This window comes from Crocodylus siamensis, chromosome 1 (genome assembly GCF_052110815.1).
Source record: "Crocodylus siamensis isolate JL-2025a chromosome 1, ASM5211081v1, whole genome shotgun sequence".
NCBI lineage: Eukaryota > Metazoa > Chordata > Crocodylia > Crocodylidae > Crocodylus > Crocodylus siamensis.
The window spans coordinates 9,311,867-9,600,224 of NC_143395.1; the positions used below are offsets into that span (position 1 = coordinate 9,311,867).

The window sequence follows — 288,358 nt, forward strand, 5'->3', positions numbered from 1 at the left end:
AAAGCAGCAAGGAAGAGAGGCTGGAACTGACTGAGAGCTGAGGTGGAGCTGACAGTGCTAAATATTCTGCCTAGTCATTAATGGACAGGTGAAGAAAGATGATAGGCATGCTATTGCTGTTAGTGAGTGATTTATACTTTCCGTCATGTCCTGGGTCATTATATGTATTTTCTAAGCGTTTAACCTTTTCAAGTTGCACATTGTCACACTGCTGAAATGTCAGTAATAGCATGGCGGTGTCAACAAACAATATTTCATGCTGCATACAGCTGTAAGGACTTGCATAGTAAAATAAGTTTATAGAATATTTATTACTGCATTTTGTAATATACGGTAAGATCAAAGTAATGAGGCAAATATGAAGAAGACCGTTAATGTGCCTCAGACTTCTGAGGGATTTGAGAGTTCATAAACTGCTACAATCTTGTAATTCACAGCGACCCATCAATTATGATCTACCATAAATGTTTAAACTGCTATATATGTCAGTACAACTTACTGAAATTAGAACCGACAAAGTAAAATAGAATTTATGTCAGAGACTTGTAAATACTGTCTATGCAATTTCTCAAGTGATGTTGCAGATTTAATCTGTTAGCAATATAGAGTAGTATGCTGTGAAGCAGTGTAAGACCCAGAGCACAAGCACACAAACCAGAGAAGTGAATGTACTGTTGCTCCTTCCACAGCTGTGTTTGAGTGTGCTTTGAAATAAAAAGCTATATTGGATCAACCCAGGTGTGTGGTGTTCATTTTTGTGTTTAGCTTGCACACTTCAGATAAAACTTCATGTCAGTGTTGCTTTTAATCTCCAGCGTAAGGTAGGGATATAAGATTTGTATTGCATTCCATTGAAATCCTATAGATTTGCCATTGATCTTGGTCTCCAAGCTGAGCCAAAAGTCCATCGGAGTCCAGCAGCCTATATGCATGGTTAAGACTGGCCTTTTTTTGCAGTGAACAGCACACAAGGGAGTGATGTGGGTAGCATCACAAGTGGCTTCTATTGACTGCCCACCAAATGCAGGTACCATATGCATCTTGATTGATTTTTGCCATAGGCCTTGATCAAGGCTGGGACTTACACTCTTAAATAAGACAGAGTAACTGCTCTGTCACCATTCTCTGCCTTGCTTGCACTGGATGACAATGAGGGTGACTGAGCCAAATGGGTGTGAGCTACTGGTTTGCCTTAAACAAGCAGTGCCCTCCGTGATTTTTTAACATGACCTCCTTGTCATATCACAACCGTTCTCCTCCAAGGGAGATTCGAAAGCTAACATCGAGGTCAACATTTTGCTGTCTCTCAACAATGCTATGCTGCTGAGGCTGCCATTTATCCCACATCGCAAACTCTGCTCTGTCCTTGAGCAGTGACTAAAGATGCCATCTCCATCCCACACATGCCTAAAAAGTCTGTGACCCTGAAAGACTTATGCATGTGCTTCATTCTTGAGTAAATCCATAATCTCATTCAAAACAATCAGGCTATTTGCATGCATGGACTTAGATTCATAGATTGATAGATTTTAAGGGGCTGGAAGGGACCTTGTAGATCATCAGGTCCAGTCCCCCTGCAGTAGGCAGAAAAAGACAACTGAGGTCACGTGACCCCAGCGAGATGACTGTCCAGTCTCCTTTTGAAGATTTCCAGGGCAGGTGACTGCATCATCTTTGGAGGGAGTTTATTCCACCATCTGGATACCCTGACCGTGAAGGAGTTTTTCCTGGAATTGAGCCTGAAGTGGCCTTCCAGGTATTTGTATCCATCGGTCCTGGTCTTTCCCAGGGGTGCCCTGGTGAACAGACGTTCACTGAGTTCTTGTTGTACTCTCCCAATGTAGCAGTCAGCTGCTACCATGTTCCCTTGCAGCCTTTTTTTCTGTAGGGGGAAGAGGCCCAAGTCCCTCAGCCTCTTTGTATGGCTTGTCTTGCAAGTCCCTGATCATACGGGTGGCTCTTCTCTGGACCCTCTCAAGTTTTTGCATGTCCTCGTGCGGTGGCCAGAACTGGACTCAATACTCCAGCTGTGGTCTCACCAGTGCGGAGTAGAGCGGGACTATCACTTCCTTAGTTTTGCATGAGATGCAACAGTTAATGCATGCCAGCGTGCTGTTTGTCATGCTGGACACAGCGTTTTACTGCTGGGTCATGTTCATGCGATGGTGCAACTCAAATTGTTGTGAATGAGCCTATAGGTTTGTTGGGGATTGTTCGCCCCCAGATGGAGTGCACACAGTTTTGAGTGTTGAACTTTGGAGTGCAACACTTTTGAATGTTGAATTTCATCTGGTTCTAGTCCGCCCAACTCTCCAGCCTGTCCAGGTCCTCCTTTATCTGCAACCTATCTTCTGGCATGACCACACTCCCTCATAAATTGGTGTCATCCAAGTTGCAGACTTAGGCCTCTAGAAAGGTCTTTTAGGGCACCGACAAACATGCAGCTCCCCACTGTAACTCATGGTGCTTTTCAGGAAGCGCCATTAGTTACAGTGATTCCCCTGGACCCAATAGACATTTGCTGTTGGATCCCAGGGGTTGGGGGATCAAGCTGCAGTTTGGAGTGGCTGTGAGTCTCCAGCTGCCATCCCTTAGCTCTCTCTCTCCCACCTCCCAGCCTTGGTGCTGTCTTCAGAATGGGAGGGGGGAAGGGAGTTGAGGGAGCTTGGTCTGGGGTTTGCCCAGGCTGCGCTGGAGGGTGGGGTGGGTGGATTAAAGCGCCCCTGAGTTGGAGGGGCTTCAATCCACCCACCCCACCCTCCAGCACAGCCTGGGCATACCCCAAACTGAGCTGCCTCCACTCCCTTCCCCCCTCCCATTCTGAAGACAGTGTCAGGAATAGGACTGAGCTGCGTTAGCCCAGCCCTGCACCCAGCACATGCTGACACAAGTTAATGAAGGCGCTTCACTTTGGAGCACCTTCATCTGAAACCTTGTGTAATGAGGGTTCAGATTTTCATGGGATTGGACCCTTTTAAAATGCTCTGCATATGTGTTCTTCTGTAAGGGCACAGCTGTAGAGTGCTTCACATGGCCAATCATGCGACAAAATGTCACTTGCATCAGCACCATTAATAGAACTGATTTTACCAAGCTTAGTACCACTGACATCAGTGTGTCATGAATTCCTTTATAAAATCAAACCAATTTTGGAGTCTCTTCATTTGGGAAATGGTCCTAAATGCTTTTTCTTTCTGTCTTTTCCATCACCTCTCAGTAAATACATTAAGGGCTCCCACAGAAATTTTCTTCCAAGGTCCCTGTAGTATAGTTTGAGCAAAACTGTGAGGTTGGGGGGGTGGGGAGGACTGTGCAGGATTAGTTGTAACAGTGGTCCAGAGAATCTCCTGTTCCCTTGTACCTCATTAGGAATAGTTAACCGTTGATCTCAATACTTAGTGCTTTTCATTGCTTGAGTTTGGCCCATGTCCTCCATATGCGTCAAGACTTGCAGCTCTGTGGTTGCTGGCCCATAACTCCACAAAGCAGATGCAGCTTGGGCCAAGAACTTCATTGATAGAATGATCTGAGGAACTTCTGCTAGTGGACTAGTACTTACCCAGCTTATCAAATTTCCCTGCCCTGATGGGACCCCCAAGTTAGAATCCTATCACCTTGAACAAATTTATCCTATTCTTGCTGTATGAGACTGTGGTGAATTAGCTGTTAGGGATGTGGGGCTTCATCTGCCATTAACAGCAGCTTCAGTGCTAGTGCTTCACAAGCCACAGGCTGCTGAGTTAGGTCCCAGCTTTGTGCTGGCTGAATGAGTGTTGCTATTGTCCAGTTTGGATGCATTGCATCACTAAGCATCAGCCCAGGAAAAAGTGTCATGCATTATTTACACAGAAAGAAACACCAGCACTCAAGGCAGCTGGTCGGGCAGGAACAGCCTTTCTAGCCTGACAGCAATGAGCAGCAGCCAGCAGGAGACTCGGCTGTGCACTGACCTGACTGCAGTGCAGCAGAGGTTTCCATATAGCCGGTGCTGCTGTTGCTGTTGCTGCTACCCCACACAGAAAAGACCATATCCCATCTGGCTTCCCTTGCATTGGACTGTTTTACAGTAAACAGAACAGCTGCAAAGAAGTGAGGGGAAGGAAGGCCTGTGGGAACGTCCGTCAAGCAGCTTAGGGGGTGGGACGGAAAGTCCCTTTGTCTCCATGACCTCTGTACTTGGGGAGGATTTATCGAAGTTAGTGTACCCCCTGGGTGCTGTGGACCCCTATTGTACTGGGATCCCAGTGCCCCTGGGTGCTGGGAGGTTGATGGAGGCAAGATGAGAGCCTGTCCATGGAGCACTGTCCCCAAAAGGCCTCACTGCTGCTACACACCTGGCAATGGCCCTGCTGCATGGTGGGACCTCTCCAGGTCTGCTTGGCTTGAGTCTAATTACACTGCCATGGCAGGAGAGCAGAACTAGGGCATCCTGCCTATCTGAGGCAAGGGGAGGGAGAAGGTGCTAGAGTTGCTTCTTTTAGGGAGGAGTCACCTGGCCTCTGATGCTTCTTTGCTGCTGGGGTCTGCTCATAGGACACTGGCCCTTAGGTGAAAAGCTTTCTCACCAGCATGTACAGCAGTGTTGCTGTTACAAAAGTAGGTCGCAGCTGCAGGTTGTCTTCTCAGCTTCTTCTTTTTTCACTCTATTTTTTACTCCTGCCCTAACTTGGCTTTAAACCCTATTCTCCATTGCTCTGCATTCCTATAGAGGCTTTTGCAGATGCAAAGCGGATGTCATTTGGATTTGGCATCCACTTTATTCTAGACACCCACCCTGTAGGGCAATGGAGATGCATGCCAAAGTCATCAACTGTGGGGAGTAGACCCAAAGCCCCACTGCTGTCTCTATGAGGAACTTCACAGCAACACAAGGGGCAGACCTAGGAGCCTTCTACTTCAAGCTGAAGGGGTCCAGCTGCAAACTGTGATTTTGGCCTGAAATGACAAGAATCACATGTGCATTCTGTGAGAATATGTGCTGGGGAGAGAAATTCTACAAGCATGACTATTCACTGGAGATTTCAGCCTCCTTTGAGCTACAGGTGGAAGAGAGGCCTTGCCAAAGTTGATGGTAACCTCTATGGGATGAATTTGGACCCTGGTCTTTAATAATTTTTTCCCTCCAAATTGGAAGGTGGTAAAATTTAAGAATGTAGCCTTGGCTTACCTCTACTTGCATTGCTGTAACAAACTTTGCATGGATCTGAGGGCGCATTCATGATAGACCAGGATTTGGCCCACTGCGGTAACTCACTGAGGGGTGGTACAAAGGGTGAAATACACCTGGGCTAGGGACAGACATTACACATAAACTAGTTTAAACTTGTAGCAGAACAGATGTTCAGTGCACATAAACTGGTTTGAAAATGGCTGGAACAGGTTTGAGATAAACCTGGTTGAATGTAATATTGGATTTAACTGATTTGGGTCAAATTGGTTTATGCAATGGCTGTCGCAGACCCCTTCCTGGTTTAAGTTAAACCAGAGTCCCCCAGCATCCTGTCATGCCCTCTGGGTTTAGCAGGACTCTCTATTCCACAGCAGAGCTGGTCCCGCCCCTCTGCTCCCTGGCTAGAGCTCTGGCAGAGACTGCAGGCATCTGCTTTGTTTTCCCCTGCTCCCCTTGCCCTCACTCCCTGCTAAGCAAGGATCTGCCATCCCCTCTGATATACCCAGACACCTCTCAGAATTAGCTAGCAGACAACATGCTGGCTATGGTCCATGCTGTGGCAGATGGGACAAAGGCAGAATCAATAGGTAGCTGGCAATGTCCCTCTGTTTTCTTAATGGGGTGATAAACACTGAGTTAGGGGTGATAAACACTGTGTTATCAGTTCCCTGCTGGGCTGGTGGGGTGGGGGGAAACCCCTCCAGAGCACTGGCCATGCCCCCCTCCGCTCAGCCCTGTGCAAGGGATGGGAGGGCTGCTCTAACATCCCCCGGCTTCTAGCCTGATCCACTGCAGGCATGTGCCTGCATTTTTTCAGTCCAGAGGGGATGTCTGTTCAGTCACAAACTGGTTTAGCCTAGCCAAGTTAGACTCACCTGTAAAGATTGAATCAATTCAGGCTTAGGCTTTTTGAATGTCTGTCCCTAGCCCCACAGTCTGAAGGACTGTTTAGAGATCTGGCTGATGCCTGTTGGCTTTACTGAGAGGCATGCAAAGAATTTCAGGAGCATAACTTAATGAGAATTTGAGCTTGCTCGAACCTGGGTAAGGGCTCTCCTTGTTGTATCCAACTATGGTGCTAGTGAAGTACAGGGTATGTTTGCATTTTGATTTCACTGGTGGCAAGGCTGGGTGCAATGGCAATGATTTTAAGGCAGTAAAGTGCTAACCAAGTTTATTCTTTCTTTAAAGGTCACCCTTGAAAATGGTATGAAAAGGATTTACAGAGTGAATCAAGAGATAATGTTTCTGTTAGACGTTTCTGTAAAGCTCTCTGTAAAAGAGCAGAGCTTCTTTTTTAACCCATATCTGTTACTCTGATATGCTGAAATAGAAACAAGAATGTTGATGACAGAAGTGAAATTAAATTATGAAGAAAAATCAGAACAAATCACTTTAAGATCAATAGAGAATCTGGAAGATCAAGAGAGAATGCCAGCTCTGACACCTAACCCATGAAGATATAGATATTAGTGAAGAGCTTTTTCCTTTTGCTAAGCTTTTTCTTTACCAGAAGTTGAAAATGGGAAATAAATTAAGTTTGGAATTTATTAAAAAAAGAAAAAAGGTCCAAACTAATGTAGAACTGACAAGAGAGTATATTAACTGAATTGCTGCTTGGCACATGTCATGCTGTGTGGTGGTTTGAGTTGGCTAGAGATGGTCTTTTCATTAGCATTTTTAAAATGTCTTTCTCATTTTAATTGATTTGGAGTCTTTGACATGAAATGGTGTGATGCAGCTGTAACTGGGTGACCAACGGATGGGGCTGTGTGACCCCCAGATCATTCAGGGTTAAGCACCCCAAGGCACTGTGCTGTCTCTCTCAGTGGCTGAGAGTGGATGCTTAGGGGCAAAGTATTTAAGCATATCCAGACTGACCCATCCATTGCCCTTCTCTCCAACAGCTTCCAGCATTCAGAAGTCTAGGAAGTCCTAGTTTCAATGTTGCTGCCATAACTCTCATACTTAATACTTATTACTGTCCACCAATTTGTCTAACCTCCTTTTGAACCTGCTGAAGTAACCAGCATCCACCACATCCTGTGGCAATGAGTTCCATACGTTCATCAGACCTGGAGTAAAAAAAAAGCTTCCTGTTCTTTGTTTTAAACTGCTTCTTGATTTCAGAAGAGCAGAATGGAAATGATGACGGAAAAAAAATCAATTTCCTTGAGAGACAGGTGGTGATTGTTGTGTTCAAATGCTATTGAAACACAATTTCCCAGGGTGTTTTGGCACATCTGATTCAGGCTATGGGCGGTGGTGCCTTATACATGCCATTCTGGGCCTTTGCAATGTCTTTATTTTTGGGTTTGCACAGCCCTTCTGAATGCTTGGTATAATGACATTGGCACGAGCTCAGTTTACCAATAGAATACCATATCTTTATTATGGGAATAGAGATCACAGACAACTCCCCTCCTGCTGCTGCTATGCTTTCCCTCTTTTCCCAGGGCAGAAATCACATTTTTAGCTTCCTTTCAGAATCACTACCCGAGGCATGGGCCCTTTCCAGCTGGAAGGAGTGACTGCTACATGAGACAGGGTATGGATCTGTAACACACTGGTTCAGCCAGAGCACTAACTTTCACATATTACCATTGGGCCATAGGTAGGGAGAAGCCCAGTTCACACAAGCACACAAATAGGACCACTGACATTTAGCCAGGATTTTGAAAAAAAAATTGCTTAATCTATTGGAGATGCCTTTGATTTTCAGATAGTAATGAACCCTCAAACTCTGAAAAACAGCCCTTTTTAAAGCATCTCAGGTTGAGCACCCACAATTACTAGTTTCTTTTGAAAATACTGGCATTTTTCACTGCCCCCACCCCTCCACTTTTTTTCTTGTTCATTTTTTCTTTGTTTTTCATTTCTAGGATAATCATGAGAAAAATCTGAAAGGAAGAAAATTCATCAGAGCAAAGTGTGATATTAATCACACACTAATCTATCTGCCCTAAATTATTTTATGCAAATATTTAGTCCTTGGCTGTTCCTAAATCTAATTGTCTTCAGAAGGATTCCAGAAACACTTAACTCTATATGTGTTAGACATGCATCATTTTCAAATTTTTTAAAATGCATTTGAAAAATTTTGCTGCATTTCTGTTTAGTTTGAAATCTTGTGAAAAGTTATAACTTTCCATTTGTTCCCTAAAATATGAGGTGTAAGTTTTTGCAAGATTTGCTTCCTATCCTACCCAGGCATAGATCTGCATGTGTTTATCCAGCAGACTTTAGAGGGACCTAAAGTGAGGGTACATCTGTATGATGCCTGGACAAATGCAATATGTGTTTGTTCATACTGGAAGACAGAAAAATAAGGACCAAGGACACCAGAGTTCAAATGTTCCTCTCTCACCAACGTTCATAACTTCTTTTGTCTTACCACTCTCCTCAGGATCAGACCGATCACCATATTTGGATTCAGGAAAGGTTATATCCCTTGGACTGTGTACCTGTCTCCATTCAAAGAGCCGCTCCCGCGCCGCCTTGGCACGTGCGCCTGGTCTTAGGTGCCAGGTGACCTCATGTGAACCTCAGAGAGGTCCTTGGTCACTCCCAAAGCGGCCCCCAAACTCACCTACCAATGACTTCAGATAGATTTTCAGTGGAGGGGGCTCTTGTTGAGGATACCTCCAGAGCTGTTACATCTCTCGGCGAATGTACGCAGGGCTTCACCTCCCCTATACCCCGGCCATGCACCAACCTTCGAGATCTTCATGCGGCCAGACCTCAGATGATGTCTCCCTCGGGTTTCTGTGCTTAGTTCTTCATGCTACCAGTAGCTCCCTAAGGGACTCTGAGGTCCCCAAATTCCGGCAATAGGATGAAGGATGAGCCTACACTAGGCAGGAAAAGGAAGAGAAAAAAGGAAAAGGGCAAGAAAGCCACATTGATGAAATGGAACAACGCACATGGAATGACAGAAAAAAAGGAAGGAAAGAAGGGGTCAGAAAAGGAAACAAAAAAGGGGAAAAAAGACGAGAGGGAACCATCAGGCCAGCATGTGTTTATTTTGGAAAGATGAACGGTGGCAATGTTATGGATTTAATTGTCAATTTTGCCATGGATTAAAGGTGATTTCAGGCCAGCAGCCTTCTCTTCTCCTCATGGTAGGCACCCTAGATAAGCACATCATAGTTTCATAGTTTCTAGGGTCGAAAGGGACCTAATTAGATCATCTAGTCTGGCCCCCTGCCATGGCAGGAAACAGTACTGGGGTCAAACAACCCAAGCAAGGTGTACATCTAACATCCTCTTAAAGACCCCCAGGGTAGGAGCCAGCACCACTTCTCTTGGAAGTTGGTTCCAGACCCTAGCTGCCCTGACCGTGAAGTCGTGACTCCTGATATCTAACCTAAATTTACCATCTGCCAGCTTGTGACCATTATTCCTGGTCACTCCTGGTGGTGCTCGGGGAAACAGGGACTACCCCAATGCCTGCTGGTCCCCTCTAACTAGTTTGTAACAGGCCACTAGATCCCCCTCAGCCTTGTCTTGTGGAGGCTGAACAGGTTCAGGTCCCGTCGCCTTTCTTCATAGGGCCTGCCTTGCTGCCCCCGACCATGTGAGTGGCCCTCCTCTGGGCCCTTTCCATGTTGTCCACATCCCTCTTGCAGTGTGGCACTCAGAACTGGATGCGGTACCATAGCTGCGGCCTGTCCAGTGCTGCCTAGAGGGGGAGGATCACCTCCTTGGACCTGCTTGAGATGCATCTGTGGATGCATGACAAGGTATAGTTGGCCTTCCTGACTGCATCCCCACACTGCCGGCCCGTGTTCATCTTGTCATCAGTGATGACTCTAAGATCCTTTTCTGCTTCTGTACTGACAAGAGGGGAGTTCCCCAGCCTGTAGGGATGGTGCCTGTTGTTCCTCCCCAGGTGCATCACTTTACACTTGTCGGTGTTGAACCCCATCCTATTCTCATCCGCTCACCCCTGTAACCTGTTTAGGTCCGATTGTAGCCTATTCCTTCCTTGTAGTGTGCTCACATCCCCCCACATCTTAGTGTCATCAGCAAATTTGAACAGGGTGCTATTTACCCCCTCGTCCAAGTTGCTGATTGAAGATGTTGAACAGTGTGGGCCTGAGGACCGAGCCCTGCGGGACCCCACTGCCCACATCCCTCCAGATCGAAAATGACCCATCTACCACCACCCTCTGGGTGTGGCCCTCCAGCCAGTTGGCAACCCATTTGACTGTGTGGGTGTCGACACCACAGTCCCCCAGTTTCTTAATGAGAACGGGGTGAGAGACAGCGTCGAAGGCCTTCCGAAAGTCCAGGAAGACTATGTCCACTGCCACCCCTGCATCTAAGGATTTGGTGAACTGGTCACAGAAGGCCACCAAGTTGGTTTGACAGGACCTGCCACTAATGAACCCATGTTGGTTGCCCCTAAGCATAATCTCCCCTGCTGGTTCCTTGTGGATATGCACCAGAATAATTTTCTCAAAAAGCTTCCCCAGGATCAAGGTAAGACTAACTGGCCTATAGTTTCCCGGGTCCTCCTCCTTCCCCTTTTTGAAGATGGGAACCACATTGGCCCTCTTCTAGTCCTCTGGCACCATACCACAGCACCACGAGTGCTCATAAAACTGTGCCAGGGGTCCTGCAATGACCTCAGCCAGTTCCCTCGGTACTCGAGGGTGGAGATCATCTGGACCAGCTGACTTGAATACATCCAGTCCCTCCAGAAGTTCCCTAACTGGTTCCTCACTGCTCTTGGCCTAGGTGAGCCTCCCCTGGGGCCTGTGGAGGACCCAGCAGGGGTGTGGGGGGAACTGTTCCTGTCCCTGCTTAGGAAAATGGAGGCAAAGAAATCATTAAATAAGGCAAAGAAATCGTTAAAAGGAGACACCTTTTTGGACCTGGTGTTGGCCATGGGAGATGAGCTGGTGAGGAGGCTGCGGGTGCTTGACCACCTGGGCGACTGTGACCATTGCCTGCTGGAATTCATCATCCAGCGCAGGGTGGCAAAGGCCTACAGCAAGGCAGCAGCCCTAGATTTCAGGAGGGCAGACTTCAATGAGCTAAGGATAATAGTTGGGGAAGCACTGAGGTCCCAGAGGGAAGGGGACGGGAGGGGAGCCAGGTGTCCAAGGAGAGTGGTCGCTCCTTAAGGAGATGAACCTCCAAGCCCAAAGGGAGGTAATGTCAACACAGATCAAAGGGAGCAGGAGGGCACATAAGCCCCCATGGCTCACCAAAAGCATCCAGGAATGTCTTCTAGCAAAAAGGGAGGCATACACCCAATGGAAAAGAGGGGACATCACCAGGGATGACTATACTGCAGTTGCTCGGGGATGCAGGGGGGCAGTCAGGAAAGCCAAGGTGGAGGTGGAACTGGGACTAGCTTCCCGGATTAAGGACAAGAAGTCCTTTTTTAAATACACAGGGGTTAAAAAGAAGGTTCTGGGTAATGTGGGGCCCCTGCAGGACACGTTAGGAAATTTGGTCATCAAACCAGATGAGAAAGACAACATATGACACTGTCTCTCACCCTGTTCTCATTAAGAAACTGGGGAACTGTGGTGTTGACATCCACACAATCAATTGGGTCACCAACTGGCAGGAGGGCTGCACCGAGAGAGCACTGGTGGATGGGTCATTTTCAACCTGGAGGGATGTGGGCAGTGTGGTCCCACAGGGCTCGGTCCTCGGGCCCGCACTGTTCAACATCTTCATCAGTGACTTGGACGAGGGGGTAAAAAAGTACCCTGTTCAAGTTTGCTGATGACACTAAGGTGTGGGGGGATGTGGGCACCCTAGAAGGAAGGAATAGGCTGCAATTGGACCTAGACAGGTTACAGGGGTGGGTGGACGAGAATACGATGGGATTCAACACCGGCAAGTGCAAAGTGATACACCTGGGGAGGAACTACCGGCACCATACCTACAGGTTGGGGAACTCCCTTCTTGTCAGTACAGATGCGGAAAAGGATCTTGGAGTCATCATTGATGCCAAGATGAACATGGGCTGGCAGTGTGGGGAAGCAGTCAGGAAGGCCAACTGCACCCTGTCATGCATCCACAGATGTATCTTGAGCAGGTCCAAAGAGGTGATCCTCCCCCTCCATGCGGCACTGGTCAGGCCGCAGCTGCAGTACTGCATCCAGTTCTGGGTGCCGCACTTCAAGAGGGATGTGGACAACATGGAGAGGGTCCAGAGGAGGCCACTTGCATGATAAGTTGGCAGCAGGGCAGGCCCTATGAGGAGAGGCGACGGGACCTGAACCTGTTCAGCCTCCACAAGACAAGGCTGAGGGGGGATCTAGTGGCCTGTTACAAACTAATCAGAGGGGACCAGCAGGCATTGTGGGAGTCCCTGTTCCCCCGAGCACCGCCAGGAGTGACCAGGAATAATGGTCACAAGCTGGCAGAGGGTAGATTTAGGCTAGACATCAGGAGGCGCTACTTCACGGTCAGGGCGGCTAGGATCTGGAACCAACTTTCAAGAGAAATGGTGCAGGCTCCTCCCCTGGGGATCTTTAAGAGGAAGCTAGATGTACACCTTGCTTGGGTTGTTTGACTCCAGTACTGTTTCCTGCCATGGCAGGGGGTCGGACTTGATGATCTACTCAGGTCCCTTCCGACCCAAGAACTATGAAACTATGAAACCTCCTGGGTTAGATGGAGGTCCTCATTCTGGCTAGGAACTTATGTGAGAAGTCAAACCTGGCTGACTGCTCTTCCCAGCAGATGTCTGGAAAGTTCAGGTCCCCCATGATGACCACATCCTTTGACTTCACTACCTCCGTGAGCTGACTTAAGAATTCCTGGTCAAGCTCTTCCCCTTGGTTGAGAGGTCTGTAGTAGACCCCCACCATTAAGTTTCTTTCCCCTCAACTGCCTTGTATTCTACCCCAAAGCACTTCAGATTGCTCCTCCTCTGATTCTTTGTTAATTGACAAGAATGGGTATTCCTCCTTAATGTAGAGCACCATGCCCCCACCTTTCCTTCCTATCCTGTTCCTCCTGTACAGCTTATAGCCCTTGACATTCACCTCCCAGTCATGCGTTGAGTCCCACCAAGTTTCAGTGTACCCCACTACGTCCAGGTTGGTGTCAGCTAGCAGGAGGGTAATTTCCTCCTGCTTGTTTCCCATCCTATGAGCTTTGGGCTTGGATCCATGCTTCTACCGCAGCCATGGTTTTCTTTGGCTTCTCCCTGAGTCACCTTTAGCCTGGCGTCCCAATGCTGACCGCTGCCAGTGTGGGCTCCTCCCGCAGCTCCTGCTGCTGCCGCCACTCATCCTGGTGTTCGCTCTTCAGATCCCCGCCAGAGCTGGCTGCACCTGGCGCGGGGAATTCCCACAGCTCCTGCTGCTACTGCTGCTCGTCCTGGCATCAGTTCTCCAAACCCTGGTCAGTGCTGGCTGCACCCGGTGCGGGGAACTCCTGCAGCCTCCTCCTCTTCTGGAGTTCCCTGCCCCATGCTCTCGGGGTCTGATTTTATCTTCACTGAGTGCGTCCCTTGCTGACATCACCCTGCCCCAGCCGTAGGCAAGTGCAGGTGATGAACCGCGTGGGCTTTTCTTCTTAGCATGTTCCCTCGTCCCTCCAGCATCCTACAAGCAGTAAGTATTTTCCTTTTTGTTGGTCCTGGGTTTTTCTGCAGGTGGGGCTTCCCACTCTTCCATTCTTATGTCCCTGAGACAGACTGGCATGGACTGTGGAGTATTTGTCGTCCTCTGTATTGGGGAGTGTGACCCTCTATCTTGAATCTCTAAAGCATATTTTCACAATCATAGAAAATTAGGATTGGAAGGGATCTCAGGAGGTCATCTAGTCGAACCCCCTGCTCAAAGCAGGACCATCCCCAACTAGATCATCCCAGTCAAAGCTTTGTCCAGCTAGGCCTTAAAAACCTCCAATGATAGAGCTTCCATCATCTCTCTGGGTAATTTGTTTCAGTGTTTTACTGTTGTCCTAGTATGAAAATTCTTCCTATTATCTAACCTAAACTTCCCTTGCTGCAACTTGAGACTGTTGCTCCTTGTTCTGTCATCTGCCCCCACTGAGAACAGTCCAGCTCCGTCCTCTTTTGAACCCCGCTTGAAGGTGCTGTTAAGTCCCCTCTCAGTCTCCTCTTCTCTAGACTAAATAAACCCAGTTCCCTCAGTCTTTCCTTATAAATCCTGTCCCCCAGCACCCTCACCATTTTTGTCATCCTCTGCTAGAGTATCTCCAATTTGTCCACCTCCTTTCTGTAGTGTTGGTGGGGGGCAAAACTGGACACAGTACTCCAGATGTGGCCTCACCAGTGCTGAATAGAGGGGAAGAATCACTTCCCTTGATCTAATGGCAACACTCCAATGCAGCCCAGTATGCCATTAACTGTCTTGGCAAGAAGGGCACACTGCTGGTTCCTATTCAGCTTCTTGTCCACTGTGACCCCCAGGTCCTTTTCTGCAGAGCTGCTGCTCAGCCATTCAGCCCCAGCCTGTATTGATGCATGGGATTGTTCCAATGTAAGTGCAGAACTTCACACTTGTCCTTGTTGAACCTCATGAGATTCCTTTTGGCCCAATCCTCCAATTTGTCTAGGTCGCTCTGAATCCTAGCCCTATCCTCCGGCATATCTACTACTCCCTGCAGGTTGGTGTCGTCTGCAAACTTGCTGAGGATGCACTCTATGCCATCTTCCAGTTGTTGATGAAGACACTGAACACAATGGGCTCCAGGACTGATCCCCAGAGTACTCCACTTGATCCTGGCTGCCAACTAGACATTGACCCATTGATTGCTACCTTCTGAGCCTGATGCTCTAGCCAGTTTTCTATCCACCTTACAGTCCTTTCATCCAGTCCATGCTTCTTTAACTTGCTTGCAAGAATGTTGTGAGAGACTGTATCAAAAGCTTTGCTAAAATCTTTGCATCAGCAGGACATTGGCCACTGTTGTCTCCTTGCTTTACATGTGGCAGGTTAGTATACTATGCCATGTGGCTGTGTCAGGGTTGAACGTGTAGCTTTGTTAACAGGTTAGACAATGGGTTGTATGGGATGGTTTGGATAGGAATGATCTTGCCTGAGGTAGGGGTTGCACTAGCTGACTTCTGTAGATCCCTTCCAGGTCTACACAGCCAGCAAGTGCCCCCTATGCTACGGCTGCTCCCTGTGTCATGGCCCATAGCCGCTTGCCACCCTGCCCCCCCTTGCACTCCGTGTCACACCCCGGGGCCACTGCTTGTGACTGCAGATGGCAGGCATTCTGCAAGCCCCTGTGCTGTTCCCCTTTCCCCATGCCATGCCCTACAGTCACACACCATGCCCCTCCACAAGCCATGCATGACACCCCATGGCTGCTTCACAAGCCTTGTGGTCACAGCCAGCGGGTGCTCCCTGTGCCACATCCCAGCACCCCCCACTCACAGAGCCATGCACCATGCCCCCCTGCATGCCCTGTGTCACACCCCAGGGCTGCTCCCTGTGCCACACAGCTGGTGAGTGCTCCCTACACCATGGCCACTCCCTGCACCATGCCCCACAGCCATGTGCCATGCCTTCAGTCAGCTGCATGCCATACCCCCTTGTGTGGAGCAATGGGGAAGGGAGGTGGAGTAGGGCTGGATCCAGAGCAGCAGGGTGAGCAGGGCAGGACCGAGAGCGGCAGTGCGGGGGAGGGAAGTGGGGTAGTACTTGGAGTGGCAGAGCAGATGGGGAGTGGGGCAGGACCCTGAGTGGCGGTGGGAAGGCCTGGGGCCAGATACAGTTTTTCATCACCGTGCACTCCCCACAACCTCCCCAGTCATTCATCACAGGCATTTTACATTTTCGTTCCACAAGTACCAATTATTATTGAAACTTCAGTTCCTGCAGTCTGTAAATTGATGTCCCTAAGGAGGAATAAATAGAGCTACTTTCAAAATAAAGGGACAGTTAAGAATGAGCAAGGGGGTGCAGGACAGCAGCATTCCAGCCCTAGTTTTTATGATTCTGTGATTTTTCTTATTGCAGAATTGATGGATCTGTGGGGCTGTTGCAAAAATTGTCAGTGCAAAGCACTTGGGCACCACAGGGCATTGCTTTTGAGGACTATAAAGGCTCATGTTGTACAAGATCATTGGTGGTGCCCTACCTGTAGCCTGCCTTTCCTGAAGCAAAAAAGCTTTGGGAGTAGAAGCAACAGACTGACTGCATCTCAGCATCACAAAAGTTCAGAGAAAACCTGGACCACCTCCAGGATTGACAAAGAGAAAAATGGTTTTGCCTGCATAGATGGATGGAGAAACATGGCCAAGTGCCGCATATACTCTCCAAGCTGCTGTTCAAGAGCAACCCATGTTCAGGACTGTCATTTTTATCGCTGGTGATTTCAGTGAGTGACACTAGGGATAGGTTAGGTCTGAAGCTGTACCACCTTTGACTGGGATACTTGTGTTTTTTGCAGGACAGCCGAGCTCAAGACAAATGCAAGATCAAGAAATCTGTCTTTTTAAGATTGAATTTATCAGCCTTAATAAAAGGAGATGTTATTTGTTTGTTTAATGGAGTGGCAATATATGGTTACATTTTGGAACACTGACTGCTCCTATAGGAACTCCACAGAGGTAATCAAGAAGAGCCCATGAGCTTCCACCTTCAATGGACTTGTTTCTGTGAGAAGTTTAGCTGTCTTTTCCTTAATCGGCATCTGAAAACTCCTCTTTGGAATTTTCCCAAGCTAGAAGATTCACCTGGAGCCCCTTTATTGGGATGCTTGGTTTTCTTGCTTAATCCAGAAGCAGGCATGATAAAGCAAAGATTTTTTTACTGTACTATATTTTTTTTAAATGCTGCTGTCACCCTGGTTTTTGCGAAACAGGTTGCATGTTTTGCTTAAATATGCAAGCCCATTCATATCTGCAACTGTCATTTTTGGGCTGCTTGGATACCCCCCAGAAAGATTCAATTATGGAAAAATCTCTTAACAGAAGTATAAAAAGTGACATTGGATATCTTATGAAGAATGGTTTATTAGGATTTCACTTTTGCAGGCTTTCAAAAATGAAAACCAGTGTAATTTATCTTCAATAGCATCAATTTATTGTATTTGCTTTCCTTGAGGTAAAATTCTTTGGCTTGATTAAGGGTTGACAATTGAAACAGGATTCTTTTATTCCCCCATCCCAGGCAAACTTAATGCTCTTCCAAGGTCAGGTTCAACTGAAAATAGGAGAGCGTGACATCTCTAATATATTTGTACTAATAAAGGGGTGGACTTGTGAGGAAGGTGTTGCCAGCAATGAGAAATATAGAACTTTAAACTTACGAAAATGCTTAAGAAAGCAGAATTGTCGTCCAGAAAATAATTAGAAAAATCTTGGTGCTTATCATAAATAGATTTTTCCCCCCTTTCTCTGCTGTTAATAAGGAAAAGCATCATGCCAGACTCAAAGGAGAGCATCAATAAACTTAAAGCATATTGTATATGAAACAGCTTCTTTTTAAGTAGACTGATGGTTGAGATACTGCTGAAAATATAGCACAAAAAGTTAACATGGAACTCAGAATTTCACTGAGGAACAATTTTTTATTTATTTCCAACTCCAGCATGCCTACCAATGCCCTAGTAAGGCCTAGATTAAAATCCACCCAAGAGAAATGAGAAATGGCCTCCTAGCCAAAGGCACAATTTGGCATAATAAAGCATCACTATTGTCTCTTGGAGCCTGTCACAAAGTCTACGGAAGCCTAGAGGAGTCTTTCCAATGAGCTTTGGACCAGGTCCTGAGGGAGGGGTGGTGTTCAGGGTTATTCCATGTCAAAGCAGATCTGTTTGAGGAAACTTGCAAATTCCTCGCCAACCCGCTATATCAAAAAGCCAGATCCTGCTTCCCTTGCTTATAGTGCGTAGAACATCACTTTTGAAATGGTCTAATTGATTAGGAGCTTTTTAGGGCAGGGACAGTCTTTGTTGAAGTTGTTTCTTGTTGACCTTATGTAATGGGGCATCTTAGGACCTGTCAGCATTGTTATTTACGGTTGACTTTGAGGACTGCCCTCAGCCAGCCTGACACACCTCTATCTAAACCTTACCATAAGGCTTTTATCAAAGCCATCTACATTATGCTGTGGAACCCTTCAAAGAATTGGTCTGAGAATTGTTTATAGTTCCCCCTGTGCTGGACTCTCATTATGGGCAATCAAGGTGGGGACTGGGGCTTTGAAGAACAAAAAGGCATGGATTGGGAATTGTAGATTGCAGCTCATGAAATTCCTGTACTCAACTTCTTTAGTGCAAGGTTAACTTCAACGCACTCAGCAGAGAAAAGCAAACAAGAAGACAAGCAAAGTTAGCCTCGACATTATGCTCAAAAGGTCAGCAGAGCTTCCAAAGTTGGGTTGGAGTCAAATGTAAACATTTACGGGGTAGATAATCAATGGATATGGGCTTGAAGACAGCTTTAAGGTCATCCCTAACTGGCAGTATAGACATGCTATAAGTGGAAAGAGAAGTAGAAGAATGACCTGTGTTTAGACCTCAGTGACACCAGTAGTGGAATACTATCTCCTGTTCTGGGATTCATGCTTTATAAATAGGGTGTTGAGAAGCTGGAGGGTGTGAAGAAATCCCTCTCTCTCCCTGCCTTGCCTTGGGATAGCCCACTCACCCCTCCTCTTTCAGACTGTGTGCTCTTGGGTCAGCCTGGTTACTTAGGCAACCGACCTGTTAAAAAAAAAGTCCTCAGGGGAGAGAAGCTTTCCAACTTCCTTTGGGGCTGGAGAGGATCCCCTCCCATCCCTCCTTTTGGTATCCAGACCCTTTATCTTAAGATTCCCTCCAAGGAAACCTGCAGAACCAGTTTGGTGACTTTAGCCTCTTCACCAGGGGTTGCTGACCCCCTTTGAAGTGATTGGTCTGCATTAGCGGTGTTAAAATAATGCCTGTTTCTGGTTGGGTCTAAGTGATGAGGTCAAAAAAGTTATTAAAGGGTCAGGCCACCTGGTCTGAGTGGTCACTTCCTCTTCCTCCAGCAGGCTTTTTGGAGCAGAGTCAAGAAGTGAAGCTCCAGAATGAGTCTCTCTGGATGAACCAGTGAAAATTAGCTAGTAGATAGAAAGTAGTAATTTAGACTCATATTAAAAGGGCCTTTGAGCCCAGGTTTGTTAGACTCAACTTATTTTGATTGCTCAAGGTGCTTTCTCTTAATTCTGTTGTTATACCCCATTCCCTACACTCTCCCTTGATCCATAAAGAGTTAGAAGCACACTGAAATACCACTGTGGGCAAAGCACCCCAGCCCCAAGGCTTGCAGCGTCTGTGTTTCCTGGGCTCCATAAAGCCCTAACAGAGACCAGTGCCCGGGTGGTGGCAGCATTACCCCAGGTTTGTGGAAGGTCTCCAGAAAGGGGGATGGCTGGACATAGGCTCCCCAAGGGAGACTTCTGGAGCATAGATTTGGTGTGGCACAGTGCGGTGGGTGGCTCAGCGTAGTAGCGCCCCCTATTATCCAACCACAGAGGGGATGTCACAAAAAGGGTTTGAGGACTGGAGAAAATGTCTTATAACTAGAGACCTCAAACTCTCAATCTGTTTAGCTTAAGAAAAAAAAAGAAAGGTGACTTGATAACAGCGCATGAGTATCTCCAAAGGGAAAATATACTGGAAGCCAAAGGGCTATTTAATTAATAAAGGCAAAAAAGAAATCAATGGCTGGAGGCTGCTTACAAACTACTCACATTGGAAAGAAGACAATTTTTTAACAGTGAGGGTGATTAACTGTTGGAAAAAAAAATAACAAAGAGAATAATGGACTCTGTTTTTTGATACCTCCCAAACAAAACCAGGTGCCTTTCTGCAAGTTTTAATTTAGCCAAATGGACATTTGGCTCAGTGCAGAGATAACTAGGTGCAATGCAATGATTTCTGATATCTAGGCAGTCAGACTAGATAACCTAATGTTCCATTCTGGCCTTACATGTATGAATCTGAAAAAAATGCTGCTGTAGTATGAATAAAAGTAGTTGATTTTAATGAAGCTACTTGCAGAATAGGTTGCAGTACAGACTGAACAGGGGGAGGGGAGAGGGTCCTTTCTTGTCCCTTAAGTCTGGCTAATACCACTACCATGTTGCAAGATAATGGAAAACCCATCAATTATTTTAAATCATTTCAGGCCCATTCAATTCTCCTTTGACAAAAGGGAAGTGTCACAGTGGAAAAGGGTCAATAGGGTCAGTGCATTCTGCTTGATACATTTTTTTACTTTATCTGTACATTACCAGGGAGATCAAAATCTTGTCTGTCATGCACTCTCTAGGTGGGCACAGGTGCCTGGATTAACAAAGGCAAAAGTCAGATCTAAATTTAAGGAATTTTCCCTAGATTTAAGGAAACAACTTCTTCATGGTTCATGTGACTAGACTCCGAAATAGACTCTCAGTGTGTGTGTGTGTGGGGGGGGTGCAGGCACCTACTCTGCTGGTCTTCAAAAAGAGACTGGATGCACACCTTGCTGGGGTTATTTGACACCAGCAATCTTTCCTGCCCAGAGCAGGGGGCTGGACCCAATGGTCTCACAAGGTGAGATTCTAAATATATAAAGAACTTAGTCTGTCTGTGTGTCTGTCTGTCTATAATGTTCCAGGAACACTCTGATTGGTTGTCTCACCATCCAATCACAATGCTTACTGAAACAACCCATCAGAGTACACAGACAGACACACAGACAGATGGCCGGACGTGGAGGGGAGTGTCACAGGGCCGGATGTGGAGTGGGGGTTGGCGAGGGGGTAGTGCATGGCTGGCTGCAGAGCGGCAGCAGTGCGGGGCAGTGGTTGGGGGGGTATGGAGCTAGACGTGGAGTGGGGGGGTGGCATGTGGCTGAAAGTGAGTGTGGGCTGGTGGCTGGTGGTGGTGGCTGCTGTGTGGAATCTTCCTCCCCTTCCCCCCCCTCCCCCCCCCGCTCCTGGGAGGTGGCAGCAGCACGGGGTGGTGGCGTGTGGTACTCCATCCCCCCCCCCCCCATCTTTGTTGACAGGCAATTCATTAGAGTGTGTGTGTGTGTGTGTGTGTGTGCGTGCGTGTGCGTGCGTAGCCATAAAAACAGTTGTAAGGGACAATGTGCACTAGTTTCAGTGGTTTCATTCTGTTCTAAAAAGCAGTCAAGAGTGTTGGGTGCTTTTTCTTTTCTGTTACATGTTTTACTGATAGGAAAAAAAAGGTTGACAATTCAGCAAGGCAGGAAAAGCTTATTTAAGGACAACAACAATAAAACCATTGAGACAAAAGGTAATTACTTGGAAAATCTGAACATATGCAAATCAGCCAGTGTGAACGGAACTTATCTGCAGGTGACAAGGAAATTAGCTAAAGAAATGTCAGGGTTGTGTTGAGGATGTAATACCATTTTCCAAAGAAAAAATGTTTGTTACTTTTGATCCTGTGACCTCACTTCTTCCCTTGCCAGGAAACGCGTCAAGAAAAAAAATCATTGAGAACCATATCCTTGTGAGCATCTACATAGGACTTAGGCAGAATTTAGCTACCTAAGTGACAAAGAATGACCTGAGCCAGCCCCATTCAGTTTCCCCAAAAGTGCTTAGGCCTGAAGTGATGCCTAGTCTTGGGCTGCTGTTCATGGTAAGAAGAGAGCAAGATTTACCACTTAGCCACTTATCCTCTGCTCGAGTGCTATTGTGGTCCAAATCAGCCTGGGGAGCATTTACGTCTGCCAGTCTCTGATTCTTTAGGCAGAGTCCACCTAGCAAATGTTTGACAGTGAGCGTATAGAGCAACCCAGTGCAAACTGAAGCCGTGGGTGATAGTAAAACAGTAGTGATATTTTGCCACAAAAGAGCCCTTGCCCAGGAATCTGGAGATCTGTCTCACCTTTAGAGGATTCATATCTCCCACTTACCAGGAGAGTGCTCAAACCACCAGGATACAAGTATAAGGAAAAACTCTCCTCTTCCTGCTGAAGCCGCACCACTGGACATCCAAGAGTACAAGATTCATGGAAAAGAATCTGGCTGGGTGCATCTACGTGTGTGCATTACTGCTGAATTGACTACTTAGCTCCACAGTTAAGTGTCACAGTCTACATGTGTACCAATATTTGGACACGGTAAATTAATTAACACTTCCATAGGATAGTACTGTCCAGGACAGTGCTATGATGGAGTAGTTACATGTGATTAAATGCAAATGTAGATGGTGACAGAGGCTGACTGGGGCACAAGGGTGCTTAAGTGTGGGGGCTGCCTGCTGCCTAGTCCCATACAGTAGTATCCTCGTGCCTCAGCCAGCCTCTCCACTACCCGACGCCACCACCCGGAGCCCAATGCTAGTCCTCTGCCTGCCTGGGGCTGCTCCACCCTGGCTCAGAGTGCTGTGGTCCTGCAGACGCTGCACCCATGAGCAGCTGACTCCTGCATGAACTGCACCAGAGTTTATCATGTCACCTTACTGGCATGTCTAGATGCACCAGCTGTGTAGCTTAGCAGTTCTAGCACTTAGGAAAGGCAGAGCCTTGGATTCTGGCTCTTTCATCTGGTAGTTTACATTATACAGTTGTTAATTAAAAGCAGAAAAAAAATACTGCCAGAGGCCAGTTGCCCAACAGTCTTTTGTTGGTGTTGTTGGGATGGTTGGATGTCCTTTATTCCTTTCACTTTTGTTTGGGAAATGGTTATTCATCTCCCATGTGGTGTTACAAATGACAAACTATTGGAACTTTTTTACTGAATGAATGACCAACCTATTCAGGTTTATTATAAACCTCAACTCCGGTTTCAGCTACTTTGGCAAATGAAAATGAACATTTTTGTTTGCTTGGGGATGTCAGCAGGCCTAAGGTGCTCTAGTAATTTTTTTTCACACATTGCATTTAAGCTGTTTGTCAAAATATGCAGTAGGAACAGTATTTCCCCCTAAGGGGACGTTTACAAATCCCTTCCGATGGGAGGTGAGTAGAATCAGGTGGCATGTTAACATCTTCTGTAGCTGAAAGGAATGGGCACTGGTCCAGCATAGTCCACCCTGTCCAGACACAGGACAGGCAGGAGTTTCTTCTACTGGAACTTGTTACATTTAGATCTGGGTTTTTTTCAGTGGTTTTCAGCCCAAGAAAAGCAGCGAGCCTGATTCCCCCCACGTTGGAGCTTGCCTGCCTGAGCTACGCGAGGACTCAGAGCTTCCCTCCGCAGCTGCGGTGCCCCCAGGACTGCCTGAGCTGGGCGCCCGTGGGCAGGTGCTGCCTGGAAAGCGGGGGGGGGGGGCGCCACTGCCATGGGGGGAAGCACCAGCCCCCCACCCCTCCCTGCAGCCCAGGGACTGCTCCTCCCACCAGCTTGCCCTCCCCTTCCCACCACCGGAGAGGCAGGTAAGTGTAGGGTGTATGCACAGCACCAGGGTTTATTTCGCCATACAGGCAAAAAACCCACTGCTTCATTTTAGGGCCCCTGTTTCATCTGCACATGCCCCCTGTTACTACCTTCCTGATTTTAGTGGGTTTAGTTTTTGGATATAGAGACAAGTGTAACTAGATCAAAAACCTCCGGAGTTGTCTGATTGCAGAAAGCCAGCAAGTTTGGACCGAAATTACTAGAGTTATGTGAAGAGTTCTCACCAAAACTAGCAACAAATGAGATTTAGATAGTTATGTGAAAAAAACCCTGAATGTAGACAATTTGAAAAATTACCCTGGTGGTCATGAATGCAACTCTGCAAGTGCCTGCCAAAAGCAAGAGTTGTGAATAAAATCAATAAGAAAGGGAGGTTCAATCCAAAGGAATATAAAACTGTGAACAATGAAGAAAAGCTGAGAAAAAAATAGTTAGGACACATAAATGACTAAATGGCAGAAGGTGCAAGGTCAGATCTCCTGTTCATCTTCTTGCTGTAAACCATTTCCAAGGTTGAATTCCAAGCAGGCAAACCTCCAAAGGACAGTAGTATGGTCTGCAAGTTTGGATTTTGTAAAACCTTAGAAGATGATTATCAGTCACCTCCACATATCGTCATGGAGAAGGCTTTGTGTGTGCTTAACAAATGCGAAGAGCTTTCTGGTGTTTGGCTGCCTGTTTAAAATGTAAATACAAAGACATATGTTTGCTTTTGCTTTAGACCTTTCCCAACAGCTTCTGCAGCTGATGAATCTAAAATGACACTAGGAGGTTTTCTTTCCGGCTGATATTTCTGATGAAGCATCCGTCAATTGTGGAACGCAAAGGAAAATAGCGCAGCCTGCTGTAAAATTGCTGCACTCAATAACCTCAGCATTGGCCCTTGACGTGAGACCAGGCTGAAACGATTCTTAGACTATAGATTTAAAGATCTGTCAGAGTATAATCAGAATGAAAAGGAATAGGTGGGGGGAGGCGGCTGGGTTTTTTTTGTTGCTAACTTAGAACTATCCCAGCACTTAGATGTACAAGGACAGCAGTGCATAATTAACTTCTAAAATTAATATTCATACATTGTGTCTGGGGGTGGGGGAGAAGCAGGGGTTTATCATCATTTGGAGGCAGCAAAGAATTTACTTTTTGTGGTTAAGGAACTGCACTGATCACATCTCACTGCAGGAACTTTTCATTTACAGCTCTTGATACTGAAACTGCTGCAGTCTGGTACATTAAAGGCAACTGATTTGCATCTGATTATCCCTTGAGTTACTGCTATATAGAATAATAACTGCAGAACAAATGCAAATGTGGGAATTGCATTCTGGATCTGGAGAACAGATGTTTCAAGTGATTCTGCAGCTCTGTGATTTATATGGCATTTCTTTTCCCCTGTGGTCAATCAGCTATCTTGCATGTCTCTGTTGGAGACAATATTATTTCCTGCTTCACTTAGACTCATATGAAACTTCATGGACTTCAGTGGGTACAAATGAAGGTAGAATTTGTCCCTGTTTGGCCCTTTTTATTAAGTAGATGCTAAGGGGATAGATCTTAGTTGGTCCCATTTACTCAAGGGTAACAGAGAGGGATCCCATCCAATTGGATCACTGTGGTCTAAATAGTTGATCCATGGAACTGGGACCTCTCGGGTTCAGCTCAGAGGTTGGGTATTGGAATCGGGGGCCAAGACACATATGCCCATATCCAACTCTGTTTTTAAATGAGTAAGTAGCACTTCATGAATTTTAGATCCTAATTCTGTACAGTTTGCAAAATGGCATCCTGCCCTCACCGCTTGAGTCCAATAGCTTAGCGGGCACAGCACCAGTTGTGTGTTTGCATTTTGCACATAGTAGTTATTGGATAAAATGGATATGTAAGATGAGCTAGCTCCTACCTCAGTGTGCGTGTGGAGGGTGGGTGGCTGTGTGGACCTGTTCCATATTCTTGATCCTTTGTTACCCTTTTCTGTGCAGTCTCCAGTTCTCCTCTATCCTTCTGAGATGCACCAAGCAGAACTGCACCCCATCTTCCCAATATTGTTGGCATAGGGTTTGAGAAAACAGCATCCTTAAGTTTTCTGTTTTGCTGTCAGCTCCTGTCCTAACAATTCTTAGCATTTTGTTTTCTTTCTTGACCTTCCCTGCATGTTGAACTGATATTTTGGTGAACTCTTTGGAGTCACTCCAAGATCACTTTCCTGGGTGCTAACATCTGATTCACAGGCAAGGCAGATCTGGGTATGCATTGGTGCAGTCGTACCCTCCTTTCCACAGTATGCCTCACCTGGCAGGTCCAGTTCCCCACAGTGCCAATGCCCAGGTTCCCTGAGAAGTCTGAGGAGGGCTGGCCTGGGACACCTGTGGGGACCAAGCAGGGAATAGATGAGGAAGCGGGGACCATCCCACTGCTTCCAGTGTCCCTGGCTGAGCTGGGGATAGGGGCAGCCCCAGGACAGCTCTTGTCCTGCTCCAGTGGGGGAGAAGAGCAGAGACTGAGGTCTGGGCTATTAGGAATGGCTGCATGAGATCTTGGGCTTGGGCAGCACCAGTGGTCAGGTCCTTGCTCTCCTCCTCCTCTACCACATTTTTCTCACTGTCCCAGGGGTACCACTACAAAGAGTGCTGGCCTCAGCCAGGGATGATGGCAGTGGTCAGTGCCCGCTTCCAGCACCTGCTCCCTGCCAGCAAGGGACATCTGGGGGGGACTGGGAAGGTGGCAGGAGTGCCTGAAAGGGGGAACCTGTCCACTGTCACTGTCCCTGACCCAGCCCAGCCATCTTGCTGTCACTCACAGAAGTTTATTGAACTACCCACATTCACTGTCCCTGCCCAGTGACAGTATTTTTTAAATACTTAAAAAATATTTCCCCCACATGCATTAGTTTGCACAGATCAATGGTAAATTTAATGTGTCGCTTTGTTTCCAACTTAGTCTTGTGAGATGTTTCTGTAAATCTTCACCATCAGTTTAGGTTTTGACTACTCAGAATAATTTAGTATCATCGGCTTTTGCCCATTTTCTATTTACATGTCTTCCAGATCATTTATGAATATATTTAACAATGCAGGTACCTGGCACAGATCCTTGGGCAATGCTGCTGTTTATCTTCCTCCATTGGGAAAAAAAATTACCCTTTAGGCCTCCCCTTTGCTTCCTATTTTTAACCAGGTTTCAGTTCACAAAAGGATTTTCCCTCAGATCCTATAACAGCTAAGTTTCTTTATGAGACTTTGGTAAGGGATTTTGTCAATAGCTCTCTGAAAATCCAAGTTTATTATCAGGGAACGGAAGGATATTTTGAAGGTGCTATATAACTGCAAAACATTTTTTGGCATCTTTATTTATTTCAGGATGGCATTATGTCTTTAGCTTCTTTCATTCAAGTACCTTATAACAGTCAGAAAAATACAACATTGACCATTTCTTTTAGCAATATAGTGCTATAAAGGAAGGTGAACCTTTTACTTCTGTTTACTTGCCTTTTTTAGGGGGGAGGTGAGGATTTGTTCTTTTTCAGAATTGCTTCTTCATCTGTTTGCCAAAAGGAGTCTTCTGGTCATAATTATTTCAGAGACTCTGGTTATATTTCCTTTCATTTACTTACAATTTCTGCACAAAAGTGGGTTCTTTACAAACCTGTGTGATTTTTTTTAATGGACTCTAGCCACTTCATGAAATAAAATCCTACCTTTCATGAAAACAATTTCAAATAAGGCCAGAATGTCTTTCACTCTTTGGTGCTTCTACACTTGCTTCAGTATAACTCAGAAGTCAGTGAAGTCACTTTTGACCTAGAGAAATGCTTCAGAATGGTCTGTATGACGTCTGATCTTCCACAGTGCAGCCAAACCTGCAGTATCCAGTTATGATCTACAGTGGCAGTTGCTGGGGTTTGTTGAGACCTGACTCTCCTTGCTTGAAAGTTGAGACAAACAGGGAGAATGGAAGGGGAAGATGAAACGAAGAGCAAATGTGACTCATCTTTTTGCAAAAGGGCATACTACTTTGTGTATGAAAGATAACTAAAAATACACATGCACTTTCCAAAAATGACTTTATCATGTCAGCAGTTGCTGTAGCTGTCATGGGGATTTTAGGTAATCATGACTTGGAAAGAAGGGGATCCCATGACACATTTTCTCCACTAAGACAATCCACTCAACAAAAGATTGAATTTCTAACGTGCATCATTTGTGGCTGAGCATGGGATCTGGTAATAAGAGGACATGATTTAAGTAGGCATAGACATGAAAGATTTAGTGAAGGAAGATTTGGAGTTTTTATCCTCTGGCAATATATAAACAAGGAGACCCTCCATGAAATAAAAAAGTGGAAAACTGTAAACTGATCAAAAGAAATATTTTTTCAAAAAGTGCATAATTAGAATCTGCATGCATAGCTAGACCTATATTTATATATGCACATGTACCCAACAAGGGTAGTTTTAGTATTAAAGGAGTCTTACAGTAATATTATAGTCACTAATGTTAAAAAGACCTATGAGAATGAACAAGGGTATAACTACATGTGAATTAATGCGCTTTTCCTAATGCACATTAAATTTAGTACCTCTGGGTGCCTGTACATGAGTGCAGAGGCTGCTCTAACATGCTGTAATTCCAGTGCATCAGAGCAGATTCAGTTAATCAAGTCTGCTGGAGCATGTTTATTAGGGCTCTGTGAAGCTTTGGCAGCTGATTTGATTCGGAGGAGATTTGACCTGTTTCAGCGGCCGAATCTCCAAATCTGAATCAAATTGGGAGACCCTTTAATCTCTCTGAATCATATTGAAAGCCTCTGAATTGATTTGGAGAGATTTGGAGAGATTTGATGATTTGGCCATAGACACAGCTTCATATGTTTTTTCCATGTACCTTGAGGTACCAGGCGTGGCTTGTGAACACTGAGATGGTGGGGTGGATGGAGCATCCCATGGGAATGCAGGGGCGGTTCCCCACTCTTGGTGGCAGACCCAGAAGTGGACCAGAAGTACTTTCAGTCCACTTCCGGGTCCACTGTGGAGCGCACGGGGGACCCACCCCTCCCTGCCTCTCTGCCCCCCCCCACCGCTGGCTCAACGATTGATGCCTCCTGAGTTGGGGGGACATCCGGGGTCCCCCCCAACAGACAGTTGCTGAGCTAGGGGGGCGTGGGGAAGGTTGTATTCATTGTGATGCTTAACACACAGTAGCCTATTTTACTGTGCATTAGCGTATTAACCCTTTTTTTACATGACACTTTAATGCATAGGCTAATGCGCATTAAAATGCACATGTAGATGCGCCCCACGTGTAATAAGTCTCGTGCTTAAGGAATTAAATCTATCTACTTCTAAATAGTAAGAATTGGGAGGAAACATCCATGCCAAGGCATTTTACCCTCTAGCTGCCTATTAAAGTGTTGTTTTTTTGCATCTTTGCCTTACATATCCAATAAGGAACTCTGGAGACAAGAGGTAGGTAGTTAATCATGGTAGTCTGAAGTGAGGCAGAAGACAGGGTAGATTTGCACCTTATAGACTAACTGAATAAGAGAGAGATAATCTAAGCTTTTGTGAGCGCAAGATCACTTCATTTGATGCTGTAAAAGGACATGCGCAGAGCAGTGTATAAAATGGAGAGAGGGGAAGAGGCAAGTAAACAATAAACCAGGGTAGGCAAAATGCGGCCTGGGGGCTGGATGCGGCCTGCCAGGCCATTCTCTCTGGCCCATGGGGCCCCTAAAAAATTTAGAAAATGACTATTTATCTGCCCTGGGCTGCCTGCCATGCAGCCCTCGATGGCTTGCCAAAATTCAGTAAGCAGCCCTCTGCCCAAAATAATTGCTGCCCCCCTCCCCCCCGCAATAAACCCAAAGGGATAAAGGGGGCACAAAAGGTAATCCAGGCAATGGGATAAGAATCTGTGGTTCCTCTTTAGAACATAACAGGATCCAGTCTGTGGATGACTGCATGTTCTGCAATCTCCCATTCAAGTTGGTTTTTAAAGTTTTGCTGTCTAGGATCAAGTACCCTGAAGTCATCTGAAGACAAACCAATGAGCTACATCTGATCCTGCAGTGTGATTCTTATATCAGGGTGATAGCTGTGGTAAGTCAGAAACTAAACACTTGTGTGTGTTTTTTCCCCCTAAAGTTTTAGAGTGTTTTCTAAAGTTTCTATTTTAAAAACTGAGGTTGTTTATAGAAATAATTATATATACAATGTTGTCTATATATAAATTATATCTACATGCTTACTGACAGATGATTCTTCTAACGCAGAAGCAGATGCTGCTACTGAAATCCAGAGATTATTGATACTGTAAATTACAATGGCTATTTCATAGAGGTTATTCTCAATTGTGCCAACACCTAATTAAGGAAATGTAAATATTCATATTTAGTCAGGCGTTAAATTTTAAAATGGATATCACAGGCCTTGTGTAAACACATCATTGGTATGTTGTCAATGGGTAAATACAAGACATTCTGATTTATAGTGAAATGATGAGCTCAAACCCTGCACTTAGTTAAATAATCAACAGAGAATTCTGCTGGACATACTGGTATAACAGAACAGGATCTGGCCTTGTTTGTTAGGATCAGATTCTACGTATGTCTTCTTTTTCTTCTTCATCTGTTTCTTCTTCACTTATGCAACAACCTAGCAGGTATGAATTTAGGCTGGAAATCAGAAAAAAATACTCTAGCCATCAGGGCAGTGAGCTCCTGAATGGCTTCTCCACAGGAGTAGCAGAGGCAAAAAACCTACCTAGCTTTAAGATGAAGCTTGATATATTTCATAGATTTCACAGACATTAGGGGCTGGAAGGGACCTCAACAGATCATCAGGTCCAGCCCCCACGCCATAGACAGGAAGTCAGCTGGGATCAAATGACCCCAGCAAGAAATAAATCCAGCTGTTTTTTGAAGGAATCTAGAGTTGGTGCTTGCATCACCTCTCCGGGGAGTTTGTTCCAGACCCTGGACACACGCACAGTAAATAACATTTTTCTAATATGCAGTCTAAATCGGCCTTCTTGGAGTTTATGGCCTTTAGACCTTGCTATCCCTTGGGGAGCTCTGGTGAACAGATGTTCTCCCAGGTCCTGATGTACCCCTCTTCGTTGTAGGCTGCCACCAAGCCCCCCCTGAGCTTTCTCTTTCTCAGACTGAAGAGTCCCAAGTCCCTCAGCCTCTCCTTGTACAGCCTACACTCCAGGCCTTGGATCATATGTGTGGTTCTCCTCTGGGCTCTCTCAAGCTTCTCTACATCCTTCCTGAAGTGGGGGGGCCCAATACTGGATGCAGTACTCCAGCTGAGGTCTCACCAGGGCCAACTAACGTGGGAGGATGACTTGGCTGGTTTTGCTTGAGATGCATCAGTGGATGCACACCAGAGTTTGGTTAGCTTTGCCCACCACCGCATCACATTGGGGGCTTATTCATCTTGTGCTCAGTCAAGACCCCCAAGTCCTGACTGATGAAAGAGGTAATATAATGTGGTTATCTGAAGTGCCAGGGGACTTTGTTCAGTAGCCTGGTAGGTCCTTTCCAATCCTGTTTTCCATTAGAACAGAAGCTGGTGCCCAGTGCTATACTTGAGTGATTTCCATCGACATTGTGCATGCATCTCTGAAAGCAAAAAATAGGCTTTGATTATGGGGACTGTTACACAAGTAACAGAAAGTCATCTGCACCTTACAGCATGTCGGCATAAAGGAGCAAACAGAATGGTCTACAGTCACTGGAGGAACACAAGCAACTCATTAGCAAAGTGAAGAAATAATGTTAGGACCTGATTATCCAGTCATTTTTTTGTGTTAAGGAAGCTTCGCAGACTTCAGCCTTTGTGTGTTCTTATTTAGGTTGCTGTAAATTGTTGCAAATCAGACCTCTTTGTGAAGTGTAATCTGAATAAGACTTTATTTAATCCCATACGTGACTGCTTGCATCCTATTAAAACATGCTGTATCCCTGTTTCCTGTTTCAGTGTTGAACAACACTGGTCACACACAACTGCTTGGATCAATGTGATGAGAAATAACTGGTGCAGAGCATGTGACTGCAGCATATTTTCCCCTTGTGGTCTACGTGTAATAGGGCATTCTAGTGTCATACACCTCCATAGCTGGAATGTGTCATTGTGGTATTGTTGTAGCTGTGGTGGTCCAGCGAATATTCAACAAGCAAGATTTGTGAGGTGGTGTTTTATTTTTCATTGGATGACCTTTATCTTTCTATGCATTTTTAACTGGAATCTAGCTGAAATTCCCAAGAACTGAGGAAGAGCATTTTGTGTCCTAAAGTTTGCCTTGGATCTCTTCCAGCTGTGAAGTTGATCCAATAAAAGAAGTTACACCACTTCAGAAAGCTGGCTTCAGACATGTCCCTGTCACTTATGGCTTGATCCTGGCATTGTTTCATAAAAAATATGTTCCTCCAAAGTCAGTGGGATTTTTAAATTGAAACTGATGGGATATCTGAGTCCAATAACTGGTAGGGCTTCAGAGGAGGAGAGGTGTGGAAAATGTTAGCAATGTATGAAATGAAAAGTCTGGGACTTTTAAAATTATATCAATACAGCACACTCACATGTATATTCCTTGAAGGGTCTCAACAGTGTGAAAACGCCCCCACCAAGAACCATGTTCAGCTCCTGCAAAGTAATTTATATTGCCGAGATTTAAGTCATTAATGGGAAGAATCAAATCAGGTTGCAGTTTGAAGGCTTGTTGTTTTGATCTGCAGAAGGAGCTCCACTGAACGACAAGTTTCTCTAACAAATAGTTACATCCTGAAGGACAGGTAGATTATTAAGAGGCCTGACATACATGTCCTTTCCACCAATCCCGTAAGCACATACTTAAGTTACATTAAGCGCAAATACAGTTGGTTGTAAGTGTCCATTACAGCACCTTTCTCTATCTTTTGCTATTATGTGCAAGTCCCCTAAATACTCTGTTGGTTGGACTTAAGTGTGTGCATAAGTTCAAGGCGGAGTCTCTGCTTATAGGATTTGATGCAAGTGGAAGAGCCTAAGGATTTGCTTTAACGCTATGCTGAAGTGAGGCTGAAGACTGTACTGGTTATAATTAAGTCACTGTATGTGCTGTTGTACCCACATGCATGGATCAAGCTCCAGGTTCAGAAATTTTTTTTCTACAGACTCAGTCTCAGTGCACCTAAATTATAGGCAGTGTATTCCATGCAAACCCTGGAACTGAAACCGGCTATGCCAGTGCTACCCAACCTTTTTAGACTCAGAGTACAGCTCGTTGGACTTCGGAAAATGCCAGCTCTTAGTTTTCACTTGTTTGGTTTATGGAAAAATAATAAAGCAATTTGCTGTTGAAAATTGCTCCGAAAGACAACAATGGGTCAGAATGCGGTTGACACTGGATTCCTATTTGAAATCTTTGGTTTTATCTTTTAATCATGTTTGCACTCCTCACAGTGCTAACATTGTGTGGCACCCTTGAAAAGATCTTGGGGCTTTCCAGGGTGCTGCAACACCTTGGCTGAGAATCACTAGGCTATGCATTTATGTGGAAGATGCACCGACAGTAAAGTGTATGGAACAGGGATTGCTGGTAGTCCGGTTGTACTGACAGCCTCCAACAGCAGTGTAACTCAGGCCCGGGGGGTGGGGGGAAGGGGAGAACTAGGAATAGCCTCAGTGCCTGTCGGGGGGAGGTGCAAAAATTGCAGCTGCTGCAGCTGCCAGCCAGCTGTGCCACTGTTGCCCTGTGCACTGCTTCTGCTAAGGGCACAGAGCTATCCTGTTACAGCTCGGCCCCCCACAACTGACTAACTCACCCCATTTTTTAGGCTTCCAAGAGTCAGTTTAGGGGCTACTATCAGCAGCTTTGAAAATGTTGAGAGTCAGTTTTAGGGCATTTGATACCACGGTTCTGATGGGGTTGTGGTATCGCCCCTGAAACTAAAGAGCTCCCATACTCTCTGTGGGAGGCTGCTGTTAGATGCCTTGAAAGCTAGGGGAAAGCTCTGACATGAAACCGGCTGGCTCCCGTCGCTTTCAAGGCTTCTAACAGGAGCCCCCTTGACACCTCCCTCCCCTTCCTGTTCCTGGCAAAGTTAAAGGGAAGGCACCAGAACTTTGCCAGCACCCATAGAGCCACGCACGTGCATGTCCGGCATTTACCCGCAGTTTGGCTTTCCCTCGGTGGCAGGATAGGCTTGCCCAGGGCCGTGCAGACCTGCTGGAAGCAAGCAGAGAAAGTGGAGCAGGAGAGCCCTCCTATCTTGTAGTCCTGTCGCCCGGTGGTCAGGGCAGAGACGAGGAGAACCAGGTTCCTCTCAACCAGGAAAATGCTCTAGCCTCCGCCTTTCATGGGGCAGTATCTATCTCATTAAATACAAGTTGCAGTAAAGCCATTAGGGGAAGAGATCAAACCATGGGTCCTCTCCCCATAAGGCAGCAACCATCTAACTAAGCCACTCTCCCTCTGACAGGCTCCCCTCCTCCTGGCCCTGCGTGCCTTCCTCTTTTGGCTGCCTAGTAGGCCAGGTTCAAGAAGAGAGTATTCTGGCTAGTGCCTAATCCATGACACATGGGTCAAGCCTTGAGGCAAATAAATGTAACTCTTCAGAAACCAAACTGGATCTGGCCACAGCAGCCAAGTTAAGCACTCAGACAGGACATTTCTGGGCTGTTTTTGGACAGACATTTGAGCTGTAACTCATCACAGGTGGGAATGAGTCTAGAGATAACAATGAAATGCATTGACACATGACTTCTAGAATGCAGCTCAACCATTTTATTGTACACCGCTGGTCCCCAAAGAGAAAATACATGCACGCTTTTTTTTTTATTTGACAAAACTTTAATTAGAAAATCAGTCTTTTCTTTATTATAAAATTACACAAGCTGATAAATCTCAGTAAGTTATAGAGAGAATAAGTCTTTCTATGAACATTAGACCTAATAAAAAAGTTAAAATAATTAACAGCATTCATCAGATTATTTTTCCCACACTATGTTTCCTAATACAAAAAAGCTTATAGTCATCAACCTTTATTTAAAAATCATATATGTTCATGATAGCTTTTCAAGCCTGGAAGGGACAATACTAATAGTTACATGATTTGCTAATCATTTTCAATGGCTTAAACTGGCAAGAGTTGAAATGCAATAGGCCTCTAATGAAACCCAAAGAGGAATTTTAAGCTTCTGAACCCAGCAAATATTTACTTGTGGGGGAACATGGATTCACAATCAATATTGTCCCTTGTTAAAGAAATACCCATTAACTGTTTTGCATTAAAATTGTTAGAATAATTTATTCAATAAAGCTTGCCATTTTACATACAGTTGTCTTGTACCAGAGTGGTGATAACATTGTGCTGGTGTATTGTGCTGTTGATGAGGTGTGCGCATGCCTGTGGATTGGGATGCTCCAGTTAAACACCCTGGGACTTTCCTTTCTCATGAAGCTATCCTGGAGAGGTTTTGATGAAAGGTGCAAAATTTTAATCCAAATGTGTTTACTCGCTGAATTAAACTTAATGGTCTTTGTAGCTCTACTATATAGCAACATGTTATTAGGGCAGTAGAAAAAGACCCGGTATTGATTTGCCGCATGCTAAAAAAAGCGACTGCCTCCCCAAAAAGAGCTGTGAAATGAAGACTAGCATGAGGAATGAATATGCAGTCTCTACATTAGCTTTATGCTCTTCATTAAGGTGATGAATAGTTTATAATTATGATCTAATTAATTCAACAGAACCAAAAGTCTTTATTTTTTGTTTGTTTTGCATAGCACATTCAATACCCAGTATTTTCTTGCCTGCATGATTAGTGTCAAAGGGAAATTATTTAAATAAATACACAGTCATTTATATAGCGGCACAGTTTATTTCAAGCTTTGGGAATCCAAAATGAGAGGAGGACTGGGTAAATTACTTGGCAAATTGCGCAGGATGCATTACTGTAGTACATATGCATATTATATAGCCCAAAATGCTCACTGTTAATTCCCATTTTTAGCTGATAGCTAGCTTAATTATCTGTGCTTTTGCCCTCGTCCTTCCACCCCACCCTCACAGCAAAATCTAGCTACTAATATACTGGTCTTCATTTGGGATTTTTAACCAAAGTCCTGCTGGCAATAATTAATTTGCTGCTTTGGCTGCTGTCTAAAAATATGGCTCAGCAAAGGCTTTCTAGCCGCACTTGCTGTACTTCTACAATGGTGCACTGCAAAGGACACGCATATAGCACATTTAATTATTATAGGGTGTGAGCCCAAGCCCACCTAGGTCAATAGGAAGACTTAGCGATGTTGCTGGGCTTTCAGTCAGAGGCATGACAAGCAATTTCTGCAATTTCTGCACCTGGGGTGGCAGCGATGGCTGGACCAACAAGAGTGGCTGCCATTCTTGTACCCTTTCTAAATTAGCACTTGGGACTGGTGCCTTGCTTGCCCACTCCTAACTACACCACTGCTTGCATGGAAGAAGTGGTCCTGGTCTTGGTATTTTGACTTTCCTTCATACCCCTGGGCATAGGGTGTACCAGACACGTGGGCCCTTTTTACTCCTCCCTAATGTAGCAGTTCCTGTTTCTTTTTCTATATGGCTGAATGGCTTTCCTACAAAATGAGATGATCCTCCATAAATCCCTTTGTAATCACAGAAGACAGATGAAGACATCTTTTGCCTTGAAAATAACCATCTCTGGGCCTCAGGTTATGTTCAGTTTTTGATTCAGATATCAGGAATGGGATTTTCATAAGCTTTCAGCATTAGTCTGACTCTCCTCCATTTGAAGTCAGAGAGAATTTTATCATTGACATGTATGGGAGTGATTAGGCCAACCCTGAGTGCTTTGGAAAATCCTCCCCTTAAGTGTTTCCTTTCATTAAGCTGCCACCCTGGAATTGCATTTAAATTTGTGATAAAATGCTATGCTTTAAAGCCAAAGCAATTCACTGTACCTAAGAGAGAGAGAGACTGAACATGACTTTCCTCAGAGGAAAAAGCACCAGGCTGCAAACAGAGAGCTCATTTGTCCTAGAGTAAACCACTTTATCCCAGGACAAAGTGCAGTCATTTAGACATCCCCATCCATTGTCCTGAGACAACCTCTAAAAAGGTTCATGGGATAAGAAGTGCTAATAGTTTGTCCTTGGACACTTCAAAGTGCATCTGAATTGTTATCCCAGCATTGCATCATTGAATGAATAGCAGAAAAGTGGCAGTGTGTTCAACTGCTCGTTGATTAGAAGGGTAATGTATATACATGCCAAGCCTGCAACATTTCTGTTCTAGGACAAACATAGGCACACCTTGTCCCAGAGCATGAGTAGCATCTGTTCCTAGCCTCAGATGTACACATTTCTACCATATTGGCTGTATAATCACTGCCAATAAAGCAAACTTTGCCATATGCATATTCCTGTGTGGTTTCACTCCGGTGGTAGAGAGATATATTAATGCATTTCAAGCAATACACCATATTGCAAAACAGTGAAAGCATTATTGCTATTAAAATCATAAACTTGAAAATGAAGCCCTGCTTACTATTCTGAAGTTTGAGGTGATTTAAAATTAATTTGGGATACTAAACAGAAGAGTTTCCTAGTCCCAACTTGATGGTGTTTCAAACCCTTGAAACACCTATTTCCGTCTAAATTTGTTATTGTGCAATATAAAACCAAAAAAGAAAATTCAAAAGATAGTAGGCTATGAAATCATGGCACTATTTTCTAGATGTCCTGAAAACATCATTAATAACTGACAAAATATTAGGAAGGGGTCCAAGTTTAATAGTAAAAATACAGTATGTATTCAAGTGATGTTCCACTGGGAATATTGCTAACATGCGTCATTGATATATTGCCTATCAGGCCGCAGTGTGACTGACAAATCATTCCTGCCTTACTTAACAGAAAGTAGACTTCCACATAAACTTAACAGAAAATAGTCTCCTATGTTTGATTCAAATAACAGTAATTGTAAAACCCTTCAGGTTCAATTACATTCACATCAAACCTTATGACAGAGCCTCATTGAAGACACGGTGAAGTCAATGGGAATATATCCAGTCATTTCAGTGGGTTTTGGATCAGTATTCTAGGTAAGCAAGCAAAACGATGATGACGGAGTGAACAAGAGGAAGTATCCCAAACCCACCATGTTAATGAAATAGCTCTGAAAATACAAGGCCTGACTTGTGAGATGCTGAATGCATCCTACAAGGTTCAGTTCATTAGAGGTTTGTGTGCTGTGGTGATGGGTCTGATGTAGAAACATAAAATTGCATGGAATGTTATTCTGCCCAAGCAGGGCGCGGTGGACACACAAGTGCATAATCTGGACAAAGTGACTATGAACATCTGATGTATCAACCAACGCCGGCTATCAAACATAGGAACACAGAATTGCAGATCTGGAGATCCTTGTTTTTCCATGCAGTCTTCTTGATGCATCTCATGAAGGTGCATGAGCTAGCTTACCTTGCAATGCACCTGCTGTCTCAGCAGAACCATTTGCTGATTCATATGATTACTTTTCATCCTCACACAACATTAAAAAAGCCCTAGGTCATAAGCAAGCAGAACCTATCTCTTGATGGCAAACAGCTGGGTTTTTTTTTCAAATATACTCAATGAATCATTCATTTGTGCTTGGCAATAAAACATGAGGGCTTCCATCAATAATTCATCTTTGCACTACAAATCTGAGAACTGGGATGCAAAATGTCAATGGATCTTTTACAGCCAACCATTATATTCTGAAGTAGAAGCTCTAGAGCTTTGCCTTCCTTTAAAGTTTGATCCAGAGATAATTTACCAAGCTTCTGGCTAGATAGGACCATGCCTGGTGCTTCTTGCCCACACTTTCTACAAGAGTTAATCTGGGCTTCTGTTCCTTAGTACTCCTGTTATCTGATATTCTTTTTGTTGAATGCTGTCTAGTTCACAGGCATAGGGTCTTCTAGACACTGTAGTAAAATCCTACAATTTCTATAATATGGGAAAGAACCTGAAGGACAAAATTTTGCTGCTCTTTACATGGGCAGAAATCTAGACTATGTCCATTAACTTTATGGAATTTCACAGAATTGACACAGAAAATCAGCACGGGTTGATGCCAGATGGGTATCTTAATCAACATCTCCTCATCGTTTTCCTGTGCTTTCGTTCTGTCTTCAGCTACATGTGGTCTCTTATCTTAGGCCAGTAGTGCATCCATAGCACTGAAAAGGTGGGCTGTAGTGGCAGTGGAGAGATTACTGTGCGCAAGTCTGGCTGCACTCTCAGCAGCGAAGCTGGTGGGGGGGTGTACAAACGCACCACTGCATCCCCCCATGGATCTGCTCCTAGCTTAGACTGTAGATCAAAGTCTGGCCCCTGGGCTGGACTGGGCCCGCAGCAGACTCTATTTGCTGGCAGCCCCTTCCTGCATTGCTGCAGCCAGTTTTCATGGAGACCCCAGTATTGGCATTGCCGTGACAGCACAGGGCCAGGTTTTCCATGGAGACCAGCCCCATCAGTGCTGGCAAGGTGCACGACTGGGTGGGGAGCCACGGTGACAGCGTGGTCCGGAGCCGGGGAAGAGCTGCAATCTGCCGCCTGCACGCCCCAGATCTGGGAGGCAGAAAGGTGGTGCCCGGGCATGCAGGCAGTGGATCACAGCTCTGCCCCAGCTCTGGTCCACACTGTCACCACTGCAAAATCCCAGCCCTGGTCCTGGAGCAGCTCCCTGTCCAGTTGCACATCTTGCCAGCGCCGTTGCCGCTGGTCTCCAGGGAAACCTTGGCCCATGCTGTCACAGCACCACCACTACTGGGGTCTCCATGGAAACCGGCTGCAGCCACGAGCACAGGGGCTGCTGGGAAATGGAGTCTGGCTTCCAGCCAGATCTGCCGTTTTGCCCCCAGCTGTAGATGCTTGGGGCAGGGCCTTTCTCATTGTCTGTTTATGCACCCCAAAATAATATGAAGCTGCCTCAGGATAGGGAATCCAATATAGCATTACTATGCAAATCGCACTGCTACTTAATATTGTTAACAAAACGCTGGAAAATCCATCAGGTGGAAAAATTCCTATTTTACATTTGCTTTTACCCTGAGTCAGAATAAAAGCTGAAATAACAGAAGTTTGCACTAAACAAAGCATTTTGGGGGAAAAAACATAATTCAGAAATAATGAAATATTTTGTCGTTGGATTTTTAAAGAAATAAGATACTTCAGTATTTGTGAATCAAAATGTTTAATTTGCAGTCAGATCAGTAATTTGCAATAAGTGGCACCACCTCCTGGTAGTGTCTCATGGGAGCAGTAGAGACAATGTTTGCCCAGGCTTTGGTATGATGGCCAGTTGGCCATATGTTCTCCTAGGCTCCTGGATTCACTGAGTCTCCCGTGATACTTGTGTGACTCCCATGACGCATAGAGGAATTGGACCCAAACTACAGCTAGCACGAGACAGTGTGCCACTATAAAGAAAGACATTTTAAAAGAGAGCAGACATGAAACAGAGCCTAGGAGGGATTAGGGGATAACAATCCTCTTTACAGGTAATCCAGAGAGACATCATGCCATCATTGGGATGTACCACTTAATGCTAAATCGACTCCACAAAAATGTCAGTTCAGCAGCAAGCATTATTTGGTTCAGGTTAATTTGACCCAGAATGCAATTTTTTATTTATTTTTTATCAGTTTTCCCAACGGAAAAACAGAAAATAAGGCAAGATCAAAATTTTCCTTTGGAAAATTTCCTTTGTGCAAAAATTGCCTTTTCAGTCTGAAAATTTTGGGTGGAACAATTTCTGACCAGCTAGAATAATAATAAATTACTTAGGAAACTTAATAGAATTTGGTCCCTACCATCAGCATGCTACTTGACTCAACTAAGCAATTTTCTGTGCTGAATTAAGAGAGAGCGTTATAAGTATTACTAGATCTACATTCTGAATTTCCAGAGACAAAGCTTCATGGTTTATTCTTATGCCACTTTGATAGTAAAAATTAATGATCCGCTTAGGAACCTTTAATGTTTATGTAGGCAATCCTCCTACTCAAGGGAAATCTGTGAAACACCATGAGAAGTTGGGCCTGGGAACAAAAACTCGTAACTTTACTGGCACTAAAATATTGGAATAAATACTGGGTGGTTTATGGCTCATTACAGTTTACCAGTTGTCTCTGCTATCCTGTCTGTACTCCACAGGTAATAAAGACCCTTTGAATGGTCTTATTATCTCTTTCACTTGCTTTGAAGCTACTTCGGAGAACTGCATCTAGATACATTAGTGCAACTGCATCACCCCACCACTACTCGTTGCTCTACAGTTTTACAACCCACTTTCACTTCTTTAAGTGACTATTTTCATTTACATAATGGATAAACAAAAAGTAGATCAAGCAACTGGAGCATAATGGATAAAACAAAGAACACAAACAAAATGTGATTGTTTAATCTGTGATTTAGCTTAGGCTATATCTGCTTTTTTCTTTAGGATTAAGGAAGAGTGCTTTGTGCCCACAAGCTTATCTAACATCTCTCCCAGCTAGCCAGTTGCTTCAGCAAAAAGCATTACCAAAAAAGAAAAACCCTTGCTTCTCTCATATTCCCTGGGCCATTACAGCTACAATAACACTTTAATCCAAGAGGCCTGAAATCATTCTTGCACCCACGCCAAAGCACAGAAAGCACAGAAACTCACTGACCAGTATCAAAACAACAGTAGAGAGCTCTCCAACAAAACATTTCTGAGACTTGCCAAGTCAGACCAGCTTTGTCTCTTCAGGACACCTTAATTTTAAAATGCTGCATTAAAGTATGTACACCTTACTCTTATGTATGCAAAGACTGTGCAAGAGTTGTCAGGCCTGCATAGAAAAATTGACAGTCCATGAAATACACACAGCAGTCTTCTCCCATTGACCAAAATAATTCAGTGCATCAGATAATATTACTTAAGATTATACTAAGGAAGAGCTCACAAAACCCATCTATTGCTATCTATTGCTCTATCGCTATCCGCTGTATCTTCCTTCATATTTGCAATGCATCCATCACTGTGTTATCTGCTCAGGTTGCACTGGTCTTGTGAATACAGAGAGGAATGCCAATCCATCAGTTCCACAAGTACTAGGATAACTTAAAATAAGACTCTAGTACTCAACTCAAATGCTACAGGTCATACTCTTCACATACGCAGCAAACTAATTCAGCTCTCCTGTAATTCTTGTGGTCCCACTGGTCTTGGAGATATTAACATTATAATAACCCCAACAGCTCTGTTGCAGTTGCATGATGCCCTGAGACTTATCCTTGTCACAGACCTCTAAATGCCCTGCTGTGTAATGCTGGATTAAAGCAGAGATACCTGGCAAAACAGATTTTGGACAGTGACCAGTTTCCTACATTTAACTCTATCCCCAACAGTTCCCAGCCAGACGTGCTGGGGGAAGTATTCAGCTTTCCTCCAGCTTCTTTATTTCTTCTTTCTCAGTCCCTTGCAGTTAAGGTTTGTCTTCCATGATTGTTTTATCTGTGGGTCCAAAGATGGCTGATGAGGCTGATCCAGGATCGACAAGCTTTGGTGCAGCTCAGGCACGTGTTTCTATGCATGGTCCAGATTCTTGATTGCATCTGTGATACACAGTCTCTGCCTCTCCCTCTTTTCCATCTCCTGTTGTTGTCACGAAGTTTCAAAATCCCGAGCTTCTTGCAGCAGGCTCTTCCTCCATTTGGAGTGGGCCTGAGTGACAAGCTCCCACAAGTTGATGTTGATGTTGCATTTTTCAAGTTGGTCTTGAGTATGTCTTTGAAGTGCTTTCTCTGCCATCCTCTTGAACGTATGCCCTGACTGAACTGGGAGAATAAGACTTACTTTGGGAGTTTAGAATTAGACATTTGGATGATGAGACTGGCCCAGCAAAGTTGATGTTGGATGAACATTGCCTTGACACTTGTGAGGCTTTGCTTGAGAGAGACCGCTAATGTTGGTGCGTCTGTCTTCCCACTGAATTTGAAGGATCAAGCAGCGCTGATGGTACTTCTGCAACAACTTGAGGTGTCTCCTGTACATTGTCCGCATCTTAGCTCCATAAGTAAGGTGGGGGGCCTAACTGCTTGATAAACTCTAAATTTGGTTTCAGATCTGATATCATGATCTCTGGACCCCTGTTTCCTAAGGCATCCAAAGGCTGCACTTGCACATTTGAGGCGATATTGGATTTCTTCATCCATGTCAGGCTTCTGCAAGAGATGGCTTCTGAGGTATGGGAAATACTCACCGTTCTCCAGAGCCTCACTGTGAATCTGAATTACCGGAGTTGGGGAATGCACTTTAAGAGCTTGTTGATGGGAGCACCTTAGTCTTTGTTAAGGATCAATCCTGTCTTTTTGTATGCCTCGGTAAAGTTATCAACAATTGCCTGACAGTTTGCTTCCAGATGAGCACAGGCTACATCATCATCAGTATATTGGAGCTCAATGATTGAGATAATGGTGGCCTTGGGTTTGGCTCGAAGTTGGCTGAGATGAAACACCTTAATGTCCACGTGGTCGTTTAGCTCCACTCCAAGTGGATGCTTGTTGACGGTCAGATGTAGCATTGTGGCAAGAAATAGCGAGAAAAGTGTTGGAGCAATAATGCAGCCTTGCTTAACTCCCATCTTAATCTCAACAGGCTTTGTAATGGGTCCATTACTGAGGACCACTGCTGTCATATACCGTCATGGAGCAGGCAGAGAATGGTGATGAATTTCAGTGGGCATCCATACTTCTGAAGGATCCTCCACAGCGTTTCTCAGCTGATAGAGTCAGCTGAGGTCACCTTGCTTTTGTGAGGCCAAGGAAGGCCATGTAGAGAGGTTGATGTTGTTCTCAGTATTTTTCCTGCAGCTGGTGAGCTGTAAAGATCATATCAGTTGTGCCCCATGATGCCAACACTGAGCTCTTCAGCTAGTGGAAGGAGATGGTTCAAGAGTGCTCTCACAATGCTCTTTCCAGTGGTGGACAGCAAGGCAATCCCTCTCCAGTTTCCACAGGTGGACTCAGGGGGGAATACACCACCACAGCTCCCACAACATGGCTAGAGATGGGGGCTGTCAACTTGTGGGCTAAATGCCAGGGGATTTTAAACTCTCCCCAAGGGGAAAGCCTGAGCAAAAAGACGCATCCTAGATCCAAATGTGACAGTGGCTTCGGGGGTGGGGGGAAGGGGAGAACAAATTCTAGAGCTCATGACCTGCCATGGAAAAGCATTGCGTTGCATGTTAAACTGTGCATGGCACTGCTAATTTGCAAACAAGCACACCAAAACAAAAAACCCAAAATAAAAAGTGCTGCAAAGCACCCCAAAGTGGCGTGCACGGGGGCAAATGTGGAGATACACTGCAAAGCCCCTGTGCTGAGGCACTGGGAGCCCCAGCTAGCCACTCCCCGGCTGCCTGGGGCGTAGTGTGCCTCGAGATGGAGGATAAGGCTGCTCCCCCATCTCCATGTGCCTCAGCACAGAGGCTCCACTTTGGAGCCCTCACACTGAGGCACTCGGAGCCCGGGCCAGCCGGGGAGCAACCGCTCCCGTGTCTGCATGTGCCGCTCCCCAGCTGGCTGGGGCACAGGGTGTCGTGGTGCAGGGGCTGCCTGCTGGCTAGCCCCGCGCTGAGGCACCCGGTGCCCCAGCCAGCCCCCCTGCAGCACACGGAGCAGCGGGACAATGTGTCCCACTGCAAAATGCATGTGCAGGGGTGCGCACTGAGGCACGAAGTAGTGGCATAAATTTGTGCTCAAGGTAGTGGCATAAAGTAGTGCCACTACTATTTGTGCTGCTGCAAATGCATGCCCCTGCTAGTGTGGATGCAGCCCCTATGGCCAAAATATAAAGTGTTTCTGCCAAAGCTAACATGGCCATGCACATGTGGTAAAAGGCAATTCTGGTTCATTTTTCTCCAGACCTTTTAAACATAGCCAGCCCCTTGAATCCCATCCAGAAGCGAACAGAGCACACGTATATGCTCTTGGCTGGCTGCTTGACTGAGCATGCTATGCTAACCCAAGCTCTCAGTCTTCCAAATGGGCTTCAAAATTAGTTCCAATAATTGAATGGTGAGGTGACATAGATAAATGTGGTGAGGTCTGGCTCTTGGCGGAAAGGAGGCCAGGCAAAGGGACAGAAGGCATGTTTAGCCACTGATGTTGCCTGGGCATCCAGGAGAAAAGACCCGAGCTTGTGAACTGCGAGAAATAAGAAGATGCACGGAGCTGAGGAAACGCCGAAATTTTACCAATCATCCCAACTTCTCCAGAACTTCAAAAGACCTTCCCCAGATTTTATGGGGTCGCCGGGGTTAAGAAACTTTTGAGTAATAGCTGGGCTACAGTGGGCTTGAGCTCACTAACACCTCTCTGGGGGAGGAGTTAACAAAAATGGTCCGGGCAAGTCTCAGTCACCCTGTAGGAGCTCTAATTATGCTCTACAGCTAGTAAGGACTTCAGCATGCCTTTTCCCAGCTCATCTAATTAAAGAGGTGGCTTGTATTTTTCTTCTCTCCGTTAAGCCTCACAGAGGCTTGGGCTCTAATGAACCATTCCTTCCACCCAGGCTGTTTCGTTGACTTACTGCAGTGAAAGTCTTGCAGAGAAAGCTGGAGTAAGTCTTTCTTCCTCAGATTTATGCAAATTCAACTTTTGACAATGAATTTCTAGCCCCTGAATTTGGAAATGGGAAGCGGATCAGAATCTGGGCTCAATTTGGGAGCAGCATTTTGCATCTGGCTCTAAAACTGTAAGAGGCCTAGCCTTGGGGTCTGAATCCCCTCAGCTTTGGGATGCTCCAAATCTGAAGCTGGATACAATTTTATGTCTTTTGTCTGCCGCTGAATTTTGCATCCTTAGGTTCAGGACTTGAGACCAAATGCTGCCTCTCTGTACTGAGTGCTATCTCACCACAGCAACTGCAGTACTGGTATGATTTAGTTGGGTAGGGATTGTGATGGCAGAAAGGCTGTGTGGGAGGATGACACTGGTTGCATACTAAAACACATTGCTTTATGGTGCTCCTCCCTCTGGGCTCATTCAGGAGAGCTTTAATCAAGACAATTTATTATCTCTGCAACTCTCTAGGTCTTTTGCCCAAGGCCCTTTTTCTTAGGATTTGCATTTAAGCCTTGGTTAGATTGTCTAAGTACTTCGGTATGACTTTTCATTCTAATTTGTTAAACTATGATATGAAAGCTGGAATGAAGTATTCCTTGGAAGTATATTTTTCCAGTGTGCAAGTCCCCTTTCTCTTTGAAGCTCCCACACTGCAGTCAGAACGGGGCGGGTGGTACCAGATGTCTATGGGGAGAACTGTTGACTTCAGGGCACCCTGTCCGGGGGGCGAGGATTTGCTGCTCAGAGCAGAATCAGCCACAGCAAAGAGAGTGAGGTGTTATGATCCATCACCAACTCAGGAGAGCAGTCCTATCTTAAAATCTGTTTTACATGTGTAGTTAATGAGAAAAGTGGCTTAAATTATTAAAATCCAACAATTTTTTAAAATGAATGCCCTTTCCACCATTTGTACAGAGTGCTTACTTTCTGCATCGTACTCAGCTTGACTAATGAAATTAGTGCGGACTGTTTCACTTCTTGTTCCTATTCGGTTTCATTTTCCATGTTCTTGCGCATCGGTGTTAGTACTAACGTGGCCAAGAGTACCCAGTGATTTTAGACACTTGACTGGGCATATCTAAAATGGGCTGACTTTCAAAAGGAGCTGATGCTCATCTTCTGAAAAGCAGCTCCCTTTAAGACATCCCACCTTGGGAAAGCCAAATGTTGAGGGTACCAAAACGGTGATTTGGGCCAGATACTCAAAGCATATTGGAGCCTAAAGATTCAGATAGGTTCATGAGGGACTTGCAAAAGTTCCTGGAAAGCTGATTTCAATAGGGTCTTAGACGTCTAACTGCACAGGCATTTTGAGGGCACTATCAGATGCCTGCCCAAATCCTTCAGCATTTTCTTGATAATTTGGTCCCTGGATCCCTTTTGGAGATCTTGGCCTCCATTTTCAGATTAGCGATTGGTCTTGGGGATTGTTTTACATATTTGTAAATGTTTCAATTGGTTTTCAGTTACACAATGTCTTCTCTTAGGATTTATCTAAACCTGTTTAAAATATATATAGTTATAGGGAGGGAGGCTCCTTTTACCTCCCAGGTTTTTTTGTGGTATCCTGTGACTCAGTGGGCACATCAACACGTTGCCCTACTTTGCCGTACGATGTGCTACAGTGATACAGTGATTACATGAGTCTACATGTGATCAGCAGCTGCTTTTGCAGTAGTGGCGTGCTCCCCCATTTTAGCACGCCGCTACAGTGAAATTGCAGCAAAAACTAACTGTGTGCCGTGGGCATGGTGCAGCATGGGCAGTGACTGTGCCATGCTTTAGTACTCCCAAAAGGAAGTAGTAAAACACGACACCATAACAACATCGCCATAGGGCGACGTGTAGACGTACCCAGTGACTCAGGAATTCCTTTTACTTCTGTGTGCCGATGTTCCTAAGGAAGCTACTACTCCAGATATTCTTCTGAGGGTTAAAAATAGTAGTTTGACTAATTAAGAACATAAAGACAATCCAATGTGGAGGAGATGAGCTATTTATAACATGAAAGTTAAGATGTCATGGAAAAAGTACTGCTGGTTAGAGGCACTTTTTGAAAAACAACCCATCCTAGCTTGGAAAGGAAAAATGGCTATTTCCACTAGATTATTAAGTGATCAATAAAATGTTGGAAAAAAATTAAAAACAAAAGTAGAAATTAAGCTCAAATCATAAATATTTTCTACGAGGGTATCTGCAAGCTAAAGCTATATATTTATTAAGCTGTGTCTTCCCTATTGCATACATGCACACTCCTCCAAAGTATTTTTAAGTAGGGTCAGTGCAGGGACATGGGCTCCTTCTCACCTACAAAGGTTTGTACATCCCCTTTGTTGCTAGGTATGAACAGGACATGTATGCATGGGTAGGTATGCTGTCTTTATTACAGTTACAAATTCTGATCTGTTGTAGTAGTTAATCCAGGTCTCCTGGAAGAGGAAAGAATTTTTACTAAAAGACTAATTTTGCAAGTTTGTAAGCATGTCACACTACATGGCTGCTCCTAGGTACAACACAGACTGGTTTTGTTTGTAAATGCCAGACCTAAGGTGCCATCCTCTTTCTGCCATCTAACAGATCACTGCTGGACTGACAACAATTTAATGAAACATGCTTCATTCCTCTTACTGTGATGCTGTAGAGTATTGTTTTACCCATACCCATCACTTTCTACTCTGCAAGTAACAATTAACCTCCTTTGGGGAATCCAACAGTGGAAATAACAGTGGCTTCCCCAACAACCTCATGTAAAATACATCCAAAGGGAAGGCATATACAGGCAGAAGGGTTTTGCTGGATGTTATTGCATGAAGCTGTGTGCGTCAGTGAAAGGGAAAAAGAAAGCAAAAGGCCAGAGAGACCAGCGGAGAGATGTATGAAAAAAACAAAAAGGGAAGTCAGGGCCAAAAAAAAGGCCAGGATACAGCCTGATCAAACACTGGGAGCACAGACCCCCCCAAAAAGTCTAGAGATCACGTTCTTGGGTTCAGCACTGGATGAAAGGAGCTGGGAGCCAATGGGTTGTTTGTTTTCTGCTGTGTTCAAGGAAATGGGAGTTTGTACTATCTTTGTAGATAAAAAGAACTGCATCAAAGCAGTGCCTGAATCCAGTACCAAGTTCTCCTCCTTACAGAAATAACAGTAGTGCCCCATTTTTAGCTGATTCTGGTTAAAAAGAGATAACAATATACAGGATTGAAAGTAGACAATACAATTCTCAGTGTACATCTGTTGGTTAGTTAGGCACATCATAGGCTCAAACTGATCTCTACATGTTGGTCAGAAGTCTGAGGTTTGTTCCATCACGGTAGTTTGGTTAATGTAGGCCCATTTCTGGCAGAGAAGTGAACTTTCCTGTCACTTGTGCAGCCCTAGTTTTACTAATATGTTGTTTTAACTAGCCTTAAACTACTTTTCAAGTTGCACTCCAAAAAATGGATAACATTTCTCTTCTTCTTAGACCTTATAATGGAGTGATCTATTTGGTGGCAGTTTTCCAAAAATTTCATGCGCACTATTTCTGAAAATACTGGAATCCAGAGCATTTCTCTAGAAGTTTGCCCAGCTCTCCAGTCTGATGATTAAGAGACAGGTAAATGCCATGAGTAGATTTCCACTAGGATTTGCTCAATCTTAAAAATTGCTTCTCCAGACCTGTGCTTACACCTCCTTGGTGGTTTTTCCAAGTATTGGAATGAAGAAGTTTGAATGATTCTTGAACAATGATAAAAGTTTCCACAAAGTAAACTAAATTTTCCTGTATGTGCTCTAAAAGCTGCATTTTATATCAATGGGATGGGATTGACACAAGAAGAGGACAAGGCTCTCTAAACCCATTTCCAGATCTCTAGCACTGGAAACCACCCAATAAAGTCTGTACATATTCGTGAAATTACTCTGTGTCCATGACTGGTGAAAGCAGATGAAGACAGGTAGTATTTGTAAGACAGTGTCTGATACAACAGGAAGGGTATGGATGATACTTCACAAGTCAGAACAAAGAGGTAATGTAAAGGCAATTTATGGGACATATCACAGCTCACCAACGTGTTAGGATGGTGACTATAAGATGTCAGCAGTGAATTGTTTGCCGTCATTTCACTGAGTAAAAAAAAAAAATCCTTTGCAAACCAAATTTTCAGAAGTATTTGAAGACTAAGGAAAATAGAGCAGGCATTGTCCTGATCTGAGCACCCCCAAACGTTGACAAAATTTGGATCAAAAGCCCAAGATATTGGGGCTTTTTCAGCTATTAAGGACTCAGCCATGTAGTCCCACCATTTTAGTATGTTGACTAATACTAAAATACACACCATCGAAATCATGGTGCCAGGAAATTCCCTGCCACTTCCTACAAATGAGCATCCTTCCCACAGAGAAAGCAGGTTAATTAAGGCTGATTTCATCCCGTTGAGGTTCAAAGTCAGGCTATGTGTGACCGAGCACCTTTAATTCACACTGAAGTCAGTGGGAATTGATGGCTTCAACCCCACACAGACTTGCCCAGTACCTTGCAAGAATCAAGAGCCACAAATCTGGGGCTGGAAGAGCAATGTTACAGCAAACAGCTGCTCTGGTTCACTTCCTAGCCTCTCCACCACCGCAGAATCCAGTTCTTGCTGAGGATACAATCAAAGAGTTTCTATAAGGTGAGGGGCAATTCATTTCAGTGTACTACACCTGGACCGCATTGTTTTCCTGTTCTTCCAGAGGAGTAGAGGTCTGCTATATTCTTTAATCTCTTCAGTCAAAGAATGGGAGCGGATTATTTGGTCTGCAGTAGTCTACATGCAGTAATATTGCAAATACCACCCTGAGCATGTGTTGCAGATAGCACATATTGGAGAAGACAGATACTTTACTTTTTTTTTGATGCAAAAAAGTGTTATGGGATGCCAGTTTGATGGGATAAAATGTCATTGCAAACATGACATTCTGAAGCCGTCATTTTCAAAGATGTTATAATTAGCACGTGGCATACTCTGAATGCTGAAGTAACTAGGAAAGGTGGGAAAATCACTTAATTAGCAAGCATGCAGATAATGTGTGCAACTCGCTCCCGGCTAGACAGCTTTTAATTAACCTGACCCCAATTGGACTGATGAGGGGGCCAACTTGAATTGCGCCAAGAGTGTAACAATTAATTGTGTGGCATCCAGTCTTGTATTTTTCCATGCCCTGCACCTGCTGTTCTGAGCCTTAATTAGGCAGGTTGTCCCATGAACATCAATGGGGGAAAAACAGGTGATATTTTAGGGCTTTTTTCAGACTAAAATTATGTTTGTCTGCGTGACCTGCACAAAGAGTATTCTGCCTGGGCCTTATGCAGCATAACTCAGACTCTAGAATATAAACTTGTTCAACATTTTTACAGAGGCTCAGAGCTTTGGCAATGATTCTCCCCTTGGAAAACTAAAAGCAAGGACCCATTCATTGCCATGCATTGGTACCCGACATGGACAAACCTTTATCTTTCTTCCTTTACCCTCTTGCTGTTCTGAGAGCAGCTTTCAAATAGTTCTGTATACAGTAGTTGGAAGCATGGTGCTTGTCCAGCCCTGATTGTACACCTGGTGATGTTAGAGGTGTAGGATCAGGCCCTTTCCTTAGGATGCCCATTATAGTAGCACACAGAGGCTATGCCGTTGTAGATGCAGTACAGACATGGAGTAAGGGTATTTACAATGCATCAGAAATGTGACTCTGGCTCATGTAGACATAATGAACCCTGGGGCAGCCTTCAGCTTGCTAGTTTGGATACTGATAATAGTACAGCTATGGTGTCACAGAGCTGAGCGTGCACTCACCAGGTATTTACCCACCTTCCGGGATGGGCTTTGCTGAACTCTGTGCTGTTGTGGCTATGCTGCTAGGAGGATCTGAGCGAGACAGTTTAGAGTTGGCTTGAGTCTTTCTAGACAAGCTGCAGTCACACTGTTGACGACAGTGTAAGCATGCTGTAAGAGCTGGTCCCTGCACTAATGGATTACTGATCTAAATCAAGGGTGCTCAGCTCCCAGCCCATGGGCCAGATCTGGCCCACAGGGCTTCCCAGGGGCCCAGCCTTAATTGCTGCCAAAATTCTGGACCTGTGATAACGTGGCCCTGGATAACGTGGCCCTATGCACCAGAGTGTGCCAGTATGTGGCCAGATGTAGGCCCGTAGGGTTGTGTCGGCACCAAATCCACACAGGAATCAGCCCACAGACTATTCCTGCGCCACTTAGCCGGCCCGCTACTGATCTCAACAGTGAAGACGCAAAGGGGAAGTGAGAAGTGCAGAGTGTAGAAGAGTAGAAGTGACTTTCTGAAGCAAGTCAGTGCCAGAATCAGGACAGTGAAGGTAAGCCTAACCATGATAGAGTGGTGCTGAGGGATACAGCACCATGTTTTGAAGGATCTGCACTTTGTCTGAAGACAGGTGCCCCCAACTGCCAGTTCATTTCACAGTTTAGGAAACTCTTGGATTCATACGTAATGCAACGTTTTCACATAGCAGCAGTGCAAATAATGCTTTCTATGATGTCCATTTGGCTAGAAGATGCCATCATGGCCATCTGTCCTACAGCAATGTAATATACCTAGGCATGATGCCATGAGCCCTTTGGAAACTCCAACTGTTAGCGAGCACTGCAGCATATCCCCTTAGTATCACAGGCTGCTGTAAACACTTCAGGCCCATCTTTCATTCCCTGCATTGACTTCCCAATAGAGCACTGACTCAAATTCAAGGCTGCAGTCCTTATCTTTCAAGGTGCTCAATGGCCAGGGTCCAGTGTATTCAAAAGATCACCTATAGTTTTGTGATGAAAATGATGCTTGATGACTCCACGTTGAAGCACAATGGAAGTTTCTACCATACAAGCGGCAAACCCTGCCTGTACAAAAAACAACTTTTGGGGGTGCTAGCTCAAGACAATCAAATAAATTCCCGCAGGTGCTAGGGATGATCATAAAACTCACTGCCCGCTGTTCCAAAGGCAAGGCACACTCCTTCAAGCTGCCTTCCCTATCGTAGACACAGAGAAGTGTGTACATTTAGAATAACCTCCACTTCCTTGCATACACAATTCTTTCTCTGGAAATGCAATGAAGGAAAGAACCACGCACAAGCAATTGTTATTAGTCACATTGCTGAATACACTATTGGAAAATGAGCAGATTTATGCAATGAGGGCAGTATAATAACATAGATGAGATAGAATAATGGAACTTAAGTCTCTTGGGTCCAATCCAGTGCCCTACTTACTTGACCACACAACTGCTACTTCTCTTTAATGGCTGACAATGGAGAGGAGATTCTATAAATTGCAGGTTGCACCTGCCATTCAAAAAATTAGAGTGATTGCCATCATTGACCCTTTCCCTGCATTTATGGGGGGGCAGGATTTTCAATGTTGGCATTCTGCTAGAGGTAGAATTTCTTTGCCCAAATTAGGACAAAAATGATGTTGATCGTTTTTGTGGCACTGGGGACTTAAAAAAAACAATGTTCAAATGTTAAATAATTCTAGCCAGCATATGTGGAACAGGAAAAATAAAAATGGCTGTAGTATGCCTTCTTTAAGCCAATGGATCTTTTACAATTTGCTTCAACAGAAGCAGGATCAGACTAATATTCCTGTGCTTGGTTGCTGATTTTCTTTCACAGGTATATGCTGTGGCAAAAGAACATTTAGTAGGCCTCAGTTAAGATTGTTAAAGCCCTAAATCCTTGGTGACATGTAAGTCCATATCATCCCTTCCTTCTTCCAAGAGCCTGATCAGCAGACGTAGGGACTACTGTCAGGATAGCTTGCCTGACAATGTCAATGAGAAAGATATACGGTAAAATCTCCAGGTGATCACACCTGGCTCATGTCAATAGGCATGATGTTGTCTTGTCCATTCAGTCTTGTAAAAAAAAAATAAAAAGCACTTCAATTTAAACAGTAAGAACTTTAAAGGGTCCAGTGTTAGCTCCCTGGTTCGTTCACATCAGCTAAAACTTCTAGTCCTAAACAGGATCCTATACATGACATTATTAAATATGGGAAATTTCCTTCTCTCACCATCAAAAATGGATTGAATTCAAGTAACTAATTCAGTGTGCTTATGGATGTTAAGTTTGCCTAGTTCAAATCACAGAAGGAATCAGGGAATGCAAACATTATGGTTTTGAAACTGAAGTTAGAGTGAGGAGCTAAGCCAATATCTTCAAAATGGAATACATCGTGTTAGAGGGGGCCAGATTCTCAGCTGGTGCAAATCAAGACAGCTCCATCGGAAATCAAAGATGAGATGATGATTTACCTTGGTAAGTGACTAATTGGCTCAAATTGTGCAGGCAATCAGCACCAATTAATCCCACAGATGTAAATAGAAGCCTGTGGGAGCTGTGCACTTCAGAAAATCATGCAATATATTTACGTGCTAAAATATGGGTTAATGCCACCCATAGCGGTCACACCTACATGAGACGCTGACTGTGCAGTCATTTAGTACTGCTATAAACAAGTACTAAATGATTGCACAGTAACCGGAGTTAGTGCACAGTAACACCGCTGAATGGCTTTTTCGTGACACAAACTGTGCAGTAGCCTAAGACTACTGCGCAGTAGCGTTACATCATGCTTTCTACCACATGTTGCTGCTGCGCAGTAGTCATGGGCTACTGCGCAGTCAGTGTCTCGTGCAGACACGGACAGTATGTAGTATTCAGTACTCCTGAATTTCCAGTTGAATGTACATTAGAGCTCATGCTGTAGAATATATATTATAGACAATTTGTAATTTATAATTAACATTGCTAATCGAAACATCATTTTTTTATTTCTTGATTTCTTGTGATTTAGCAATGTTGGACTAAAATATTTGTTAATTAATATGATATAACGTATGTTTAACTATGCCCAACCCCATTAGCTTTTGAGGATCAGTGACACAATGGGTCATCAGCATGTGAAAGGACAGCTCACAACTTTTCATGCATCAAAGTGGAATTTCTCTCCAGTGCTTCTCGACAATCTAATCATGTCTTTGTGACTCGATTCTTCCTAGAGCCATTATCTGCCAAAGACTTTGCAGACACTATGTTCCTGTTATGGTTGCTGAAATATTTCTTGCAGTGCCTTTCTTGGTGACCAATTATAAAATTCAACTGGAAAAAAGGATGAGGGATTCAGAAACTGAAACTTAGGGTGAAGTTACATGTTACACTCAGACCATACTAATGGCATTAAAACACAAGCGTCCACACATTAAAGGTCATTAATTCATGCTAAGCGCTCTTGGAGCATCTCAGAGTTATGCCACTTCTGGCTGAGGGTTAACTCTGGTTACTTCTGGGCTCCGCTACCTAGCTCATGTTAGGGTAACTTCCATCTGTTCAACGGAGATAAAACAAGCCATTTGCAGCCTTCCAGCACTGCACTACTCCCAGCCCCCCTGAGTCCTAGCAGGGATAGAGACCAAGTGTCCTGGCTCCTGGCCATGATCCTGCTCACCAACTGTCTACTGAGCAAATCAGAGCTGTTCAGGCAAGAAATGGCATTAACCCGTAATGTGCGACCGCTCACTTAGCAAATCACTGAAAACATCACATTAAAACAGTTAGATGTCCAAGTGATAGCAGAAAAGCCAAAAGTGCATTTGGTTGGAATAAGTAGTGCTGTACTTGATGTTGTTTACTTAATGATGTTTTTAGGTCTGGCATTTCCACAAGTGAATAGATCACCACTATCAACAGCAGGAAAGACAGCTTTGCAAAAGAAAGAAAGAACTTGAGGAAGCAGAAGCCACGAGTTTTTGGAGGGGAGGTGAAAATACATGAGAGATATTCTAGAACGGCAATGAACAAATCATCTTTTTTCAGTAATAATAAACATATATTGTTGCATCTAGCTTAACTTCACTGCTGTTTGATATTGCCTACTGTGGTATATTCTGCTAGCAACCACATGACAACAGTTGATTCCTGCAAACATGTTCTTATATTTTACCTCCCCCCTTCCCTGACGTGCTGTTCACTAGACAGGCTGGAAAGGAAGCAGTTGCAGCTTTCTGCACTGCCTGAGATCTTAGCTCAGGGGTGGGCAAAATGCAGCCTGCGGGCCGGATGTGGCCCACCAAGCCATTCTATCCAGCCCGCAGGGCCCCTAAAAATGTAGAATATTAATATTTATCTGCCCCTTGCTGCCTGTCATGTGGTCCTCGATAGCTTGCCAAAACTCAGTACATGGCCCTCTGCCCCAAATAATTCCCCACCCCGTCTTAGATCTACATTTGCCTTCAAAGATATTTTCCTTATATGTAAAGTCAACTAAATTATGTCGCAAAATTAGATACGGTCAGGAAACCTATTGAAAAACGTTCTGAATGTATATTCATTTTGGACGTTTTTTCTATTGAATAAAGGTAGAATTCTAATATTAAGTAATATGTACTTTATTGACAAATTCAGTGTTTCAAAGACACAGTATATTTGGTATAGAATTTCAGGTTCAGTAACACCAGAGCACAATATTCTTATGATATAATCTTAGAAAAAAAGCAGATTTCAGGAATAAGGGAGCATTATGGGAACAAAGAACAAAGTTGATTAGAGGTGTTTATTTGTAGCATGGTAAAATTGCCTAGAACCTGAGGAATTGCATTCATTAACAACACCTAATGTCAAATTCATATGGAGGTGAGATTGAACAAAATCGTAAAGCTTAAATGGACATTGAATGGACAGTCTATGCCAAAAATAAAGAAAAATGCCATCATTTGTGTTGCAAATTGATGGACAGGAGTAAGTGAACGATGAAAAAACAGTGTTTACCGTACCCCGCTGTATTTGCTCAGAATTGTTCAAACAATTGTACCACCTCTTCTTGCAATCACAATCAGTTATGACTGTTCTGGTGTTTGAAATCTTTCAGGCATCCGAGGAGGGAGCAGGACCATCATCACACAGTGATGAGCCACAGCAAACTTTCGAACAAGTTATTTCCCATGACCTGAAACTTGTTTGTGCAAAATTGCCAGTGAAGGAGCAGTAACAAGTGCATAGTTAATTGGTATGCAAACAGCTTTTGTACTATCTGGTTTTAATGCACTAGCAAAATTATGACGGGTGTCCTTTTAAAAATGAGAACTAGAATCCATTCTTAATTTTTTAAGTAAATTGGAGAAATGTCTGATGTAAGGACATTTTGCCACTTTGCAATGAGAGGTGGCCTGTCTGTCTCCAGTCCTGCCAAAACTGGCACACCCAATTAACTTCAGAACGCAGAATGGTTTTAGTGAATTTAAGAGAGCTCCTCACTGTATATAAAATTTGGTCCCTTTTTTACAGGATTGGGGGCCTGGTATTTTTTCTTGTGAGTATAAATCTTGTTCACAAAATGCAGCTTAACAGACTCAGCGAAGTACAGCATTCCCTGTCTGTTGCTTTCCTTTCATATTTTTTTTCTTTACTGCTCAAGTTTGACTTCCTTGTAAAAATAGCTCAAGATGATGCCAATGCTAATTTTATGCTGGGCACAAGAAAGGTTGTTATCTTGGCAAAGCTGGATTTAGCTTTTGTTGAACAATTCTTCGCACAGCCCTCATGAGAAGGGCATCCAGCATCTCTTCTAAGCTGCCTTTTTTAAAAGTGAAAGCATAATTCTTTCTGCTTAACTAAATCTATCTTTAATGAGATTAATTGTTTAGGGTGCTAAATTCTCTCTCAGGTATCTTGATGCTTTCCCAGGGCAGATCCTTGAGAGAGGTTTTGTCCTTCCACAAGCACCAGATGACAGCAATGCTCTGATCACTGAGAAGCCCCTGAGATGTCCCACATTAGGGAATTTTAACCTGGAAAATACATCATTTTTAAAATTCTCAGGGATAAAAGGGGAAGCTGCCACTGGCTCAAAGGCTTCCCAGTTCTGGTCTTACAGGGCACCCAAAGGACACTCTACCTACATCTGGGTGAGGGGCCACCTTGAGATTTGGCTCTATATAAATCCATCTACCCCCCCTGAAAACTGTGCCTCCTTGGCTTTCCTATGTGTTGGGAAAATGATAGAAATGTCAGATGTGGTAGAAAATGGCAAACAAATGGGATCTTCAAAGAAAACAAAAACTTGCATTTCAGCAAAGCATACTTGAACCCAAGCATTTGTAGAAATGCACTTAGGAATACACCTATTTGAAGTAGTACCGTAACTAGGGTAGGACAACCAAGGCAAATGCCCTGGGTACTAATTTGGAAGAGGGGGTGAAAAATGAGGGTGCCGCTGGCATCAGTGTGATTGCAATCACAGCAGCATTGGCAATGAGAAGTTGCTGCCACCTCTGTGGCTCGGAGGCCCAGCCTCATTGCTACGCTACTCATTTGAAGGCCGTGAGACTTAAATATCTGATGAACCTGAAGCATGTGCTTCAGTGCGTTGCTGGATCTGGGCCCCCAAAAAGAAAAGGAGGTAGAGAGAAATAAATAAATAATGGGAATAAAAAAGAAAGACAGTGAGGCCTGTAAGAACGTGACTTGAACAAGAGCTGGGTAGATCTCTATGGACGTAGGTGAGGTATGTGTCTACCCCCTTTGCAGTGATCCTATGCCAGGTGTAGAGACAAAACCTGCCCACTTGCTCTTCCTTCATTCACACCACCTGCTGAAAAACATCCTTGTTCCTCTTCAGCACCTGCCCAGAGCCCTTCTCAGGATCTCTGTCTCATGGATGTAGGGAACCTCTAACAGCGCTCACACAAAGTTTTTTCAGCATGTGGAGTGGGGTGGAGTAGGTAGGCTCTGTTTCCAGCAGCTGTTTTGGGGTTTTCACAGGGCCTGTGCAGACATCCCCTCGGAGACCCCTTCCAGTGGGCATCATTTTCTCTTAAGAGGTTGCCTCCAAATAGCCCTATACTATGCTTCTTGGTCTTCATTAAATCACAAGTTTGCATCTATGCCCTGGGGCTTGTTTAACTCAAGTTTCTCTGTATTGCTTAGTACCATTCTGTTCCTTTAAAAATGACTTGTTGAGGTAGGTAAAGGAGAATAAAGTCTTTTGTAAGTAGTGATACTCTTTACTAGTTATTCCTTCCTAAGTAGCTAGCCTGTTGCTGAGATGTTCACACACAAAAATTACTGCAACTATGCAGCAAAACAGTGATCGCACTCTGCTAAATTACACTGGGAACCAGATCTGGATGCAGATCTAAACTATGAAACTGCATTCTTTCTTTATAGTGGGATGAAAGAAAAATTGCAGACCCCCAACTTTTGGCATATGTGGTATTTTGATCTGAGCATTTCAACCCCTCTCTAAAGATTTTTACACATTTGACCCTATGTGTACCCAAAATCTGTCCTGGTAAGGTCAATGGGCCAGTGACAGTCTCCACCTGCAGAATATTTGGCCCATTGACAAATAGACATTTTAATTGCCCAAGGATAATTTCTCATTTAATGGGTAGCTACTGTTTTTTAAGTGAGAAAATCCACTCCTTATGGAAGATGGGTCATAAATTCAATCTACTGGTCTGCTATGGTGCCACCAATGATGCATCCTTTTCTTTTGGTCTGAGGTTCCTCTGGCATTGGAAAGCTCTATTTTCTACATGCATTTCTATTAAATTTCCCACAAGTGCTGTTATGTAGCATTTCTCAGTTGACTTTTAAAATGACAAAAACTGGGTTTTTCATCAGTCAATCTGAGAGGACTTGGAGAAGAAGGTCAGTATCTCTCCTGTTTTACAGATGGAGAAGACTTAGGCAAAGAGCAGTGAAACAACCTGCTCTACCCAGCTGGATAATGGCAGAGCTAGGTCTGGAACCCAGTTTTCCCAAGCCTCAGTCCAGTGTTGCCTGGCTGCCTACCTCTCCAAAGAACACACTGCTATGCAGGTTACCATCCAAGAGCCAGACAGCTCTTTCCAGTGCTTTAGTATATACCAGCAAGGGCTTCTTATGGTACACAACAGGGCACATCTACACAAGATGCTATGTGATTGTACCAATGAGCTATGGCAACATCATCACTACAGTGACACAGAGTCAGCAAGCACAAGCCATGATGCTGCTGCTAATGTGCAGTAGCTTGTTGCTACTGTGCAGCAATGTCATAAATGACCTGTGTAGCCCTGGGACTGTGCAGAACCTGCAGTTACTGCTCAGTCATTTACTATTTGCTAAAGTAAGTACAAAATAACCGTGCAGTAACAACTGTGCATTTGGGCGCATGTATAGACGCGCACACAGTGTTGTACATTAGCTATTACTAGCACATGTTGCAAATAATGGGGACATCTTTATAAATTACCTACACGCAGCACTTTGGGGTATATGGTGGTATATCCCGGAGCATTGATCATTTAATAGAATATTATTGAGATGCCATTTTTCCTTCTGTAGTTAAAGGCGTCCATGTCTGCACTATAAACCACTGTTTCCAGAGGTGTGCAAGCCAGCTGTAAAAATGAGCTTAGGACAATCACTTGGATGTTTAAAAGAAGTGGAAGCTTTGACAGATGACTTGGGAAGAATATTACTTGGGCATGCAGGGATGAAATCAGGAAAGCCAAAGTGCAACTGGAGTTGCAGCTAGCAAGGGACATGAAGGGTAACAAGAAGGGTTTCTACAGTATGTCAGCACCAAGAGGGAGGTCAGGGAAAGTATACGTTTCTTACTGAATGGGGAGGCAACCTAGTGACAGATGATAAGGAAAAGGCTGAAGTACTCAATGTCTTTTTTACCTCAGTCTTCACAGGCAAGGTCACACGTGGCAGCAGTTTGGGGAGAAGGTGAGCAATCAACAGCCATGAAAGAAGAGGTTAGGGACTATTTAGAAAAGCTGGACATGTACAAGTCGATGGGGCTGGATGTAATGCATCTGAGGGTGCTGGGGGAGTTGGCTGATGTGATTACAGAGCTGCTGGCCATTATCTTTGACAATTTGTAGCGATGAGGTCCCAGATGATTGGAAAAGGGCAAATATAGTACCTATCTTCAAGAAATGGAAGACAGAGGATCCAGGGAACTACAGACCAGTCAGTCTCACCTTAGTCCCAGGAAAAATCATGGAGCAGATCCTCAAGGAATCCACTTCTAAGCAGTTGGAGGAGAAGAAGGTGATTAGGAGCAGTCAGCATGGATTCACCAAGGGCAAGTCATGCTTGACCAACCTGATTGCCTTCTGTGATGAGATGACTGGCTCTGTGGGTACGGGGAGAGCAGTGGACACGGCACACCTTGACTTTAGCAAGGCTTTTGATATCGTCTCCCACAACATTCTTGCAAGCAAGCTAAGGACATATAGGTTGGAGGAAGAGACTGTAAGGTGGATAGAAAACTGACTGGAACATTGGGCTCAAATAGATCAAATATCTATTATCTCAAGGAGATAAATTGGAGGATCGGGCCAAAAGAAATCTCATGAGATTCAACAAGGATAAGTGCAAAGTCCTTCACTGAGGATGGGAGAATCCTGTGCACTGCTATGGGCTGGGGACCAACTGGCTAAGCAGCAGCTCTGCAGAAAAGGACTTGGGGGTTACAGTGGACAGTAAGGTGGATCTGAGTCAACAGTGTGCCCTTGTTGCCAAGAAGACTAACAGCATACTTGGCTGCATTAGTAGAAGCATTTCCAGCAGATCAAGGGAAGTGATTATCCCCCTTTATTCAGCCCTGGTGTGGCCGTATCTTGAGTACTGTGTTCAGTTTTAGGCCCCCCACTACAGAAAGGATGTGGACAAGTTGGAGAGAGTCCAGTGGAGGGCAATGAAAATGGTCTTGGGGGCTGGGGCACATGACTTCTGAGGAGAGATGGAGGGAACTGGGTTTATTTAGTCTGCAAAAGAGAAGACTGAGGGGGGATTTAACAGCATCCTTCAGCTACCTGAAGGGGGGGTCGAAAGAGGACGGAGCTGGACTGTTCTCAGTGGTGGCAGATGACAGAACAAGGAGCAAAGGTCTTCAGTGGAAGCAAGGGAAGTTTAAGTTGGACATTAGGAAAAACGTTCTGACTAGGAGAGCGGTGAAGCACTGGAACAGGTTACCCACAGAGGTGGTGGAGTCTCCACCCTTGGAGGTTTTTGAGGCCTGGCTCAACAAAGCCTTGGCTGGGATGATCTAGTTGAGGTTGGTCCTGCTTTGAGCAGGGGATTGGAAAAATGTGACCTCCTGAGGTCCCTTCTAATCCCCCTTTTCTATGATTCTATGAAGAAAATGTATAGGCTGGAGAAGAACTAAAGACTTACTATATTAGAGATTTTAAAAAACGTTTTTTATAGAAAGGATGGAAGTTCCGGTTTGCCTTACATTTTCCTGTGCTTTTTTAACATGCACTGCTTCTTCTTTTAGAGAGAACTTTGTAGCCTCTTGGAACAGATATGGGCAAGGTTCTTTGGACCAAATTCTGCCCTCACAGCCATCTACGCAGCCCCATTTTGTTTCAGTGGGGTGGTGCATAGGAGAATTTAGTTGCAAGCATTTTTAAAACTGAACTGAAGAGTTGCTTAGGGATGGGGAGAATGACAGGCATTAAAAGTACAAAAGAAGCTGGGATGCCAAGGGAACGCAGCCCCAGAGATAGACCAGGAGGAATTTCTACTTCATCAGCAAGAAGGCAGGGAGAACATGTGAATGCCGTAGAAAGAGAATATTGTTATGCCCCTTTATAAGTCCATAATGGATCCACACCTTGGACACGGTGCCCAGATCTTCAAAAAGGATATAGAAAACACGAGAGAAGATGCAGAGAAGAGCAACAAGGATGATCAGTGGTATGAAGTTGATTCTATGAGGAGAGACTAAAAAGGCTTGGCCTAATCAGTTGAGAAAAGAGAAGCTTCAGGAGGAACGTGATAAGGGTTTACAAAATACTAAAGGGTAAAGTGAGAGCAAATAGGGTTTTTTTTTAAAATTTCTCTCACAAGACAAGAACGAGAGGTCACACAATGAAACTACTAGGTAGCACATTTAAAACTATCACAAGGAAATTCTTTTTCATGCAGCATGTAATTAAAGGGTGCAATTTGTTGCCACCATGTGCTGTGGAAGCTGACAATTTAGCTGGATCCAAAAAAGGATTGGACAAATTCTCGGAGGAGAGGGCCATCAGTAACTATCGGTCATGGGCATTAGGGAGACAGCCTCTGAATCAGAACTTCCTAGATCTTAAATGCTGGAGATGGCAAGTGAGAGAGGAACAGAGGATAAAACCCTGGTCAGAGCCAGTTCACACTCCCTTTCAGCATCTGCCCTCTGCCCCTGTGACACAGGACACTGGGCAAGATGGACTCATGGTCTGCCCCAGTCAATGGCACTTCTTCTGCTCGATGTTCTTATGTAGGCCAGCCGGGGGATCTGACTACCATGAAGGGGACAACAAAGACAACACTGATTCTTGATTACTGAACACCCTGCTGTGCTTTGGTCTCAGCAGTGGATCTCTACAGTGGAACGGAAAACCATCAGAATCTGTGGCCTGTTGGCAGAACAAGTTGCTTATATTGGGAGTTTAGATCTGGGTCTCAAGCCTTGGCTTCTTATTGTGGGAAAGCGAAGGAGCACTACAAGAATGGCATGCTTAGCCCTTCCAGTGCTTTACCAGAGCTCTCATCTGACCGACTGATGTTTCAAAACCCGGGGTCTCTGGAGGGAGGCGCAAGCAGCCCTGTTTTCAGTAGTGATGTTCAGCTTGTATATAGGCCCTGTTGCAGGAGGCAGAGGATATATCAAAGAATACACTTTAAAAACCCTGAAGGCCCAACTGCATGAGGTGCTGCCAGCCTCCTGAAAAACACCGAGCTTGCTGAGCTTTAGGTAAGCTCAGTGGGAGACAGACACTCAGCACCTACATCACTTTATGATTTTGTTGCTCATGGTGGGGATTTACTGCATACAAGTGCTACTACACATACACTCTGTCTTCTCAGTGTGGCACATGCCTTCCAGTGACCCATTAGCACCCGTCTTCACGGAGGGAGCAGTGCTCACTCTGCTTGGCAAGAGAGTAGGAGGCTCAATATGGAGCAGGAACATCAGAGCGTGCTCCTGCTGCCCAGGAAAGCGAGGCCACACAGAGCCCCCGAGGGGTGAAGGAGGCTGTGTTTCTTAGCTCTCCAACATCCCTTTGTCCACGGGGGTGTTTGGGATTGGGATGAGCAGGGAGTGTAGTAGGAGATGCATCTAGTCTCCCAACTTCTGCTTAGCAGTTCTGCCCAAACCCTTTTATTAAGGTGGTGTGGATCAAGATGTGTACACTAGATTGTCCTTAATCCTGTTATATGAAGACATTGCAGGATCTAGGCCATATTTCACAGGACATGCTTCACATTCTCAGTGAATTTCCTTTCAATTACTCAGCCTTCATCAGAGCCTTAATTTTCTTTCCGTGCATTTCATTTGAGGATACGTGTAGGAAGAATATATTGCACCATCTCTTTGGGGTGTCTTGACTTTCTCCAGCATTGCAGCGCTTTTCTCGTCTCACTGTTTAGTCCTAGTAACTTTGCTTAGTCCTAGTAACCCTTAGTCCTAGTAACCCTTAGTCTCTTAACCTTGCTTAGTCCTAGTAACCCTGGCACAGCAAATGGAGCGATGGGCACCAAGCCTGTTACTTCATTTGGGATGGGTATTACCTAAAACAAGCAAAGAGAAAACCCATCACCCCAGAATGGTACCACACTGAATCATTTAGAATGATTAGGGCATTAATCAAACAAGTTTTGTGTGGTACTTCCTGAAAGACAATGGGCCACACTCATCAACATAGTTAAATGTGACACAACTGCTGAATTAAATGGAATTATGCCTCAGTCGCGCTGGTTTAGCCACTGTAACTAAACTAAGAACATAGCCCTGAGAGTCTTTTGCAAAAAGAGCAGATCAAATGATATAACTATTTATTAGAATATATAGTCCTATATTTTCCCCACTGGAGAAAATTTGAAAAATAAGATGTGCATATAAACCCAAATAAAGGTTAATGTTGGCAGGTAATTTCCTAAAGATAAACAGTTTGGAATAAAAAGCTAAGAACAATAACCCTGAAAATAGCATCTCTACAATTAGTGCAGTATTAATACACTTATGCATGCAAAGTGCCATGCATTTGTATCTATTTTGACCTTAGAAAAATATGTTACTCTAGTAAGTAATAATTTAGGAACAGCTAATTATGGACCTTGGAGGTCATACCCTACTTCTACCAAAAAAGAAAAGAGATTTAAATTGTCCAGTATAGGAAAGTGCAATGGCTTATTACAAAATGAGCAGGAAAAATGTCTTCATCACAACCTCTTGAATTGCAGCATGCAATAATGGCTATATCTATATCTATATATATGCATATATATTGTTTGACAAACATATCAACAGTGTAAGAAGTTTATTTTTCATGATTTCACTTCTCATATGATAAGCATGCAATGCCAGGTGTATCCCTAGTTGTAACTCCACTGACTTGGTTAGAGTTAAACCAGTGATGCCCTGAGCCCACATGTTTTGAGAGAATGAAATCAAATGTAGTAGGAAAAGAGACAGAGTTTTTGCTGGCTTATAGGTATAGCTTAAAAGATGGTGATCCATTAAAAAAAAAAAGTATTACATTCCATGTCCAGGGACACGCTTGGTAATTGGAAGAACAAGTATGAGATGAGGATCCATAATGCAACACATCAGCGAGGATCTCATCGCTTTGACTGGGCTATATCTTGTCCTCATATGTATACGTGAAGCTCTGGCTGAGTCGAATGGGAGCCGCATGCAGGCAGATGCAGGCAGAAGTTGGCTGACCATATTTATATGATTAAAACAAACCAAGACATGTAAGTAAAAAAATAATTGCAAATGATTTCAACCTAAACTGAATTCTGCAATAGAAAATCTCTCCTAGATTGAAGCTTAAATATTTCATGAGTCCCCAGATACCAGGTTCTGTTCAGGAAAGAAAGTCACAATGGCCTTTCCAGCTGTTCTGGAAAACTACTGATAAGCAAGAGTAATAAAATGGCATTCGTAAGAGCCTTTATGGGTTTTTTCTGCTACACTTGCAGAACCCACGAGTGATTTGGTTTAGACAGGAAGGATCCTGCCTTGTGTAGGGGGTAGGAGTAAATGAAGTCATAAGGTCCCTTCGAGCCCCATTTTTCTACAATGCTAAGACCATAGGGTCTTTTCATTTTTTAGCTCATCATTCTCCCTTACAGGGTAGCAGTACAAACTCTTAAGGAGACAGTTCTGCATGAAAACAAGAATGCATTAAAAGCCAAAAATGGATTTTAGTTACACAAGAGTCGCTAAGCTTAAGTGCCTGGGAGACAAATTCCCAGTGTTTTCTTTTCCTTTCCATATGATACCTAGAAATGTTATGACAAAGGAAAACATTACTCACTGCAATACAATCAATGCTTATGTAAATAGGAAGGGATCGTTAAGACATCACTCTTGGTGGCAAAGATCAACATTAGCAGCTTTCGAAGGGAACAACACACAGTTTTCTGGGGGAGGGAACATCTAGAAATGTTCCCATGCTTCATAATTGTGCCTCAAGGGTTCAAATTTATATGGATCACTGAAGAGAAATGTAAGAGGAGGCTGTCGTTCATTGGTACATTTCCTGAAAGGGGTGGCAACTACACAACATCTTAAAGATTCAAACCAAAGTCAATAACGCCTTGCAATTACACATGGGTCCAAATCAGGACCCTAAATCAGAACATTTCCAGCCCTGAATACTAGTACAGTTATATTCAGATCTCAGTTTTTGCCCCTGTATAATTTGGGCCAACCAAAACCTGGATCTAGAAGTTTCTGAACTTTGGATCTCGATTCATACCTTGCAGTTTTGGTCCATCTCTATTTTTCCTATAAAGGCTCACCATTCCCAAAGTCCTGTTTCAAGCAAAAACTCTGATTGATTTCACAGGTGTTTCACCTACATACAAAATCCAAAGGTTGAGCCAACAGTTATCAAATGGTAGAGGTAACCATGGAAGAATAGAGTGAGAAGGGGGAAATTGCATTGCCTAGCAAAGGAAATCATCAATGAACTCTAGAACGAGGAAGCAGAAGGCTTTTACAGGGTAAGTCAAAAATCCCTGGCTCCCAACCACTACAAATCAGTGCAAGAGGGGAAAGAGACATAATGGAACCAAGAGTAAGCTATTTGCAGAGAGTATTCTAGTAGAAAACGTGAGCACACACCCAGTAGTAACAGTCTCTCAGATCAGAAGCTAAGATCTAGCGTTAGTCAGCCACAAATACAAATATATGCAAGGATATCACGGTTCTGGACATAAACAAGTCTAACATCTTTTAAAAGGAACCCACAAGCTGTACAAAGTAGACATAACAAACATTTCCCACTATGATATCTGCATACAGTTCCCCCCACGGATACCATATATTCAGGAAGACATTGTTCGTTGATGTGAGGCTAGACTGTATTCAAGAGTTTATAAAGCAAGCCCTTTTAAAGAACTGTTTGAAATGGGAGATGTACGTGGCAAAATCGAGGGCGGAATGTAGCCCCAAGTGCTTAATGTAAAAACTGGCTAGGTCTCTTTTCATTCCTTCTGTTGCGTTTCTAAGCTGTATAGTTTACAAAGCTGGGAATGTTATTTCATAATACTTTACAACATAGTTCTAGTGTCATGCAGTAACTGCAGATTTACTGCATACTTCTATTAAATTTCAACAGCCATAACAAAGCTTTATGGTGCAGACAGTAACACCCAAATATTTAGCAATGGTAAACATTCCCCCCCAAGGACCGATCTGGCTCCTTATAGTTTGGGGCATGTTTAACTCCACACAAACTTTAAAATATTCTTTTTCACAGATGGCAAAAGGTAGATTCTACTGACCTTTTTTGGATAAAAGAGGTGCAAACCCCACATTTGGTAGTTTATTATACGTACCAGCAAATAAGTACCTCTGCATCTTGAACCAAATAGGTAACGCATATACTGTGTGTGTTCCAGAACTGGTTCATCTACAGCACGGTCACATTGCTATGTTGGTAATATGTAATTCCATCATTATTTTTAAAACACCTGCTTAGTTGATATTCAGTATTCACTGTTAACACTGAGAACTTCAGAATCTAGAGTATAACTCTGCACTACCTGCAGTACCTATTGCAGTAATAATGGCCTGGGTTAATTTAACAAGATACATTAATTCAAGGGGAATTCCAGAATTCACAGATATCAAAATGTATTTATGGTAATCATCAGTTGTAAGGTTCACAATCACCATATTGGGAAAAAGGTCCAATTCAGTTTTAACAAAACCAAGTTTTGTGTTTCCAATTGGCCTACAATCATTTCCTTTCCCATATATCCAGTATCTGTGTCACATAGCAGCATAGATTTACCATCTTAACTAATGATAACATTTTAATTGTGGTACAGAGATATACATAGTATGTTTGTGTTGGGAAGTACTTTGGCTTGGACTGGTTTAAATATCTACTTCCCAAATGCATAGGTTTAACTTCAACCACCTTGTTCAGGAAAAGAAATCTGGAAAAAAAATACCATGGATTTTTTTTTTTTTATGTTCCCTTTTTTCTTTTCTCATTGGAAATGCTTGTTGCTTTTTTTCTAAGCAACGTTATCAAACTCTCGGAGCTTATATTATTTTATTCTTGGTAGCTCTTTCCCCTCACCCCCAACTTTCAGTCCTATATGGGCCAGCTTAATCAATTTGAACCAGAGTTGGAGATTCAAGAATGCTTAATAGCCAATAAATTCTTGCTTAGCAGAGGTTGAGGATTCAAAGAAAACTTTTAAAATTATTTCCACTTTTGTTATTTTTGTTAAAAAAAAAAGAGTTTGCACCTTGACGTGTCATGAACACCTCTCCGTGATCTTCCTTTTTCTTGTTACACCTGGCCAGCGCAAGCAGCTGAGATCTTTGCTCTATTTTCCCTGCATCTCTGTGCAACACTTTTTTAAAAAGATAATATATTATTTTTTCTAAGCCTTTCAGACTGCGGTTACATGATCAGGATTCTCCTGAATTTCTATGCATTCGATTTCTTCCCGCTCCTTCCTTTTAGCCCGTTTCTTTTTCTTGTGGTGCTTTTTGGAGGGTGGGAAAAAGGTTAGAAAGACGGGGAGAATAACAAAACAGTGCAGAAGAGTGCAACTGCCAGTGAGCAGCAAGCATTTGAACAGTGTGAAGGTCAAGTTTGAAGGCACAAAGAGAAGGGGGACCAACCCAATAAGAAAAGAAGTAATATTTTGCAAAATGGCTGTCCCATGTTCTTGGAGGGAGTTTTTTATACACTGAGTTCGGGTGTGCTCGGTTGCTAATACAAATGTATAAAGCAGGGGTGCACAGTGATCTATGGCGAAATTCAAAGTGTAGATAAGGCACAGTATAGAAATGCAATCCATGTCTACATTCCATAAAGTCATCAAACCTAGGACACCCAGCTCTATTGAGGTGACACTGAGAATTAACCAGAAGTTTCCCAGAGGATGAATAACCAGGAAAAAGGTCAGTATTAACATCAGCAGGATGCCAAAGCCAGAAATCAGGATGGGCATAGTTACTGATAAACCATAGTGGTCCATGAAAACAAAAGTAGGATTGAACACAATGAACTTGATGCTCTGGATTAGAGAGAGCGGTCTTAACTTCTCCAACAATTCCACCACCTCTCTTTGTGTGTTTTCGCTAGTCCTGGCCACCAGGTACATGCGAGAAGCAATGATATTGTTCTCATCTCCAGTCTTGGAGAAAATTATGTCATTTTTGAAGTGCTGGAATTCCGGTTTTTTTAAAAAGGAACTCTGGAGAATGCTGATAAAGTCACTTTTGTTAGTGGCACTGATGTTGCTAACTCGCAGGTATTGATAGTACTGTTCCATCCAGGACACTGTATTGAACCCATGGCTCAGTGTTTTTAAGTCTTCTTGTACAGTGCCATTCCAGTATTCAAGAGGCTCATAGATGTAGAATCCTATCACTGGGCTGTAGTTGCTAAAATACTTTTGCTGGATGAGGGCATAAGAGACGCTTGGAGAATCACTGGCAAGGAGGTTGATAATATTGGCCCCATCACTGATCTGCAAGCACCCCATAAAGGAGAAAGAGGCATAAATGAGGTACAGTATCACTACAAATGGCTTGACGTAGATGTTAGTAATCCACTCATTGTAATGTTCTCGTAGAAAGTGCTGGATGAAGTGATGCTGGTACGGGTTGGTTTCATGATGAGAGGTATGTTGATGGCCATCGCTCATCATGGTTTGGAACCACACGGGTTTCCGGTCCAGGTATTCTGCTGAAGGGATTTTACAGCAGAAGATGCTGTGGTAGCGGTTCTGCTCCAGCTGTCCAGCAAAAACTAGGCAGGAGCCAAAGAAGGAGAAAATATAGAAGTAGTTCAATAGGATGGAGACACACATGTTCTGGCAGAAAATTTTCACAGCCTCGATATTGGTGAAGGGGCTGGCACCCATTCCAAAGGCTATGAAGTACAAGGAGCTTGTCATTGTATAGGAGACCATGACATCTGAGTAGGCATCTGCTACCCTATCCTTAAATGGCAGATTCTCTCTGGTTCTGCGCCATCCTGAAAGTAGCTCAAACACGCCTTTGGTTCCATGACCTAAAATAACAACAAAAAACAGGTATAAACAGGGGGTCCTACTTTTCATGCTGCCATGTTAATTTTAACTTTTGTCTCTACATTTTACTGAACATCTTTTGTTTTATTGGGGTTTTATGTTTTAATAATTAATTGAATGCAATGTTTTCAGATTTGTGTATCTGAGCAAGCTGCCTGATACTCAGAATTGGTGCGTAAACAGATCCATTGACCTTTGCAGAGACCACAATTGACTTGAAAGGGTGCTGAATTTGGTCAAAATGAGCTATTCAAATATGGGTTTAGGGGTCTAACTTGTAAGTGCATGAGTTTGAACTGACTTTGAGATTCCTAACTGCCATATCCAACTATAACCTCGAGGAAAAATTTTGCCACCCTTGGCAAACAAATGGGGATGCTTGAAGGATAAGGAAGTACACAGTGGGCATGTTACATGTGATATTAGTGTGACGCAATAAACCCCGGCATAGTGTGTACCAGAGTTTATTGCTTCCCAGGTACAGTGTTTACACGTATGCCCAGGGACACAGTACAGTGAGCTGGGTTGGAGCAGTCCTTGCTGGCAGGGGGCCCTGGGGTCAGCCTGCCAGCCCTGGGCTGCTCTGTCCCAGCTGAACATGCTGTGGAGGGGCTGGCTGGGGCATAAGCATTCTCCAGTGTGGGGCTAGCTGATAGGCAGCTCCCACGCTGAAGCATCCTTGTGCCCCAGCCAGCCCCATCAGCATCTACACTTGTGTGGCAGCACACTAAATAATGGTGCTGTAGGATAGTACTTCTGTTTACAAGTACTAACCTATGATGGCACTTATTAGTTTACTGCGGCCTAATAAGGCTGCACATGTATGAACTGAGACTTTACTGCAGAGCAGAGCTAATTAAGCAGCTCCACCATAAACATGTCATGTAGATGCACAGTGTGAGTTAGGATGGGACAATCTGGCCCTTAGTGCTACACGAGGAGAAGAAATATTAACGTTGCTGAGAATATGCAAGTTCACAAATTCATTTGTGTAACGGTTTCAGATTCTCGTGTGAAAGAGGGCCTTTTAGAGTGTAATGCTCGAGCCTTTATGCTATGTGGAAGTTGACATAATGATAAAAAGTACAACATTCTTCCATATTAGTTGCCATGAAAACTTACATTTTCTCCTTGGCTACCACTTCATCTCAATCTCTTAGGCTAGGTACAGACATTAAGAAGCCCAAGGCAGAATCAACCCAATCTACATGGGTTTCTTGAAGCTGTGTAGATTGGATAGAGAGCAAACGAACTTGTGTTCACCCTTCGGTGTTGGGAGGCAGGTTGCCTGGACTGGCTGAAGCCAGATGGTGAAGGACACTCCCACACACCAGCCGGCATACCAGAACCTGCAGAGGGATGCTATATGCAGCCAAGGGACTACGCCATTCCTGATTGGCTGTGACGCACATGCCTCCCCCTGCTGCCCTGTCATATACCAGGAAGTAGTCAGCTGCAGTCAGCCAGCAGATGGAGGCATGCTCACCCTACCACTCATGGTGGCATGGGCATCCCTGGGCTTTGTCCGGTTGGGCAATACAGGGTCCACCCCAAACAGGACAGAGGTGGGGGGGGGAGTGGGATGCATGAGCTACTGGGTGTAGGTGATGCCAGCACACACACACACACAAAGTATGAAATATAAAATATATAAACTATATAAACTATTTATATAAGTTTGACCCAGAGAGTGGTGGTCCACGGGTCATTTTTGACCTGGAGGGATGTGGGCAGTGGGGTCCCCCAGGGCTCGGTCCTTGGGCCCGCACTGTTCAACATCTTCATCAGCGACTTGGACAAGGGGGTAAAAACCACCCTGTTCAAATTGGCTGATGACACTAAGATGGGGGGGGGCGGGAATGTGGGCATGCTAGAACGAAGCATTAGGCTACAATCAGACCTAGACAGGTTACAGGGGTGGGCAGATGAGAATAGGATGGGATTCAACACTGACAAGTAAAAGGTGCTGCACCTGGGGAGGAACAACCGGCACCATCCCTACAGGCTGGGGAACTCCCCTCTTGTCAGTACAGAGGCGGAAAAGGGTCTTGGAGTCGTCACTGATGACAAGATGAACATGGGCCGGCAGTGTGGGGATGCAGTCAGGAGGGTCAACCGCACCTTGTCATGCATCCATAGCAATGCTGGTGGTGAATAAAAACCTTACAGACACAAGCTAAATGTACCAGTCCAAGACTGTGGCACAAATTTCCCACCTGCTCTGAGGACCAACCTCAGCATCTTCCACTAGAGAGGCAAGGTGCACTTCTTCAACTTGCCTCCTTTCACAATAACAGATACACAACTAACAGGAAAACTGAGCCCAAAGCCTTTCCAAAAGACAATGCTTCACTTTATGCGCAACTCTTTCTCCGGGGAGTGGAAGAAAGAAAGAACAAATCACATATGACAGACTTCAGTCATGTTGCTTAATGCATTATTGAAACGCACTTAGATGCTTCAGTTATGAGGGCAGTATAAGAACCCATAATAAAATGAATAGAATAGGATCTGGGCTGAATTGTCTCCATGGCCCTGGCACACTTTACACTTAAGACATGATCAACCAGTTCATCACATCTGAAGTTGTTACCCAGCCACACATTAAAGCAAATAATGGTGTGATAAAACAAGGAGTAAGGCACGACATTATTACACAAGACATGTGTAATAACTTTTTGGTTGGTTCCTATCACACCATTAATTGAACTGGTGCCTGGCTGGGGCCTCCAGCTGTGAGGGTACAGCTGGGAACTCTGTCAGCTGATCCTGATTCCCAGGCCTAGGGGCACACCATGTGGTCCTGTGGTTGGGAGCTGAGATCAGCTGACAGAGTTCCCAGCCATGGAAGCATATGGTGAGCCCTATGGCTGGGAGCCTGGATTAGTGGACAGCTCCCAGCCCTGTCATGATGGCAGTCCTAGCTGTGGGAGCTTGCTACTTGCTGGTGTCCGGGGAACATGGGATTATGATCATGATTGGTGCCTCTTGCACCAGCAACAAGGCATGATAGGACTTGATGCTAGAGCCCACCATAACACCTTGTGTCATGCAGGTGTGGCATGGCCCAAAGAACCATTGTGGGGATCTCACATCCGAACCCATCCCACCTTTACTTGCAGGTCTGCCGGGGGCCCTTGAACCCACAGAAAGCCTGAAACAATGAATCATGTTGTGATCTCATGCACATGATCACACAACATCATAACGCTATTGTGCATCACTAATCAAAGAAAATTTTCATTTTGGGTGAAAAACCAGTTTTTAGTTAGGAAAAAAGTTTTGATTTAAAAAAATGTTGAGCCAGCTCAGGTGGCTATCAGCAGTTAAATCCGTGGCTCTCAACTTTCTCCTTACCCTGATTCTTTTTTGTGCTCACAAATATTTTGAACCACGTTTACAACAAGCTGTATAGGAATGTGTAACCTTGATATGATTTCCCCGGAAGGTCAATGCCTAGTTTGAGATGGCATGTTGTAAACCAGGGTGGCCAACGCACAGCATAGGTGGCACAGGTGGCATGTAGGAGCATGTGTGTGGCGCACAGCAGATGGGAGATGAGAGGTGGCAGAGCGGCAGATAGGTCAGAGAGCAGATGAACAACAGATAAGGCAGGGCACATAGGGCAGGAAGCAGAAAGCTAAACAGCAGATTGGGTAAAGGAAAGGGATTGAAGTAGTACTCGGGCCGGGTGTGGAACTAATTGGTGGTATGCTTGCCAAAAAGGTTGACCCCCACTGTTCAAAACTATGTCAGCTTTTATATCTGAGTTCTCAAGGCCCTGATTTAAGGTCCACTGACGTCAATTTAAAACCTCCCATTGATACATTAGGCTTTGAATCAATCTCAAAAAGGACCCTGTACCTTGGAAGTAGACACACCTTTAGCTAAAAAGAAAAGTGGCAACTGGAGGCACGTAGAATTAGATTTTTAAGACTTCCATATCTCCATCTCCATCTAGATTTTCACTGTGCATAGTGAAGGATTTATATACAGAAAGACAGGAAATCTAAGGTATCAGGTGTAGGATGACAGCAGACCAGCAAATAACAAGGTGAGGAATACTGGGCATGTCTCCACAGGCAGTTAATGCAAAGCTCCTGTGAGTGCTGTTTGAATGGGTGCCCGGGACTGCAGCACGATGAGCCAGGTTGGAGCAGCCCTAGCTGGCAGAGAGTCCTACGGGTTTAGCTTGCCAGCGTGGGCCTGCTCCCTCCCCACTCATCATGCTGCAGAGGGGCTGGCAGGGGCATGAGTTTGCTCCAATGCAGAGCTACCCAGCTGGCAGCCCCTGCACTGAAGCACCTTTGTGCCCCACCTAGCCAGGGTAGCGTCTACATGTGCACTGCTGCACATGAAAAAAACCCTGCAGCAGGGTAGGACTTGTATTTGCAAGTCCTACCCTGCTGCAGAGTTAATTAGTTTACTCCAGCCTAATAGGAACATGAGTAGATGCGCAACGTTTACTGCGGAGTTAATTAGTCTACGCAACAGCAAACGTCTCGTGTAGACATGCCCACTGTGTGCAGAATGCCCATTGAGTTTGTTTTTTGGTTGAAATGGTTCTTATCCATAGTTACTTGTGCTGCCAAAAGCCTCTTGGGGAAGTGAAAATTATAACATAAACTGTCGAGTTCGATGTACACGACCTGTTTTATTGGTGTACACGGTAATTTGGTACCCCCAGAGGTATGTAAATCTTGAATGCTGTAGAAGTATACTGGCTACCAAATCTTCATGGTGCAAACAGGGCTCTGCTGTAATCTTGAGTCTCAAGTCACCCTGGGTGCCTTGATGACTTCAAGATGAGCCAGGTCAAAGTGCAAGGAAGAAGCGGGCTTTTGCCATGACCATGCTAGTAGCCCCCTCTGCATTCAGGCAACATAGGTACCCAGATTGCAATGGCTTTCTGCGTAGCACTGGTACTGGGGATTAGAAAACCCTTCTTCTCCCTCATCTCTCCCTCGCATAGTAGGTCATAAATTGGCCCTTTGTTCAGTGTGCTTTATTGCTGAGAACTTTTTGCACTGAACACACCCCCTATTTTTCTGGTTTTGAAGTATCAAAATGTCACGTCTTCCCTGGGCTTACTCTGCTGCCTCCTGATTGATCAAGGATCCAGTTCAGCTTGAAAAATTACCTTCTCGCCCGCTCTAGACTTCTCTGTGGGCTAAAAGCCAAATCCTGCTCTTACTAGTGTACATCTACCACCCCCTTCCAGGAACAGAGCAGCAGGGTTTGTGAGTGCAGACAGAATCAAGTCCCCTCTGTATTTATTTCCCTTCTTCTGCCGAGCCAGCAGCTTCCCTTTCTCTGTCTCTTCCTTCTTGTTCTTGGCTGTTTGCAAAGGGATGTTTTCCAGCACATCGCTGTCTACCTGAAGCATCTCTTGTGTATTTCTGTCTCACTATCTATGCAATTTATTTTTTATTTTTTGTTTGATGAATGAATGCTAGCCTTTTTTTCCCCCAAGCACTTTTTAGTGACTATAGTTTCACTGGCTCCTTGCTACTCTCGAAGGTGCCACTGAAAACTTAGTTCTGCCTACCTGCTTCAGCTCCTTAAACTCCAAACCGGGAACTGCAGAGATAAGACCATTTCAGCGGTACCACAACTATCTTCGGAGATTGTGGGCATAGTGGTGGGAGGATCCCCCAGAACATCTTTCCCACAGTATTGGCATGTCTGAAGCATGTTTTACCCCAAATCTTTGGACTGGGGAACCAGAGCATTGAGAGAGAGAATGAGAGACAGGAGTTTCTGCTCCAGTAATGTAGGTTTTTTCAGCAGACAGCCCACACTTATAGGCTAAGAACTAGTTATCTTGCAAGAAGGTCTTGCTCCCTATCCTGTTGATCATAAAGTTCAGGGTCTCGCTGAGACATTCAGGGTAGTTCAGTTGTCCAGTATCCCTTTAGTCCTTTTAGTTCAATGACCCTTTGTTCCCAAACTGTTTTATTACTTTTGTTTCCTGAATATTCATTATTTTCACTACTGCTCTTACTGCTACCGGCTACTTTATGTAACTGATTTCTTACTATTGGGCATTTTCCTAAAACCTTATGTGATAAGCACACCCATACCTGCATGCCTTTCTTATCAACACCTCTTCTTATCACACATCCTCCCTATCTGTCCGTTGTTCTCCCCAGTATCATTAACAATGCTGATGCTTTGATGAAATGTGTAGTTGCTTGCTCAGCTTTAACCAGATAACAACCTTGCAACACCTCACAAGAGCGGACGCTGGCTTTTTATAGTGACACATGTGGAGTGGAAGCAAATGAATGGGGCTTAGTTTTTAGCAGCAGTTTCAAGAGCAGCGTGGAGCCTTTGAAGACAAACCCTTTGCAACACACAACTTATATTCAAATTCTTATCCTCCATCACAGTCTCTGGGTACATTTTGGAAATACTTTGAGTCACTAACTAGTGTCCACCAGTATCCTAGTATCTCCTCCATTGCCCTCTCTAGGTGTAGCATTGCACAAGCAATTGTAGGTTTCTAATGGAAATGTCCCTGCCTGGATATCCAGAGGTCAAAAAAAGCCATGGGAAAAAAAAACAGGGAAGTGCACACTTGGGCAGCATGCGCTGCTGAAAAGCAGAGCTGGACCGCCCAGCGCCACGCTGCGACTGCTGGCCAGACTCTGGCAGGACCACCGTGGTTGCAGCCCCGGGAGGCCCCCAGAACCCCAGGGGAGGCTACTGGGGTCAGCACAGTGCTGGCCCCAGCCTCCCCTACTGCCCCTAATTTGCAGCATGTCAAAGCACGGTCGTTCCCCAGGGACAAGTAGCTGCGGCATAAGGTGCGCTGCTGCTAGTTGTCCCCAGGGAACCAAACATCCACACATGTCTGGATGCACCCAGAGATTTCAAATAGGAATCCAAAGAGTCTGACCTGTTGTGGTCTTTCTGAGTTCTTTGCAACAAAAGACTTGGTCTATTCTTTTTCAGCGGTCAAAATACACTTGAAGTTCATTTTTGAAACGGGGTGCTGCTAAATTTAGAAATGTGATGGAAGGAGTGCCTCCAGTCTTTTAAAAATATTGCTAACCGTGGCTCAGAAAGGTCTGGCTCACAATCTGATGGCTTCTCAGTTCTTCAGCCTCCTGTTCTGAACTGGAGAACAAAGTCAAAATTGCCCCAAATCCCTCCATCCTGTCCTTGTCTGTCCCTCCCAGCCAAAAAAAAGAGAAATCTGCTTATGCTTCAATTTCCAGGGTATTTTTAACCTCCCCTGATTGTAAATTTTAGTGTAGACAGTAGTTGTAAGTTTATGGGGAGGTGTGTTCAATTTTTACCCATTTTTTATTTTACATGCTTGACTGAAGGATTTTACAAAAATGGGGTGGGGGGTGGTCTCTGAATTCCTAAAGAAATGTGAGGAAGCTTGGTTCGCAATAAAAATATCTTACACACGTAACATAAGCCATCCTTCCCCTTCTTCCTGCCCAGCCCCCACCTCACATAGAATATCAAGTTCTCATCTGTGGATGCAGTTCTTCTGCCAGGCCCTGAGAAACATGACTAAGAAGCAATGTTCAAGTCCTGAAACACATTTATGCATTAACGGTTGGATTAATTCATGTGTATTAATCAATCAATGCTACAATGTAACTAAAATGAATGTATAGACACACTGCCTTCTGGCAATAAGAATACAGAGGATAAGAAGATAAATGACAGCACTCCATTCACCTGAAATGCATCAGTAGTCCCATGTAGCTCATGGCAGAAATGGTACCCTTTGAAATAGTCACAGCAAACAACTGAAGCACCTCGGAGGTGTCCTCCACAGTTGTTTGCTGTGGCTACGTATACCCTCCAGTTGCTTCACAAGCCCACATCCTCACATGGGGACCAAGGAATCTAACTGCACGAAGAACCCAGGTTTCACTGTGCCTTAAATATGTAAGAATTTGTTGAACTTTGCAGATGTGTTTGAAAATGAGCAATGATAAGTACTATTCTTCTTCTTCTTCTACAAAACTTGCCTTTCCAAATATCCTCTTTTGAAGAGGTGTAGAATTGTGCCCTTTGGAGAGCCTGGCACAACACATGGCGACAGGTGGACTAATCGCACTATATAGCAGCAGTGGATTACCAGCGCAATCCAGGAATTAGCCTTACACTCTCCCCACGAGACAAACCTGATCACACTTCCCATAGGCAGTTCAGGTGGTTGAAAAGGCTTATCTGTGGGCTTTCTAGTTTTAAGCAAACCAGTGTTTTGCCATTTAACTTGCAAAGAAACAGAATGCCAAAGCAGCATTTGAACAGGATATTGACTGTTATGCCTAAGCCTAATGTTAGTAATGTGCCGCATATGCAGTCTCCCAGACGCTGCTTTCTCACTAGTGAACTGGAGCAGCAGCTCTGCTTTGCAAGCTGGCTAAACAAAGCTCTACTTCTCATCAGGGCATAAAGCACAGCCAGGAGGGAACTATGCAGGCGGGATCCAAGCAAGGAGTAGAGCGAAATCCTTTTACTTTGGAGTTAAAACTGTTGCTTTATAATGACTCAGAATGTGCCTTTGTGTGAAACTGAGATGAAATGGTCTTTTTTTCCATCAGCAGCATAAATCAGCCCCCAAATCTTACTCAAACTATTTTCCATACATTATTAATGCAGCCCCAGGTTTTTCCAATCATTCTTTATTTCTTCCCCCTAAAAAACCAGGTTCATTCTGCTCCCACTATTAAAAATGTAACCATCTTTTATTTTACACGATTGATTGAAGGATTTTATGAAAATGGGGGCGGGGGGTTCTGAATTCATAAGGAAAAGCGAGAAGGCTTGGTTCTCAGTAAAAATATCTTACGCACGTAACATAAGCCATCATTCCCCTTCTTCCTGCCCAGTCCCCACCTCACATAGAATATCGAGAGCTCATCTGTGGATGCCCTTCTTCTTCTAGGTCTTGACCCAGATGTAGCTTGACCAAAACAGATAATCATACACTTATAAGTGACAGTTTGTTTGACCTGAATGCCTTCCTGATAGAGCTGAACTGGTCAGCACCTTACCAACAACAGAGCCCTGCAACAGCAGGGAGATAAAGTAATGCCTTTTTGTGAGATCAGTTCTACTTTCCTCTCTAGACTTGGCCATGAAGTAGGATTTTTGATTCTCCGGGGGCTTTTTCTGTTTTAATGTTTTTTAAATCAGACCCCATATCAATTTTTTGTTCTAAATTTCCAGCAAACCAGAAGCTCCCTGCACACTCACAGCTGCTCAGTGAAATTGACGTTCTTGTCAGTTTCACCATTAACAGCAGAGATGAAATTGACAGATATATTAATTTCACTGAATAGCCTCAGGGGTTCCCTGGGTCCTCATGCTATGGCAGGACTGCCAGGTCTGCCTACTTCTAACATGATTCGAACAGACTGAAAAAGTCTTGCTTCAGCTAGGCTAGCAGCAGCTGCAACTACTTTAGAAGTGAGAGGCAGACAAAGGAAAGCATAGGCTTGTTATTTAACGGAACAGCAAGGAACTGGGGTGAGGTAAAAGGTTGAAGTGTTCAACACCTATTTTCCTTCAGTCTTCACGGAAAATAGGTTAATTGTGACCAGGTATTTAACGCAATCAATTTGAATGGCAGGATATAAATTCAGGCCAAAACAGAGAAAGAGCATGTTGAAGGATGTTAAGATAAGTTAGATATGTTCATATAGGCAAGGACTGAAAAACTGTAATGAAGGATTTAGCCAACTAACAAAAACAGGATGCGTTTCAATACTGACAAGTGCAGGCTGCTGTACTTGGGCAGTAGTAACCAGCAACACACTTATAAGATGGGAAACTCCCTTCTTGAGAGGACAGAGGCAGAAAGGGATCTTGGAGTCATTATTGACTCCAAGATGAACGTGGGGCGACAATGCAAGGTCTCGGTTGGCAGGGCTAACCGCACCTTGTCGTGCATCCACAGATGCATCTCAAGTAGAGTCAGGGAGGTGATCCTCCCCCTCTATGAGATACTGGTCAGGCCACAGCTGGAGTACTGCATCCAGTTCTGTGTGCCCCACTTCAGCAGGGATGTGGACAACATTGAAAGGGTCCAGAGGAGGCCACCCGCATGATCTGGGGACTACAGGGCAGACCCTACAATGAGAGACTGCAGGACCTGAACCTGTTCAGCCTTCACAAGAGACGGCTGAGGGGGGACCTGGTGACCATCTATAAACTCACTAGGTGGGGCCAGAAGGGTTTGGGAGAGACCTTGTTTCCCCCAGTGCCCCCCCTCCCCCCGCATAACAAGGAATAACGGCTATAAATTGTTGGAGAGGAGGTTTAGATTAGACATCCGCAAGAACTACTTTACAGTTAGGGCAGCTAGGAGCTGGAACCAACTTCCAAGGGAAGTGGTGCTGGCTCCTACCCTGGGGGCCTTTAAGAGGAGGCTTGATGCCTAGCTGGCTAGAGTCATCTGAGCCCAGTTTTTCTGCTGCCCAGAAGCGGGGTTGGACTTGAAGATCTACAAGGTCCCTTCGACCTGACCTCTATGATTCTATGATTCAAAGCAATTGCTGAACCATAAGTGGTTATTTTGGGGAACTCAGGAATGATGGTGTAGACCTCACTGGATGGATTAATACAACCATTGATCAGGCATATGCAATTCACACAAAGGCTTATCTAGAGGCATTGACCCAAATAGGCCTTAAATTTGAAGGTGCTGAGAAAGTTACACTGTAGGCTGTATAGACTACTCACATGGCCAATGGATAACGAGTGATTGATAGGACCATTACAAGACACTCAATTAAGCACAGAATGTATAAGAATTAAGATCATTGTATAACCCTGTTTTATCATTTGGTGAGGACTAGCATGTGTCTGCTATCACGTGAAGATGCTTCCGTACTGGGGGTCAAACTTATCATGCTCGATGAATGGTGGTGGACCAGGCCCTGGGCCTACAGCTGGCTCTGAGTGCCAAGTCCAGTGTGTAGGGCTAGTTCAACATGGGTGCTATGGGCAGCATGTACCTTGGATCAGACCTGTGTGCAGACAGCACTGTGCCTCTGGGACTGGCCCTCAGTGCAGGTGGTAGCATGCACTTGGGACCAGCTCAGAGTGTGCTGGCTGTGTGGCACTAGCAGCAGCATAAGCCCCAGACCAGACTCAAATGCAGCCAGCAGCACATGCCCCAGACTGTCCCCGACTGCATCTAACAGTGTGCGCCTTGGACTGGCCCCATTTACCATCTCCAAAGCATACCAAACCGGCCCCACACCACCTCTGCAGCATGTGGATGGTGTACAGGTCCAATCTGAGCGCCACAGGCAGCACTTCAGGCTGGATAATCCAGGCTGCAGTCCATATCTTTGACCCCCTCTTTAGTATTTGATGAGAAATAGGATGTGTATGCCGTAAACAATAAATTGTTTTGATTAGTGCATAAAGGAGGGCCCAGGAATCCTTGGTATTTTGTGCTATGTCTAGGGGGCACATTCATGTGTGAATTAAGCCTGTACCTAACCATGAGTACCTTGGCTATCACCTTTGTTGGCCATGCATGTTAGTGATGAGCTGCTTTGTAGATAATAAAACCGGCCAAGCTTTTGTCACTTGATTCAGGCCTGTGGTCATCCCCTCTGCAGCGAGGTTTTTAGATGATTCCCATCGTCTGAAACAGCACAGATGGCATCCTAAATCATTCCCTCAGACCAGCCAAACTGAGGAAACCAGCAATGGGGCTTCCCTCCCTTCCTCTCCCCCCCACCCCATGACAGACAGGTGAGATATCAGAAGACTGGAGGAGGGTAAATAGTACTTAATAATGCGGGTAACTATACTTAATAACATAACCTACAGGCTAATAAAATGATAGGAAAAGGTAACATGACTATAACAAGAATAATTCAGGTTACGTTAATCTAGAGAAGGGGACAAGAGTAGATGTGAGCTATCTAGACTTCAGTAAGGCATTGACGCAATCCCACATAACATTCCCTTCAGCAAACTAAGGAAATTTGAACTACAGGAAATCACTGTAGGTGCAGAATTGGTTGAATAAACATACTCAATGAGTAGCTTTCAGTAGCTTGCTGTTAAACTGAAAGGACATTTGAAGTAGGATCCCTCAGGGGCTTGTCATCAGCCCTGTTCTATTCAATATTTTCACTAATGTTGAGTGCAGAATTACTATACTTAGGAAGGACAAGTCAAACACCAAATGTGGAGCAACTAGTTAAGTATCAGCACTGCAGAATAGGGCATGCAGATTACACTGAGGCACAAACTGAGCACATGCTACAAGTGAGTTACCATTGCAAAAAAGCAAGTATCAGTTTGGGATATATTAATTATATATTATACATTGCTGTGTCCTATGTAAGACACAGGGAGTGCATCTAGACAAAACACTTACTGCGCAGTGACTCATACTTCATAGTGCCTCATTAGTACTTCACAGTAGCTCATTACTACCATACAGTAGTGTTGCCAGGCATGAACCATGATGCAATGGTACCGCATAGTAGTAAGGAGCTACTGTGCAGTACGTATCACCAGGCAACCGTGCCAGGGCAGTACTGCATATGTGCAGTACCACCAGTTACTGTACAGTACTTGGTTGTGCAAGTACTAAATGACTGCGCAGTAACAACTGTGCAATGGGCATCTCATGTAGACACACCCAGAATGTGAGCATTTCACTGCATGTGACTCAGGTGGGGCCTCAGCTGGAGAACTATATTCTGGTTTGGGCACTATGCTTCAAGAAATATGTACACAAATTAGACAGAGGCACAAGAATGAGCAGTGAGAGAGCTGGATAGCATGACTGAAGACGAAAAGTAGAAGGAATTGGCTTTATTTTCTCTAGAGAATAGAAGACTGAGGGGAGTCATGGTAATAGTCTTCGCAGGTGTAAAAGGTTGTTAAGCAGAGGACGCTTGCTATCAATTGTGCTTTGTATCCACTGAGACTAGGCCAAAAAGCAATTAACTTACTCAGCATGAAGCATATGTTTTTGGTTAGGTATTAGAAGAAATTTATCTAACTAATAAAGATAGAAAAGTGCTAGAAAAAGATTGCTAGATACCTATGGAGGCTGTGGACTCTCCAGGGGTTTTGTAGCACAGGATAGGCAAATGTCCATCAGAGATGTTCTGGGTTTTCTCAAACATGCCTCAATGCAGGAGGACAGAGATTAGCAGAAAAGAGAGGTTGGGTCAGATGACGCCAGCCAGGTGCCTGTCCAGTCTCCTATAAAAGACCCCCAAGTTAGGGGAGAGCACAACCCCCTTGGCAGCCCACCCAGATTCTGGCAACCCTTACCATAAATAAGTTCTTTATGATGCCTAACTTGAATCTCTCGCCATCAGTTTGTGGCTGTTGTTCCTAGTTACTCCAAGGGATGCCCTAGTGAACAGATCATCTCCTATCCCATGCTGTCCTCCCCTGATGAATTTGTAGATGGGCACAAGATCCCCTCTCAGCCCTCGCTTGTGGAGGCTGAAGAAATTCAGGTCTCCTTGTAGGGCCTTACCTGCCGGCTCCTAACCATATGAGTGGCCCTCCTTTGGACCCTTTCAAGATTATCCACATCACCTAAAACTGGACGCAGTACTCCAGCTGTGGCCTGACCAGTGCTGCATAGAGGAGGAGTATCACCTCCCTGGACCTGTTTGTCATGCACCTGCTAACGCATGATAAAGTGCAGTTTGCTTTACTGATCACTATGTCACACTGGCGACTCGTGTTCATCTTGGCGTCAACAATGACTCCGAGGCCCCGTGCTTCATTTTACAGATCTGTACAACATGTGATGCAATGAGGCCCTGATCCCTTCTTGCTACCACTAGATGTTATTCCAGTGTTAACAACAGCAACACTCAGAACATGATATCAAATCAGATTAAACAGTGCAAGAAAGAAAAAAAAGACAGGCATGCACTGGCTAGCTTTATTAAACGCTTTAGGAATTCACTGATGTGAGAGGAGAGGAGCATGATAGTTGAGTAATCTCTTGGGTTAAATCCTAGTTCAGATTAGAAAACATCTCTTGATATAGCTGTAGAGGCAGCTATACCAGTTACCCTGGGTTAAGATGATTTAACTCATACCATTTCCCTGAACAAAACAGTAACAGTGATTACACTGTGTCTTATACAGATTCAGAAAAACCCTTAAATCACTCTCCTAACCAATATTACTATAATACTATAGCAACAAAAATGTCTATTGTGTTATTTAACCTTAGAGTTTTGCTTCACTTTATAATTATCTCCACTTTCCTTCCCCATCTCAGTGACTCCAGCTGGAGGAGAAAGGAGGAGGGAACCAGGAATCATTTCTTATATTGCTCATGTCCTTAGTGCTCATTTTCTGGAAAGTGAACAATTCTGAGAGCCCAAGGTGTTACTTGATTGCTAACTGGCTAATAATTATTGTAAGATATAGTGTTTAAGATCATTTCCCAGTATTTAAGTATTAGCATATAAACAGCATTTGAGTTCATGTTGCATATGTAATTCACATCATAGTAGGCAGACTCACAGTGTTTAACTGCTAATGATATTTTGTATGTGTAATAACAATGCTCACCTCTCAAAATGTGCCTTGCAGATATAAACTCACTAACCCCCTTAAACACTCTTGCAAGGTACGTACACGTATCTCCATTTTAACCGCGGGGATACAGATATACAGGTTAAATGACTTGCCTGACCTCAAATAACTTGAAAGACATGCTGATGGGACTGGAACGCAAAAATCACTCTGCCATCCAGTATCTACAGACTAAGTACCTTTCAGATGCTGGACTCATAAATGGGTTGATCAGGACCTTACTGTGACAGACACTATGCAGGCATATATCAAGGGGCAATTCCTGCCTGTAAGAGAGTAAATTCTAAATGATATTTAACAATACACAGATAAATGCATGAGAAACATACTATGAAGTCTAGACAGAAATGTATAGTATGACTTCTTGTATACCAAAGTCTATTCCCATCTGGTGCCCTTTTCCTGGCTGTAGTCAATGTCTGATCTTTCAGAGGAAGTTGGAAAAACCAAACCCAAAGAAAACAAAAACCCACAATTGAATATATGTGGCTAATACAATGGGGAAGCTCCCCGTCTAACCCATGCAAACAAAAGCCAGATCCAAAATGACTATATAGGAGCCTCCAATATGTCATCCCAATGCTGAAAATGTAGGTGTCTTCCCTCTCTGAGGAGTGTAAGGATTCAAATTAACTGGTTTAGGTGTCCAGGATCCCTTTATAGTGAATGGGGGAGGCATAGGTGCCTCCCACGGTCCAGAATGCTGAGCAGAGAGCACGTCTACATGAGACACTTAATGCGCAGTAGCCTAATAACACTGCACAGTAGCACGTCACAGCACAAAACATGCTAATACACAACTGAACAGTATTATTAGGCTACTGCACAGCAGAATCACTAAAAGGGCATTCGCCAACACTACTGTGCAGTAACCCTAGTTACAACACATTTATTTAGTGTTTTGTTATACAAGTACTAAATTAAATGTGCAGTAACTACTGCACATTAATGAACATGTAGACATGCCCAGCAAGGCACTGGCAGCTAGCCCATAGGAAAGGCTAGTCATAGGGGCACATACAAACTTCCCTTCCTCTTGGAGCATAGGCATCTTAAGGCTGAACATTGGGGGCCACATCATATCAGGAACTTGAGTACCTAGAGGTGGGCCATGCCTACCTTGATGACGATATCAAGGCCCTGAACAGATTAAATGTTTCCCTGGTATAACCAGTTTTGTATACCAACATGAACTGTGCTACAATCTTGAGTGTAGACGCATGCAGCTATCCCTGGGTAATGGTGCACATTACTTTATTACTTGGCAGGAGAGGAAACAATAGCCTGTTTGCTTCTGTAAATAGTTAACCTGGGATAAACTGAGGACACAGGAAACCTGCACTGGTGTAACTTACAGGTAGGCTGGTGTAATTGGGGTACATTACGCCTGAATTGTGCCATGGTCATTCTCCATTGCACTTGAGTTTGTTTCACCAGTGACAGGCTGCATGCCATCCACCACTTGCTTACACCAGTGAAAAAAAAGGATTACTCTATTGTAACCTTGGTTTGTCTCAGTGCTCCTCGGTGAGCCTGGGCCCCCCTTGCTCAATCTCACCCACCAAGGATGTGGGGCTGGGGTTATGAAGGCACCCTGACCCACCTTGAGGCCACAGCTGGAGTACTGCATCCAGTTTTGGGCTCCACAATTCAAAAAGGATGTGGAGAAGCTTGAGAGAGTCCAGAGAAGAGCCATGCGCATGATCAGAGGTCAGGAAAACAGACCTTACGATGACAGGCTGAGAGCCATGGGGCTCTTTAGCCTGGAAAAGCGCAGGCTCAGGGGTGATCTGATGGCCACCTATAAGTTTATCAGCAGTGACCACCACGATCTGGGGGAACATTTGTTCACCAGAACGCCCCAAGGGATGACGAGGTCGAACAGTCATAAACTCCTGCAAGACCGTTTCAAGCTGGACATAAGGAAGAATTTCTTTACTGTCTAAGCCCCCAAGGTCTGGAACAGCCTGCCATCGGAGGTGGTTCAAGCACCTACTCTGAACACCTTCAAGAGCAAATTGGATGCTTATCTTACTGGGATCCTATGACCCCAGCTGACTTCCTGCCCTTTGGGCAGGGGGCTGGACTCAAAGATCTTCTGAGGTCCCTTCCAGCCCTGATGTCTATGAAATCTATGAAACCTTTCACCAGGGTGGCAACTGGCCTGGTATTTCCTGGGGGCTCCCGTACCACTGGGAGCCCCACCAGGCCACCCATCCCCAGCAGGGTGCAGTTTTAGGTCATGCCCAGGACCAAGAGCATCCTAGTCTTCCCCATGAGCTCTTGCCCCTACTTCCTGGGTTGTGTCTGCTGCAGCTCAGCTAGGCAATGTTTCTGCCTGCCCTGGCAGCAGCAAACTGCAGCCTTTTCATACCTGGTTCTGAAAATGGCTGCTGCCACCAGGCACTTGGTAGCTCCCTGACTGCCCTGCCACAGTAGCCAATGGTGGTGGCACAGCCCATCTCATGCATAATGACCTATTGGTTAGAGCACTTTCTCAAGAAGGGGAAACTTGGGTTTTACATCCTCCTTACCATAACGGGACTGAAATGCAACTCCCCTACTTTCTAGAAGAGTGCCCTAATATTCAGGATCCCCTTCCAATTGAAGCTAACTTGTGGGAATCCAAGAGTGCCAGAGCCATTAGACCAGGAAAGCAGGAAGCAAGAAGCTGCAGGATGCTGGGTTCTGGACCCTGATCTATATTCAACATTCGTCACTTAGTGTTTAAAATAATAACTGGCATCAGGGTGAAAACCCAGGTTCCTGTCCTGTCCCAAAGGAAAGCCACCTTAGAGGGCTGCAGAGACATGGTCCCCTTTAGTTGCTCTCCCACTGGTCCAGTGCTTTGATAGTAAAGACATCTCCTATGTAACCCCAAAGACATCTAGGTCTGTTGCTATTTAACTTTAATTAAGGCTGCCTCATATCTCCCTCTGCCACAGAGGGCAAGCTTTTTGTGTTCTCCCCAGCATCACATGATGTGCGCACATCCTTAGCTTAATAACTGATACTACCATATTTACTTGCATACCACATACACTCTTTCCCCAAATACCAGCCCTCCAAAATTGGGGAGAGTGTCTTAGTTGGGGCAGCTGGTTTTCTTTGCCAGAACAGAAGCATGAAGATGCTGTGTTACATAATGGCTGCTGGCCTCTCTCTCTGCAAGGCAGCAGGAGAGGCAGAGTCTATTGTTAAGGCTTTCACAGATGCTCTCAACTTGCTGGCTGAAAGAAAAGCTGAAAGCCATTTTGCAGCATAGTCTTTCCATGAAACAGCCAGCTCTAAGCCATGAGTCCAGAAAAAAAATTCCCCTACATTCTGCCTTCCAAAAATAAAGTGCATATCTTATTTGTGAGGAGTGTGGTAGATGAGATAATATGGTGCTATCTCGATTTACTGAAGCAAAGGCAGATTAAATACCTTGACTAAAGTAATACATGGAGGGAAAATGACTAATGATCGTACTAGGCAAAGTAAGGAAATGAACCTGGTTTGCTTGCATCTAAATCCAGTGTCTTAATTTAACCCTGAGATCAGCCTTCCTTTCTAAGCAAGGGAGTATTAGAAATGCCTGTGCAGTGAAATGCCTCCTTTTTACGTAATTTTATTAATTATAAGTGACCATCTGTAAAGACCAGGATGGCACTCTGCTGGAGCATTTTCACTGGGGGACACTTTGCTTTTTTCACTGGAGACAAGAAGTAGTTGCTAATTTCCAGGCTGAATATAAACAATAATTGCTTCAAGAAATAATGAAATGGATCCATGTGTTTATCCTCCTCTTGATGTGTGCATGCAGTCTCCTCTCTAAGGTTTATACAGGCACATTGAATAAGAAGTTTACACCCTGTTGCGTCTCTCAAAATTGCTCTTTTAAAGCACAAATCCCGACCACAATAAACGAAGTAATTTACAAAGCTGGCTTCTACAATAGGCGTGTTAAACGAACTGCAATGCAACCTCATCCAGCAGAACAGCACATCTTCAGCATCGGAGACCTCAGGGGAAATCTCCAGATTTATCTCAGGGCATTGGCTGTGCTGTAGTTTAGTACATTGGGCAAACAAGCCTAGTGTGCTTGAAGCCATAAATGAACTCATTTAGACCTAAAAGGTTTTTCCATTGCCTTAACAAGAACTCTGCCAGCCTACGGTCATTTTGCAGGCCTGAACAAATACACACACAGATGGCTTCCAACTCCTGTGCAGCATTGTGTTTCACTTTCCACACAAATCCCATTAACAGAAATCATGCCGTGCATTGTGGTTCTCTCTCTGGGGGCGGCATTCATTAGGTCTAGTGCTGCCATCTGTTTTTCTAGTGTTTGTATTCACTTCTATTTGGGTCTGCTTTTCCCTAGGTATTTTAAGTATTCCTGGGAGCCATCACTAGGCTCAAAAATCCTGCAAGAGCTGATCTCCTTGCTGCCTTGCAGGAGTTCCTACCTGATAGAAATGTTGGAAGTGATTCAAGGTTTCAGCGCTCAGGGCAAATTCAGAAGAGATTAAAAGGTGGTGTAAGGTGGACTCCTCCTGACACTTGCTGAAGGTGGGATTTTCAAAAGCCCCAGCATAGCTCCACTCCCATAAACTCCTTGGGGATTTCATTATTACAGTCAAATCAAAACTGCACTTTTCAAGATCCCACTTTTAGTCTCAGTTAAGCTTCCTTAAACCATTCCTTACATGTGGGGAAGTTGAAGCAGGAGTGCCGCGTATGCTGCAGAACAAGAAAGAGATGTGAGAATGAGAGTGTGAAAAGTCCCCTGGCTGTCATGACTCCTTCCTTGGCACGTACATTATTCCCACTCTGACTTCCCTGCACATTGACAAGGCAGGTATGAAGCAGTGATTCCCTGCATTATTTTCCATCTTTCCATTTCCTACTCCCTTGATCGCATGACCTCCCCTATTTTTGCCAGTCCCCCATCGCCCTACTTTTATCCCCAATTATAACCAGCAAAAAACCCCCAATGACAGAGCATCTGACTCTGAACTCTGCACAAGCCGTTGCCTGTCTGTTCCAGCCCCCGCCTTCCACACACCGTCTTTCATCTCTTTGTGTTTTTCAGCTTGTAAATCCTCCAGGGCAAAGAACTTCTCTTTATGTCTGTGTTGGTACTGAGACTGGCATAAGGGGACCTTGATCTTGATTTAAATTAAAAATAATTAGCAGTAGCAGCCATGGCTCTTACCCTATTTACATCTCTTATGTATCTACAGGTCCTTCCTGGAACCATGCTGCGATCAGTAGGACTGTTGGATTTGATGTTGGATTTGATTCAGTGACCGAGTAGTTGAGATAGAACTAATGCGCTTTCGACAAAGGTTAGGTTGGCTTTTTTTTTGCTTTAAAGTCTCATTTTGCAACGTCTCATATCTAGGACATTCTCTTTTCTTGTTTAATGGGTATTGAAATACCATAGTGAGTAGGCACAGTTCTAAGTGAAGGGGATATCTAAATAGCTTTGTTTAATAATTAAATTGTACTGCTTGTTGTGTGTGACTTACATCTGAACCATAAAGACAGCTTGAAAGCTGGAGATAGGCTTTGAATCCCACTTAGTTTTATGCTGGGCTTTGCAATTAATTATTTTTATTTCTTTCTCATTTAAGTACTTTGTTGAACTTTGTAAACAAAGATTTCACGTATAGAAATTGTCAACAGATGAAGAGGGCTTAAGCCATACATAGAGAAGAATTAGATGAGTTTAGATCAAGTTATGAATTAATTAATTTTGCATTCATTTATGCTAAAGACTACTGGGTTGATTTGTAAAACTGATTAGAGGAATGGAGTTGCTATAAATGAGCAGAAAATAAGATTAGAAAGGTAAGGAGGAAGATGTTAAGCAGCCAGCCATGCTATAGGGATGGAGAACATTTAAATCCAGTGTAGATTTATTTTCTCTGTGGAAAGTGCTGTGCTAAAGTCTCTAAATATTGACTGTAATTAAAGCAATGAGTTTGGTTATATACTGTTCTTTTGTACTTGAAAAGAGGTGAGCCGAGTTTGGGAATTCAAAAAAAAGGTAACAGGCATTTCAAAGTTAAGAGGAGAGATTAAAAGGAGCAAGTAGTTAAAGCTGGGTTGAATGATGACAGAGATATTTGTATATAAGAAAAAAATTAGAATAGTCTGTACAACTTTTGCTATAAAGGGAAGGGGGGAATTGTTTAGCATTACCAAAGAGCAAAGGAAATAACCAGGAGTTAGTTATCTAGCACATGTTGTTACGCTAAAGTCTATTCCATGGAGATAAAACAAGTCATTTGCAGTGCTTTAGCATCCAGCATGCACAGCTCCTGCCTAACCTCCCCTCCCCTCCCCTGCCACTGGAGATACAGGCAAGGTACCTGGCTCATACCCATTGGGGTGTGCAAAATGAGCTGTATTAGATTCAGATTTGAATTTGGCCTGAATTGGGGATAGTGATTCAATTTGTTGATTCAGATCACTGCCCTGATTTGATTCGGCCAAATCCAAATCTGAAGAGTTGATGCCGATTCGGAGAATCAGCAATTCAGCCACAGACACAGTTTTACATTTTTTTTCTACATACCTTGAGGTACCAGGCGTGGCTCACGAATGCTAAGATGATGGGGCAACTGGTGCTTCCTCAGTCTGGGGGGTCACCTGGGGTCCTGCTGAGGCTGATTGCTGAGCTGGGGGCCGAGGGGGGGATCCCCTGTGCACTCCGTAGAGGACCCAGAAATGGATCAGAAGTGCTTCTGGTCCATTTCTGGGTCCACCACCAAGTGTGCTGGGGACCCCACTGTGATCCCATGGGACACTCCATCTGCCCCACCATCTCAGTGTTGACGAGCTGCCTGGTGCCTTGAAGAATGTAGAAAAAACATTTAAAGCCATGTCTATGTCTGAATCCTCGAATCTCTTTGAATTGATTTGGAGGGTTCCGATTAGATTCGGAGAGATTAAAGGATACTCTGATTTGATTTGGATTTGATGATTCGGCCACTAAATTGAGCAAAACCTCCACCGAATTGCATCAGCGACCGAAGCTTCACACAGCCCTACTAGCCATGTTCTGCTCACTGGCCCTCCAGAGCAGTGCGGGCAAGAAGCCAGCATTTACCCTTAGCGGCCGGCTCTGCACAGCATCTTCTGACTTTAACATCCTGTACCGTTCCACGGCTCTAGCGTGGCCTAAATGTACCAGGTAACTTCACCCTGAGATAAAAACTACAGCGCCTTGTTTTCACTAAGACATCCTGAGTGAGTTAGTTATCTTGATGTAAAAGGCCAACCTTTTTTTTTTTTTTTGCAGTAATGATATAGAAAGAAAATAGAAGCTTGCTAACAAGGTGATATTTTTAGCTACTTAGTGGCAGATTTGATGAAGTTTGTTTAGTAAAAGAAAAAAAGAGAGAGCAAACAGTGCAATGCAGAAAGCCTACATTTTATCTTGTTTTGCTGGGTGTGAGTAAAATATAAGGGGCTGATTCAGCAAAATGGAGGGAAAAATAGGGGAAAGGAGCAAGGCAGAAAGACCTGATTTTGTTGTTTGTGACAGCATTTGAAAACAAGGTGAAAGACATGCTGCAGAGAGCTCAACTTCAAGCTTCTGGATTCAAAGCTAAGCCTCTCTGTGCTAATGAGTGCTGGCTCAGGTATTGCAGTTGTACTGACTCTAATAGGGTTATCTGCATGAGTGAGTGCCCAGCAGGGTAAAAAGTGCACCACCAATTAAAATTTTATGGGTATGTCAACCTGAGACTACAGCCGAGAGCCAAACCCTGCGCTCCACATGTGCTGCTTACTGCTAAATGCTGAGTACCTGGTTTTTGCTGGGTGCTTTGGGCCACTCTCAGGATGTTCATACTGGGTGCGCTTTCAAGAGCAGCGCTAGATGCAGCTCTGATGGCAACCACATGTCATTCTTTCAGCTTGTGGTGCATGTGAGGCAGGAGGGCGTGGATGGGCTTGTTTCTCATCATTGAGTTTCTCATCTTTCTGCAGGTATCATAAGTATACTGTATAGGTACCTTGCTACAGTGCACCTTACAGTATGTGAGTTTGTTCTAGTACCCTGGTAAACTGGGTACCTGTTTTTGTAGGTTAAAATGACTGATTATGTGTATGATGGGAGAGTCCCTGGATCCTAGCCACAATGAGGATCTCATCCTTCTAGCTGCTATGCATGCATGTAGGAAGAGACAATCCTTGGTCACAAGAGTTTACTCTTTAAGCAAACAGGACAGAAAAAGAGGCAAGACAACTGAGGAAGAAAGAAGACATAATTTATTCAGCAGAAGCAGGGAGAGACCTGAATTTGACCCCTCAATAGCTCTTACTTCAAGGTCATTATTTATAACTAAAATAATACTAATTTGTGTATTGTGTACCTGCCATACTAAAAAGTCTCATACTGAGGGGGCTCAAAAGGCTTGGGACACTGTTGTATTGTGCATGATAGCATGTGCAGAGAGAGGAGGACAGGAATGGACATGGGGGCCAGGGGAGTCAGGTGACAAGCACCCAAAGCATTACCCTGAAGTCTGGGAAGACTAATTTGGGATTAGCCAAGCAGTGAGGTCCTGACACCCAGGGACCTCCTCCAGACCCTGTATCCTCCCAGTGGATCCGAAGCTAGCTGATGGGGCTGGGGTGTGGGACATGGAGTAGAAAGGTGTGCTTGAATGAGGCAGGATTCCTATGAAAGACGTTGTAATCCAGCAGATTAGCAGGCATATGCACTGGTGGGGCTGTTGCAGAAGCAAAATAATACTTCAATTTTTGCAGAGGCAAAAATAATTCTAGCATTTCCTTGCTTCCAGTTGTTTGATCTTGCAAACCTTATTGTTCTTTTCAGATGGATTTAGAGGATAGTTTTAACTTTTTTTGATTACACTCTTCATTTGTGATGCAGTCCCACATCTTGTTTCCCTTACCCCAGCCAATCCTGATAACAAATACAAAAGCCTTACGTTCCTCCCAGGTGATTTTATGATTGTTTGCACCATTTTTTTTTGCCTTAAGCTCACTGCACTTCTTAATGAATCTGCTCTCACAATCTCTGGAAGATTAGTGTGGGTACTAATATGCGTGCCCCCATATTATGGTTGAAGAGCTAAGGCATCGAGAGATTAAAGCTAACATGATCAAAGGCACCCACAAATTCTGAGTATTCAAATTGAGGCCCTCAGCCCCTGATTCTTCAGAGTACTCAGCATTTCTGGAGAACTTTTTGTGCAAAGTACAGGTTCAACCAACTTCAGCTGCAGCCAGGAGCACTCACACTTCCGTCGGCCAGACCTCAGGAGACTTATTTTTGGCACCCAGGCAGGTAGTGGCCAAATGGCCAAATGTGAATATTTTGGTTTATGTAACTTGCCCAACACCACAGCAGCTGGGACAGAAGGTAATGCTCCAAGGTAGTAGTCAACTGCCTTAGCCACAAGATTGCCCCTTTTCTCCCTTCAAGCCCCTGTGTCATTCAATACACCTTCCAGTTTCTACAACAACAGCTTCTACTGGCAAACAACTCTCACGTTACAATGCTCAGATTCATCCCCACGTTCACAATGTCTGGTGCTGCACGGGACTAGACTGAGGAGTTCCTTCCCAGCTCACAACCCCATGATCATCTTCCTAGATTGAGGCTGCCTCTCCTGAAGCCTGATGAAATATTCCTATAGCACATAACTCACACAAGATGAACTAGCCTAGCTTTTTCTGCATGGCAAGCCTCCCATGGACAACAACCATGCCCAGTACTGGCAGAGAAACGTGAGCTGTGTTGGCATGTGCCAACCAGTTAGCAGCATTTAGCAGCGCATTAATATGCATGAAACCTGACTATTAGCAGTGTGTCCCAACAGGCGATAATTAAGCTCTTGGCAATACACTATATAGCTCTCAAATAGTATAGGAAACAATAGTTTCTCCAAGGGGGTTTTCAGGAGCAAGGTGTCAGTCTCATTAGTTGTTCAAAATTATGTTATTTTGCATTTGCATTTTCCTTCTGAGACGTGGAACTCAGGAGAAACGGGTGAATAAGGGTCAGAGTGTGAACCCTTTTTCTGAAGGGCTTGTGGCTGCAATGCTTCTTTAATTGCATAAAACAGAGATTCACAAGGACTGATCAACACACAAATGGAGCATGAAGGCTGTTATAAACTGGCGGCTTATTTCTTTTTTTTAGGACATAGACAAAAAACTAATTATAATGAATTAAAAGTCAATAGGGGCTTAACTGTGAAGCTTGTTCATGCATGATAGCTCTCTGGGTGCCTCATCATATCCCCTTCTCAACAAAGGCCAAACCTGAAGAACTTAGCCTTGTTTCCCTGAGAGCTACGGTCCCCCAGTTTAGCTTTCACTGGCCACGTCTACACGAGATGCTGACTTCACAGTAGCTCATACTACCGCACAGTAGTGTCATGCGGCACGAAATGTGATGCGATGCTACTGTGCAGTAGTAATGAGCTACTGCCCAGTCAGTCACCTAAAAGCCATTCGGTGACACTACTGCGCATTAACTCTGGTTTTCTAACTCTGTTTTTTCCTATGAAACTATGACACTATGGTTTCTGTGCAACCATTTAGTTCTTGTGTATGCAAGTACTAAATGACTGCGCAGTAATGACTGCTCAGTCAGTGTCTCAAGTAGATTCAGCCACTTAAGAGGAGGTAAGAGCAAGTACTTGGACAGCTACCATGGAGCTGCTGGCATACAGTAAAATTAACCCCTTCTTTAATTCAGTATTATGTGTTTACTTGTTCGTACCTTAGGAATAGAGGGAGCCTTTTAGTCTTCTGAGAAAAGCTTGCTGTATATAAGGCACCTTTATAGTAATATCACTTTGAGGCAGAGAAGATTGTAGCAGCAGTGGTGCTGGGCTGGAGGAGTGGTATGGGGTCAGTCTGCGGGCTAGATCCAGTGCAAGGAATTGATCCATGGGCCCAATTTGGCATGGATCATTGCATGCCTTCCTGACCAGACCTACTGCCCTGGCCCTGTGTGCCAACTCAGTCTAGTGGATGGGGCCATGTCATCTGGCTACCAAACTTGGAAACCTGGTGGAAGAGGAACTGTGGCAGCATTAATTGCCACTGTTTTCCCGCTGCCAAATTTCCAGACCTGGAAGAAGCCCCACAGGCAGGTGACATGGCTCTGCAGACCAGATCTGCCCCACAGGCCAGTGGCTGAGCTCAACTTTTGTACAACTTTAACTATACCTACATCAAATGATACCATATTCTAGTGTTGATAGACTTTAGACGCAAATCCTCCGATGTATTTAGATGCCCTGCTCCTGCCCTGTTGATCAATACATTTCTTTAACGGTAAGTACGAAGACACATGAGACGGTGTTGTTGTTGCTGTTATTATTATTATTATTATAATAAAACAAGTTCAACAGCTGATCTTTGCTTTGCCTTGAGCTATTTGGATGTGGCATTTTGCTTCAAGCTCATTTCTTTCTTCCTTCTGGAGGAAGTAACAAGCACAAGATTATCCCCTACAAAAATGGTCCTATGCTAAGAAAGGAATGAAGAAACTGTTAGAGCTAGGGAGGTTTTTTTTTATTTTTTCTCTCTCTGCTTATTTGGGGTTACAATATACTTAATGGCTTAATGGCGGCTGTAGCAATGGGAGTAAGCCGGCAACAACTTGAATTTTACACAGGAAGTCTAAAATATGTTAACTCTTGCTGGGACAGAGACATTTTGGAGCATGTTCATAAAACATTAGCCAAGGAGAGCATTACTTCAGGCAGTGTGCTCCTTCAGAAGAAATAAAATTGTTATCTGCGCCAGAAGCAAGGTATTCATTATTATATATTAATCTCATTAATTATATAGCATATTTCTCTTTATATTATATTTTATGACAGCAAACGCTTGTAGATGTCTGAAGAGCATGTGCATTGAACTGAATTCAGTCTAGAAAGTAAATTCCAATAAATATGCAATGAAGGATCACATGCAGAGATCACTAAAATTTAAATACAGGATAGATTGCAAACTCATGTGTTGCTTAAAGATTTTTAAATTGCCTGACTTGTAATAGTGCCCATGTATATTAGTTTAGGTTAGATAACTGAATCTAAGAATATTGCTCATTCTCCAAAGTATGAGACTAAATCACAGTTCCCTTTCACTTTTAAGGCACTAAAAAAGCTTGTCGTATATTGTCCTGTGTTATCATTATGAGCTTGAGCCAGATATTTATATGGATTCAAGCTACATTTTCCAGAAGCAGGAGATTATTATTTAGATAACATTTGGATTCATAAGAATCCCACAACCCTTTACAGACTGATACTAATAAATGAAAAACTGTATTAAAAGAACATTGAGGCTAAAGTGAAGATTGCAAAAATTGGATATATTAAAATTCTAGTACTTTCAGGCACTAACTTGTATGTGTTACACATTGTATTAATATAACGTTTATATTAAATACCTTTTTAAATAAATGAAAGTTTTAAATGTCTTTTTTTAAATAAATGAAAAGTTAAAAGGTAGGAGTCATGATAAATTATTCTCTAATGAGAAGTTATACTTAGATGACGTATTACTCTCTCTCCCAATTTTATCAGGAATTCTCCTACCATTTGCCTTTTTCTTGAAGCCCGAGTACTGGAGTCATTTGACTGCATGGGATTGGCTGTCATTTATAAAAACAGTAAGGTTTATAACCTAATCTGTCTCTAAGATGTTTCAGTGCCATTTATGCAGTGTTAAGCTGTCTAAAATGACTAAACACAAGTCTAATCCAGCCTGCAATGGCAACCAGACATTAGGACACCTAGATTCCTTAGGTGTCTCAATATTGGCCCTTTGAGCATTCGCAGAAGCACTCTACTGGAGCATTTTACTGCATTTATGTTACTGTGGCTGTTGCAATCCTAATCTGTCTGGGAAGTGCCTAAATTCTGTGTAAGGATCCAACTTCACAGACAGAAAACCTGTGACTAGAGGAAGAGAAGGAGGAGGTCTCTCCCACCTTTTAGCCCAATAACATAGTGTTTCAAGCATTTCCGAGGAAGTGGAAGACCCAAATTCTAGGCCTCATTCTGTGCTGATTATTAGGAAGTAGTTACTGAGTCAGCACATCATACAAGCATTAAGGTTGCAAACTGCCAAGATGATCATCATTAATTCCCTTCAATCCATCTGGTCAAAAAGTCCCGTCTTCATTTGGCACTGGCAGAGTGATGATGACAGACTCCGTTACTGCCATTTGGGCAACACCACTTTGCTTTAGGCTGGACATCTCCAGGTCGTAGGTCTTTCTTTCTTGGGGCCTCATGTCTTCCCTAAGTAGAGCAGGAAGGAAAACGCTCCACCATTTTCACCCGTGAGCGCTCTCTCTCTCTGTCTCATTGATTATTTGCAGATATTCTACACAATGGAGCTGCTGCAACAGGAGACAGTGCTAGGGCTGCATTTCAAAATGGACCAAAGCCCAGTTAAAGCACTCAGCTAAGAGGTGGGAGATTGTTTTGAGATTTCGGTTCTAAATCGGGATTCAGATACAGATCTCTCCATCCTAGGAGGTTACCTGCACCACCAAGGGAATACCGGGTGAGTCTTCCTCACTACCTCTAGTTGTGGCTACTCCACCTTGTATAAAATACTTAAATAGTCATGGAGACAGAGAGAAATAAGGAGAAAACCCTTCAGTAGCCTGGTGCTTGGCCATTGCATTGGGAGGTGTGGTATGGGAGTACCTGTCCCTGTTTCTGTGAAGGTTTAATTATTTAATGAGCAATTGTGAGAGCACAGACATTCTCTTTATAAGCCCCTTCCCCTCCCCACAGCCTGCTGGTTCAAGTACTCTTCTGGGATGGGGGAGATGTAGATACAAAACCCAGAGGCAGACATGGAAATCAAATGGGGTCGTTTTTATCTTGAGTGCTTTAAACACTGAACTAGTGAGTAAAATGGCAGGGACTCTTTGGCAATGAACACATCAAGTTGTTTGCATACCAAAGTATGCTGCCCTGGGGCACGTAGACTGCTCCAGGCACAGTACCTCTCCCAAGAGAGAAATCCTAGGAGCTAGCGCTGCACTGAGATGGCTACGTTTGTTCTATCCGGGAAGCAGCACAGCAGAGTTTTGTGCTGCTAGATGGCTTCAAGATGCCCTTTCTTTTACAGGTCTTGGCACCTGGCTCTATTCCTACAAGTGCCCAAAAGCCAAACTCATTAGTTCAGGTGGGATGAAATGTTGTGTGTCAGATGCGATCAAATGCTTCCATTCTTCACTTTGGCAATGAAGAATGAAGTATGTGGTAGCCGAAGGGGTCCTTCTGTGCTCCTGCCAGTTCCTTTACCAGTGCTGCCTTGTGCACTTCTGCTGAAGCACCCATGCCAGGGGGGCTTTTCTGCTACAACTAATTCTTCCATAGCACAAAAAACCAAGGGGCACCTGCAAAAATGATGGAGCAGCAAGTTTAAAAGAAACAAAAGAAAGTACCTTATACACAGCACAGAATTAACACGTGGAACTCAATGCCACAGGATGCTGTGGAAGCCAATAGCCTAACTAGGTTCAAAAGTGCCCCCTGTCTGCTCTTAAACATGGCTCATACTTCTGCCCATCTTTTGGACAAGAGTCTAATAGTCAGAACAACTGCCCAAGGAGTGGGAGATCTGAATCTATGGCCCACCACCAAACTGGATCACAGTAGGCACTCCTACATGAGATGCTTAACTGCACAGTAGCATAGTTTACTGCACAGTAAGCACGCGTGTCTACATGTGCACATTTATTATGCAGTAAACCTCACTGATTGTGAGTAAATCTGCTACCTGTAAATGCAAGTAGCAAATTTACTTTCAATTAGTAATGCTGCAGTAGCACTTGTGTAGACACCAGACTGGGAGCAAATCTGCTCCCAGTCAGCCAGCTACCAGGGGGTGGGAGATTGTGCCCTGCCCCTGGGAGCTGCCTGACTACATCCCTCTGCCCCAGCAGCAGGGAGCTCCAAGCCCCCTGCTCCAAGATGGCAATCAGGGAGTGGGGGCTGGGAGATCCTTATTTACAAGTCCCTACTCTGCCATCATGACTGGGGAGCAGGGGACTGGGAGACCCTTATTGACTGAACTTCAGTACCTACTGAACGTTATGGCTCCTGGAGCAGCTCCAGGTTAGATTGCTCCTGTGAACACAGGCACCTACAGTCTACTTAAGACCCACTCAGGTATGTTTAAGACTGACGTGGTTCTGACTTGTAGTCTCTTATATCATTTTGAGGCATTTTTGAAAACGTTAGCTTGTAAGTTTTCCTGAGAGCCCTTGTCAGCATAAAAGCTCAGAAGATGGTAGGAATCCATAGGCCGGGCGAAAAAAATACCCCCCAAATGTACCAATTCGTTAGTATTTATATATCTTTCTAGCTGCCAAATCCCTTAGCCAGTTGTACTTCAGTGCAGGTTTGATGCAATGAAGAACGTTCACTTAGGGCTGTGATTAACAGGCCATACTGAAATGTCCGAATGCTAACTCCACAGCACAAACTAATTAAACACCGCAGAATTTTACCTCATCCACTTTTTAATAGAAATGTATTAAAAATGTAGCCTAAGGGCTTAAAACACTAGTCGCTGTGGACTTTAAATTCAGTTTTAATTTTTAAGGGCCTTCTTTGTACTATTACTTATGTAGTCAGAGTTCTTTTTGTAAAGTCATGGAGCCAGATTATGTATTACTTACTCTTAGTAGACAACTCTAATTAGGCCAATTTACCAGCCAGTGCAAGTAAAAGGAAGGTAAGGCCCAGTTTGTGGATTCAGAGTGTGGCTGACTAAGAAATACCTGCTGTGGCACAGACATCTGTGGAATTGTGATCCTGGCAGGTAAAAGCTTTAATTTGATCCTGTCTAGTGTACACCATGCTGACAGCATAGGAATCTAAGTAAAACAGAAGGTTTACGAGTAACTTTTGGCTAAGACTTACCACTTTTTCTATTAAAAACAATTCCTCTCTCACCTTGGCATCTGTATCCTTCAAGCACTTTTGAAATATATTTTACATTGTGTTTTCTATTTTATTTTTGTGTCATATGTGTCCTAAATGTTTGCAGGAGGCGAGGCCAGACTCTTGGTCTGAACTGATACTTGTAGACAGACAGCAAACGCGTAGACGTTAAGGCAATGGGCCATTAGATCAGCTAGTCTGACCTGTATTACCACAGATTTTTGCCCAGTGGTCCCTGTATTGAATCCATTAACTTGTGTTTAACTAAATGCTACCTTCCAGAAAAGCATCCAGTATTGATTTTAAAACAGCAAGAAGTAGGGAATCTACAACTTCTCTAAGCACTTTGTTCCAAGGGTTAGCCATCCTTGCTTAAAACTATATGCCTTATCTCCAATTAGAATTTATCTGGCTTTAATTTCTAGTCACTGTTTCTTTTTTCTCCTACTTTACAGAGCTCTTTAATAGGCCTGTGTGAAGCTTCAGCTGCTGATTTGATCTGGTGGAGATTCAGCTCGATTTGATGGCCAAATCTCTGAATCGAATCAGGAGACCCTTTCACCTCTCTGAATTGAACTGGAACCTTCTGAATCAATTTGGAGAGATAAGGAAAGATTTGGCAATTTGGACATAGACACAGCTTTAAATGTTTTTACTACGTACCTCTAGGTAGCAAGTGGCTCGTGAATGCTGAGATGGTGGGGTGGATGGAGAATCTCATGGGAGCATGGGGGGCAGGAAGTTCCCAGCGCACTTGGCAGGAGACCCAGAAGTGGACCAGAAGTACTTCTGGTCTACTTCCAGGTCTGCCAGGGAGCGCGCGGGGAGGGAGGGGGCTACAGCCCCCTGGCTTAGTGACTGGTGCTTCCTGGGTCTGGGGGGGTACCCATGGGCCTCCCATGGCTGATTACCAAGCTGGGGGATGCAGCCCCCCCACCCCAGTGCACTCCCCAGTGCTTCTGGTCCACTTCCAGATTCACCACCAACCACACTGGGTCCCCCCTGCACTCCTTGGGACACTCCATCTGCCCCAGCATTGCAGCATTTATGAGCCATACCTTGTACCTTGAGGTATGTAGAAAAAACATTTAAAGGTGTGTCTGTGGCCAAATTGCTGATCCTCCGAATCAGCATCGAATCTTCAGATTAGGGTTCAGCTGAATCAAGCTGGGACAGTGATCTGAATCAACAAATTGAATCACTGCCCCTGATTTGGGCCGAATCTGAATCCGAATCAAATAGGGCCCATTTTGCACACCCCTACTCTTTAGCAATTGATATTATTCCTCTATGACTGGAGCTGGCTGAATCTTGTTTTACAGGCAATTTCAACCTTGGTTTTCAGTTTGAAAATTGACTTTCAGTCCAACTGAAAATGAAAACATATGTGGTTGAAATTTCCTATGAAAAGATAACTCTAGGTTTGGAAATTTTAGGTTTGGAAAAATTTTATTTAAAAATTTTGAAATTCCATTTTGATAAATCGGACATTAATTAAGAAAGGTTGAGATGCAAGGATTCCTTAGGGTAATAGCTTTTATTGGACCAACTGCATAATTGGGAATAGAATTTACCAATGTTGATGTTTTATTTTGATATAATAGGATTTTATACTATCTTTTTATTATTTTCAAGATATTTCATAACATTTGGTACTATTACTGACTTCATGGGATGATATAATAATTGAATTATTTTATTTTACAGCAATAACAGAAAATCAGGAAGGGACCTCAAAAGATCATCTAGTTCATTCCCTTCCTCTCAGGTACATTTGACTATACCAGAACATCCCTGATATAACCTCTTAAAAACAGCCAAGGAAACAATTTCTACAATCTCCTTAGGTATCCTGTTTCTGTGTTTGATTGCTTATTAAGCTTTTCTTTACCTCAATGCCCACCCTAAATCTCCATGCTGACAATTAAGCATATAACTTCTGTCCTTGGGGGATATGCAGAACGTTTTATGGCCATCCTTTCCATAATAATCTGGCAGACTGTTAGCAGCCCCCCAAGTCTTTTATTTTTTTGAGTAAATACACCCAGTTGCTTCACCTTTTCTTCAGATGTTTTGGCTGCATCCAGATGAGCGCAGATGTGCGGTATGTGGCACTGGCAGGCCCATCTGCGTTGCCACACACCACACATACACATGCAGGTCTTCTCTGCACTGCTACCTTGCAGTACAGGGAGGCAAGCGGGGCTGACCCCAGAGAGATCCTCAGTTCAAAAAAACCCACATCCAAAAGAAGTGTGGCAGTGCATGTAGCAGCAGCATGCACTGCCCAAAACTGGAGCCGTGCTCTCGCTGCCAGCCAGGCTTCCTGTTGCAGCTGCAGCCCTGGGAGGCCCCCAAGACCCAGGTAAGGCTGCTGGGCCCAGCCTCCCCTACCCCAGCTGGGGTAACCTGCCACACAACAGAGTTCGTGTGGCATGGGCATTTCCCAGGGACAAGTAGCAGCAGCATGAGGTGTGCCGCTGCTACTTGTCCCCAGGGAAGCAAACGTCCATGTTCATCTGGGCACGTCTTATGTGTGATGCTTTCCTGTAGTCTATTTCCATGTTGCCTACGCCTTCCCTGCGGTGACTGGACAGAGGACTCCGGCTGAAGTCTAAGTGAAGTGGGATACTAATTTTCCTTGTCTTCTTTTCCATGTTTCTAATGCATCCCAGAATTAGCTTTGTCCCTTTTATTTATTTTTTTTTGCAACAGCATCACACTCTTCATTTATTTTTGGTTTGTGATCTACTATAACCACCAAATGCTTTTGTGAAACTCTGCTGCCTAAGCTACTATACTCTAATTGATACTTCCACATTTGATTTTTCCTTCCTTCAGGTAGTATGTTACACTAGTCCAAGAATGGTCACTAATATTCAATTTATCAAGATCAGCTTGAATTCTGATCCTGTCCTGCAAAATACCTGCAACCCCTCCCAGCTTTGAAGTTCATCACTATGGTGTCCTCTATTCCATGTTGTCACTCACCGGTTTTTGGAAGAGTACTCTCTATGCTATCATCCTAGACTTTGATGAAAATATTGAACAGAACAAGGTCCAGGACAGACTTCTACATCAAATACCCTCCTATTTTGACAGTATATTTTTAACAACTTAACGTCTTCCAGGAGGTTTTTCAACAAAGTTACGTACCCAGCTTACAGTATTTTATGCAACATATTTCCTCAACTTATGAGACTGTCATACAGGACAGTACAGTAGTCTTATTAAAGTCAAGATGTATCTTTTGTTACTGCTTACTTCTTATCTACTAGGTAGTTACTTCGTCAGGGATGGAAATCTGATTATTTTGATATGATTTTTCCTCAAATCCACAATAGCTGTTTCTTATCAACTGCAAACTGACTTTTTAATAATGTCTTTCAGAATCTTTCAGATATTAAAATGAGGCCTAGTGGACTATAATACTACTAGTTCCCAGTTCATAATCTCTTGGGAGCACTCAGCTGGGTGGCTGGGTGGGTGCAGCCTTCTGGATTTCAATCCCTGCTCTCCGCGTTTTTTTGCTTTCCTATCCAATGACCGTTTTATGCAAAGTGCAGACAGTGACTGGTACCTAGGACTATCCCCACCCAATGTGCACCCTGACCACTAAATTACAGAGCCCGGCTTCTTCTTCTTCTTTTATTTCTCTCTCTCTCTTTGTATCCCCATGAATTTTCTGTACAGTGGCCTGGGTTCAGTATGAGGAGGCAACGCACCTGCTCTAGACCATAGCCTACTGGTTAGGGCATTTTCTTGGGCGTGAATCCTTTGGGATGAAAAAAGCTAGAACCCAGGACTTTCATTTCCTCTGTGAGTGATTTAATCACTACTCTGTTATATAAAAGATGGGCATCACCTTTTATTCCTCAGGCCGTGCTTTTGAACGAAAAGGGATATATATCCCGTGCTTTGTCTTTAACTCACCCCAGCCAGCTGCTCCTCTAGGGGACTTAGGTGCACCTCTGCCTCCTTTTTCAATCCTGGTGGGGCTTAGGCAGGAGATAGGCACCTCACTCTGGGAAAATCCTGGCATGCTTGGGTGGCAGAACCGCAGTACAGATGCCTCTAAAGTTAGGTGACAGCTTGGCCGGTTTTTCTTAATATAGCTCTGGACTGAAACACCTAAGACCTTATCTAGATCTGACCCTAAGCTCTTAATGGTAATGGCAGAGACTCTCTTTTAGTGTGTGCCCACACGCTGCCCGGCATGACAGAATGCCGATCCCTACAGTCTCCAGCTGCTACGCAGTATAAGGCACGATCAGGCGGCACAGGGATTAGGATCTGTCAAGGAAAAATCTTAAGTTTGGTGCTGCCATCACAGGGAGCTGACACTACAGACAGGCCCCCAGAACGTGCCCTCGGGGTGACCTGGAGGCTTGTCAATCACAGAGCAGGAGGTAATGTGATCTAACGCACATGCTCAGTTCACTGACTGCATGATGTAATTTGACTAGAAATTTCTCTGTGAAGAGCGTTCTGATTGGCCGCTAAATTCTTATGAAAGGTTTGTGAGCCGCCCCCCGGGTGTGGTGAGGCGGTGTGTGTGTGTGATTTGGAGGAGAGGCTGTGCTCGGTCCTGTGAGCAGAGGCTGCCTTTGCAGGGACTGTCCCACAGGGAGAGAACGATCCTGTGAGCAGAGGCTGCGGACGGCGGGGACTGCGAGGCGCAAGCAGGGGCTGCGGGCGGCGGGAGGAGCGTCCCGTCTTTTCGATCTCGGTTACGGGACTGTTTGGCCTCGATTTTGACTTCGGCTTACTTCGTTCTGGCTTCTCATCTCCGACCTCGGTTTACAGACTGTCTTTTGGACTGGCGTCACGACCCCGTTCCTCGATTCACTACGTTACAGTTATTGTTGTTTGTTATCCCGTTCATGAGCTGCTGACCAGCCCTGGGACTAGCTAGTGGGCAGCCGCACCTATCCCTCCGGGGGTAGAAAGCAAGGGCTCGCTAGTGACCCCCGTGGGCCAACAGACCCCTTTGTTGGTCACTATGCTGTAACTGAAGAAATATCTGAGCCTCCGCTTCCCAAGCGTGAGTAAATAAATCATCTCTGTTTAAACTTCCCGTACAGCTCACGCTCCACCGCCGCTGATCCCACCTGTTCGTATTCCAGTTGCCACCCCGGCCCACCGTGACCGTGGGGCCCGATTCACTCGGTGTTCGGTTACCCCGACAGGATCCATAATGCACATAGCTGAAAACTGTTGCAGACAGAAGACTTCTAGGCTTGAGAGGCTCCTGATGGAAGGGGAGAGATTCACTACGTACAGGTGAGATATATATGATAAGTTTTAGGCTAGGGGCAACTGCCGCGTGTTGGTTTTGCAGCTAGAGCAAGTATTCATTCTTACCAGCTCCACAATTGCTCCTTATGATCATTGCAAGAAATTGTTCAGCCCAGTGAGCAGACAAGGACAAAGGAGGTGAAGTGGGTAGTTGCCAAAGTCATGCAGGTGGCTGATAGTTTCGTTCTCCTTGCTGGTGGCAAAGAGATGCTGACACCCCTCACTGGTGCTATCAGTCAGAGATGCTCACTTTCAGTAGCTGGCAATCAGCACCCCTGTTTATTCCAGCACAGCAGGCTTCCACCAGAGCCCAGGCACCACTCAAAAGCCAAATTTTATCAATGAAAGCCTCGCGTTTTGTCTGGCACATTCAGTTGTTCTTTATGAGTCCCTGTTGCTTATTGATCACCCAGCTGTTCTCTCCTACAGCAGGCGCTTTCAGATTGATTCTCTCGTTGTTTGCTGTGATATTTTCCCACTATCGGGCCTGTTGAAATACTCATTCCACATACGCAGCTCCCATTGAGATCAATTGGAGTTGTCAGGACAGATCGATTGTTGGATTGGAACCATTGACTTTCAGCTAACTGGTGAGTAATTTCTTGGGACTCCATGTTTATCTTTTTTTTACTACATTTACTCTTTAAATAGATATCGGATGTCTTTCTAAACGATGAGATGTTAGTTCAGCAACAAGTGGCTGGAATTGATGAGGAAATTACTGGGTGGAATTCTGTAGCCTGTGCTAGTCAAGAGATCAGAAAGAAGTGATGAAGGCATTTTCTTTTCTTTTTTCTCTCTCTCTTTTTTTTTGGGTCTTCTCAGACCTGAGTTATCCTCCCAAACAGCTAGTAATGGGTATGTTAACTTCCCCTGCCAATGGATCACATCACACACACTCACCCATGTGTGTCATGGGTCCTTGAGCATACTTTACTCGCAAAGAGAAAATAACTAAGGGGACCTGATCCCCTGATCCAGAGACCACTTAAGTCAAAGGGGGGAAGTTTTTCCATTGACTTTAAGCAGGTTTGGACCATGGCATGAAGCCCAGATCCTCAAAAGTATTTAGATGTCTAAATCCTCTCTTGATTTCTATGAGCTTTCGATGACCAAATACATGTAATTGTGCCAAAGCTATTATTGTTTGTACTTGTTCCTTATTGCAGAATGATTCTAGCTGTTCCCTAGGAGCCTGCCTACCTCTAATACCTTTACAAAATGTATTTCCTTTGACTCCTCTAACTTACAGCTACATTATTTCAATTATGCTTTCTATTTAGGTTTCTACAAAGCTTTTACTAACACCAGATCCTCAGCTGGGTTAGATTTGCATAATTGGAGTGAAGTTAATGGAGTTTTACCTATTAACAACAGCTAAGAATCTGGTCCATGGATCATAGTTTTTGCTACACAGATAGGCAAGGGGGCTACCTGACCCCTCTGGATTTATTTTCCCTTCTGTACCAGTGGGAGGGCAACACATTCAAGGCAAACCTCCAATAATTAGTTTCTAAACCTGGAAAAATATAACAAATGTATAAATGTTTCAGACATAGAATCTAATTATTGGGGGGGTCATCTTCTATTTGAGTAAATAAAATATATTTGCATCAAAACTGATTTATGTTGAGCAAACTTGATTTCTGTTTAAATTGTCCCTCAGAAACTGCCATCTACCTTTTTACTCCCTTCGTAATTGTATATTTGTGAACTTGCCTGCTGGTTCTCAGTCTCTGCCAACTTATCTTGTTTAGGAGTTGAAAACCTTTGGGCGATACAGAGCTAATCATCTTCTCCTTGGGCCTCTAAACTCAGTCCTCCGTGAATGATCACTTGCTCCCAGTTTATTCTGCACTGCCAGGCTCCTGATTATTTTTTCCCTATTAGTCAACAGCAGCTCCAAAATCATCTCCATTCATCTGCTTGTTCAGTGTATTGGAACAAGTCATTAGCATAGCTCCGTCCGGTCATTTTCGTTGCTAGCCCAGGTTTGCTTTCTTTTTTCTCATGATGATGATATGCCTAATTGAAAACTCTTCTGAGGAGGAAGTCTTATGGCTTTCTCATCTCTGGTTTCCTTATCAGTATAAAGTGAAAAGCACCTCTTTGCTGACTCAGAGGTCTAGAGAGGAGGCCTCCTTCTATTTATTTTGTATCTTGCTTAATGGGGAAACTGTCAAGCTTTAAGACGGTTTCTTGGTAGGAGTCGGCATTCTAGGGAACTTTTTTTGGTGAAGAAACTAGGTATTTGGTGGCAGGAAGAGCTTTCAGGCTGTTGTGTTGATGCATCTTCTGCTCATTTATGCACCGAGATACCATGGCATAAGAGACAGATAATCCAGCTCCCTATATTTCTCTCAGGCAGGTATCCTAGTCTGTGGATAAAGCAGTGGGATAAAATTTGGGCAATCCAGGGGCAGCTCGTAGCTGTGACAGATGCCCCTTATGACCTTAGTCACATCATCTAATCTCTGCAGCGTAGCTGAGTGAAGCACCAGAAAGCACGGTGTTGTGGGTGCCAGGGGGTGCTATTTTGAAATCTTGCTAATCTTGTCACACAAATGGTAAATACTCTGTCCCTGAGTGGCTCTGCAGGACAGTGGGGGAAAGCATTGGGTTTGAAGAGCGAGGGTTGGCGCGGCTCTGGGGGAAGGCATCTGGTGGGGAGAACCAGAGGAAGATTGCGTATTCCAATGTCCGCTCCTTCTAGCAGGCACATGGCATAGACGCCACCATGGGTAAGAGCTTCAAAATGGTTTTGTATCCAAATAAGAAACATTAAAAATTTCTTCATAAATGTTGTGGGTACTGTACAGGTACATGCATAGATCAACTGTCACTCTTTGCTCATTAATGCATGCACAATGGTAAAGTGTTTTGATTAACCAAAATCATGTCCTAGATCCTTATGGCTGGTGTTGCCTACGTGGCCTTTGCAAACACAAGTGAGAATTGAGGGCAGCATGGAGGATAATGCATACATCATTATTTAGTCTGTGAGATCTACAAGCCAGAGACTGCCTCATTTTCTGTGTGCCTTGATGCTATACAGCTCAGGGCAGCTTCCTTCTTTCGATCATAGCTGAAAAACCATTTGCTATAGAGTCTAGCTGAGGGGACAGGCTGGACCTAGGCCGTACCTTTATAAAATAAGCAGGCAGAGACCAGAGCACTTCAAGAATGAGCTGCATCAGAAGGGGAAGGTGCTTAGCCCATGAACCAAGACCGAGGGCACTTTGCTTGAAAATAGAAGATATAGGTTCAGGCCCATGCTGAGGGGCCTAAAACCCAATTCTCTCACACCCTGGCAAATTCTCTAACCATTAACCTTTTGGCTAATAGGTAGGATACTCCTCTTCCTCCATCTCTGTGACTTACATGGAGGTATCTGCTTTCCCTGGGGGAGTAGGGCCTAAACTCTGTGTAAGGGGCCTAAAATGCCATTTCACTCTTAACTCATTTTTGAACCCTAAAGCTTGCTTAAAAATTGTTTTCTGACTCTTCAAGTTGGTCTAATAAAAGACATCAGATTCACCCAAAGAACCTTGTCTGCCTATTTCACTCTCAGTGTCTTCATGTTACACGAGGAAGTGCTACTTACCCACCTAAAGGTGGACTGGAAATGCCCCGGTCTCTGACCCACACAAGACAGTCGGTGTGTCATAAACCTCAGCATGCTATAAAGCAAATCTCCTTCTTACTTGCTGTCTTTATGACCCCAAGAAGCTTTCCCTCTTGGCTGCCCAGCATTACAGCTTTAAACAGGAGGGACGGAAGATATTTTCAGTCAAGCCTAGCCCATAGTTCGGTAGTCAGGGCACTCTGTGGGGATGGTGTAGACCCATCAGGCTAAGGAAGTCCTTGCTTATGTCCTGGGTGAGTGCTCTAACCACTAGGTGATTGAAGGAAGGTCAAAGGTCCACCTGAGCTTAGTGACCCATTGGCTTAAAGTGTGCGGCCACAGAAACTGGTTTGTCTTAATCGTACACAAGAGAGGGAGTTGGCTAGTGTCACTCTTACCAACTTTTGACTCCCCAGCCTGGATGGATTTAATGCTGAGTAGACTGGGGGCAGCTTTAGGAATGAGTCCAGACCAAAGGAAGATACCCTCACTGCTCTGCCGCCACAGAAAGAAGAAGAAAAGACATTTACTTTACATTGTTGCTGTTTGTTAGGTTGATATGTGGACAAGATAAATATCTCACTACCTGGCAAAGGTCTCACTTCAACTAAGATGCCTCCAATTTGTGATAGGATGGTGACTGATATCTTAGTGAAGGCTATGTAACTCCTCATTGAGAGTGCGAGACAAAACTCTGGAGGCACACTAGGCACATCGAAATAAACGGGCAGCTATGTATCTTCCCTCACATTTGGTGGAACAGGAGGCGGCTAATTTGGACTTTGCAGTAAAATAGGATCTGGTCCAGAGATCATCAAGCTCAAATTAGGAGGAGTAGTCCTGCAGACGCCATGCTGAATTTCTGAAACAACTCCATCAGCAAATTGCAAGTCTGGAAGCAAAGATTTTTAATACAGCTATCAATTCATGGTTAGGACAGCATGGCTTGAAAATAGCAAATGTAGTAGTTATATTTAAGAAAAGAGATGGGGGGAGAAGGGGATCGAGGCAGTTACAGCCTCAGTCTGGTTCGATAGCATACAAGGCATAGGAGCAGTCTTTAAGGAAGGAATGATCATAGAGCAGTAGGGTTGGAAGGGACCTCTTGAAGTCATCTAGTCCAACCCCCTGGTAAAGGCAGGATTGTCTCTGATTATACCATCCCAGCCAAGTGTCTGTCTAATCTGTTCTTAAACATATCCAAGGATGCAAATTCCACAGCCTTTCTGTGCAGCTTGATCCAATGTCTGACCACCCTCATAGTGAGAATGTTCTTCCTAATCTCCAACATAAATCTTCCCAGTTGCAAAGTGAGTCTTGTCCCCTACAGCCACAGAGAATAATCTATCTCAGTGCTGCTCAAAGTTTTGGCCCCACAGGCTAAATGAGTGGCATGGTACCAGTTCACAGGGCAGATTAATCCCTGTATGCCAGGAACAGATCTGGGACGAGAGACAGCAATGCCCCCTCCCTGTCCCACACACTAAAGTTGGGCCTCAGGGGCTCCCACTGGGTCCCAGGGGTGTGGCATCTCCCCTTTCTACCGAACTGGGTCCCAGGACCCTGGCATTACCCCTCCATCCTCCATGTGCTGGGACTGTGCCCTAGGGCCCAGCACTGCCCCCATCCAGTGCCACTGCTTCCCTACCAACGAATTTCCAGAGCCATGGTGAGCCATGTGGGCTGGATGACACTGCCACTATTGAAATCTGGCCCATGGGCCAGGAGTTGAGTATACCTTGTCTATCTCCAACCTCCAACCCACCTTTAGGTATTTGAAGACTGCTATCAAATCCCCACTCCCCTCCCCTTAGTCCTCTTTTCTCCAGACTAAATAACTCTACTCTTTCGGCTTTTCCTCATAAGTTGCATCTCCCAGGACTATAATATTTCTTGCTCTCTGCCAGACTCTGCCTATTTCTTCCCATCTTTCTTGAAGTATGAGGCCCAAAACTGAACTCAATACTCCAGGTGAGGCCTTACCACCATCAAAGAGGGGAAAAATAACAGCCCTTGATTTGCAAGTGATGCTTCTGTTAACACAGCCCAATAAGCTATTGGCCTTTTATTTTTTTGCAGTAATAGCACACTGCTCATATTCAACTTAAAGTCCACTGGTGGTGGACATTCTACAATACTGCAGCCCAGCCAGTCATTTCCCAGTCTGTATTTGTGCATGCAATTGTTCTTCCTCAAGTACAGGACTTAGCACTTGTCCTTGTGGAATTTCATCTGACTGATTTTGAATCATTTCTCCAGTTTATCAGGGTCAGTCTGAATCCTAACCCTACCCTCTAGAGTGTCTACAATGCTACCCAATTTGTTGTCTGCAAATTTGCTAAGTGTGCACTCAATCTCATTGTCCAAATCATGAACAAAGATTGTAAACAATACCAGACCCAGGACAGACCCTTGGAGAACCCCACTCAATATTTCCCCAACTAACATTGAGCCACTGATGACCCATTGCGTATGATGATCCAACAAGTTACGTATCCACCTTAAAGTACTTTTATCTAGCCTGTAATTCTTTACCTTAATAATGAGAACATCATGGGACACAGCATCAAAAGTCCCAATAAAGTCAAGGCATATCACATTCACCACTCTCCCCCTTTCCACAAAACTAGTTATTTTGTCATAGAAAGAAAGCAAGTTGGTCAGGCATGGCTTGCTCTTGAAGAATTCATGCTGGCTCTTTCTGATCACCTTGTTCTCCTCCAGGTGTTTAGAAATAGTCTTCTTGATGACCTGCTCCATAATCTCTCACGTTCTGAGGTTAGACTGACTGTTTTTTAATTTCCCAGATTCTTCTTCTTCCCTTTCTTAGAGATGGGTGCCATATTTGCTCTTTTCCAGGCATCCAGGACCTCACCTAACCTCCATGAGTTCTCAAAGATGATGGCCAATGGCTCTGAAATTCCTTCAGCCAATTCATTTAGTATTCTGGGGTACATCCCTCCAGCCTTGCCTGCTTGAAAACATGTAGCTTCTTTCAATAATCCCTAACCCATTCTCTCACTATTCTAGGTTGCTTGTATCTTGCGGAAAACAACAAAGGGGGGGAAATGCAACACAAATTTAGCAATGGTAGGTCATCCCAAATTACTGAGCTATCTTTCTTTGACATGAGATGGCAGATTTCTAGATAAAGGAAATTCAGTAAATTTAATCTATCTAAACTTTGGTAAAGCAGTTGAGATAATGCCATATGGGAAGTTGTTAAATAAACTAGATATGTCAATGAGTAAAAGAACTATAAAATGAGATGACAATGAATAGTGTTGAAAGAGTAAGTATCAGGTTATAATGAAGTTACTAGTGGAGTTCCTCAAGGATTGGTCCTTGGAACAATTTTAATTGATATGTTTAATAGGTTTTCCATAAAAAAGTGAAGCATGAAGTCAGTCTGAAGTATGAAATCAGCTGATGGCAGTGTTGGGAAAGATCACCGATACTTTTGGAATATCATACAGAAATAATTGGATGACCTTAAAGACTGCAGTAATAGGAATGGATGCAGTTTTAACAGTACGAAATGTGAGGTCATGCTCTAATAGTAATTTTGGCTGTAAATGGGGAGCTCATCAGTTTTAAGCAACAGAGAAGACAGTGGACCTGGGTATACTAATTGATCGCAGGTTAACTATGAGCTTCCAAGGCACGGCAGCTGTGGAAAAAACTAATGCAATTCTAAGATTTTTCAGACCAGACCTATTTAACTGAGGTATGGAAGCATTAGTGCCACTATGTCAGTCCCTGGAAAGACCTCATTAGTAATATTGCATACAATTCCAGCCAGCCAAGTTTGGGAAAGGCATTTAAATTGGAATAGGTGCAGGGAGGGCTGCTAGGAACATAGAGCCTGTTACAGAGGAGCCCAGGGAGATGGCTGTACTTTCTTCCTGGCAAGTCTGGGAGCATCAGTGAGAATTCATACTATTCCCACTCCCACAACTGCCTGTAGCCATACCTCTTAGCAGCTTTCCTAGAATCACCCCAAAGTAGCTACAGACATTGTCTAACTTTCCAGATATGGTCAAATGTGGAGTTGGGATGAGTTGGGAAGGCCATGATTTTCATCGGTGATCCTGGTTTTACCATAGTGATCATAAAAGAGCTCAGCCTATTTAATCTAATCTATGCTTAAAGGATGATATTGCCAAAAGAACAAATGGCTATAAATTTACCATGAATAAATTTAGTAATTAGAAGATTTCCATCCATCAGGCTTCCGATCAGAGGACAGAAAGGAGCTTGATACAAGACGTGGTTCCCTACAATAGACACAAAGGGCACATCTACATATCGGCCTACGTCACTGTAGCAACATGCTACATCACTGTATGGCACGCTTCAGCAATGTAGTGATCACGTCAGTCTACATGTGATTCTGTAGCGGTGTGGCCCCCCATTATAGTGAGCTGCTATGGCGACTTAGCGGTGAAATCTCACTGTGCACCATGCACAGTGCACAGTACGGGTGGTTACTGTGTTGTGCTTTACTAGTTCCAAAAGGTATCATAGCAACATCGCCATATGGTGATGTGTAGATGCACCCAAAAGGTCCTTTTCAGTCCTATTTCTACATTCCTACAGTGCACAATGTCAAAGCCACACTGAATGTGTCTACATGTGCTATTAATGTGGAGCTTATTGCTACTAGACATGCCCAGATTGCAGCACATTGAGCTGGGTTGGAGCAGCCCTGGCCAGCAAGGGGCCTGAGGGGTCAGCCTGCCAGCCCAGGGCTGCTCCAACCCAGCTCAACATGCTCTGCAGTAAATGTCTCATGTAAATGCACTGGTTGGAAGTTAGCGTCAGCAAGCAACTGAATTCTACTTTGCAACTTTCTATTGGCCTTTACAACCTCTAGTATTTCTTTGTGTCATTACATTTTATGCTGATGTGACTAACAGAAACATGGAATCACACCAATAAAACTGGCATAATGCCTTAGTGCATTAGGTCCATCTTTTCTCAAAGCCAGCAAGGAATTTCTGCTCTTTTGGATTTTCTGGCTCTTACCTTGCAGCTTTCATAATTAAGCTGGTTGTAGCACAATCTCAAAATCTCCCGGGGTGATTTTTATCATAATCTTTGTATATGCATTATCATAAAAATGGCATCTCTCTTAACTGAAATGACTGGAAGCCAAGTTCTTTCAATCAGTGTTCAGTGAGCGTTTCCCTATGAGGTCAGCAAACACTGACGGCAACTTACACAAATCAGGAATATCGGAAAGAATAAAAATAAATGGAAAAGTTTTATTCAGCAAAATTGAACTTGGTTTGATTAATAACCCATGAAAAAGATGTACTGCGGCTTTTTTTCCTCCAGATAAGAGGTGTGACAGAATGTCATTTTTCACATCTTCTGTTAGTATTTGCTTTCAACTCATCCTGTAACGCAGCAAAAAGGCAGATTTGCAGACTCTCTTGCCATTTGTGTACTTTAGCATGCAGGAGATCATGAACGATTTTTCAAAGAGGGTCTGTGTCACACCCGTGTTTTCCTATTGGACTTAATGCCAGCAAAAATGCATCAACCCCAATGACAGCAGCTTGTCTTGACAACTTGCCTGTTAGATTTAAACCTCTCTTTCACTGAACTTATTCATGGTAAAGCAGAGGGCCAAGTGGTAAATGGTGCAATGTAGTACCATGTATCCTGGTGCTGAAAAGCAAAATACTCCTATACTAATTCTTCTGTTCTTTAATTAGGTTATGTTATTAAATAATGTAAAATGGTGCTATCATATGCACAAAGTTAAGTAAAATGAATACAGGAGGAGATTAGATTACCATAATGCATCCCTGTTAACACAATAGAGGGTTAGCTCTGAAAAGGAACTTCCAATAATTATTTAAATATTTACATTAAAGCAGTGTCTAGAGATCTCTTGTATGATTAAACCCTAGCATGTTAGATGCTGTACAGATTATGAAGAACTTGAAAAGTCAGAAAAGGCTAGGGAATAGACAGCTTACCTTCTATTAAAATAGTCGAAACAAAAATTGAAAGGCAGGAATCCATCACATTTAGCTGCAGAATTAAAGTCATGGTATGAGTTGATAAGCAAAATAAAATAAAATAAAATAAAAAATTACAGGATGTCATGAGCTATGGAATCATCGTTGTGAAAGCATCTGTGAAAAGACTAAACATATTTCCCCAAAACTGACAACAGGTAGACAGCAAGGCCGGATCCAGACGTGCAGGCACGTGAGGTTTTTGGCACCACAAACTGTATGTTCAGCATGTTAAAAAGGTCCCTGTGCTACAAATTTGTAATGTGGGGGCAAAGTTTGCTACTGGGAAATCCTGGCAGCAACAAAAAGAAATGCTGCAAATAACATGGGAGCATGAGCAGCAGACACAGAGGCTTGGTCCTCCCAGGAGATGCTCTGGCTGCTGGCCAGGGTGTCTCCTCTCCTCTAGTCCCACCTCAGCTACTCCAGCATGCTGGGAGCCAGGAAGAGTGGGGAAATGACAGATCCCTGAAGCAGAGCATCTTGCCTTGCACCGAAGCCCTTGTTCAGGGCTACGCACAGTTGCAAGATGTAGCACCACAAGTTGATGTGGCTACTTTTTTTGCTGCTGTAAACGCATGCCCCTGCATGTCGGGAGGCACCTGACACAGAGGCAAGTATTGGGATTTCAAGAAAATACGTATAGGTTTTTTGGGCCAATGAAGAAAAACAGGCTTCAGAATCTGGAACAGATGATCAGAAAATTGATTCTTTTTGGAGAAATAATGGAACTAACTTTCTGAAATTTTTAAAAATTCATGTTTTGATTTCTTTGATCAAAACCTAACATTTTCAGGTTTGTTTTTCAAGCCAAATGCAAACATTTTAGTCCAAGCCTATGAAAGGAAGTGGGGAAATAAGAGTTAGCTAATTCTGTGCTTTCAGAAAAGCGAGAATTTTTGGTTTGGTTTTTGATGAATAATCATAAATTTTTGACAAGGCAGATGTTTCCAAGAAAAGGATTGTTTAGTTGAGTTTTTAACCAGAAAGAGAAGATGAAAAACCCTGGATAAAACTCCATGAGAAGTAGTTGTGTGATGAGCTCTGGTTTTACATACAGCAATACTCCCTGAGATACTGGAGCCCATGGATGGCAAAACAAGGGGCTGGCATGATGTGCTGCAAGCATTTTATGGGTAAATTCAGGGCCTGCCTCCCTGGGGTGCCATCCTGGGGTGCTATGAAATGCTTTCATGGGGAGCCCTGCTATGTTAGCAGTATAACCCAGAAATTTCAGATATGAATCCAGAGTGTTAAAAACCTTCTGATGTGTTGTGATCTTCCTTAGCATTTTGCAACAAAAGAATTGCTCTATTATTTTTTTGTGGTTGAAAAATGAGTGAAAACAAAGAGCTGCCATTTTCTGAGGAACGTCTTGAGTCTAATGAGGGGTGCCTTGAATCTAAAAAGGTTCAGAACTATTGCCTTAAATAATGTTCAACGAATACATCATTTTAGGTGCTGTACAGGCTATATAGAATATAGCTCTTTTTCTATTTAATGATTGATGTTTTTAAATTAATCGATAAAAGGATCTCTTGAAAAGTGATAAATGTGTGCAGTAAGACATTACTTCATGTTGCAAATCTTCTCCTACAGGGTTCCATAAAAAAGTTACAGTTCCATGTTTCAACAGAGAGCAAATTTTAAATGTTTGAAAGGTGGGGACAATATTGATTGGCCGAATGTAATAATAATTTGAGGAGGTAAATTCAGTCTGGAGCTACCAAATTAGAGTTTGTCACTTAGTGACAAAGTATTAAACTAGCAGAGGGAAAAAAAGAAGGATTCACATTCCATTTTCAGTGGGGGCAAAAGCCCTGTCAGCCTAATTTTAAACCATGGAGCCAGCATCAAATAAATACTAACAGGGTGTGTCTACACATGCATTTATGCCAGCTTACATTTATTGTGCAGTAAGTTACTCTGCAGTAAGCAGGAATAGGCTGATGTCTACACATGCAGACATTAAGGCGCATTAACACTGTGTGTGGACTCACTTGAAACTAAAGCTAGTCCCAAGGCAGTCCACGCACATAGTGCAGTAAGGCATTTAAACATGTATTACTGTGGCAGTAACTAATCGGGCGTACATTTGATACCTGCATGATGCAGGTATCAAATTTACATTGAAGTCCACATAAGTTGCCATATTTACTGTACAGTACAGACATGCATGTGTAGACATGTGCCCATACTGCATAGTAATTTTGGTTACTGTGCAGTAGATGTGCATGTGTAGGCACGCCCACATTGTTCTAATGTATCTAAATGCACCGTTTTGTTAGATTTCCCATTCCAGTCACCAGTGAAGCATGCTTCATTGTCACAGAATGTACAGCAAATCATAACGTTTGAAGATAGGGCTGGTTTTTGCACTTAGACAGAATTAGAGTGAGACTTAACAAGGGCACAATCAAGCCTGTGCCCAAGTGCTTTTCTGAGCTAACATCCTGATTATGCTACCAGAAATTCAGACTAATCTGCTAAAAAACAATGAAGTTACTTTGCATTTTACATGTATATGTGAGCAAAATGTGGCTGGTTGAATTCAGCTTCATTCCTGATGTAAATCCATTGTCATCATTGGGATAAAGTTGCTTCTTGGTCTTTGGAAGATTAAGATAGATTCACAGTTCTGCTGGAAATATGGTTTTTCACTGTTCAGTAAAAATAAACACAGTTTCACTTTTAATACGTGTTTATAGAATTCTTCATGCATTTCTTTGTTGGGGGGCAGAGGTAAAATGCGTATGGGATCCATCTTAGATGAGACCAAAAGTGATTTTCAAAGACACTTTTTGGAAGGCTGCTGCAATAAAAATCAGTGAGCACCTTTGAGTTACATAAGTTGGTTTTTGGAAGAATTTCTCTTTTTGACTTTAAGGTATATTGAACTCAGTGTACTTGTAAAATGTTTATTGAGTTCTTAGCTCTTCTTTTCAGCCTCTTGGGATGTTTTTACCTCATTAAGCTATGCCACCTGCCAGACACATCCACTATAATAGTACACTGACATAAATTTATGCATCTGTTTTTTCTCATAGGAGGTTTAAGAATATCTTGAAATTTATAGCAAATGTTAAAGGTAGTTCTTCATTCTTCTCTTGTTGGCTCTTCCCGAGTCATTAAGATGTAGAAAGAAGACAAGCTTTCACCTGTTTGGACAGAGGGCAAATTTTGCTGGAAATGTAATTGAGACAGTACTGTTCCTAGTACATGATTTTTTCTCTTCAGACAGAAAAAGTGGATTTTCTGTTTGACAGCTCAAAGAATTCAGCCTGGTATGAATGCTGCAAGTAAATAAGTTATCCTAGATTTCTTAAATGGAACAAAAGGCCAGTAGTGAAATTGTCATTGATGTTGCTCTCTGGTTTCATAATTCAAAAGCCTAGTATTGTTTAGAACTAGTATAAAAATTTCAGCTAAAAGTAAAGTTTCTTCAAATTTGTATGCAACATGGTATCCTGGAAAATGTCTCATGTTTGTTCCTTTTATCTATTCAAGTGTAAAAGTATACAGGGCAAAATTCATTACTGATGTAAGTGCCCAGTAGACTTGTATCTGCTTACTCCAGTTGAGAATCTGGTCCATAAACTCTCTTCCTTTGTCAAAAAAATGACCTGCAACAAATGTATCTAAAGAGAAAATCACCAGGTATCCCCCCAGTAGAGGTGAAAAGTCAATGCTCTGACAGAGTTATAGAACTCATTATTACAAATGGCCTATTATAAAGCTTGGATGGGTTTTTAGCCAGGAAATTTAGTCTCGGATTTTCAAACTAAAATCCTGAATCAGCCATTAGAAACCTAAATAATTGCCATTTTGTAAAAATGCACCTAATTTACTTTTAAGGGCGGCAGGAAGCAAAACAAAACACAAACATGTTTTTTTTCCAGGTCAGCTTTTAGGCTGCTGAAAGTGAGCCTGTGAACAACAGGAAAAAATAATTGGATACACATATATTCAACAGGAGCAAGAAACCTGAGAAGTGACAGGAAGGCTGAGATATTGTGACAGGAAGGCTGACAGATTATACTGGTGATTGTGGAAAGCAAGCAAAGAGACATCTTCTGGGTGATGTATCTGCCGGAAAAGGGAGACATCACTTTGAATTGTGTACACAAAGCAACAGGTGATAGGACAGAGAAGTAACCATCTCTCTCTATATAGCTGGGGGGCGACCGTACACAAAATTTGCTCTAGACACAGGGATGGAACAAAGTCTGGATTTCAAATATCACTTACGTAACTTTGAAAGATGTGGGTTCCTCAGCGCAATCCTATCCCACCCCAGTTAGAAGACGCAAACGCTAAGGTACCTGGACTCTTGATGACTCCTCATTTGATCCTGGAGGTCTAGACTTGGCCAACTGCGCTGTCTCAGAAGCAATCCAGAAGAGCCCTCTAGATGTTTTCTTCTACCTAAAATTACCTGCAGTCTATTTGGGAAACACATCCGCCTCTGATTCCTTAGCAGAACCCCACACTTACAAATTATTTGGAGGAGGAGGGCAGCCCATCTTTACCTTTGCCCACTAGCCTAGTGTTTAGGTCTCTTCCCTAGAAAATGGGAGACCTAGGTTGTAGTCTTCTCAGCCTTAGGGTGTTTGATCCTGGATCTTCCACTTCCCAGGGGCCCTAACCACTGTGCTACCTGCAAGGGAGGGCTTGGGGCCACAGTCCAGATTCCCTTGAGTGGAGGAGCCACTGACTACGAAGGGATGCTAGAGGCATTAGGGCCAGACAGACAGCATCTACAAGGGAATTTCATTCTGTAGTTCAATGAGACAGGGACTTTCAGGAGAAAGGGAAGGATTGAGAGAAGTGTGGATTCATGTCCCCATGCTGCTTACACATTTATGGAAAATGAAGGAACGGCAGTGAAAGCAGGAACCATAACCCACAGCTCCTTCCCTCCCAAGAAAGTGCCCTCGCTAGACTACGGGCTACTATCACACAAAACCTGCTGGTACCATTATGCATCTTTATATTATGCATATTTTACGCATAGCTAAAGGTACCTTTATGCATCTTTAGATTTTCTCTTGTAGCATTCAGATGGTTTTAGGAACCCAGGGGATTCCTATGGCCTGTATTATGCAGGAGGTTCGCTTACAGGATCAGAGTGGTCCCTGCCGGTCTTATAATCTGAATCCATGTATAGTATCACCTGATAAGGCCCAGTGTTTCTGCCGCTTGTCATTTGCATCAGGTGAAAAAAAGAATTTGGATTCTTTCCTTGATGCACCATCCAAAAGCAGAGCAGAAAGACACCACAAGGAGCCTGTCAGCCCATGCCGGGTGGGTGGAAAACACAGCGTTGCACATGAATAGTTCTGGACTCCAGCACTTACTCGAGCTGTTGAGCAGTTTAGTTTGCTCTGCCACCCCATGGATGCTGCTCCCGACGTGCCCAACCTCATCTTCTAGTGCTGAGAAAATTGCACAGCTGTTCCAAGTGAAACGACAGATTCTTCTGAATAGTCAGAAACATATATTATTTTTATTGTGAACTTAAGCTTGTTTCTTTGTCCCATTTGACAAGGCAGCTATATGCAAGGCTGATTAGGGAGTTTAAATTATCGATGGCTGGCTCCGCTAAGTGTGTGAAGTTTTATGGCAATTAGAAAGGAACTGCATTATTTTGTGACTGAGTAGAGCTCACTCAGGGGACACCCGGTGTATTATTCCCAGTGGTGACTTTTACACTGAATTGAAGATGCCAGAGAGAAGACTCTTATGTGGGGGGAGAGGGGCAGGGGCAATGCAGTGACTGAATAAATAAGTGAGAGAGTGTATGTGTGTGTGTGTGTGTGTGTGTGTGTGCACGCGTGTGTGTCACCAATAGGAATTCTCCAAAGTCACCAGCTGATTAGCCACCAAATACAAAGAGCCATATAATAGCTTGTCAGCCGCCTGCCTTTTCTAGGTCACTTTCCTGTGTCTTGGTGCCAGGGTAAAATACCTCAGCTCTATCATTAACTTCACTAGAGCACTATTGATTTACATCAGGTGTGCCATTGGCCCCACATTTTCCTGTGACTTTAATAGGATGGATTGGGCCTGATATTTTTTCTGTCATTCATCAGCAGCAGCAGGCATCTGACTCGGAAGGAAAGTCCAAACACAGGCAGCAGGATTTTGAATCTCAGATGTTATCATTGTGGGAGGGAGAGGGGAAAAAACGTAATAAAAAAAACCCCTAAACATTTTTCCCCATTTTATTTTCTTTCTGTTATTGGTCTAAACCTGCTTCATAATTTATGTAGCTCTCCAAAGAGCACAGATAAGAATCTGCACCCTGCGTACCATGGGCTATTACTGAATTGGACTCAAACTGGCATTTGTTTCAAAACAAAGTGACGGGTGGTGATTACAGTCCCTAGAGTTAGTCCCTTTATCCTGTTGTTGCCTTGTAATATTATCAGATGGCATTTGTCCTCCCTTACACAGTGCTGGCAAAACCGAAGCTCCTGATACTTTGTTCGCTGCAAGCTATTCATCTCTTTCTGCATTTGGAAGATCCCCTCTCCCTTTATAAAATACATACCACCCACTACACTGCATATGGCATAAGAGAATTATCTCATGAGCACTGCAGAATCTCTTGCTGTAAATCACTGAAGTCAAAGATGAATAGTGACCTCGCATTTGCCAGGCTAGATATCAGCATCCCGTAGGCTTTGATTCAGTAAAGCATATCTGTTCAGGAAAGTCTGAACTTCAGTTCCTGTGATTGCACTGTTTAACATCATTAAGCATGCTTGCCAGTGTCTTTGTGGAATCAAGGCCTTATTTAGGGACAAATCCATCAGGTTTGTGATAAGAGCTATTCCAGCCACTGCAATGACCGAATCAGCCATTTGGACTGCAAGCTCTTTTGGACAGGGTTTTGTTTTTCTTAAATTACATATAGATACAACATACAACATGCAGGGGCCTGATTCCTAATAACAGAAGTGGTTGGGGGCTACCACAATACACATAAAGAATTGCAAAATCATTCGTTCCTAGACTCATTTTGGAAATCCTAATCCATGCAGGTAAATCCAAAATCAGCACCCTCTAGATTTTAAGGCCAGAAAGGACCATTATGGTCATCTAGCCTCCTCTCTTGTATCATCCTGGTTTTGTCTTACTGTCTGTCCTCAAGTTCTGTGTCATATTCCCCTGTCCATAAAAACTCAAGGGAACTTCTCTTAGGTCTCTTGTTAATGGGCAGGCAAACTATGGATAACAGGAGAAGAGTAAATATGTCACAGCAAGCAAGATCTACCCTTAGTGGATCTTCACTGCAACTCATCTGGTGGCTCATTTGCACAGGGTGAAGAAAACTACAAGCACCTTTTTCTGGCTGATTATATCTAGCCATGACGTCACCAAGGAGAAATGCAGCCAAACTATGTTTTTCTCTCTCTCTTTTTTTTTTAAAGTAAAAATGGTTTGACAAGTATAAAAAAGACAAACTTCACACAGCTTGTTTTATGTGAAAAACTTTTTGCATAAAAATGGAGATGACTCAGCATATAAAGTACCACATCCGAGTATACAATGCAGAATAATTAGGACAATATTTTTTAGCTGGTTGTTATTTTTATGCTGTAGCTGAGTCTCCAAAGCTAGAGATTTATTCTGGATGATGAGCACCTGCCCTCTTTTTAGTATTAAATGTATCATACAGCTTAGCTCCCAGATGGCGTAGCAAGCGTTAAACAATTATGGGCTATTCTTAAGAGAGCCATTCCCCCATCTCTTCCTTCCTGAAATTTCAGATGTTTGTGTTTGAAGAGCTAGTTGATTTCATGAGCCTCCGCATCTAATGACACATCCTTTGTACTTGCATAAAACATATGGGATGCATTACCCAAAAGGCCCTAAGAAATGTATGGTGACAATTACAGAGATACTTACTCCTAAATCCTTTAGGAGCTTCTGAAAATCTCCTAAATGGAGCCACGCCAGGGCCTTTGAGACATGAGAGTTGGCAGCTCCCAGGAAAAGACTGCAAACCTGTCCCAAGAGGCAGTTAAGCAGATGGATTTAAATCTTGATGACTCCCAACTCACACTGCTTTCTTCTGGTTGAAGAGGATTGGGAGTTTGTGTAACCACTGCCATTTCTGCAGAAGCATGGACAGACTGCTGCATGTGCAATGCTGTTGGAAAGCAGTTGATCACTACACCACTGAAGTGGTGATGAGTGGGAGAAGTGGTGAGCCACAGCAGGAAGAGCAGGGGTATGAATCTGGGACAGTAGGTACATGAGTTACTGGACCCACTGCAGACAGAGGTCTCAAGGAGGATAATACAGCTTCCAGATTACAGGAACAGCTATAGTGGCTACTCCAAAATCTCGGGGACAGGACGCTTGTTCTCCCTACATTTCATGTCTGCTTGAGCTGTGCACAGATTTACAGGATCCAAGACAAAACACCTAACTGTAGCATCTGTACAACTATTTGGGTGCCAGACCAGTTATCTTTAGAAGTTTATCAAGAATATACTAGTTTAAAATCTCCCCTAAGTTTTACATGGATGCAAAATAGCATACAAATTAGGTGGTTGAGTAGGTTTTGCTTCACTAATATATAAATGAAAAGATCAGCAAGACGTTTCCTACCCTTTGACTATGCATGTCTCCAAAAAGCAAGGGGCTGTCTATTAAAATGATGTTTATGCAGAAGGCTGGGCCTTTTATATGCATTTGCAGAAAGACAGAGCACAAAAGCAATTCAGTTTAACTGCTCATTGCTTGTTGTAATTGATGCAATATTAAGATTCCTTTATCTTATATAATTCAGAATACATAGCAATGCCTTTATGACTCATAAATCAGTTCCAGAGAAGTTGACCTTAAATTTGTTTCTGGTGATATTGGCATTTATGAGTATGCTGGAATAGCAGTAAATTAGAATGGAGAACATTTTAAAAAGAATTGGGTAAGCAGATAGACCATTTATACCAATCATTATTTGTAAAAATGTCATATTTAAAAAACCAAAATCTCAAGATATTAAAACATTATACGGATGAATGAATCCTTGGCTTTTGTCCCAATTTATGAAAGAAATAGCTCCTTCTGAGGAGCTGGAATGGCATCTGAAGGATAACATAACTGTTAGAAAATAGCATCTTCTTTCCTATACCATGCTTTTTACCACCATATCTGATTTGCTCACGGAGTTGTAGAAGTATGCACATATGGGCGACACTTCATAATGTGGTGACCAAAAGTGTAATAATACTGCAATTACATTGCAACTGTAAAGTGATTTTCATATAATTAAATTTTAGGTTTCAGGAGTTTTGTATTAGTTAAGTGTAGAAGAGAGCGTAATGTCAGTTATGGCAGTGCTAGTAAGTAATTATGAAAGAGGAATGATAATGATGATCAGTACCTGTGTATTTTGTTTCTTGGGAGCACAGATTTATAGTTTAGGAACAATTTTTAGAAATTAAGTATAACTAAAATGTGGAAGAACTGAAATTAATTGCAAAAAAGTTGATTCAGGATGCTCATCTTTTTCCTTTCTACTTCCTTCTCTCTACTAACCTCATTCCAAATTCCTCTACCTTCAGTCCTTTTATTTTCAAGGACGCCCTTTCATCTCCAGGTATTTCTCCTCCCCTTTTCTCCCCACCAGATGAATGCTCCATTTTAGTGCAAGCAGCTGTTACTGGCAGCACTGTTTAAAACTGCTTCTGCTTACTGCTGCTTGTTCTATTCCTGGTTCTCAGACCAAAGAACGCCTAGCCGGTATTTTTCCAAGGTTTAACCTTCACACCGATTCACCCACATGTTTAAAGGAGAAAATCTTTTTTTAATTAATCTGTGTTTGGGTGGCAAGTTCAGAGCTTTTACTTATCAACACGTAACTGAGCACTAAGGAAGTTGGATGAAGCCTTATCGAAAGCTACTTGAAACATTGTTGTGGTGTACATCAATACTGGATGGGCTGACAGCCATTGAGAGAAGAGATATGAAGTGTTCTTTACAATAGCTGCCAGAGTTCAGGAGCAGTTGTGTCAGCCTGCCTGGAAGGATTTTCTGGGGAAGCAATGTCATGTTTTCTAGTGTAAAAATGCCAGAGACATCTCCCTTCCAGAAGCCACTCTGTGCCACAGTGGGTCTCTCTACACATGCACTTGAATGCGCAGTCGCCTATTTTACTGCGCATTAAAGTGTCACGACAAAAACCATGCTAATGTGTTGATGCTGAGTGAAAATAAACTGCTGCACATTAAACGTCACTAAAAAAGCATGCATTTTTGCTATGGTGCATTAGGGCAGCCAAATGCGCATTTATTTAGCACCTCACATTAGAGGTGCTAAATTTAATGCGCAACAGCAAAAGTGCATTAATGAATGTGTAGATGCACTCGGTGAGATGGACTTATGGTCTGACCCAGTAAATGGCAGTTCTTATGTTCTTAAAGGGTATAAAGTGATCTCTGAGGAGTCATTGTCATAGTGGATTTCTTAACCGAGCAACCCATCAGCTCAGTCTGAGCCTGCTCAGGGCTCCCAAAGCATATAGCTAAGAAGCTGAATCAGAAATTAAGTTACTCATGCCCATACTAGCAAGTAGATACATCCCCCTTACCTCTGCTTTTAACCACTTAAATTCTACCAGCAATACACACATTTAACTTCAAGTGACAGAATGCAGAATGACCAATCAGTTTTGAAATTATCATCACAATTGCATACGCAGGCATTTTGATTTATTCCAGTGCTGCTCTCTTCAGGACACTGCTCCTTCCATGTCTTGGATGATAGGTGCATCTGCACAAGATGCTATGTCACTGTAGTGATGAGCTACAGTAACATAGCTTGTTGCTATGGTGCCATAGCATGGGTGGGCATGAACCATGACATCACTGCTACTGCACAGTAGGGTCAGAAATGACCTGTGCAGCGTGGGGACTGTGTAGTACCCGTGGTTACTGTGTGGTCATTTAGTACTTGCTATGTTCTTGCTAAAGCAACTACTAAATGACTGTGCAGTCGGGAGCACATGTAGACGCACCTGATTACACCATGACTTCATGTAGGTGAACCCTGGATGTTGATGTCTATAGTAACTGTCTACTGCAGGGGAGGGCAAAATGTGGCCCGTGGGCCAAATGAGGTCCACCAGGCCATTCTACCTGGCCCGTGGGGCTTCTAAAAAATTTAGAAAATTAATATTTATCTGCCCCTTGCTGCCTGTCATGAGGCCCTTGATGGCTTGCCAAAACTTGGTACGTGGCTCTCCACCAAAAATAATTGCCCACCCTGGTTTACTATGTGGGAGGTAACTATGACTTATTAACCATTGCAGCTGTTCTTTGTTTAGGAAATCCCGTAACAACACTATTGGCACTGGAAATGGTAGTTTTGTTTCTTTTTCATGGAGAAATAGAGCTTTCCTCTTCTGTGTCAGTTGGCATCTAGAATTTCACAAGTAAATCTCCGGCCTTCCAGTTCCTCAATGTAATCATGGCTGAGTGAGGAGGATAATGATTTCTGATGGGTTTCAGCTGCTGTCATCAGGCTTGGGGGTGTTTGGGTGGCAAGTGGCTCCATTCACCTCATAAACTAGTACCTGAAGGGATGGACCAGAGAGGACAGTTTATATCTGTGCAGAAGTGGAATGATCTTCCCTGTGCTCCACAAGGCAAGTCGTGGCTGTGACCTGTGGAAGCATAATAGAGCCAGGTACCTTCATGGGAGTGACACACCTCTTTCTGTCCAAAAGTGGCACTAGCTGTCAGGCCATGGACATACACCATGAAGTCGCATGCCTCAGATTTTATATCAGGTTTTATATCACAGCAGGCACATCTACATGTCACCATATGGCGACATTGTTACTGTTGTCACAGTGGGCACGTCTACATGCTGCCGTGTGGCAACCTTTTTACTGCGCTCTGCTTCACTATGTCCTTTTGGAAGTACTAAAACATGGCGCAGTAACTGCTTGTACTACGCTGTACAGGTAGTGCATGCTTAAATTTCCCTGCTACGTCACCGTAGCAGTGCATGATAAGTGGAGAGCGCACTGCTACAGCCATGTAGCTAGCAATCATGTAGACTGGCATGATTGCTACATCGCTGTAGTGTGCCATTGTGTGTTGCTACATCGCTGTAAGGGGACATGTAGACATACCCAGTAAGTTTATTCAGTAAGGAGTGAACACACAGCCGACTCTCTCAAGCCAGCTGCTTGCACAAGGCCCCGTTACACAGGTTGCTATGTGACAAGGGACAAAACAAATGGCTATCCTAGGGATGAAGGTGACCCAGGAAATGGGAAAACTATCGTTACCCCAATGTAACGGATAGTAGACTGTAGTTATTCTTCATTCTCTGACTTATAACAGCATAAAGCTGTATCATCTTCTGTCTGCTCTACTTGTACTCCAGGGCAGTGGTTCTCAACTGTTTTTCCACCAGGACCCATTTGTAAACATCGAGGGCTAGTCCCAACCCAGTAAATAGTTTAAGTGGAAAACAGGCCCCTGGCTCTGTGGGTGCTCATCACTCCCAACCTGCTGCCCCGAGGCCCCAGCCCCCCAGTGTGTGGGGCAGGGGGAGCGTGGGGCAGTGGGGGTGGGGGCCCAAGCAGCCCCTCGCAGGCAGGAAATCTGCCAGCTTCCAAGGGAAAAGTCATCATTTCCCACCGTTTTCTCTTTTAGAGCAGAACCCATTTTTAAAGTGTGTGACCCTTTCATATATTCCTGCAACCCACTCTTGGTTTGAGACCCACGGCCCGAGAAATGCTGCTCTAGGGGAACCGTGCCATGTATCTATACCCCCAAATGAAACAATAAAGCCCATCGGAACCAGATCCTCAGTTAGCCCATTACCATTGAGTCTGGTTGTGACCGTGATGAACAAAGGATTTTGCAGTGAATAAAAGACACTCACACAAGAAAACCGCTGAATAATACATCTTGGGTAGCTGGTCCAACCTGGACTCCACACAGACTTGTAAGACCTTCCTCACTTCCCAGACAGGCAGCTGCCCTTTCTGTGACATCCACTTGCGTTTTAGAATCCGTTCTTTGGTGCTGCAGTCTAGGAGGCAAGCCACTAGACCGGGACACATGGGAACTGAGCTTGATCCCCTGCTCTGCTTTTTGACATTAAGTCCATGTCTCTGTCTTCCCTTTTCTCCCTCTGTTCTTCCAGTCCATGGTAAATTCCTCAAGGCAAGGGAAGTCTCTGGCTCTGCATTTATGCAGCACTGGAAACCATGGGGCCTTAATTTCTAAATGCTCCTGTAATGCAGATAGGATGACTGAAAACAGCTCATCTGCTGCACTTAACCCAGGCCGTATTCATCCCTGCTGCAGTTCCACTGACTTTAGTAGGCTTACACTGGGGGTGAATGTAAGCCCTCAGGGGTTAAATGTAAAGATTTTATGGGGGAAGATGATCAAAACTATGAATAGAGAGGCCTCTCTGCTAAGAAGCCATCTGTCTATATAATCAACACAAAGCCAATGTCTCTTCTTCTGTAGAGAAATACAAACACTGCTTAATCGTATATTCAGAAGCCTATGGGTTAAGAATTGCATAGTCTTTTTGATCCATTTCTCAACTTCTGCCAAGACCATATAGTGCAGTGGCTCAAGATTCAGTCCTCACAGAGCAAAAATAGTATATATAGCTTCACGACAATAAGGGAACCTAGGGCCTCATCCAAAGCAAGTAAAGTCAGTCCAAGGCACTGAAGTCAATGAAAGGTCGACATAGTAATTTCCCTGCTTGTTAAAAGAACACTTAACTCCTGTAGGTGCAGAAGATCTGATAATATCTTATGGGCCAAGTTTTGCCCTTAGGGATGCATGTGTAGAGCCACGTAGTCAATGGGAAGGGTGGCTTTATTGCCAGTGGCAGGATTTGACCTAGCGAGAATAAGAGCTGATGTGTCTTCTAATCAAGGTCATCTTGCTAATGCAGCATTGTTCCCTGCCTGTACAGGAGATGATATCAGAAACCGCAGAAGTCAGAGTTATCAGGCACTGAGAGCTCGTGAGTTGTGTCCCCGCTGCTTCTGCTTCTCATTTCCTTTCCTGGGGAGCTGAAACCTTTCAATAGGTCATGCTCTTCCTTGAGCAGTGGTTCCCCAGATTGTGAGGGGGGGACAGGTGTAAAGGAAGAGGGAAGACACTGTAACACAATCCTCGGACAACACAAGTGTCCTGCTTGGGTTCTCAGGGGGCAAGAATATGGGGGAGGAGGACTAGCGTGACTTTGCTCATGCCAAAGTGTCTGCTGATGGGATTTGGTTGCTCTTCCTACATGAGTGGCTGATGTCTCAGCTGTCATTTAGAAGATTATTTGTGTTCGGCTGTTTAAAGAGCACAATTAGCAAATACAAAAAGGCAACAGAAGAGACTAAGGCGTATGATTTGACAGTGTCACCTCAGGCAGAGGCTATCTGAACACCCTGCATTTTTTGAGAACCCACTTCACAGATGGATTTACACAGAAATGCCCTTTAATGAGAGCAGGCAAGGAGGAAACAGTCTGATCTGGATTCTTTCAGCAACCAGAGGGGACTGCTTCAAAGTGGAAAGTGAATGTTATAGCCATATCGTTTCTGTTGATGCTCATGGGAGCCACGCAGCAAAGATACCATCAGATTCTTTGAAAACAGAGAAACATCTAAGCCTGGGCTGTCCAACTTCTGCGTGGCCACTGCATATGGCAGAAGTCACACACCGCACAGACCATGGGCCCCCAGACCGTGCCAGGCAACCTCCCCTACCATGTGGGCTGCATGGGCTTCCTGGTTATATGGGCTCTCCTACCACATGGGTCCTCATGGGCTGCAGCATCCTGCCCCCAGGGGCACGGGCAGGAAGTGGAAACTGGAGGAGGGAGGGGAACCTGGAGATGCTGGCCGCAGCAAGGAATGATGGAAAAGTAGTGGCCTGGGCAGGAGCCCATGGGCCATGAGCTGACCCATCATAGGCCACATGAAGCTTATAGGATGTGCAGAAAGAAGAGCAGGGGTATGGATCTGGGACAGTAGGTACGTGAGTTACTGGGCCCACTACAGACAGAGGTCTCAAGAAGGATAATACAGCTTCCAGATATACAGTAATAGCTATAGTGGCTACTCCAAATAATCCGGGGTAGAAGGCTCCTTCTCCCTACATTTCACGTCCATTTGAGCTGGGTTTACAAGGTCCAAGACAAAACACCTGACTGTGGCATCTCTACAACTGTGCACAGCTCACGTCTGTTTGAGCTGTGCACAGATCTAAGCCAGGGCTGTCCAGTGTCTCAGCGGCTGGGGGCCACACACCCCGCAGGTTGCACTAGTAGGGGTCAGGCACCCACTGAGCTGCACAGGTGGGAGTCACAGGCCCCTGGGTGTCTCCTCCCATTGCATTGCATGTGTTTCTTCCCCCATTATCACGTGCAGCCCTACAGGGGCCCCCCATCCCTGCAGCAACTCTATGAGGATGCTTTCCCTCACTGCTGCGCCATGTGCCACATAGGCCTGGCCTCACCCTGAGTGCCCCTCACTGTACCAGGCCATGCCACACTACCCTGGGGCAGGCACAGAAGGCAGGATCCAGAAGAGGGAGGAGGAGCCCAGCATCTCCAGCAGCCAGAGTGATAGAGGGAAGGCCCAGCCAGGCAGGAACCACAACTTAGCTATTTCTGTGCTGCATGTGGCCCGTGGGCTGCCAGTTGAACAGCCCAGATCTACACAATAGGAGCAAGATGGTGGAATAAGACAGACTACTGCCACCACGTTGAATATTGCTCTCCTTGCCTCCCTTTCCTTTGTGCTAATCCTTTGTGTTTCCATCCCTTTATAATCACACCTTAATAGCCTCTTATTATGGGCAAAGCTATATCCTTATAATTTGCCCCCTTGAATAAAAGGCTTGGTATATACTAGTGGGGGTTATTCCCATGTCATTCCATGTTGGTCAGGAAAGCTCCCTATCCTCCTCCTCTCAGGAGAGATTCTGGCTTCTAAAACGTGGCGATGTCCCTTGAATCTTATTTAAACAGAACGGACTCCTTCTAGGGAATCAAATGAGTTTTTCCTGGTCTCTGCATTTTAGGTTTCGAAAGGCATCTGTCACAGATTTTTGGTCTCTCTCTTCCACCACTCCCCCTCCTCACCCCATCCCTTTCCATCAGAAAGGGAAAGAAGAAAAAGATGTGGCAAAACAGGCAGTAGAGAAAAAAAAGCTGAAGGGAGTGGCATGCTCAGCACCGTTAGTTGCTAACAGGAGCTGGTTGTCTAATACTCTTAAAACGCTTTGAAAAGGCCACCCCAGGTTCCTGGAAGAGTCTTAGAAAGGTAAAGAAAGGCACTAACTATGCATTTACACTGCAGTCCAAAAGTTATCTTTAAACTCGCTAGCTTATATGTACAACATATCTTTCAACCACATGGGGTTCAAAACTTACCCAGTCCCTAGGCAGCTGCACTGTGCGGTGCTGTAGGGACGTAACTTAAGATTTTGGTGCCCTGGGTGACTGGGGTGTGAGGTGGGGGGATAAGGGAAGCAAGCAGGGGCTATTGCTGTCTCAGTACAAAGCTCCCTGCATATAAGCTGCTGCGACAGTGGCAGCGGCATGGGCTCCCTGGGGCTGCCATCCTGTCGCACCCTCTGAATCTTATATTAGCATGCTGGCTGAGGCGCCCCTGTTAGAGCTGCAGTAACGGCTCTGGATTGCCACGCTGGCACACCCTTGGCCCACTGCATGCCCACTGCTAAGCCATGGGGCTGCTGTTTCCTGTGACGCAGGTGAAGTTGTGCTCCTTCAAAGCCTGCTCAACTGTGGCTGTTTCATGGGCTCAAGGGAAAGGCAAAGCCATATGTGAGCTGCCGTGTTGTCATCTCTAGGCACATTATCAGATGCTACAAAACTGATGCATCTGCTCGGAGTTACAATGCTGAGGGTCTGGAGTTACTGCCCTAGCAAAGCAGCCTGTGCTTTTATTTAGTGCCCATGATCCAGACTGTTGAATGGAGCAGGGAGGATCAGACAGGGAGCCTCTGGATTAGATTTCTGCGTTGGGGTGTCTAATGCTATGTAGAGCAAGCTGATCTGACCTGGTATCTATCACTAGTGGATATGGGTCATGGTAAAGTTCAGATTCATGGGTTCTTTTAGACTTTACAACTGGGGGTACCAGTAAATCATGTAGTCTGACTGGATGCATATTTGAAATTATATGACACTTACTCCTCCCAGTCCTAACATCCTTGTTGCTCCTGAGTTGACCCTTCCCAAAATGGCTCCATTGTTTTATATAAAAGTCGGGCTAAATCCACTACAGAAAAACATGACTGGCACAGACAAATCAATTTACAGGGAAGAAAAAAATTCTCTTTCGTTCCCATGTTCTGCGAGTCTTCCACCCCCACAGCACCACCAAACCAAATGCTCCTGTCTCAAACATGCCATACACAAGCATACAAAAACAGCAGTAAATGGTGGCAAGTATTGCTTTATGCCATTTGTTGAGGATACCTAAGACGCCCTTGTCTTTTCACACATTCACGGAGCAAAGTCCAAGAGAAATGAATACTGTTTCTTAGGACAGAACAGTTAAGGTATGCATTTCTCAGCTGGCGGATTTGGGCTGATATAGTTAGGCCCTGAGATGCCGTCACAGGGTCATAAAACATTAATAGTGCTATTACAATTCATAAGAAAAAAAGAGAAAACTTTCTGTGATCAGTGTCTTGTAATGGGTGAGGAGCACTGGAAATAGTAGTTGTTAAAAAGGCTTATTGTGACCATTGACATTTTGTTTCACCCTTACTTTTATGTAAGGGGGATTTCAAAACTGTTTTGTTTCAAACAAGGGGTCACCAAACTGTTAAAGGTGACAGCCCACCATTTAAATAATTGGTAATGCTGTGAAAAGCTTTACTTGAAAAACTAGTGGTCTCCACTGAGCTCTCAGAGGCCAGGTGTCCCTACCTGATACTGCAGAGCACCTTGGGATGTGACATCGGCTGGTACCCTTAAACACCCAAAGAATATATAGAGAGGGAGGATGAATTACTCCTACATCTGTGCTTCCAAGCCAAGTTTGAGGCTCCCTGGTGGAGTTGAATGGAGCTTGTTCTGTCTAAACTATTCAAGTTCCTTGGCTCCCCTCATCATTATGTGGGGCCTGAAGAGCTTCCAGCTGTGCAATCTGCAGTATTTCCAACAGCTAACATGTATAGTTTCTATTTTCTTTCAGCCTCTTCTCAGGGGAAAATGTGGTTTAGTGGTTTATTTTTGCAGTTCTCTTTCATTGTGGTATCTACTGCATGTACGAACAGCAGGCTTCAGTCTCCAGGGCCCTCAGTCCACTTTCAGAAGCTTTAAATTCACTTAAACAAAACTTCTGGGCTTGAGTGTCTTATAAGTTACTGCACAAGGACAAAAGGTTTCAGTGCTCTGCATTCCTTATGCGCAATCCTCCTCTGCATTCAAGATGTGCATCTCTGCATCTCTCTTGAGAGGAAATAAGTTAATAAGAAAAAAAAAATAAAGCTTAAAATCTGAAATTTTGCATGATACCTCAACAGGATTCCTAACACTGTCACACAATTATTTCTCATGATAATTAAACGTGAAGGACAATAGCAATGTCCACTTCAACCGATCACCCTTGCAGTTGACATATCTGTCTTTTTGACGCCTGATGTAGCACTAATTAGGTTAATAGATCATATAGCTTTTTTCCGCAAGCAGGGCAGCGGTGGCAATGTCGTCTGTCTGTTACAATTCAGAAGCGTTTGCACATTCTCATCAAACCGTCTTCAAAATGAACTAAGACATTTAAGATCACTTTTAAAGACTTGCGTCTGAGGATGGGTAAGAGTCTAGGTTATGAAGATTTGTGTCAGACACGTTAATAATGTCAGATGCTCAGGAAATGTCCGACTCCTTAGGGTTTCAGAACAGAAATAACCATAGCATTGCTCTGGATTGTTGAAATGCTTCAGTGGTGACTACGTAAAGGAATAATTTTCCCCACCACTGAAATGCAGCTGCTTCTGGGTGAAAAATATTTAACACAACAACTTGGCAACTTTGCACTGCAGTTTTAGCCAAGCTGTGCCTATGAATACTGTGTGCAGCTAAAACTGAAGGCACAGTGAAAGGCAGGCAGAAATGCAGTTACTCAAACTGGAATCTGGCCAGGACACTGAGGATAGAAATATCTAATCTTGCAAAAAAAAAGGCATGTTTAATGACCAAATGATGTAATAATTCTGGGTTTTCATTTCATTCAATTCCTGGCACCACCAGGGGCATAGTCCCTCCCTACCTCTTGTACTCCAGGTTCAGATTCCCCTTGGAGGGAAGACTAACACATTGTGAATCAAATATGACACTTCCTACACCAGCTTCAAAACCCAGCCAAGCGTCGCTAGCAGCTGGCCCTGCCTTGCTTACAAAATCTACCAGGATTGCAGTACAGAGTGTCATGACTGCAGTAGAGTAATTTTGCTTGGAAACAGAGAGGCTTGTCTCAAATAGCTACCACCACGATACAGAGGTTCAGGGGAAGTCACTGAGTAACGCAGGTGGCCAATCCCACCAGCAACCATCGATGACAAGTTGCAAAAAACTGCAACAGGGGCCACTCTGGCTTCAGTAGGTTATGTCAGGCCGTCTCACCAGAATGTGGGAGCTGAACCATAGGAAAGAACCAGAATGAGAAAAAAGGGGTTGGAAATAGGAGAATCACATTGAATTATTTAAAGAAAAATGTACCAAGTGGTGGTTAAGCAATAGAAATTCCAGAACGCTATCTTTCCTATAAAGGGACGGTTTTATTGTTGTGGTGGTTTTGTACTTGGAATGGATTTTTATTTATATTCATGCTGCACAGTTTGATACTACATTTGAGTATAGGAAGGTACAGAATACTTTATTTGTATACGCCAGTGGGCCATCTAGTCCAGTAACCTGTTTTTGATGGTTTTGGAAGAAGCTCATAAAACCCCAGTGGCAACAGAGAGGAGCAAACAGATGTACAAGCACGCACACAATGATGTTTCTTCTTTGCCATTTGTGTGGCTGGATTGTGCTCTGCTCTGACAGGTTCTCCCCCTTCTAATTAGTAGGCTTCTCTCTTGGTTTAATGTGTCCAATGTAAATGAACAGATGATAAGTACAAATGTAAATGTTTGAGCCTTCTTTGAATCCTGGTAAATTTATGACCTCAATGGCATCGTGTGGCAGGAATTTCACAAGCTATTTCCTTTTACCATGAATTCACTGTCTGCCTTACAATGTCATTGAAAGGCCTTGGTAGGATGCGCATGCATAGCTTTCTCTTCATAAGTAAGAGACCCGAAACAACATATATGCCTGAGAGGGTTTAGGAATAGTGAATCCAGCATTTCTCCAGAGGGCTGAACTGTGAGATGCTTAGGATCCTAATCCAGGGTGCAGACACATGACACAATTACTATGGAATAATTTACTCCAGATTTTTGTGAGGTTAGTCATGGACCCTGGACTAGGTCTCCCAAACCAGCTGCCTGTGGTACGTGCTGGCAGGAGGTGGCTCCTACATTGGGCAAACATCTACCCTGTGATGAAGCTGAGGGGAGCAGACCCCTGACCAATACATACACCAGTGTCATTTGTATCAGCGAATAGTTACTCCTCACCTTCCAAGGGGTAACTTTACCCTGGAGTAGAATTACTTTAAACTAACATATGTCTGTGCACAGTGTTTCTGCTCCACAACGTGCAATTACTGGTTTGAAATAAACACGTCATAAGTTTGCACCCTCTAAGTGCAATTTCTGCTTTTGATGGAATACGGGACTTCACTCTGTGCATTACCAAAGGGGCACAATCCATCTGAAAGGTAGCAAAGAGTCAGACCCACTGACCCACCCTCTCTCACAGCAACATGCAAAGGGATCATGTAAGACTTCCTGGTTCCCCTAGGTGCCCAGGAGTGGAGGAAATGAACTTTTGAGCTCTCCTTGCTGGTTGCATCTTTGTACTGCTCCAAAAAACCAGAAGCCACATACCACTATCTAGCCCCAGATCTGGACAGAATTAAGAAGAAAGAACGAAATGGGATAAAAGGGCTTGGAAAGCAAGATCGTTGAAGGCAAGGTTAAGCAAACTGGGATATGCACAGTCTACACATGAACTAATTCAACACTGTCTGCAGACACATAGAGATATTATAGAGAGGACAGAAATCAATTATTTTTCATAGTTAAAGTGGACAGATTCTGAAGTTACGGGCATAAAGTGCAGCACGGAAACTATTACAACACACATTTGTAAGTGAAAGGACATTTAAGACCTATAACAAGCTGTCAAGCAAATTGTGCATTTGCCAGCAGTGGAGCTATTCAAAGCTGGATTTGACATCCCCCTATTACCAATGATGTACATAGAGCTAAATCATTTCTGCCATGATGCAGCCCAAATAAACCAATGTTAACTGTGACGTGCATTGATACATATTAGATCCAAGGAGTGACACTCCCTCTAAATTGAACCAGCACAGAATGGAGAATCTTAAATAACACAGGCATACCAAAGAGCATTGTCAGCTAGGAAGGAAGAGCAAGGATAAAAGGTCTTCATAGCTCAGAGTAACCTCAACACATAAGTGTGACAGGTACCTTGTATCAAAGAATGTATAATGTTTATAACAGAATCTGTGTATTAATGGCTTTCGACAAATATATAAAAATATTCCTTTTTGGGCTCTGATCTTTAACTGCATGAAGGTTAGTTTTTCTCTTACTAGAATTACTGGACTGTATAGTCAAAGGACCCCTAAAACTGAACCTACCAAGTGTGAGGCAGCTCCGGCTTGTATTTGCCTATAGATATTTACGGACATAAAGGATGCAAGGAAGGTTGTTTTAATGCAGAGATCAAAGTCCCAAGAGACTTAGGTTCCATTTCTGGGTTTGCCACAAATCTCTGTGTGGTCTTCAGCAAATTGGAAGCGGATGATTGATCTCGTATCGAATCAATGGAAAGAGTGGTTTAGTCTGTAATTGGCAAGCCACACACATCAGTAATGTCTTCTGTAGAGTGTCTTTCATCATGAAGGATCCCAAAGCACTTTGCATAGTGATATACACCTTACACAGAGATCATATCATCCACCACTGAAGTGCAGTTGCTTCACACTCAGTGGGAAGTGGGTGCCTTGCTGGTTTTTGCTTCCCTTCAGAAGTAGCTCCTCAATTCCACTTGCCAGGGGGAAATAACTGGGCTAAGTGCTCAGAACTCTGAACTGGACAAAATGAGAGGAAAAGGTTGTGGATATGGATCTAAAATGGTCTGAAATGAAGTTGGCTCTACAGGTTTGAGCAAGCTTTCGGGTTTAAAAACCCTTCGTCAGGCTGAGGAAGTCTCTGCAGTTGGCGTGTGCTCTTCCTGGATGGAAGGAATAGTAAAGAAGCCAGAGGCTGGGCTGGACTGCATGCAAGATAGACAGTCAGTGAAGATGTAAACTGAGGAGTCAGTGGGTGCGAGACAGGCTGGGGTGGGGGGAGAAGGGGGATGAATGTAGCAGGTAAATAGTGGAGAGGTACCTGCGGAGTCAGATGTCAGGCAGGTTATAATGTGTCATAAATCCAATGTCTATATTTAGTCTACGATCTCTATTAACCAGGAGGCTGATGAAGTGAAGTTCATAGGCTTGTCCCTGAGGAGTGTTTTGTAAGTTCCCTTTGAGGATTAGAACTGAGGGATTGGAGAGAGAGTGGTCTCCTCATGAGAAATGTGCCCCCACCCATAATTGGGTATTCTTGTCTTTGATACATTTCCGGCGTGCATTCATTCTGGTGAGTGGTTGTTGTTTGGTCTCTCCTATGTATTTTCTATCAGGGCATTTGGTGCGTTGGATGAGATGTATTACATTTCTGGAGGTGCAGCTGTAAGATCCAGGAATGCATTGCATGTAATAGATCTCATCCAATATATGTGCCCCAAAGGATATTTGAAATGCTAACAGCTGCTGGGAATCCCATCCACTACTTGTCCTTCTGTCTCACTTCTACTGTGGAAGCTTAGACAACACAAGCAAAACCAGGACATTTTTAGGGATAGAAACCCAGAGGCAGACATAGCCTTTGTTGTACATATCTCTAGATCTTCTTTCTCTGAATCAGGCCTACAGTGTAATGGCATTGCTTGGCGTCTTGCTTTAAGGCTCTTGTGCTTCTTTTTTCCTGTGTTGTCATTACTGATTATGTTTTTCTTTTCCAGAGGCAGCCACTATGATCAGACCTTATTGTGATAGATGTGAGAAGGAGAAAAAACCTTTCCCCTGGAGAATCTACACCTTATAGGGACAAGACACACATGAAAGGTGGGAGAAGAAACTTTCTTTCCACCTAGTTTTTTTTAAGCCAGACAATTTAAAAACAATTTTGCTTCTTAATGCAATTAGTATAATTGTACTATAAGTAGAGCAAAGCTAGGAGATACGAATTTTTATTCCTATATTTGTCACTGATGTACATAACCAGAAGGTTCACTACATGAATGAAAATAATTACTCTGCAAATCAATGTAGTTGACACACCTGCATTTTTAAAACATAGGACCAAAAATGGGGTAGTTCTGTTGGCATCAATCTGGTTCATGTTCATTAAGAATAACATCAAGGAGTTAATGATGACTAAATCATCTAGTTAACCTTCTGGTTGAGCTAGTTAGTAATGATTAAAGATGGAAAAGCATAATTTTGGTGCGCACACAGCATAACTTGAAATTGTGTTGCAAGTTTAAATTCTAAAAAGAAAATGTGAACATAAGGGCTATGTACGTTTCTGAGGCAGACTTCAGGTACCCAGTGTTTTGACCTCAAACAACCATTAGTCAGGAGGTGATGATGTAGTCAAAAAAGAGCACCCCCTCAAGACAAGCTCTACTCCAGATTTGCAGAAAGTCAATACAATCTGAGAAAATCAAGGCCCCTAAATGTTGGATTCGCTCTTAAAGGGCCTCCTAAAGAGCTCTCAAGAGCCGATGTAATTTCCAGAAGACTCTTGCCGAACTGGTCACTGACTGCTTCAGAAGTCAAGTCATGGTGTACCCAAGCAGAATGCTCTCAAGTTTTGGCTTCATGAAGTTGTGCGTATAGCACTTAATAACACAGGAAACAATTCCCTGCTCCCCACCCTGAACGCTCATCCTTGAAGTCTGCACAATGTTTCAGCACAATTTTTTGTTATAGGGGAAACTGGTAATGGGTAATGACCCATTTACCCATTGCTCACTCCTGGTCTTGCACCATTATTTTGAGATGATCCAACACTTCCTTTCAGCAGGACTTTGAGATTCAACTGGGGAGATGTCCTTGGGTTGAGGAAGTAGCATTTTTCGAGCAAATCCTGGGACGCCATTCTCCCCTTGTACTCGGCCATGGTGAGGCTGCAGCTGGAGTACTGCATCCAGTTTTGGGCTCCAGAATTCAAAAAGGATGTGGAGAAGCTGGAGAGAGTCCAGAGGAGAGCCACGCGCATGATCAGAGGTCAGGAAAACAGATCTTACGATGACAGGCTGAGAGCCATGGGACTCTTTAGCCTGGAAAAGCGCAGGCTCAGGGGTGATCTGATGGCCACCTATAAGTTTATCAGGGGTGACCACCAGGATCTGGGGGAACGATTGTTCACCAGAGCGCCCCAAGGGGTGACGAGGTCAAACGGTCACAAACTCCTGCAAGACCGTTTCAGGCTGGACATAAGGAAGAATTTCTTTACTGTCCGAGCCCCCAAGGTCTGGACCAGTCTGCCAGCGGAGGTGGTTCAAGCACCTACATTGAACACCTTCAAGAGTAAATTGGCTGCCTATCTTGCTGGGATCCTATGACCCCAGCTGACGTCCTGCCCTTTGGGCGGGGGGCTGGACTCGATGATCTCCCGAGGTCCCTTCCAGCCCTGATGTCTATGAAATCTATGAAATCTCATGAAATCCCACTTAAGTTTAGCTTAGTTATAAGCGGTGAAAAAAAATCACCCCTTACTTTCTCTGAGTTGCCTTCCTCCAGCAAATTGTGAAAGCTATCCAGAACAATAACCAAAAATGAACAGTCTAAAGAGCCTGGTCCATATCACCTCCAAAGAAATAGCACTAGGAGGACTTTGGATTGGCTAGAATCACTGTATCAGCAGGGAGTAGGCTGGGAAAGAGGGAGACAGGCCCGTTGGACTTCTTCCACCAACAAATATCCCTTAAACATTTTAACTCCAAGTTTAACTGCTGCTGGATTTTAACCCCAACACCTCGCTCCTTTACAAAAAGCAAAACCTCCTGACCACCACTGGATAAAGAAGACATCAAGTCAGGCTGAGTTATTTCCCTTTCTTCACATTCAACATATGGCCTCAATGAGCTAACCCCACTTTCATCTAGCAGGTGATGTTGTTAGCTCCCCCAGCACAGGTGGGATCAATCTCTTCTTCAAGGTTGGGGTTCAAACCCTGCCTGAAGGTGCAGGATGAGGAGTACAACTGTACAGAACAGACTTTGGTTTTACTTTTTCCTTCAAAATTCTCCTAGGAAACTGCATTCTGAAATCTGTGTTAAAGAAAACATTCTTTAAGTAGCAAAGCAAAGTACTCAACAATTAGAAATATCAGAATTAATTCTGCCAGGTAATCCTTCCTTTATCCCACAGATGCATATGCAGTCTTTAAGTACATGCTCTCATTTTCTTTTAGCAACAGGTCACAGGCTCGTTCCCTGAGTAGACTGGATAAGTAAAGTGCCTGTAAATAAGGCATTTCCTAATTTTCAAATGCTTCGTTTTATAACCTCAGCAATGTTCTCTGAAGAGAGTTGATTATTTTCTGCATATAATTAGTATCTGTATGTATGATGAATTGTATCCAAAGGACCCTGCCTTGGATAAGGCCGCATTTTGCTAGGCACTGTGCGATATAATATAATATAATATAATATAATATAATATAATATAATATAATATAATACAATCCTTCTCCTACTGAGTGTGGAGCAAGAGAAATCATTCTTATAGACATCTCGATTTGTATGTCACACCCTAAAATATGAGGCATTCTGCAGCTGGAGGGTTAGGTGTCCTGGATCCCTGTACAGTCAGTGAAAGAAACTGGCTGCCTCCTAAGAATAATCCCGAGTGCCCAGTGGCTCAGCAGGGGGACGTTGAGAAGGAGATGCCAGGCACAAAGAAGGGTCTGGGCTCCTGCTTCTCCTCAAAGCTTAGGGTCAAGGTGGTGCACTTGCTACCAGCATCATATTGGGAACCTGAATGCCAAAAAGGGAAGGTCCTTAACCAGGGCTGGATCCAGGGGGGGTGCAGTTTGCACCCCGCTTTAATTCCTGCTCCACCCAAGATTTAAATGCAACTGCCTGGCAGCATCGGCAGCATTTCTCATCAGGTCCCACTGACAGGGTCAGTTGACTTCATGGCACATTACAGTCTACCGATTCCTTCTAAACGCTTCATTCCACAGGTGCTAACGACCCTCTCTCCCTGTTTAATGGTCAGGTCTTCCACTAATAAAGCTCTCTCTTCTTTTGCTATTTAGCTGTCTGCTGGCAGCTCCTGGTAAGGATGCTCCTATTTCACAACCCTGAAGACTGTTTTTAACTCTAACTAGAACTGTGAGCTCAGGTGCACATTAATTCAGACGTGAAAATAACTTTCAGTGAAGCATTGGATGCACTGTCAAGGCACTTAGGAAGGCTAGATTTCTTTGGGGAATCTGAAAAAGAGGTGTACATTTAAATCTAATGACTTCAGGATGAACACAATATCTTTTGATTTTTTTTTTTACTTAGTCTGTTTTGTTTTTTATACACACTAGATGTTACATCAAATTAATGCACACTCCAATAAAGCTGTATTTGTTTTTGCTTTGATCTTAAGCAGAATAGCATAGCCCTGCACCCCTAGCACTTTAGTTAAGTTTCTAGTTTCTTTTTCACTGTGTTATATGGGGTGATGCATATGTGATCTCCTTTTCAAAATCCTGGATCCACCCATACGCTTACCTGACCAGGTCACCCAGCTTGCTCCACAGCAGTATAAGTCAGTGCAAAGCAGTGTGCCCTGTTTGGCTCTAACTAGTGAACATGGGGAGGGAGGTGGTGGTGCTTATCTTTTCAACTATAACTTAAGATGACTGGACTTGGCCAGAAAGTGACAGACCTGGGTTTTTGACCCTTCCTAGCTCCCTGGGCCTTAAATCTGCATTAACTATTTCTAGGAGTGTGTCTAGGGTAGGCTGGATAGGAACCACCCTCTACCCTTCCTGTAGATTTTGGTCAACTGGGCAGCTAAGAGTAGAAGATATTTGAGGCCAGGGAGAGGAAAAGCAAGCAGGATCCTGACTTCACATCAGTGAGGAGGATTTCAGTCCCTGTTATGCTCGTCATATCTCGGCTATGATGGGTTATTTCTGTGTTCTCAGCACACCAATGTAAAATTCATGAACAGTCTTGGGACCACAATTCAGGCTTGGGGGCAAGAAGCCAAGTTTCCCACTCCCTAGTCAGGTGCTTTAACCATTTACAGCATTTCCCACATTAGAGGCTGTGTCCCCAGATGGGTCAAAGATGGTTTGTGACCTCCCTGGAAATTCAGGGATAGCTTTCAAGGTTGTATCAGAAGTGGAGTACGTGCTCAAAAGTGGAGTCAGTGGCCTGAAAAGATGGGGAACCCCCACAAACACACTGGCTGTGTTCAAGCTGCTATGGCTGCTGCACTTTGCACTGCTGTTGTGAGCCAGGCATCTCAGGCCTGTTCTGCAGGCACCTAAGGGACTGGAGACTTGCGTGGAGTTAAGCACCCAGTAACTCTCATTTTGATAACAAGGGCAGGAGGTAAACATCTAGATGCATGATCTAGATCACATGCATGCACACTTAAGTTGATGCATCTAGGGAAGTTTTCTGGCCAAAATGGAAGCTCCTACTGAGCCTAGGCATCTCATTGGTTTCATGGCTATAGAAGTAATTTTAATTTAGATCACTATTTTGTGACTTAGGTGCCTAAATGCTGCCTATGTCCTGTTTATATACCTGCAGGAAAAATGACAGCTAAAGGGACTGGTCTTTAGCTGACCCTTTTCAGTGGGCTTTGGGCTAGACCTGATCTGTATAGATTTCCGTAGAGGATAGAGATAAATGGGGGAGGCAAGAGTGTTGGTAGTAAGAAAATAAATACCTTGAAAAGGTGAAAACACAGGTAGAGCTGATGGTTCAGTACAGGCCAGCACCTCCAAGGAGCCACAAGATGAGAGACAGTCACATCTAAAACCTTATACAGGATTGTGCTGTCAGACTAGAGGATGGCAACCTGGAATTACTGGGCTCCATGCAAAACTCTGCCCTGCCCTCCATCTGGCCCAATTCGTTGAGGGGCTGGACATCTGTTGGGAAATAGTTTGCATCCTCAGCCAATTCTGTCATTCAGCATTGTGGAGGGGACTTGTTACTGCAGGATCAAGCCTGGAATGACTTGGAGTCATGTTTCCATTCTTTCAGCTCATCCTATTGTAAAGCTGATGCACAAATATTTAACTGCAGCCCTCAGGGGCATTGTGAGTATCCATCTAATAATATATTCAGAACAATTTCAGATTCTTGCTTGAAACGCACATAAATAAGGTTATCCCCCCCCAATCTCAAAGCCAGCTCCATATTATGTTATGTTAAGCAATTCCTAGCAAAGATTTCATTTCAGAGAGAGATACCAGAGATGGTAAAAGTTATGCCAGCTGAAGGAGACTGCAGATAAGCATAGAATTACATGTTCCCCCAAAGCCAGAAAAATACTGAAATTTTATCTTGCAAGCTGCACGGGCAACACCAATTCTCACCATTGTCTCCCTTTAGTAGCTGGACCATGTAAAGAGGTTCATGAGTCCTCTAGTGCCTTCAAGCGAATGTGCTCAGGATCCATATCTGCAGCAGTAGAGCTTCATACTCAGTGCTGTAGCAAAGTCGGGGGGGCGAGCAGGGTGGCCACCCTGGGCGTCAAAGCAAAGGGGCACCAACAGGCGCTGCCCAGCTAGGGCAGGGTGCAGGGATGGAGCTGTGAGCGGCTCATCTGGGGGGTGCAGGGTTGGGGGGCAGGGCATGCACACCTGGGCAAGCATGTGCCCCCTGGATCTGAGTGCAGGGCAAGGGTGGGCTGCCGCTGCAGGCTTTGCCCTGGGTGCCAAACTTTTTGCCATGGTACTGTTCGTATTTATATATCAGTCAAGAAGTTCTTGCAGCAGATCAGGTTCCTACAGAGGCCACCACTTGTGTTACAACCCCTTGGGGCAGTTCTCTGCTGATTGAGAAGTCAAAGACCCTGAACACAGGACCAAGGAGCATTGCAGCCGCTTGCAAGGGGGAATGAACAGAATGGCAATAAATGGGAGGAAGTGACTTTCTTTCCTCATTTCAGATTTGCACCAAAAACAGTAGGTGTAGCTGGGATAATGCCCAAGCAGGGCAGGGAACAACATTCCTCCCATTGCCATTTGCCTCTTGATGTTGAAGGCAGTTATCCCTCGGTATCAGATGGTGTAACCTGGCAGCCATCCCAATCCTCCACCCCACCCTAAGAAGTCTCTACGTTTCCCCCACCCCAGAGTCCATCTTGTCCCCACTCCCCACCTACATACTTCAGGCAGTCTCAGACTGGCCATCTCACAGCTCTGTGTTAGCCCCCACCTGACCTTATCACTCCTTGTTCGAAACCCTCTCTTCCCCTGCATGGGTTAGTTACCCTTCCATACAGCCTCAGGTCTGCCCCCTGTGCCCCTACCCACCATTTCAGCACCCGCCAGCCTGCCCGCCCTCCTGCTTAAGCCCTCTGTCTCCCCTTATTTGTCACGCTCTCTCCTGCCCAGCTTCCCACTTCAAGACCTGGGAAGAGCTCTTGCCCATATATTGCATGGATATACCCACATCACAGAGAAGCTGAATAATAAGAAAGTCACTTTTCCTCCAGAATGATTCTCCTCTGTGACATGCCCATGCATATACTTTGATCCAGAGGAGCGCTAGCCCCGACAGCACCATACCAACAAACTAACTAGAAAAGAATAGAGCAGCCCATTTGACCTGCAGATTAAATCAAATCCTCCGAATCAAAAAGGCAGCGGGGAATCTTCAGGGTAACGTGAAACCTAGGATGGGTGGCAAACACTGATGTTCAGCTGCATTATGTGGGGAAGCAACCAACAGCTAGCAACGAGGTGTCAGTCTCCCTTTCTGGACACAGTTCTATCATCTTCATCATACCTCCCTATCCAGAAAAGTTTCGATGAAAGGGTTAAATAAACTAACTACTTTATGTGATTTCACAAATAAAAGCAGTGCTAAGCCAATGTGCCCCCAAAACTGGGTGCTAATATTAGTTCTTTAGCTGGAACCTCTCCTGACACAGCACAGCTCAAAGCAAATCCTCCTAGGTGATCTCTGTATTTCGCAAACAGGGGGATTATGCACTACAAACACTGACAGGTCCCTTTTCTTACAGTCATGCAAACACCAAGACGATAATCTCTTCCCAGAGATAAAGTCCATCAATCTTATTCCTGACCCAGGACTGTTCCCCCATGCTTCATACACAGAGAAATGAAGAAGACACTCTCAACAGAAGGATGCTTTATAGCTTTCCTTTCTTTTCCCATTTTCACTCTGCCATGTCCTATCCTTCCCACTGTCCCTCTGTTAGCATCAGGGAAACACATTTCCAGACAATCAGTGCTGCTCTTTGCTTAGTTAACTAATTTTCAGTAACAGATTCAGCTTCATTTTGTAACATGGATCAATACAAGTGCCTTTCTCCTCCTGGCCATGTTCTATCGTTGTCATTCACTCAATTTATGGTTGTTTTGTTGTATTTTGGATGGGGGGTTTTTTCCTGTCTTTGCCCCTTCCCTTTCCTTTTTTTCCAGCAAGGGAGAGATCAATTTAACAAGATGAAAAGACCTGGACTTTCATTGAAGGTAAAATCTGCACTTTATAACCCAAGGATGCAATTTACCACCCTGTCATTAAGCTGTGTTAATCCTATTATTATGAAGATAAATAATTACCCATAGCGAAGAAAGGGATTCCCAGCAGAGAAGAGTTATATTTTCCATCAGTAATGAAAAATATCCCTGCCGCAGTGACACTGGAGATACAGATAGTAAGCACTCCCAGGAGCCCGAGGAAAGGCTTGCTGCGTAGGCAGTCCTTCATGGAGCTGGAGAGGGTAGCAGTCACAAGAATCAACATCAGGCTCACCAAAACCTTGCCCCTGGCCAGGATGCTGGTCTTGTGGAAGTCCTTCCACAGGCTAAAGGACACCAGTGAGAAGAGCTGCAGGTCTTGGTGATCCAGCTGCATTTTGCGCATTAGTTTACAGAATTCACTCTCCCATTTTTCACCAATGAGGTCTTGGGTAACAGAGCCGTAGGTTTGGAGGTAGTAGGTGATTTGGATGGCTCTGGCTGATTTTACTCTCTGGTCCTTGCTATTTGGCACCTCCATGACCCCTCCAAGCTGGTGTCCAATAAAACTGCTCCTTCCATCCTTAGGGAGGGGGGAAATAGAAAGAGAGGTGTTATTCAGAGCAAGGCGTGTCAAAGGTATATCTCGTTTTCTCTGTTTTTAATATACATACACACTTGAAGGCCTGATCCAAAGCTCACTGAAGTCAAGGAGTTTTGCCATGCACCTCGTGGACTTTGGATGGGGCCATCTTCCTCTGGTAGAAACTTTCTCAGAGTGGTTGTTAGCCATATCATGCCAATTTATGGTTCTGTGCTGCAGTTAAAGGCTTGCCAGAATATTCATTACAGACCCAGATGTTCAAGGACTTAAACAGAGCATGCAAACTCCTCACCCCTGGGAGCTGGTAATTTTTCCACATTTAAACAATAATTAACAACAACAAACATCCAGTCCCCGAAGTATGAACAGCGTGATCCAATTCTGGAAGATCTGTGATTTCCTAATCCTTTGAAATTGTTTTAAGAAACACACCATTTCACAGCAGATTACCTCTCCATTCTGATCTCAGTTACAAAGGTGTAATTCTGGAGTGACTCCTTGGATTTTGACACAATGACTCTGGATTTGTGTGGCTGTACCTGAAATGAGAGTCTATGCATTGCTCAGTGGAGCTACTGCAGCTTCATATAAGCAGGGTGACGACGTCCTGGCTTGGCCTGGACAGTCCCAGCTGGTCGGTCAAATGTCCTGGGCCAAAGTCCAGTGGGAAGGTGAAATGGCACGGTATGTCAGGCAGGCAGACACCACTGCCACTGTGCAGGAGCAAGGAGGGCGGACGTCTGGTCGCCCTAAGTTTCCATATCCGAGGTCCCTACATTTCTTTCTCACACAATCAAGTAGACTCTAAAACTCAGGATTAATGACTAAACTTACTGCATCCCTTAGATGCTCCCAGCTTCAGCATCAGAGCCCCTAAAAATGAGGCACCTCACCTCAGGAGAGCAATTCAAAAGCATAGGTTCAGGTAACAGGCCTTCCCCTATAGCCAATGTGAAAAATCAGGCATTTCCAAAGGGCAATCCTGAGAGCTGAGGCACTGAGCAGGAAGCTACTGAGAGTAAGTCAGCGGGGGGCAGTTGAACTTTCATCCCTCTTAGAAGATGGCTCAGGGGAGCGCCCTTTTTCCTGTGTCAAAGACCCAAGCCCTCTCTTACTTGCTCTATCTCTTTGGCTCCATGATTCTCATGCTGTTGGCTGCACAGGACTCCCGCTTCAGCAAGAAGATGTAGGTTGAATCTTCTCAGGCCAAAGACGAACTGAACTGAGGACTCCCTCTGTCCTTTAGCTACGACCCCACTGATTCTCAGCCAGGGTGCCTTGAGAGCCCTTCAAGGGTGCTGCACACAGTATTAGCACTATGCAACCATGGGTCACGGGGTAAACCCAGAGCTTTCAAACAGAAATCCATCGTTGCAGTTCTTGGCAACAGAGAAACTGCTCTATTCATTTTTATTGTAGGCAAAAACAGTGAAAACTAAGAGCTAGCATTTTCCAAGGGAAGCCTTGAGTCTGTCCAGGGGTGCCTCAAGCCTAAGAAAGTTGAGAACTACTGCACTAGGCTATTACCCAAAAGGTTGCCCCTGATACCTCCTCCCCTTCCCCTTTCCAGTGTTTTTGCCTGAAAGTAGCTGTATCTGATGCACTTTGTACTGGACTCAATACTCTTGGTGTGTCTTAGACATGCCTGGATCACACCAAGCCGGTTGCATCCCTCCACAGAGTTAGGTGGAGTGTAGGCAACACCCCACCTGCTTCTGGATCAGAGTAAAGCTCAGGTAGCCTACCTAGTTCAACAGAAAGCTTCTTGGCATGCTTAGATGCCTAAGTTTAGACGGCTACGTTTCTTTACAATTCAAAACATAGGAAGTGAGTGAGTGTAGATGCCTACAGGCCCTTGTGGGTGTTGGGCAGACATAATTTGGATTGGTTTTCATGCTTTAGGTACTTAATTCCAGTTACATCTCATCTGGGAACCTACTTTCCTTACCAGGACCTGGTTCTTCAGCTGCACTAGATACCGAAAAATGATTTTTATGACAAAGACACTTTCACAAACTTAACTGAAAGTTTTCCTTTTGTGTGCATGTTGTACTTTAAACTGCCATAAAAATGCAAAGCAATATGTAAGTAAAGTAAGTCAGTTTTATAGCAATTAGAACCACAAGATACATTGCGGTCATCTGGCTGCTTCCATGGATGAATTAAGCAATATCTTGAATTGAGGAAACCTCCCAGTGACCTACGCATGCTGCAGAAATTTTCACCAAACAACCAGGCACATTATAAGGGATTTTTAGCTGCTAAAGCAACCGAGCCAAGCCATTGCCAAAAGCAATTGGGTTACATACGTATAGGAATCACTGAGTGAATTTCTATTGCCTGTGTAACGCAGGAGGTCGGACTAGATGAGCATAACGGCTTTGCTTGTCCTTAAAAAAAGAAGAAGCAAGATACCAGAGTTTATGAACCCACACATTTTCTAGCCTGACTGCTCCTATATCCAGTAGGTATAAGGGATTTAGAAATAAGGCTGAAACTTGGTCAGATATTCACTTTTACTGTCCCTCTGGTATAAGGGGACAGCATCCTTCAACAGAAAACTTTCTAATAGTGAATGGTCACGTAGCAGGGATGCAACCACTTTGAGTATTAATCTGACATAACCCAATGAATGGGGTCACGGGTTAACACAATTTTCATATTCCCAGTTGATGTAATGGCCTCTGGCAATGTATCTTGGCACAAGATGACATGAAAGCTGATTGGTAACCCCATGCCAGTTCCTTAAATCACTCAGATACTTCATTAAGAGTGCCCAAGCAGTGTATTGTAGGCACAAAAAAGTATTGACCCTGTGTACACTTGTTTTTCTGACCAGCCTTTTCATACTCTATTAGCTATATGTTTTTTTGGAAGGAAGATCACACCCAACGCTCAGACAACCACAGGGGGCTGAACTTCCCAATCAGTGTTTAAGGATTTAGCAATGCAAGACCTGTTAACGTCAGATAGGACTGTGCTCTTAAAATACCTGGGGAACCACTTTGAAACTTTCGTGACCAATGTTATATTTGCCCAGTAAATAGGCAGTGTTGACATTCAAATGTTTCCTCTCACTGCGGGATACTCCAGCAGTTCAGCCTAAGACAGCTCATGCCTATGACAATGTATTGTAATTCAGATTCCATTGATTTACCATAAAGCATGCGCTGCAAGGTTACTGGAAACTTTCTGACGGCCGTCTGCCTCTTTCAGCGAAAGGTGCACGGAACGATGGTGATATTTTAAAAGAAGCAACAGAGCAGGCACAAATAAATCATGAGATACAGTATCTCCCACAAAACAGAAGAGCTATTTGTTATACAGACATACAGTAGGGCATCCTCGCCCATATGTCAGTAAAATATAGAGAAGGTTTTCATATGGAATCAGAGAAATCATAGATGCTGAGCAACTTTAAGGTTATCTTGTTCTTTCCTTTCCTGCCAATGCAAAATTGTTTCCTACATATTCTATTTTTTCATCCTTGCTGTATTTCAATGACAGTAATTACATCCCTGTGCACCTTACTGGGTGCTGTTCTTGCTCTGGTGCTGCCTGCGTGTTGCCAGTGAGATAGGGGTCCCAGTGTGCTAAGCTCTGTGTGAACCAAGGGTAAGAGCACAAGCCTCCCATCTCAACAGGCAAGATGGGCAGCAGATTTGAAGGAAGTAAATTTAATCCCCATTTTACAGATGGGGACTGGCACAGAGAGACGACTTGCCCAAAGTTATACAGGAAGTCTATAGCAAAGACAGATACTATACTGGAATCCTCTGGGTCTCCACTTCAAAAGACCAGCCCTTCAAAGATCACTTAAACGCTTGTCATATTCATCTGTATTATGCTACTCTATATTTCCTACCATTTTCTTTAGATTTCAGAGCACAGGCAGTCCTCAGACTTAAAACACAATTGGTTCCTGAAAACCACGTTTTAAGTCGAAACATTGTAACTCGGAACCGATTTTCTCATAAGAAACAATGTTATAAATGGGGGATTGGTTCCCGAGCCAAAGCCTGATACCCTATTTTCACCAAAAATACCCCAGAATTTTGTACTTGATCAGTTATAGATGAGTAGTATAGCTACATTGATGTATTTATATTGTAAATAGCAATCATATTGATTTGGAAGGACTTCTCTGAGGTGATTTTGCCAGACTTTTTGAAGGGCTCTTGGCTGGAGTCTCCTCAGGAGTCCTGGCTGCAGGTGTTTCTAGAGTCTTGTCTGCTTTCTTAAAGAAAGTGTCCAAGGACGTTTGGACAGATGTTCTCCAGGGAGATGAGCGACGCAGCAAACTTGTTCGCTGGTGTGGCGTCGCATTGGATCAAGCGTTGTACAGTCGAAACTGACATCAGAAAGGTGAAACAGGGCGTCGGTTTATAAACGTTGTAAGTGCAAAACGTAACTTAAAACATCATAAGTCGAGGACTGCCTGTACAACTCCCCCACTTGTATTATCCTACATGTTTCCTAGTTCACTGCTACTTCATACATAGTTCACTGCTACTTCCTGCCCCTATTTCACAAGACATTCAAAAAATATGAAATGCTAATACTTGGTAGTGTATAACACTTTTCATCCAGGAATCTCAAAGAGCTTTAATATGGACAAATAAATATATTCCACCCTACTTCAGTGACAGCAAGAGAGACAGCGAGACTGCAGCATCCCAAGCTCACTGGCAGAGTTTCAAAGCTCCATTGTTGTGCCTTTCTTTTCTAACCTTAGGTTCCTTAGATTGCGTCCTCCCCAGCAGGGGCTTAACTAGGACCAGGGCCCAGCCAGTCAGTCCTCCAGCCAATGCAACACGAATGATTCACTGAGAGATTAAACCAGGTCTTTGGTCACCATCTGTCCACTGTAAGTTTCCCCCTGCCCCACTCCAATCTCCATTCCTAGCTCCCCCGTGTCTTCAGCAACACTCTGTCTGGTGTCGTCTGTGAATTCACTTAAGACCATATTGTTTTTTCTGTTGAATTATGGGAAGCCATGAAACCCAAGCAGAGGTACAGAACCTGTTTTGCTGCAATTGCCCTCCTTTCCCTTAGCTCCTCTGAAACCTCTTGCTGGCATCAGCCTATTACGGCGAGAAGGGAGATGCTGGAACGGTGAAACGGGCATTCTCTGGCATTCTTCCCCACCACCTCTGCAGCTTTGGTATTTCAGCAGCTAAACTTATGTCGACCCTGTCCTGGAGGTGTTTGGGAGTCAAAGCACCCTGTTTCCTCTCAGTAGTGCATCACAAATGCCTGCAGGAAGAACTCAAAGGAAACACCACAACTGCAAATTTACAGGGTTTCATTCCCCCTCATCTGTGGGCAGCCTCCCCCTTGGCCCTTAATATGCCTTTTACGCCTCCATTTTTGTCAAATGGCTGAATCTCTGTCTCAGCTGCATGTGGCCTGTGATTACGTAAGGACCACTGTGGTAGTTGACACACTGGACCCTGAGCCAGGGATCTCCTGAGCTCATGAGCTGCTACAGCTTTACCCACAGCAATCCAGCTAGACTGGAGCTTGGATATAGCAGGGGGATCTGCCACTAGCAGTGTAATGTGGGCTAGGCAAATGGGGCGTGTACACAAGTGTTGCCTAAGGGGAGAGGTTCCAGAAAGGTGGGGGAGCTCCACGCTCCCCTGCCCCCCTCTCTGCTCACACTTCCTGGCTGCACACAGCAGTGCTGCAGCCAGTGTGCACCATGAAGTGCAAGGAGTTCTGGGAATCATAATTCTGCAGAGAGGTCATGGAGTTTACTGCTGCTCAGGAGATAATTAGCCCCTTTTTCATCAACAAAATCAGGGGGCGTTTTTTGCACTCTAGACATGGGCTTTGGTAGTCAAATAATGGGGCAAAAGTCCCCCCAGCAGCTGGGAACTTCACCGTCCTTCTAGAGAACTACAATTCCCAAAACGCCACTCACTCCAGGACACACACTGCCCATGCTGGCTGCTGCCGGTGGCGGCTGTGTGTGCTGCCTCATGGGGGAAGGTGAGAGAGGTCCACCCCAGGTGCATGCTTCGCAGGCTACACCTCTGTGTTTCACCTCCTCACCTGGATCAAGACTTCGTGCTTTTTTTTCAAGGTGCTGCTCTTTAATTCAAGACACAAGAGGACAGTCAGCCCTAACTGCTGCTGGGCATTGGCAGCTAGCTCTTCCACCAGTGCAAGTCCTTCAAGGACAGTAGGATCATGCTTTGCTGCTACAGGGAGCCTTTAGCAGGTTTTCTGTGCTTTCCTCCGTTCAGATGCCGCTGACCTCCTCTGGCTTGCCTCTCAAGGAAATGCCAGAAGATTCCATTCATTTTGAAATGACATAAAATCAATGTTGGCTCCTACCTTTTTATCACCCTTGTAGTTGAAGCCAAGAGGTTGCAAGCGAAATGAATTGCATTTCAGTTTCCTGATGGAAAGTGCAAGGCCCCCTTTGCCCCTCCTCCACAGAATACTGAATCCAAACTCATTTTGGGGACCTTTGTAAGCACTTCAACTTCCTATTTTTATTTTTTTGGTGACACTATTACCTCTTATCAACAGGAATGATGGATAATTATCAGGCTGCACCAATGAAACATCAAGATAAAGCACACAAGGCTGGTTTAAGTCCATTTGGTCTTAACATAACAACTTTTTAAAAATCCAGTGGAGGACAGCTAGGGTTGTCTGTTAAATATATTATGTGATGAACATTATAATTAAATCAATGCAGTCATGTATCTCCAGGCCGAAGATATCTCTGCTCAACCAAATTAAGCTAATGTTAAGTATTAGACAGATGTCCCTTTTTTCTCTCCCTATAAACTAAACATCTACCTTTTGCGTTTTTTTTCCTAGCTGAGCAGATCTCCAAAGTCTTGTAGCTTCCCTCATCACTAGACAGAACATCAGCAAAGGCCTCCAAAGAGCCTATCTACATGGCAAAGTCAACCGTGATTTCATAAACAATTCAAAGCATGATCATTTTAAAGTGTTACACGTGACACTGGTTTATGTGCACACAACAGCTTTCCTGGCCTCCAAATCATGATGATGCATCCACATACCAGCGGCATACTCTAACTGTACTGATGTATTCTGGGAGATGTGATGGTATCCCATGTTGCTTCAGCAATAGGTAGAGCACCCTGAGGATGTAAACACAGAACATATGGTAAGCTGTTCTGTATTATCATGCCATGCAGAGGATTGGGTGGAAAGAGGGCCAAGTAAACCAGGTAACTGCGGGGTCCACTGCACACATCAAAAAGAAATGTGCTGAATTGGTTACAAGAAGGCAGCCATTAAATAACACCCTAGGCCAGGGGTTGGCAATCTACGGCCAGTGGGCTGCATCCAGCCCGTGGAGCCACTGGATCGAGCCCACGGAGCTAGGGCTTCAGCAGAGAGGGCTTTGCCCACACTGAGCCACATCATACCTGCTCTGCAGCTGGAAAACCAGGCAGCCGGGAGCTTTTCTGTGCTTCACTGCAGCTGGGCAGTGGGAAGAAGCAACGGCAGGGAGAAGCAGCAATGGCAGCGGAGGCTAGGCCCTAGCACTGGTCCACGTCAGACCCCAGGCGGGCCATTGTGTCCCCGTACTGGAAAAGGTTGATAACTGCTGTCCTAGGCCTCTGGCATGATTAAACAGCTATGATTATTAGCCAAATTAGTAGCTAATCTGTTTGCAGATAGGAACAATGTCTCCAAGCAGTCACATCACTCATTCTAAACTCAGTTAAAAATTGTAGTGTGGACACCCTGGAAAGAACCTTTTTGGTTATGTCCAAGCACCTTTGGTTGAGCCCTGTTTTGGAGATGTGGGTTTGAGTACTCTGGTGAACATTAGAGATGTTAGAAATGGTCACAAGCCACAAAATTTATATCTAGATGCAAGTTTTCCCCACATCTAGGGATTTAAGCCTCTTAGTTTCATTCTTTATGGAGACAGCTCCTAACTTGGATATCCAGACCCAAGTTACCTCAGAGTCAATGTGTTCAGACCTGGAGCTTTGGATAATCAAACTGTTTTTAATGAAAAAAATACCCCAGATAAATAATTTGTGAAAAAAAATGCATATACAATGCTCCCATTTTCAACCAGCTCTCTTTGTCTAAGAGACAAAGCTGGAATTATAAAGCTGGATAATAGATCTAGCCACTGAAATGGATGGTAATTGGGCTCTTCTCCTGTCAGCTTTGAGCCAACCCAGAAATTGTATTTTGTCCAGACAATGATAATTTGTTTAAAAAAATAAAATGAAGGTATAAAATAGGATTATAGGGAACTACAGACCAGTCAGCCTCACCTCAGTCCCTGGAAAAATCATGGAGCAGCTCCTCAAACAATCCATTTCTAAGCACTTGGAGGAGAAGAAGGTGATTAGGAGCAGTGCCTGACCAACCTGATTGCCTTCTGTGATGAGACAACTGGCTCTGTGGATGCAGGGAAAGTAGTGAACATAAAATACCTTGACTTGAGCAAGGCTTTTGATAACACCTCCCACAGCATCCTTGCAAGCAAGCTGAGGAAATACAGGTTGAATGCATGCATTGTAAGGTGACTAGAAAGCTGGCTGGATTGTGAGGCTCAGTAGGTAGTAATTAATGGCTCAATGTCTAGCTAGCAGCTGGTATCAAGTGGCGTGCCCCAGGGGTCGGTCCCGGGGCCGGTTTTGTTCAATGTCTTTATTAATGATCTGGAAGATGGGATGGATTGTACCCTCACCAATTTGTGGATGACACCAAGCTGGGGGGAGTGGTAGATACACTGGAGGGTAGGGCTAGGATTCTGAGTGACCCAGACAGATTGGAGGATTGGGCCAAAAGAAATCTCATGAGGTTCAACAGGGACAGGTACAAAGTCCTGCTCTTAGGACAGAGTAATCCCAGGCACCAGTAGTGGCTGGGGGCCGACTGGCTGGGCAGCAGCTCTGTAGAAAAGAACCTAGGGGGCAGTTAGCTGAATATGAGCCTGCAGTGTGCCCTTGCTGCCAGGAAGGCTAATGCCATCCTGGGCTGCATTGGTAGGAGCGTAGCCAGTAGGTCAAGAGAAGTGATTATTTCCCACTATCCAGCACTGGTGAGGTCACATCTGGAGTACTGTGTTCAGTTTAGGGCCCTCCACTACAGAAAGGATGTGGATAAATTGGAGAGAATCTAGTGTCTAGAGGCAAGCGATGAAAATGGTTCAGGGGCTGGGGCACATGACTTCTAAGGAGAGACTGAAGGAATTGGGTTTATTTAGTTTGCAGAAGAGAAGACTGAGGGGGGATTTGATAACAGCCTTCAGCTTTCTGAAGGGTGATTCTAAAGAGGATGGAGCTGGACTGCTCTCAATGGTGGCAAATGACAGAACAAGGAGTAACAGTCTTAAGTTGCAGCAAGGGAGGTTTAGGTTGGATATTAGGACAAACTTTCTCACTTGGAGAGTAGTGAAGCAGTGGAATAGGTAACATAGAAAAGTGATGGAGGTTTTTAAGGCTTGGCTTGACAACGCCCTGGCTGGGATGATCTAGTTGGGGATGGTCCAGCTTTGGGCAGGGGGTTGGAGTAGATGACATTCTGAGGTCTCTTCCAACCCTAATTTTTTGTGATTCTATGAAAATTAGGTGACAGCTTCAGCTGCCAGCACTCACTCTGGAAGCTGCAAGAAAAGACCCACCAGGTGGAAAAGAAACATCGTTCTTAGGAAAGGAATGTGCTGCGTAATGGAACAGCTGCTGCAGGTCACTGCTGTACAGACACAGTGGGCATGTCTACATGAGCCGCTTATTGTGCATTAGCCTAATAACACTGCATCGTAGCATGTCACAGCAAAAATCATGCTAATAGCCTACTGCGCAGTGTTATTCGGCTAATGCACAGTGAGCATCACGATATAACTGCGTGCCAGTGCTACTGCTCTGTAATTTTAGATACTGCACATTAGTTAGTACTTTATTAAGGAAATACTAAATCAAATGCACAGAATCTACAGCGCATTAATGAACACATAGACGCACCCAGTGACTAGGCAAATTTAACCATTTTGCAAGGTAGGCTGGCAGTTAACATGCTCCAACAGCTCCAACTTTACCTTGGGGAAAGGATAGAAAGCTTGCCGATATGCTGCAGTTACTCTCAGACTCCGTTAATAAAAGAATACAGGAGTCCCCTAACTTGATGTGGAAATAACAATCAAACTCCTCCTTCCAGGCATCGCTCCATGTTTAAAAACTCAACCTAGAAATAAGAAACAGCAAGGGATAAACTGACTCATCTATATCGAGCTCACACAGCACCTTTAAGCAAATATCCTTCTGCAACTCTGCCCCATTTATTGCTCTTCATTTCTTTGTCTGAAATTGGATGAAACTGTGTAGAAGCATGGATCGTGGCTGAGATTGTCCAAGTGGACAAGTGTTTCTGGAAACCTCCAGTGGTGTAACGAGGGGTGGGTGAGCAGGGCACCAGCTCTGGGTGCCAACATAGAAAGGTGTCAGAATAGCAACCTCCACCCCTGCCAGTTTTGTCATGGCTTTCAAGGAACCTAATTTTTGGAATTAGCTGATACTCTCAGAAAAATCAGGCTCTTGTCAGGTGATCTCAAAAGAGAGCACACAAAAACTACAAATCGCTTTTGACCATCTTGGCCTGTGTTTCTTTATCTGTATTGTGAATTGCTTGAGGGGTGTACGTTGTAGCCGTGTTGGTCTCAGGACATAGGCAGACAAGCTTCTTTGGGTAAATCTGATATCATTTATTAGACCAACTCTAAATAGTTGGAAAAATTCTTCTTAGCAAGCTTTCAGGTATAAATACCCATAATTTTTAGACCTTATCATACAGCCATGATCATCAGATACAGTACAGCCATGATCAGGTATGAGTGAGTGCACATCACAAGCTGAGAAGCAACAGGAAAATAAATATCCATAATTTTTACAAGTTTTACAGAAGGACTTATAACAGGCATAAAGGGTAACATTATCCTGTCTAATAATTCTTAATATTAAAAAAAATGCTGATGCTTCATGCCCAAAGTCCAATTTCTAGCTGTTCAGAAATAAGATTAGGAGAAAATCTTTATGTTGAGCAACCCATGTCTGTCTGCTTCAGGGTTTACTTCAGTTGGAAACTCTCTACCTTTGTCCTGCTTTGTACCTTTGTTCTGTGCTTGTTCAAAGTCTAGCACAGAAGGATCCCAAGTGGCAATAATAACAATGATGATAATAGCAAGAGGAAGAAGCAGAAGGGGGATAACATTTTGAACTCACTACTACCTTGGTCTACCACTCCAGCCCATAGGAAAGGTAGCAAAAGGGCTGGGAGACCCCTTGGCTCAATAGGGAAATCATGGACCTCCTGAATCTGAAAAGAGAAGCTTATAAGAGCTGGAAGTCGGGGACTACCACTAAGGAGGATTATGCAGCACTGGCCTGCACCTGTAGGGAGAGGACCAGAGAAGCCACGACCAAAACCGGACTCAGACTGGTTACAGGAACCAAGGACAATAAAAAGTCCCTCTTCAAATGCATGGGAAGTAGGAAAAAAAACAAGGGCAACATCGGCCCCTTGCTAAACCAAATGGGGCAGCAGAGAACCAACACCCAGGAAAAAGCGAATCTCCTCAATGATTACTTAGCCTCGGTTTTCCACCAGCCCAGGGGGATCACCCTGCCTGACAGGACGCAGGACTATGAGGGTAAGGGTGATCATAGGCCTATAATTGGCAAGGATCTTGTGAGGGAGCAGGTAGAGAGTCTGGACATCCACAAGTCAGCTGGCCCAAATAGTGCTAATAATGACCCAAGAGTGCTAAAAGAGTTGGCTGACATCATAGCACGACCAATAACGAGGATATCTGAGAACTCATGGCACTTGGAAGAGGTTCCTGAGGACTGGAAGAGGGCCAGTGTGGTGCCTATATTCAAGAATGGAAGGAAGGAGGATCTAGGGAACTATAGGCCAATCAGCTTGACCTCAATCCCTGGAAAGATCTTGGAAAAAATCATCAAAGAAACAAACCATCAAGAACAGGCTAACAGAAGGCGACATTCGAGAGAGAGCCAACATGGCTTTGTTGCAGGTAGGTCTTGCCTGCCCAACCTCATTTCCAACCGCCTATGCATCACCTAGACAAAGGTGAAGAGGTTGGTGTCATGTATTTAGATTTCAAAAAAGCCTTTGACTTGGTCTCCTATGATGTCCTCATGGTAATATTGGGGAACTGCGGCCTCAACAATCTTACAGTCGGATGGCTGGGGAACCGGCTCCGTGGTCAGATCCAGAGAGTGATAGTTGATGGAACCGAGTCAACATGGCACAGGGTGAAAAGTGGCATCCCCCAGGGCTCAGTACTCAGACCGGTTCTCCTTAATATATTCATAAATGATCTGGTTTCGCATGTCAGAAGCAGACTGGCTACGTTCACAGATGACACCAAATTATGGGGAAGTGCGGTCACGCTAAAGGATAGCTGGCAATTCAGGCCAACCTGGACAGGCTCACAAGGTGAGCAGATCAAAACCTGTTGACATTCAAAACGGAGAAATGCAAGGTGCTCCACCTCAGGAGAAAAAACCCACATCATACCTATAGGCTTGGCAGTGTACACTCATTAGCATCACAACTGAAAGAGACTTGGGGTCATGACTGATCACAAGACGAACATGAGCCACCAACGTGATGCTGCAGCCAGCAAAGCAAATAAAACTCTGGTTTGCATCTACTGATGCATCTCAAGCAAGACTGAAGAAGTCATCCTCCCACTTTACTCAGCCTTGGTGAGGCCGCAGCTGGAGTATTGCATCCAGTTCTGGTCTCCACACTTTAGAAAGGACGTGGAGAAGCTTGAGAGAGTCTAGAGAAGAGCCACACACATGATTAGCGGTCAAGAGAGCAGGCCTTATGAGGAGAAGCTGAAAGGCATGGGACTCTTTTGCCTGGTGGCGGCCTCTAAGTATATAAGGGGTGTGCATCAGGATCTGGGAGTACGTTTGTTCACCAGAGTGCCCCAAGGGAAGACGAGGTCTAATGGTCATGAACTGCTGGAAGACTGTTTTAGACTGGACATAAGGAAAAACATCCTTACCGTCCGAGTTTCCGGAGTCTGGAATAGACTCCTTCCAAAAAGTGGTGCAAGCACCTACTCTGGATACCTTAAAGAAAGGCTTGGATGCTTATCTTGCTGGGGTGATCAGACCCCTGCTGACTGCCTGCCCCTTGGGCAGGGGGCTGGGCCCGATGATCTCGCAAGGTCCCTTCCAGCCCTAATGTCTATGAACTCTATAGACCCATGTGAACAGTGCGTTCCTCAAGACCCCAGGTGGTGGAATGTAAATACTACTACAGCTACCATCACTACCCCTAAGTTGTTACAGCTTCCCCTGAGATCTCAGGGGTGCTCTGGGGGAACAACTGTTCACCAGAGCGCCCCAAGGGATGACAAGATCGAACGGTCACAAACTCCACAGTGACCGGTTCAGCCTGGACATAAGAAAGAACTTCTTCACTGTCCGAGCCCCCAAGGTGTGGAACAGGCTGCTGCCTGAGGCGGTTCAAGCGCCCACTTTGAATGCCTTCAAAACACATTTGGATGCTTATCTTGCTGCGATCCTATGATCCCGGCTGACTTCCTGCCCCTGGGACGGGGGGCTGGACTCGAAGATCCTCCGGGGTCCCTGGCAGCCCAAATGTCTATGAAATCTATGAAATACCCTCCAAGGACAAGCCTCTGCAAACCTGGCCACTTGCCCTTTGTCTGTGCACTCTGCCCACCTTTAAATTGTAAGATCTTCCAGGGCCAAGTTTTAGGGTTTAAAACCTCCCTGTTCTTCAAAGAGCAAAGAATCGGTTCCCTTCTCTTTGTCTCTGGCTCTGAAGTCCCAGGCCAACTGATGACACTCAAGAAATAATACCAGTAATCACAAACTGGTGCAGTTTCTCCCAGCCTCTCTCAGACTCACATACAGTTGTATTTGAAGGGTTAATGGGGACAGGTTTGGGATGACCAGGATGACATGTTTCTTTGAGGGGAGAGTCATGTGCAGAGAGGGTGGTCACTGGGTTCGCAAGAAGAGGCAAGTGTCCAGCGGAGAATGCAGGCGGATGCAAAAGGACACGGAAGAAGTGCAGGTGAGGTGGGAGGCAGTAACTGCTGCGATAACTATTGCAATAGGCTCTGAAAATCCTGAGACACTTGTGTGGGGATAAGGAGACTCAGAGAGGGTGATGCAGGTAGAAATCAAGTTGCCTTCACACTCTTCTGCAGTCAGGAGCGCCTCCCTCTCTCTCAGTCCCCTGCTTTCTGTTGCTATGCCAGGTAGGTACCACACTAGCGCAGTCCTGCTAGGGAGAACGCTGCACTGCAGTCAGTGCTTTCTGTCTCTCCCTTCCCCCAGCAGCCTGTGGCTCAGCTCTTTTCACCTGCCAGAAGCTTCCCAGCTCCAGTGCCCGAAGCAACACAGCAGGCCTGACATGGAGTGACTGCGTGTAGACGAAGCGGGGGGCATGTGTGCACACTTTAAAGTGGGTTAAATGCTTTTGCACCGCTTTAATGGTATTTGTGTTTGCACGCGTCGGCGGCGTATGGCGCAGTAATTTCAGCTGCTGTAGCACCTGCAGTGACGCCTTAAATGACTTAGGGCGCAGCAAACTAAAACTCCTCCTCCGAGTTCAGAGCAGCCGGGCAGCAGCCCGGGAAGGCAGGCTTTGCCCAAGAAAACCGGCGAGCCTGATCTCTTATTTTTTTCCCTGGAGCCTGCCTGCCTGCCTGAGCTGCGCGGGGCCCAGTGATTCCCTCCGCAGCCGCAGTACCCCCGGGACTGCCCAAGCCGGGTGCCTGCGGGCGTGTGCCGCCTGTGGGGGGGCTGCTGCTGCGGGAAGCACCAGCCTCCCCTCCCCACCCCGCAGCCCAGGGACCGTTTTGCCCGCTGGCGGATCACCCTCCCGGCCCCGCCGCCGGAGAGCGTGCACAACACAGAGGTTTAAAGTGCCCTAAATTGAAGCAGTGTATTTAAAAACCCACCATTTCAATTTAGGGCCCCCGTTTTGTCTACATACACCCACAGTCACTAAGACCAGTCTGGCCATTTTGAAGCCTCCTCACCCGTGGGGCAGGAGGCACTTAGGATGTCTTACATTAAGTTTTGGCACATTGGTTTTCTCTGTCGGCAAATAGTTTGATTTCTGATTGGCTCCCATTTATTTGCTCACAGACTTCTGGTTTGCTGGGATGAGACATCACAAGCTACTTCACTCCAATAGAAGTGATGTCACTATTAGCCTTGGTGCAGAGAGGTGGGGAAAGCCTTGCCTAGGTGGATCTGCGCTGGGCAGGAAGGCTTCCAAAATCAGCAACTTAGTCATTTCTCAGGGTTAATGTGTAAGTGGGGAGTGGCGTGGGGTTGAGGTCAAAAAGACTGGGAATGTGGGACATACATATTATTTCTAGAGGAGCTGGTGAGGAACAGGGGTAAGGTTTGCAGCTTCACAGCCTGTCAACTAATGTCACTGTCATATTCTGTCCTCATGAGGCATGGCCTCATCTCCAGTTCCTGACGTTACACAGGAGTTGTGTGTGCCCCAGAGGTACAGATTGTATGCAGCTGTGGCATCTAGCCAAGAGTGGGTTGAGAGATGGAAAAGGATCTATCAAGAAGCTGTGAGATAAAATGACCAGGACTAGAGTAGCTTTAGCGATAATGCTGTTTCCCATCTTCCAGCACAGTTTCTTCTGTGTGTTTTCAGGCAGTGTGACTTCCTAGGAGTCTTGCCAGCAGAAAGAAATGTGTAGATTTAAGCAAGGACAATTCTCCCACCATCCTTTCATTGTGTTTCCAGTTCTCCCTTTTCCATATGCATTTATACCTTTACTTACTCTGTGGTAAATCACTTCCCAGCAGATCCCAGACCCCAGGGCTGAACTTTCAGTCATTATCCCTCTATAATTTCCACTGGTCTTGACAGCATTTTGTTTGTGTCAGCAAGAAGCATAGGAGTGAGTCTGTAGTGAGGTAATATCAATATATGAGGGTGCATCTACATTAGACATTTACTGCGGACCTGCCTAATTGGATCTGCAGTAAAGTCTCGGTACCTTAGGCATGTGGCCCCCATTAGGCCACAGAAAACGACTTAATTTCATGGTAGGTTACTACTTGTAAATACAAGTGCTATCCTAAGGTGGCGTTATTTTGTGCACAGCAATGTATGTGTGCATGCTGACGGGGCTGGCTGGGGCATGAAGGTGCTTCAGTGCGGGGGCTGCCTGCTGGCTAGCTCCACACAGGAGCACCCTCATGCCCAAGCCAGCACCTCTGCAGCACATTGAGCTGGGTCGGAGCAGCCCTGGGCTGGCAGGCTGACCCACAGGCCCCTGCCAGCCAGGGCTGCTCCAACCTGGCTCAACGAGCTCATGTATAAACGCAGCACCCGGGAGCAATAAACTCCAGTACAGTACATGCCAGAGTTTATTGCAGCCCATGAATGTCATGTGTAGACACACCCAGAATGTATAAGCAAGGGCTAAACGTCTACATGGAGATGGTTACATATGCACTATTCAAACTGAATCTAAAATAACCAAAGTTCAAAAAAGTTCTTCTCCTTACCTTTTCTTTTTTTAAAGGAAGTTACAAAGAATCTATCAAGAATCTATCATCTATACCTTCAAGTCAGCCGGCCCTGACAACCTGCACCCCAGGGTACTCAAGGAGCTGGCGAGCGTCATAGCCCAGCCCCTGGCACGGGTCTTTGAAAACTCCTGGTGCTCTGGTGTAGTGCCCGAAGACTGGAAGAAGGCCAATGTGGTGCCGATCTTCAAGAAAGGGAGGAGAGTGGATCCGGCTAACTACAGGCTCATTAGCCTGACTTCTATCCTGGGGAAGATCTTAGAAAAGTTTATTAAGGAGGCCATCCTTGAGGGACTGGCCCAGGCTAACATCCTAAGGGACAGCCAGCACGGGTTTGTTGCGGGTAGGTCTTGTTTGACCAATCTCATTTCCTTCTATGACCAAGTGACCTATCACCTGGACAAGGGAAAAGAGATTGATGTCATATATCTTGACTTCAAAAAAGCTTTTGATCTGGTATCCCATGATCACCTCTTGGCAAAACTGCCCAGTTGTGGCCTTGGCTCCACCACAATCCACTGGCTGGGAAATTGGCTTCGTGGTCGGACCCAGAGGGTTGTGATTGATGGCAGTCAATCATCATGGTGCCCTGTGACCAGTGGGGTCCCTCAAGGCTCTGTCCTGGGACCCATATTGTTCAACATCTTCATTAACGATGTGGACATTGGAGTCAGGAGTGGACTGGCCATGTTCGCCGATGACACCAAACTTTGGGGCAAAGCATCCATGCCAGATGACAGGCAGGTGATCCAGGCTGACCTGGACAGGCTCAGCAAAAGGGCGGATGAGAACCTAATGGTGTTTAACACCGAAAAATGCCAGGTTCTCCACCTTGGGAAGAAAAACCTGCAGCATCTTTATAGGCTCGGCAGTGCTACGCTGGCTAGCACTACGGAAGAAAGAGACTTGGGGGTCATCATTCACCACAAGATGAACACGAGCCTGCAATGCGATGCTGCGGCTAGTAAAGCAACCAAAATGCTGGCTTGCATACATAGATGCTTCTCGAGCAAATCCCGGGACGTCATTCTCCCCTTGTACTTGGCCTTGGTGAGGCCGCAGCTGGAGTACTGCGTCCAGTTTTGGGCTCCACAATTCAAAAAGGATGTGGAGAGGCTTGAGAGGGTGCAGAGGAGAGCCATGTGGATGATCAGAGGTCAGGAAAACAGATCTTACGATGACAGGCTGAGAGCCATGGGACTCTTTAGCCTGGAAAAGCGCAGGCTCAGGGGTGATCTGATGGCCACCTATAAGTTTATCAGGGGTGACCACCAGGATCTGGGGGAACATGTTTTCACCAGAGCGCCCCAAGGGATGATGAAGTCGAACAGTCATAAACTACTGAGAGACTGTTTCAGGCTGGACATTAGGAAGAATTTCTTTACGTCCATGCCCCCAACGTCTGGAATAGCCTGCCATCAGAGGTGGTTCAAGCACCTACACTGAACACCTTCAAGAGCAAATTGGATGCTTATCTTGCTGGGATTGTATGACCCCAGGGGGCTGGACTCAGTGATCTTCCAAGGTCCCTTCCAGCCCTAATGTCTATGAAATCTATGAAATCTAAGGATCTATAGAGAGGCATCTGCACAGGAAAATGAAATTGGAATAGAAAAAAATCACGAATATCAAGTTTTATCTTCTATATCATGTATGGAAGGCGATGAGTTTCTCACAGTTTTGAGTTTCTCACTGATTTTAAGGAAAGAAGGCGAGTGTTGAATTTTCAAAATAGATGCCCTCTCTCCCACGTGTTTCCTAGGTATCTGATTACATTACTTTTACAAAATAAACAATTCTTGATCATTTTACACTGCCCTTGTTTTCACAGGACAAAATCCTGTTTCCAGGGAAATCCACACATTTTATCATTCAGTTCCAAATGGCCAGAATTTCAGTCAGAAGATGTAGTTCGGGCCACAGAAATGTTTCCATTTATCCTCCTCTCACTAGCTTACCCATAGCTCACAGAATTATAGCCTTAAAGAAGAATGAAATTTCATATGTGACATTTCATAATAATAATAATAACACTTGTTATATTGTGTTATTATTATAACACAGTATAAATCTTCCATTCAACGTGTGCTTAAATGTCATAAAAAACCAGAAAGGCACAACACTACTTTTTAAAATTTACACTTCACTTTTAAGCCACGGATGAAGTGTTTGGGAAAGGGGCATAAGAAAAGTGCTACAAATATCCATAAGGTATATTAATAGTCTCTCTCTCTTTTTATTGCAATGTACACTTGCTTTAATTTCATTTCTTTGCCATACAACAAAGCCAAGCACATGCCCAAGTACCAGGAAGAAAAACTGACTAGAAACAACAGGGAAATGGATATGTCTGATTTTATTACTCAGTCTGAAAGAAAAGTTAAAAAGCTAAGCAAAAGAGAATAAATGATGAAAATCGAGTTATATTCGTAAAAATCATTTCAGTTCTTAGAATCTTGAGTTTCAGTATTGGCACCGAGAAGGAGTTTTTTCTTTTCAAATTATGTTTCATGCTGGCAAATGTCCTTTTAATTTTCACTTGTCTCTATTCCTCCTAGTTTCTCCTGGGACCAGAAGTAGAAGCACTGAAATACAGTGATAATGCCTTATCAAAGGTGAGAAAATAGGAAATGCTGAGAATCAGACAGAGCAGAGAATGATAGGGCAGGATTGCCAGGCTGAAACGGTTTTGAGGTTAACCTACAGCGAGGAATTGGAAAGTGCAGACGCTTAACTAAACCCAACCTTTTAGCCCTCGCTATACACCCTATTATATTCTACACACTTTTTACAGTGAGCTATCACTTCCATGTTGTTCAGTAAAATCAGCACTAGGCACTGGGTGAAGCAGCTATAATTGACACTTCCAGCAGAAAATTCCATTTTTTAGGGGATAAATCACATGCTGCTAATTTTCTTCTTCCTTTTGTTTTGGTCTCAGATTACCAGGAGCATTTTCTCCCTGCACACTTTGGTTTTTAATGATTTTGGCTATTTTTTAAAGATGGACACAGCCAAAAAATGTCATGTTTCAGATGCACATCCCCCCTGAATGGCCTCCCCCCACTTTTTCTAACAATATACAGCAAATTGAACTTTTTTAGCATTGAAATAGAGGCAAGTTACTGCTTGTTAGGTAACTTAGGTAGTATGCTAGCATTGGTTCTTTTTAACATAATAATAGGAAGAGCTTCATATTGATCTATGCATCACATTGCAAGAGAAAGACTTTGCCACTGTTGAGAACAGCCTGACATATGAACTGTTTAACCTTCCAGATTGCTGTGATAAGAACCAACTTTGTGCCAGCCCAACCAAGACTCAGGCCACAGCCTTTTGTCTATGCCACAGAGAAGCCAAATGGAAATTAAATTTCACCTGGATTAGAATCCCGTTGACTAAACTCCCAAACCCTGTGTACTTGGGGGTTACTTACCTTCAAACCACACGGAGAGAAGACAAAAGGGAAAGTCAGCGCCCCTACCAGCATACTTTGGAAGTTGGTCACCCCAAAGTAGGGAACGAACCCAGCAATATTATGAACCACTGGTTTTGGCTTGTGTTATTCCACTAAAGAGTATGCATGTCCAGTATGGGAACAAACAGGTCATGCTAAGAAACTAGACCCAGTTTTAAATGACAGTTGTCGTGAAATAATAGGATGTCTAAAGCCAACACTAAAGGATAGCCTGTACTTACTGCCTGGCATTGCACAGTGTGATATCAGAATAAAGGTAGTGAGCCAAAAAGAACGATCGTGGCACATGGAAGACCCAAGCCATCCACTCTATGGTCACAGAGAAGTAACTAAATGGCTTAAAGCGCGAAAGAGTTTTGTGACCAGTGTTGAGCCCTTGGACATGTCGGCTGACAGGGTGTGAGTGACAGGGCACCACCAAAGGAAAGAGTATGTGCAATCAGATGCTCTGAAATGGACTGGAACCCCAGAAGGACCTTCCCAGGGGGCTGATCTACACTGGCCAACATGGTGATACCTGACTCACCTGCGCACACAAACCGGAAGATCAAAAAAACACCATCAAATGGGACTACTCTAATAACATGAATATATGCGAGTGCAGTAAAGTGCAGACTATGGAGCACCTGCTCATTTACTGACTCTATGGTGAGATCTGTATGAAGGAGGACCTCACTGCAGCAATGGAAAGCACCACCACGTGTGCATGATTCTAGAAAAAAACCCTCTAGTTGATGACAAGGACATGAAGAGAACTATATATATTTAGATAGTAGGAAGAACTTTCTTACTAGGAGAGTAGCAAAGCACTGGAACAGGCTCCCCAGAGAGGTGGTGGAATCTGCATACTTAGAGGTTTTTAAGACCCAGCTAGACAAAGCCTTCGGTGGGATGATATAGTTTGGGACAGACCTGCTTTGAGCCAGAGGTTGGTCTAGATGACCTCCTTAATTACCTGCCAACCCTAATTTTCTATTATTCTATGATTCTATAAGAACAAGAAGAAGTTTTTGATCCTAGGTTGTAGGGCTTCCAACATGCCAGCTCGTCTCCCCCACCACCACCACTTCCTCCCAACCCAACACATGGCTTTCTTGAGTTCAACCAAGTCCTCTTGAAGAAGAGTCTTCTGTTCGGAGTCTTAAGGACTTTCCTGGCACATAACCTGTTTTTAGAGCACATTTTAATATCCATGTTTTACTAATGTTTACTAGTACCATTGCCCCTAAGGTCTGAATGATGTTTTGTGTATCATGCTCTATTACACCATTAGCATTTAAACCAAAGTCAAAAACTCACAGTATTAGCTCCACCTCTGGCTTTCTTAAGTTGTCCAGGCTTTCTGCTGGTTGAAATCCTAGCACCAATGAGAGTCTTGCTGTTGAATGGAGTGGAGCAAAGGTTTCATTGTCTGTCTTTCTTTTAGAGTAAGCTCACTTGAGGACAGACTGGCTTAATCTTTGTGTCTCAATCTACATGCAGTGATGAACAAATGATGACTAGTGACACTCGTTGTACCAGAGATGTACAAGGTGTTCATTGTACTAGGCAGACAAGTTTGGGTGGGGTCTAAGGTTTCTATCAGTCAAGTCTCTGGAAGAATCACTGCATACAACATGAAATTATCTCTGAGCAGAAACCCCTCTTTGGCTTAAGTACCACATAGGCAAAGGAGACTCTAGGGCTAGAACATCACCCTGGCATGCAGAAACCAGGCTTTAAGACGCAGTTTGCCATAGTCTTCCTGGGCTACATTGGACAAGTTCTGGTGCCTCAGCCTCCCATCTGTAAAATGCCCCACCATCCTTCATGAGATCCTTATGAGGAGAAATACATTAAAAATAGAGATACGGGAGTGATAGAGGTAATTTAGGCACCTAAAATAGACATGTAAACCCTACTGGAGACAAGCTGTGCACAGGAGTCGTTTCACACTCAAGGTTAAGGACATCTGTTTATACCCTAAGTGAATCCCTCTGAACAGCCTCTGGATACGCTGTCATTCACTTCTCCTAAAATACCATCACTAGTGCCATTGCACCCGAGAGGTGGTTGTATGTCAGGGCCAGAAGTGGGGTTCCTATATGTATCAGGTGAGATTCTTTTACCCTTTCATATGAATGCATAGTTGTTATTAGCTTCATGGACTAATAGAAAACTAGGGCTGAAAGGGAGGGCAGAAGGTCATTTAGTCCTGCTTTCTGCTCAAGGCAGGATCATGCCTAACTAAACTACCCTGTCAAGTCTCTGTCTAACCTACTTTTGAAAATTTGCAAGGATGGAGATTCCACAACAGCTCTGGGTAATGACCATCCTCATAGTGTGACAGTTCTTCCTAAATTCCAACCTGAATTTCCTCTGCTGTAGTTTGAGACCATTGTTCCTTGTCCTATCCCACTCAAGAAGAGATGAATTAGATCTGCCTGTTCATCATAGCTATGCTTCTTATACATAGCCATGTCAGCTATCAGAACCCTATATCCTTATACTAAACATGCATATTAATACAGTGCTATGATAAAGGAGTTTGAAATTCTCTTCTAAACTCATATTTAAGAATTGTGTATTGGCATCTCAGATGAAGTGTAGCATATGAGCTACTAGCTTGAATGCCCATACTAAAAAGCATATTTTCAATTTATCTAGCATTTTTTTCATCAGAAGATATCTAAGCACTTTTCATAAAGAGACATTTTTAAATCACTTTTGCATAACAAAAAGAAATAATATGCAAAGTTGTATAAAGTTCAACATGTTAGTGATTCATTTTGGAAATTCAAGCTGATTTCTGACATTCTGGGTGCATCTACACACCTCCCTATGGCAACATAGTGATGCAGTATGTCACTGTACAGCACACTACAGCTATGTAGTGATAATGTGGGTCTACACGTGATTGCCAGGTACATCGCTGTAGCAGCGTACTCATAGGTGGCGGAAGAGGAACTAACGGGCTTAGCCCCCCCAAGTGTGGGACAGCAGTAGGGCTGCAAAGCAGTGGGCTTCTGGCAGCTGCAGCAGGGGTAGGGCAGCATGAGGGATGGAGTGGGGCAGGGGCAACCTGGGGCTAAGAGGGGGGCAGGTGCTGCACAGCCGGCGGGGCGTAGGACTGAGCCAGGAGCAGCTAAGTCGGGGGACATGGCTCCTGTTGCTGCACACACCCCAGGAGGCATGGTGGGGTGTGTGCCCCTGGATCTTCATGGGGCCTTGCAGGCTGTCACTGTGGGCTGGGGCCAGGGCTGCACCAGGCTCTTCCTGGCAGGGGGAGGCTGTGTGGGTGGTGGTGGAGTTGGGAGGGGGTTATGGCAGGAGAGCTTCAGCCACCCCAAAATTCACTGCAGCCTCTCTGACCCCCACTTCCAGTGCTGCCATCTCTTGCCCCAAGAGTAACCCGCTGCCAGGAAGAGCCTAGCACAGCCCTGGCCCCAGCCCACAGTGACAGCCTGCCCTGCCGCATGAAGATCCAGGGGCATGTGCCCCCCATGCCCTCCGAGGGCACGTGCAGTGTTGGAAGCTGCCTCCCCCATGACCCTCGGATGAGCTGTGGCTCCATCCTACACCCTGTGCCATCCCCCTCCCTGGATGGGCAGCATCTGCCCCAGCACCTGCCCCACTCCCTCCACCCCAATGACCCTTTCCCCTACCCCACAGATTCACCCAGTGGGGGGAGGTATGGGCACACATGCATGCATGCATGCTTTCAGCCCCCCTCAGTTTTTTTTTCTTCCTTCCTCTATGGTCATACTCCCTCAGTATAGCATGCTACTATGGCGACATAGTGACAAAATCTAAGTGTGTGCTGCCCACGAAGCACTGTAACCGCCCATACTGTGCCACATTTTAGTACTTCCAAAAAAAACATGGCGCTCTAACAATGTTGCCATACAGCAACATGTAGACATGCCCATTTATCACAAAGCAACGGGGAGTATTGGGCTATCTGAAAGATATAACATTTTACAGACACACTGACCTTTATGAAAACTTAAAAAATGTTGTATTTTGGAGAAAAAAAATAATCAGGAAAAATAATTAGATAAGCATCCAACAAATAAACATGTAGGGTAGCATCGTGTAGCGAGTGCCAAAAGTCTATTTTTGATCTTATGCATCATATTTAACAATCACACATAACCCCCTTTCCAATGCTGAATAGGTTTTGCAGTAATTTGATTTTTAATTCCTGTTTCTACTGGGATTACCTAATTTCTTATCCATCTGAATATGTACACTCCATCTTGCATAATGGTCTCATGATAATTTCAGCACAGTTCCTCCTATGCCCTGTTAGAGAGTCATTGTGATACAATGCTGCAGTGGTGAAATGAGGTCAAAGCAGCACTGTGGGGCTTCTGTACAGAATGACATTTGGAGGCATCCTACCACATCAGTGTCAACACAATTTCCACGGATGGATAATTCTGAGACATTTTACTGAATGCGCCTATGTGCATTGTTGTTTTAAAGTTCACTAAATTCACCATAGGCAACTCCTACCATATTTCTGAGTGTATAATATGAAGCTCTATATGAAACAACCCAGAGCCATCTGCCAAAAAAGATAAAAATGTGTATGTGTGTGGGGTGAGGGCAGGCATGGGGGGGTGAGCTTTTAACATAAACTTGATTGATTTTGGTCATTCTTTGTCATCATAATGATTTCAGTTATTTTCCATTTCTCGGCTCTGTTGTATAAGATGCAACTTAATTTCGGTCTTTCTCTTCTGGAGGAAAAACGCATCGTAAACAGCAAAAAAGAAGTGTTTTTTTTATTTTATCCTCCCCCACCCCCAATTAATTAAAAAGGAGGTTAGCAATGAATCTCCTCGAGAATAAAATCCTCTCTGGCCCTAATCTAAAAACTCCTGACATTAACTTGCATTGACTTTCATAAGCTTTGTATCATGCCCTTTATCCACAGAACATGAAGAAAACTTACCACCGTGGTATCTGATCATGTTCAGTGCCATAGTCCATGCAGTCAGTATTTTGCCTGCCTTAGATGACTACATGTCAGTGCAAATGCATACCAGAATGCATACAAACCTCTCCAATGAATGTTATTATTCTAAATTCAAGTTCCTAATCTCCCCAGGTCCCTTTGTTATAAATTCTCTGTCCCAGCAAGTGTTCACAACTCCTAGTTTAATGACATCTGTGAATCCCATTAGTGTCCTATTCACTTCCAGCTCCATGTATGTAATGATGTATCATTTAATGAGTATCCATTCACAGTCACTTTAGAGATCTTGGTCCCCAGCTTGTTTGATACTGACCTCCACGGATGACCCGAGAATGGCTTCACCAAAGTATTTCCAGATCTGGAGATTGGGAGTGTGTCACTGGGGGGGTGGGGGTGTTGGGGCTATGCCCTTGCTGCTGCCACAGTGAAGATAGGGCTGGGGAGGAACAGCTATTGACAAGAGCAGAAAAATATGGACTGGATAGGTTTCTTTTGGCTTTGCCACAAACTTCCTCCTCCCAAGTTGAGAGGAAGAATTCAGGTCTTCCCATAAAATGAACCAACAAGGAAATCTTCTCATCTGATTTATTTCAAGAGATGTTACTTTCCCCAATTAATTTGCTCCCGTAGAGTGGTAAGCAACAGATCTGTGTTGTGTCCTAAGCCAGGAATCATAGCTAGAATAATGAATAGTCTTGTAGTGGAAAGAAGATGTAGTAGCATAGGGCAGGGGTGTTAAACTCAGATGGCCCTGCAGCTGGATGGGGACCAGAACTGCTGTGCAGCACCCACAGCATCGCCTCCAGCCCCCGTACACCACATGTAGCATGAGCCAGCCCTGGGGCTTGCTGTGCAGCACAAGGCATGTGATGCCCAGATCATATGGCTCCACAGGCCAGATCTAGCTTGTGGGCTGCATGTTTGACACCCCTGGCATAAGGGATGGTTGCATCTGGTTCCTGGCAGAGTGGTCAATCCCTACTTAAACCCATTCACTACATCTTCTGACCCAAAGAACAAGACAGAAGTTAAAAAAATTGCAATGCTGATGAATCATCAGTTCCATGAGTTATGGGGGAGCCCTGCTGGTTGCCAGTTTTCGCCATGGCAGAGAAATGAACCAATTATACTCATGGACAGGGTAGTTAAAGAGATGATTTGCAAGCTTCAGCAGAAGCAGAGTCATCCGCTGAACATTTTGGGTTGTTCTCTGCCTTTGCTGCCTCCTACTTAACTGCAACACAGCAAAAGAAAATGTGCTCCCTATTGCGTTCTTATTTTCCATGAACTTAACGAGGAATGCGGCTTCACATCTTAAATTAATTTCTTCTGGGAATATTCAGAGCCGGTGACAACTTACTCATCTCAACAGTCCTTTCAAAGTGAATCTGTTGTGCAAAGATTATTGCGTCTATGCCATATAACGTTTGGCATTTATGCAAAATGCTTTGCCTTCGTGGATCCCCCCCCCTCAAAAAAGAAAATATACAAGAAGAGAAAAAAGAGATAGAAGTTATAAGGATCTAAAAGTTATTCTCCTCCGAGAAACACATTGCTTTCTTTCCTCTAATTAAGTTCCTTTTGAAAGTGAAACATCATAAAGTAGTTAAAGGAAGAGTGTATGATGAGGGGAGGGGGAGAGCTCCTAAGATAAGGTGTGAATTTGAATTGTTGTGCCGTTATCTCAGGCTGAATATTTGTGCTAATCCTGAACTCTGGGGAAAGAATTGGCAGGGAGACATCTGAAAATAATCAGAAATGTTCTTGTCTCTTTGCTAGTATCCCAGCTTCTAATGGGATTTGCAGTGATAAATCTGCTATGCACCAACTGGTTGAGTAGTGGTTCTTATGTGACAGATGGAGAAAAAGTCATGTACAGGAAAATGAATGCTAGTTAACAAATAAATACAACTGGCAGAACATTAATTCCTCCAAAGATCAGCATGCAAATAGTCCTAAAAGCTCTCTCTCCTTCAGTGTGGACAGAAAAGCACATCTGAAGCAATCACTCTTGGGGATATTTTGTACTCGTGATACTTGCATTTGTGAACATCCTTCTAAATAAAATCTCCCGCAGCCGAACGTTTGTGAACAAAGGGAGTTGCAAATATAAGCAAAGCCAATTGGGGTTTGATTGCTAAAAAATATTAATGCTACTTGCATCTTGCATCTGTTTGGCTCTAGATTTGATAGTTACTTACTAAATAAATTACAATCTGTCCTAAAGGAAAAAAAAATGTTCTGGAAAATGAATGCTTACCATTAACTAATTGCCAGTTACACTGCATTGCTACTTGGCTACTGGAAGCTGTTAAAGGAATAGGATCCAGGGCTTTAGAGTGAAGTCTCTGGCATCTTCATACATGGGGCTTCACATGAATAATGAGAATTAAATGACGTGCAGCATCTTTCATTTCACAGGATTATAAAGTGCTTCACAGACTCAAATTGATATACAAACTCTGTTCAGGGATTATTTAGCCATGGGCTTCTCAGCATGTTTAGACTCCAGGACCCCCTCCATCACTTTTCTGAATTTAGTACCACCATCTGTGGATGCGGGCAGAGGAAGACCCTTCTTTTCCCTGCACAAAGGAGACATGCCCCCTACCTTTTCCTTAACGCTTGAAGCCCAGAGGGCGCCCCTGGCCCACTGGGAAGTACTTGTTGTGATGGTAGTGTGGCAGGTCCGGGCTCTCAGAGAGGCCGGCAGCTGCAGCCTCATCGTAGCCTCTCCCATCAGGCTGAGCTGCAGTGGGGAGCCCCCTCCTGCTGCAGATACTTCCCAGTCCATGCCCAAATGCTGTCTCCAAAACCAGAGGTTTAGCTGGGCAATTCCAGCAGGCAGGGCAGACCAGAAGGAAGGGCAGCACCTTGGAAAGGATCTCATGGCACTCATTTAAGAATAACTGATCTGGTCCATCACTGAAATGCAGCTACTTATATGGGCATTATGTTGCCATGCTACACAAAAGTACCATTGTCTACAGGACAGGCCATTACACGTCTATCAGACGTGGGCTCTATCCCCAGCTCTGCCAACGACCCACTGTGTGGCTGAACAAGACGCTGCACTTTTCTGCGTTCCTGTTTCCTTATCTGTCTGGCTTAGATGCATTGTGACTCAGGGAAAGGACCGTTTGTTCCTGTGCATTTGTACACAGCCCACTGAAATGGGCTAATTGGTTGCCACAATAATTAGCGCTGTATAGAACTTCTGTCTCCCAAAGGACTTTGTGAGTTGGAGAGCTGGTCGTATTTCAAATCAGAATGAAGTGCCCAATTTTTGAAATTCTCCCTAAAGGAAAAGTCTGCTAATGTATTTTCAGAATAGGCAACATATTTCATTTTGACCAAAAGCAAACATCAAAGAGCCATTTCAACATAGTCTTTATTTTCTCAGCTGGGTTTTTAGCAAAACAAAACATAGGCAAAATGAACCCAGTTTCACAAAGGGTTTCCATTTCAGCAGAATGACCCTTTTTTTAAACTAGGAAATGGTCCTGTTGCTATTGTTAATGGTAGCATAAATACCTATTCATTTAGCACAAGATATGAAGGACCAGCTTTGGTCTTCTTGTCCATTGGCCTGCACTTTGCGTGGTCATATGGCTAGTCTGAAGTATAGCACTGCCACATCAGTACATGCAGACCATGGACAGACATTCATTTACAGCCCCCTGAATTTCAGGCCACTTCAATTTGGGGCACTTTAGCACCATGCAAATATGAGGCCTCCCACCCTCACCCCCAAAGCACTTGAAAATGGCCGTGAAAGCATGTAGCACTACTCCCCAGCCAGCAGGCTCGAGAGTAGGAATCTCTGCAAGCCTTCAGTCCCCAGGGGCTCCTGGGGTCAGCTACACGCACAGGAGAGCGCTCGCTGCCTGGCCACCCTGCTCCCTCTGCCTTATAACGGCGGAAAGCAAACTCCTGTGAAATGACAGAGGATGGCTGGAGTGTGCAGACATTTCAGGAAGTATTTTCAAAGATATTCCTATTTCTTTGATGGTCATTTTTGCAGCACTTTGATCATTTTTGAAGCACTTCATAGACCATGCAAGTCTACCCCCTTGCTGTTTGGAGCACTTGAGAAGCATCTGGAGTTCTTCAAACAGCCTGTCTGTCCCTGGCCTCACTTTAAATGACTGCAAAACTTGTAAGAAACCTGCGACCTTGGCCCTGAGCCTCCAGGCTCAAATCCTCAAATGACTTTTGCAATCACAGACACCCACACAGCAGCCTAATGCTCTAGTTTTAGGCTTTGCACAATGGATAGTTGGAAGGAAAAGTTGATCTGGGGGAGGTTGACCCTTGTGCACGCATCTTATACCCTATGTGGCTTCTGTGTCTGTATTCATTTATTTGTGCAGCATTATGGAGAAATTCTGCTGTTGGGTTTTTTTCCATCTTCATCCCAGTCTGTTATGAGAAAAGACACTTCCCCATTTTTAATTCAGGCAGCTGGCATGATACAGGCAATGCAGCCTGGGTCTGAATAGAAATCTGATTGATCTGTCTCAGTCACTGCAAAACTAGCTCCCTGACAGGATGTGATGCTGGCAGTCCTATTTTGGGTAAGATGTAAAGTCATTATTGTGATTGTATATGGTCCTTAGAGATCCCAGAACACTGCTTACAAGTCTCCTGGGTCCTGTTCATCAATGGTCTCAGCTCATATTAATGCGGGGTTCATTCATGCTTAATGCATATTGGCCTGACTTGACATGTTGCAAAGTCACCCCAGCCCAGAAGATCTCCAGTGGAGGTGCTGCCTCCTACTCACTGCTCCCCCTCTCCAGAGGATATGGCATTCCCTACCCTGTCTGATTTCTCTTTCTCTGATCCTCATTAGAAGGAGCCTGAAAGGATGGGAATAGCGTTTGGCTGCTGTGTGAAGGCATAAAAGCATCAGGAGACTCCTTGTACCCCTGTATTCATTGAGCTCCTTTCTCATTTCTATTACAAGCAGCACTTTCTTGCCCTAACCTGTTGGGGAAGTTTTTGCTGTCTTTTGTTCAGAATCAAAGCTGCTTTTCTAGCCATGACCTTCCAGCATTCCTGCAACGCGCAGCTTGGCTTTGGCTTTAGGCACAATCAACATATCAAGTGTTTTGGGGATTCCTGTAGATGAAAAGCTCTCTGTACAAACACAAGATCGTGAGCTTAAATTATCTTTTTCCTCCTCTCAGAACAACAGACATTGTGCTCTTTGGCTGTGACTTTCAGAAAGAAGTAACTATACAACTATACTGTGCACCTTCCCTCAATAGTCGAGGAGGCTAATGCATATTTTGCTCCTAGGCTGGCCTTTTAAAAATACCTGACATGCATTTGTCCACATCTTTTTGTTTTTTTTACCAATGAAGTAAGATACACACAAAAAATAAGAATAACTTTAAATGTGTGTGTTCTTTTTTCCTAGCATCTTATTTTGCACGTGCCCGCTACTCCTTTGTTACCTGCACATACATCCAAGCATTGGACACAGGGGAACATACAGACCGCACATATTGTACATTATGTACAGAAATGGGCATGCAGCCCATTCCTCACATCTGACAAAGAAGGTTGCTGCCTACAAAAATGCACACCTCGCTGAACCAGTTAGTCTCCAAGTTGCTGCCATACACCCCACTTTCCATCCTACAGTCCGTCTTCATTTATGCTGGGGAGGATTACTTATTTTTCTTATCATGAGGTGCCAGGATCCCCTGTTCTTTGCCTAGGAAGATCAAACATGTGACCTTTACTAACACTTTGCAACTGTACGCTATAACATTGGAAAGCAGTATTGGGAGCTTTTTTTATTCCCAGTACCAGAGCTACAGAACTTTACCTCTATATTGTATTTGCCAGAGCAGAAAAGGGGCTGCTAGGGCTCCCACAGAGCCAGACACTGCAACAGAGAACTTTGAAAAGGATCTGAAATGTTACTGTATGCTATGCAGCTCCTCTGTGCTTATACAATAACACATTTCCATTCCTTTTTTAAGTCGCTAGAAGGAATTGTTCTGTGTTTTCCCTTCCGTAAGAGCTGATCAGAACACTTGCATATTTTTCTGAAAAATAGAAGTGATGTGTCCCTTCCTGTACGCATGAGTGACTATGCTAATGAGATGATGTAATGTTAATCCAGAAGTAACTTGGCCAAGGTCAGGGTTAAGAGTGCCCAGTGTGAAGTAGATGCTTGCAGAAGCCCGAGCAGAATCAGGCCAGACTTAGTGCTCGTGTCCCAGCTTGGCTGGATGATCAGAAGGAGTCTCCTGTCCGTGTAGGAGTGCAGGGATAGAGTAATGTGTGGCAGAGGTTTCTATCTCTGCCCACTGGTTCAGATCTAGCCCCAGACGGACAGGGACCAGAAGGCACTACTCACCCCACAGATGTTCATTAACGTTGTTTCACATGGCTTGTTGGTTTCTCTTGTGCTTGCATCTCCTTCCCTTTCTCAAAGCCCCAAACAACTTTCCAGGTGCCTTTTTATCATTACTATATCGTCCAGCAATGTCTAAAGTCCCTATCGGTATAAACAAGGGAAGAGAGTGTCCTTCCCAGGGAGTGTTTACAGTCTAAACTAGACAACGCAGTAGGAGGGACGGGAAATGAAGGTGCAAAGAGGTGACCAAGATCATATAAGAGGTCGGTGTCAAAGGTATGGCTATCACACAAACTTCCTATGTCTCAAGGCAGTATCCAATTCACTGGTCTATAAACCCCTGAACTACCTGAAATACTACTGTGTATAGTGTTTCTGCCTCGTGTAAGCCCTTGTGCCAAGGATTTTGTCTCCCTACGTTCTGCAAAGCACACATGATATATAAGAAACAAAGTACAATTCTGAAGTTAATGGCATTGCACCATGGTCACCTATTAGTATCCTGGCAGGGCTGGACACAGGCATGGGTGAAACAGGTGCCCACCCAGGGCTCAAATAGAAAGGGGGGCCGAAATAGTAATTTTTAAATTATTATTATCATTATCTCTGGTGAAGGGGGCCTGGTACTAAAAGTTTGCCCGGGGTTGCCAGGAGTCTAGGTATGGTGCTGTATTCTGGTTGACAGGCTCGTAAGAGAAAACTAAGGTGTAAGTGTTCATGGGGCACATCTACATGAGACATTTGCTGCTCAGTTGCCTAATTAACTGTGCAGTAAATATATCAGTATCTACGCATGCACCCCTATTAGAGTACATGAAACTAATAAACTCTGCAGCAGGGTAGGACTTGTAAATACAAGTCCTAATCTGCTGCAGAGCTTTTTCATGTGCAGCAGCACAAATGTAGATGCCGACTCACCTGGGTGCTTCGATGTGGGGGCTGCCTACCAGTTAGTCCTGCACTGAAGCACCCTCGTGCCCCGCCAGACCCTCTGCAGTGCCTTGAGCCCAGCTGGAGTAGCTGTGGTCTAGCAAGCTGCCCCCTCCCACCTCCCATCCTGCTCCATCCTGGCTCAATGTGTTGTGGTCCAGGCGCACATGCAGGTCCATGTTCAGCAGTGATAAACTCCACAGCTTATTGCTGTGCATTAGTAAGCACATGTAGACGCACTCCATGTAAACTAATATGCTCCAGAAAAGGTGGTGGATCCTTCTAGGGAAGGCCTGAGATATTACAGCAGGGTCTGCATTGCTACAGCCTGGGCTAGGAATAAGCAGAGAATTTGTGTCTCTTCTGCCATCAATCTGAAAGAATTTAAAGAAATGACCCATACATCCCTGGAATGGGAAAAAAAACCCAACACGTCACCTGGGTGCGATGTGATTGGAATTTACCCCATAGCTGTGTCTGGAGTAATCTGTTTGTAAGGGAGCAGTTGTGCCTGAGCAAAGGCATGGCTCGGAGAGAGTGCTCTGAAAACCATAGTCCACTCCATGTGTTTCTGTCCTGCAAAACAGTGCAGCTGGGTTTGCATAGCTCCTGTCACACAAGCTCTGGACAGCCATGCTGTGCGGCATGAAGACAAAGAAATCCTTTCATAATCCAGTACACAGAGACAGGAATGGCAGAAGCACCTGCTAAATCTTTAATAGGGTCTGCTGGTATCAGAACGATCATCCTCCCTCCCACTGAACCTGGCCAAACCACTGAAATTCCGGACTTGGATCACAGGTACCTTTCCAGTGCATAACTCCAGCTGTTTCAGGATCTGGCCTGGAAAAAGGGAAGTCATCCCATGGGACCAGTGTAAGGGCTTTACTCCATCTCTCTTCCTGGCCCCAGGAACACAATGGCACTGTTAATCCAACCTCCCTTAGTTGTTGCAAGTGTGTCTGTCAGAGTTCTGCATCTAGCCCTCTCTCCAGGCAAGGTGTTTTATTGAATACCTGGAATAACTGACTCAAGACGGAGGTTGCATCTAACGCGTGATCTCCTGAGATCTTGAACCCAGTGGACAAAGTCATCTTTGTATCACAAAGCAAGCTCCTTCCTAAGCAGTCACTGACATGCTCAGCCTACTACGCAAATCCAGGTGTATGAATGCCTGACCATGGAGCCTCACTACATTGGATTTAAATTAACTGCAGTGACATCTGCCACCAGGGCAGAGCTGTCCTGCTGCAGATGCCACTAGCACCAAAGTCACCTGCCACTGCAAGACGTCACAGACCTCAGCAGGTGTCTTTGCATAGCAGGATGGCAGCAAATTCACAGCCCCGATTCAAATGTCAGAGGGGTTCACGCCAGTGCTGAGACAGCGTGTAAAAGCAGCTTGAAGCGAGGTGCAGTTTTTAAAACTTGCTCTGCCTGTGAGCTAAGAGTGACCTGAACGAAAGTTTCTTGCTGCTACCTTAAAAAAAAATCTTCCTTCTGCTCTGCTGCCACTGTTAAGTGCCTATGCTTCCTGAACTGCTTCCAGCATAGGAGCCAGCCAGCCTGCCGTGGCACAGCGTACTTAAGGGCCCTGCTGCCGGGAATGGTAAGTGTACTGCGTAGACATGTACACTTGGCTCAGTGGTGCCTTCCAGGCTATGAGCACACAAGATGCCCTGCTCTCAGGGATGTGTGTGGAGGAAAGCCAGTCCTTGGAGGCACACCAAGGATGCTTGCACACTGCTCTGATCCCCTACCTCAAATCAAGTCTCTCAATATCCAGGAGTCATGGTCCTGACCATGGGTTAGTGATATGACCACAGCAGATGGGCTATGGAGTCAGTAGGAAAGGGCGATTTAATAGAAATCCAGGAAACACAATGGGAACTGAGTTTTTTTGAAACTCATGGGAGCCGCTGGGTGCTGAGTCCTTGAAAACCTGACACTGGGGCTGCCAGAAGACAGTTCAGGAATATTAAGTGAATATAAATAACTTTTCCCCCTAAAGCAATGGAGGATATAGGTAGGTTGAAAGCAATCACCCATTCAATCTACTTCACTTAATCAAGATTGCAGCAATTGGAATTATTGCTTTACTAAAACTGATTTAGCTTAAAGTCCACAAATGCCTAATGTCCAACTGAAAATGGTATTACAAAAAAATCTATTTGTGGACCCATTGGACCAGTAGTTAAATGATATTTAATCTGGCATAAGACACGTAAGAAATTCCAAGTTATAGTGTTTTGCTAGAAGAGCTGGCAAAGAAGAATTTTATAGAATAAATATAACACACAGAAGAATAAATATTACACAAAGTGTAAAAGAAAAACCAGAGAAGGAAACACAAGAAATAACTTTTTGTGCTTGTATTTTGGTCTGGTGCAGGACTGTATTGTATTCCACCATCCCTCTTCCCAAATGTGTGTTTGTTTAGTGGCTCTTCCTCGTAATTGGGACAGCAAGTTAACCAGGACGGCCGCTGCTTATGGACAAGTGAGGTTCAGAAGCCAGTCCCATAACTCACACTGGGTAGCACACCATACTCTACAAGCAATCCCCCTGAAATCAATAGGTCTGCCCACAGAGCAAGGCACTAGTCAGTGAAAGTCAGTCTGCACAACCTAGCCCTCGGTCACAGTGACTTTCCTAGGTCACATTTGGGCAGAAGACTGAGTAATCCCATCCGAAGTCTAATGCAAGGAAGGGAAGGACTTCAGCATGGTTACAGCACTACTCTGGGACTCAGCAGATCCACATTCAATTGACCAGCTATGCCACAGCCTTTCAATTTAACCTTGGGCAAGCCAATCGTAAGCCTATACTGCAGACTGCAGGGCAGTGTAGCGATACACGAGCTTGCTGTAAACTCAGGCACTGGAAACAGTCTAGCCAAGCAGCAAGCAGCTCAATCTGGGCTAATTTCTCCCCTGCAAAGGAGGAGGGGAAATTAGCCCATGCTGAGCTCTGATGCCATAACTAGAATTTAAATCCAGCTCAAGTGTCTCTACACTACACTGTAGTTTTTGTAGTGTAGACAGCTTCTCTGTGCTTCGCTACTCCATCTGTAAGACAGAGGTCAAAGACGGTCCCTCTTTTCATGGGTGCAGTGAGGATAAACGCATTACAGGTTATGCAGGAATATAGGTTGTAGCAAGAATGCCAGTCAGTGAAAGTGCCTTTGGCTGCCTCAGTTTGCATTTTCACTGATTGGCATTCCTGCATACTGGCCTCTGGCTTCTATTCTGCTCCATGCAGGGGGGCGCAGACCAGCTGCAGAGTGCAGACACTTCCTCAGCCTGGTGAAGGGTGTTTGTACCCAAAAGCAAGAATTTTTCCAGCTATTTTAGTTGGTCTAATCAAAGATACCAGATTTACCCAAAGAATGTTGTCTTACAGATTATGCAGCATTCGGATGCTATAGTAAAGGGGTTCATAAAGTACCACACCTCACATAAATGATTTATTAGGAAAACCCAAGCTCTTTTTTTATATCTTCCAGGCTTACCATTGCTCTTTCTCAATTTTAGCACAGCGACTTCAGCAACAAACCAGAAAGGATGGCTCAAGGAGATTACCCCAGATTTCTCTTTCAAAACTTCCAGAGAAGACAATGGATTGGCGAGGCGAGGCTCATTCTCAGCCGTCAGAAAGTGTCCTTGCACTGGTACTGTCAAATAAACTCAGAAAAATCCAGGGCAGCTGAAAGCTAACAGAGGAAGAAAATGTGTGGTGGCCTCAGCACTCTGTTCAGGAGACGCTAGAGACGACTGCAGCCTTCAGATCAAACCGAGCGCTGGTTGGATTTACTCAAAGCCATCACTCATGTGCTGAGCTAAACGCGGGCTGACAGCCATACCTCAACAGCACTGGAGTGAAAACCCTGCCACGTATTTCCAATGTCCAACTAAGTGATGCCATTGTTACAAGAGTCTTAGCCCATCAAAAGTCCTTTTTAAAAAGCAAGCAGGACCAAAACTCAGAGTGGGCTGTGTGGGGGCAAAAACAGGCTAGGCCACCACAGCTCTCAGCTGGCCACGCTACCACTGCTGGCGATGCCCCACGTGCCACCGCTACCCAGGCTGCAGAGCTGCCTGTTGTGCATCTGCCAAAAGCAGTCATCACTACCCAGTTAAAATGTCTATTGGCATCGGTCGGGCTAAATGCCTCTGTCCTGACCCTTCCTAGCCCTCATTTTCCTTGGCCATGTTGGAAGCTTATGGAAGAGCTGGCCTTGAGTGCTAAGGGAGAAGAGTAGCGAGTGTAGGATTTGCCCCTCTCTCCGTCTTGAATTCAGTTTGGATCACATCACACGATCTTGCGGCCCTGCTGTTTCACACAAAACAAAAAGCCACGGACCTTGGCCGGCGTGACGGTTAATCACGATTGGGTCAATACTGCTGGAGTTTGCAAGGGGGTGCGCTGTACCAAGCGTTCATTTTCAAATGCATGCCAACAACTCCAGACTTACCACCTCGAGATAGCCTGCCCCAGCCCTTCCTTCACCCACCAACCTCCTGAACCCACAGACTGTGGGAAGGGGTGGGCCCAGGCTCTGCTAGCCTCTAGTCAACCCAGTTCAAATTGGGGTGTTACTTTGACAAGGGCTCCTTCTCCAGTACACCTGCTGCAGGTAAGTTGGTACGGAGAGAGACGAGAGGGTGCAGGGAGTAGGAGGACTCTTGGCTGTGCCCCCACCCCGTGGCTGGCCCTACGGGGTGAGATGGTCAGTAAAAAGAAGCTTACTTCTGTGCTAGCGCAAAAGGCGGTGAAGGAAGAGTTGTGTGCTCCCGGGAGAGCACTGCCGCATGCCATCCCTCGCACAGGGCAGACTGGCCCAACAAGCCAGCCCACGGTGAGAAGCAAAATGAACACTGCCAAAGAGCTCCTCACCCCCCAAAGCCTGCGCACCGCTTCCTCAGCAACACGGAGACATCTCCTCTCCCACAGACCTCGTTAGTCGAAGCCTCCTTCTCAGTTCCAGGGCGACTCCGTAATGCAAACAGTGAGCAAGGACAATATTTAATTAACTCGTTTCTACGACAAGTCAGGGAGGGATTCGGGTTGCCCACAACTACGGATTGGTAAGTCTATACGCAGCTCCGGCCCCCTCCTGTGCCCAGGATTAAAACCGGACCCTAAGGAGCACACCTTCCTTCACTGGAGGGCTGTGCTAGGAGCTGGAGATGCTGGGTGGGTACTCAGCATCTCTCAGGATCAGACCTTGAGGCTCAGGGATAGACTTGACTTGTGTTTACAGTTTCTCTGTTAATTTTAGCAGCGTCTCTCTGCTCTCTTCCTGCAGTGTAGCATAGTGTTTTCTTCTGCTTTTTTTAAATCGGGCACTGGGTGTTTGTGGTGTGTGAGAGGGGCCAGGATGGACATTCTTGTGGACCTATTAAGACAAATTGTAGGCTGTGAATGCAGAGGACTAGACTTGAGCAAGGTCCAGATCCTTTGCTTCTACATTTCATTTAGTTACATCTCTAGCAGGTACCTTTTTTTTTGTTAAGCAGGACATGTGGGCACCCTCTGGGTGAAGGAACCAGAAGATCTCCCCGTATTATTTTCAGCAGGCTCAGTTAGGGTTTGACAGCACAAAAAGATGCATTTGGAGTAAAGTAAGAATTAGATTTCAAACAGAAGAGCTACCCCTGATTAACTCCTTGTGCGGGCACGTGTGCTCCGGAGTAAAACAATCTTAGTTTAAATTAGCCTGCTGCAATCTGGAGTAAGGGACTCCCAGTGTAGAGGAAGGTACTCATCTGGGGAGGTAACTGGGAACAGTTGATCAGCAACTGTTAATTGGGAATAGCTAATTCAGATTAGCCCTTTGGGTAGAAAAACCCTCTGTGTCTTGAGGAGCAGCATTTATACAAGTGCAGTCGTTTTTTTCTTCCAACTTTTCACAACTCAAGCAGCCGCAGATCCCCTCTTAAACAACTGCTTTTAACACATGGAAGAGCAGGCCAAATCCCAAGACTTACTCTCTTATTTAGTTTAGTGGGGTTTTCTTTTACCAAGACAAAAGTCCGTGTGAGGCAATTCTCCATCTCTGTTTCACACAATCAGCTCTTCAGGGCATGGACTGTTCTTACCTTTGTGTCTTGGACAGTGGTCAATAGAGAAGAAATAATCAGTACAGACAGACTAATAACTTCAGGACCTGGCCTGTATGTACAAATTTGCTACCTCCTTGTGCACCGGAGGATGACTTTTAAAAAAAGGTGGAAACAACAATCAACTCAAAGCCTCAACGATTTAGGAGAAAGGCTGCAAGGCATCTGCTTCCTTTTTATGGGATTCCACTTGAGCCAAGAGTAACTGGGCGCTGGGCAATTTTGTTAAACTTGACTGGGCGAATCCAACAAATGGTGGATTTCCTCCTAGAGGAGTTACATTTGCTGTAGCCCCTGAAACTTCTCTTGCCAGCCACCTGAAGATTTTACACCTCATTTCCCACAAGCCAGCCAATCCTGCCCACTTGGAAGGAGCCTGTGTGAGATGGAAGCAGCAGCGTGCGGGAATGGAGGCATTACAATGAGCACTTGTTCGGAGCTGAGCATTTATTCTTTTAATTGGCAGGAGCCAAGCCTCTGTAACCTTTGGCCTTGTTTCACCCTTGCTGGGAGCATCTTGGGGATGAGGTCCATCCAAAGCTCCAGCCCATCCATCAAGGCCGCAGCTAATGATTTTCCCACTGGGAGAATAATGTTCACCCTCTCCTAATGCGGGCAGGTCCCGGAGAAGAAGGAGGAAGAAATGCCAGGACACCTGCAGTCGCTTCTGTGCAGGCGCACATGCACAGAGAGACCCTGTGCCTTTGAGGAAAGCCTCGTCTTAGCCCCGTTAAAGGTCAACGATTTTACATCATGCCAGCGAGCACTGTAGATAGATCATGCATTTCCAGCCCAGTCCTTCCCCATTGAACCCCAAGGTGTTATAAGATCACCCCCACCACCCCCCTCCATACGCACAGACACACGTGCCTGCTCTGATGTATTAACCCGTCGGTCTCCCATTGCAGGCTCTCCCGCTGCTTGGCATCCTGTCCAAAAGCTCTCCCTCACTTCCAGCTTCCCACCCCACACAACACAATAGGCAAATCAGTTTGAATGCTTGGACCCAGGCCCCCCCAGACACATGCACACATACACGCACACACATACATACATACATACATACATATATATATATATAAAAAAAAATAATATATTTCCTCGTTGCTGTTTAGGACAAGAAATGAAGTGCTGCCTCTTTAACTGGCAGAAGCATGCAGTAAGAGCATACCTTTAATTTAGTGTTGGGATAGCTCACTTGCACCCTGGCTGTTGTCTTATTGGAGAGGGCAGCCTGCCTCAGATCCTCTAGCACTGAAATTATATCATCCAGCACGCATTTCTTATCCTGATTTCTCAACACACACAGATGGGAAAAAGTATAATTATAGCCTTTGTAGTTCACCTTCATTTCCAGCACGGCTCGGTGGATCTGCAGGATCACATCAGCCTGGTGCAAAATATTCCCTCCGGCTGGGGAGAGGAGGATCACCCTGCCATACCTCCCCGGCGTGTGCAAGTCCGAATAGAGCTGGCTTTTGGCTTGCTCCAGGGGGAAGAGGCTGCCCGCTAAGCTCCTCTCGATCTTGGCCAGGCTGTGGCTGGGGGCCACCAGGGTCTCCAGGTCAGTCTCGGGCTGGAAGCGGCTGAGCAGGCTGAAGCCGAAGATGATGGTCAGGACTGCGGGCACGGTGAGGAAAAACACGGGGTGGCGGCTCACGAACAAGCCCAGCTTGTAGCACAGCGCCTGGAGCCCGCTGTGGATCACCTGCCGCAGCATCCTCCCCCGAGTCCGGCCGGCGGAGCCTCCCGGGCGCCTCCGGCGGCACATGTGACATGTGTGGCCGCTCGCCCCCCGGCAGGTCCCCGCGCCCGCCCCCCGCCGCCGCCGCCGCCGCCGCCGCTCCCTCCAAACACTGCAGCGAGGCGCAGCCAGGCGGCCAGAGGCTGAGCACCGGCGGGGGGGGATCCTGCCTCTGCCTCTGCCTCGCCCCACCTCCCTGCCCAGCCGCCGAGCATCCTCGCCCGCCGGCCCCGCGCAGCCCCGGGCGCGGGCAGGGCTCTGGGCTCGCGCCGCGCGCTGCAGCGAGCCGCCCGCCCGCCCGGGGGCCGGCCGAGGTGCGGAGCCCTGCCCGGGGCGCCCCGCCCCGCCCCGCCCCGCCCCGCCGGCCCGGCCTGAGGTAACCGGGCCCCCGGCGGCAGTGGCGGCCCCGCCGGGCGTCGTCTGGGCGGCCCGTGGGCAAGTCGGACAGGTGCTGCAGCATTTTGTGGCCCCGAAAGTGTGTGGGGGGTGGGGGGAGGCTTAGCGGCGTCGTCTGGGCGGCCCGTAGGCAAGTCGGACATGTGCTGCAGCATTTTGTGGCCCCGAAAGTGTGTGGGGGGTGGGGGGGAGGCTTAGAGGCATCATTTTGATGACCTGTAAGCGAACTGGACATTTGTTGCAAAACGTTGGTGCCCCCTTAGAGGCTTTATTTGGATGACCTGTAAGTCAGTTGGAGATTTGTTGAAAAATTTGGGGGCTCTCTCAAGTGTGGGGCATCCCTTAGAGACTTAAGTTGGATGACCAGTAGGCAAATTGGACATTTTTTGCAAAATGTTGGGGTCCCCTAAAGTGTGTGTGTGTGAAGTGGGGGGGGGGGACTTAGAGGCATACTTTTGATGACCTATAAGCAAGTCAGGCATTTGTTGCAAAATTTGGAGGCTCCCTAAAGTGTCGGGGGCCCTTAGAGGCTTAATCTGGATGACCTGTAAGCAAGTGGGACATCTGTTGCAAAATTTTGGGGCCCCCTAAAGTGTGGAGCACCCCTTAGAGGCTTAATTTGGATGATCTTTAAATAAGTTGGACATTTGTTGCAAAATTTTGGGGTCCCCTCAAGTGTGGGGCCCTGAGCAGTCACCCGGTTTGCCCTTCCCTAAGATTCCCACTGCTCCCAGTTGCTTTTGCCCTGCTTTCCACCCTCCCTGGGGAGCCCCCGGGGCCAGGAGAGCTGTGGGAGACTCAGGACCAGACACAGACATAGGGCCTGGAGAGAAAGGGCTTCCCCCAAATCGTAATTTTCTTCTTATTGTCATTATTTCTGGTGAAAGGCGGCCCCATACTAAAAGTTCTCCTGGGGCCACATATGGTACTGAGGGGACTCACAACAGGCCAGAGGCTCCTAAGGACCCACCATCCCTGCCCAGTCCCTCAGTGGCAGGGCCGGACACAAGCATGGGCAAGCCGCGCAGCCCCCTAGGACCCAGGCAGAAAGGGGGACCAAAAATGTTAATTTTAAAATTATTATTATCATTATCTCTGATGAAGGGGGCCCAATACTAGAAGTTCACCCGGAGCCGCCGGGAGTCTAGGTACGGTGCTGCTCTGTGGGCAGCCCTGGCTCCAGGCATCGGGCCCCTGGCAGGTGTAAAGCCGCAAGCCAAGCGGTATTACATAAAGCCCGTGCTGCTTGGGACGGAGGTTTCCCAGCACCCAGCCCGCTTTGCAGGGAGCTTTTCTCTGCCCCATCCCCTCAGTGGACATTTCTCAGCAGGGGAACTGGCCTTTGGGACCAGCAGCATCCGTGTCAGCGGCGCTGAAAGTACCTGGCCCAAAAGCCAGACGAGCAGAGAGATTTTTTTTCCTTCTAGTCTCCTTCAAACCACAAGGCTCCTAGTCTAGAGGGTTGAATGCCACACTTTCACCATTGCCAACTACTGTCGCCAGTTTGTCAAGGGAAAAGTTAATTCATCTTGCTAGGGTCCCAAGGACGACGTGTAAGGGGCATGGTGACGCTCTTTCCTAACAAGTTAACCTTGCAACGCGAGGAGATAAAGGCCAAGCCGAGAAGCGTCAGACCACCGCTTAACAGATTCTGGTCACACTGAGAAGAACTGAGCTTCTGGACTCGGCAAAATAACTTAGCAGAGGTCTTGCAGAACAGAGGTGGCAATTAGTTCTCCATCTGTCGTGCGCACCTGTCCATAAAAAAAAGAGCTTCTTAGGATCTGCAGGAGGATGATGGGCCTGTGGCCTTGGTTTCACTTTTCTATTTAATACTAAATTGTCGATATGAGACATTTGCGGGTTGGAAGGTACATTGAAATATGACTCCGACATGAGTGATGGAAGGGCAAAAATACTGACCCAAATTTCCCAGCCCAGCTGCCTAAAGTTAGCTTCTGAAATCCATATTTGGATGCCTAAATATAAGTGGCCTGATTTTCAGAAGTTCTGATCGATGAGAGCTCACCGCCTTGTAAATTGGAGCTGTTTTTATTTAGGGGTCTAAATATGGAATGGGGCTCCTATATTTAGGCATGTACAATTGAAAATATTGGTCACAGTTCTCACCACGGACAAGAGGGAATGACGTAATGGGCATGACTGGACAAAAACATCTCTGGCTAAGATGTGCTCAATATAAGGCTTTGTCTATTTTGGGAATTAGCTTTGATCCTGGACAGGGTTAAGCTCCGCCATTAGAGATTGCAGCTCTTTGTCTAACTTTATAATGCAGCTGCGCCAATGGTTGAATGCTCACTGGAAATAAAGACTGAATGTCAGGGCCCTAGTGCGAGCCTTTGTGCTTACACACTCACAAGCTAGGCCACTTTTGTGTCATGGTCTGTCCCTGCACTCTTACAGGTGATGAGTAGGGCTATACTCCAACATGAGCATGCATATGATGACAACATTTGTAGACAGAGCAGGATTAGCCTTACCCTGGCTAGCTTGGGTACCAATGGCAATGAAGCTTCAATGGGCTTCAGTGTATGCTGCATAAGCCTGCGTGGGACTCTGGGGCACTGACTTCATGCCTGACATCCACATGGATCTGGCTTCATTTCAGTTTTATGGTACATTTAAATATGCATCGCAGCAGGGACTGGCAGGTCTCCCACATGGGAATGCCCTCACCACTGGCCTACACGGTCAGTCTCACTTACTCTGAACCCTCAAATAAATTGCTTGCAAAGCAAACTATTCAACCACCCTCCAACCCACGCGCACCCCAATGCTCCCTCCTTTTCCTGGCTACAACCTGTGAGGAAGGTCTGCTTAAGTCCCACCCTCTCTCTTTGGCATTTTTTGCTGACTGGTTTTGATCTGCTAGTTGATCTGCTTGTTGCCCTTGCCTCCTTTTCCGAGGGAGCCAGCTCTCCCCATGTATTGTATAGGGCTGTGGATTTGGAAGGGCAGGACATCTACACATTCAATGCTGCATCGCTGCTCTCCCCATGTATTGTATAGGATTGTGGATTCAGAAGGGCAGGACAGCTACACATTCAATGCTGCAATGCTGTTGTCCCCATGTGTCGCAGCATTGAGTGTGTGAATGTCAGAAGGGCAGGACATCTGCACGTTCAATGCTGCAATCCACATGTATAGGGCTGTGGATTCAGAAGGGCAGGGCAACTACACATCCAGCATTGCAATGCTGAGCATTTGCTTCAGGCAGGGAACTGGACTACATGACTTCTGAAGGTGCCTCGTAGCCTGACTTGCTATGATTTTATAAATCCAGACTTTTTTTTTAAGGAGGATGAGGTGCTGACCTCACAGATTGGGTTCCCTTACCTCTATGGAGGGGGAAGAACAAATGCCTACTCTGATAGCATTAGATCTGCCATCACTTGGGGCACTTTAAATCACAAATTAAACTGGCTAAAACATTCTTTTCTGAGCAATCCCACAAGGTTGTGTAGGTAGGTTCTCGTCATTCAGCAGTTCTGCGCCTGCTTCCTAGACTGCCTCACTGGAAAGACTGAGCCTCTACGGGCATCAGTAATAGCGTGCATGCTGACAAAACCCAGCTCGCTGTCTCTCAAGAAAATCTGGTCCAGATCCAACTCTGTCTTTATGCTGGTAGAGGACCTCATGCATCTAACTTACATGCAGCATTTGGAGCCACTTGTGTGGAGCTTAGATACTATTCCCACTGGAGAAGCGTGTAACTCCATTGTACGAGACAGCATAACTAATGACAGGGAGAAGGAGGCTCTTCTATTCTTAGCCTAGTGGCTACAACACTTGTCCATGCAGTGAAAAAACCCAAGTTGTACACATCCCTCACCAAGAGGGGGACCTGCACTTTCCTCTTCCTAGCCAGCTGTCCTTCCCATCAGGCCATGGGCTAGACATTGTCGAGTATGTCTCCCCTGAGTCTGACCCACTAGCCACCAAGAGGGGAAGATCTGTGGGACTAGGAGGAAAGCAAGCTGGAGGGACAGCAGATCAGTGAAATGGCACAGCCCTAGAAAGGAAGGGACTCTGGATTTGGACCCCTACTCCTGTCCCACCGTGGTATTTTTGCACTTCCTTGCCATTGGATAAAATGGATAGCCAGCAATGGGAAAGCTTCTGCCCCACTGGGACAGGGAACCTTCCCCTCCTTTTAAAGTCAGATTAGAGCATGTGTTAATTCACAGGAGTTGTGTGGCAGTACATATCAATATAGAAAATGGTTTTGAAAGGTCACAAAAAATAGCTGTTTTCCTTGATCTCTCAGCTGCATCCACATGAGCAGGGGCGTGTGTTTCCAGCGGCACAAAAAATAGCAGCACAAATTTGTGCCACTACTTTGTGCTGCAATGCATGCCTCTTACTCATGCAGTTTGCAGGAGGACACATTGCAGCACTGCTCCGTGTGCTGCAGAGGGGGCTGGCTGGGGCACAAGATGCTTCAGTGTGGGGCTAGCCCCATAGGGAGGCACCCTGCAGCCCAACCAGCAACTCCCCACCTGGCTGGTCCACAGTGTGCCTTAGTACTGGGGCTCTACAGTGCACTGCTGCCTGCTCCCCCGTCTCCACATTTGTCCTGGCACACAGCATTTTGGCATGCTTTGCATCTGTTTTTTTGCTACCAAGAAGTCCCGGTAGCAAATTTTACCCCAGCGCTGCAAATTAGCAGCGCAGGGCATGGTTGAACATGTAACATGTGTGGCTTGTGGCACCACAAAGAGGTTTGCACTGCCACAAACCACACATGCCACATGTCTGGATCCAGCCAAGGACTCATCTTAAAGGCCTTGGATATCCTACCTTGTCTTAAAATAGGTAATTCACTAGACAACATGTTTAGCAATAGATGATTCCAGATCTTTTCTGATAACATCAAGAACAGACCACATCAATTGAACAACAGACTCCTGCAGGGATCAGTCCTTGTGCATCTGATGTTTAATCGTTACGTTCGTAAGCCCCTGGGCACCTCCTCAAGAAAATTCATATACGCTGATGACAGCCCTTGTTACGCAACCATCTTGTTTCTCCAGAGAAGAAGCAATACTTACAACTGATGTGAGTACCTACTTCAAACAATGGCATCTGCAACCAAACCCTGAAAAAAGTGAAGTGTCTACATTTCAATTGAACAATAAACAAGCTAATTATCAGCCTATTATTGTTTTCAGGAATCAGCTTCTACATTATTATGGTACTCCTAAATGTTTAGGCATCATCCTAGATGGAACATTGTCCTATAAAATTCACTTAACTATGCAGCAGCCAAGTTAAAAACCAGTCATCGTTTGCTGCAGAAACTCACTGGGACTTCTTGGGCAGCTGATGCCAATGCACTGAGAACAACAGCCTTAGCCCTGGTCTACTCTTTGGCAGAATACTATTCCCCAGTCTGGTTAAACAGTGCTCATACTGATAAGGTTGACAGCCAAGAAATGCAAATCATTAAAGGAACAATCTGATCTACTCCTCCTAAATGGCTCTCTTAGTACACCCATCCTCCCCCATTAAGGAGAAAAAATACCTTAACTAAATTATGGACTAAAATAAAAAAATAACCCACAGCTGCCTATACACAAAGATCTCCTAAACCAAGGGTGGGCGATTATTTTGGGCAGAGGGCCGCTTACTGAGTTTCGGCAAGCCATCAAGGGCCACATGACAGGCAGCCCAGGGCAGATACATATTAATTTTCTAAATTTTTTAGGGGCCCTGTGGGCCAGATAGAATGGCCTGGCGGGCCGCATCTGGCCCCCAGGCCACACTTTGCCCACCTGTCTTAAACCCACCACATCCCAAAATTAAAATCTAGACATCCTGCTTGGAGAACAGAAATTCAACTTGAGCAAGACTCATTTAACATCCAAGATGTCTGGATGCAAGAGTGGCTCAAGTCCCCCCCTAATATAGAAATTATTATTATAAATCCCACCGTTAGACAAACTGGCTTTGATCTCCCTAGACATCTTTGGGGTTCCCTAAACCAAATTAGGACAGGACACAGCACTTATGAGGCTGGTCACCAAACTGCAACTGCAGTGCCCCTTTTCAAACTTTGATCACATCACCTCTGGATGTCCTCTTCATTCATTTAATGGACATCTATTGGATGTGCACAATATTACACCTGAGGCAATCAGCTAGCTTCAAAATTTGGACATAAAATTGTGAATATGTTTCTCCTTGCTTTGTGATCACTGTATCATTTGCTAAATAAATAAGGTGACCGTACACTCCTGAGTCACAGATCTTTTCCCCAAATGGCAGTGACTAGGAGCTTTCAAAAGCCTAAGTCCAGCTGAAACCGAAGAAAGCTTTGTCTTCAAAGAAGAGAGGGTCTAGACGGAATATGCAAGCTTTACTTCCAAGAGTGCTTCTTACCTACAAGTTAGTTGGACGTCAGTGGGGCTTCACAGCTGAATAACATGTTGCTTACAGAAGCAAGATTTCCAGGGTTGGCCCTTTCATAATGGTTAACAGTTGAATAAAATTTATCAAGAGTTTCTCAGATGAAAAAAAAAATGGATATTTTAAAATAATTCTGCATAACATTTTCATTTCATTACACTTCTACTGTTTTCTTCAGTTTGTTCACTTTATACATTCTGAGTTTCAGTTTTAAGACCCAAAAATATTTAATGAAAAACCAACCTTTTGTTGGTTTTCAAAAAACTGGATTTTTTTCCCTCACTTTTCAACAAAGACCTTAAAAGGGCTTTTGTTTTCCACCAAAAACTAAGACAATCTTTGAGAATTTTAGAAAAGAACAAAAAGCTCTCATTTCTTTCAAACACTTTAGCAGAAATATATTTACCCTTTCCTTGCCACCTGCACCTGATAACCTGAAAAACCCCAGAATGATTGCCAGTGACTTGTGATATGTTTTTACTAATTTGAGCATCACAAAATGCAGCAAGTAAAAACATTATATTTTCCTGACACAGCTACGGAGTGCAATGCTAAGAGAAAGGACCATTGATAGAAGCCGTGTGCGGTAAAAACCATGAAGTGATAATGCTGTATGTAGGCAGAGAGGTTAAGTTTTGGTTTTGTTTTCCTTTGCGAGAGAGAAAATATTAATTCAGCTGGAGAAAATGGAAGTGACTGAGGAAGCCACCTCCGATGAGTGGGAAAAATCAACAAATGTGCTCCCACACGCGACTCTTCTTATCACTTCTGCAAAAATTAAAAGGCGGTTTTTCAGCTGTTGTCTCTGTGCTGCTTATAATCATAAACAGCTACCAATGAATATTCATTTCTTCAAATGCCATATGTCTTTGTTTTAATTTCCCTGCATATCCTGCGTTTTCTTGCAGCCTATACAGAAAATGAGACTTTTTCCCTTTGCTTTGTGTCATAACAGCCTTTGAGGGAATGCTACAGCTCTATATATTAAAAATTGTTATATAGATACTTTTTCTGGGTCTTATTCAAAGCCCGTTGCCATCAGTGGGAATCTTTCCAGTTACTTCTTTGGTTATAAAATCAGGCTGTATGACAATAAGGCATTACGATTTTTTTAAATATGGAAACCCAAAGGAAAGTGGAGAGAGAGGTGTGTTCTAGCAGTGTAAGGGAAGGAATGACGGTAAGTAAATTCAGAGTTTTAAGCCCGTATTTTTCCTCATCTTGAATGTTTAACTTATTTTTTTCTTGGCTTCCCCTGCAAATTTACTGCTGCATATTGATCTCGTTCAGAGGATTGTCTATGGCACATCCCTGGCATTCCCAGGCATACAGCAGTGAAGACACCCTGGAGGGTCCCCGCAACCACTCTTGAAGCCTCTGTATAGTAGAAAGTGGGAAAACGGGATATTGTATGTTTAAGAAATGTCAAAACACTTCAGTGCTCCCCTATACAACTAGATTTAATCCCTACGTCTGCCATAGACTTCCTGTGCAAGGCTACTCCAATTACATAAACCAAAGACCATTGGCGATGCATAGGGGGTGCACACGGGTGCACGTGCACCCCTGAGCGTGGTGGTGCACCCCTTGCAAAAAGGGGCCACTGACACTGCCAGTGGCGCCTGTGGACAGTCGCCACTTGTCACATCCCCCTCACCACTGACACCACCAGTGGCATCTGCGGGCAGTCAGCAATTGCTGCTGGCCACTGCCATTGCTGCCTGTGACAACTGCGGGAGGTCACCGACCCCTGGTCGGTGCTCGCCATCCCCTCACCACCAACAGCACTGGTGGCATCTGCGGGAGCTCTCCGCTTACTGCTGCCATGCTTTCCCTGCCACCAGCACCACTGTGCACCCTCAGCCCCTGGGAGCATGTGTCGTTCATGCCAAAGACTGATTGATGTGTTTCTCATTTTCCAGGTGTTCAACTCAAGACCCTTCAGTATAATCGGGAGAAGTGTGGAGGACTTGGAGCTGCTGGAAACTCAGCAGAAGCTGTTTTGGACATAAAAGTGCTACACCATGATGAGTTTTCTGAAAATGCAGGTCCTGAGTGTCTCACACTGGGCACTGGAATTAGAGGATCATGGCTTTTTAACTTAAACTTCTCCCATTTGTGAAATGAGGCCCCCTTTGACCTCAGAGGCTGCTTTATTAATACCTGCAAAACACTGAGACACCTTGGTGATAAGCATCAGAGGAAAGGTGGTGAGAAAACCAAAAGTCCCTGGTTCTGGGTTGCTTTATATACTCTGTGGAAATTACATGGTGGGGGAGAAAAGTTTTTACAGCTGGATCTCAACAAGAAATGGTGATCCTCTTTGACTAGACTTAGGACCGAACAGATGCTTACAGCTGTTTTGGCTGGACATAGACTTTCGATCCCAAGGGCTAAAAGAGGTTGCCCAGGTTGTCTAGGAGTTTTGGGAGACACAATCCATTATGTTTAGAATGGTCTTTATATAACGACATAAGGAGAACCTATTGATTACTGTTCTTCCAGAAATTGATACACTTTTCAAACAGAGAGAAACGAATTTGGCTCTTCCAACAAACAGTTCCATATTTAGTACACCACCTTGCAAATTCGCTTAGAGGGCTGAAGCAATTAATGTTAAGCATCCTTTATTGTTGATATGATTGATACATTTTAACACTATATCTGATTTTACTGTGTCAGTTGTGGATCTATGTACAACATCTTTATAGATTCATGATGTGATTTATTGCTATATTATACTAATAATGTTTTTATAATGGTTGGCTCTATTTTATAATTATATTTGTATTTCCGTTATTTTTGCCTACATCTATTTATACTATGGTTGTATGTTTTTCATGTTATTTCCAGGAGCATGGGTTTCAGCCAGAATCCTTAATAAACTGAAGTGGTTCTGGACAGGGCTTTAAGGATGTACAGTTGATAAGGCCGGCGGCTACATACTTAACAACAAAAACAGCACCAAATGTTGAATCGTTGTTCATCAATTTTCCTATGGACTGGATGACGATTAAGTCTTTGGGAACTATTTTGGTTGGAATTTTCCCCAAATAGTGCATCTTGGCAAGACTTAACCATGGAAAATTCCAGCCCAAATGGTTAAGGTGTGGCAAAGTTACATACAATTGTAAACCGGGTTTTATAATGAGACATGTTGGATAACCTTAATAATGCCTCTCCTGTAGTTCCACAATGCCACCAGCTCCTTTAAGGATCCTATTGTATATCCAATGCCCTTGGGTGCTTATTTGGCCTGAACCATTACAGTATCTAAGCACTTTTTAATGACTTTATCACCACAACAACACTGTGAAGTGAGGCCGCCTTGTAAGTCCTATTTAAAGACGGGACTGGAAGTCCAGGCAGACCAAGGGCAGAATTTTCTGTCGCGGCTAAGATGTTCCATTGATGCAGTTTTGAAATCAGACAATAACGTTCTGCTTGGCTTCACAAATCATGCAAAGACATCTGCAGTTCTTATATGGCTACATTTTCCCTTTATGCAATTCAGTTTGTCTACGCCACTGCTCAGCAGCAAATCAATACTGCCTGCAAAGCATCTAACTCTATTTCCACTTCCTTGGAATTCAGCTTTGCCAATAACATACACAAACACTCTGCAAACCCCTGAAACTGTAGTGGGCCAAAATCCAGGCCTACATTTTTTTTGCCAGGCAGGAGAGGCCTAAGGGAGGTGGATTCCAGAGGATTTAAACCCCACTTTCCCACACTGCAGGACAGCAAGCTAATCACCAGGCCACAGGCCAGGCAAAAAGCAGGGCACCTCCCTATTGAGTCTATGCCACTGGACAACCAAGAGGAGAAGCATCCTGGGAACAGAAGGAGAAACAGCAAGTAGAAGCCTGGCCCTTTGAGTCTTGTCTCTTTTGTATTACAGTCATTGTGAAAATGCGCTAACCAGCATTGGTGGCAGAAAGCAGGCTTCTTCCCAAGGTGCTCCATAGGGACGGAGCTGTTAATAGATCCCCAGGTGCACAGTTAGGAAGACTTCTTCTTGCAGTCCTCGTTGTAGGACCACTTTATGCAAGTGAGGCCGATAGGACCAAGACATGATCTGAAATCGCTGATGAGGAGGAGTGAGCACTTGTGTTTGGAGACAGGAAAACAAAGCCTGGCAGAACAATCCTCAGGGTGCCTGGCTTTTCTTTAAGGAAAAGGAAGTTCACACACGTGCGATGCTTAGCCATCTATCATTACCCTATCCCACCTTTCAGGACATTTCCTGGCTATCACTGTTGCCCAGTCTCTCCTGAAATCACACTTCTCTGGTGACGCCACTCATTACACCTTTCACTACATTCAGATTACCAGGAAGTCTAGATTGGGCATATTCCAACCGGATGTTTCTTGACCTGTTTTCAGATCACTCTGTATAGCGTAGGTCAGGATCCCCTCCCGCTTGCATCGATGCAACTCCACTGGGTCAGATCCTGTCCCGTTACTAAAATGTAATTCAGAACAATGCCATGATTAACAATAGTGAATATGCATCAGGTTATGCAATGAATTTGGCCATAATCATGGGGTAAAGCTTATCAAAAGCAGGGAAGCTGGGACCAGGCCTGAGCCACAGAGTTAGGCTGCCTCTTGCAACTCTCCTTATGGCCCCATGACTCAGTGTGGCAGCTTCAAGATAAGGGGCCATACAATGCTCTCAGCCATGTCTGGCCCATAATTTGGGCACTCTGTGAAACACAGGCAGTGTGGATTTAAATACCCGACCGCCGAGGGCCTAGAAGCCACATCTCCCATATTAATGGGAATACCTTAAACACCAGTCTGTTTCAGAACGAGGATTGATATCTTTGTGCTGATTAGTCGGTGAAAGAATTTGTGTACACAGCAGTCTGTCTGCACAGGGCAGGAGCCTTGCTAAGACATATGTGTCTTACATAGCAGGTAGCAGAATTTCAATCAGGAAGACGAGTCTTAGAAGAGGTTAAAATTCCCCCCTGGAATGGAAGGAGAGGCACAAACCGTCTAGGCAACTGAAGATCTGTCTCCAAAGGTGTCTTGAAGTGCTTTGCATTGAAATGAATAGAAGAGGTAGGTGTTCAGGGCAAAATGGACCGAACCTTGGAGAACTCACTACCTGCCTACTAGCTCTACATGTCTGCACACAGAATAAAATGTCTCCCTGGGCCTTGACACATAAGCCAAGACTTTGCAACCACCTATGAGCCTGATGCCCACTGGGCAACATCAAATTTAGCCTTAAATGCCCAACACCGCATGGAGACTCTGTCACAGAGCAGGGGAGCACATCCAGCTCTCATGAATGCTTGGCAAGACTCCCAACCACCAGACCATCCTTCCCTTTATTCCATCGTTCCCAGATTTCCTTCCCTATCATTTCTCTTCTTTTTTTCAGACCAGGGATAGCATCTTAATGTGTGTTTACAGTCCTCTTAGGATGCTGGGTCATGATTCTGACTGAGGGCTCTGGGAACTACTGATTAATAAATTAATAATAATAATTTGCATATATAGATATATGTGTGTGTGTGTGTGTGTGTGTGTGTGTGTAAGTGTGTATATATATATATATACCTTCAACATGAGAGCCTTGGAGTGTTTAACAAATGTTAATTGATTATGCTTCACCTCACCCCTTGGGGGGAGTTATAAATAAGGGTGGATTGCAAATAACTGGAACTGGGAAAGAGGTAAAGAAAAAGAAAGCACAAAGTTGAAACAATGAGATCCCAGTTATTCTACATAAAATAGTATCATCAGCCCAGTCATGCACATTTACGCTAGAACCTCATTCTAGGCTACACATCCCTGGCAAAAACTAGAATGAATCTCAGGCCTGATTTTCAACAAGCCAAATACTTATAGCTCCTATTGAATTCATTAGGAGTTTTGAGTGTTTGCCCTAGTTGGAAGTCAGACCCTCCATATCTGGTAAAGACTGTAATGACCCGATGCATGTCATAAAAATAAAGTTGATCATTCCCAGCTTTGTCAGAATAATTTTATGTCTCTGATAAGAGTGGTGGTGCCTTTGCCAGTTCTTCTGGGTGAACCATAGGACTCTCCTATTAACAGAGAGGAGCCATCAGAAACTAAAAGGTCAAGTGACTGTATAATCTTTGCTGAGAAGAAAGTTCAGTAAACCAGCAGAGGTCTCATCTCTGTATTTATATCACACTTGGAGTCATAAAAGGGAATACATCTTCAAACATCATTAATTTTATTTAGAAAGAGGCATTTGCATTTTAAAAAAATGTACCCAGGGTTCAACAATTGAATTTGAATTTAAAATATACCCTCAAAGAGACCTTTAAATTATACCGATGCTCTGTAGAAATCTACCAAACTAGAAGCTGAATTGTTTTTGATCTTGTCTGTAGGTTGTTCCAGTTTTCAAGCAGAGATGGGAAAAATTTTGGTTTTGGTACTGCAAAATCTCACATGGCTTTTTATTTTCAAAACTGAAATCACCTCAGAGCTAGTTCAGATCCCAAGTGCACTGAAAGAATTGGGATTGTTTCATCCTGATAACAGAAGGGCGAAGTGGGATTTGATAACAGTCTTCAGAAACAGGAAAAAAGTGTCATGGAAAAGATGGTGATCAATTATTCTTTGTTCACAGGGGACAGGGCAGGAAGAAATAGGCTTACATTGCAACACAGGAGATTTCGTTTAGATATTAGGAAGAACTTTCTAACTCTGAGTCTGGTTAAGCACCAGAACAAATTACCGAAAGAGCCTGTGGAAACTCCAGCGCAGGAAGTTTTAAATACAGGTTAGATCACTGGTTCTCACCCTTTTTAGATCCAAGGCCCCCCTCATTAGACTTAGAGACTCCCTTGGAAAATGCTAGCTCTTGTCTTCCACTTGTTTTTTGACTATGGAAAAATAATAGAAAAATTCTTCTGTACAAAGGACTCAGAAAGACTACAGCAAGTCAGAATGCTTTGGACACTAGGGACTCCTATTTGAAACCCTTGGATTCATGTTGTGAATCATAGACTCATAGAAAACGAGGGTTGGAAAGGACCTCAGGAGGTCACACCTAGTCCAATCCCTGCTCAAAACAGGACCACTCCCAACTAGATCATCCCAGCCAAGGCTTTGTCCAGCCCAGTCTTAAAAGCCTCCAAGGACAGAGCTTCCACCACCTTTCTGGGTAACCTGTTCCAGTGTTTTACTACCCTCCTGGTGCAAAAATTCTTCCTAATATCCAACCTAAACTTCCATTGTTGCAACTTGAGACTGTTGTTCCTTCTTCTGTCATCTGCCGCCACTGAGAACAGTCTAGCACCATCCTCTTTTGAACCCCTTGCAGGTGGCTGAAGCCTGCTATAAAATCCCCTCTCAGTCTCCTCTTCTCTAGACTAAATAAGCCCAGTTCCCTCAGATTTTCCTCCTAAGTCATGTCCCCCAGTCCCTGAACCATTTTTGTGGCCCTCTGCTGGGACTCTCTCCAATTTGTCCACATCCTTTCTGTAGTGGGGTGGGGGGGGGCAAAACTGAACACAATACTTCAGATGTGGCCTCACCAGTGCTGAATAGAGGGGAATAATCACTTCTTTTGAGTTCCTGGCAACACTTCTACCAATACAGCCCAGGATGCCGTTAGCCTTCTTGGCGACTAGGGCACACTGCTGGCTCATATTCAGCTTATTTTCCACTGTGACCCCCAGGCCCTTTTCTGCAGAGCTGCTGCCCAGCTAGTCACCCCCAGCCTGTCCCAGTGCATGGGATTGCTCTGTCTTATGTGCAGGACCTTGCACTTGTCCTTGTTGAACCTCATGAGATTCCTTTTGGCCCAATCCTCCAATTTGTCTCAGTCACTCTGGATCCCAGCCTTACCCTCCAGCATATTAACTACTTCCCACAGCTTCAGAAGTATAAGTGTTTATACACCTATTAATGCTAATATTTCAAGCCCCCCCTGGGATACCCTTAAAATGATTTCACAGCTCCCTGATGGAACAAATATTTTTTTGGGATGGCTTAGGGGTGATACTGCCATGAGGTGGGGACTGGACTACATGACCTGTTTGTGTCCCTTCTAGCCTTACTTTCTTATGATTCTTTGATTCCATATATGAATCCCAGAGTTCATAGAAAGGTGGGAGGGAAAATAGATTGGTTTTATCTAGCTTTTCACATGCGCACACACACACACACACACACACACACACACCCCTTTTCTACCAACAGGGGAGTGAGAAACGCTTACATAACTAGCAGTTGCAAAGCATGCTGTACTGACAGTATTACATATGGCAGCGGAAAGCATTTATGTCTTTTTCCCCACAATATTGCTGTTTCTGGCTGATAAGGAACATTAAAAAAAAAAAAAAAGCAATGTGAAACTTGTGCTGCTTATTGTGTTAAAACAATATAACCCTGTTAAAATTCACTTTTCCTTTGTTCTTTTTGACCAGACTGGCCTGTTTGGCCTGTAAACAGGTTTATAGTTTTATATGGTGTATTTCAATACTGCTGCTTTGTAGGAGGACATGAATTTGTGAGCCTGAGGAGAAAGCCAGGTCTAGCAATCTGATCTAGCAGATTTCATTATCAAATTCCCAAAAGAATGCTTCTCTTGGAGGGTAAAGTGGACCGCTTCCCTGTAGCCGAGAAGACTTAAAGAAGGGGTCTGCCTTACTCCTATACAAATACATTTGGTTCAAAGTAGGGTTGAGGTGGGCAGCATAGGAACTGTCTGATTGGATGAGAGCCAAGGTCCGTCAGTGCTGATTCAAGGCCTTCAAAGGAAAGTGAAACAAAACTGTAATGGACAATTATGCTGACATGCAAGTTTGTGCACCTACCACTGACCAGCAGTTGGCTTGATCCTTCACAGCACTGTAATTACTGAAAAGAGGAGGAGAGGAATCCAAGACTTAATTCATGTGCTAGAGACATCTTTCTGTAGCCCTTGGGAGCTTATATAAGGGAAGTTTCACCAAAGACCTTGGGTCTAGCTGATGCAAGGTGCCAGTCTCCAGGCGTGGAATTCGCATACCTTGGGTAGGTGCCTTAACTCCCTGTGCAAGGAATGGGGTGCCGCTGACTGGTATGCTGTGACTAGGAAGTGCACCAAACACAAGGATGCCTAAAACAGCCAATAAGAGCTGCCACGGAGAGGCGAATGTCTAAAATTACACCTCTATTCCAGCTAAAGGAGCAATCAGGCATTTCCTGCAGTTTTGAGCTAGGTACCTATGTGAGACCCGGATTCATAGCCAGAAACAGCCACCTGATTGACGTACAGAAATGACCATTTGAGTACTGGTGACTTGTTGTATGTTTTAAGATACAGTGGGTGCATCTACAAGTGAAATTAATGCAACTTGATAAACTCTGGAGCAGTTTGTGTTAGAGTGCACTGCTCCTGGGTGCAGCATTTACACGTGTGCCCAGGATAGCAGCACTTTGAGCCAGGCCAAAGCAGCCCTGGGTTGGCAGCAGGCTCAGGGGCTCAGCCCCAGGCTCCAGGCGGCAGCATTGGGCAGCAGAGGGGCTAGCTGGGGTAGGAGAGTGCTGGAACTGCAGAGCCATGTAGCTAAGTGAGAGGCAAGAGTCTGACCCCCTGAGTTTTTTTTCATGCACAGCAGCACATGTGTAGATGCTGTCCCACCTGGGGCAAAGGGTACTTCTGCATGGGGGCTACCTGCCAGCTAGCCCCACACTGAAACACCCTCGTGCCTCAACCAACCCCTTTGCAGCACGTGAAACCTGGTTGGAGTAGCCCTGGGCTGGCACGCTGACCCTCTGTGATCCCTGCTAGTCCAGGTTGCTCCAACTGGCTCCACACAAATAAACTCCGGAACAATAATTGCACATGTAGAAGCTCCCAGGGAGCAGCAGTGATCACCCCTTGTAGAATAGCTTAGCAGTTATAATACTCATCCAGGGATTAGGAGAATCAGGTTAAATTCCCTCCTCAGCCTAATAGAGTTTAAACTCACATTTTATTTACATACAGGAGCAGTGCCCTAACCAACAGATAAGATTGGACTGAGCTGCTCTTTACCCTTGCTGCTGAAGTTGGGCCACTGTGCAAAAAGGAGTGCAGAAGTCAGCAGGACAGCAAGTCAGAGGAGTCTGACTCTGTGACCAGTGACTAGGGCATTCCTCTGAGAGGGAGGGAGGGAGACCTGCATCCGTTCCAGGGACTCTTCATGACATTTTGATTTAAATAGTCATTGGACATGATGAATAAACAGGATCAGGGGCTTTCCCCAATCATTTCATAACATTTTTACCAAAGTATTACATTCAAAGAAGAAAAGATTAAACCAATGTTAAGCCAGGTGTATAACAGGACACTTTAAAAAAAAAAATCTTATAGTTACTGTTTTTCATTTCTCCTCCAAATTTACTAGCAAATGTTGGGAAGGGGTGTGGAGTCATAGTACCTCTTAGGCAGGAGGCACAACTTTGTGGTCCTTAGGATCATTAGGAAAAAGGTTTAAGTCTAGGATCCCCAGGGTGCTTTTCTCTAAAATGCTCACGCTTCTACATGCAGGGCCATGAAGTCTGCATCATTTCAATACATGAATTCCTCTTAGACAGCAGAAGAATGAGGGGCTTAGATCTCTTTGGTACTGGAGAATATTTCAGGGAGGAAGCAGTAGAAAAGGCAGGCTCTACCATAACCACAGAAGAACCAGGCGGTTGGGATGTGCATGGGATTGATTTGGGGGACTTATTTAAACTAGAAGCAGCAGGTGCCAAGGTCAGATAAATGTATCTGCTAGGAGATGTATTGAGATCAATAATTCAAAAGCTACATGAGAGATGCATTATTGTAGGGGTGGAATAAAATCACAATCAGCATGTCAAATTAAGGGGTTGAAACCACTATACCAAATTACAAGCTGGAGATGAGAGGATGGAAAGAGAATTTAACATGCATCATGCTGATCGACTGCTACTGCTTTGAGCGTCCACTTTATCTTATGGTACATGGAATTTACTTTAGTGATTTAGCAGTTTTTTTCATTCAGGATGAAACCCTAGCCACTTAGTGTGTGATACAGCATATACCAAAACAGGTATCATAGACTGTAAATACCCATGCTCTGCTTTTAAATTAATATAATCAGTTCTTCTGTCCACAACCTAGAATACTTGAATACAAATATGCACGGTGTGGAGAAGATGAATTTATACATATATATATATGTGTGGGTGTGTGTGTGCGCGCGCGCGTGTGTGTGTGTGTAAATGAATGAAGCTTTTACATCATAGATATGGGGAAATAATAAAAGTCAACGAGATATTCTCCACTACTTGATACACACAAACTCCATAGAATCTAATCTGATACAAGTCCTGAACCGAGATTCTGTAGTTGTGAACCCCAAGATAATGCACTTCTACAAACTGAAGCAGTAACTTCCTGATCAGGGAAAAGATAGTGAATATACAATGCCAACACAAAGAGAAGAGTCATCTTGGTGTACTTTCAAAAAATGTTTTTGGGATCTCACTATATACAGAAATGGTCCAGAATGTTCTTCCCCTAACTGCTATGCCTTATTTCACTTTGCTAGCCAATATACGTTGCATGAATTGCACCTACATTAAATAGGAAGAAAAACAAAATGGGACTGTGACTGAGATTCCTGAGGTGGAAATAACATGGTTGTGATAGGCCATGATGTAGCAAATGGTATAAATTTCAGATTTTTTAAATTGTGATTTTTCTGTTATTCAATTAAAAACAAAGAACAGAATAGATACCAGCAACTATACCTGGAAATGCACGACCTCATCTGAAGAGGACTGGCCCTGGCCTGGGCATGTCTTTCCCATTAGAGTCACAGGTAGCCCATCCCTTTAAAAGGGGTGGTAGAGGGGGACCTCCTTGGGACGCCCTCTCCATCCAGACCAGCACTATGCCACAGCCCCTCTCCACCTAGAGGCCATGCGGGCAACCCTCTCTGGCCAACAACTCACTGGAGAAGATTTCGACTGGCCATTGAGGATCAACTCACAGCCTGGATAGGTGGCTATCACCCCTTCCTCTCCCCAAGCAAGGGACCTGAGCTCTGTCTCTGCACACCTTAACCTCAGTCCTTCCATTAAGCCTTTCCTCTCCTGCTACCATTGTGTAAGTGTGTGGGAGAGTTTGTGTGTGTGGGAACCAATAACTTCATGGGCTGTATAGTGTGTTGCCTGTTTAATAATGGCTATTTTGGAACCCTGAGTTGGGTTTTGTCTTACTGATCTCCAGGCCCTGCTCCAATTTCTGCTCTCTGCCCCTCTGGCCTTCCTCCTGTCTCTCTCTCTCTCTCTCTCTCTCCCCCTGGCTCTCTGATCTTTTAACCCCCGCTATCTCCCAGCTCCCCCTCGTTCTGCCCTCTGCCTCCCAGCTTTCTGCAACCCCAACCTGCCTCCTGGCTTCAGCCCCAGTTCTACCCTCCGCCTCCTGGCTCCAACCCTCACCACCTCCCGGCTTCTCTCTCTGCCCTCTGCAGCCTCTGGCTTCTCCGTGTCCCAGCTCCTTATCTCCCAGCCTCCTCCTTCTCTGACTTTTACCTCCCAGCTGTTGGCTTTTTCCTCCACCGACCCTCACCTCACCTCTCTGCTGCTCCTCCTGGCTTCTTTGACTAGCTCAGCTCTCTCTGCTGGCCCAGCTTGATCCCCTGGCTCCGCTCCCTTACCTCCTCTGTCTCCTGGATTTTCCTTCACCCCCAAGTGACCCCAGGGCACCAAGTGACCCCAAGTAACCCCAGGACACCGATTGACTCTAAGTAACCCCAGCACCGAGTGATCCCAAGTAACCCCAGGGCCAAGTGACCCCGAGTAACCCCAAATGCCTCCTAGTGTTAACACACAGCCACCACCGAAGTGTGTATTTGTGTGTATGTGCATGTGTGTGTGGACCCATAGTATCATATGTTTGGCTTGTGTGTGTGTGCATAAGTTTGTGTCATGCCCTCCTGCCTAACAGCATGATATTGAGATCCTGAGTGTTGATCTGACATGTGTCAAGTCAAGATTTAAATTTGTATTAAATTTGTAGCATCTCAGTGCCAGTTCCTCACCACCAGCCTTGTAGATTATAGCAAATATGCCATCTGGTGCAGTAGTCTTGTTATTCTTGGTTTCCTTGGTGGAACACCAGACTTCTTTTAGGATAGGAGGATTAGCGAGGGATCCCCTTTCAGGGTGTTGGGGGATGGACTTGATGGTGGTATCTGCCACACTTGACTCACAGTTCAGGAATGCCTTTGAGGAGTGCTGATCTATCCTATGATCACAGGAAAGTAGGACTGTGGGAAGTTGGGCTGTAGATGGCTTTCAATGCCTGGAAAAAGCTGTGCATGTCATGCTTGTCAGCATAGAGTTGGATCTCCTTGGCTTTATCTTGCCGCCACTGATTTTTGATTTCCTAGATCCTCCTTTGAGCTTGAGCTTTGGGAGTTGATACATGTTCTTCTGCTGTGATAAGGTGTCATCTTGCCAATGAGAATGAGCCCTTCTCTTCTGGTCAAAGAGGGCTTGAATCTAAGTATCACTCTTATTGAACCAAGATGGGTGTTGACAAGTGGTATAGCCAATGGATTCAGTTTAGGCCACATGGATAACAGCTTTAAACCCCTCTCAGAGTTCCTTCATGGTGCCTTCATTTGTGGACAGAGCAGAGAGCTTTCCATGAAGACACTTTATGGGAGAATCTTCCGTGAATATTCTTAAAGACCTTTGACTCTTGAAGAGATTTGGTGTTGAGACTCCTTCACATTGCTTTTGGCTGTTTTCAGTGTTTTGGAGCAAGCTGGATGTTCATAATAACCTGACAAAATGGTGATCTGTCCAACAGCCATCAGTTCCTCACATGGCTCACATGATATGGACATCCATTCAATCACAGGCTCTAACAAGAACAGAGGCAAGAAGATGCCAGTGCTTAGAGCAAGGATGTCTCCATGCGTTCTTGTATTTGTCACTTATATGGTGCTCAAGATGACAAGATCATGCTCCACACATTTGCTCGGGAGGAGGTTACTGTTGGAGTTAGCTTTCTTTACTCCTTCCTTCCTAATGGTGCCACTTCAGAGTTCCAGGTCATGTCCAACTCTGGCATTGAGGAGCATGACCTTGTCCTCCTTGCGAGGATTAGACAGAATATGCTCAAGGCTGGAGTATAACTTTTCTTTAATACAATCAAAATAGTGAAGTGTGCTGCACTTCAAGAGAGATGTGGCTAGCATTGAGAGGGTCCAGAGGAGGGACACTCACATGGTCAAGGGGCAGTGGGTTCAGGCCCTATGAAGAGAGGCTAAAGGGCCTGAATCTATTCAGCCTCCACAAGAGAAGGCTGAGAGGGGATCTGGTGGCTGTTTACAAATTCACCACGTGGGGTCAGGGAAAATGGGGTGAGACACTGTTCCCCCCTGGGGAACTACCAAGGGTTACTAAGAATAACGACCACAAATTGTTAGAGAGAAGGTTCAGGCTGGACATCAGGAGACATTACTTTACAGTTAGGGCTGCCAGGCTCTGGAATAGACTCCCAAGGGAGGTAGTGCTTTATCCTACATTGGAGGTCTTCAGGAAGAGGTTGGATAGATATTTGGCTGAGGTGTTATGATCCCAGCACTCATTCATGCCCGGGGCAGGGGGTTGGACCTGATGATTTGTTTAGGTCCCTTCTGACTCTAAGCACTATGATCATCAGCATCAAGTATTGGGCTGTATGTGCTGATGACAGTGGAGTGCTGGTTGTTGCTGAGCTTAAGTCAAATGGTGTTTAATGTCCACAGGGAACTCCATAAATTGACTGATGAGGGGATTTGTGATGGCAAAGCTGATGCAATGAACCTGTCTATCCAGATCTGGTTTCACCTTCCAGAAGAAGGTGTAGCCTCCACCCCCTTCCCTCAGCTGACCCTCATCCAGTCATCTTGTCTCACTCAGAGCTGCAGTGTCAATGGTGTGTCTCACTATTTCCCTGGAGATGATGGTAGTTTTTCTTTCTGAGCATTCATTATTTTGGTTATCCATTAACATGTGATTATTCCATGTTGCAAAACTGGTCATCTTATGCTATTTTTGATTGCAGACAGAATGGTCCTGTGGGATGCAGTTATCCAAGCCAGAGCAGATGAAACAGCTTAGGTTTAGGGCACCTTTTCTATTCTAGGGGCCCCTTCCCCTATTCTTTGTAGCATTGCACAGTCTTCATCATTATGTATTACTCTGCCAACCTTTGGGCGATCTGTTAATTTTACCAGCAGTAACTTAGTATTCACTTCCAGAAATGGTCTAGGCTTTGGCCCCAATGCTGCTGATGTATATGCATGCATTGTTAGACTAAATGAATGTACAGAATTGACAACAGGGACCAGAACCCTGGATTCCCTTCAGAACTGTGCCAACCTCACTGGGTTATGTATATGGGCTCCCTTTAATTTGCTTCTCTGAAAAAGGGACAGGCAGCCCCCGCAGCCAAGAGCCAGGGGATCTGTCTGCGTGGAGCCCGGAACCATGGGCTCCGTCTGGGCGGCCGTCTCTGCGGTGCCCAGTGGAGGGGCCGTAGAGCCCGAGGGGACCCTCGGGGTGCGGCTCATGCCCATTCGTGTCATGCCTCTGGTAGGCTGGCTACGGCTGGGACTGACTACTCTGGGGGGGTCGCAGGCAGGGTCTCGTGCCCTCCCATGCCCTCCCCTGCGCGGACTCCGCACTAACTCGAGCGCCTGTTTACGCAGCCTGTTCGCACGGCTCCGGTCGCAGGGCTCCCTGGGGGGCTGGGCCAAGTAGGGGCCTGGGCGGGGGCTTGACCCGGCCCAGCACCAGGCAGCGGCCTCCTCCCAGGGAGCGAGGAGTTAACCCCTTCCCACCACGAGCCCGCTTACCTCCGGCTGTGCTGGGGGTCGGCAGGGGGCTCGGCGGCTGCTGAGAGGGTGTCTGGGGGGTTTCGGGGGAGCGGGGGCGCAGTGGGCTTCACCCGCACGTCTCTCACTGCTCCGGAGCCTAACTGGAATTGATGAGGATGTGTATTCCTCCTTAATGTAGAGTGCCACACCCCTGCCTTTCCTTCCATTCCTGTTCCTCCTGTACAGCCTATAGCCCTTGACATTCACCGCTCAGTCATGCGTTGCGTCCCACCATGTTTCAGTGAGCACCGCTATGTCTGGGTTGGTGTCAACTGGCAGGAGGGTAAGTTCCTCCTGGTTGTTTCCTATACTACAAGCGTTTGTGCCTCAGGAGGCATTTGAGGCCTCCTGAGGATGTATGCACTGGCCCCCTAATCTCAGCATTGCCCTGGCCCCTGTTGCTTACCTGTGTATGTGTTCTGCTCGTTGGTCTAGGCTGGGCTGTACTTGTGGGTGCTACTTGGTTTAGCGGTCCAAGGCTTCCTCCTCCCTCATCTTCCCCTTTCCCCAACGAGCCTAGTTTAAAGCCTGCTGGAGGAGATCCGCCAACCTAGAAGAGAACACACACTTACCTTTAGGAGAAAGGTGGAGCCCATCCCATCCCAGCATGTCTCTCATTGAGATGTGCAGGTTGTTGTCAGGGAAGCCAAAGCCAATTCAAGACACCATTCCCAAAGCCACCAGTTGGTCTCTGTGATGCATGTCTCATGCCATCTTCCACGTCCGCTCACTGGTAGGACAGAAGAGAATACTGCCTGTGCACCTATCTCCTTCAGCACTGCTTAATTAAATATGTATAGAGATAGGATATATGTATAGTTACAGAGTAATCTGCGCAACTAGCAAAAAAAGTACCAAATTATACCAGCCATTGAGAATGAGCATGGGAACAAAAGACACAAGATAAGAAGTGACACCCTCACTCACTGGGCCCAGTCTCCTGAAATTGCACACTACATAAGGATATCCTAGGCTTATCAAGTCCCATCTTAAAGCTAGGTCACTTGTTAAGTAAACCTTCCTTAGCAAAATAAATAGAAAGCAGAAGTGCAAGACCAGTTTAAATTAGTTCATTTAAATCAAGGTTTCTTGTTTACTGATTCAAATAGCTCTACCCTTGATAAAATGCATACGGACAGTGCCTAATAAGACAGGACTGTCAAGAACAAGTTCCCCAAACTCCACACCAGAGTTTTGGTGTAGATATCCCATCATGGATTTCATATTTGATTTCTGTATGCCATTTTATGTTTTTTCACTGTGAAGGCAAGAACAAATAAGAATGTGTAGTCATCATTGCATTCAATGAAGACAGTCAGGCATGAATGAAAAGAACTAAACAACAAGTTTTATTGTGGACCAGTAAGCAAGCCCCTGCACCCCTTTGACTAACTAACAGAAGCTCCCTAATTAGGACATAATCTCCCAATTCCCATCTCTTCTAAATTAGGGAGTGTTTCTAGAGTATAACTTTGATCACTACACCTGGTACTGGGAGTAGAAAACAACAGTTTTTGGTGGCTCTCTGATCCTGATTTGCAGTTTTAAACCAGCTTTGTCATCTGTAGATGTGCTTTCCTTTTACTGTAGATATTTTAACAAGCAAGAGGAGTACAGCTGTCAACCATGGTCATTATTTCAGAGCTGTAAGTGATCTTTTATGTGCCGTGGGCCCAGATCATTAAATATATGAGCTGATACTGGACAGGAATTGTATACTGTTTCCCACCAAAAATATTCCTGAAGTTCATACCTATAATCTTCATTACAATCCATCAGTTCTTCTACCTGTAACCTCCTCAACCCTTCATGTTTCATCCTCACAGTGCCTTTGGACTGGTAGCTCTCTATCCTGGAAACTATTCCCCATGGCCCAAGGAAGCAGTGATAGTAGACCTCAACCTGCTGTGACATCAATGCAATATTTTAACAGAGATTCTACAGCAGGCTTATGACTCTGCAACTAAAGGATTGCAGGAAGCAGGAGCCAGTCAGCAAGGGAAGGGAGGCAACAGAGAAAATGAATGGGTTTCACATTCAGTGACACCAGCCAGGTGTCTTTGTTCTGAAGGATATATAGAACCAAGAACATTTAAATAGAGATCATTTGGTTTTCAAAAGTTTTATTTGCCTTTAATTGCTATGTAATTAGAAGCCATCAGTATAAAATGATGACGTTTGTGCTACAGTGCTTAGTCTGGGGATCTTTTCACAACTGGTCTGATGAAAGCAAAATCTTGAAGACAAGCCCAGGAATTAAATTCACTGAAGAGGATCAGAATGAAAATAGTGACTGAAGTACCGATACCAGGAAATAGCGCAGTGAAATCTGTCCGTGTTGAGGTCATGTTGACACACGAGAAGACTTATATGTTGATAGTGTTTTACAATAGACAATCTTCTCAAGTAGTAGGATCTGGGGGAATGTTTGTTCACCAGAGCGCCCCAAGGGATGACGAGGTCAAACGGTCACAAACTCCTGCAAGACCGTTTCAGGCTGGACATAAGGAAGAATTTCTTTACTGTCCGAGCCCCCAAGGTCTGGAACAGTCTGCCAGCAGAGGTGGTTCAAGCACCTACATTGAACACCTTCAAGAGTAAATTGGATGCTTATCTTGCTGGGATCCTATGACCCCAGCTGACCTCCTGCCCTTTGGGCAGGGGGCTGGACTCGATCATCTCCCAAGGTCCCTTCCAGACCTGATGTCTATGAAATCTATGAAATCTATAATGCCACCCTCTTGAGTCCTATTTGCAAGTGGACTCCTGTCTTCTGAATATCCAGGGCCTTTGTACACACCACAAAATTGGCCTTTAAAGTGGTTTAAATGCCCTTTTTCACTGCTTTAATGGTGTTGTTGTTTGCACGTTCGGTGGCATATTCTGTTTTAATGGCATTGCTGTTTGCACACTCAGGCTCCACCTTTATGTACACACCACTGGGGTTTAGTTCAGTTTAATTCTCCCTAAATTGAAGTGGTGTTTTTAGAAACCTACCATTTCAATTTAGGGAGAACTAAACCAAACGAACCCCACCATGGCATGTACAAGCAGCCGCAGACAATGAATGTTGAGGAAACATTCTCTTCCAGTCATTTTCAAAGATTCAGAAAAGTCTAAAAAGGTGTGTGAAATAAAGTTCCTCTGGCTTTTGCCATCAGGTATATTAAACTAGCTGTGTAGCTACTGAGTTCCAGTCCAGTGCAGCAAATTTAAATCACGTGGTGATAAACCAGAGGAGACCTTTATTTCAGGTGTCCTTCCAGTACAACAAATGTAGTAACCATATAATAAAGGTCTAAGTGAAAAAAGGAAACATGAGTAACATATTCTTCCTTGGTTGGCCAGCAGTTAAGAAGGAAAGCATAATGTCACGGGAAGCACTAATTCCCACCTTTTTTGTGCCTGGGGATCTTTACTGAGCACAAACATTAGGACATCACTTTTACAGCTCCCCTGAAAGATCATCAGATCCATAATATTTCTTGGCACCTTGCTGAGACAATGGTTCCCGGGAGGATGGCCACCTCCCCTTGCGGGGTCTGCTCCCTACTGGGGTCTCTGGCGCGCCAGCTGGAGGAGCTCCAGGCCACAGTCTAGAGACTGCATGCCATCAGGGACTGCGAGCAGGAGATAGACTCCTACTGCCAGGCCCTTCTCCCCCGGGAGCCGCAGGGTAGAGCACTGTCTCCCTCCAGGACTAAGGAGGACTCTGGGACCTCCCGCTCTGCCCAGTCAGGGGCATGGACCAAGGTGGTCAGGGCCCGAAGGCCTGCCGTACCAAGGCCCCTCCCTCGCCGCAGCCTAGCAACAGGTTTGCACCTCTTGCAGCCCCAGCAGAGCCTGCTCAGTTGCCAGCTCCTGCAGGCAAACCAGGCTCTACTGCACCTACTGGCCCCGCTCTCCCCAGGTCAAAGCGAAAGCTGTTTGTTGTGGGAGACTCCATCCTGCGGGGCACTGAAGGGGGCAATCTGCTGCCCCGAACCCTTAGCCCGGGAAGTCTGCTGCTTCCCGGGGGCCCGCATCCGAGACATTGCGGAGAGGATCCCGCAGCTTCTCCGGCCCACAGATCACTACCCCATGCTCCTTATTCATGTGGGCACCAATGACACGGCTCGGAGCACCCCCAGCCAGGACATGAGGCGCTACAGGGAGTTGGGAGTGGGGCTTACGGGTCTGGGAGCTCAGGTGGTGTTTTCGTCGATCCTCCCAGTCTTGGGCTATGGGCTGAGGAGGGAGAGGAGGATCCACGCAGTGAACCAAAGACTGCGGAGCTGGTGTCATCCGGAAGGCTTTGGCTTTCATGACCACAGCCTGCTCTTTGGCAAGAGAGGCAGCGAGCTGCTGGGAAGAGATGGCCTCCACCTCTCTCCCCTGGGGAGGAGGCTCTTCTCAACCAGGCTGGCTGACCTGCTCCACCGGGCTTTAAACTAAGCCCGCTGGGGGTTGGGGGGACTACTGCCACTGCTGGCACACTAAGCAACCCTTGCAAAGCCAGCAGACCAAGGCACTTAAGGGAGCCCACCCCTGCCCCAGCCCTGGCACAATCTGTGGGCAAGGCAAGAGCCCCCAAGGGGACACTTGCCTGCCTGTACAGTAATGTCAGGAGCTTGGGAAACAAGCAGAAGGAGCTCATCCTCCTGCTCAGTGCAAAGAATTATGACGTCATTGGGATAACGGAGACATGGTGGGACTCCACCCATGACTGGACCATGGGTATAGAGGGCTATACCCTATACAGGAGGTATCGTGTTGACAAAAGGGGCGGGGGTGTAGCTCTCTATGTGAAGGAAAGCTACATGTCCCTGCAAGCTGATGTTGGCGACCGGCATGGACAGCTAGAGACCCTCTGGATAAAAATTCATGGGGAATACGGCACAGGGGACACAACGGTGGGAGTCTACTACAGACCTCCCACTCAAAGTCCTGAGGTTGACCAGGAGCTCACCCGGGAACTGACTGAGGCCGCTTGCTCCAGGACCTTGGTTGTCATGGGTGACTTCAATTACCCAGACATCTAGTGGGAAGATCACTCAGCTAAATCTGAGCGGTCTCAAAGTTTTCTCTCGTGCGTGGATGACCTCTACCTGACTCAAGAAGTCTATGGGCCAATGAGAGGCAAAGCGCTGCTCGACCTGGTACTGGCTATGGGGGACGACCTAATCGGTGACCTAGTGATCGATGGGAAGCTGGGTGACAGCGACCACGAGCTGATCACCTTCACCATCCGCCATAAAGCTGGCAAGTCAGTCAGCAGCACAGAAGTCCTTGACTTCAGAAAAGCCGACTTTGACAAGCTCAAGAGGCTAGTCGGCCAGGCCCTCAGGGACCATCACCCCAGGGAGATGGGAGTTCAAGAAGAGTGGTTGCTTCTCAAGGAAGCGATCCTCAGTGCACAAGCTAAATCTATTCCAACACGGAGGAAAGGCAGCAAGAAGGCACAGCAGCCCTCCTGGCTCTCCAGGGACCTAGTGGACCTCCTAAGGCTAAAAACGAAAGCCTACAAAGGATGGAGGATGGGATTCACCTCCAAGGAGGATTATTCTGCGCTGGTCCGGACCTGCAGGGAGCAAACCAGAAAAGCCAAGGCTGCAACTGAACTCCAACTAGCTTCAAGCATCAAGGACAACAAAAAGTCCTTTTTCAGATATGTGGGGAGCCGGAGGAAAAGCAAGGGCAATGTTGGACCCCTGCTAAACCAGATGGGGCAACTGACAACTGACGCCCAGGAAAAAGCCAACCTATGAAATGGGTACTTTGTGTCAGTCTTTGATCAGTCCCATGGGACGACCATGCCTGCTATGGGACAGGGAGATCCGGGTGATGGCGATCCCCTACCCTCCATAAATGCTGACCTCGTGAAGGAACATCTTGAGAAGCTGGATACCTTCAAGTCAGCCGACCCTGACAATCTGCACCCCAGGGTACTCAAGGAGCTGGCGAGCGTCATAGCCCAGCCCCTGGCACGGATCTTTGAAAACTCCTGGCACTCTGGTGTAGTGCCCGAAGACTGGAAGAAGGCCAATGTGATGCCGTTCTTCAAGAAAGGGAGGAGAGTGGATCCGGCTAACTACAGGCCCATTAGCCTGACTTCTATCCTGGGGAAGATCTTACAAAAGTTTATTAAGGAGGCCATCCTTGAGGGACTGGCCCAGGCTAACATCCTAAGGGACAGCCAGCACAGGTTTATTGCGTGTAGGTCTTGTTTGACCAATTTCATTTCCTTCTATGACCAGGTGACCTATCACCTGGATAAGGGAGAAGAGATTGATGTCATATAACTTGACTTCAAAAAGCTTTTGATCTGGTATCCCATGATCACCTCTTGGCCAAACTGGCCAGTTGTGGCCTTGGCTCCACCACGATCCACTGGCTGGGAAAATGGCTCCGTGGTCAGACCCAGAGGGTTGTAATTGATGTCAGTCACTCATCGTGGTGCCCTGTGACCAGTGAGGTCCCTCAAGGCTCTGTCCTGGGACCCATACTGTTCAACATCTTCATTAATGATGTGGACATTGGAGTCAGGAGTGGACTGGCCAAGTTTGCCGATGACACCAAACTTTGGGGCAAAGCATCCACGCCAGAAGATAGGCGGGTGATCCAAGCTGACCTGGACATGCTCAGCAAATGGGCAGACGAGAACCTGATGGTGTTTAACACTGAAAAATGCAAGGTTCTCCACCTTGGGAAAAAAACCCTGCATCTTCCTTATAAGCTCGGCAGTGCTACGTTGGATAGCACTACTGAAGAAAGAGACTTGGGGGTCATCATTGACCACAAGATGAACATGAGCCTGCAATGCGATGCTGCCGCTAGTAAAGTGACCAAAACACTGGCTTGCATCCGTAGATGCTTCTCGAGCAAATCCTGGGACGTCATTCTCCCCTTGTATTCGGCCTTGGTGAGGCCGCAGCTGGAGTACTGCGTCCAGTTTTGGGCTCCACAATTCAAAAAGGATGTGGAGAAGCTTGAGAGAGTCCAGAGGAGAGCCACGCGCATGATCAGAGGTCAGGAAAACAGACCTTACGATGACAGGCTGAGAGCCATGGGGCTCTTTAGCCTGGAAAAGCGCAGGCTCAGGGTGATCTGATGGCCACCTATAAGTTTACTGGGGTGACCACCAGGATCTGGGGGAACGTTTGTTCACCAGAGCGCCCCAAGGGATGACGAGGTCGAACGGTCACAAACTCCTGCAAGACCGTTTCAGGCTGGACATAAGGAAGAATTTCTTTACTGTCCGAGCCCCCAAGGTCTGGAACAGTTTGCCACCGGAGGTGGTTCAAGCACCTACATTGAACACCTTCAAGAGTAAATTGGATGCTTATCTTGATGGGATCCTATGACCCCAGCTGACTTCCTGCCCTTTGGGCAGGGGGCTGGACTCGATGATCTCTCGAGGTCCCTTCGAGCCCTAATGTCTGTGAAATCTATGAAATCTATGAAATTAGCAATGAATGGGAGGAGGGACACTCTGAAGTGCTCTGGGTTAGAATACAAGGCAGTCGAGGGGAAAGAAACTTAACGGTGGGGGTTGACTACAGACCACCTAACCAAGGGGAAGAGCTTGACCAGGAATTCTTAAGTCAGCTCACGGAGGTAGTTAGTTTAAAGGACATGGTCATCATGGGGGACCTGAACTTCCCGGACATCTCCTGGGAAGAGTAGCCAGCCAGGTCTGACTGCTCACGTAGGTTCTTAGCCAAAATGCAGGACCTCCATCTAACCCAGGAGGTGCCCAGCCCCACCAGGGGAGACACCTTGTTGGACCTGGTGCTGGCCATGGGTGACGACCTGGTGAGAGGCCTGTGGGTGCTCGACCACCTGGGTGACAGCGATCATCACCTGCTGGAATTCACCATCCAGCGCAAGGTGGCAAAGGCCTGCAGCAAGGCAGCAGACCTAGATTTCAGGAGGGCAGACTTCTATGAGCTAAGTAGAATAGTCGGGGAAGCACTGAGGTCCCGGAGGGGAGGGGAACCAGGTGTCCAAGGAGAGTGGTCGCTCTTTAAGGAGACAATCCTTCAAGCCCAAAGAGAGGTAATCCCAACACAGATCAAAAGGAGCAGGAGGCTGCAAAAGCCCTCATGGCTCGCCAGAATCATCCGGAAATATCTCCTAGCTAAAAGGGAGGTGCACACCCAATGGCAGGGAAGGGCCATCACCAGGGATGACTATACTGCGGTTGCTCAGGGATGCAGGGGGGGCAGTCAGGAAGGCCAAGGTGGAAATAGGACTGGGACTAGCGATCCAGATCAAGGACAACAAGAAGTCCTTTTTTAAATACATACGGGGCAAAAAGATTGGTATTGGGTAACATGGGGCCCCTGCAAGACAAGCTAGGAAATTTGGACATCACACCAGATGGTGAAGCTAACCTATTCAATGACTTCTTTTCCTCCATTTTCCTGAGCAGGGACTGGATCAGTCCCCCCACACCCACTGGGCCCCCCTCAGGCCCCAGAGGAGGCTCATCTAGGCCAAAGGTCAGGGAGGATCTAGTCAGGGAATTTCTGGAGGGATGGGATGTATTTAAACCAACTGGTCCAGACAATCTTCACCCCCAAGTGCTGAGGGAATTAGCTGCAGTTATTACGGGACCCCCGGCATGGCCATACAAGCACTCGTGGTGCTCTGGTGTGGTGCCAGAGGACTGGAAGAGGGCCAGTGTGGTTCCCATCTTCAAAAAGGGGAAGGAGGAGGACCCGGGATACTATAGGCCAGTTAGTCTTACCTCGATCCTGGGGAAGCTTTTTGAGAGAATTATCCTGGCACATGTCCACGAAGGGCCACCGGGGGAGGTTATGCTTAGGGGCAATCAACACAGGTTTATTAGAGGCAGGTCCTGTCAGACCGACCTGGTGGCCTTCTATGACCAGGTCACCAAATCCTTAGACACAGGGGTAGCAGTGGACATAGTCTTTCTGGACTTTCAGAAGGACTTCGACATGGTCTCTCACCCCTTTCTCATTAAGAAACTGGGGGACTGTGGTGTCGACACCCACACAGTTAAATGGGTCGCCAACTGACTGGAGGGCTGCACCCAGAGAGTGGTGGTGGATGGGTCATTTTCGACCTGCAGGGATGTGGGCAGTGGGGTCCCCCAGGGCTCGGTCCTCGGGCCCGCACTGTTCAACATCTTCACCAGTGACTTGGACGAGGGGGTAAAAAGCACCCTGTTCAAATTTGCTGATGACACTAAGATGTGGGGGGATGTGGGCACGCTAGAAGGGAGGAATAGGCTGCAATCAGACCTAGACAGGTTACACGGGTGGGCGGATGAGAACAGGATGGGATTCAACACTGACAAGTGCAAAGTGATGCACCTGGGGAGGAACAACTGGCACCATCCCTGCAGGTTGGGAAACTCCCTTCTCGTCAGTCCAGAGGCAGAAAAGGATCTCGGAGTCATCATTGATGCCAAAACAAACATGGGCCGGCAGTGTGGGGATGCGGTCAGGAAGGCCAACAGCACCCTGTCATGCATCCACAGATGCATCTCAAGCAGGTCCAGGGAGGTGATCCTCCCCCTCTATGCAGCGCTGGTCAGGCCGCAGCTGGAGTACTGCGTCCAGTTCTGGGCGCCGCACTTCAGGAGGGTTGTGAACAACATGGAGAGGGTCCAGAGGAGACCACTTGCATGATCAGGGGGCAGCAGGGCAGGCCCTATGAGGAGAGGTGATGGGACCTGAACCTGTTCAGCCTCCACAAGAGAAGGCTGAGGGGGGATCTAGTGGCCTGTTACAAAGTAGTCAGGGGGGATCAGCAGGCATTGGGGAAGTCCCCGTTCCCCCGAGCACCGCCAGGAGTGACCAGGAATAATGGTCACAAGCTGGGTGAGGGCAGATTTAGTCTAGACATCAGGAGGCGCTACTTCACGGTCAGGGCGGCTAGGGTCTGGAACCAACTTCCAAGAGAAGTGGTGCTGACTCCTACCCTGGGGGTCTTTAAGACAAGGCTTGACAATCACCTAGCCGGGGTCGTTTGACCCCAGTACTCTTTCCTGCCATGTCAGGGGGTCGGACTTGATGATCTGCTCAGGTCCCTTCCGACCCTAGTAACTATGAAACTAGAGCTAAGTCTATGCTTATATGATTTGTACGGCTTTTATTATGTTAGAAAAGATGAATACCACACTTCTGGTATATTGGAAGATGGTTAACTTTTCACTTGTGATTTATATCATGTGGTATTTGGAGGGAAATTTAAATTAAATTAGAACGCAAAAAATTACCTGTAGTATGTGAGGTACATAGAACCCTGCCCCCCCCCCACCACGCACACACATATAGTTCATCAAAATAAGTTTTTCATTGAAAATTAACTAATTTAATAAACATAGAAAATATAAGCAATAGTAAGGAAACTGAACTGATTGTTTCTGATCACTTTGGCTTTCAAGTTTTAGCAGTAATACTAGATCTCATCCTCTATCAGCCATTTTTTATTCAGAGACTTGAAAAGGAAAACATGGTTCCCTGATTTTTAACTTTCTTTAAATTGTTTCTCTACTTTGAATGAACTAGTCATTGAACCAAGATAGCATAATACCTAAAAGAAGAAAAAAATATTTTTACACTTATAAAAGAAATGACTGTTGTCAAAAGCTGGTTTAACATTTTATCATAATCTGGGGCCAGATGCTTATCCAGTAACTTAGAATCATAGAGATCTGGGGCATTTATACACATATGTTTGTCTGCTCCGACATGCTGGGACTCGAGCACATTGGAGCAGACTTGATCAATCAAGCCTGCGGAGCACATGAACTGGCAAGCCTGGCGCTGCACCGCCTGCATTTGTATAAGTGGTGAAATGTGTGTCAGTGCTAAGAAAATGGTGACGGTGCACTTTGAAACCTTCAATATGTTTTAGTTCAAAAGTGCGCCACCACCATTTTCTCAATGCTGACGCACATTTTACCACTTATACAAACTTATGTGATGCAGTCCCTGGCACTTTTATAAGTGTGTGTGTGTGTGTGTGTGTGTGTGTGTGTGTGTGTGTGTGTGTGTGTGTGTGTGTGTGTCCATAGAAAATGAGGGCTGGAAGGGACCTCAGGAGGTCACATCTAGTCCAACACCCTGCTTAAAGCAGGATCATCCCCAACTAGATCATCCCAGCCAAAGATTTATCTAGATGGGCCTTGAAAACGCCCAAGGATGGACCTTCACCACCTCTCTGGGTGACCTGTTCCAGTGTTTTACCACCCTCCTAGTGAGAAAATTCTTCCTAATATCTAACCTAATACTGTCCTATCATCTGCCACCACTGAGAACAGTCCAGCTCCATCCTCTTTGGACCCCCCCTTCAGGTAGTTGAAGGCTGCTATTAAATCCCCTCTCAATCTTCTCTTCTCCAGATTAAATAAACCCAGTTCCCTCAGCCTCTCCTCAGAAGTCATGTCCCCCAGCCCCTGAACCATTTTTGTTGCCCTCCACTGGACTCTCTCCAATTTGTCCACATCCTTTCTGTAGTAGGGAGACTAAAACTGGACACAGGACTCCAGATGTGGCGTCACCAGTGCTGAATAGAGGGGAAAAATTACTTCCCTCAATCTGCTGACAACGCTTCTACTAATGCAGCCCAGGATTTCATAGATTTTCATAGATTTCATAGATTTCATAGACATCAGGGCTGGAAGGGACCTCGGGAGATCATCGAGTCCAGCCCCCTGCCCAAAGGGCAGGAAGTCAGCTGGGGTCATAGGATCCCAGCAAGATAAGCATCCAATTTACTCTTGAAGGTGTTCAATGTAGGTGCTTGGCAACAAGGGCACACTTCTGGCTCATATTCAACTTATTGTCCACTGAAACCCCCAGGTCCTTTTCTGCAGAGCTGCTGCCCAGCCAGTCAGCCCCAGCCTGTAGCGGTGCATGGGATTGCTCCGTCCTATGTGCAGGACTTCGCAATAATTGAACCTCAAGAGATTTATTTCGTCCCAATCCTCCAGTCTATCTAGGTCACTCTGAACTTCAATCATTTTAGTTGTTTGAGTATTTCTATAACATTGACAACAAATATGGTTGTCAAGTTGTTTTAATAGCTCATAGTATAGTAAATTTAAACCTTAATTTTATTCAAGTTAATACAGGTTGTCATAATTTCAAAATGAATTTAAATAGGTTTAGTTTTAATAGTAAAATATATTTCTGGAGCCTGGAACCTTAACAAACTGTCAATGAAAGTGAAAATCCATATTTATGAGAAGTGTTTAATCCACTCTTTTATTTTATATGGCTCGGAAACATGGATGACTTACGGCAAACACATCAAAAGTTTAAACAGCTTTTGTATCAGATGCCTGCGTAAAATTCTTTGAATAAGATGGCAAGGCAGGGTGACAAACGTGGAAGTGTTAAATCATGCTGGGTTCATCTCTAGAGACTATATGTCTTGGTAGTTCTTCCCCCAGTGAGAAGATAGACATCTACAAAATGCTAGCACTGTAGCATTTCCCTCTAAGACGATGGAGAGTGGGGGTTATACTAAGGCAAAACAGGAACGTAAGGAGAAAGAGCAGGTGAAGTAACTCTGAAAGATCATGTAAATAACCTGCCAGAAGTTGTCTCCGTAATATGGGAAGAACATATTGTCTCTTTTCTAGAGGCCATTTGATTTTGGTTGGTTGATGAGTGGGGAGTTCCTTAGTGTAAAAAACAAAAGTATGAGTGACGCCAAGTGTGTCCTTAGCATTTTGCTTTCATGCTGGTCTCTCTGCCTCCTTCCCTACTGCCCTTTACTTTCGGCATGCCTTCGCAGTGCAGTAACACCAGCACTACCCTGTTTCAGTCTGTTCTCAAGGCCCACTTCCGCACAGCCTGTTAGCACACGTCTCCCAACTACTAGAGGCTTGCATTTAACTTGTTGAGCACACTGTTTAAGGAGATAAAGCCCTTAGATGGAGTCCATCCTTTCAACTCTGTTGTGGGATGATCAGCTCTATTATTATCACTAAACACAATATTTGGATCCTATACAGCATCTAAGGAAATATTTGAGACATACAGGTAGGTCGTGAGAACTTCTCCTATCCATTAATACCCCAGGATGGTCCTGTCCAGACGTGCAGGGGTGTGAGCTTGTAATGGCAAAAATAGTAATGGCACAAATCTGTGCCACTACTTTTTGCTGCAACGCACATCCTGCCTGTGCGCTTTGTTGAGGGACAAATTGTCCTCCTTTGGGCAAACTGCCCTTGCCTGGCTGCTCTCAGCTGCCAGCATGCTGGAGGAGCCAGGGCACAACTGAAAGCCTGGAGGCACTCTTGCTGGCAGCCAGAGCATCTCCCTGGAGGACCAAGCCTCTGCATCAGCCAACACACACTCCTGTTGCGTGTACCTCACTGTGTTTTTCCCAGTGCTTTTTCTTTTTTTTTTTGCTTCCGGGCATATTTGAATGTACCCCATGTGCGTTTGTGGCACCACAAAGAGGTGGTTTGTAGCACCACATGCACCTGCTTGCTTGGATGCGGCATCTGAGGCCCATCATAAGGATCTGCATTCATTGTGCTTGGATAATCATTCGCCCAATTGTCTATGTCCACAGCCATCTTCCACCTGCCTCAAATGCCCATTTCATATTTATCTTTGCTTCGTGGACATAGAGTCATAGATCTTAAATGCTAGAGGCTGCGGGTAAGAGAAGAACAGTGGAAACAGCCCTGGTCAGAACCAGTTCACTCTCCCATTCCGCATGCACTCTCTGCCACTATGTGACACAGGATACTGGGCAAGATGGACCTAGGGTCTGACACAGTAAATGGCTTTTTTATGTTCTTATGTATTCTTACTTTGCCTCCCGCCTGCCCTATCTACATATGCCCACCCCTTTCAGGTGAAAACAGTGGGCAGTTTTGCTTTACCTAGAGCTTCTTTCTGCAAGGAGATATCATCAGAAATGGATAGGGTTGGTTTCTTTGTGCCTAAAGCACTGTACACATTTTCCCTGCCAGAGGGCCAAGATAATGCAGTATTTCAATAAAGACACCAACTAAAGTGAATAACAACTGAGTTGTGTCCATCAGGCTGCACTTGCTTCTGACTGGCTAAGAGGATTTCTCATTATTTCACTGTTCTTCATTCATTTTAATATAATGGGAATCAAAATACTGAAAAAGTAGGGCCTGACAGGATAATAGACTCATGCTACTTTGGAAATAAAAGTCTGCTTCCATCTTGACGTTTATTTTCTATAAACCACTTGACTTCTTGTTGGCATTTTTATTGTGGCAGAAGACCATTATTCTGTCACAACATCCAACAGAATTGACATTATCTCCTAAGGAAATTCTCTTATTGAATTTACAGTTGTATGGCCATTTCCGGAACTGCACTACTAGAGATGTTAAGCCACATACAATTTAGCCTAAGAGCAGAGGAGCAGCAATAGTCTTCCCATAACATTTCACTGGCCTCAGGTTCATGAATAGAGGCAAATACCTCTTTTATCATGTCTTGCAGAAAAGCCAGAGGATGCATTCATTGGCTCAATAGTTTAGCCCTACTGCTGTTGTATCATTCAACATGGTAGTAATTATCACTCTGTGTGCACCCAGTAATGGAGCGTAAAAGGATGTGATAAAAAACAAGAGTAAATTTAAATTACCTTACTACTGCTTCAAGAGAAACAATTTGGTGTTAGCCAGAGAGACAACAGCAGAATTGAAATCCAGGCAAATCTTTAAATTAACCAGATCAGACAATCATAGAAAACGAGGGTTGGTACCTTAGGAGATCATCTAGTCCAACCCCCTGCTCAGAGCAGGACCATCTCCAACTAGGTCATCCCAGCCAAGGCTTTGTCTAGCTGGGTCTTACAAACCTCCAAGGATGGAGATTCCACCACCTCTCTGGGTAACCTGTCCCAGTGCTTCACTACCCTCCCAGTGAGAGAGTTTTTTCTTAATATCCAACCTGAACTTCTCTTGCTGCAACTTGACACAGTTGCTCCTTGTTCTGTCATTTGTCACCATTGAGAACAGTTTGCCTCCATCCTCTTTTGAGTCCCTCTTCAGGTAGTTGAAGGCTGCTTTTAAATCCCCTCTCAGTTGACTCCTCTCTAGACTAAATAAACCCAGTTCTCTTAGCCTGTCCTCAGAAGTCATGTCCCCTAGCCTCCCAGCCATTTTCATTGCTGGGCTTTCTCCAATTTGCCCACATCATTTCTGTAGTGTGGGGCCCAAAACTGGACACAGTACTCTAGATGTGGCCTCGCCAGTGCTGAATAGAGGGGAATAATCACTTCCCTTGACCTGCTGGAAACACTCCTATGGATGCAGCCAAGGATGCCTTTAGTCTTCCTGGCAACTGCACTCACCAGCAGTAGCAGTGGTGGTGGAGGCCACTCAGGGCATCATGGCAAAGCCCCCACCTGCCTGGCATCTACGCTGCCACTGCTGCATCATTCGGGTGCAGCCTGGTTCAGTAGGGTGCCACGCAGTGCTGGATGAAGTCTGACAGCTCTGGGCCACTCAAGCTGTCCCCCAAGCCTGGCACCACTCAGCCCGAGTGAACCAAAGCTGCCAAACAACCCATGGTACCACGTAGTATGCTGCCAGCTGGGCTGCACCCTGGTGATATAACAGTGGCAACTTGGGTGCCAGGCAGGGCAGTGATTCGGGGCTGGGACCAGCTGGGGGAACGATGGGAGATGATCGGGGGTTGGGGCCATGCAGGGGGAAGGTGGTAGCTCCTGCAGGGGGGCATGTGGTCCCTGTTGGGGGACTTTGGCTCCTGCTGAGGGGCTGTAGCCCCTGTTGGGGGACTATAGCCCCTGCTGGGATGCTGTAGCTCCTGTTGTTCAACTGTAGCCCCTGTTGAGGGGCTGTGGACCCCTGTTGGGGGGCTAGAGCCCCTGCTGAGGGACTGTGGCCCTGTGGTGGTGCAACCCATGAGCTGTGCAGGAGGGCTGCACCCTGTGGGGGGCAGGGGACCCTCCTGAGCTGCCCCCCCACATGCCCCTCACACCTACAGTCCCCCCACAATCCACCCACAAACCCCATAGGGGGTGGGGACAGCTCTGATTTTTCTATGACAAAAAGCCAAAAATCAATGCCAAACCATATAGATATTTAGTACTGATTTTAATATGATGATAGAGGTATTGGTAGGCTTCCAAATTACTTTAAAATTGTAAATATATCGATAAAACATTGCCCATTTGGTCTCTCTCTCTCTGTGTTTCTCTCTTGCTATATATGTCTATGTCTAATGGTCTTTTGTTTTATTTGTGGAAGAACATGGGTTTTGCGGTATTTTAAAGAGTGACTTTGGGATTTTTTTTTATCAGGGATTTTGCAGTTTTTTTTAAATAGAGAGCACTAGAATTCCTGCTGGTGAGGCAAGTGGCAGGACCCAAGCCCAAGCAGAGGACCCTGCTCAGAGTTAGCACCTAGGACCCAGGTGGAGGTGGCTGACCTCCTGGCCACTTGGGGCTAGGAAGACATACTTTGACAATTCAAAGCAGGCCACCACACTGAGAACATCTTCCGGGCAATAGGTGCCCAGATGGCTGGGTGGTGTCACACATGGCAGTAGCGTCACACAAAGGCCAGCTCTGCAGCCACAGCCCACTGGCAGCTGGCCCAGAGGTGCAGATGATTGTAATGGCCATGCACTCCCCATCCAGGTCTGGCAGGCATGTAGCAGGTGGCAACAGATCACAGCCAGGCAGCAGCCCCCCACTGCCAGACTGCTGCAGTGGGTAGAAGGTGCAGGGAACTCTCAGGGCTCTGCAGCAATCCAGCTGGCACAAGGGATAGTGTCCTGAGGTACCAGCTGCCTGGGCTCCAGAAGCTCCTGAGAGTGAGCTACTTGCCAAGGCAGCTTTTTATACTGCTGGCATCAGCACAGGTGCAGGTCCCTGCCTCTAGTTCCCCCGGGCTCAAATTTGCACTGCTTCTATTTGAGCTGCTGAAAATGCATGTGCTTGCATGTGTTCATGTGCCCCTCTGAGTTTATCTGCAGCTCCAGAATGGCAATGACCAGAAGCCACGAAGAGGAGGGAGAGAACTGAGCTGGGGCTGACTATCAAGAGCCAACCAAGGTTCAGGGAGGATCTCAGACAAGGAAAACCAACAAGCTCAAGAAGACCCAGAATTCATATAGAGTGAGAGAGATGGGGAGAAGAAGGAAAAAAGAGCTGATTTTCTTTAAGACTTTCAGTGCCACTATGCTGCCACACTCCATCTCATGCAATCTTGGCTATTGCCCCGGAGGCAGTTAGGCAGGTGGAGTTGGGCGAGTTTGTTGCATTTGATGGATCTAATGATTAACCTATTCTTTCCCTTCATGTCCTGTTTCCAGTAAACTCCCCAATGTGTTATGCTGTTACTTTGGCAATTGAATTCAGTGTCCCCTGGGTGCTGGAGTTTCCTCTCCTTGGCCATCTGGCCTTGTGAAGGGGGAGCAGCCCTGTGTATCTGCCATTAGAAGTTGTTCGATATGCAGTCACCAGCTGCCAGGAAAACCGCCCTGGGTCCGACCCTTCTCAGGAGTGGGGAAAAGCTGCTCTATGTGTTGATGATAGGCCAAAAAAAAAAAATTGTGCTTGAAGACGCACATTAGAGAAGGGGCCTACTCGTACCAAGTGATAACCTTTCTGAGTGACAACTCTCCATCTGTCTGAGCATTCATCACCCAAGACCTTTTACTAATCTCAAAATACTGTTTTTATGACATTTTTTTGTTACAAGTAATTTGATTGGGAATGTTAACCTGCCCAAGTATCCTTATATGATCCTTGTGGTTGGGGGCCTTTCATTTTTTTACAATTCCTTCTACCTTTCTTCTGTATGGGGTTTCTTGGACACTGGCTTTGAGTACCCTATGTAATTAATCTCCTTTAGTCTGATTGGATGTCTTCCATTTTCATGTCAGATTCCTTTCTTTGGCAAGTTTAAAACATCATTCAGTCCCTGGTTGGTTAATTGATCGTTTTCTGTCCAAATCAACAGTTACTTACATTCCAATCAAGTCCTTAATCTTTTAAGAAACATTTGGTGAACTCTTTACCCTACTGAAGTTAATGGGATTTTTTTACATTAACTTCATTGGAAACAGGATATCAGCCCTGGTGTTTTTGGAAGGCTGAAAGATTTTGAACTTCCACGTAGTAAATGGAAAATTGAAGGAACAACTTTGTTTGCTTTCTCTGTTCATTCTGTCCTGCCTAAAGAAACATTAGCTTACATGAAACCCCGCAAAACACTCATTTTCCTCCTTAGCTTTTCTCTGACATTAAGGATTATGCATTAAAAAGAGCTCTAATAACTCAAAGAAACTACAGCCAGTGGATGAGATAAAAGAAAGAATGACTTACCATCAAACTACCCATCTACTTTTTGAAAAGCTCTGATATCACATTGAAGTGTATGGCTTAAGTACCTATGGAGAGAGAGATAAATGTCAAAAAATGTTAGCTACAAAATGATGCTGATTATTATCACCAAAAATATAAACCTCAGTGATAAATGCTTTCATACATTAGCACTGGAAATGACTGTAACATGCCATGTGCATTTGTCTAAAGAGTGGTGAGGAAGGGGTGAATGTGATGTCAAAACGATAGTGGTTGTGAAATTAGAGGGGGGAGATTCACTGCATGAAATGGGCATTCAAGTCAAGGAACAGGCAATATGAAATGAGCCATTTTCCTCTTCCATAAAATAAGTTTAAAAAGTGACATTTATTAATGACAGGAAGCCAAGTACTTTTCTTAATTTACGATGAAGCTTTCTTAAATGCCTGGAGGTCCTATTTTCTGTTCCCAGATGCATAATATTTCAGTGGTGAGGAGTATGAACAATTCACCCAGAGTGGCGCCCAAAAATGGAAGCAAGGTAGGTGATTTTATTTCGGAAAGTAGCAAAGGTGATCAAGATTTTTCAGATGGAAAAAAAATCTGTTCAAAAATGTAGTTTTATTAAATCAGCTTGCAAGAAAATCCAATTGATGTTTGGACTCAGCTTGACGTGTGCTCATTTCAGTGAAGAAACCCAGGTTTTCTGAAAATTGTATTGTCTTGAAGAGCTTACAGACAGTCCAAACCTGCCTATTCAGGCCTTTGCAGGAGGAAGTTTTTCTTTTCCAGTGGTTTCTACAGGTTTGCCTTCCAGAAGAGTTTAGCATCTCTGCATCAATAATTGTGGTGCTTTGCAACTCTGTCAGCAGAGAGTGCTAAGCCGGTAAACTCTGCAAACCCAAAAGTTCAAGTTTAAGAATTTGTGCGCCTGTCAGGGCCAGCATCTCTGTGGTCACTCTGTTTGTCTCCTATTAAAAGAAAAAAAATAGGGACATTGACAATATTACATTTCAAAAAATATCCATTTTATGATCCATAATGCTCACAAATCCAGAAATGAAGAAGCAGAACTTCTCAAATTTTAACTTTTAAACAAAATTTAAGGTACAAGTAAAAATGAATGCCTCTGTCATCACAAAAAACATAATGAAAATCCTGCTGTTCTATGCAGCAGTATTAAAACTGTCATAGTGTTGTACTCTTCATCCACAGACCTTTCTGAAATAGCCAAGTAATGCATAATGTATGCATCTTTAACCTTCACGTACAGTTGTCAGGTAGGCAGGGAGCTGCGATCCAAGTTCCTGCTTCATAACTGGAATTAACCCCATCCTTAGTTCACACAACTATGGTGTATATAAAGTTAAAGAAGTAGGACAATGGAATACATGTCCACTGGGGACAAAGGCCATCACTGTGAATGCAGGCTAGGAATCTAAACTTCTGAGTGACTCACTTGTGAGATACACAAAGCTCTTGGGCCAGAGGCGATATCTTTTATGAGACCAACTAAATAGCAGCAAAAACTATTTAGTTAGTCTAATAAAAGTTATCGCCTCTGACTCAAGAGCTTTGTGTACCTCTTTTTCTTGGACCAAGAAGGCTACAAAATAGATCACTTCTGAGAGGCTCTTACTGGACTTCAGGCAACTGCTTTAATTTATGTGGGTCATTTTCCCTATCCTGGTGTCAGGTATATTGTCTTGTTTGCATTTATCCAACACATAAAGCTGTTGAGATCTGATCTGGCTGAGGGAGCCTGTAATTAGACCCAAGTAAAAACTGTATTTTCTACCCCATGGGAACTCTGGTATGCCAGCATATTTGCTTCTCTTGAATCAAGAGGAAAAGTGGAAATAGAAAACTTTTTGGTGCATTAATTTTCAACTTGGAATTCTCACATTGTCTCCATTTGGATCTCTTTGACCAAAATGAAATGGTTTGACTTTGTCAAATGGAAGCATTTAATTTCCATTTGCACAACAAGGAACTGAACATTGCATTTCTATGTTCAGACAGGATTTTTTTAGAGAGACCCATTATGAAGATCTAGGGTGGCAATCGGGGGCAACAAAGTCTAATGCGGGTCTCTTCTTCAGAGCTACAATGTGGAACCACTAGTGTATGCTATCACAATACCAACATTAAGTAACAATAAAAACATACTCAGGATAATATATTATAATGGGATTATTATTAAAAGTTTTTAGTGTAATTGTTTTCTCTTGTTCATCTGTTTTCTAAGTTATTCTGTCTTCTTATTGTAAGATGCCCTGAGCCTTCATTGTGAAGGGCAGCATATAAATCCAATCAAATCACCCAATAAATAATAAAAGCAGTGGTAACCACTCTTCCAAGTACTTTTTGCTGTCTAGACATGCCAGACAAAGCATCTGCTTGAGAAGTCTCTGTGGGCACCTCAAGATTAAGCTCAATGAAGCCAGGCTTTTGGGTTGTTTATTGGCCTCTGGTGCTTCCGGCTGGATATATGAAGGTTCTGAGTTTGGTTTCTCTCTGTTAATGAGGGGACAATACTTACCAACCAGCCTAGGTGCATAAGACAGTCTGAAAATTAACCTCTGACCAATGAACAAGAACAAATTAACTTGTATTTGTGAAGTGCTTGGAACATTCCCCGATAGGATCTAATCTGACCACACAGAAGGCAATGCAGAGATTTCCACTAGTCTTAATATGGTTTGGCTTAGGCCCTATCTGCCTAGTATTTTTCTTACTACCCATCTGGGACATCTATGAATAAAGGCAGATGAGCCTGGAGACACTGAGGTTTGAGTTCTTCTCCTGTACTAAAATGCTCCGTGAGCCTGCAGAACATGAACATGGTCTCCTGCTCTTAATTGAGCTCTGAAGATTTTAACCCTAAAGCACAAGACTCTTCTGGGCTAGTGATTTAACATAATAAGCTCTTCTGCTACAGAAATATGCCTGCAAATCAAACCTGCATTTCGAATCTAAGCCAAAGCCAAGTAGAGTCCATGGAGTCTTTGTTTCATGCCTTTAGCACTAAGCAAATATTCCAGTGAATATTCACTTGAATTAACAAATGAAATTGCTTTTAACGAGTTCTTACCTTTGCACATTTCCTTTCCGTGAACATACTAGTGAATGAGTTCACTGGCAAAAATGTTCACGGAGAGACTAAGTTTTAACTAATTATTAGAGAATGTTGACAGAAAAGAAGTATATGAACTCATAAGCATTAGAAATCATACCACAAACTTAATGCTAAGAGACCTAAACAGAGTTTAGAAATAATATTACGGGGCCTATCAATCTCAAAAGCTACCCCGTACACCTTTGCCTTAAATTGCAGAAGAGGAAATCTAGATTGGAGATTAGGAAGAACTTTGGGTACCTATACATGTGCTCTAACACGTTCTAATTAGAGCACATCCGCATTCTAATTGGAACTCACTAGCATCGCCACAGAGTCATGTGTATAAAACTCTGAGGGTTTAAAAATGGCCCCTGGGGTGCATTAACTAAAGCTCGTCAAAGGCATTTTAATTAGAGTGGCTCTCCAAGAACTGCTCTAATTAACACTCCTCCCCCACACCACTGAGCATGTGTATACGCACCCTTTCTGACTACGAGGGTGGTCCAGCATCAGAACAGGCTCCTTAGAGAAGTTGTGGAACCTCCATCCTTGGAAACTGTCAAGATCAGGTTAGACAGACACTTGGCTGGGATGGTTGAATCCTGTATGATCCTGCCTTGAGCACTGGCCTAAACTAGGGGACTTTGTGAGGTCCCTTCCAGGCCTATTTTCCTATGAACCTAGGATCTTGACTTTTTAGTCTCAAGTAGTCGTGCAATCTATGGTCTGAATTTTTACTACGCTAGACTGGATTTTACTGGTCAGAATTGATGAAAATGTTTTGCATTCAAAAGTGAGATATTACCCGAAGAATTCCTTGCCTCTCACATAATTCCTAGATTATCCTGGCTACAACATCACTCTAGCACTATGTATGCTGTTATGGGTAGCTTTTGGGCAGAGCAGACCTAGGCATGTTTGGTCAGTCACCCTGAGCCAACCACTTTTCCTTTCTGGCTTTCACTAAGGACCCACTGTTCAGGGTCCTTGCCTCTGCTGCAGCCGAGTTAGTCTATAGCACCATGAGGCCACCCTGGGTTTGTAAGACATGCAAAAAAAACCCAAGCAAAGTTCAAGAAATAAATTGCCACTTAGCTTTCATGCTGGCTCCATGTCTCTGGCTTGCTGGGTTTTCCCCGGGCTTCACTCCCCCGTCACCATTTATCTTTCAGAGACTTTGAAGAACGCCCACGTGACTTCCATGCAAACAAAATAAATGAACAAAAGAAAAGCTTTGTTCATGGCCCCTCCTGGTGGCTGCTTGACCTAAGCTGACCTCAAGCCCAGAGCAGCTGCGTTCTCTGCCTCTCTGCTGCTTTCAGTGTCTTTTATTTCCGCCCTTGTCAGTTCACATGGGCTGACTCTTTCTCATTCCCCACAGCTTGCTGAGAGGCTCGCTGAATTCCTGGACCTGGATCCTCAGCCTCTGGTGAGTTCCCACAGGACTGCGGTAGGCAAGAGGGATATTTCCATGGTGCAGAGTCATTCTGGTTCCTCTATGACCATAGTGACAGGGCTGGGTCCTGTTACACACTACCATTGAAATGGGACTAACTTTTAAATACTTGACAGTAGGTGCTACTACAGTAGGTGCACAGTAGCAGCAATTATGGTGCATTAAGATAGCACCTGTCATTATGTCATAATTATGACATAGTAATGAATGTGTAAATTCACTGCATTAAAGACCTTATAAACTCTGTGGAGAAGGACTACATTTTTTTTCTCTGTGTTTACACAGTGCTAAGGATAATGGGGCACTGATCATGCTGGGGACATCTGGGGTCTACCATGACGTAGGCAAATTCTAATTCTAACTACAAGGTGTTTATGGAAGAGATGAACTGATGGATGCTGGGATTGTTGGTGAAAAACATGAAAAGAGATTTCAGCACAATAGCAAAGGAAGAGGGAAGTTGTTTATACACTAGGGTTGGGAACTGCAAGGAAATTTTTGGCTAAAAATTGGAAAAAATTGGGCTATTGGTTATTTATCCCCCGAGTCATAGAGCAAAGTGATGGGGGTGGATGGTTGACTATAAACATGAGTTTCGTACAGCAGAAATGATCATTTTGTCCTATTTTGTTTATTTATTCATTTTTAGGTTTTTATCCTACTTTATCCAAAAAGCTCAGAATGGTTTACTATAAAACCCACAAACAGAACTCCTTAGACACTACCACAAACCCTTGGACCCGTGAATGGTAAGTGCCCCCAATTCTCCAACCACCACCTTCCTCCCAACCCCTCCCCCATCAAACCCTCCTGCCAGTCTTGACCACACCTTCCAACTAACATCCAGATACAAGAAACTGTCCCCGACGGGCCTTCTCGAGCCACTCCTAGGAGTTCTGCCCTTCTGGCGGTTGGCTCCCCCCCCTTCCGGACCTGTTTGTTACTGGGGTTGTTCATCTTCCCGCGTCGCCAACCCCGCTCTTGCCTGCCACAACTTGTTGTTCCCCAGTGGGGCTGGGTTAGTTCACGGGTCCCTCGGCCTGGGCCTGGCCCGCCAGTTGCTCATGGGGCTCCGCCACCCCTACACCCCAGCCTCATGCCAACTGTGGGGCTCCACTTCCTCGTGCTTGCCCAGTGTTGTTCCTGCCAGCTTCTCAGTTCCCATCCTCGTGCCCCAAAATACCCGTAGGGTACGCCTACCCTGAGGTCATACGCCTTCACACCAGCCTATACAGGAGCCTCAGCCGTAACCTCTATAGGCCCCTCACCACAAGCCCTTCGCCCTGTGCACCTCTGTGCTTCGTGCCCCCACTCAGGGATTCTAGCGTCCTGACTACCTAGCTGACCCTCCACCAGATCCCTGACCATGGATCCCTATGAGCAGGGAAGGGGGGGTTCCCCTAGGTCGCTGTCTAGTTGCCCCGCTCGGGCCCCTCAATCAATGTCTGACGGTCCTGGCGGCAATCCCACCCCAATCACCCTCCAGCCAGGTGGTCCTTGGTCCTTCGCCCCATCTTCGGCGTAGCCCGCACCCACCGTCTCGGCACTTACTTCGGGGTCCTCTGATTCTTCCTGGGTTGCCCCAGTCTTCCTTTGCTCACCCGATCCATCACTCCTGAGTTGACCCACTGATGACCCAGTTGTCGGGCCTCTCTCCTTGGCCACTGCTCCCTCCAGCACGTTGGCTCTTCATCGCCTTGCCTGTGGAGCCTGCGCTGTTGCTGAACCTGACGGCAGTCTGATCTCCAGGCTATCCGCCCCCTCCGGAGCGGCGGCTGCCATTTTTAAATCCGCCCGCTGGCATCTGACACCGACATCAGTTGCTGGCCGCAGCTGTACAAAGAGGTGGCTAACGAGTCGTGCGGGTTATCCCTCCAGCTTCGCATCTCTCCTGCCCTGGGCTTCAGGTAAGTGTTCCTTGTTACCCCAGCCCCCGGGACAGAAACCTTTTTGCACCACACCATACCACACTACACCATATCAAACCACACCACACCACCACAATCCCATGGGAGATGCCTCCACCCTCCACAATGACCTTGTACTGGGTTGTCAGTTTGTATAACACAGTCTTTATTTTCCCTGGGGTGAACTTGCCCCACAGAACACAACATAATGTCCTGTGAGTCCATGTTGCCACTGACAGACTTTGCCATGTCACTGCAGGTAAGTAGGAGGTATGGGAGATGATAATGCTATGTTACTGATGGAAGTGAAGGGAGGAAAATTAAATGCCCCCCTCCCCAAAGTACTGACATAGCACTGTGCTCTATTCATTCTGGTTTGTGATCACAACCAGTTTCCAAGGCTTGGAAACATTTGGTTTTGGTGGGATGATGTATCTAAAGAATGTGTTTATCCAGCTTGATCTCCTGTCCTTGTTTGTAAAGTGATTCCCCCATGTACAGTGTGCAGAAGTGCAGATTGTCAAAAGCAATGAAAAGACGTGGCCCCAATGCTGCTCTGTGACTACCACGCAATCCTTGGTGACAACAGAGGAATGGAAATGAGGTAAATCACCACATAGCCAATTATCTTCACAATTTCAATCTGCACTGTTAGTATAGAGAAAGTCCCAGCAACCTTTTGCTACTGTGTGTTCATTTTCACTGCATGGTGTGTTTTTAAAATTGCTTTGAGTTTCCTCTAACTGGAGTAAAAAAAAAGAAATAACATGCTGGAGGAAGGCATCTTATATGTGGAAGCCTGCAGAGGAAATATAATTGTACTCACAAATTAAAATCACTGTCCAATGAACAAAGTCATCAATATTTAAACTCTTGACTGCCTTCTGATACAGTGCTCTAACTGGGAAATAACATGCAAACTTTCAGAATTACCAAACCCAAAGTGACCTTGGACGTTGAGCTTGGATGTTGCTCTGGGAATGGAGGAGCAAAGAGTTGGTGGCTTTCCCCTTGTAAAAGTGTACTGAGTCCCTCCTTAGGTGCTGTGCTCTGCCTTGCAGGGACTGTATCTGCTTCAGGCAGGAGTTCTTTAATATCTTGCTTGGCTCAGCACTTTGGAGGAAGGTCTCTCCAGCTGATGCATATGTAGATTCGGCAATAAATCCTTTAAGAGGTATTTATCGCCATGTCCTCCTGGCCGGAATGACTTTTGAAGTGCATTTGAAGTTTGCCTTAATAACTTCTTTTATTTGGTCCATAGAACCAAATGTTCCAGTTCACAAATGTTTGAAAATACCGAGCAAGTTCTTAAATGTAATCAGTTTATTATGTACAGTCATATTGCCCATTACAGAGCAGCCCTAGAGACTGTACAGAGCTGTTACTTTCTCCCTACTAAAGGTTTGTTCTCTGCTTCAAGTTAGGTCTTTGTGGTGCCATAGCTTTTTGCTCATAGCCATGTATCGTTATACACAGGGCCCTATTTAATAACGATACTTCATATAGAGTCCAATTCCCCAATGCTTTGCGTTTTCTGTAATCACCAACATAATGTACAATTTTTCACTTGTCCACATCACACAAGTGCAAATAACTCCCCAGTAGACAGGGCAAAGGCAAACTAGAGCCTTGCAATCTAGCTGAATTCTTACCAAAAAATCTCGAAACAAAAAGTGGCCCTTTTGTGTTAACAGTTGAACAGGATCCTTTCAAAGCCTTCTGGGGTTAACCAACAACACTGCCTGGACACTCTGCTTAATTACTCATCCCACTTAAATGCCATGACTCTGAGTGATTTGGAAAAGATATTAACTGAAAGAAAACCAGTTGGTCACAGTATATGCAATATTTGATTTCTACCTAGACCGTTAGTGTCAGTTCTATAGAGCAAGAACTGCCTTTAATTTTGTACTTATATAGAGCCTGACACAGTGGGATTGTACCCCATTGCTGTATTTTGTATAAGTAATATACATGGTGATCAGACAAAAATAATAATATTCCAGAGCCAGCATATCCTATTTTTCACACTGATACATCTCTGGAAAATAAATAGAGGAGAGTTAAATAAATACCTTAATAATACATACAGGAGGTAAATTAATAAAGGAAGTATAAGAGGTAAATAAATGTAGAAGGTAAGTACGTAACAGTTTGGTTGAATTTCTGATGGCTTAAAACCTATTCTTTTCCTACATACAAAGCAATCATTGTATTGTTTGCTTTCATCTAACACAGAGCTGTTCAACTGGTGGCCCATGGGTTGCATGTGGTTCATGACTCCTTACATTGCAGCCCCCCGGCTCCCATCCAGCCACCATTTGTCCCATTCTGCCAAGTGTCACCATCCTGAGTCTCTGGGCTCCCTCTCTCTCCTCCACCTTCTGTTTTCTGTACCTGCCCCAGAGGGTGGGGCAGAGCAGCAGGGTGGAGAGCTGAAGGTGAGCCTGAAATCATGCAGTATAGTGGTTTCTGAGGGAGGCATGGGGATATGGTAAGAGTTGCCAGGCAGGAATTAGTTTTCTATTGACAATCTGCAAGCTTTTAACTGACAAACTGTTTTACTGACACATTTTTATTGGTATATGTTGTAAATAGTGTAAATGCAACTTTTCTGCCAGACCCCAGTTAGAAGGGCTAGGTTCCAATGTAGGGATTTAACATCAACCATAGTAAAAAAGGTAAAAAGGTTTGGTTGTCAATAAAAAGTTTGAAGAAAAAAAATGTCTTGGACTAGCCACCCCACTTTACTACAGTGATGATTTTACACTGTGCTGCTCCCCCTTTCCCCCACAGACAGGGGGCCCATATTCCGATGCCCCCAACTACACCCTGTACCATGCTGCACCCCAGCCCACCCCACTCAGCCTTATCCCTATCAGCCCTGCTCCTGCCTCCCCACCCCCACCCCTCCGACTCAGTATGGATCTCCAAAGAAGCCTACCTGCAACCCAGCTGTATTACAGGCAGTCTGGAATGCAGAAGCAGCAGCACATGGCTAAGATAACACACCCTGAAGGGTGCTGCACTCCTGCTCTGTCACTGGGTGTTACTGTTGGGTTCTTTCTGTTGGACAGCTATGGCAATCAAACTATGGCTACTTCATATTTTTATTGATGGCAAAAGATTTTTTACAGACTTTACTGGCATCCATTTTTAGACTGATTTTTTATTGGCAGACAGTAAATTTATGGACAGTGGCAACCCTGGGTACAGTGCAGAAATGGGATGAGGGTGCACCCATACAGGCACATGGTGCTGTGGTGGGGGTGGGTGCACTGTACAACAGTGGGGCATTCATGTGATCTGAAGTTTGCAGCTTGCCCTTGTTTTGCCCAAGATCACACAACAAGTCACTGGCAAAGCCAGAAAAAAAACTCAATCGCTCTCTTCTATCCATAGTTTCATAGATGTAGGGTTGGAAGGGACCTAAGTAGATCATCAAATAGGACTTCCTGCCCTGGGCAGGAATGAATACTGGGCTCATATGACCCCTAGTAGGTCTGAGCTCATATGACCCCAGCTAGGTAATTATCAAGCCTCATCTTAAAGACCCCCAAGGTAGGAGCCAGCACCACTTCCCTTGGAAGTTGGTTCCAGATCCTAGCCACCCTGACTGTGAAGTAGCGCCTCCTGATGTCCAGCCTGAACCTACTCTCAAACAACTTATGGCCATTATTCCTTGTTACTCAGGGAGGTGCTCAGGGAAACAGGGTCTCTCCCATTCCCTGCTGGTCCCCCCAGACCATGCTTTCATGCAAAATATTCATAGACCAACTGTATTACTTCAGGCATTTTTCCAGCATAACAGTGGTGGGAGAAAGTGTGACTTTGGATTTTTGTGATTTTTCTTCTGTAACATAAATACAGAAATATTAACAGTAACAAAGCTCCATACCTTGTCTTCTTTCAAATACTTATATACATATAGTTTCATCCCCAGTAGGCATGTCCATATGAGACACCACTATGTAGTAGCTCATTGATACTGTGCAGTAGCATTGCAGGCACCAACCATGACATGACACCAGTGCACAGGAGTAATGAGCTACTGAACAGTATTGCTACTGCACAGTAGCATCTGAAAAAAAATGTGTGGGGACACTACTGTGCAGCAACAGTTCCTGCATAGTCATTTAGTACTTGGTTATACAAGTAATAAATGCTCTTATAGACACGGCTAGTAAGTCATATAATTTAAACCACACATAAATTGGGCTGTATAGCAAGTGATGATACATATTACCATGATCATCACCATTACTTTGGTTATTCATTTATTTATAATCTATGTAAAAATGCACACCTAAGTAGTATTGCATTGCATGTAGACTGTCGTTATAAGGTTTGAACTTAATTTTGCAAAATAGGCACGGTGATAAAAACAGGAAATGATACATTCAGTAAGGATTAAGGGGGGACCCTGTTAGCACTTCAAGTGTGTGCATCTGAATTTTTCATAAGTGAATTACTACTCATGTCTTCAGTGCTATTTGTATTGAAGTGATAAAGCAAATTATAAAACATTCAATTAGTGAATACTGGAGGACAAAGGGGTGATCACTAGCAGCCTAGATGGATATAATAAGAGAAACCATGCCAAAACAAGTTGATTCAATCCTTTGAGAGGGTAACAAGTTTTCAGTAAATATAATATACCTGGACTGCAGCAAGACTTTTGATAGACATTATCATAAATAAGATGGCAAAATTTGGGCTAGAGAGAAATACCATTAGGTAGATATATTAGTTCAATAACAGCTGGCTAAAGGTAGAAATATCTCTAACACCAATCAATTAAATGATTGATGTCAGACTGGCAGATGGTCTGAAGTGAGCTCCAGCGATGGTTTTTTTATTATTGTTATTATTAATGACTTGGATGAAGAGGTAGAAAGCTAGTTGATCGAATTTGCAGACAACATAAAACTATGAGGGACTGCATATACTTTGCAAGACAGGATTAAAGTTAAAAAAGATCCGGATAAACTGGAGACCAGAGCTAGAGACAATAAAATGAAATTCAATGAAGGCTAGCATAAGGTTCTACCAATAGAAAAGAAAGAAGCAAATGCAAAATACAGAATAAGTGCTAAGTGGCTTGACAACAGCACTGCTGAGAAAGATCTGGAGGTCAAGATAGATCACAAGCTAAACACGAGTCAGCGATACGATGCTGTCACAAACCAGGACAAGCGATTTTGGTCTGCGTTAATAGAAGTAATATATGCAAAGCAAGATGGGTGATAGCATCATTCAACCCAGCACTGACTGGGCCTCAGGTGAAGTATGTGGCCATTTTGGGCCCACATTATTAGAAAAATGTAAAGAAATTAAGAAGACCCAGAGGCACGCAACAAAGATAATAAAGAAGTTGCTATGCAGGCCATATGAGAAAAAGGTATTTTTTGTCTGGAGAAAAGGAGATTAGTCTGGAGAAAAGGAGATTAAGGAGGGACATGACAGCAGCTTTCAAATATCTGCGAGGCTGCCAAAAAGAACATGAGAAACATTGTTCTCCCTCACCACAGAGAGAAGGACATGAACCAATAGGTCTGAAGTGCAGGAAGGCAAATTTAGATCAAATCTCAGGTAAGAAGTGAAAGAACAATGGATCAAGCCGTGGAATCATCTTCACTGCAGGTTTTCAAGGAGAGGGCGTGGAGACTGCCTGGGATGGCTTAGGCTTAGCAAACATTGGGCTAGCTGACCTCTGAGGGTGCTTTCAACTGTATAAATATACAACATTTTCCCATTTTCAAAAAAGGGAGGAAGGAGGACCCAGGAAACTATAGGTCAGTTAGTCTTACCTTGATCCTGGGGAAGCTTTTTGAGAGAATTATCCTGGCACACGTCCACGAGGGGCCCGCAGGGGAGATTATGCTTGGGGGCAATCAACATGGGTTTATTAGAGGCAGGTCCTATCAGACCTACCTGGTGGCCTTCTACGACCAGGTCACCAAATCCTTAGAGGCAGGGGTAGCAGTGGACATAGTGTCAAAGTCCTTCTGAAAGTCCAGGAAGACGGTCTCTCACCCCTTTCTCATTAAGAAACTGGGGGACTGTGGTGTCAACACCCACACAGTTAAATGGGTCGCCAACTGGCTGGAGGGCCGCACCCAGAGAGTGGTGGTGGATGGGTCATTTTCGACCTAGAGGGATGTGGGCAGTGGGGTCTCCCAGGGCTCAGTCCTCGGGCCTGCACTGTTCAACATCTTTATCAGTGACTTGGACGAGGGGCTAAAAAGCACCCTGTTTAAATTCACTGATGACACAAAGATGTGGGGGGATGTGGGCATGCTAAAAGGGAGCAATAGGCTACAATCGGACCTAGACAGGTTACAAGGGTGGGCAGATGAGAATAGGATGTGATTCAACACCGACAAGTGCCAGGTGATGCACCTGGGGAAGAACAACCGGCACCATACCTACAGGCTGGGGAACTCCCTTCTCGTCAGTGCAGAGGCAGAAAAGGATCTTGGGGTCATCATTGATGCCAGGATGAACATGGGCCGGCAGTGTGGGGAAGCAGTCAGGAAGGCCAACCGCACCTTGTCATGCAGCCACAAACGCATCTCGAGCAGGTCCAAGGAGGTGATCCTCCCCCTCTATGCGGCACTGGTCAGGCCGCAGCTGGAGTACTGCGTCCCGGTCTGGGCACCACACTTCAAGAGGGATGTGGACAGCATGGAGAGGGTCCAGAGGAGGCCACTTGCGTGATGTGGGGCAGCAGGACAGGCCCTATGAGGAGAGGCTATGGGACCTGAATCTGTTCAGCCTCCACAAGAGAAGGCTAAGGGGGGATCTAGTGGCCGTTTACAAACTAGTCAGAGGGGACCAGCAGGCATTGGGGGAGTCACTGTTCCCCCGAGCACCGCCAGGAGTGACCAGGAATAATGGTCACAAGCTGGCAGGGGGTAGATTCAGACTAGATAACAGGAGGCGCTACTTCACGGTCAGGGCGCCTAGGATCTGGAACCAACTTCCAAGAGAAGTGGTGCTGGCCCCTACCCTGGGGGTATTTAAGAGGAGGCTGGATGTACACCTTGCTGGGGTCGTTTGACCCCAGTACTCTTTCCTGCCATGGCAGGGGGTCGGACTTGATGATCTGCTCAGGTCCCTTCCGACCCTACTAACTATGAAACTGGCAACTAACAAGCTGCATGAAAAGATGCTGGATTGCTTTTAGCACGTTACTCTGTACATAGAGATATGTTTTTTAAAAAGTCTGATTTTCTGTTCAGCTGAGTATCTGTGCTTAGATTTTGAGAACATAGAATTGTTACTATTATTACTTATTACTTGCATGATTATTGCACTTGATGCCTTAGTCACATCCAGGAATCCTTTGCATTTAGCACTGTACAAATGCAAGGCAAGGGGGAAAGGCCCTGCCCCAAGGTGCTTATTATCTAAGCTGGAAATCAACAGCCGGATACAACTGGATCACAACAAGCCAGTAAAACAATACTGGTCAGTGTGATGGGCAGTGGTCTAGGCACACCAGTAGCCTAATCATTGCCAAGCTTTTGCGTGGGCCCCAGCACAAAGCAGTTTGAAAAAAAGAACTGAAGAAGAAAATTGAAGTGGTTTTTTGGATGTTTTAGGGGAGTTCTTCCCACTGGTGAGGGGCAGCATGGAGGAAAGCACAAAGAGAGTGACATGGTGAGTCAACTCTACTTAAGAAAGGACAGAAAGGAGGGGGATAGACTGTGAAAAGCTTTGGAAATGAGGCCAAGTTGTTTGTGGTTGATATGATAGAGAAGAAGGAATGAATGGAGAGATTCAAAGAGAAGATTTAACGTGATGGGCAAGGAAAATGATTTTTGAAGCAGCGTCATGAATGGATTTAAGAGAGGTAAAGGTTACATGTGTCAGACCCAGAGAAAGACTCCTGCAGTAATTGAGACATATGATTAGAAACACCTGCGTAAGAGTTTTAGCCACGTGGATTGATAGGACAGGCTGTATCTGAGAGATATTAGGCAGCAAGAAACTGCATGACTTCAGGCTTGGATGTGAGGACCTAGAGAGAGGAGTACTGATCATGTGCAGATTGTGGACATGAGTGACAGGCAGGATAATGATTGAGAAAGAAGGTAAAGGGGAGGATGCTGAGGTAGAAACAGCTGATTACTACAGTGATGCTAGATGCAGGCTAAGATTTTTGGAGGGCACAGGAAAAAAATGTAGGTTATCTATAGAATGGGTCCTTCCTTTTCTGACTCAGATGAACTGATCCTTCTTCTTCCTGAGAGTCTCTAGATTTGACCCTACATTTCAAGAGAAGCTTCTAATTTTGGAGACCTCAAATTCTTGGTGTCCAAATTAAGAAATCTGGGGCTTGATTTCTACGTATGACCTCCCGGAAGATCTTATCAACTTCAGCTGAAAATTAGGGTGGCTGCACTTACGGTAACTTTTAGAAATGCTAGCCTTTGGGATTTTCCCAGGGCCAAACACTGAGTCAGTAACAAAGCTAGAATGAAAGCCAAATTATTTTAAGCTTGGGATCACACCATTAGATAGTACTTTTCCTCTACCTGTGTTCACATGGGGAAATCCACACAGAGGCAGCAAGATGAGGTATTATCATATGCCTAAAACTTAGACCAAGTGTTCAAAGGTGTTTCTGCTAGTTTCTAGTCTTGGGGCCATCCCACTAAATCATGGTGCCAAAATGGACCAGAGTACTTCCTTAATATCAAGGCATGCTTTGGGCTCTTGGACCATTATAGTACAATACCATTTTAAAGGTCATCATTAACCCTCCTAGTGACTGATTTCATTCATTTTCATTACAAGACCAATATCAGGGAATTCAGGAAAAGAGACTTTTTAATTCAGAGAGCAGCTATCTGTGGAAGGGCTTAAGCTCACTATTATAGGTTGGGGTGCTGACCAAATATGATGAAGTGAGATTAGAAAAATGGCTTTTGGGTTGGTATGTTATATAGAAAGGAAGGAACCTCAGGCAATCCCACAGACAGCAAAGGAAAAGCCAGGGAAACATTGGCTCAGAATATTAGATTCATTTACTCCTATCAACTACAGTAAATCCTGATAGAAGAAGGCACCCATCCTCCGTCATGCAAAAATACAAGGTTCTCCACCTTGGGAAGAAAAACCTGCAGCATCCTTATAGGTTCGGCAGTGCTACACTGGCTAGCACTACAGAAGAAAGAAACTTGGGGGTCATCACTGACCACAAGATGAACATGAGCCTGCAATGCGATGCTGCAGCTAATAAAGCGACCAAAACTCTGGCTTGCATCCATAGATGCTTCTCGAGCAAATCCCGGGACATCATTCTCTACTCGGCCTTGGTGAGGCCGCAGCTGGAGTACTGCGTCCAGTTTTGGGCTCCACAATTCAAAAAGGATGTGGAGAAGCTTGAGAGAGTCCAGAGGAGAGCCACGCGCATGATCAGAGGTCAGGAAAACAGATCTTACGATGACAGGCTGAGAGCCATGGGACTCTTTAGCATGGAAAAGCGCAGGCTCAGGGGTGATCTGATGGACACCTACAAGTTTATCAGGGGTGACCAACAGGATCAGGGGGAGCGTTTGTTCACCAGAGTGCCCCAAGGGATGATGAGGTCAAATGGTCATAAACCACTACAAGACAGCTTCAGGCTGGACATAAGGAAGAATTTCTTTACTGTCCGAGCCCCCAAGGTCTGGAACAGTCTGCCAGCGGAGGTGGTTCAAGCAGCTACATTGAACACCTGCAAGAGTAAATTGGATGTGTATCTAGCTTGGATCCTATGACCCCAGCTGACTTCCTGCCCTTTGGGCAGGGGGCTGGACTCGATGATCTCCCGAGGTCCCTTCCAGCCCTAATGTCTATGAAATCTATGAAATCTCCCTGTCTATTTAATCACAAGAGAGACATACTGTATTTTCTACGTAATGAAATATATCATGCTGCCAGTAGCACACAATGAGGCAAGAAACTCTTTTGGCTAAAATGTTGAGAGCACACTTGTTTTTTTGTCAGGTGTCTGCTGTATGGGCACTAACTAAGTATAGCTAAAGGCAATACATAATGCTGAAGGGTCCCTTAGCCACCTGTATACAGGGATGCTGTCACATGAGAAGGGTAAAGACCTGCCAAAAGACAGTATTACCTCAGCATTACCTTATTACCTCTCATTCACTCTCTACTTCACAGTAAAGTTTCTGTCTAAAAGACTGGTTTTCAACCTGTTTTCAAGCTATGGTCCATGGAGCCCTGGGGGGTCTTCAGACTATGAATGTCTAAGGGGTCCACGAAAGATGACTATAGTTGATCAGGTGGACCTCTCCCCTGAGTGGTACAATACTGACCTACACCATATTCGGCAACGAAGGTAAAGACAGCATTGTGTATTAATCTTGTTGGCTCATCCCGGCAGAGAATAATGTCAGCACCTTGTAGAAGTATGGCTTCAATTTTTCCTTTAAAGTACAGATCGAGTAATGCTGTCAGCATACATTTATTTCTGTTGCTGGAGCGTGTCCATCTTGAGTCTGAAGTCAGTTTAGCAGCTATTCCCTTTCAGTGGCCTTCTAACACAGCTCTTGTATCATGTGGGATTGCTGTTTGTTCTAGCAAATGTAGCTATGTGATGGTGACAAAACTGGGAAAAACCGGCAAGAAATTCCACTAAGCGGAGTCCTGTCTTCTTCTCCATGCAGGTCCAGTTTGCTTTCGTAATTCTTATACTTGCAGTCACAAGTAGCAGAGATTCAGTGAGTTGAAACCTCATCCTTCTCCTGATGCTTACTGTGTTGTTATTTTTTTCCATTATAGACCAGGCACTGGCAGTAGTTGTCTAGTCTTCGCAAGTATGAACTTGGCCACAAATGTTGCCCATAACATGGAGTGCATACACTGTAGATAAGCCAGGGTTAAACAGTGAGCAATGCTTCGGAGTTGTGGTACGTTCACAGCATGTGCTGATGTCATTGTGGAGCTCAGAAGACAGGGTCGATTTGCATTTTATAGACTAAATTAGTGATGTTTAGCATAAGCTTTTGGGAGCAGCAGGCTTCCTTCCTCAGATGCTGTGAAGGGACCATGAGAAGCAGAGCTGCCAAATAGCGATTAGAATACAAAGGGTAAGGAAGGGAGGAGGAAAAAGAAGGGGGCACTGCTGAGAGAGGCAAGGTCGGTAGGAAAAAGGAAAACAAGAGCAGTTAACCCATTGAGGGACACAGAAAGCTAATGTAGAGAATGGGAAGATTCATTCGCCGCGTTGGAGGAAGTAAGCCCACTGCTTACAAATGATGCTCTACCCCTCTGATCGATCTATGAGGTCCAAATCTACCCTGCCTTCTTTCTAACTTCTGCCTACAAGAGCTAACTACCTCTCGCTGCTTGTTGTGTAGTGCATCAGCAGTAGGTTCTTGTACCTTTTTTAAACTTCCAGGTCACCCTAGACATCCAGACAAGTCAGCCTGAATGTATTTGGGGAAGGGAAAGCAGGGATAGAGACAGCTTTGAAATAAATTAAGCCAGTGTGCTGTCTTCCTTGTATTACATGTGTTGGGCCCATTCCTCCAAACCCTTAAAACAGCACAGCCCCAGTGACTTCAGGCATCTTTACACAGGCTCAGGGATGGGGGAGAGGGGGTTGCTTTAATTAGAACAGCTGTCAGAAACCACTCGAATTAAAGCACCTGCAGCATCCTGTGTATTCAGTGTCCCCATGCTTCAAAATGGTGGCAAGGGCACTTTAACTACAGCTCAATCGATGAACTTTAGTTAAAGTGCCCTCACCGCCATTTTGAAGCATGGGGTCACTGAATACACATGACACGAAGGCTGCGGGAGCACACTCCAGCAGACTAATCGAGTCTGCTCCAACACGTTCTAATTAGCTAGATGTAGCAATAAGACTTTGGAGGTTTGAGCCCGTTAACATATGGCAAGTCTTTAAATCTGGATGAAAGAAAAGTGCTAGAAACTGGTAATGCTGGTAGCACGAGGACATACCTGGAAGATGTGATGTACCTGGTAAAATGCCCTTTTACTAAGAGCTTGTAGAAAATGATATTGATGAGTCGGGATTAAGTCTGGCATGGGGTAATAAAATAGGCAAGTCATTATTATACTTGATAAATATAACATAAAGATTGAACACTCCTGACTTATTAACTAAGAACAAGAGCTAATAATACGCATCCTTGGAAACTCCCAGGCAATCTTTCAGCAAAATCAGAAAAAGCCAGAACTGACATTTTTGACAGGGTCAAAATAAAACCATAACCATAAAATAAAAACACCAAATCAAAAAGAGCATCTTCATTTGTAGCAAAACCTCCAGTTTTTCTTTTTTTTTTCTTTTAAATGCATTCCCTCCCCTTCCCCAACCAATTCTGACTTTTGCTTTCCCTCTTTATTCCCTATAGATAAGTATAAGTGAACTAAGACATAGGATAAACTTCAGCATTTTATTTTTGGTAGCAAGTTGTATTTGTTTTGTTTTTTCTCCTTCTTCATATTGTATAATTAGTAGGTTTATATTTATTTTTACTGTTCTATATTACTGTTTTACTGGTACTATATGATTTAGGCCACATATGTAAGTTAGCATAAGTCATGTCAAGTTTCCATTTTGTTTGTCAAGTCTCCATCCTGTCCCCAGGCCAGGTAGGGTAACCCATGACTCACACCTACCCCTCCTATGTAACTTGGTTCCTGAATGAATGGGGATGAATATGGGTGCTTGAGAGGCCATGGCAGTAAGTTTAAAAATAGCTCCTTCTGAATGACCGAATCATCAACACCAATACCTGGACCAAGGACCCAGCCCTTGGAACCACCCTCAGCACTCAAGAAACAAAAGATGAGGCAACCACCATTGTGCCAGGCTGCACATGCTCAGTAAGAACACCTGGAGCCCTCTGGGACAGGACTGACATTGCCTGGACAGGCCCTCCCCATAGGAGATCGCAGGTAGTCTGCTCCGTAAAGGGGGTAGTGAAGACTGACTCCTTGGGATGCCCTCTCCAACTGGACCAGCACCATGCCACACCACCTATCCACCCAGAGGCCCTGCTGGTGACCCCCCTCTGGACAACACCTACTGGAAAAGACCCCTTTCCAACCTGGATAGGTAGCTATCACCCCCCATCCCCTCTTCAACCAAGGACTTGGACTCTGCTTCTCTTCCCTACCTGGACTCCAACCCTTCCACTGAGTCACTTTCTGCTGCTGCCACTGCGAGTCCTTGTGTATGTGAACCCATAACTTCATGGGGCTGTGTAGTGTGTTGTCTGTTTAACAAAGCTGTTATTTGGACCCCTAAGTTGGGTTTTACTTCACTATGGTTTGGCCCTGCTCCAATCTCTGCTCCTCACCCCTCTAACTTCTGTCTCATTTCTCCCTCTCCTGCTTCTGGCTCACTGTCACCTCCAACACCTGTCCTACGCTCCTCTCTGCCTCCAAACCCCCCATTTCTTTGCCTTTGTCTTCTCCCCACTGCCTTTTCCTTTTCCTCTGAGCAATGGAGTTTCTGCCTCAGTTTCTTTCCTGGCTGTCTCCTACTTGCCACCACTTATCTGCCCCCCCTCCAGTATCTTAACTGTCTGTCTCAGTTTCCAGCCCCAGTCTACCTTAAGTAAACCCAAGCCTCAGTTCCCCAGCCAGTTTCTTTGTAGTCCCCTGGTTCTAATCCCAGTTCTGGCAACTTTAACTCTCTCTCTCTCATCTGAACCTTCCCCCAAGTATCCCAGGTACCCCAAGCACACACACACAGACTATACCATCCAAATTAGGAACCTACCTGTGTGTATGTGTGTCAACTGGTGAGAGTGTGTGCATATATATATATATGCCATTGTAAGCATGATATATGAATTAGTGATCTGTGTCTGACCTTTGGAGTATATGTGCTTGAATTGGTGTTAGGTATGCATGTGCCCAGGCTGGTTTGGATGTGTACGTGTCTGAGCTGGTAGTGTGTGTGTGTATGCACCGAATTGATTTGTGTGTTTGTATATGTGCAATTGTGTCACACCCTCCTGTCTAACAGCACAATATTGAGATCCTGAGAGTTGGCCTGACCCCACAGGGTGACACATCTATCATAAAAGAGAATGAAGGAAAGAAAGTTTGTGTGAGTGAGAAAAAAGAGAAAGAGAGTGAGAAAATATTGCATCAATATAAAAAACGGGTTACCTTTTCAATGGGAAGAGCTGCAGTAATAGATGCACAGAGAAATTTACAGGAGAAGAATACAAAAGCAATATATTAGATATACATGTGAAAGAAAAACAATATGAAGACAAAACAGAAAAGTAGTGAAGCTAAAAAAGGAGCATGATAATAGCTTTGCTTGATTTCCGAGCATTTAACATCCATGAAGATGGAGCCAGCTGATGGTAGGAATGGATAAGCAGATCCAGATATCTGTTGGATGTACTTGAAGCTGAGAATTCAAAATGACAAGTAAAGCTTTCTGCCATGCTCGGTGGACTCTGTGGTAAGTGGCACTTACAATTCATTCCAAAAGAAAGCATTTGATGGAGATGAAGATCCTGGAGGGGGGAAAAAACCATACTGTTCTGACTGACCTCTTCTCTCAAATAAAAATGTCAAGCAAGTTTGACCAAAAATGGATGCTTATTGATGGCTGTGATAATCTATGACAAGTAATATGCAGAGGTAAATTCATGGGATTGGACCCTGGGATCAGGAAGTGAATTGCAAAACATCATTCAACAACCAAATTCTGGAGAAAATCACTTTGCAGGATAGAACTGACATTGGACCATAGAAAAGTTGCCCCAAACCACCAGAAAGCTAGGAAGTCTGTCAATAAATGAAATGATTCTGGGTCTAGTACACCACAAACTTCCTTAACAGCACAGGAGTTAAAAAATGGGTAAAGGGGCCTACAGCACACGGTCACTCCACAGTAATGACATGCAGAGCCAGGATTTGGTGGGTTTGCAGCGTGTTGACAGGACAGTCTCTTTTAGGCCACCATCCTTTCTGAAACATAAGAACCTGAGCACTACCAGTAACATTCCAGTGGAAGAGAGGAAAGAGTACACAGGAAGTTGATAGCTATTATCAATAAATACTCATAAACCTGCCTCTGTGCATATGGTTCAACTTGTACAACTGTCAAAGTATCCTCCTTTCTACTCCATTCTTCTGGGACAAAAACTTGCCCTAGATTCCTAAGAGTATTAGAGGGAAAGGTGGAGTAATAGTTGTGAAGTATAAATTAGCTCCAGGGACAATTTCCTTGTAGCATGACTTGTTGATGGCCCTGTGACACCCCACTCAGTGTTTTCTACAGTGGCAACATGTGCTGAATGTAGTATGGGGTCTGACTGTGCACTGAAGTCTAGCCGTGCTCCTGTAGGGTCATGGAGTGGTACCAGCTTCTGCACTTCGTTAGAGTACATCAGAAGTAGACAGGTCTATCAGGAGTATACAGCTGCCTCAACTCAGCAGGGGGAGGATTTTCTACTAGGACAACAGAGGGAAGTAGCAGTAGCCTTAGGTCTGAAGAACATCTGGTTAAGAGTTAAAGGTGTCTGAGTATCTATGACATGCCATGTTTTGTAGCTCACATCACCTCAGTCTATTAAAAGAGATCATTACTGTACGTCAGCTTATTGTTTGATCATCATGTGAATGCTCAAGCAGATCTGTTTGAGGGCACTAACATGGCGGTCTATTGGTAATGACTGTTAAGGCACACTCTTAGTTGACAATTTATTGTTAAATTAACTTGTAGCTTTGGATTCAGAGTTTGCATCTTTCCATAACTGGGACAGAGTTCTCATTATGATTTATTGCAAACCTTATTATGATTAATAGAACCACATTTTTTCTCTCCTCAGGAATGAAGGCAGGAAGCCTATTATGTTTAAGAAAAGGAATTATTTGTCCCAAGCTTTAGCCCAATCCACTTGATTTCAGTGTTCAGTGTGAAGGTTTTATGCAGCGCCAGTTCTCACTAAGGCTAATAAGTAGGGGTGTGCAAAGTGGGCCACATTCAATTAGGATTCAGATTCAGACCAAATTGGGAACAGTGATTCAATTAGTTGATTGGGATCACTGTCTCTGACTCGATTTGGCTGAATCCGAATCGATGATTTGATGCTGATTCAGAGAATCGAATCCAAATCTGATGATTTGATGCTGATTCAGAGAATCAGCGATTCAGACACAGACACAGCTTTAAATGTTTTTTCTACATACCTCGAGGTACCAGATAGCTCATGAATGTTGCAAGCGTGGGGCAGATGGAGCATCCCACAGGAGAGCAGCGGGGTGGGGGGGGGGAGGGGAGGGAGGTCCCCGCATGCTCAGTGGTGAACCTGGAAATGGACCAAAAGTACTTCTGGTCCACTTCTGGGTCTGGCACTGAGCGTGCTAGGGGGTCCCCATGCCCCTCCCAGCTCAGTGGTCAGCAGCAGGGGGACCCTGGGTGCCCCCCCAGACCCAGGAGACACCAGTAATTGAGACGGAGGGGTGTGCCCCCCCCATCCCCAACACTCCCCAGAAGACACAGAAGTGAACTGGATGTGCTTCTGATCCACTTCTGGGTCTGCTGCCAAGTGCGCTGGGGACCCCCCTGCACTCCTGTGGGATGCTCCATCTGCCCCACAATCTCAGCATTTGTGAGCCGCCTGCTACCTTGAAGTATGTGGAAAAAACATTAAAAAATATGTCTATGTCCAAATCACCGAATCTTTCTGAATCTCTCCGAATCGATCTGGAGGGTTCTGATTCAATTTGGAGAGATTAAAGGGTCTCCTGATTCAATATGGAATCGGAGATTCTGCCACCGAATCAGCCTGCATCTCTGCCAAATGGAATCAGTGAATGAAGCTTCGCACAGCCCTATTAATCAGTTAACGTGTCCATTTGCCTTTAAATGTTCTTCCCATATTTGTTGCAGCCCAGATCCTCAGTTAGTGTGAGTCCATAGCTCCATTAATTACTTGATGTTCCTGCAATACAGGTCAGAATAATGCGCTTTCTTTATACTATTGCAGAATAACATCCTATTGATTTACTAGCATCTTATCAATGCAGCTATACCAATTTACAGCATTTTGCAATCTGGCCTCAAATCTCCACAGCACAGTTTGTACTGTTTTACCTGTGTGAATTCAGGATCACATCAGCTGCATACATATATGATACGATATGCTGGATTTTTAATTTTTGCATTCTAAATTCCATTAAAGTTTCTTTCAACAGTTATCTAGTGAGTCTGTTCAGAAGAAGAAAACCTAATAGCAGTTTAGTTGTATTGCTGGGATAGTAACATACAATACATGAATGTGATTCACTTTTATCTGCATTGTTGTCAACCTTAGAATGTAAATTCAGAGTTAAAAAGGAATGGTTTTAGGAGCACCATGTGTGGCGGGCCAGTAGGGGGCGCTCCTGCGCTAAGCCGCCCACCTCACTGTGCCCAATCACCTTCCAGGTTCTGAGTGCCTCCCTGGAGGCACCTCGCATCCGGCTGTCCCCCTTCCTGGAGCACACTTGCTAGCCTGGGGGTAACATAAGCTGCCACCACCCCGAGGGGGTACCCTCTTAAGCTCTGTGTCCTCAGGGAAACACAGGCCTAATAGTCCAATGGGTACTCAACCCAGTAGAAGCACTTGGGACACTTCCCCAAGTCAGGGGCCAAAAAGGAAAGTCCCTCTTATTCCACAGACTTAAGGGGCCTCTTAGACATAATTTAGACCCACCCCTCAATAAACCTCCTACATCGGTCACAAGGGAGAATTTTATTGATTACAGGGGTAGGGTGAAAATAGGGCACAAGATAGAGCAATATCATAGAAATCCCATAGAGCAAAACAGTCTGGCTGAGGTAGCCTTTTGATCATACATCTGAGTTACTACCAGCTAGATATCTAACCAGATCTCGAGTAGCTTACTCACAAGCATCATCCCGAGGCTGCTGGAGATTCCCTCTGGAGGCAGGCCATTCCTCGTTCATGAGCTATGGGGGAGAGAGCCAGTTTCTGATGGCAAAGCTCCTCTCTAAGTCTAAGTCCCCTGCATGGCTGCTGCCCACTCCTCCTGGGTAATCTTAACATATATAGCCCCTGTGACCTCATTCACCTGGTCCAATAGAGGCCAGCACCTGTTAGCTGTTGGCCAACCAATTTGAAATACATCACTAGTTGCCCACCAGGTAGAAGCCCCTCACCCAGGTAGGTGATACCAGTCACGTAGGCAGAGAAAACAGGTTTCCCCCTCCCTCAGGAATGTATCCATCTCAGGTTACCTAAAGAGATAGGGTAAAGGTGTGTCTCCTCTGTTGGGCCCATCCTAATTAAATTGCCACAGAGCAGAGATTTTGGGGAGAAACAAAGGTGGCTTCCTGCCACACCATGCTCATACTTATTTTAATTTTCCATCCTTCTGGCTTTTTATGTGTCATTTTTATTTTTATTTTAATATTACTATTAATATTAAAATGTAGCATCCAACACATAAATGCAGGTTGGGGCTCTGTGTGCATGGACATCAAGTAACCATGAAGGAAAGTGAAAGTCCTCAAATGATCATGCACCACTGTCATGAATGAGGATGTCAGTGGGAGCAGAGAGATGTCCAAGAGGAGCAGTGAGCACCTCAGTAACTCATTTGAGACAGGAGCTTTAAAAACTGTGATTACTGCCAGATGTAATAGTGCCAAAGAGATGTAAGGAACCTAGGAAGAATAAAGAAAAGGCAAATAAATATGATTAAAGGCTGAAGGACAAAGATCTTGGGCCTAGATCCTCAATGGTACGGAGATGCCTAACACCAGCAGAAAGCAATGATCAGTTATGGATTGATTACTGATTCAGTGAACAACTGTGAGCAAATATTTAAACGTATGAACAGGAATGATGGGGAAGAATTATACAACATAACATTAAGGAAGTCAGAGTCACGGCTCTTACAGGCTTTGATTTTGGAAATTCTTCAAAAAAGCAAATGGTTAAAATAAAGACTCTATAGTCATTTTGATTGTGAAGATAACTCTTCAAATAGGAAGCGGGATTGAACGTTTGCACTGCTGATTTTTTTCAGACATTGTCTACGTCACTGGAGGAAAGGAGTTAGGATAGCTATTCTGACCGACTGTTTCATATGAACAATGCCAGTTCTTTACTTTAGCTCCACTCACAAGATGTGGGGGGATGTGGGTGCACTAGAAGGGTGCAATAGGCTACAAGCTGACCTTGACAGGTTGCAACGGTGGGCGGATGAGAATAGGATGGGGTTTAACACTGATAAGTGCAAGGTGTTGCACATGGGGAGGAAGAACCGGCACCACACTTACAGGTTGGGGAACTCCCCTCTTGCCAGCACGGAGATGGAAAAGGATCTTGGAGTCATCATTGACTCCATGATGAACATGGGCCGGCAGTGTGGGGAGGCAGTCAGGAAGGCCAACCGTACCCTGGCATGCATCCACAGATGCATCTCGAGCAGGTCCAGGGAGGTGATCCTCCCCCTCTATGCGGCACTGGTCAGGCCGCAGCTGGAGTACTGCGTCCAGTTCTGGGCGCCACACTTCAAGAGGGACGTGGACGATATGGAAAGAGTCCAGAGGAGGCCACTCGTATGATCAGGGGTCAGCAGGGCAGGCCTTATGAGGAGAGGCTACGGGACCTGAACCTGTTTAGCCTCCACAAGAGAAGGTTAAGCGGGGACCTTGTGGCCTGCTACAAACTGGTCAGGGGGGATCAGCAGGTATTGGGGGAGTCCCTGTTCCCCCGTGTGCTGCCAGGAGTGACCAGGAATAACGGTCACAAGCTGGCGGAGGGTAGGTTTAGATTAGATATTAGGAGGCGCTACTTCACAGTCAGGGCGGCTAGGGCCTGGAACCGGCTTCCAGGGGAAGTGGTGCAGGCTCCTAGCCTAGGGATTTTTAAAAGGAAGTTAGATGAGCACCTTGCCGGGGTCATCTGACCCCGGTGCTCTTTCCTGCCAAGGCAGGGGGTCGGACTAGATGATCTTCCTAGGTCCCTTCCGACTCTAGCTACTATGAAACTATGAAACACAAAGTCAGTGATTCTCAACCAGGGTGTCATGGCACCCTGAGCTGCTGTAAGATCTGTTTAAAGTACCTCCCAGTATTAGCACTATTAGGTGAACTAACACCTACATGATTCACAAGATAAACCCAAATATTTTAAATAAGCATCCAGAGTATCAAAACCATTCTGACCAGTTGTGGTCTTTCTGCATTCTTTGCAAGAGAAACATTGCTGTATTGTTTTTCTACAGTCATGAAATGAGTGAAAGCTAAGAGCTCGTGTTTTCTAAGGGGTACCTTTCATCTAACAATGGGGGTCTTGAGTCTAAAAGGTTGAAAACCACTGAACTAAACAATTGAAAACCCTGAAATTCAGCAGCATACCTACCTAGTCTTGATTTTTCTTTCACTAACAGAAAACTGAATTCACTGGAGTTTCCGCAATGTGAAGCTAAAATCAGTCCCTATAGCTATAATCATTTATAGAACTCTCTTTATACGAGGACGGTGGCTGACGTGGCTTCCTAGTAGCAGACCAAGGCCCCATTACCCCACTGCTATAAAAATGTAACAATATTTTATATGTAAGAGTGATAACAGCTTAATGGTTCCCATCACTTCTTGGGTGACTGGAACCAGGCTCATGCCTCATAACGCACCTGAGGAATGTGAATCTGATATCTCTGCAGACACCTTACTTTTTATGATTGCTTCCATAGTTCATTGCAAATTTATAACCGGGGCAGCAGGTTGAGTTATTTAGATGTTTTTAATAGTGTGCAGGTTTGCGTGTGTAGAATAGGTTTAATAGGGTTTGTATGTGAAGAAGGACAAAGCCACGCTGAGCTGCGGATGGGAATGTATTGCCTCAAAGATTTTTTTTTCATTTTCTCATTTTCATTCATTACCCCACATCCCTTTCTTCCCAGCCTCTAATTAGATGTCTTGCAGGCATCAACTCTGTCAGAAAAAAGAGGAAGAAATAAGAAGATACAGTAATTTTTAGTGTTCTCTACTTGTGCCAGTAGGACCTTTCCTAAGGTTGGCTACAGCCGGCTGCACTTGTGCTTTGTTATCTGAATCTAACTGGATTCAGCTCTGAAAAATTAAAAGTTTAACTCAACTCGCTTTCTCTATCTATGTCTCTCTTTAGACACTACTGTTGATCAAACCACCCTCAACGCTATTTTTCAAGACTGGAAATTGGAACCATCTTTGACTTTGCTCCCAGCCAGGCCCTGTCCAAACTTACTACTTCTTCCACAACATCTCCAAGTTATGGTGTTTTCTAGGATGAGTCAATAAGTGCATTTTCATTGTCAAATTGTAGCTCATTTGTAAATACTTTTGCTATATGGGCTCCGCACGCAAGTTTTGGCCTCTTTTCTCTCTTTGCTTCAGCCATCTATAATTCAGAGAATCACCCCATCTTCATAACTACCATCTTTTCGCTATCAGGCTGGTACCTTTTATTTGCTTTCTCTTCTCTTTGCTTCCGAGTACTACAGGCACTGAAGTACATTATTAGGTTTCTTAGAGCAGAGCTATATCAAAGTTTTAACAGCAGTTTATAAAGGCATCTGAACTCAGTTAAAACTAGCTAGTTGAAATATGGCTACCAGTGTATCTCACACCATGGAGTTTTGTGGGCTTACAGCCCTAGTATTTACCAGGTTTTCAGGAAAGTTTTGCAATAGGTTGTCACAGTGACATCGTTAGGTAATGTAAAGCTAGCTCTGGCAGGTTTCCTTTAGCTGTAGTCATCCTTGGACTGCAAAATAGACAGTGGGGAACGTGTGGGGAGTTGAGTCACACCCCGTTCCGGCTTTGTGACGTGCAGGGAGCTCTCTGAGCTCACCAGCTCGATGCCACGGCTGCTGCCAGAGCCTGGACAGGTGCAGCTCTGGAACGCAAGGGGGAGCACAGCTACTGCTCGCCTCCCCTTTCCCTTCTGCCACCGGCAGACTAGGGGGTGAATGTGAGTGGCAATGGTGTTCATCCCCTTGATTCCAGTCCCCTGCCAGCCTAGGCTGTGGCAACTGCACTGAGCCAATGAGCTCAGGGAGCTCGCTGCTTGCACACCACACGGCTATAGGAGGATGTGGTCGCACCCTCCACCCAGCACCTTCCCTTGGACCTGCCCATGAGACAGCCCCTACTCTGTGTCTTTTGCATGAAAGAAACATGCAGTATGACTAAAAAGCACAAGTTTGACAGGCTGCCACTATGCTGAAACATGCAGTCTGGCCAGGTGGGCTTGCACCAGAACTAAAAGCAAAGCACTGTGCTCACACCAATACCAATGCAACTACACTGCCCGCAGGGAAGAATATGCTATGTCAGTGGTCTCCAACCTTTTTAAGCAGGAGTTCACCTTTGGCATTTAAAAGCAACCCAAGATCTACTGTCCCCCTGCCGCCACCCCCTCCTCCCCTTGCCCCCACCCAGCAGGTAAGTCTGTGGGGAGGAAGGCGGGGTGCAGATTGAGGCAGAGAGAAAAAAATGATTTGGGGGCATGCCTCCCCAGCAGGTAAGTCTGACTGGGCTGGGCCCCCACTCAACTTACCCCTGCTTCTGCCTCTGCAGCACTGTCCTTTACCACAAGTGCCTCGATCTAGCCCCCCCCCTTCCCTCCCCCACAGACTGACCTGCTAGGCTGGGGCACATGCATGCATGTACATGGGCACTTAGCCCCCCACCCCAGCCTTGGATCGACTTCAAGAGGCTCTGAGATCTAGTGCAAGAGGCTCCAAGATCTACCGGTGGATAGAGATCCACTGGTTGGTGGCCACTGCGCCACATGATTGAGCACAGCGCTGCCATGCCACACGTGGACATACCCTCACCTTCCTGCCTTGTGGTGTGTGTTTGAATTATTTGTCAGAGTTATGCAAAAGCCCCCCTTTTCCTCTGTCCTATCACAGGGCATTATATGGTAAGCATAAACCTGGCGCCTCAGCTGATGTCAGACAGGATTGGCTTCAGTGGAACAATGCCTGTTTCATCAGCGGGAGATTGAAGTCTGAAGGCTCTTCATCACTCAGGCTCCAAGTCTCTGCCTGAGTAAACTGAAGCCCAGATCCCCAGAAGCGTTCAGGTGCCTAACTTCCCCTGAAAATCCACTGGCGATGAACTATCTTGGAGTGAAATTTTCAAAGGTATTTAGGTACCAGAAAAGAAGTAAGGAGTTCAGCAGGGCAGTTCAAAGGGTCCCAAGCAAGCTAGAGTTGAAATCAAGGGCAGTTAGGCTCCTAAAGTGCTTAGGTGATTTTGAAATTTTCACTAGACTCCTGTTTGTAGCTTTAGGTAGCCAAGTATCTCTAGTAATCGCAGTTTTCTTATTCAACACAAAGACATACACTGTGAACTACAGGTCATCGAGCATCATAAAATCCTGTCATTGTTGACAAAGGAAAAGGTTGTCATAAAATCTGTGAGTCATAGAAAAATAGGGCCTCAAGAGGTCACCTGATCCATCATCCAGCTCAAGGCAGGATCATCCTTGTCTAAATAACTCATTGAAGTGTTTGCTTACCTGCTCTTAAAAATTATAGTAAAATTCTGAATTTCTTAATGTTCCCTCACCTGCTGTTAGGATGTGCAGCAGCGAATCAAAAATCTGGAAGATAAAATACCGCCTCCATCAAGGCCAACTATTATAACATAATATATCTGTTAGAAAATAGTAATTATCTATATTTACTAACAATCAAGACAATCTTCATTTTTTCATTTTCACAAGTATGTCAAATTTTTGCATGTCCACAGGACTCAGAGAATCCTGCCTTACGTTCCGTCAACACGTTTCATCATTTCCTGATTTTCTCATTTGTCCTGCCTCAACAGATATCTGTAAAGAGCAAGCTGTAGCTTCACTGACCTCATTAATATTTGATGGATGGCTCTTCTTCTGTGAATCTGAGCATATTCCATGCTAATTGCTGCATTATACAAAATAAGAGCATGCCAGGAAAACAGTGCAGGCTCTTTGAGAAAGAATATAACATCACACCACCCCATCAACATATTTTTTGTTATTGTCGTCCAAATGCTACCTTTCCATTCTATTTCATATAGAAATTTGGGAACCTATTCTGTAAGGTTGTTGATGGCAACAGGCTCCTTGCAAGATGGAAACTGAACTGTTTTCTGCATAATGAAACTTCACAAGCATTGGAGTCAGGAAAGAATAGCCTGGGGGGTCTTTAGGGAGGCAAATATGAAACACTAGGTTCTGTTCATTTTACTTATTACATATGACACCTTAATGCCCAGCTCAGTTGATTGCAGTGATACTGTAGAGGGAAAAGCAGGGTAGAATTTGACCCCAAATGACATGCACAATATCACACATGACATAAATAGCAGACCTGGGAGCAGAATTCACATTTCCTGGCAATTTAGCTGGTTCTTTAACAACACAGCTATGCTGCCATGATTTAGAATGGGTGTCAGAGCCAATTTATTGAGAGGGTAACCTCTGTGACCTAAAAAGAGGAACAAATACATTGATTAAAAAATAATATACAGGCTAAAATGAAATTAGTCAGAAGCCATATGTTATCAAAACCACATTCTGACCACGTAGCTTAACCATACAGCACTGATTTGGCAGGAGTCAAACATGAGAAGGCGGAATAAATTGCCTGATTATGAATGAATAGTGTCTTGATCTTGCCTGATTATGAATGAATAGTGTCTTGATCCTGAAAATTTTGCTACACTGGTATTTTATTATTTATTTTTTTAACTTGGCATTGTGAGCCACCTGCAGAGTCAATGACCTGAATGGATTTCTATTTATAAATAAAGCTTAATTCTGCATTGGCACATGTATGACTATTCCTTGCATAAAATGAATCACTCCAAAAATGGAAGGAAAATTAGCTAGGCCACAAAATGTGTGCTCGTTTCGCTATAGGAGCTGTATTTCCAAGTTGATGGAATTTGTTTAGAAGAGCATCTACAAGATGATTAATAGCAGGGCCTTTGCCTCATGGGCTAATAGCTAAATATTATCTTCTACAGTGGCCTGTAGCAAAAACCTTCTTGCTAATATCCTTTGCTTTTTTAGTATTAGCAATTCACTTTGATGCTGAAAAGCCTTTTGCAGCATAACTTGTAAACCTTATAATCATTTACTGTGTTTGTATTTCTAAATTGAGGGAAAAGATGGTGATCCTCGTAATTAAACTGCTTTTACCAAAATTGTGACATGAGGACTAAAAGGGAGGTGGGGGGAGCCACAGAGAGGCATCCAGGTCGTGCCTCCAAGCCTTAGCCTTCATAGGGAAGGCAAACAAGGACCAGATGCCAGAAAGGACTTAGGTGCCTAATATACAACTTTGGCACCTAAATCAGCTAAATTGCCAGGAAATGTGAATTCTGCTCCCAGGTCTGCTATTTATGTCATGTTGATATTGTGCGTGTCATTTGGGGTCAAATTCTACCCTGCTTTTCCCTCTACAGTATCACTGCAATCAGCTGAGCTGGGCATTAAGATGTCATATGTAATAAGTAAAATGAACAGAACCTAGTGCTTCATATTTGCCTCCCTAAAGACCCCCCAGGCTATTCTTTCCAGACTCCAATGCTTGTGAAGTGTTATTATGCAGAAAACAGTACGAGTTGCATCAAGGCCCACTTTAACTGCTTAGGCATCTTTAAATGCTTAAATTTTCACTTCTTCCCTGGGCCAAAGACTCAGGTTGCCTCTCAGTTGGTCTCTGCCTGGCCCTATGACATTTGCTCTCTGCCTGGCCCTAAGACTTTTTCCTTTTGGCTGCTCTTTTGGCCAGCTTTGAAAGGAAGCAGGTAGGAAGTCTCACAGTCATGTCTGCCACATGGCAATTAGGCAATCTGGGTATTCTCCTGGAATATAAGACATGCAACCCCCTTTAGCTGGTAGGAGGTCTAGGAATGAATGTCTCCCTTGCCATAGTTAAGTGGTCTAACCACTGTGATTTTTATGTGGAAGAAGTTCCCTCTTGGACATCTCTATGGTCAAAAGAAATGTAGCTAAGACATGATTGCTTTACGCAGTCAGAAGCCTGCTTATGTTCTGGCACAAATCAATATACTCTATTCATTGAACTGAATGGGGAACCACCTGCCCCTGTATAACCAAAGCATCTATGTCCTGCTCATTAAAATGAATGGGAGAACTGTATGCCCTCCAAGACAAAGCAGAATTTTCCCCTGGGGATGCTTGAGTTGCATATTTGTGCCCCACTGAAAGTATAGGAAAACTATGTGTCTGCAGAGGTGAAATCAAATGCTTCTGTAATTGTGGTTATCTGCATCAGGACCTTGTCAGCAGCTTAATATTACACGCTGAGGACTGTGGCGGAAAGCCACCTTGTTTCTCCCCAGAATCTCTGCCCTGTGACACTGTGACTAAAATCTCTGAGCTGCAACCATTTGATTAGGGTGGGTCAGCACGGAGGGGACCCCACCCTGGCCGGTCTCTTTAGGTGACTTGAGCTGGCTGCATCCTGAGGGAGGGGGGAGCCTGCTCCCTCTGCCTACGTGACTTGCATCAATTACCTGGGTGGGGGGTTTCTACCTGGGGGGCTGGAATCTGCCTGGTAACAGGTGATGTATTTTGAATTGGTTGGCTGACAGCCAACTGGGGCTGATCTCCACTGGACCAGGTGAATGAGGTCACAGGGGCTATATAGGTTGGGAGGGGGAGGAGGCTCGCTCCCTTCGGCCATGATGTGAAGCAGCAGCAAACCAGGGGAGACAGAGGAGCCTTGCCATCGGGACCCAGCTCTCTCTTTCACCCCCAGACTCCAGAGGGGAAACGGAAGAACTCTGGAAGATGCTTGTGAGTAAGCTACTCAATCTGATTAGATATTTAGCTGGCAGTAACACAGATGCGTGATCAAAAGACTACCACAGCCACACTGTTTGCTCTTTAGGATTTCTAGGATATTACTCAACCCTGTACCCTAGTTTCCCCTACCCCCTGTAATCAATAAAGTTCTCCTTTTTGACCGGTGTGGGAGACTTATTGAGGGGTGGGTCTAAATTACGCCAGAGAGACCCCTTAGGTCTGCAGACTAAGGGAGACTTTACTTTTTGCCCCCTTGACTTGGGGAAGTGCCCCAAGTGCCTGTACTGGGTCGAGTACCCGTCGGACTATTAGGCCTGTGTTTCCCCGAGGACACAGGGCCGAGGCAGTCCCTTCTCGGGGTGGTGGCGACACATTACCCCCAGACTAGCGAGTGTGCTCCAGGAGAGGGGTCGGCCAAGCATAAGGCACCCCTAGGGAGGCATTCGGAGTCTGGAAGGTGGTCGGGCGCAGGGAGGTGGGCGGCTCAATGCAGGAGCGCCCCCTACTGGCCCGCCACACGCTGAGGACACATTCCCACAAGTGCACACCTGCGGTTTGCAGCGTTGCAAACTGAATGCAGCACACATGCACACTAGGGCTGTGCAAAATTTCACCAGCTGTTTTGTTTCAACACTGTTTTGACTCGTTTCAAGCTTGAAACAGCAAAATCGAAATGAAATGAAGGGCTTCGAGGCAGCTTTGAAACGAAAGGATGGCAGTCGAAACTTTCAAAATATTTTCAAACATTTTGAGTTTTGAAGCACAAGCTGGGCTTGCCTGCAGGAAAACAGAAAGTAAGGAAAGGGAGGGAGAAGAGGGGGGAAGGACTGCTCTCAGATTGACTGTGTAGCTGACCAGTGATTGTGATCCTTCCCTGAGGTCCCTTCCAATCCCAGTGCTCTGGGTGAGGGATAGAAAAACAGCATAAAAGGCAGCATTGTTTGAACTGGCCTGCTTTCTGCCTTGGGGTCTGACAGTTACTGAGCTATGTCTTCAAGCAGCTCAGGAACATTAGACAATGAAGGCTACTACTGGTGTTGATTTGAACGATTTCCTACCGGCTAGCCTAGCCTAGCAAGTGGCATTCCACAATACCTTCTTCTTTCTTTTAAACCCTTTTCTTTATTATTATATTAATTAATTTATTCTTTTCAATTTTATAATTATATTGGATATTACACCATACAATTTAATTTATATGGGGAGATACATTTATATTTTATTTCTATACATTTATACCTTGTGGCATATACTGCATATCTCATAGAATTTATATAGGAATGCAGATACATTTATATATTTCATAGATTTCATAGACATTAGGGGCTGGAAGGGGCCTCATGAGATCACTGAGTCCAGCCCCCCTGCTATAGGCAGGAAGTCAGCTGGGATCAAGTGATCCCAGCAAGAAAAATATCTAGACATTTTTTAAGAGAGTCCAGAGTAGGTGCTTGCATCACCTCTGGGGGGGTGTCTATCTCAGACCCTGGACACTTGCACTGTAAATAACGTTTTCCTTATGTCTAGCCTAAATCAGCCTTCCTGGAGTTTATGGCCTTTAGAACTGTTATCCCTTAGGGAGCTCTGGTGAACAGCTGTTCTCCCAGGTCCTGATATACCCCCCTTACATAATTGTAAGCTGCTACCCTGAGCCTTCTCTTTTCCAGATTGAAGATTCCCAAACCCCTCAGCCTTTCCTCATACAGCTTGCCCTCCCGTCATTGGATCATATAAGTGGCTCTCCTCTGGACTCTCTTAAGCATTTCCACATCCCTCCTGAAGTGGGGGGCCCAAAACTGGATGCAGTACTCCAGCTGCAGCCTCACCAAGGCCGAGTAAAGTGGGAGGGTGATGTCCCTGGTTTTGCTTGAGGGGCATTGGTAGATGCACGCCAGAATTTGGTTTGTTTTGCCAGCCACAGCATCGCATTGGTGACTCATATTCATCTTGTGGTCAGTCAGGACCCCCAAGTCTTTTGGTCATGGTGCTAGCAAGCGTAGCACTGCTGAGCTTGTAAGTGTGTTGAGGGTTCTTCCTCCTGAGGTGCAGCACCTTACACTTCTCAACATTGAAGGCCATCTGGTTTTGGTCAGCCCACCTTCAGAGCGTGCCCAAGTCAGCTTGTATCTCCAGCCTGTCCTGAAGTGTGACTGCCCTCCCCCATAAATTGGATGTCATCCATGAACTTTGCTAGTTCGCATCTGAGTCCCGACTCCAGATTGTTAATGAAGATATTAGAGTACCAGCCCAAGTACTGAGCCCTCAAGGACTCCACTGCTCACCCTGCCCCAGGTTGATTTGGTTCTGTCAACTAGTACACTTTGGGTCCAACCCTGGAGCCAGTTGCCTAGCCATTGGACCATAAGATGCTCAAGGCCACAGTTCCCCAGCTTAGCCATGACGCCATCATTGGGAAGTAGGTCAAAGGCTTTCTTGGCTTTCCTGAAATCCAGATATATGACATCCATATCATCTCCCTTGTCCAGGGCTTGTGTCACCTGGTCATAGAAGAAAATGAGGTTGGTCAGGCAAGACCTGCCAGTTACAAAGCCATGTTGGCTGGCCTTCAGAAGCTTGCCTTAGTCTGGTGTTGATGGATCCCTTAATTTTATCCAGGATTTTTCCAGGCATGGACATCAGGCTGATTGGTCTGTAATTTCCCAGGTCATCCCTCCTCCCTTTCTTGAAAATAGGGATTACGTTGGCCCTTTTACAGGCTTCTGGGACCTCACCCAAGTGCCATGAATTTTCAAATATCTTTGCCATGGGCAGGGTGTAATGATGTCTGCCAGCTCCTTCAAGACTTTCAGGTGCATTCTGTCAGGGCCCATGGACTTGTGAATGTCCAGTTACTCGAGGTGTTCCCTCACCTGATCCACATCAATTTTGGGCCCACCACTCACTGCCAGGCTGGTTCGTGTCCCTTGTGACAGTGTGATCCCCTTGGGAGGATGAAAAACCAATGTGAAAAAGTCATTTATGAGATTGGCCTCTTCTTGGGAGTTGGATGTCAGCTGCCCCATTTGATCCTGCAGGGGCCCAATGCTATCTTTATTCTTTTTTTGACTTCTCACATATCTGAAGGAGGACTTTTTGTTGTCCTTGATTCCCAAAGTTAGGCTCAGTTTTGTTCATGCTTTGGCTTTTCTGGACTGCTCCCTACTGGTGTGGGTAGGTGCTGAGTAGTTCTCTTTGGTGATGCTTCCCATTTTCCAACTGCAGTAGACTTCTTTCTCTTTTGAGTTTAATGAGGCCCAACAGTTCCTTATTCAGCCAAGGGGGTTTCCTTGCCCATTGATTACATTTCATGTGAGATGGAATGGCTTTCCCTTGTACCTCAAGGATTATGTTCTCAAGAGATGACCATTCGTCATATACTCCTGTACATAGGGAGATGTGGCTCCTAATTGGCTGACTGACCAAATCTCTGAGTTTGCAAAAGTCAGCCTTCCCAGAGTTAAGGATTTCAGTTTTACTGAGGGATGCCTGATCTTTGGTGAAATGAGAAGGTGAACAAACTATGGTCACTGTCACCAAGCTTCCCCTCGATCCTCAGATTGCTCACCAGGTACTCCCCTTTGGCCAGGACCAGATCGAACAATGTCTCTTCCCTAGTTGGGCCATAGACTTCTTGTGTTAGGTAGAGGTCATCAATGCAAGCAAGAAAGCTGTATCATTTGGTTGTGAACTCATCCCAAGAGATGTCAGGGAAGTTGAAGTCCCCCATGACAATCATGCATCGAGAGTGCATGGCCTCGGCCAGTTCCCCATTGAATTCCAGTTCTTCCTTTTGGTGGGGAGGTCTATAGTAGACTCCCACAAGTATGTCACCCTCCCCATGTTCTCCCTGTATTTTGGCCCAGAGGGCCTCAAGATGCCCTTCTTGGTTAGAAAACTCAATTTGCAGGGAAGTGAACTGATCCTTGATGCAGAGAGCAACACCTCCACCTCTTTTCCCAAGATGGTCTGTCCTGTATAAGGTATAACACTCTAAAGCAACAGACCAATCATATGTAAAGTCCCACCAGGTCTCTTTTGTGCCTACAAGGTCACAGTCATTGTCACATTAGAGGAGGGCCAGTTCCTCTTGCTTGTTTCCCAAGCTCTTGGCATTTGTGTACAGGCAGTTGAGTCTTCCATGAGAAGCCCTATACTTCCCTATGGAGTGAGGCGGGACCTTTCATGGGCTGTCATCAGAGCAGGTTCCCTTGGGCTGCCCAAGTTATTGGTAATATGGCTGACATGACCTGGGCTAGAACTGTTAATAGACCACCCATCCCCCAGCAGCCTTAGTTTAAAGCCCTGTCAAGTAGATCAGACGTTCTGGCCAAGAAGAGCTTCTTCCCCTTCCATGTGAGGTGGAGGCCATCCCTTCCCAACAGTCTGCTGTCTCTGAAGTGTGGACCATGATCAAAGAAGCCAAACCTCTCATGATAGCACCATTGCCAGAGTCTTCTTTTCACCTCACCAATGCACCTTTCCCTCTGGAGCCCATGTCCTGCGACTGGGAGGATCGATGAAAAAGCTATCTGTACCCCTAGAAACCTTGTATAAAAGCAAGACACTATGAAACACACCAAGAAGTGTGGTGGAAAGGCAGATGGTAAGCCTTCAGGGAGGGGCAGAAGCAGAGGTAGAGGGAGAGGTATAAGTTCTCCTCCCCCACCACAAACTGAGATGCAGCCTCTTTCCCACAACTAGCAGGAATGAGGCTTCTACAAGCAGCAAGGAGAGGGAAGCAGTGCCAGTGCCACTGCCTGTGCCTAGTGCCTAAGACTGCATCCCCTCCAAAAGTACCAGCCATAACACCCCCCCACTACCACCATGACAACAAGCAGCAGCACCAGCACCAGCATGACAGTGTCCTCCACCCTCATTTCACTTCCCATGCTGAGCCTCCCACTACCAGAGGAAGAGCTGGAGCTGACTCTGGTTCAGAGTGACCTAGCAAGGGAAATTATGGGGAAGGAGGTGGAATCAGCTGAGCTTGTGCTCCACACCCCTCAAGTTTCCCCTAGAGCCAGGTTTCCTTCCCCAGAAGGCACCTCAGAGGAGATTGAGGTAGAGGTTGCAGAGGCAAGCAGCTTAGTTGAGTCTGCTCCTCCTGTTGGTGGTCCCCATGTATGCTAACTGTTTGCACTACCAAGCCCAAACCAGCCAGGGCCAGGGAACAAAACACAAGATGGAGATGCTGATGCATCTCCGCAGGCACCACCCCCTTGCCCTTGCTCCTCCTCAGCCTGGCACCAGAGGGAGTGTGCCCAAAAAGAAGTCCCCCTCTCACTCCAAAGTCGTCATCCCCCCAAAGCAGAGGCAGGCCACCCTGGAACAGTGGGGGAAAGGTGGACAGAAAGGGGTGTTGTAAGGATGAGAGAGATCAGCCAGAGCACTGGGGAGATGCTTGTAATCAATGGCCAGCCCTTCTCCTTAGTTGAGCAGCCATGGTTCAGGCAGTTCATGGCGCTTATGGCCCCACCCTACGAAGTGTCTGCATGCACCACCCCCCTGTATAAAGCATGCAGGGAATAATTGAAGGAGGAGCTGTGCAAAGCAGGTCCACAGGTAGCTTTACACTTTACCATGGACATCTCGAGCAGCTGGGGTGGAGATCATGCCGACATCTCCCTCACAGGGCACTGGTGAGACCAGTTAGGCCATCGATGGGCATTCTTTCAAGCTGAGGTGATGGATGAGTCCCACACAGCAACCAATATCAGGGGGTCCATGAACCACTCGGTGCAGGGGTGGCTTGTTGGGCAGGGCGAGGTCACCCACAGGTTCATGATCGCTGACAATGGAGCCAATATGGTCACAGTGGTCTGTTGTGCCAACTTGGTTGGCATCCACTGTGTGGCACACAAGTTCCACCTCATTGTCAGGGACATCTTGGAAGGGGACAGGGATGCCAGTGATGGCACCAGCACCACCAGAAGGCTCATTTCCAAATGCAGGAAGGTGGCAGGCTACTTTCACCACAGCATCAAGGGAGGCGAGATGCTGCAGGATAAACAAAAAGAGCTGAACAACCCACAACACAAAATCATGCAGAATGTGGAGATTCAGTGGGACTCCACATACCTGATGCTTGAAAGGCTGGTGGAGCAATAGAAGGCCATCCATGAGTTGGCCTTGCTTGGGAGGATTGAGATCAGCAGCCCCTTTAAACAGACCTGAGTGGGATACCATCTCCCAGATCTTGGTGGTCCTCAAGCCCTTCCTCAAAGCCACCAAGACCCTCAGCACTGGCAATTACCATAGTGAGGGAACTTCAGAGCCAAATGGAGAGATTCCAGGGGATCAGTGTTCCTGGCTGGGGCAAGCTGATGTCACCAGACTTGCAGGCACTGGTGAGGTGGCTGAAGAAGGGCATCAGGAAATGGCTTGATCCCTTGTGGTCCAGTACGGTCTATGTGTTGGCTGCCATGTGTGACCTGAGGGTTAAGGGCAGCATATGCAGCAGCCAAAGCCTGAATCAGTGGATGGAGGTGCTGGTGAAGAGAGTCAGGTAGGCAGAATGATGGAGGCGGGGGAATGTGGAAGAGGTGGATCCACTGTCCCATGCTAGTATGCCATCCATAGTTTCATAGTTTTATAGTTGGTAGGGTCAGGAGGGACCTGAGCAGATCATCAAATCCGACCCTCTGCCATGGGCAGGAAAGAATGCTGGGGTCAAATAACCCCAACAAGGTGATTATCTGGCCTCCTTTTGAAGACCCCCAGGGTAGGAGCAAGCACCACCTCCCTTGGAAGTTGGTTGTAGATCCTAGCCGCCCTGACTGTCTCCTCCTCCACCACAGGTGCTGTCAATGTGGGCCAAGGGCATGGCTTCCATGGTGGGGTCCAGAGGCACCAGACCCCACCATCAGGCAAGTAGCACTCAGGCCTTGGTGGCTGCCTATCTTGCTGAGGATGTGGAGCCACTGATGTGTGACCCCCTGACCTACTGGGCAAACCACAGCCAGATGTGGCCAGATCTGGCCACGGTTGCCCACGAACACATCCTATCCACTGACCAGTGTTCAGTTCTGGGAATGCAGTGACACCCCACCACACCTGCTTGGATCATGGTTTGGTGGAGTAGCTGGTGTTCCTCAAGGTGAACTTCCCACTGCTGGGGTTCCCCAAGCTCCAGGTGCAGATGAAGTGAATGCCACCCTCCTCACTCCAACCACACCTATTTCCTTTTTTAAAAGCCAGTTACTGCCCCACTCTCAGAGCCGGAGGGGGCACTCACTGTATCACCAGCCAGCAAGGAAAGAACGTGTCCCTGCTGAGCTTCCATGCAAGGATGAACTTGGAGGTATAGGCTGGGGTTATGGGGAAGGAGGAGGCCCCAGGTCCTGGGCATGACCACTAAAACTGCACTCTGCCAGGGTCGGGGAGGCCTGGCAGGACTGCTGGCAGCATGGAAGTCCCAGGAAATTCCAGGACCAGGGATCCCCCTCGTGAAAAGTGCATAGGAGGTGCCATAACCTCCAGCTACCACATGCACACACACAGTCCTGGCTGGGGAAAGCCCAGAACCATCATATCTTTGAGAGACCTGAGGCTTGTTGGTTGGAGTGGAGTTGTGAGGCTCCAGGTGAGCTCAGCTTAGCTGTCTGGGACGTGAGTCAGTGAAAATGGAAATGGAGGCATCAGGGGGTGAGTGACAAACTGGAGGGGAGGGGAAAGGGGGATGTAGCAGTGCAGGTAAAAGTGGAGAGGCACACAGGGAATCAGTTGTCCAGCAGGTTGTAGTGTACCAGAATTTCAATGTCTATATTGAGTCCATGAGCCCAGGTGCTGGCCCCAGGTTCTCCTGATCTACCCAGGACAATTTGCTGCCTGCCATAGTGCATGTGCAGGGGCGTGCTGGGGGACAAAAAGCAGTGGCACAAATATGTCACTGCTATTTGTCCCACAGGGAACATGCATGCCTGCACATATGCATTCATGAGGATGCAGCCTGAGGGTGCATCTACATGTTCAATTAGTGTACATGCATTCCAGCACAATTCATGCTAGAGTTAATGGCTCCTGGGCTCAGTGTCTACATATGTGCCCAGGACCACAGCAATTTGAGCCATGGGGAAGCAGCCCCAGGCTGGCAGCAGACTTGGGGGGTCAGCTCTGTGCTCCGGGTCATGATGTCAGGTGCCAGAGGGGATGACTGGGGCACAAGACTTCAGAGTCTTGTGGCAGGGCAGAAAGCAGGGATAAGACCTCCTGCTGCCTGGGCTGACTGGGCACAATTTACACCTCAGTCAGTGTTTACATGTGTGTTTAGGTGCAGTTATTTTCACTGCTGTAAAATACAACTGTCCCAAACAGTGCTATCTCATGATGGTAAAAATTAGTTTGCTGCAGTCTAATAGCATGACATGTAGACTGTGATGTTTTATGCTACAACAAATGAGTCTACTGTGTAGTTAAGTGTATCCTGATTGGGTGAAACAGTGCCATTAGTAATATTTTAACTGTTCTATTGTGCATCAAAGCCCATTAGGTTGCAGAGGTAGGTTCAACTTCAGGATTTATGCTAGTGGGGAAGGCATCTCTCAGAAGGACTCATTGGGGTGGCGTGGAAAAAATATTTTTCAAATTCCCCAGTGAGATATGTAACCCTTATGATCCAGAGGCAGTTTTGAAGAAGCCACCTGCTCTTTGACTCAGCATGTGGAGAAGCAAGAGTTTAGAGAAATGAAACAGCTAGACAATACTAAGGAGTTCTAGCAAAATCAAGCCCTTGCCTTTTTGGAAATGCAAATGCTTTATTCAACAATTTGTCAGCTGGACGAAGAATAGCTCAATTTTTTTATTTTCCCTTTCACCCTGACACAGAGTATTTGATGGGATGAAAAAGTCTAGTTCCCAATAACATAGACAAACTTTTGGCTTGTTTAATTGTTTCTGAGATGTGTGTAGGGAAAAGGGTTTGGGAGCAGAAAGGTGATAAGTTCTTCCCAACAGATAACCATGTCAGAAGCACATAGGGCAGGCAGAGCTATTTGCCACCTTGTTGAGGCTAAATACAGGAAAAATGAAGAAAATGCAACAGTTCAGGAACACATTGAAATATCACCTGAGATAAAAAAAATCACAGTTCCATGGAACTTTATTATTTTATGCTCAAGTGATCCTCAACTGTTCTTCAAGAGTTCACAGGGACTGGGAGGAGAGAGAAAAAGAAGATCTTGTTCTGGCTCTACTCTGTTTACTGATACGTAACAGGCAGGTTTAGCTGACTTTTATCGAGCTGCCTGAGATGCTCGGGGGGGAAGTCAAGCGAATGACATGCCTGAGGTACAGCTCAGATGAAGTGCAACTGCAGTGTCCACTGCAACTTTGCCTTTCTATAAAATACCCTTTCTCTGCTGATAACTGAGAGTGGGGAAAAAAGAACTCGCAGGAGTTTGAGATGAATGTCCTTTTCACTCCAGGCTGATAAATTTGTCATCGCTAGGTAGGTAGAGGACTGGTGTGGATTAATGAAAATGCTATTATATAAACTGGGAGTATCAACTTGTGCATATAGCTATCTTAGATACTCTGGATTGTTTTGATAGCTACCCTCTTCTCCCTCCTGCTTTTCTTCCTATTGGCTGCTACACTTGCTCATTGTGGCCTTGTCTCAGAGCTCAAGGAGAAGGGATTATGTCTGCAAAGCACTAGAGATGATAATTGGATTGGGACTTTTGGGAGCAATGTAAATAATTCTCATATGAACCTATCAGCTTCAGCAAGGGTATAATTAAGAACCAGTGAGCATGTCTACACAAGACACTTAATGCACACAAGACTAATTCTACTGCGCATTAGCGCAGCGGGCAAAACCCATGCTATTGCACAGTAAAATAAATCTACTGCATGTTACCGTCACCAAAATCCCATTCAACTGTGCTAATGTGCAGCAGCAACAACTACAGGGCATTAAGTTTAATACATGTAATAACTTCATGCACCATTATTAGGGCACATAAATGAACATGAAAACATGCCCAGACAAGACTTTCCCATGTTAGACCCTCCCTATTTCTCCCACAATTTCAGTAAATAAAAAGGAATCGGTATCCAACAGTGTTGTCTAGACTAGGGAAAGAGATTTCTGTGGTAGGCTGCCTTCCTCCTTTCTGTTAGGCTCCACAGATGTCCTTCAGGAACCACTGGACAGCGGTTGGATTAAGAGGACCAAACACACTGTCTGAAATTTCCCCTCCCAAATCTGAACATACCTTGACCCACAAGAGGCCCAGTTTACTCCACTGATTGTGGAGCCTTGTGCCACAGGAAAACATGTTCTGGTGCCAGCTGCAGGTCTGAAGAACAGCGACACAGGCCATCTGTGATTCGTGCTCTGTGATGCAGCCTGGAGACTGGTGTAGTAACCACACAAGTGAAAGCGTCTAGACACACCAACAAGGGGATATACTGTCTCAGGAGGTCTTCCAAGGCGGTTCATGGCAATGAAACAGCTAGAGGCTCTCAGCTTCCCTCCCTCTCTCCCCACATTCCCAAAGGATTTCCTCAGGTGAGGCAGTGATGGACCTAATGCCTGTACTTCCCCAGAGTGAACCTCCTTTCCAACACAGCTCCATGGGATGGAGGAGGGGGTACAGATGACGTCTTCTTCATCAGGTCCACCATCTTCAGTAACTGTTGGGAGTCTCCCTTCCATGTTGTAGGGTTGCCTCATTACAATTTGGGAGAGAGGATCAAAGAACAGCTACTAATTATATGGTCCCTACAGCCAGGGCTACAGTTCAAGAAGCCTCTGCACAGATGTCCTTTGCTGCCTGTAGAGTCCTTAAGGAATCTACATATCTCTGTAGGTCTACAGTGCAGGGGGTCCAACCCGTGCCCGTATGGTGCAATGGAAAACTCTTTCCAGACTGAGGAGTTTCCACTTTCCTCTGCAGATTTGACTCTACCAAAGAATCTCTCAAAGAAAATATCCCCCAAAAGGCCATGACCCTCAGGTGAAAGGGAAGCTGGAGAAATTTGCAGCAGAGATGGATAAATTGGCACCTGCACTGACAAGATAATGCCTTTCTGATTTAGTCAGAATTATTCTGAGTACGGACAGTGCCCTAGTTAAGGCAGAGCTGCTGAGGCTATAGCAACACTTCCTTAAGGAGACAAAGGATGTTCTATTACTGCTTCCCTGCTGCTCTTTGCATGCTGCAAGAAAGCAGTGAAGAGATTAACTTATTTCCATTTTTTCCTGTCTCCTCATCTCTTCTTTCTCCTGCTTCTTCTTCCCTCTTTATGCTGTAATTTGCATAGGTAGCATGTGGCTAGCAGCAAAGTTCTTAAAAATAAGACCTGAAGTCATTCATACCTAGAAATTCAAAGTGGCACATGACAAAAAGACATCCTTCAAGAGGAGCAAAAGATTGGAAAGTGACATTGAATTTGACCTCTTAGTCACAATGGACCATGCTACAGCAGAGTGGCATCACAGCTTCAGCACTTTGGTGCCACAGATTGGTTGTGCACAAGAATTTAAAATGAAGTTTCGTTCTGCTTTCATATCCAATCTTTTTATGCTACTAAAATTACTACATCATAATTTGGTAAACATAGGCACTCCCGGGCATTTTGGTGCCAACTGCAGACAGATCAGGCAATAAAAAGATGAAAAGAAAGGAAGCATTTTAGTCTCTCCCTATTACAGGGTCTCTTAGCAGAAGCCTGATAATAAAACATAATAGCTAAAACAGTGTTTCATCCTTCATTCTAGACTCCATTTTAAGAAGTCTCCCTAGGTGCTTTCAAGCAAATTTCATTTTCTTTATTTCAACTTCATTTGACAACGTTGAGGTTAAGTAAGTTAAAGCAATTTTTCTGGCATGAGAGCTGGTATTGTTTTCCTCATAGATTCAAATAATCATTTCTATACTCAAATAACTCAATATTTATTGAGGTTACAAGCTTCAAACTTGACTTGTTATATAGATCTCCCTGAACTGAATGTTGAGACAAAGTATTCATGAGTCACAGTCATAGTTATTAATCTTTACAAAGCTTTTGCCCATGTACATCAGAGCTTCAGTCTCATATGCTTTGGTCAATGAATTCTTGCATGTGGTCCAAAACATTTCTGATCATATTTTTAAGACATTTTCAAGACCTATTTGCTAAAAGTTCTTCAGTTAAAGCCATGCACATTCAGGAATAAGAGCTCTAAGTAGTCATAATTTTGACACTGAGAAACTGATTTTCTTCAAATGTAACTTAGTCAAAGCCATTTTACTTTACTTTGGTGCAAAATGTTGACAAAGTCATGAATGGATCCTGAGTCTGTGAAGTAAAGTCTTAATGAGCTCTAATTTCCAATGAGCAGGTTGTCCCTGTGTCTCATTTTGTCCATTGATAAAATGAGGATATTAAACTTTACTTTACCTATCTCATAGAAGTGTTCAGAGAAATTAGATGGGCTTTTTGTAAAACACTGTGTAAGTACAAGGCATTTATCATCGACAAATAAGCCCAGTATGAATTCTCAATCTTTGAATCGGTCCCCATGGGTGTGAAAGTTCAAAGCAGTTTAAGTCCTTTAAGACTTCTAGGTGGTTTTAAGTGTTTAGGGCAGCTTAAATTACTTGAGTGGCTTTGAGGACATAAGCTATTTAAACCTCTGTAAGGGTTTAAAGTACAGCTGTGTGAAGCTTCAGTCACTGATTCGATTCAGTGGAGATTTGGCCCAATTCAATGGCTGAATCTCTGAATCTGAATCAAATCAAGAGACCCTTTAATTTCTCTGAATCAATTTGGAACTCTCTGAATTTATTCAGAGAGATTTGGAAAGATTCAGCTATTTGGACGTAAACACAGCTTTAACTTTTTTCTACATATCTCTAGGTAGCAGGTGGCTTGTGAATGCTGCAATGCTGGGGAAGATGAAGCGTCCCACAGAAGCACGTGGGGCTCCCCAGAGCACTCAGCAGAACACCTGGAAGTGGACCAGAAGCACTTCCAGACCGCTTCCGGATCCGCTGGGAAGCACACTGGGGGGCCCATCCGCAACCTCCCCCAGGCTCAGCAACTGGTGCCTCCTGGCTCTGGGGGGTACCCAGGGTCCCTGAGGCCAATCGCTGAGCCGGGAGAAGGGTGCGGAGTGCCCCCCTGCACGCTAACTGGCAGACCTGGAAGTCAATCAGAAGTACTTCCGTTTCCCTTCCAGGTTCATTGCTGAGAATGCAGGCTTCCCGCGCCCCCTCCCCTGCCCCCAGAATTCCTGTGGGATGCTCATTCATGAGCTGCGCCTGGTCCTTGAAGTATGTAGAAAAATTATTTAAAGCTGCGTCATTGTCTGAATCCCTGATTCTCCAAATCAGCATCAAATCTTCAGATTTGGCCGAATTGAATTGGGGACAGTGATCTGAATCAACAAATTGAATCACTGTCCCTGATTTGGGCCAAATGCAAATCCGAATCGAATAGGGCCCATTTCACACACCCCTAGTTAAAAGTACTTTAAGCAGTTTATTTGCCTGGCTAAGCCTCATCATAACCAAGACTCAATAAGGAGACTCAATAGAGAGACCAAATGCTACCAAACGATGCCCATGAAACTTTCAAGGTCAGGAGACAGGTTTCCTGCAGATTTTACTGACCCCAAGACTATTGCTATAGAGGCTGCAAGCCTTGAGGTGCTATCACAAGGACAACACTTTAAGCCCAGCACTGGGGACACATTTTGAGGAACTCTGTGCTTTGTGTTATGGAATTTGAAAGGTCTGTAGGTTGTAAGATCCATGCTGACACACTGCAGACTCTTTATAATCCTTGTGAAATTGGGTCTATATGTCACTGTACAGACAACTCCAAATTCAGTTACACAATTCCAGAAGTCCTTCATTGCAGAATTTGAGGAATGACAACTATTCTCTCTTTGACCTATAATATTCTGTAATGTTTTGTACTGCCTGTTCATTTACAGCTGTAAATATCTTGATAAGATTTTTTTCTCCAATCCATACCATTGAATATATAGAAATGCACCATGTAACTGAGTTAGCTTTGTTGGAGCAGGCTTAACTTCTGGACTCCTCTAAACATTGATTGGAACTTTCACAGGCACCTCTACGTGCTTCTGTTCACCCTTTGCAGTAGATTTTACCACATATGAATTAAAGACCTCAAACACGGATCAGGACCCACTAATACTCGGCACTACACAAACAGACATCTTTGAGATGTTCTCTTATATGGAGTACTCACAACCTAGAATCTGGAAACTAAGCAAGAGGTGGAGAAACAAGCAGATCAGGTGAGAGGGCAATGGAGCACAGGCAGATGAATTTATATAAGGTCCCGATTTTACAAGTATTAACGTGAGTGGACTTTTGTGTCTGCATAGAGCTCTGTTGAAGCCAATGGAGAATCTGGAACAATGGTCTGTGGGTCATAGCCAACTCATCCAACCTGTGGGGCTTCCCATGGGTCTGGTACTTTGGAAGTGGGGGAGTGGTGGCAGTGTTTATGCCATGGCTCCGGGAGCATCACAGCAGTTAACACTGATACTGCTCCCCCACCAGTAAATGTTTGGATCTGTTGGGAGCCCTGCGCACCAGATCCAGCCCACATATTGGCTTAGATCCACTCATCTGGCTCATGTGCTAAAAATCTGCTCACCTGGACACAGGATTCACATCCTTTCAGCTGCAGGACCAGGATCTAAGTTAGCAGTCATAGTGGTGTCAGTAATTGTAGGTAATTGCCAGTCCTCCTAGACTACAAGGGCGAGCCTTGGCATTTACTCTCAGGATTTGGTTCTACACTTAAGTGTTTTGTTTAACAACCACAGAATCTCAGGGATATGTGATTACAGATCCTGGTCATAAAACATTTACCACAGTGCTTCTACACCAATGATTTCTAACAAAATAATGGCATGGCAAGTGAAGACTTCCCTTTAATAGGATGAATGATGCTTTTCTACCATTCATTAACCAGTATTTTCACAGCTGTGTGAAAATATGCTGCATAATGGGAGACAAAATGACATAGAAGAGAGTGGGCACCAGCTGAAAATAAGCCATTACTTGTCCCATTCTAAGATCTACCCATGGCAAGATCTTGTGATTAACCAGGTTAATATAGGATGTCCCTCTCTGCTGAAAATGCCAATGATTGGCCATGGAAAAACTTGCATAGCACTGGAGTACGGTTTTGTATTTTTTTATGGCATTGGAGTACTATTTTCCATGAGTATCACATAGGCAAACAGGAAGAAAATTAGGAAGGCCAAGGCACAATTTGAGATGCAGCTGGCAGGGCGCATAAAAGGCAATAAAATGAATTCAATAGGCATGTCAAAAGTAAGAGGAAGACCAGAGAAACCATAGGTCCCTTACAGAATGTGGAAGGCTATCTAGTTATACGTGATGCAGAGAAGGCTGAAATATTTAATGCCTTTTCTGTTTTGTTTTTCACAGATATGGGCAGCTACCAGATGACAAGTGCAGTTGGCAGAAAAGATAGGGAAGGAGACAACATAATGTCAGAACAGGTTAGGGATTACAAAGAGAGATTGGATTCTTTCAGGTCAGCAGGACTGGATGGGATGCATAGCCAGGAACAGCCAGCATGGATTCATTAAGCCTAAGTCATGCCTGACTAACCTGCTTTCCTTCTATTAAAAGGTGACAGGCTCTGTGAGAACAGCGAATGTGATATACCTTGACTTAAGCAAGGCTTTTGACACTGTCTGTCATGACACACTCATTAACAAGAAAAGGAAATGAAAACTAGATGAAAGTACTGTAAGGTACAACTGGATCCTTGTGCTTAATGAGTCATTTTCAATGGATCAATGTCCACTTGGGAAGAGGTATTAAGTAGGGTTTCTCTGTGATCTGTCCTGGGTCTGTGATTATTTAATGTTTTCATAAATTATTTGGATGATGGGATGGAGTGCATACTTAACTAATTTGTGCACAACTTCAAATTGGTAGAGTTGCAGATACTCTGGAGAGTGGGGCTAGGATCTAGAATGACCTGGATAGGCTGTAAAAATTGTTCACAATCTGTCAGATGAGATTTAACAAGGACAAGTACAAAGTCCTGCACTTGGGGACATGTCTGGATTGACCAGGCTGGAGGCCATCACTCAAAATGACTGTAGGCAGGCTTGGGTCACACCAGGTATCAGTGACAGCCCAGGTCTTCAGGCCAAGGGTTGAGGCAGTGTCATGGCCAGGGTGGAAGGTAGATCAGAGCTGGAAGGTCCAAACAGAGCAGGGGCAGAGACTTTGATGGGGCTGGGATGAGGCTGGGATCAGACAGGGGCAAATAGGAGTGAGGCAGGAGAGGGGATGGTGTGAGGCTGATGTCCAAAGGGCACATACATAAGCAACATTGCTGGGACAAGTCCCAGAGGAAGGAGGAGAGGTTTTATAATCCTCCTGTCAGGCCTATAGGTTCCCCCTAGTCACCTGACTCCTTATAATTGTCCTCATAGGAGGAACCAGACTGGGTTGGGGATGGCGTCTGACCAGCTGTGTTGTAGCATTGAGAATGCTCTGTCTGCTGGCCTGGATACACTGGGTTCAAATTCCCCATGTCCCTAACAGGACAGAATAATTGCATGAATAAATACAGACTGGGGAATGATTGGCTAGGCTGCAGTACAGCAGAGAAAGACCTGGGAATTACAGTGGACCATAAGATGAATATGAGCCAACAGTTTGTTCTTGTTGTAAAAAAAGCCAACAGCATCTTGGATTATATTAACAGGAGTGTTGCTTGCAAATCAAGGGATGTGATTCTTCCTCTTTATTTAGCACTGGTGTGGCCTCACCTGGAGTACTGTGTCCAGTTTTGGCACCCACACTCCAAGAAGAGCATGGACAGTTTGGAAATAATCCAGTGCAGAGCAACGAAAATGATTAGAGGCTCAGAAAGCAAAACTTATGAGGAAAGGCTGAAAGAAGCAGGGTTATTTAGTTTGGAGAAGAAAAGACTGAGGCAGGGATTTGATAACAGTTTTCAAATATCTGAAGGGTGATTACAGAGAGTTGGAGATGGATTTTTCTCTGTAGAGAACTAGATGTAAGGGACTCAAGCTTCAGCAGGGGAAATGTAGGCTGTTAACTAAAAGGAACTTTCTGATTATGAGGGTGATCAAGCATTGGAGCAGGTGATCTAGACCAATAGTGAAATCTATGTCTTTGGGAGTTTTCAAGAACACGTTGGACCGACACTTGGCTTGGATGGTTTAGTCAGGGGGATGAACTAGATGACCTTTAGAGGTCCCCTCCATCAATACTCTCTTACGATCCTACGAGTAAGTGAACAGGGACAGCAAACAAGGCAGTTTGCAAACAGTTGTCTGGGAAGAGGAAAGCCAAGAACCAGGCACCAGATCCTGCTCTGGGAAGATAAGTGAGCCAGGGCTGTCTGTGTGCTTGATTTGCAGAGCGTTTGCTTCATGGGCTGTGTCTTTGGGCATGTGGGAGTGCTGGGAATGCTGCTAGATGGGTGATTGCTGCCTGTGTCTGACAAAAGCCCTAAGAAAGGGGTAGAACAAGTCCAGGCCCAGGAAGGTATAAAAGACTCCCCAAGTGACTAGGGACAGCAGAGGGGAGTTTGCAAGTCAATTGGCAAGTTTGAAGAGGAGCATTTAAGGTAATTGAGGGTAACTAACCAACATTTATTTAACCTAAGTAGCTAAAACTCATCAGTCAGACCAATACTTAAGCCTCCTATTTAACTAGAGTCCAGAGCAAAGGGGAGTTTGCCTGGAAATCCTCTCTCACCTTCCTCACCTTCCTTCACTGTAAGTGTGGTAAAAGGAAGCAGCTGAGTAGGAAAAAGGGAACCTTTCAGGACCAAAGAACAGCAAACAGGCAAGCTTACAGGGGAGTTTGCTAGGGAAGGTTTGCTTAGAGAGAGCAGCAGGAAGAGAAAGCAGTGGATTTAAGAGGCCCAGAGAGATGTTTGGAGGAAATCACAATATCATGGTGACTGCCACTGCCAGCTTTTCCTCTTCTTGCACCTGTGAGGTGTCTGTCCAAGCAGGACTGCCCACTCGAGGCTTCCACCCAGGTCCTGGTTTGGCACTGTGGAGACTGTGGCTTGAAGGTTCCTTCCAGTGACAGCCAGGTGAAAGAGTACCTGTGATGCGAGTGGTGCCTCCTGGTGGTGTCCCTCAGGGAGCAGGCAAGACAGCTACAGGAGGTGGCTAGTCTCCGAATCATCCTCTGCCATGAGGACTGTGTTGGCACTGGATTTATGACCCAAGTACCTTGTTCCAGACAGACCCAAACCCTCAAACTGACCATGATTTTTTTCATTCAATAATAGGATAATTTTATTCATACACAGTGATAGCAGATAAAAATAATGCAGGCAAGGCAAACAAAATAACTCCACCCCCAGTTCACCAGTATTTACCAGTCCTAGGTTTCGTGGACAGAAGGTACATCTGGCTAATATGCGAGCTTTGCCCTGCACTTTTTTCTTGTATGTCAGCAGTCAGCAGCCTGGAAGTTGAGGGCTGAGCTCCGCATTCCCCCTCTCCTCCCCCACCCACCCCGCATCCCAATGGGGTGGGTGACATGGGATGGTGGTGTGCCCTCTGTCCATGATGGCTTCAGGTTCCCCCCTTGGGGACCCTTTTGCTGCTCTTAAATTCTTCCTTTTGGATTCTCTCTCTTCCTGATGACTCTTCATCTCCAGATACTGTTGATTGGTTTCCCTGTTGCTGTCATACTGTTCATGTTCTGTCCTGTCAGAATAGTCCTTTGTTTCCCAAACCCATCACATGCACCCATCTTGATTTGGTGATTTACCAGTGTCTTAATTTGGGCATTCCTCAGCCTCCTTATTTGGTTCATCCACCAAAACTGGAAATCTCAAAGTCTCTGCAGCTGGTCACAATGACCTAATGCCATCAGGGAACAGTGTGGTACATGTCTTCAATTTCCCATCCTGTCTACCTGCTGATTCAAGACATAGTGGGCCTTGAAGGAAACGTTGTCACAAACAGGCTTTTAGAAACAAATTAACCCTTGTCATTCCCCTGGGCTATTATTCTAATGCAATATCTACTTCACCCACAAGCCAATTCCCAAAAGCAAATCTCTAAATATTATTTTCTAGCCATCAGCCACCATCAATTCAATGCTGGAAGAGACCTCTAGGACTGCAGATGAAGGACTGCCAGAGGTAGTGCTAGAAAAGAAAGAAGACAAGGACTCCCAGGAAGGTGGAAGCTGGAAGCTTGTGACTTCTGGCAGCAAGCGGAAGTCTTCACTGCCACCCGCAACAGTTTGCCTGGAAACCAGATATGGAGCCCCAGGAAGAGGAGGAGCACGTTCCATTGGTGGAAGAACAGGCATCTCTAACGTTGGGCTGATGGAGACCACTGCTACCATGAGGAAGCAACAGATGGTGGGGGTTGGAGACTTCCTTCTGTAGGGAATGGAGAATCCATATGCTGGCCTGACCTATTGTCTCAGGAGCTGTACTGCTTGCCTAGAACCCAGATCTCAGATGTCACAGAAGGATTACTGAGACTCATCCAGACCTCTGACTACTACTTCATGCTGCTCATCCATGTGGGCAGCAATGATACTGCTAGGGGTGACCCTAAGCAGATTAAAAGTGACTACAGGACTCAGGGTGCAAGGGTGAAGGGGACAGGCTCAGGTGGTGATCCAGGGTTTCCTTGATCCTTCCAGTCCTGGGCAAGGGCCTAGGCAGGAGTCAAAGCATCCTTCAAATCAATCTATGGCTGTGCAGATGGTGTCACCAGCAGGGCTTTGGCTTCTTTGACCGTGGGATGTTTGTCAAAGAAAAAGGATTGCTAGGAAAGATGGGATCTACCTGACAAAGAGAGGGAACAGCATCTTGGCAGACAGGCTAGGTAATAGGGCTGTGCAAAGCTTTGGATCGCAATTTAGATTTGGAGATGATACAGACAATTTGGAGACCAAATCTACAAATCTGAAGCAAATAGCTAGAACATTTAGGCTTTTCAAATTGGTTCAGAGCTTCTGAATTGATTCGGGAAAGATTTGGCGATTTGAAGATTCGGCCATAGAGTATAATCGGGGAATCAGTGAAATATCTATACCTTTGTTGTGATTTGGATGATTCAAATGAAACTTGCAGGATTGGTAGCCCCTGCTACTGTTATGATGTCTGCCAAGTTTCAGGGACATTAGTGCTGGGATTTCTGGGAAACTTCACCTCAAAGACCTGAGAGCAAAACTCATGTCACGTGTGTGTGTTTAACCACAATAGGGTGAAAACTGCAGGAATGGTAGCAATTGCTGAGTCTGCAAAGCCTGACATGTTTCAAGGAGATAGGTGCAGGGGTTTCTGGGAAACTGCACCTCAAACTGCTGACAAGCAAAACTCATGACATAAGTGACACTGTGTATGTGTTAGGGCACAGGGGGGTGAAAGCTGCAGGCCTGCTAGGGCCTGGTGTGGCTACAAAGCCTGACAGCTGTCAAGGAGATAGGTACAGGGGGAGTCTGGGTTCTGAGGCCCTATACCTCTAGCCACAAGCAGGCAAAACTTGTGACATGGGTGCTTGTAGGACTGTGTGTGTTCAGGTGCACCCATCCTGGCACTGGGACCTCTGCACAACATGGCAGTGTGCCCCCATGAGGCCTCCTCCTCCCCTACAGCCTCAGCCCTGGTCCACCACTGTAAATGATGGCAGGTCAAAATAACTTAGCTGGCTCAACACCAATAGACCAGCAGCAAAGGTACCAGACGGAACTGTCACAGAGCCTTTCTTTTGATAAAGGGTGCACCCGCCGAGCCTCGATCATACGATCCCGTGCCAACCAGCCCAAGGACTTGGTGGTAACCTTTCGCTCCGCCCCTTAGGGGAGGTGTCACCGATCTCCTGGTTCAGGCAGTCTTCCCCCTCCTTATCCCGCCTGCCACGACTTCAATGATATTTCGGTGGTGGAGGGATACGACTGTCTGATCCTGGCTGCCTCCCTGCGGCCAAGGCGTGTTGTTCTTCGCGAGGCTCCAACCTCCCCTGTACCTTGCCCTATCCCAGCCTCAGCGGTGTGCTATTGTGGTTGCCAACAACCGACCCTTACTTGATGTAGGGTCCCTCCTGATTTTAGTCAGGCCTAGGAAGAGGGCCCAATAAACCCAGACCTTTTCCTGACTCCCTCTGGCTGTGACGCTCACCAGTAATGACACTAAGAGCAATAATGGAAGTGATACCAATGATAATAATAATAACAATAATAGTTCCACCAAGAGCCTACGGTGACCTTACTTCAACACCCCTTCACAACCTTCCTTATATCTCTGCCCAGGCATGCCTAGCACAGTGCCATCCCCTTAAACCCTAACTACTCTTCCCCTTAAGGGCTATTATGCAAGCTCCGGTGGGGATTTTCTCCCGTAAGTATGCCCTCTACATTCCTCAATGAAGGAGCCCTCCCTCGACGGGGTTCCAGTCTGTGTCCTCTGTTGCAAGCATGAAGGTCTCAGTTGGCCTTCTTGTACGGGTACCTCTTGCTTCATACTTCTGTCAGCCTCGAGCCTCAGTTGGCGAGGTCACTCCCATCGGCTCCCCTCGCAGCCCGAGGGTTATATACAGCCAGGACACCTGTGTCTTCGTGGGTCCACCAGCAGCGTCTCCCCCCGGGCATGGTTCGGATACCTTTTGTAAGCCTGGAGCAGCGTCCCCTGTTCCCTCTACTGCCTTAGTGGCCCCGAGGGCTCTTCTCTCACCACCCTCTTGCCACCTCTCCTCCCCTTCGGTCCTCCTGTTTCCCCTTCTTATACTCCTGGGTTGGTTCTCCTCCCCCTCTCTCCCAGCTGTTTCCCCTTTAAGTGAACCACGGCTAATAAGTCACGCGGGCTCCACTGCCTCTTTCCGCTCCGCTGCGGTTCCCGCCGCCACTTCCAGTCTCACCGCACCTCGTGCTGCCGGTGAGTTGTTTTTGCCCATTCTTCCTTTCTCCTCCTTCTCCCTGGGGTGTGCTGTTCCCCAGGGTCCCTCTTTGACCCTTCGGGGTTCAAATTTCCCCCTTGTCCCGGGACAAAGGGATTGACAGCAAGAAGTAAAGGTGTTGTTTTGGATATATGTTACTCATAGTGTGTGACGGCTTATCTTGTGTTTTTATGTTTATTATGAAAAAAACAAAATAGTTAGAAAAATATATCTTAGGAAGCTTTCAGGTTGAAAAACTTTTTGTCAGGCTGAGGAAGTACCTGCAGTTGGTGTGTCTCTTGGTCCTGGATGGAAGGAATAGTAAAGAAGCCAGAGGCTGGCCTGGCCCACAATGCAGGCAAGAAAGCCAGTCAGTGAAAATGGAAATGGAGGCATCAGGGAGGGAGGGACAGGCTGTAGGGATGGAGGGATATAGCAGCACAGGTAAGAGTGCAGAGGTGCAGTTTCCTAGAAACCCCTGCACCTCCCTCCTTGAAAGCTTGCAGGCTTCCTAACCGCAGCAGGGGCTACCAACCCTGCAGTTTTCCCCCTGCTGTGCCTTAACACATGCACAGTGTCACCCGTGTCACGAGTTTTGCTTGTCATCAGTTTGAAGTGGAATTTCCCAAAAACCCCTGCACCCATCTCCTTGAAACTTGGCAGGCTTTGTGGCCTCAGCAAGAGCTACCACTCCTGCAGTTTTTCACCCCACTGTGGCTTAACACACACGACATGAGTTTTGCTTTCTGAACTTTGAGTTGCAGTTTCCCAGAAACCCCTGCACCAATGACCTTGAAACTTGGCAGGCTTCAGGCTACCATCCCTGCAAGTTTAATCTGAATCAAACAAAAAACAAATACAGTTATAGATATTTGATTCCCCATTATATTCAATGGCCAAATCTCCAAATCAGCTCTGAATCTTCCGAAGCGATTCAGCTGAATTGAATCAGAAAAAACAATTCGGATCTCTGAATTGAATCTGTGGCATCCAAATTGGCCAAATCCAAATCTAATAGTTCCCTATTCACAGAGGCCTACCAGGTAACCTAGTGAGGAGGGCTTTAAATTAGGTTCTCCAAGGGTTGGAGACCAAAGGCCTTTGGTAAGTGGGAAAGCAGGTGACTTGGAAGAAGCACAAGGAAGATGGGGCAACAGGGGAGAACTACTCATTCTTCCTGAGAAATAGAGAAATCAGCTAGTTACCTCAGGTGTTTGTACACAAATGCATGGAGCCTGGGAAACAAGCAGGAAGAACTGGAAGTCCTCACACAGTCAAGGAACTCTCCACAGCCCTTGTTAAGCCTGGGACACTTCAGAAAGGGACAGAGACAAAAGCAAAATGAAAGCTTACGTCTGTGGCACAATGATGAGAGCACTCCCCTGAGAAGGAGGGAGTCCTGAGTCAGGGGTGCCCAACCTGTGACATGGGCAACCTCTGTATGCAGCACGCAGCAGATTGGGGAGGGGCAGGCAACACATTGCCTAATAGGTCAGGGAGCATAAGATCAGGCAGAGGAAGGGATCAGAGTTGTACTTGAGGAGGAATCAGGTCTAATTTGGAACATGCCTGCCAAAAAGGTTGGACTTCACTGTGTGGGTGTTAGTCCCTGCTCCCATACTTATTTATGCATTTTAGTCAATGACTTTTTAGTATAAAATGCATAAACAATCCTAAGGAACAGACGTAGGACCTTAAACTGAATAACACTTGGGTACCTGATTATTGGTCACGTGTTTTTTTCATAAGCCTACTTTTGCTCTTGGCAATAGGATAGGTTTGAAGATTTGTTCATAATTTTTGCCACCTCATGTGGCCTTATGCTTTTCAGGCATTAACTTCCATTGCAAAGCACCACAGTGCATTTAGTATGTAGAGGTGGCCAGGATGTAAAAAGCACAAACTCACATGCATATGTTTTTACAGTTTCTAAATCTTTTGTAATACCCATTTTCACATTATTTCAGATCTCAGTTGCATATATTTCTTTTCCTCATGTCTATTTTTATGCCACCCACTTTCTCTCTCGCTATGATATGCTTTTATATGGTCCTTGTAATAATCTAATTCTGCAGATTGCTCTGGAAACAATTTGCATGAAAGGAGCTGTACAACCTAGAGCTACATTGCACTGTTCTTGTGTCTGAAATACTGGGAACTTTCTTTCCAAGCCGTGAATTCCCTGGGTCTGATAGATTTGTTATTTTTAAGAGTTTTTGCTGATGACTAATATATATGGGGATTGAGTTAAGGTAGTGCTTGCTTGCTAGTAGAAAGCTTTTTTTCTTCCCTTGGGTCTGTCTAGAAACTGATGTGCAAAGACTAAACAAAAATCGTGACTGGGGTCTCAAATGAGATATTGCTGTTTAGGAACAAGGGCTTCAAATTATATAGTGAAGGATAGAAACATCTGAGTATACACATGGATGCTACAATTGTTGGGGCTGCAATTTATATGGAGCAAACAGGCTGGCATGGAACAACTTGGATGCAAAAAAACCCAAAAAAACAAAAAACCAAAAAACCCCCCCAAAAAATCAAGATGTAGGGTTACCACTATTGATTGCTTGAAAATAGTGAAATCCTTGCTAAATTCACCCCATGAAGAACAAAACTTGGTCAGGCTACTTAGTTTTCCCTACCAACCGGAGGCATTCATTATAAAGGCCCGTGACACAGATGTGTGATTTCTCATGTGATAGTGTCTAGATCACAATAACTATTTTGGTTGAAGCATCGTGGGTTGTCTCCTGAATAGCAGAAGAGAAATGGGACTTGGGTGTAGTAAACAGAGACTTAATTCTTTATTTAACTTTGTGGACATACAGAGACTTAGGAAGTTAGTTCTGTGGTCATTCAGGATGCAGAAATACAGCTCCTAAGGCAGCAAATACAGGAAGGCAGCAAGAAGGCACAGCAGCCCTCCTGGCTCTCCAGGGACCTAGCAGACCTCCTAAGGCTAAAAAGAAAGGCCTACAAAAGGATGGAGGATGGGAGTCACCTCCAAGGAGGATTATTCTGCACTGGTTCAGTCCTGCAGGGAGCAAACCAGGAAAGCCATGGCTGCAACTGAACTCCAACTAGCTTTGAGCATCAAGGACAATAACAAGTCCTTTCTCAGATAGCCAACCTATTAAATGGGTACTTTGTGTTGGTCTTTGATCAGTCCCATGGGACGACCATGCCCGCTAGGGAAAGGGAGGTCCGGGTTAGGGAGATCCCCTGCCCTCCATCTATGCTGACCTCATGAAGGAACATCTTGAGAAGCTGGATACCTTCAAGTCAGCCGGCCCTGACAATCTACACCCCAGGGTACTCAAGGAGCTGGAGAGCATCATAGCCCAGCCCCTGGCATGGGTCTTTGAAAACTCCTGGTGCTCTGGTGAAGTGCCCAAAGACTGGAAGAAGGCCAATGTGGTGCCGATCTTCAAGAAAGGGAGGAACTTGAGTCCGGCTAACTGTAGGTCTATCAGCCTGACTTCTATCCTGGAGAAGATCTTAGAAAAGTTTATTAAAGAGGCCATCCTTAATGGACTGCCGACGCCAACATCCTAAGGAATAGCCAGCACGGGTTTGTTGCAGGTACGTCTTGCTTGACCAATCTTATTTCCTTCTATGACCAGGTGACCTATCACCTGGACAAGGGAGAAGAGATTGATGTCATATATCTTGACTTTAAAAAAAGCCTTCGATCTGGTATCCCATGATCACCTCTTGGCAAAACTGGCCTTGGGTCCACCATGATCTGTTGGCTGGAAAATTGGCTCCATGGTCAGACCCGGAGGGTTGTAATCGACGGCAGTCACTCATCATAGTGTCCTGTGACCAGTGGGGTCCCCCAGGGCTCTTTTCTTGGACCCATATTGTTCAACATCTTCATTAATGATGTGGACATTGGAGTCAGGAGTGGACTGGCCAAGTTCGCCGATGACACCAAACTTTGCGGCAAAGCATCCACACCAGAAGATAGGCGGGTGATCCACGCTGACCTGGACAGGTTCAGTAAATGGTCGGACAAGAACCTGATGGTGTTTAACACTGAAAAATGCAAGGTTCTCCACGTTGGGAAAAAAAACCTGCAGCATCCTTATAGGTTCGGCAGCGCAATGCTGGCTAGCACTACAGATGAAAGGGATTTGGGGATCATCATTGACCACTAGGTGAACATGAGCCTCCAATGTGATGCTGCAGCTATTAAAGCAACCAAGACTCTGGCTTGCATCCATAGATGCTTCTCGAGCAAATCCCGGGACGTCATTCTCCCCTTGTACTCGGCCTTGGTAAGGCCGCAGCTAGAGTACTGCATCCAGTTTTGGGCTCCACAATTCAAAAAGGATGTGGAGAAACTTGACAGAGTCCAGAGGAGAGCCACGCACGTGATCAGAGGTCAGGAAAACAGACCTTACAATGACAGGCTGAGAGCCATGGGGCTCTTTAGCATGGAAAAGCGCAGGCTCGGGGGTGATCTGATGGCCACCTATAAGTTTATTAGGGGTGACCACCAGGATCTGGGGGAACGTCTGTTCCCCAGACCGCCCCAAGGGATGACAAGGTCAAACGGTCATAAACTACTGCAAGACCGTTTAGGCTGGACATAAGGAAGAATTTCTTTACTGTCCGAGCCCCCAAGGTCTGGAACAGCCTGCCAGCGGAGGTGGTTCAAGCACCTACATTGAACACCTTCAAGAGCAAATTGGATGCTTATCTTGCTGGGATCCTATGACCCCAGCTGACTTCCTGCCCTTTGGGCGGGGGGCTGGACTCGATCATCTCTCGAGGTCCCTTCCAGCCCTAATGTCTACAAAATCTATGAAATCCTTTTGTTTAGTTACCATATAGGATTTGCATTAGTCTTGGCCTGAATTAAGCAATCATATGATAGACATTTAACTACTGTACCATTAAAATGGATACACTGGACCAGATGCTCAGTGGCTGTAAACCAATGATTTTTTTAAAAATGAAAGATATATTTTAAAAATTATTGTTAAATAATTAAAATCTAAACACTAAAATGAAGTAATATAAAGAAATCTACATTGAGCAAAAGAGGCTGTTGCATGTCCTCCTACGAAACTATAAAACAAATTTGATGTTCCCAAACTGGGACTCAACTGAATT

The 288,358-nt window shown here is 45.1% G+C and overlaps 1 protein-coding gene across 2 annotated transcripts; it reads right to left on the bottom strand.

The window, feature by feature from the left end:
• Positions 1-68,082: 68,082 nt before the first annotated feature.
• PTCHD4 (patched domain containing 4) lies at positions 68,083-187,133 on the bottom strand. Of its 2 annotated transcripts, none has more exons than XM_090031356.1 (3): positions 186,611-187,133; positions 146,300-146,780; positions 68,083-69,716 (listed from the first exon to the last, which is right to left on the bottom strand). In XM_090031356.1, the coding sequence occupies exons 1-3, from the start codon at positions 187,034-187,036 to the stop codon at positions 68,083-68,085; spliced, it is 2,541 nt and encodes an 846-aa protein (XP_089887482.1). In that variant the 5' UTR covers positions 187,037-187,133. The 2 variants fall into 2 exon arrangements, with proteins under 2 accessions (XP_089887482.1, XP_089887481.1); XM_090031355.1 differs by having other exon boundaries at positions 186,437-187,133.
• Positions 187,134-288,358: the final 101,225 nt, after the last annotated feature.

Excerpts from the sequence above, each read along its gene's own strand:
- PTCHD4 (XM_090031355.1), bottom strand. The coding sequence starts at position 187,036 with ATGTGCCGCCGGAGGCGCCCGGGAGGCTCCGCCGGCCGGACTCGGGGG. Across the intron at positions 146,781-186,436 it reads ATCCCAACACTAAATTAAAG|GATGGAAGGAGCAGTTTTAT; the intron begins GTATGCTCTTAC and ends CCCCTCCCTAAG. Across the intron at positions 69,717-146,299 it reads AATCCCTTTCTTCGCTATGG|GTCATGGAACCAAAGGCGTG; the intron begins GTAATTATTTAT and ends TTGTTATTTTAG.